The 288,358-nt window shown below is 46.5% G+C and overlaps 1 protein-coding gene and 1 long non-coding RNA gene across 2 annotated transcripts; one reads left to right on the forward strand and one right to left on the reverse strand.

The window, feature by feature from the left end:
• The first annotated feature begins 14,582 nt into the window (after positions 1-14,582).
• Positions 14,583-216,285, forward strand: LOC144175047 (gonadotropin-releasing hormone II receptor-like). The gene is made up of 5 exons (XM_077704085.1): positions 14,583-14,794; positions 127,190-127,615; positions 135,729-135,962; positions 211,378-211,704; positions 214,265-216,285. The coding sequence occupies exons 2-5, from the start codon at positions 127,289-127,291 to the stop codon at positions 214,718-214,720; spliced, it is 1,344 nt and encodes a 447-aa protein (XP_077560211.1). The 5' UTR covers positions 14,583-14,794; positions 127,190-127,288; the 3' UTR covers positions 214,721-216,285.
• Positions 98,987-101,003, reverse strand: LOC144173403 (uncharacterized). Its single transcript, XR_013323254.1, has 3 exons — positions 100,666-101,003; positions 99,543-99,624; positions 98,987-99,073 (listed from the first exon to the last, which is right to left on the reverse strand). It is a non-coding gene; the product is annotated as an uncharacterized LOC144173403 (long non-coding RNA).
• Positions 216,286-288,358: the final 72,073 nt, after the last annotated feature.

Below are 288,358 nucleotides of genomic sequence, written 5' to 3' on the forward strand. Positions count from 1 at the left end.
AGCAGATACTTGAAGACGGAATATGGGCCTGTGCTGCTGAGCACGAGGACGCGTGTTCGATTCCCGGCAGCGGCGGCCGCATTTCCGGTGGGGGCGAAACGCAAAAACGCCAGTGTGTTCGCGATTTCAGCCATCGTTAAAGATCCCCAGGTGGTCAAAATTAATTCGGAGACCCCCCGCTACAGCGCGCCTCATTGCTTGTGAAGCGTCCGTGCGTTAAAACCCCAATCAATCAATCAATCAATCAATCAATCAATCAATCAATCAATCAATCAATCAATCAATCAATCAATCAATCAATCAATCAATCAATCAATCAATCAATCAATCAATCAATCAATCAATCAATCAATCACAATGAAATTTGCAGCTCCCATTCGCGAGCGCTTGACAGGACGCAAACGCTTACCTTTAGTGTCCGAACGACGAACCCTTCGGAGAGGCCAGTAGGCAGTAAAGTTATGTTTCCTCCTTGCAGCAATTGACGCAGGCTGAGCGGAGGGCTAAACGTCGGCACGATATGATGATTATGATGACGAAGATGATGATGATGATTCCCTAATGCTTTTCGGGGTTCCAACAAGGGCGAATTGGCCAGGGCGAAATCGCTGGTTGTAATTCAATTGGACTTTAAAATACGCATTCATTTTCAGAAAAAAAGGTGGCCGTAACATGAAAGGTTGAACTCAATCAGCCATTAATTATGTATAATTTATCATTTCTAGCGACCTGCAGCAGAAACGTAAATTTGATTAGAATGTTATAGTTGCCTTTTTGCGTGCCCTAAATTTGTTGCCCCCGTAGATAATATGTGGAGCTGACAAGGTCAGAACCATAGGCTCAATTCGCTCCTTCAAAAGCGGAAGCAGCTGTCCAGCTGCCGAGAACCGGCGACAGGTGAATAAAAAACTGTTACACTGCTCCCGGGCCTTGCACCGCACACATATTTCCGTAAAGAAAAGTCTCTTCGACATAGATATAAATTTATCGTCGCAATTCTGCAGCGCCAATCGCTGAAGGTCACTTCGCATTCCTGGAACCACAAAGACGAACATTCCCCTGAAATTTAATTGGGTATACTCTTCATTTGATAAGAGTGCATGTGAACGAGTAACGCTTAGATGCTGATGTCTACTTATTCTTGAAAATACGAGGCGAGCAAGATTACTTATGTCGAATTCAATGGGACAAGTAACAGCGAGATTAGCTAGACTATCCGCTAACTCGTTGCCCCTGATGTCTGTACGGGCAGCGGCCTAGGCCAAACGTACTTCTTTCACCTGTCTTCCAACGAAAAAGGGTAATATGCATGTCGCAGTGTGTTCGTGGTGGCAATGACGATGCCCTTTTTCATGCGGTATCTTTAGCCCCAAGTCTGAGTTGGCGATGGTTAGTTAAAAGCGTATCCCAAACCATTGGATTGGGCAATCACCTGAAGGCAATTTCGAAGCCGAATAAAAAGTTTAAAATGGATAAATAAAGAAATGCCTAAATGAGATCAATACCAATAAAACACAATCTAGAAACTCACCATCCCGTCCTCTCCCGGAGCAGGGGTGCACACGAAGCTGGTTCAAACCTGTGAAACAGTGAACTGCTCCCCTATGGCATTCTTGTGAAACCAGATGCCCAACCCTTCCTTTCCACTGGGCCTGAGCCGACCGCAAATGCCGGCTTTTTGCCCATCCCATACATTGTTGTGCAGTGTGTATGTAGTATTACCATGTTGCATGAAAATTGACTAGATAATTCTGTTTGAAGGGCAGAGCTGTTACCACTAGCCGCTGCGCCCTGATATGTGGGTTAATATAAATTATCTTTTCCTGCATTTGCACCCGCTCGGTCGTTAAATGAGCAATTTGGATTTTCGTGGCGGGAAGAAACGGCCCTTTAGGGTCCCTTATGCCACAACACGTGTATCGCGTGCTGTAGTTTTTCTTGAATTTCTTGGTCACTGCCACCGGTGACCCACAGTGTGACATCGACCGCATATGGGCTGTGGTGCAGTCCCTATATGTTTAGGTGCTGTTGCAGGTTAATCATGGCGACGTTAAAGAGAAATGGAGAGAGAACACACCCTTGCGGCGTCACTCTGCTAGCAATTTTGGTCTCGCCAGATTCTAATCCTTCCAAAACTTAGTTCCGCAATGTGCCTGTAGATTAAATATTTTATAAAGTGGTCGACCTTTCGTCCGTCCTACCTGAAGCTGGGCACTGGGAAAGGTTGGATATCATGTGACAGGTTGCCGAAGGCTTTTGTTAGGTCGACGCATAATACTTCCCTGGTATCTATCTGTGAACAGCCGTCTCCGTGAACAATTTCGCGAATGAGAAGGACCATAATGTCCGCAGTTGAGAGATTTTGTCTCAAGCCAACGTTGTGTGGGGATAGAGATCTCTCTCTCCCATGAATTTGTGAAGCCTGTCGAGAATGACGTCCTTCAATAGTTTTGCTACCCACAAGATAAGCGATAGATGCATTAAATTTCCGAATTGTAATTTCGTGCCTGGGTTAGGTATGAAAACAACCCTAGTTATTTCAATTCTTCTCTTTCTCAGCAGTTGTTCATGTACTTGGAGATGACTTCGGTTGAGTAGTCGGCCAGATTACTAAGCATTTTGTTAGCTATTCCGTCAGGACCAAGGACAGGCTTGGTGCGTAGACAATGTATAGCTTGTTGCACTTCTGCCACCGGGATGTGACGCTCTATTTCTGGACCTGGTGCTCCTCTGTAAGGTTGGAGAGCCTCTGTGGGGTTGGCACCAAGATATCGTTGCCTGAATTCTTAAATAAGGTAGTCGTCTGTACTCTCGTAATAATAGATTGTGTTACTGCGATTGCGCCTCTGAGTAAGTGTTCTCTTTTCTGACTCTAGCAGGCATCTGAGGATGGTCCGTTCTCGTGAGCCCCATCTGGAGCCCCATCCCATAGCAGTTGAAATGCCAGTTCTGATGCTTGATTTGGTTCACGTTATTCTCAATGTCTCTAGTAAGGTGAGGCGCCTGCCAAGACTGCGGTTCAGCTTCTGTTTATTACGGCGGCTTTCAACACCCCCCTTGGCTTCCTGCATGTGTAGTAAACTAGTTTGCATTTTGTGTGTTGGATTCCTCGGGTATAAGTTCTCGTTGTTGCCTGGCTGGTCCGAAGCTGCATGGCGTGGGCTGCATTACCAACGCTAACAAACGGGCAACTGCATTTTGTATTTTTAAGGCTCTGCTCTAAAGAGTTCCCTCACTACCGTGGTCGTCGGCAGGATGTTGTATTGAGGGGGGAAAACCCATTAAATTGAGGGGGAACAGGTAGAGGGCGAGGATGCGGCGCAATTGTGCTGGGCTGGCTTGGGGGGCAGGCCAACGCCTATTTTGAAAATTTGAAGACGTCTTCTGCACTGATCAAGGCATTTCATACTTAACCGTTGAGGATGTACCCTTGAGAAAGTTCCGCGAGGAATGAGAACCATATTCTTGCTCATGCGGTCGACACTTAGTTTTCGTGGATAATCTTTATTTGCGCTGTTTTAGCCAAAACGCCTCAGCAAAGAGGCCAATCGCACTTACGTACCTTAGTCCCGCCTGAATGTGGCGGCTGCTGTGCGCCAATGCGGCGAAACTCGATCAAACAAAACCCGATATTGCGATTTTTCCGATCTAATGGGCAAGATTGAATTCTGCGGTAGGTGCCTGAACGTCTCAATGCTTTTGTGATCTGGAACGAAATAGACTCAGCCCCTGCACGAGGTCCCTCGTGCATTTAAGGCGACCGTATTGGCGACACCATGGACCCCGAGCCCCGCACTCGTAAGCTTTAACCAACCGTGGCGATATATTCAGTGGTGGAGAGTAGAAGCCTCGAACGGTGGCCGTCGGTGCCCTGGTCAAGCTGCGGCTGATTGGCTTCGTGTCTCTCTATCAAGCCGGGAGCTCCGGGACCTCTTTGGCCATCAGGGTAAAGTCAATGAAGAAGTTACTCCTGCTCCCTGCTTTTTACTATGCCGTATGGGTAAGTCAACGCCCGTCCATCCGCGCTACCACCCATGCAGTTAGTCCGCAAACACCAATCATAATTGTCACTGATTCGCAAGCCGCCTGGAGACAATTGATCAAAAATGACCTGCACCACCGCACAGCCCGCCTTATCAAAGACGCGCTCGACTACATACGGAAACGTTCCACATTATTTGGGCTCCCGGGCACTAGGGTCTGGCAGGAAATGAGCGGGCACGTACGCCCGCCCGAGCAGCTATTTACTGGGCACCTGACCAGCTCTCGTCAACCTTAAGCGAGGCACAGCCGTCTTTAATCCCGCGCGAATACCTCGAGTCTTTTCGCGCGCAGCGCAAGGTACATCTCTCCACACATCGTACACTCATAAGGCGGCAGTCCGTCCTCCTCCGACAGATACAGACTAACACATTACCCATTGAACATCTCACTCATCACTTTCGAATTTTACCCGCCACCTCTACTTGCTCATTCTGCGGAGGTTACCCAAGCGTATTCCACATAATATGGGCCTGTGATCGACATCCAAAGTTGACCCGCATCCTGAATCCAACTCTGGCATCCTAGGAGGCAAGTCTGGCTGACCCCAGCGCTGCGACGCAGCTCCTGCTGACGTCCACAGCGGAGGAAGCCATGGCCACAGCTTCACAAGATGGTGCCCTGGACTAAGGGTGCTTAGGAAAATAAAGTTTTCTTTCTTCCTTCCTTCCTTCCATCCCCTCCTCCCCCCCTCGAAAAAATTCACAGCATATCCACGGGATGAATGATGATGAGTGGGTGAAGCTCCTGAGGGGAAATCATCGGTAAAACCGTGACTCTTCAGTGAAAGTTCGCCCACTACATCTGTGTCCGAACGTAACGTCTAGAAAGTCTCGCTTAAACCGCGCGTCGGAACCTTGGGGCTGAGCTCGCCTGATGCGTTTTGCACACGCCTCACGAGCTCTCACTGCATCGGGGTCTGCCTGCCGATACGCGCGCTTTCTCGCCGCTTCCCGTTCTCTGACGTTTTGGAGATCCTCTTCGCGCCGCAGCCGTGCCGCTTCGCGTACGGCAGGGTCCTCGCGCCGTTGCCGTGACACTTGGGCCTCTCGTTCTCGAACGCTGGGATCTTGGCGGCGTCGTCGCGCAGCCAGACGACACGCTTCGGCCTCCCGCTCTCGTACGGCAGGATCTTGGCGGCGGCGTCGCGCAGCTTCACGGAGCGCTTCTGCCTCGCGGGCTCGCACATCTGCAGCCTTATCCATCGGGCGACTCCGAGCGCGCGCCAACAGCGAACGGATTTTATTACAACGCTCCCCGCCATCTAGTAAACAATCCAATAACTAAACTAGAGGTAGCCACGCCATCTAGTAAACAATACAAGCGCATCTTTTCATCATATACAAGTACCGCCATCTAGTAAACAATCCAAGAACTAAACTAGAGGTAGCCACGCCACCTAGTAAACAATCCAAGAACTAAACTAGAGGTGGCTACATACATACATCGAGGATGGACAGACCCACGCCCTAAGGAGCTTCGGCCGTGAAAAGACCTGTTCGGTCTCTCAAAAGCTGCCGCACCGAAGTATCGTTTCGCCCACTGTAAACCATAAGCTTTCCGAAGCCAGACAACTATTCTCGCTTTCTTGTAATTGAGTATGTTGATACAGCCCGCCCTATTGCATCACAGTTGGTATTCTTGTTTTCAACGTTATTTGACAGCCTTTTTTGGAAGACATATAATGACAGCAGAACAAAGACCGGCCAAATTCTTGTAAATGTAAATAGCCAACTCGAAGCTGAAACGGAACTGAAGCTTAAACTTAATCCAAAACTGAACTGAAACTCAAGTACAAAGCTTCTTGCCCATATGCAGAGATGGCTAAATTTGAAGTTATAGTATGATTTCGGGATTTTATATTTACAGAGTACTCTATTTTAAAAATCCATCAGTAGCTATGAGGCCAACATATTCATAAAATTTGTTCTCCATTGATTGATTGTAGGGTTTAAAGCGCCGATGGAACGCAGGCGATAAGGCACTGCCGTAGTGGAGGGCTCCGGATTAATTTTGACCACCTGGGGATTTTTACGTGCGCCGACATCTCGTACACATGGGCGTTTTGTATTTCGCCTCCATGGAAAAGCGCCCACCGCGGCCGGGAAACGAACCCGCGATCTCGTGCTCAGCAGCGCAACGCCTTAGCCACTGAGCCACCGCGGCGAGTTAAGATTTGTCCTCGCGTCCATAATCTAGAAATGCAAATTTATATTAACATGCTACAGCAATACGGGAATTCTTCCTTTTATTTTGTGTCTAACTTATCCACACATCAGTAATAGAACTTTCGGATTAGGAAAATATTTTTAAACGGCTGAATGAATCGTTCCAGTCTTGTGGAACAATCAATAAACCCTAATGATATAGATAATTAAAATTAGGCGAGCGAACACTCCCTGTCACCTACATGCCCTGTCAAACGAGATCTTTATATGTATGGCTACTAGGGATGAAAGGACGGTTAAACTCGCCTTCCTTAATCTGTGAATATTTTTTATGCCCGTAAAGATCGTCAGTTGTTTTGTTCCTAAAAGTAATCCTTATGCCATGTATCAACCGTCTTGATAGACAGAACTGCACCGTGGTTCCAAACGCAGTTTTGCTAGTCCCCGAGGTTGGCTGCATATTCAAATTGTATTTCCAAAATTATACCCCATACCGTTGTCAAGCCTGAGCAGCCATTGACGAAATAATTACTGCAATTGGGACAAGCGAATGTACAAGCATCCCTAAAAAAGAAAACTGAAATGGCGGAATGAACACCGGTGAAGAATATAAATTGGAGTGTCTGGGCGTGAGAAGCGCTTAGTAAAGAAAGAAAACAAATAGAACAGCTCGCTGGCTTTCTGACAGAAACGGGTGGAAGGGAAAGTGCGACATTCGTCTGATATATTGCGCGTACTTTCAATTGCCTTGCGCTTTTAAGTGCAACTGAAATTCGCCTTTTTGGGTACCCAGACGGACAGGTTTATTCTTCCATAGTGCTGAAGATTCACAGAGGTGTGGGACATTGTCACGAGAAAATAAAAGAAAAGAATTCCATAAAGGACTCCGGAATACTAAAGTTCAGTGATGTAGTGTCTAGATTCAGCACAGGAAATGCACCATAAGGACATTCAGGGCCCAAAACGCTCGCAGGAACGTACTTACTACGACTTCAAGGAACCCTGCCCAGGGGCAGCAAGATATAAATCAGGATTACGGTAAAGGGCGACTATTGCACACTCGGCTTTCCTTTTTGTGAGCGTTCACTACTGTTTATTTCCCGTTGCTATTCTGCCTACTTTTCTTTTCTTTGGAGAGGCCGCAGTTTATAGCGTTTATGCCGTCGTCGTATTCTTTCTGCCTGCATAATGAACGCTGTCATTTTAGATACCTGAAACCCGGCATTATTCACAAATTCAAGTATTTGGCGCAGTCTGGCAACAACGTGCACAAGTACCACAATAAATGTTTCGTGCAAGTTCCCGGCGAAATGTTCCCTCGCCCCCAAAGAGAGATTACTCTAGGTACAATCCTGGAAAACGGCTTATTCTTCCTAGTGTCAATGTAATCGTCAAGGTCAATTATGGTCAAGTTAGCGCCTTGTGCGGCTGCGCAGTGAAAGCGTCTAACCGCGCGTTCTTTGCGAGGAAAAGGGCGTGAAGGGGGGCAGAAAAAACAGTGAGGGTGCGTGCCATTAGAAAGTGATACAAAGCGGCGCTGCCTGCGTTCAAGTTAACTGCGCCTTCGCACCTAAGCAGCCTACTGAGCCAAGCAGCGTCCGTGTTTTGCGGTCCAGTGCAATTTTGTGACTACAAAGTGCATGAAATGAGAAGTTGCCGGAGAAAAACAAAATAGAAGGCGGCCATTTTTATTCCGTTATTTTTGTCTCGTTGTTGCTAGCGTTGTAAGTGCTACTAGCTGTGTGAGATCGCTGTTTTGGTACGGGTTTGTCTTGGTAAGCACCCGGTCTATAGTACAGTTCTTGGTGTTTTTTTGCTTTCTGAATAATGGTAACATTTATAAATGAACGTTTGTACGAGGTACTGGAGCATGTTAAGCGAATCTGTAGCAGTTTATTACGACAGATCGTAATGCCCGGGTAGTAATGCGTGCGTGTGGTAATGCGTAGTTCAGTTTTTCATCACGCGGTTGTCGTAACTCGCTCTTCACTGGGGAATATACGAGGCGTGCATTGCATACGGTACATTTAACGGATAACTACGCTGACATCGCACGTATGCTTCGAGCTAAAAAATTGTGCGCCTATCAGCTTACTTCGCTGCAAATGTTGTGGAAAGACGACGGCTTCTTGCCGCCTCTTCCATATAAAAGCATCTCTCTTTTCCCCCGCCCATTTGTCGTGCTCTTCCTCTCCATTTCAATCCTCCCACAATAAACACGGCAGAGATGTGTTTACGCCAATTAAATTTCCCGCTTTCTACTGCTCCCGCCATCCACTGGAGTCTTTTGTGGAAGCTGAACTTTGAACGGCCACTAAGTCCGGGATCGCACGAACTGTTTTTGTATTTTTAGGTCAACATATCTTTTCAGCGCCACGTTTTCATTTTCAGTGGCAAACATTTATTTGAATTTCATGAAACGGTGTGAGTACTAGCTGTGCATTGAAGGTTCGCCACAAATATGCGTAATTTTTTATTTTTGCTCAACAATGTTCACAAGTATGAAGTATGTTTTCGAATTTAGTCGTTCCGAAATGTTTAGGCCATATAAACGTGTAGGTCAAGAATGCTTTTAACTTTTGGCCGGATGGTTCAATCGAGGGACGCACCGACAGACGAACAGACATAAAGACAAACAGAATGAAATTTCGGGTTTAATTAGCCCAAGAAAAATTATCCCCTTTAAAAGATACCGGAACGATCACTGCGGATAAGCCCGCGGAACACAAAACAGCCCCGCGTGGCGCTCCGAACTTTTGAGTAAAAGTATTTCCTCCGCCTGCTCCTCATCCTTCGGAATGTTGCCCATACGCGGAGAGAGCGCTCGACCGCGTGCCGGCGGCCCGGCGCAGGCACTGGAGCAACCGGCGGAGTGATCGGGCACTGAAGTCTGCTTACGTGATTTGAAGGCCTAGCGATTACCAGACCATCTTACTGCTACATCTTCCTTGCGTCTCTTTCTTCGTTTTCGTTTCGTCGTCTTTTAACGAAAATTAAGCGGAGGACACATGAGCGGAAAGGGGTGCGTATCCGCACGCGTATTCGCACTCTGGAAACCGGTTCGGCGGCGGCCAGGAGCGCGCATAAAGGCTACAATAACGGTTTGGGAGAGGAGGAAAAGCGCACGCGGGAACGCGTCACTCTCCGCACTTGTGTCGCTCGCTTTAGTCCGACAGGCAGACCGGCCGCAGTTCATACGAAAGCTTTCTCACAGGCATAGCTTTCTGTCCCCCGCGTGGACCCGTCCTACTCACTCGCCGCCACTTGCACCGTCCATGGCCGGCGTTTCAGGCAAACTCTTCTTCCATTGGGGGCCAGGTGAATGCTATGGTTAGAGCACCAGGATGCGACTTTGGTGGCCCAGGCTTAAATACCGCACAAGCAGAGTTTATTTTCTCTTTGCAACGCCGGCCATTTCACTACCAGTCGTGCTGACACCGACGTGGACAGCGATTACGACTACAACTACGGTCACTTTTTGGCTATAAAAATGGCGTATTTCCCGCGTAGCTGGCATTCGACGCGAAACCAAGTTTTACACACCGTAACCTCATCACCTGCGTGTTCTTACAGTGGACGTCGATTTCCTCGTCTTCGGAGACGTCAGGTGGAAGAGGAATAATCGTATGCCCACCTTTTTCGTCACATCGTTTGATGCCGCGAGGGCACAATACTCGGAGGTGAGCTTCTTCTCAAGGAATATCACCGGGAACCCCCGTGCAAATTCGTAGCTCCCCCGCCCTCTCGGTTTTAGTACGCGGAAGCCACCGATAACGAGTGTAGCATAAACCCAGCGGAGCACTCTGCCAGAAAGCAGCAGTAGCCCCAGGAAAACCTGGAAGCGAGTCAAAGAAAGCTGTCCTTTAATAGCTCCGAATTAAGACAAGATAATGATACCGCCCACCATGCAAACTTCCGAGCACATACAAAACCAGATTGCATAGAATCGCGCAAAGAACAAATACCGTCGTTGCAGTTCTGCTAAGAGAGTGTTTACATTGATGGAAATAATTACATTGATGGAAATAATTGATGGAAATAATTAATGGAAATAATTGGAAGCTTACAAGATGACGCAGTGACTGCTTCGTAGGGCATTGTTGTAATCGCTGGGATATCAACGCTACGAAATGCACATTCGGGCGCTCTTCCCGTAGCTGGGAAAGTAATTAAAAAAGCCTTTCTCTAGAGAGCAGTTATTTTTTGCTTCCCAGACTTCCAGAAGCGACCGAAAGTGAAGCTTACTTTCAGAAAAAGATTTATGCAGTGAATAGAATGCTTTGGTATTCCTGTTTCAAACGTGGGATCTCATCAGAGCTCGTGACAGGTAAAAAAAATCCACTGAAAAATTTCCTCGTGCAAAAGTTTGCTCCGTTGTCAAAAAAAAATTAGTTTCATCAAGGTAGGGTTTTATTCAATAAAACCTAGAAATCATCAAAACCAACATCTAACGTGTAAGGCAACCAACGACCACAGATACAGTAAAATCTCACGTTCCTACAGTTCCTGAAAGGTCGGAAGTTCGAGTGAGCAAGCTGGGGATGATATTCATAACAAGGCGAGAAGTATCATAGTTTTAGAAAGGCAGCTCTCTGTATGCCATTGCTGGTACGTACGGCTACGCAGAAACAAAACTTGCGTTTTATTTTCACCGAACCTTTACGATTCTTCGGTTCTTTTTCTATGGAAAAAAAAAAGGAGCCATGTAAACTTCGTGCACAGCCTCTAAGTACTCTTTCATCGTGTTTGAAAACCAGCGTGCCTTCTGAAAAGCAACCTTTTATACCCGAATCATCGCGTGAAGCGTATGTATAGAAATGCAGAGGGAAAACAAGTCTGCTGAAGCTTAAGTAATTCTTAGTGGTTGTGAATGCCAGAACATCAGGGTCAAATTGAACATCGCTCAGTGTTCCTACAAACTTTGCGCTGCGAGCAAAGCTTTTGAGTTTTGCTGCGGGCTGTGTTTCAGTTTTGTTAATAAATTATTGGGGGTCACTTATTGCAGTTTAAAAGCTAGCATGTTGTCCAGGTGAAAAATATTTTGGACGGTATTACTAAGAATCTTAATGCCGCCTAGAGCGGGCTGGCTTGCTGGTGAATGCTTGGCCTCACGGTAAGGGCATTGCGGCGCGTGTTTCATACATGCTCCACTTGACATGTGGCTCTCGCAGCAATCACGAGCTCTTACGGCCCTCTCCTCGGTCTAACTGCAAATCCCTATTGTGATAATTGTGGATTGCCGGAAATAGTAGAGCACGTCCTTCTAGAACGTCCGGCATACATCCAGGTAAGGCGTCACCTCGCACAAAAGATTGAGTGCCTGAACTACAGATATAGATCTTGGAAAGGTCTCCTTGGACCCTGGCCCTCTTCCTCATCTCAGAGAAAAGTGTTGGTTGCTCTATTTGACTATTTACCCTAAATCGGCGTCGCAGAGAAAATCTAGAGCTTCACCTGTGAGAACGTGTGGACTTTTACGTCACCACGCAAAGCTTAATGTTCACTTTTTTTTGTCCTCTCCTTTTACCCTTGCCTTCTGCCCTACTTCTGTTAAGGCCTTTACTCCCTTCTCCCCACCCCTCAGAGTAGCATGTAGGCGGGAACATACGACAAACCTCTCTGCTTTCATCCAATAAAGGGCTGTCATACCCAGACATTTCCTACCAGCGTGGACACTTTCTTAAGCCTCGTTAATGTGACACGCGAGCTATTGAACTCTTCACAGTCAGGCTGGTTTAGCAGTCGTCTTACGACGCCGTCAGCTAACGCACCTGCCACATCGCTCAATGGACTATTCAATGTTCTCGCGTAAAAGCACACAAGTTACCGCGGCTTACAAAGGCCCCACGCGCCGCGCCCAAAAATTGTCGAGGGCGTAAACCATTATTCAAGAGAACAGTGCAGGCTCGTTAAGGTATACTACACAATTGGCCTGTTAAGCTGTCCCTTAATCATGTACAGTTTCAACGTAATCCCGTCCAGCCGCCACTCATTAAATATTTAAAGTGAGTAACAGCGTTTTTTTCTTCAAAACGCGAGCCTCATTATAAAGTTTGCTTGCCGCTTACTTCCACAGAAGGTCGGTGAGCATGTATCGAAATGTTCCCCGCCAAGAAGAGATTAACGGTAACTCTCTGGACAGAGTTTCCCTGTGGGCACGTTTCACAAAGGGGTCTGCAGATTTGCCCGGGGCGGCTGGCATTAGTTCGGGATTATTAAAGTTTGGAATAACAGCGCTGCCGCAACGTTTCTAGGGGCGAGCCTTAACTATTACGTTCAGTGAGTGTCAGATTTACGTACACGTGTAGTTTACAGAATATTCGAAGATGTGGGATTATATTGTTTTGTAATGTGTATTCATAGTCCTGCTATAAATGCCATGAGCTGTGAATACAATGGAAGTCATATGCTTCAGCAAGGATGCGTTCTACGTTGAAGACAGTGAATAAATCCCAAAGAAAGCGAAAATGCTTTTAAAGCTTCAAAGTAGTTTCGTGATGTAAATGGAACAAAATTAGTGCAAAAACATGCGTAGGATATGGCTGCCTCCCGAAATCACGATAGCACATATGCATCTTCTCGGATGTGCGATTTTCATCTTTTGGTCAAAGTCGGAAAGCTCAGCGGTACGGGCAGTAGTGTGAATGAGTGTCAAGAGGATGTCACAAAAATACGCAAGCATTGACCACAGAGTCGAGAAAGCTTGAAACTACACAATCCAGGAGCTTACCGGGATACACAGCTGCTAGACGTACCAACTTTACAGGGGGATCAAAATTAAGTCGACAGTTTTTTTTTTTAAATTAGGCACTTAGATTTACGTTAAGGCTACCTCTACAGTGAGGTCATGCGCCCAGGGGACACATAATTAGGTTGTAATGATTGATGTAGGTGGCGTCATTACCTAAAATTGACTAATTAACTTTATTGTTGGTGCAGTAAGCAGGAATGTTTGTATCGAAAAGTTAGACGCACTCGTATTTCTCCGCAGTGTTATTTGGCAGAATTCTCCTAGCGCGGTCTTCGCTGCTATGCAGCGAAGACAGGCCCAAAGCTCATCCCTTTTGTGACGTGCTTGCTGTGTACGCTCTTTAGTTTGACAACGGGGTGGAGGCATAAGCGAAAGTGATAACTAGCACTCTTTCAGTCTTGGCTGGCGTTATCGCAATCTGATGTACCCGGAGCTGCTGTCGAAGAACAGAACAAAAGGAAGCAAAGTTTGCCACCGACGTCAATCATTACCACCTAATTATGTGTCCCCCTGGGCACATAACCTCACTGTAGAGGTGGTATTCACGTAAATCTGAAAGCCTAATTTAAAAAAAAAATACCTGTCAACTTAATTTTGATGAGCCTGTGGATTACCGTCCTTACCGCAAATCAAAATTTGTCGTTCGCCACAACATCACTCCACGGCCTTTCCTATTCCCAGGTAAAATGGGTTTTGTTTCCACTTGTACTTGTAAACAAGGTTCAACATGCCAATTATTGTTATTTTAAGTACTTTAAATGACCCCCTTGAATTCTACTTATATGGCGCCATCATTTTGCTTATGTTCGCCCTTTTTCATTTTGAAATCCTCTGTGATATGGTGTAGTAGTTTTTGCGATACTTGGATGTCTGACGATCATACGAAATCACCCGCCCATCCTTGGCGAAAAATATTGCTCGCAATAACTAAGCATATCAAGATACAATGATGTCAGTTATTATCTCAAAACCGCAACAGGCTAGTTTTTTCGTTTCAAGGGCATCATCACGCAACAAAAAAAAAACACAACCTCAGCGACAAAGAAAAACACAACCATGGCGACTATTTGAAGGCAAACAAAGTTTCTGCGAACATTCTCCAAAAATGGCAAAACACGGCTTCTTCTGGGTGTTGCTACTTTTAACTACATTAATTTATTCTTGAGCAACAGGCCAGAACAGAGTTTCAGGAATTGTGTACGTCCTGTAAAGACATAAGGAGGCCCCTTTTAAAAGTCACTGTATCGCGCGTGCTTTCTGAATCCATTGTTTCACCATTTAAACCTTTTGTCCACGTGTGGAAAATTTCGGCTCCTTCTGGTATTTCGACCAAGACATAAAATCCTCAAATCAGGTCTCAACATGTTCATCACTCTATTCATCCTCTTCAGTGACCACAGTTACATGATTAAGTGAGCAAATTAGCACCCATGGTGGGGAGGCGGCCCACGCAAAACTTTCGGCCCCAGCAACGCAGTGACAGAGGTTTACCGCCCGTAGCGCCATCTCCCGTCTCAGTGGATGGTGCCCGGGGTGGTGTCTGCGGGAGAGCGCCACCGCCGTCGCCACCGCAGCCCTGGGTGGGTTTCGCATCCCCAATCGCAGAAGCGCTTGCGCTTCGGGCCCGATCGGTTGGTGCGCTGGGTAACCCTTTGCGCGTCTAGGACGTTTCGTTCGGCCACGGCTCGTAAAGTTAGGAATCAGCTGACGTGAGACCCTTACGAAACTCTCGCGGTGGGATTCTTTTCGAAAGTCCGCCTGCTTTCGGTGCACTCCCGTATTTTCACTGCTCAACTGGGTGACGACTCCTGTTGGGAAAACTTCACTTCAAAAGGTAGGATAAAGTGTGTTCGAACACTTTATTCGCGATTGCTACGTGGGTCGCAGCGTCAGTTGTTTCAATATATTGGAGTGGTTGAAATACAAATGGTTGTAAATAAATTAAAAATACGCTTTGAATGCAAGGTTGATAAATAAACTTAACATAAATGGAACAGAGCATTTTATTTTCGACTGCCGTTTCGGTTGCTGTATCGGTTGTCTGAAAATATTCATCTCGGTGGGAATATGCTACAGGAGTGAATTATGAGATAATGCGCTAAAAATTAATCAATAAACATTAATTGAGAAATGCTGTGAGAATAGAGGAAACAGGCTGGAGTTATCGAAAGTTTTTCAACGAATGTGAAAAAATAATTTGCAGTTTTTGGTCAACAGGATGTTTGACTGACGTATTATTGACCATCAACTAAGTTTTTGATATATTTCACATTAAGTCTGCAGAAATTGAGAGCAGTGTCTACTAATGCGCAGCATTCTGATGCCGTTTGTCTGGATTGTGAGTCCTTTACGGACAGGTTTTTCTCTGAGTAGGCAATGACGTCTGGTTAGTTTATCATTTTTATGGTGTTTATTTGCTTATTTTTGCCATTGATGTAAATTTATACCCTTATAGCAATTAACTGCCTTTACTTCGCCAATCATGCTCTCTTCCGCAGTCGCAACGTGAGGTGCAGGGTTGGTTCGTTTTCGGTAGTATTATTCGTTTTTAGAACGTGCTTTTGCGGGTTTTTTGTTTATTGTTCGGCATTTTATGGAGTTGCAGAATGTGCATATTCTCAATGTCGTCAGAACATATTTGTGAACAGTTTATTTTTTTTTATACTTCTGATTTTTACTTTCTGAAAAATTCTCTTAAACTACCTCCATTTGCGCTATTATAAGGGTTAAACGTGTTACTTCCTCCAGTTGTGCACTTTTGTAGAAATTCAGGGCGTTAGACTGTTTGCTCATGATATTTTTATTCGTACTTCGGTCGTGCTTCCGCGCGAAGGTTTCGTTTAGCCTTCGGTTTTTGTACGATATGTTTACGATGCACATTTTTGTTTTCAGCAGTTCATTTTTGTGGCTACTTTATTTTTCCATTATCCCTGTTTTTGGGTATTTTTCCGAAATTCTGTCCTACCAACTATCTCCAATTACAAGATCATAAAAATTAAATGTGTTTCTTCTGGCAGTTATTCACCTCAGTGGAAATGTAGGGCGTGAGATTGTTTGCTCAGCTTCGGTATTTTTTATTAGTACTTCCAAAGTTTATTGCTGTTTCTATTTAGACTTTGTTTTTTAGATGTATAACCTTCATAATTGTAAATTCGTCAGATCATTTCTGTGACAAAATGTTATCCCTGTTTCCTACTTTTTTTTTTCAATGTCCGTTCGAGCAATTATCTTTATTCACGCTATTATAACGACAAAATGAGTTACTTTTGCCGGTATGCATTCTTGTGGAAATGCGGGGCTTTATACACTTTAAGCATCTTCGCTATTTTTATTGCGCTGGCTTATTTTCCGAGTACAGCCACCGCCAGGAACGTGTACGCCATGCATTTGCACGAAGTTGCACAGTTCACGGAAGTAGCACCTTTAATCGTGTTAATAGGAGAAATACAGATAGCAGCTTGAACAGAAGTTTGAGAAACCATATATAAAAAAATACAAATCACTCAAATTTCCACAAAAATTTCTGACAAAATGAAAATACGCATCTTAAACATTTCCCGAAACCGAAAAATAAATTTAAAAATCCTTAAAAAGGGTTAAAACTACGAATAAAAAGAAGAAATAATGAGGACCGTGTGACGCCCTGCATTTCTACAAAAATGCAGATTTTGAGGAAGAAACACCTTTAATCCTTATAATATCGTAAATAGCAATCAGTGGTGGTGCAACATTTAAAAGAAAAACAAAAGTTATCTAAAATTTGCCAGCTCATTTTTTCACAAAAATGAGCTAACAAAATCAGAAATATGCATCTTTTAGTTCCCCTATAAAAACTACATAATAAGCAAAAAATCCGCAAAAAAGTTCAAAATGCAAATAAAAAATTGCGAATAATGGGAACAGTAGAACGCCCTGCATTTTCACAAAACTGCGCATTTGGTCGAAGTAACAGTTGAAGTCCTTACAGTTGCATAAATAAAGATGATTCGTTTGCCAGAATTTCTAGAAACCAAAAAATAAGAAAAAGCGATCAATGAAATTTCCACAAACATGATCTGACAAAATCCAAAATATGCATCTTACCCACTTCGGCCCACAACAGCAGAATAAATGAAAGAAGTCCACAAATGAACTTTCAAAGTACCAATAACAATAATGTAAACTGACCAACCTGACCAACTGACCAGCCTTGCGCCTTCGGGAAACACATAAATAGCCAAGTAAAGGCACTTGATCGCAATACTCGGGTAAATTTACATCATCCGCAAAAAGACATAAAAAACTAAAAAACAACAAAAAATCTCAACGTCTATCGCTACTCATAGCCCGACTGGGCTGTAGAAAACTCCCACTCTAGACACCGTCATAATAATGATACGCATTAGTAAAAAGCTCTCTTATGTTCAGCAGGTTTTTATTAAAATGTTCAGCGTTGTTGTGCGGGATTTATTGTTTCGTTTTCTGTTTGTGGACAAGAATTATAATATTAATTTTTTTGATATCGTCAGATCATTTTTGTGAAAATTTAATTTTTCTGTTTCACTTATTTTTTTGTTTTTCACAATTCTTTTCGACAAATTATCTCGACTTACGCTTTTATAACGATTAGACGTGGGGCTTTTTCCAGTTTTGCATTTTTGTGCAAATGCAGGGCGTTAGACTGTCCAGGCTGTGGAGTGCTTGGCAAATAAGGCTACGCATTAAAATGTTCCACTCATTCATAGTAGTTTGGATGTGCATAAATATTTTCCCTGTCACTGCAAGTACACTACTTAACGTGAGGCAATTTCGTATTTTTTACCGTGCATGCAAACGATGAAACCTCGCTGCAAGCGGTACCAAAGAACTGAGAGCAATGATTTTACAGACGCAACAGGATACAAAAAAATTTGAAGAGATAATCTTTCCCGTGTTATTGACGTCATTGTGGCCACATTGCTTAAGATCCTTGTATCGCCATTTGGATTTTCAGAGATAGTGGGGTGTCTGCTTACATTATATGCCGCATAAAAGTAATGTTGCAAAATGCTGTGTCCAATTGGGAAGACTTACAGGTGTTCAATTTATGAAATGGTTTTCTCAAATCCCCCGTGCTCTGTACCATGTGAAAGTCCCGGGTGATTGCAAACATGTTTATTTGTGTCGGGATTCAAAGAGAAAAAACGAGTTCTCAGTCCGAGCTACTAATATATTCGGGAACGAAGTGATCTAGTGTGAAGAAAGTGAGGAAAATGTGAGGAATAACTCTGAAAAGTAACGCTTAGAAATATATCCTTAGTACATTACAACGAAGACTTTACTTGTAGTCTTGTGGACATGAGTTCTATGCTGAGGGTACTTCAGGAATGGATTCGCAGCGTCGTTCTTCATTATTTTAAATATGGGGAACAGTGTGTTCGAAAAATCTCTTCTGTTAGTTGCGTCGCGCTTGTTTGTTGAAAATGAAAGAGGCCGAGGTTAACTTCCGTGTTTTATGATAACTTGATAACTGCCGGATCGGGAAATTCTGGAACTGGCGATTTCTTTCCTCAGTGCTTGTAGTAGATTTTTTGCAATATATCAGAAATTCAGTTTAGACTCTCCTCCTACATGCTATCTTCTGCAATTAAATATATGTCGTGGACCAAACAAACATTATTAAAATCGTATTTTGTGTTTGGGGTATGAAACACTTCGGCCTTGCTCCTACAAGCAAGGGACGTATGCTAAAGCAGCGGTTCAACAACAACGCGGTTCATTCGCCACTCTCAAAAAATCATGCTTCACGGTTGAATACCAGAGCCAGGCACAATATTCGAAGGCCGGGAGGTCATGTACCGGCAGCGGTGCATCCATGGCCGTCGATAGCTGCCGTCAGCTGCGGTCGGCATCGATCTAGCCAGGAACCGTGCGTGCAGACGGGATTCCGTTCGTCCCATTGCTCAGCCTGTTCGGCGGTAGAGCGGTGCCACAGACGACTCCGTAAGACCCGGGAGTCCTTGCAGGAGGCCCAAGCAAGGCAGGGTCCCGTCTGTAGCTCGTGCTCTGCGGGGTGGTGTCCCGTGCAGTCGTCAGCACCTGCCTCTGGAAGATGAGAGCTCCTGGGCAGGCGCGCACGCCCATTATAAACAATTTTCCGGGCCACCACGGACAATTCTGCGCTGGGGTAATCGCGCAATGCCCCCCTTAAGTGCAGAATCCGTAAAATACGAAGGTCACGCTGCTTCAGCACTCGCAAGTAAACACAAGCACGTTTACAGGCGTAGATTGGCAGCGTGGGTACCTACAAGTTGAAGGGCTATATAAGCAAGAACTTCACAAAGCATGAGCTTTCAAGGCCAGAACGTTACTTCCCCAGACCAACCGGATTATAAACACGCTTGAATTTAATCGAAGTAGCTGGACTGACTAAAAATTACTCTAAGTTTTAGGCTGCCCTTTACGCAGCAGCTGTGTATAAGCTTTCGTACCTGTAAAACTTTATATTTGGACCTGGCTGCACTAAAAATCACATTTCCAGCTCTCCATGGTTCATCAACATTTTAAAGTCCCATATACAACGATCTTATACTGTTGCTGAGCGCAATATCGTCATTTCTCTTATTTTCACTTGTTCAAGCGCGCCTTCCTTGTGGGTTGGTAGTTTGGTGGGCCGTGAAAAAGATTTGTGACAACAATAATTGTACGCCGGATAAGGCAGCACTCGATTGTTTCCTTCGTACTATGTTCCTGTGACTTTTTTGTGGCTGTCTGAGCGGATAAATATTCAAATTAAGGGGGCTCTTTCACTCCCATTCTATTCTGCTGCTGCGCCGTGCTGGGGGCAGCCAGACCGCGGGTTGGTTGTAACCATAGGTGTTTTAGTAGGCGATCCTGCAGCGCATGTGTTAGCCACACGCTGCTCGCTAGGCACGCTACGGCGCACACGTACGGTATACGGAAGTGCCCGTCTTAAGAACATGAAGCCCCTTACAATAAGGTGGGATAGGTGAGGGACAGTTTATTACCACGAAATTGTCTATACGGGCTTGTTCATAAAGACACCGGCGTATCGGATCAACACATTGAAACAACTAACTCACTGGACGCACTATAATAAAAAAAAAATTAGTGTCCTTGTACTCTGTGGAGGACGATGACCTGCGAAGCTTGACACAGTCCACGTCGTGTACGAAAGAAAACACGTTTGTTCGTAATGTACCACGGAGAACACTTCCTAGCCAGTTAGCGGAATAAAACTTGGAAGGACCCCAGCTCCCGTATCGCGGGCAAACATGCAGCTGTCTGTTTTTCTCCCGCGTTGTAGGCCTCTTACTGTTTGGGTAACACTCCAACCCAATCCGCTCGACCACGGAGAGATCACCGGACAATTCGCATTGGGCCGTTTGACGTCCACGTTTAAACATCCTGCCAGCACAATAAACATGTGTCACTAGGGGCATGAAACCTATGGCTTCGCGTGCACGCTCCCTCCACCGAAGCCGTGCACGCCGGTAACCGGTTAAGGACGCCGGCTTAGGAGGGAAAAAACAAACCGCAGAAAATGTCGCTCTAAAAGCCCTTTACGCTGAACAGGTAATACTGACGCACGTCGGCGTCCCAAGCGAGCAAGTTGACGTTTATCCTGGAGGTATTTGCAACTACTCGATGAGCAGGAACTAGAGGAGTCAACAGCAGCGGCAGCAGCTTTCTATTGTATTCACGCCTATTTGCGGTTGTGTTCGGGACGACGATTTTCAATTCCCGCTCCTCCTCCAAGCGAATGACACGCATCTGTCCCATAGCGAGTTAAAGGTGGAAGGCCTCAAGACAAACAAGCTATTGTCCGTTTTTCTCTCCCGTCGTAGGCATCTATCGGGTGTAACACACCAACCCAGACCGAAACCGCTCGATTAAGGAGGACAGCTGACAGGACTCATTGAGCCATGAGTCTTCCATATTTATGTCTCGAACCGGCACAACTGACATTATCTGTAGTGGCATGGAGCGCAGCTGTGCGTGCACGCCCCACTTTTCTCCACCCCCCTACCCACCGCAACCCGTGCCCGCATAAACCGGCAACCGGTGATGGGCGCATACGTAGGCGTGAAATGCACCGGTGAAAATGTCGCCCGCAAAGCCTTTATCATCGAAGAAGAATTATGGACTCACGCTGGCGTTCCAACCGGGCAAGTAGCTCTTCAATTCACACCTACTCGGCGAGGTGAAATTTGAGGCGGCCACAGCTGCGGCGGCTTTCGGTCATTTTTTGCGCCTATTCGCGCTTTTGTGTGTCCTCCGCAATCATCTGATAACGGCGCTACTGCCATTGCCAGCCGACAGCGCAAGTTGTGAAAGAGGCATCGGTAATGGCGAGGTGAATAGCAGTTGTGAGAGCACGTTCGGCGTTGGCGAGAAGGAGCCCCGGAACGGCGCCGAGTAAATCGGCATCACCGGAATGAAAACTGGGGTGGTTAGACATATACTGCTTCGCAGCAAAACGCGAGTGCAATAACCCACTGGCCGGATTCGCCAGTGACGAAGCCATTCATTGTCCCATATACAGGAAGCTGAGACGCGAAGAGATGGCGCCAATTATAGCTAACATCTAGTAGTCGTGCTTGGAGTAGCTTACATGGCACCACATAAACTTTGATATGAGTGAAGTCACATTATCGCTCTCATAGAGTGTCGCATGAACTCAAGATATAAAACGAATAATATAAAGAAAGTATTTCGCGTTTCGGATCGAGAGGCGGTACCATATATCGTTAAGGAGACTAAAGCTGGAGCAAATGGCGCACTTTACACTGTCCGATGCCATGGGCACAGCCGCCGTCAGCCTGTCAAGATGCTTAAACTGTTTTGCATTCTATTCGTCGCCGCAGCTTGCGTTGTTTCAGGAACGAGTCTTGTTACGGGCAGCGCCTGGACGCTAACGTTACCAAGGGCTTGGTGGGGCGCTTGGTTGTCCTTCTGTCACCCTGAGCTTCTCTTTTTGACGAAGCTAGCTTCTCCCGATGTCTAGAAGTAGAGGATTCATGTACTCGATATACTGGGGACGTTTTCGGAACTGGGCCTTATCGAAGGGTAAATGTAACTCCTTTCATCAAGAATTCAACTCGCGTAGGAATAAAGCCTGAGGCACGAAACTGGAAAAACGTTTCTTGGGTGAACATTTTGGGGAGGTGTTCTACGAGACCAATGCGGCAACCATCAGTCACCTGTCAGTGTGAAGGGGAAGCGAGGCAAGATTGGTATTCTTCCAGCCTCGGTACTCGCCAACATCGGCGTGGGCTCCGTCCAGAACGCCCCGTTCACTTTGCACTTCCCCCACCCCCATATTACGTGACCGAAATGGCCGACGAACCAACCGCTTTCCTCGTAGTGATGAGTTTTTTCGGATTCAGTTGTATGAATGGCAAATGTTGTCAGAGTACTTTTATATGTGACCAAGGCGTCCTTGGCCCTTTTTCCAATTAAAATGTGCATTGGCTGCACATCATGGCGAACAAACATTGGTCTAGTAATCTCAATTTTTTGCCGGTGAGGCACTTGTTTTCGTTTCCTTCAGAATTTCTTCTAAATTACTCTCTTCTCAGGGGGGCCTCTTAATTTTTGTATCTCCCTATCCGCTCTGGGCGCGTGTCACAGCGGTCACAATCTTTTATTTTATCTTCGTTGCAGTTCGCTGTCCGTTAAGTCGTCGATCGAGCCTTTTATCTTGTCTGCGAAACACCGAGTCCGCCCATGAACTCTGTTCGGGTTCCTACAACTTCTACATAAGGGTCGGGTGCACGGGCTGACCTATGTACGCAGAAGCGTGTGACAATTATTTAGTTGGGGCCCATACAATATTGTCACGAGTCAAATGAAATAGGCGGGTTTAATGGCGTATCAGCGCCAGGAAAGAAGAGAGTAGGCAGGAATGCAGAAGCGATGGCAGGCGGGCAGAACGCTTCTCGCTCGCCGACCTTGTCTTCCTTGAGATCTCGTAGGTACCGTGGCGCATACCCGAAGGGGTATTGCAACAGGGAAATGGCCATGAGACATGCGCTAATGGGTTTTCGGAAAACAGCACTGCGAAATACATTACACGATCCAAACAAGACAGTCAAATGTCTTTGACAAATCTTTTAATGCTTCCGTCTTGGAAACTTAGTAAAAATGAAAACGCCACCCTAGATATCCTCCTTGAAGAAATTGGGCTCGCCAATCATTAAAACCAATTGCCATTTGATGACGCCTGGATAAATGGGCATTATTGACAGTGAAATTGATGACCAGAGCTCCACTGTTGCCGTTATCCGCAGAGGTGTGGGCATGGCATAACAAACCGTGACAAACAACAAAGAAACCATAAAAAAAGCCGTATATTCCGGAAACATTGCAAGAAGCAATGGAGTGAAAAAAGAAACAATCAATCGCACGGAATAAAACATGACGTTAGAAGATACCTACAGAAAAGCAAAACAGTTTTGCTGAAATATCTTTATGCAGACTGAAAATATGCCACAGACATACGTAACACATTTCAATTTTTGAAATTCTGCGCAACCACCAGTTCGCAACATATCTGGAAGACGGCTGTCAAGCCTCGACATATAACTGTACATTATGCAAGACCACCTGAGGGGAATAATTTTGCAAGCTCTGAAATTGCACAATTTTCCTGCACCTTTCTCTATTTTTAGTGGACGATAGCGTTTCCTACGAATCGCCTTTTTTGTACTGCTATGATATAATGGGCTTATCACTCATTTTTTTGTAGTGCATGGCGTAACATCCTTCGAGAACGACGGTGTAACTGGGGGTACTCCCAAATGCCGGGGGACTTTCACTGCCGTGCTAGTGCAGTGTGTATTGCTTAAAGACCCCGGCTAGGAACACGGTAAATATGGTCGCGCAATTTAGTATTGTAGAATTATCTAAGTTATTTCTTTTGCACTCACATTAATAGACCGTTTTTAGCGCTTTCACATTTAACGCAGACATTTTGTACCATGACTGAACTCGCCTCCTATATACAGTAAAACCCGATCATACGACTTTCAAGGTACCGGGAGAAAGCGTCGCATGACTAGGGTGTCGTGCGACCGGGGTGCAGGTAAATGCCGGCCTAGTACTAGACGGTCTCACGCGACAGGTGGGCTAAGAACTTTATTTCAGCTACTATATTAGCGCGTTCTCGCGTGATTTGCGAACCTTTATCTGGAATCACAAGTGAAAAAAAAAAGAAACGCCTATGTTGTGCCCCAATCCCCTCCATGGCGGCCGAGCTAGCCCGCCAGTCAAGCCGTCAAGCATCTTGCGCTACGCGACACCCGTGCCATCCGGCACTATTTACCGCCTGCCGGCCCGCGCCTCATGCGCGCGAGATAAGGCCGACATGGTCAAAAAAATTGAGAGGGGAAAAAGCGAGTGTGAAACTGCCAAGGCTAAGCGTAATGAACGATAGTGCAAGGCTGAGATGAATTCCCGTACAGGGTGGACACCCTATGAACGATCCTGTGCCGTCGCTATTGTGCCAAAGTGCTCAGCACATAGCTGCTCTCGTTTTCCACAAGACCCAGCAACGCAAAATAGATGATTCAAGCTTCGCGAGGAAACTGTGTTGCGGCGAAAATTATAACGCGGTGTTGCTACAGTGAGTTGCTCAGGCAGCCACCAAGTGACCCAAAATGGTGGTGCCAACGTATACGTGTCTCCACCCTTGCGGCAGATATGCGGGAATGTAGGCACCCTAGCAAAGAAAGAATCGATGTGACAACGCCGCTTTGAAGGACACTCATAACCAGAGAGCTGGCAGAGGCGGAGAGAGCGTCTTGAAAAGAAAAAAACTTGGATCCAGTGGGCGAGGAAAGCGGGTGTTAAAGGAGCCATGAAGAAAAAACAAAAGTTTGTTTTATTCGAAAGATTAGGTGTTTCACAGTACCCCAAGCGCTTTTCCGGAAGCAAATTATGCTTTATTCACTGAGAAATAAGGCAATTTAAGCCAAAATGTTAAATCTCCCGCTAAAATTGCACATTCCGTGACGTGAACCATGGCGTCATCCGAGCCGGTCCATGAAACAGATACTTAGTATGTCGACTCCATATAGCACCCACACGCGGGAGTCGACCGAGACGGCGGCCATTGTAAAAATACTAGTAAAACCTAGTGCACCCGCAGCCCTATTCATGGAATTGCCTGATCCGGAGAACAAAACTCTCGCCGAGGAGCTCGGGCTTGCATTTAACAACCTCACACAACTTGAACGCTCAATGCTTCTAAGTGCACGAGCGGCAAGAGTTGTGGGATACGCGGTGGACGGGAATGCGGCCATTCCGCGATAGCCACAACAGACGAACGCCCTGCCGTCGGCACCGCTGTATCGTCAGCCCCGTCGCGACGGACGAATACAGACTGGTACGTATGTGCCGTATTTTTATTACGGTTAATAATAGTTCAATTTCAGTAGCAGTATCGCTTATGCCAGTTGGCCGGTGTCGTGTATGGAAAGCCGTTCGCGCGAGCTCTCTGCTTCGACCAGAAAGATACGAGCGTCAATGCGCGGTGTTTACGGCATTTCTTTCCCCCAAGGTCAGAGCGTTTTGACCATTTGACGAAGTCGGCGACGAGCGCCAGCATGTCCCAGGAGTGAGCTAACGTAAGGGTCCCTGCCGTAATCACTTCCTCGGAAATGAAGCGAGCACACTCGTACTTCCTTTAGCTCTCTTTCTCATCCGTTTGCAAAGTTCACAAAACATAGCCACTTGCTTCGCCGAGATTCATCGTTGGGCAGCACATGAAAGGAGATCTCACCGGCGGGGATGTCGCACTCCCTCGACGATTTGCCCGTACTACATGGGCATTTCAAAACACAGCAACGAAATTTCATTGTAAAGTGCTCGAACAAACCGAAGTTTTCAGTGGTTGTAAACTGTAAACGAGCTCGTAACGACAGCAGCAAGCCAACACGACCTCCATACCGAAACCTGTGCGACGAGTGGCACTATCTCGTTGCTGCTCTGTGTTCCTTACTCCCCTTGTTTCTATTTTTACCTTTCCTGGTTGGCGATATGACGGCCAACCTCCTGTGAAGGGATTACGATACCAAGCAAGGTCACGGCTGTGCGTGCTGGGACGGTTTGTTGGCCCCGAAGAGCCTTGAACCCGAAAATTCGTCTGCGCGATGGTGGCGACGGCGAGATGTCGAGTTCGGCTGGCGGTAGTTTCGTACGCATTGGCATACACGCTTGCGTGTTCGTTCGGAACTTCAACCATTTACTCCACCGTTCTTTGTCATAAAAAGAATGTGCAGTATGTTTCACGGGCATTTAGCTCGCTATGCAAACTGTAAGCCCTGCCTAACATGCGTTTGCTTTTGCCGGCCTCCGCAAATCGCAGAGCATTCTCGAGTGACATCATAGGTTCTGTTGCGGAAAATGAGCTGCTGGGTCGCATGGTCATTTCTTTTTTTCCTAATTATGTAGCTTATTTGAGCGAACTTTGCGTTATAAGTGGTGTCGTTGTGGTTCTAACGAGGCAATCTTTCGAATGAACCAAACGTGTGTTTTCTCTTCATGGCTCCTTAAGGTCACCGCCGTGGGGTTGCGTCGTAATCGTCGTAGTGTTCTCGCATTCGTCAGCGAATCGATGGGAGCTGCAAATTCACAGTCCGGCAGCCACATGAACCTTGTACTATGGCTTCTCGAGGTTTGCGCGTTGGCGTACTGCTGCCGCGTCGGGCCGCCGAAGTGAACTCCCGCTCAAGAGTACCCGCCTGCTTGCTTGCGTCTGTTCAACAAATGGTCTCGCCTGCCTGCGGACCATTCAACATCAAGCAGCGTCGGACGAGGGTTAAGACTGATGGTCGGGACGAGGTGGCGAAGCGGTGTAACATATGAGAAAAACGCCGGTTTATCCGCGCCAGGGTCTGTCGTATGAAGCGGACCGCGTGCACCCGAGCGTCATATCATCGAGGTTTTGAATGCATTGTTTCTATGGGGAGTTTGCCGAGACCGCGGTGATCGGTCGTACGACGCGGGTCCTCGCAAGTCCGGGGGACGTACGAGCGGGGTTCCACTGTACGAAGTAAGTCTGCAACTACTGAACCCACTGAAAACACTAAACGGTGATGGTTGTAGGATGTTTCTGAGGGGCTGAGCAATAGATCTTGTGCAGGAAGAACCACCTAATTCTTAATTGGTGCGCTCTATTTCCATTCACACTATACTAGAACAGTTTTTGAGCCGAATCAGCCCGAATCATGGTGGCTCAAAGAAAAACTTGGTACACCGAAGTTTCGGCCAGACGAAAGTTATTTGCGCTTCTCTCCGTACAATACTAAGCGTGAAGAGAATGCCTGCCTCAAGCAGACTCGCAAGCATTGTGAATATTCTGTAATGAGGTGTTCTAACCTGATGGTACGCAAGCAGTCTAGCAGACTAGGCTGACTGAGAGGGAAGGGGCAGTGAAGAGAGTGAGATGGGTGAATAATTATCCGAACATTGTGCGCATAGGTTATGACACAGACGCCGGAAGCTGTCTGATTAATCTCCACTTCCGGAATAATAATTATTCGCTCCTTCGTATCCTTCAAAGTTATTCCAGTGCGTTCGCTATGCCTACACTCAAAAGAGGTGTTATCGAGTGTAGAACAAAGATGTGTTTATTGATTGAAGGATCAGCTTGGTAACTGAATCATTGTTTTATTGGTTGATCATTTAAGTGATGCAGTGTACTTGCCCATTCAAGCGGATGTATTTTGTTTGAATTTTCCGACGTATCAAAACAAGTTTCACTAAGAGACTAGACACACACGTCAGGAAGGTTTCATAATCATTAGCAGAACACATAAAAATACAGCTTTCACGGTAAAAATAACTAACACTTCGCTGAGATCCACAAAAATATCTAGGTTACCCCTCGCGGCCCTTTCTTTCTTTCTTTCTTTCTTTCTTTCTTTCTTTCTTTCTTTCTTTCTTTCTTTCTTTCTTTATTGTTTCTTTCCGTACAAAAAAAAAAGGGCTACAGACTACAGAGAGTACATTTGCAGTCGTGCTCCTCGAACGCTCAATGCGCGACTACTTTGCACAAAAAAGAATACAGAACCAAATTTTCACACAGGATATGGTATCGAAACACTCGCGTGTTTTTTCGTGCAGTGCAAGGAGTGAACGAACAACAAAATACACCCGAAACAGATACTTACTTCAGCATAGATATCTACAATGCAACAAAACAGCCCAAATAAAATCCTAGTTCCTTCGCTATTCCACGGGCACCAACTCGGCAGTAATGCAAGGCCGCCGCCAGCCATATAGTTCCACGGCCCGTGAACAGGTCCGTGCACTGAGCAAAAGTAAAAGAGCGAGGAGCGCACGACTCGCAATAGCATCAAGGAACAGCAAACACTGTGTGCATGGCAAAGACTAGCGTCGGAAAGTTGCTTTTACATACTTAAGAAACGTCAAATGCACAAAAACAAACCAACAAGACAGCAAAACGACCTGGCAGAGACTGCGGCCTGTCTGTCGCGTTCTATTTTTTCCCCATCTGTGTCTTTTGCGTCTTAAGCCTTTTTCACGTATGCTTCCAAAGACACCCTGGCAGTATGATTACAGGGGTGTCGTTGACGTTCTCGTTGAAAGTAAATAGGACGATGGTGCACTATGTTCGCTCTGGCGGAGCAAAAGTTCACAAGTATATGCTGAGAGCTGTTTTCGCGCTGGAAGGATAAAGAAGAGAGAATGCGCTTTCGGATAAAGTGCCTAGGTACTAAACTCCTGCAATTATTAGAAGCCGTGTCTCGAGCTAAGTTAGCTTTTTTTAGCATTCCTGGAGAGCAGTTAGGTTGGGCACAGCTGCTGTAATTAAATGAAACTACTGCTTCCCTACTCAAACTTAGACACTTATCTCTCGTCGGCACACAAGGCGTCAGTGCTAACTGGCCGCCACTCTTCACCTAAGCCCTCGTCGACAGCACATGTCTGCCAAGCCCGAAAAATCCTTCACAGCCGGCCGTCCCGTTTTAACGGGCCGAAGTCTGCATTATGTTTTGTGATAGAGAATGTGTTTGCTTTCACTTTCCCATGCAAATACCGACGTGTCAAGTCGCGTGACGTTCAAGCGACTACAAACTAGGCAGCCTATAAAAGCGCAAGTACTAGAGCACAACCGCAAGCAATTAGGCGATTCATATTTCAAAACACTTCCGACTGAACTAGGACGTAGTAATGCGAAGACAGCGCTATCACGGGAAGGATGGTGCTAGCAGGCCACATTTGGGGCATCAATACCCGACAGCCCGTGTTCTGGAAGCTCCAGCGTTTACATACGAAATATCCGACACACGCAAAAATACAGGCGTAGTCACGTCACGCTTGGTAGAACACAACGAGAAGTTTATTTGACAGTGCTGTAAAGGGGTGCTATAACGCCTTGGTAATTAGCATGCGCAAGTATTTGGACGTTTGTTTCTTTTTTCTGCTGCAGTTTCACACCAACATGCCCAGACCAGCATCCTCATACATTACAAGAGGTACGCCTGGCAGTGACAGTTATTAGTTATGGGCTTCACCTTACCTCATTATCTTATACACGTGTAATCGCGTCTGCAATTTTATATCGTACCATATCCTTGTCATGCAGGAAATTGATAAAAAGAAAAAATATACACGTGTAATCGCGTCTCCAATCTCATATCGTACCATATCCTTGCCATGCAGAAAATGGATAACAAAAAAATGCCAATCTGTCGAATAATAAGAAGCTAAACACTTCAAGTAGTTTGGGTTTCGAACAGGCGCCGCCTTCTACGGCATGGAGATGAACAGCGTACAATGGCGTCATCGTCCTCAATCTGGATGGCACCGCCTCCGCCACCCTGCTGAGCTGCCCAGCAGGTTTTTGTTGTTTTTGCGGGCTTCTTTTTCGTTATAATTTGTCCTGTGCGCAACACAATATTTTTAAAGTGACGCAGGGTTCGATTTCAAACTTCGTATTTTCTGCCGCGGTCATGCTTCGTACTCTGCTGCTTTCATCTGTTAAAGTCTAGATGAAGCGTGTTCATCTGCCAACCACACCGACAACGTTTTCCGAAGTTGCAATTGCGTTTCCAGAGCTACTCATCTTCCCATGCCGTGTAGATTCTGTAGTTTCCACTGTAGCAGTCTTCTGCCATCTTCTACCATGTAGCAGTCTTCTGCCAGTGGTGCGTCAGCCGGACACACGAGTGTCTGCATTGCTTACAGTGATCAACACATTCTCTACTTCCCCGTCTTTGTCAGCATGAGAAGCTGGCCACATTTTTCTCATTTACCCTCAATTAGGCGTTGTAGCATTTTCTGTAAACCGCCGCCCCCCCTCTTCGTTCTTAACTGGAACAGCAAAGGCCCTAACCTGGCCGTAGTGAATTCGCAGTCTATGCTGTGATTGTGGGTCGGTAAACAACTAACACTAAAAGGTTTAGTCATGAGGTTTGATTTCAAAACTTTATTGTCGTTATGAGTCACGTACAGACTTGGGGCATTTCTCACTGCTACGATTAGTGTCCCGGACCATCGGACTTTAAGAAACGAGGGGTCGAAAATACTTCATTCCAGGAATAGTCTTGAGTTGTGAATGTCCTGTGATTTTGCAACGAAATCCAACGCCTGCACCCTTGTTTTTATGGTTTCACTATCCCATCGTTTAGTATAGTCTATGAATGCTATAAATTGCCTTATTTAAAGGCGCATTTCCAGAGGCGAAAGGTTAACGTTTTTGCTCTGAAGACTTTAAAACCCAGGACCAGATACAGCATGGGTTCATCTCAGTGATTAGCTTGAATTATCAGATAATCAAAAAAGGTAACACGTGACAGCTGTTCGTAAGATGCAGGAATACTAAATGCTAAAGAAACGTTTGTTAGTGCATACTTCAGGCGCAAAAGACAGGCCTTTTTAGTATACCTTATAAGCCGCCTTCCCTTTGCCTTTGACACCATCGGTATCGGTCACAACAAGGTAACCGCGAGCGTGCCCAAGGCTATGAACAGTCAAACGATGAGCAGTCATACCTAGCTCCAGTGTCACCACGGGCGGTGTGTCAGAGAGAGTAGCAATTGCTTGGCTCATTCAGGTAGATATTCAAAAACCATCTGCTTTTTGTGGCACTTTACGTTCTTTTGTACAGATCTCTGTAGAACTCCTCGGCTACTATGATTATTTTATCCCTGTTTGTGATGACATTGCATTGCTTGTCTTTCAGTGCATACATGCGATTCTTCCCCTCGCTAAGATGCCTCTTCACTGCTTTCAGGCTGCCGCCGTTCTCAGCATATTCAATCCTCTCCATCTTATACATCCGTATGTCAGCTGTCTTACGCTTATTAAGTTCGAAAGCTCCGCGAGTTCTATTCTGTCAGCTGGGCTGGAGATTGTCATGGTTTGCTGTACAGTACGACAAATCTGTACGACAAATCTGTACAGTCTGTAGTGTACAGTAGGTCTGTACAGCAGCCGGGACATCCATAATAATGGCGAACGAGAAAATAGTTCTGAGTAGATAGACATCCAACCAGTAATGACAGCAGAAGTAAGGAACGCTTTGAAAGAAATGAAAGGGGGAAACGCACCAGGTAGGAATCAGATAACCACAGACCTCTTGAAGGATTGCGGGGAAATTGTACTTGAAAAACTGGCAAACCTGTATACGAATTGCCTAATGACCGCGAGTGTACCGGAATCTTGGAAGAACGCGAACATCATCCTACTCCATAGGAAAGGTGTCATGAAAGACTTGAAAAATTACAGGCCGATCAGCTTACTGTCATTAGTCTACAAGGTACTTACCAAGGTAATCGCTAACAGAATCTCCGCCACCTTAGATTTCAGTGAACCTAAAGAACAAGCAGGGTTGCGTAAAGGCCATTCATCTATGGACCATATTCATACGATCAATCAGGTGATAGAGAAGTGTGCGGAGTATACTGAACGCCTATATATAGCCTTCATCGATTATGAGAAAGCATTTTACTCGGTCGAAACCTCCATGAGGTGACCAGTAAAATACCTATAAGGAAGGCCGTCAGACAAGGAGACACAATCTCTACAATGTTATTCATAGCATGTGTACAGGAAGTATTCAGAACATTGGATTGGGAACAGGTGGGAGTGAGGGTTAATGGAGAATACCTCAGTAACCTGATATTTGCTGATGGCGTTGCCTTGCCAAGTAACTTGGGGGACGAATTTTAAAGCATGCTTTCCGCACTGGACAAGCATAGTGGAACCGTGGGCCTGATAATTAATATACAGAAAACTAAAGTAACGATCAATAACCTCGGGGCAGCACAACGGTTTAAGATAGGTGGCGAGGCAGTGGAAGTGGTACGAGAATATATCTACTTAGGCCATGTTGTGACCATGGATCCCAACCATAAGGGAGAGATAATTAGAAGGATAACAATGGGGTGGAGTGCTTACGGCAGGCATTCTGAGATAATCAATAGCAGCCTACCATTGTCCCTGAAGAAGAAAGTGTATGACAGCTGAATCTTTCCGGTACTCACCTAAGGGGCAGAAACTTGGATGTTCACTAAGAGGGTTCACGTTAAATTGAGGGCGACTCAGTGAGCAAAAAACACGTGTTACGGACAATATTAGTAGAAATTTAGAAGAAGAAATGGACGTGGGCAGGGCGTGTAATGCGAAGGCAGGATAACCGTTGGTCATTAGGGGAACAGAGTGGATCCCTAGAGAAGGCAAGCGTTGCAGGGGGCGGCAGAATGTTAGGTGGGCAGATGAGATCAAGAAGTTTCCGGGGATAAATTGGTCGCAGTCAGCACAGGACCGAGATAATTAAAGATTTATTGGAGAGGCCTTTTCCCTTCAGTAGGCGTAGATAGGCTGGTGCTGATGGTGAAGATGATGGCGTTCTTTTGTTTTCATTCGAAATGAAGGTCATCATTATCTGTTTACTGATCCCAGAATAAATGGCCTAGGGTGGCGTTCTACCCTCTTCGCACGCGCGTGTTTCATTAAGTCACACGAACTACCGTTAACGTAAGAAACGCCATGTGAGAAACGCCGCTGCCATGAATCGTTTCGTTCGCTCAGCGCGCAGCGCGAGGAGCCGCCGGTTGCCACATTCAACAGGCACGGGGAGGTTCGGCCCAAATCAAGCAAAATGACGTGCATTCACCCTCGGATATATCGGAAGCAGGCGCTGGGCCGGCAGGTGTCGCACCACTTGTTCTCTGGACAGCCTGCGTAGTCCGTTTTGTTTTGTGGCCACCCTGTACATGTTGGTACTGTCGACCATACTACGACCTTCTTGTCCAGAGTAAAGCTGAAGGAAAATGGGTGCGTACGCTTGTACTCGCTTGTAGCCCGCTGTTTGTTGGTGTGTATGCGTAACAGAAAACGGGATCTTCTTAATCATACGTGTTGTAGTAGGCTCTCCGTGAATGCAAGTTCTGTCCGCATAAGGCTGTGAGGGGCCCGGTTGCTTTTTCCGCGGAAGAGCAAGTTCGCCCCTTTTCATTGCCAAGCATATCCTTGTTGTAAGTTGTCCCTAGGAACCCGGTGTTGTGCTGGTGAGGTCATTGCGTATTCTATGTATAGTACTCAAACATGTGTACAATCGCAGTTGAAGTTTTTCCGAGTGGCAGATATTAAACAGTGTTCGTGAGTCTCTGCTAGGTGTGTAAAACACTGCAGTTGAATCTTGAAATTTAATGACATAGGCTACAGTTCGGCGCAACTGACAAGCTCGGCGTCAGCAATTTATAAAGGGGTGTCGCTGGCGGCTTTGGCGGAACCTAACACCAGGATGGGGGCCTTAGAAAAGACCACTACAGTGAAACTTCGTTATTTGAGCGACTAGTACTTTGCAAAGACGGCCGTGGCACCCCTGATCGATTTCTAATGTATGCTATTCGTTCCAGTCTTGTACCTTGGTTCCTTGTCTAGTTCATTATTCCTTGGGTCACAACAAGACAACTTTTCGCGTCTGCAGGGAGGGGAATGGTGTTGCTAAAACGGCACCATTTTATTGTAATATGCGCCACACAGCAGAAAAAATCGCGGTCATCGGCTAGCGATAGTGGCGGAGACTATTCACCCCGTTATCCATCATCACCTATTCCAACACATCCAACACATCCAACACAACACCTTTTCCCCTCGCCTCTATGAAATAAGGCAATATCGTAGTCCGCTACCGGAATCCCCAGGACGCGGCTGTGTATTTATCGCCTTTCCGAATTATCTCGGCCAGCGTATCATTGGACTAGTCTCTTCTTTATCCTACTTCATTTTACCCCACCTATATTGTTGTTTGGGTTACAGTTTTTGTACAACCTTCTGCTTTTAGTTTAGATATCTTTTGCGTCCACTCAGTGTACTTGATTACATACTTGAATACTTGATTATACTTGAGAATTCCTGCTTACTTGGGTACACTCTTACACGATTCATTGGTTAATCTACACCCTCAGCGCCCTTGATTGTCCCAGCTTTGCACTCACATAAAAAGTTAGGTGTATGACAATCGCGAGCCTTCGATTCGACTAAAAAGTTCCGTCCGCGCTTTGGCACGCAATGCAAGCACGAGGTGCTGCATCGCACAGTGCCACAGCACAGGTTGCATTTTCCAGCCAGCCGTAAGCAGGCCGTACTGATTCGCCGAATTTGTTTTGTCGGTGACATCGATTCAACAAACGAGCGCACTGCGGTAAAGCTGAACAATAAAACTGTTTTAGAGAATACAACGGGGAAGATAAACATTTATTTCTAAGTAGTGAGCTTTACGACAAGAGCGCTTTTGGTTACGTTTGCATGTGCAAGATATTGAAACTTACCTGCACACAAGTTTTACATCATTAGGTCTCATTTTTAGCTCGTTCCATACAAGCAAACTTCTTTTGTGGTTCAATTCGCAATTCCCTTTTGTTAATTTGAGATCCAAATGACTTCTTTTCCTTTAAGTCACTGTGCTGCATTTACCTGAGCTCTCTTCGCGCTCCAACAACTTCGACGCAGTGTCAACAACCGAGGCCCGCCGGTCTAACAAAAGACTGCTGTTCGCACCTCCGTGGCAAAGAGCTGCTTCTGAGCTGACCAATAGGGTTAGGCTGTGAGAGAGCGTCCGTGTAAAAAACTACTTCACTGTTCGAATCACGAGTCACCGGAAGTGGGTGACTTATGTTCGGCTTTCGGCGGAAGCAGGGAACATAGCGAGTGAGAGCTTTAACTTCATCAATAAGCAACTATCTTTATGGATAACTAGACTGGCGGCACAGCCGTTGAACACGGCTTCATCTGGACGTGACTGAACCGCCTTTTTTCCCTCAACTTCTTTTTTTGGAAGTGGGTGGAGGCAAGAAATGGGCTCGAAAAGGACGCATCTAGAAGTAGTTGGAAATATTTCTGAGGCTGGCTCTTGATGATGAAGATAATCCCTCCACAACAACTTCGTGGAGCCGTTAATTATCACGTTGCCACCCCGTTCTTCCCAGCCCGTCCTTAGTATATCCGCAGCTTCTGCTTTCTTATGACGCGGTATACATACGAGCCGATAAGGAGAAGTCAGAGACTGCAACCATGCGGGCGGTGGGTACCCATGCGAACTGACTACTCTAGAAAACACTTAAGAAAATTGAATCAATTGACATAAATGATAAACAAGAAAAGAGCCATTTCCACTAACGTGAAACCTGGGCAGGGGCGAAGCATGCAGTGATTAAGTGTATTCAAAGATTGTCAGTCTCTCTCTTGCAACACGGCACGCGCTGATTAGGCGCCCGAGAAGTGCCGGTGGGAGGAGCAATCACGCGCTTGCTGAGGTGGTGGCGCCCTCTATTGAGTTGAAGGGCATTTAAGCAATTTACATTCCGCATTTGCACTAGTTTGGAGTAGTGACAGGGGTCAATGTGAGCGCAGAGCGATTCCCGCGCCTCGCCCGGGGGAGGGGGGGGGGCGGTAGGGGGGGTTGAGGTATTGTCCTTGATGGTGAACGTGTCCCCGGCAACAGGTAAGTATGCCTTTTGTTGCTTCAACTGACCACCCGACCAGATTATGCCTAGCGTAGCGAGCATGTGGGTACATGTGGGTAACACAGTTTATAACCCGTCTACAAACAGCATCCGCTTGTGCTTGATGATTGCTGAAGGGGACAGGGAGCCTTCCACAAATTCATTTGTGGAGCGTTAGGTTTATTTCGAACCAGTTTAATTCATTATACACTTTTCTTTTAGGACGCGTTACGTGCTAGCACGAGGCGTTGACAAACGAGTGTCCCGCGGTTTTAGTACCGGGCCTACCGGAGACGACGACAGGAGACGCCAACAGCCTGAGCCGCTGAGTTGGTTCGCTGATAAAAGCACCTTGTTCAGCGAGTGTAAGCGTGTAATCTTTAACTTTGGACGAAATACCGGTGCAAGGGGGGAGACACCGCCAATGGAGAGCAGAAAATTAGGCGTGGACTGATAGCAAACGCAGTGAACATTGCTAGAGAAACGTTGTCTTGGCGCATGGGATTGTGGAAACACAAGGAAGTGATGGGTTGTGTGCAGTAGAAATCAGCAAAGCTACATACAAAAACTGGAGGTGGGAGTGAAAACCACGAAGTTTTTGTGGCAACAAAACAAAACGGCTTTCCAAGAACGAGAAATGACGTCTAGAGCGCGCACAAAACGTAAAAAATGGCTATGGCAGGAAATGTAAGCGAAAGTATTGCGAAGCCGGCACCAAGAAATGAAAATGACAGAAGAAAAAAAACTGGTACAAGCGGAAATAAGCAGATATACCTCCGAAGGATAAAAATGCACCAAAAATATTCCAAGAATTCGTAAAGCCGCCAAGAACAAGCAATAAAGGAAAAAAATAGGTATACGGCGCTAAAAATACCGTAGGTCGTGGGAACACAGAGTTTATTCATCTGCGCAGAGTCATGACTAGTACGTTAAGAGCAACCGGTGTGAAGTTTTCAGCTTGGGCGTAGCAACGAAGAGCATCACCGATGGAAATCTTTCGTATAAAAACTTGGCATGCAAAACGGCAGAATGAAATTATTTTTTAAAAATTCGGAAGGAGGGCCGGGTGAAGTGCTTGCAAAGCTTATCACACAGATGTCTGCAACGGCCAAGGAACATTTATGGGCTCCATCTATCGTGTGTTACGATCCAAGATATATCCAGCCAAGTTGTGCCAAACTGACGGATTGTAAACAATAGAAACACAGGCGATAACGACAGCCTGAATTCGTATACTCCGGTTATCTTATATCACCACTATATAGATTTGTTATGCAAGCTATACAAAACGGCAATCACAAATGGTGGAGACAAATCAATGTTTTCGAGAACTAACAAGCACATTGAGGCCACGTTGAGTCCAGAACGCATATTCTGCGCTTACTCAGTGCAAAGCCATTTCAGCGTGGTGTCGGACATGTAACCACGTAACGCTCTAACATAGAGAGGGAGCTTATGACAACGTAGAAAAAAAAAGTACAGTGACAAATGTCGGCCAAAGACGGCATTGATGCATTTTTTTAAGGTGCACCGGTTGTTTATTTATTTATTTATTTATTTATTTATTTATTTATTTGTTTATTTATTTATTTATTTATTTAAAATACCTTACAGGCCCGGGGGCATTGAGTAAGGGGGGTTACATGAAAATTACAGAATGTACAAGCAGCCAACACTCGGCAGAAAAGATTGTAAAGAACCAAAAACTTCAGTACACACAAGGCAAAATCACAGAAAAACAAGGGAAAATAACAAAGTAAAAATTATATAACACGGAAAAGCGCAGAGAATATTTCCATTTATCGCAGCTAAATGAAGTTACCATATGTCATCATTATATAACGAGGAGAAGTACTGCTCGGACAGACTAACATCGGCTTTTACTTATCTTACCAACGCCAAGAACCACTCCGAAAAAAATTTGCCACCCTTCCTCAAGAAAGTTGAGCAAAGCGCGAAAGCTAAAAGTGCGTCCAACTTTTCGTGAAAGTGCGTCCAATCAATCGTGAAACCTTCAAAGACCGAAATCGCAAGCCAGGAACAAACTCATGCGACAATTTTACGCGCACTGAGTAATTGCATCTCGAACGACCTAAATGTATACCGATACATGGTCATAAATTTACTAGGTAAAGGTATAGCATTGAACTCCTGCTTCATGATCGACGCGTGTATTGTTTTATCTAGACCGGTTACCTTTTCGCGATTTTAAAATAACCCGTGATGGCCCAATGTAAACCAGGTTTTATGCACGCGCCGTCTGTCCTGAGATCTTATCAGAGCTTTCGGTTGGCTAACCGGTCTATTGGGAAATCAGTTTTTTTACACAACGCCATCGGTTCCACTAAGAAAGCATTCGCTTTTAAAGTGTATCTCAAGACTGGTGTACGCAGAGGGCATGGTGTTGGTTAATGTTGGATGAAAGGTTAAAGCAGAAGCCTTAAAGAAACATGCATATTCATGTGGTGAAAAATCAACAGGCACACGCTACTTGTAGGCACCAAAAATTAGTCAATATATTATTTATTTATTGAGCGGCGACCACGAAAACGTGTATTAACCAGAAAGCAAAGCCATAATAAAGGAGCACAAACACTTGGATTCAGTACAATTTCCTCTGAGGAACCCTTTAGGGTGAAAGTACTAAAGGTGGGACGCGGCTAAATGGGACCGAGCTAGAGCACTATGGAGTTGCAGTTGACACGAGGTCTTACGGCCTATATTCGGGAGGATAATTGGGGCAGCCACACACATTTTCAAATGCCGTACGGTGCCTAGATGGATACATCCTCTCTGGGCTGGAGGTGAACCGGACAACAGTCAGCAGAATGGCACGGGAAGCTCATAGTAAGACCGGCAATGAGGTAGTACTGGGCGATACGGGCACCCCATTTTAACGCTTGTAACACAAACAAATTATGTTATGAGAAGGGTCTGTTAGACACTTATAACCGGTAAACAAGGAGGATGCAATGGCACCAGCACAATTAAATGGCGGGCACTCAAGAGTGACGGGGATGAGAAACCTGGGGGCAAAATACAAAATTTGAGTGCACATACTGTAAAGAGGTACAAAAAAAAATGAAACCCGAACACTTTGGTGGGCGGAAAAGATGGAAACAAAAACACTTTACCATCCCTTTCCAAAGAAAGTTGAGAGAACCGCGATAGCCTTCGGACATCAAAACTGCGTCAAGATGCGTCAGATCCTTCGCTGAAAGTGCGTCCAGCCTTCGCTGAAAGTGCAATCGATCGGCAAAACTTCGAAGGCCCAAATCTCAAACGAAAAACGCACCTATGCGATGATTCTTCGCGTAGTAAGTAAACACATCTACGAACGATCTAACTGTATAACGATACGTGTTTTACGAGATAGAGGTATACAATTCTTCCTTTAAGATCTATACGTGCATTGTCTAACCTAAAACCGTTCGTTTTTGGTAATTTTCAAGTAACCGTTTTCACTCAATGAAACGCCGGTTTCACGCACACCCCGTCTGTGCAGAGATCTTATCAGAGCTTTTCAGTCGACCAGCCGGTTTATGGAGAAATGCATCCGTTTTGTAGCGTTAGCTACACTGGCCGCGGTTGAGCAGTTTCGCCTGGCTCCTGGACAGCCATGCTGCGCATGCGCGTGGAGCAGTGACGTCCACGGCGCACAGAACACTGCTCGCTGCCCGGTGGTTCTCACACACCCCACGCGCCCAGCGTCTTCGCCGACCTCCGTTCCGCACGTGGGGGCCCGGTCCACTTAATCATGCGAGGGGTGGCCGGGTGTGGAACCGATGGCTCGTGCGTGGCATCAACACCAGCGTGCGACCGTGGAACCACCTTAGCTCTGGAGAGAATGCTGACGCTGTGCCGAAGCCGCTTGATAAATATACCTAACGCGTATACCATGTATGTGTCATTGATGCAGCGGTAAGCGTGATAATCAAGCTAATCCTATACAACCAGAAAAGCTAAAAATAACCATCTGAACCTTAGCACACGCTACGTATATTCTGGCATAGCCGAGCTAAGCCACTGCAAATTTTTTTGACAGGACGCCAACGGGCCGGCCAAGAAAGTTAAAAATGCAGCGCATCCGCTTGCTTCCCTGCAAGCGATGCGGCAACTGTAGGGGATCCATCTGTACGTCACTAGAGGAATGCAGCAGTTTTCTCGTAACTGGTAATTTGTGGCTCACGGTGAGTCACGCGGCCAACCGGCGACCCACGGCTGACTCACTGATGGGCCACTGATTGTGCACCAGTGAGCAATCAATGGCCAACAAATCCCCAATAAAACAGTGATGTTCTACGAAGCAGACACACACGTACACAGTATACTTATTGATACGAGAAGCAGCCAAGCAGACCGAAATTGACGCGTTTACGTCTCCCGAACGGCTATGATATTTTAAGGGCGAATGGGGTTCTGTAAAAAAAGCAAACGAGGACACAAAAAAATAATACAAAGTGTCTTACTTTTTGAGACTCCACCTGGCTGTTTGAGGACAGCGGTCTACAAATAACACGTACGCACAGCACAAGGCTAGTGTACGCTGTTTGAAACTGACACAATTAAAGAGAGCGCAATGGAATACCGGGTCCCGCCTAGAATTAAAGGAAAGTCCACGTTCCCGAAGCACTGGGATAAATAGGTTACCTAATCTTTTTAACAGGTCTGCTGCAGTGTGATAATCAAGCTAATCCTATACAACCAGGAAAGCTAAAAATAACCAGCCTTAAAGTATCCTACCAGGAAATCTGGCATCCTCTAGTAGAAACTCTCCCCATAATAACGATAGGACAACTTCATAGCAACAACGCTGAGTTTTCGTAAAAATAACAATAAAGGAGTGGGTTGGAATTACTGTGAACATTTGTTTTTTAAATGGCATTCCCAGGAACGTTGGGTAGTCATTCATATACAAGGCGCAGCACTGTGTTGAGATCTGAGTAAGGGCTGTCGCAAATAAAATGCTTAACGTTCTGAACAATCTTTAACCGAGAGTGTTAATTCCTAAGCGCTGGTAAAGAAGCTACAAATGAATTTGAAAGTGACAGACATTCTCAGACGCACATGGACGTTTGGGAGGGAAACTTTTCCATCCACGGTCTCGACCGCCGAATGCGGTAATCATGGGCTACACGCTTTTCTCAAGCTACCAGTAGCGTAAGTACTTGCGTAACCCGAGTAAGACCCGGCGGAGTTCCTTGTCGCTATGGCCTTTTTTACTCTCGGCATAAGCTCCTCACGAGCGAAGCGCACTGGTACACTGCCGTGTAATTACTACATGTCCCTTCATTAGGACGGATGCACGTGAGCTCAAGTTCCCTAATCATAGTGCCGAAGCGTTGTTGGTTTGGTAAAAGCTAAAAAAAAAACGTGATTTTGGTTTCTTGGCACCGATGGAGCAATTTTGGCCTGTGTTTAGGCTGGCACTTGTCGTGCCACCGCAGTCGAGAGTCTCTTCATCTGGCTTTCGTCGGTCGAGTGCTGCGCTTTGGCGTAGTCACTTTCCTTGCTAACAAGGACTGGAACATCAACTTGATTGATGGAGGGGTTTAACGCACTGAAGCTACGACTGCGCAATTAGGCTCACCGTACTAGAGTGTTTCGGAATAATTTCAGTTACCTCATCATCATCATCATCAGTCTATCTACGCCCACTGCAGGGCAAAGGCCTCTCCCATTATTCTCCAATTACCTCGGTCCTGTGCCAACTGTGACCAATTTATCCCCGCAAACTTCTTAATCTCATCTGCCCATCTAACTTTTTGCCGCCCGCGGCAACGCTTGCCTTCTCTAGGGATCCACTCTGTTACCCTTAATGACCAGCGGTTATCTTGCCTTCGCATTACATGCCCTGCCCACGTCCATTTCTTCTTAATCTCTACTACTATGTCCTTAACACGTGTTTATTCTCTGACCCACTCCGCTCTCTTCTTGTTCCTTAACGTTACACTTATCATTTTACGCTCCATTGCCCGCTGAGTCGTTCTCAATTTAAGTTGAACCCTCTTAGTGAGCCTCCAAGTTTCTGCCCCGTATCTGAGTACCGGTAAGATGCAGCTGTCATACACTTTCTTCTTCAGCGACAACGGTAGGCTGCTATTCATTTTCTGAGAATGCCTGCCATATGCACCCCACCCCATTCTGATCCTTCTAATTATCTCTGCCTCATGGTTGGGATCTGGGGTCACAACTTGGCCTAAGTAGATATATTCGCTTACCACTTCCACTGCCTCGCCACCTATCTCAAACCGCTGTGCTGTCCCGAGGTTATTGATCATTACTTTGGATTTCTGCATAATAATTTTCAGGCCCACGGTTCTACTCTGTTCGTCCAGTGCGGAAAGCATGCTTTGCAATTCGTCCCCCGAGTTACTTAGCAAGGCCACGTCATCAGCAAATCTGAGGTTACTGAGGTATTCTCCATTAACACTTACTCCCCCCTGTCCCAAATCTAATGTTCTAAAACATGCTGTGAATAACATTGGAGAGATTGTGTCTCCTTGTCTGACGCCCTTCCTTATAGGCATTTTACGGCTCTCCTTATGGAGGACGATGGTAGCTGTGGGCCCATTGTACATATCCTCTAATATTCTTACATAATACTGATCTACCCCCAGGTTCCGTAATGCCTCAATGACTGCTAGGGTTTCGACCAAGTCAAATACTTTCTCATAATCTATGAAGGCTATATATAGGGGTTCAGTATACTCAGCGCACTTCTCTACCATCTGATTGATCGTGTGAATATGGTCCATTGTTGAATAACCTTTACGGAACCCTGCTTGTTCTTTAGGTTGATTTAAATCTAAGGTTGCAGAAATTCTGTTAGCGATTACCTTGGTAAGTATCTTGTAGACGACTGACAGTAAGCTAATCGGCCTGTAATTTTTTAAGTGCTTCATGTCGTCTTTCTTATGGATTAGGACGATGTTCGCGTTCTTCCAAGATTCCGGTACCATTGCGGTCATTAGGCATTGCGTATACAGGTTTGCCAGTTTTTCAAGTACAATTTCTCCGCCATCCTTCAAGAGGTCTGCTGTTATCTGATCCTCACCAGGTGCTTTGCCCCCTTTCATTTCTTTCAAAGCCTTCCTTACTTCTTCGGTCGTTACTGGTGGGATGTCTATCTCCTCTGAGCTATTGTCTCGTTCGGCATTATCCTCGATGTCCCGGCTACTGTACAGATCCCTGTAGAACTCCTCGGCCACTGTGACTATTTTATCCCTATTTGTGATGACATTGCCTTGCTTATCTTTAAGCGCATATATCTGATTTTTCCCCACGCCAAGACGCCTCTTCACAGCTTTCAGGCTACCTCCGTTCTTTACAGCGTATTCGATCTTCTCCATATTATACTTCCGTATGTCAGCTGTCTTACGCTTATTGATTAACTTCGAAAGCTCCGCTAGTTCTATTCTGTCAGCTGCGGTAGAGATTGTCATGGTTTGCCGTTTCCTAATTAGAGCTTTTGTCTCATGTGAAAGTTTGCCAGTATCCTGTCTAGCCATAGTGCCCCCGACTTCTACTGCACACTCCGTGATAATACGTGTAAGGTTGTCGCTGGCTTCCTGTGTCGTAAGCTCGGCTTCCTCGTTAAGGGCGGAATATCGGTTCTGCAGCGCGATCCTGAATTCTTCTACTTTACGTCTTACTGTTAGCTCATTTATCGGCTTTTTTCGTACTAGCTTGTTGCGGTCCCTAACCTAATTCAAATCTAGCCTAATTCGAGATCTTACCATACGGTGGTCACTGCACCTTACCCTTCCGAGTAGTTCCACATCCTGCACGACGCCAGGGTTATCGCATATTATGAAGTCTATTTCATTTTTATGCTCCCCATTCGGGCTCCTCCAGGTCCACTTCCGACTCTCCCGTTTACAGAAGGTATTCATTATGCGTAGGTTATTCCGTTCTGCAAACTCAAATAGTAGGTCCCCCCTGCTATTTCTACAGCCCAGAGCATAGTTCACAACTGCCTTGTCTTCAGCCTGATTCTTGCCTAGTTTAGCATTGAAGTCCCCCATAACTACGGTATACTGTGTTTTTGCTTTAGCCATTGCCGATTCCACATCTTCATAGAAGCTTTCCACTACTTGGTCGTCGTGGCTGAATGTGGGCGCGTAGCCCTGCACCACCTTGAGCTTGTACCTCTTATTGAGCCTAATTACAAAACCTGCTCCCCTTTCGTTAATGCTATAGTATTCTTCTATGTTGCCAGCTATGCTTTTATTGACTAGAAATCCCACTCCCAGTTCTCTTCTGTCCTCTAGTCCCCAGTAACATAAGACGTGTCCATTTTTCAGCACCGTAAAGGCTTCGCCTGCTCTCCTAGCCTCGCTAAGCCCTATTACATCCCATTTAATGCCCTCTAATTCCTCGAACAACACCTCGAGACTCGCTTCGCTAGATAAGGTTCGCGCGTTAAACGTTGCCAGGTTCAGATTCCATTGGCGGCCTGTCCGGATCCAGGGATTCTTAGCACCGGGCCTCTGCTGCGTCACAGGTCTGACCGCCGCCGTGGTCAGTTGCTTCGCAGCCGCTGGGGACGGAGGGTTATGGGTTAATTGGCGTATTCATGGGAGGTTGTGGTCGTTACTACACCAGGGTGGCCAATCCTGCTCTGGTGAGGGAGTGCATTGCCGGCAATGGTCGCCGGGGTCAGGCCGCACCCCAAGCCCAATCCGGTAGGAATTGTCCGGCACCGGGATTCGAGCCACGGTTCTTCTGCACGTGAGGTGGATGCTCTACCTCTACGCCATCACTGCATCCCCTTCGATGCAGCGATGGCGTAGAGGTGCAGCGATGGCGTAGATGCAGCGATGGCGTAGAGGTAGAGCATCCGCCTCGCGTGCAGAAGGACCGTGGCTCGAATCCCGGTGCCGTACAATTCCCACCGGATTAAGAAACAAATCCGCGTATTGGTGGAATTTCACAAAGGGGCTTGGGGTGCGGCCTGACCCCGGCGACCATTGCCGGTAATGCACTCCCTCACCAGAGCAGGATTGGCCACCCTGGTGTAGTAACGGCCACAACCTCCCATGAATACGCCAATTCGGTGACCTACAAATATCCAATAGTTGCCGAAATCTCGACACACGGGTGTTTTTTCCCATCGCCTTCACCAGAGAAGCAACCACCGCGGCCGGTATCTAACCCTCGTGTTTGGGTTTAGCACCACAGCGCCTTAGTCACTGAGCAACCGCGTCGAGTGGAACGCCCACTTGAAATGCGTGGTAACTAAGGTACTGTTGAATCTGTCACCATTGTCAAAATCGCAGAGCCGTTCGTTTGGGATATATTCCAACCTTTCAGCATTTATTATGGCACTCCAGCCAATGGCGAACATAGTATCTAGAAAAACATTTGACCACAAATACAAGTAACGCGGTTCAAGTCACTGGGATATTAGTGTTTACGCTTGGACGGCGTTTTAGAACAAAGCGTTACACATTCACAATGGCAGGAGTTTTGGTATCCCGAATATTTGACGATTACGAGCAACACCTCATGTCGTCGTTCTCGAAAAAAACGTCTTTAATCATACCCAATAATGCAATAGACAACTTTAGGCGATTGACAAAAAGATACCAAAGCCTTAAAGTATCCTAGTAGAAACTCTCCCAATAATAACGATAGAACAACTTCTTGTCTCTGTGCCCCACACCGCGCTTCTTTCTCCTCGAAGAAAAAATCCTTAGCTTACACTCAATCACGCGACAACCCTTTTTGCGGAATTGGCCGAAAATTTATAACGCGAAGCTTTCTATGCCTGCCTGATGGCGACCGCCCTGTCAGCAAAATGCACTCCAGGGAAGCCAACTTTACGTATTAGGTTTCCCAAAATGGTGATGACAATAATACTACGCGAAGGCAAATCAAGCGCCTCAGGAAAAAAAGGCTTCCCGTTGTCGGAATCGCACCTGCGGCCCTCGCGTTACGAATCACAAGTCTATCCAATGCGCCATTTTTACAGTCGGAGCAGCTTGCAAGCAAACACCTAAAGCCTGACGAAAACATTCAAGCACCCCTTCGTCGAACGACGACGATAGTTGAAACACGAAGCTTTCTCGGCAAATGGCGACAGCAAATTGCGAAAGTAAAGTGAAAGCCGCCACAATCAAAATCAAAGCCTCAACGATCACAGTCCGCACCTTCAGTGATCAAATTTCAAATTTCAACGACGCAAAGTCCAGCCCATCTAAGTTCAAAGTCCACATTCCCGACGACAGCGGACGAATCCCCCAGAAGAAAGCTGAGCGTTTCCGTCATCTTTGTCTACGGAGGTTAACTCTCCGTGGGCCGTGGTACTGGTCATGCGACGGGCCAAGGCAACGGGCCACCGCGCACCGCGCTAGATATGTAATCCAGGCGTGCCGCTGTCTTACACAAGCCGCTCTCCAACAAGGATTAGCGGTGGAAGGACTACTCTAAAGTAAAAAAGATCTGAAAATGGGTTTATTGACAAATGCGTAAAAACCGGACAAATTTAGGGCCGCATTCTCAAAGATAGGGGCGTCGGGTTGAAGCGACGCGGTACTGGCATTCAAATGCATGTATTCTTCTGTGCGGACGTCGTTTCATGGTCAGAAAGAGGGGCGAATCACGCGGGCTGTCCCATGAGGAGAAACGGCACAGAAGGGCGCAAAGCGACGGGGGGCCTAATAAGTTGCTCGTACAGCTCAGCCACATTCCATCTTTCCGGACGAGAAAAGCAGACACAAAACAGTTCGCATAGCGGGAACAGTCTGAGCGGTCTGAGCGCCAACGCGTTCCCGGAAGCCCAACTACGTCGCCGTCGCTCGTACACTGCGGGCTTCCTTTGCGGCGTGACGGAGCCGCCAGCATGAATCTCGAACATGGCAGGTAAAGGCCATGGCAGGTAAAGACCACGTACGAGCAACTCATCAGGCTTGTCGTCGTGATTCTCTTACAAGAGGTGCTAGCACGCTAGCCGTTCGGCGCTGTCTCGGGCTTCGCATTTCGCCGTGACAGATGCGCAGAATTTGCAAACAACTTCTGGCTCGAACTGCGGTTCGCCACCGCTTGCGAGTAGCAGAGCAGCGGTACGCCACTTGTGACATCCAGGCGCGTACTGATAATGCGGCAGATTGGCCAGCACGCCGGTGGTGAGGAAATGAATTTTCTCATTAAAGAATACTTCCCAGCATTGGTGCTCCTAACTAGTCCTCCTGACCTGCTGTCTTCTCTGCGGTGATTTGAAATCACCCTCTCTAATAATTTCTCACCACTAGCGCAAAAAAAGAGTAATAAAGGTTTGTATGTCCAATTGACCGAGCAAATACAAAAAGAAAAAAATTGGCGAGTCACTGCTTCCGCCCACACAACTATCGCAGGTTATTAAGCGAACTCTTTTTAGGTAATGGAGTAGCCGTTCACTTCAGTACGCTACGTTTTGGTGCTTTATTTGTAAACGAAAACAAATTGGCTTCGCCACTTTTCTAATTGGTGTACCTGCAGTGTATGCGCCTAATGCATCGTGGACATGACTACCCGAAAATCGCCTTCATAAAGATCATGCGCATTCTTTCTCACGACGGCGCAGCGGTGTGTGTTCATGGCAGAACACCAGCATTCAAGATGGTCGCCCACTTTGTGCATTGTCGCTGACCTTAACGATGGTCTCAACCACACTTTTGCGTCATGGCGGAAACTCGTGCTAACTCTCTAACTCCAACGGCCGACGCGCACAGGATCCTGCCAACAAGGACATGCAAGATCAGCGAAAATAAGCTTTAGTCCCAGTATTAATAAAATTGGGATACGAATAGCAATACATCACGTTTTACACAATGTCATATCGCATCTAGACACAGAAAAATTCCACAGGGAACTTATGCCTGCTTGCGTGGTTTCAAGGTGAAAGCGGGGTTTTACTTAATCACTACTGCTGTTGTGCTGCATCAACTTGGCGTATTTTAAGTGCAGAGCACTTTAGGCGCTCGCCATGTCGTTCTAGCTCTCTTGCTGGAACAAAGCATATCGCCACGGCGTTACGGTGTAGCCTGTCATGGTCCCTTCGCTGCGGCGTAACCAAGAGGTTTTGAAAGCCAAGCGGCTATGCCAGGATATACGTAGCGTGAGCTAAGGTTCAGCTGGTTATTCTTAGCTTTCCTGGTTGTCTATAATTAGCTGATTGTCATGCTTACAGCTGCTTATCATCCAATCCAAATCCAATCCAAATCCAACCCACATCCAATCCATATGCAATCCATATGCAATCCATATCCAATTCATATCCAATCCATATCCAATCCATATCCAATCCATATCCAATCCAAATCCAACCCAAAACCAACACAATACAATCCAAACCAAGCCAAGCCAATCGAATCTAATGCGATCCAAAATTCCCGCTGGCGCAGTTTCAGGCAGGGGGCGCGCGAGCACTGCGAAGGCGGGAAGTTTGAATGGCATGGGGTCGTGGCAGTACGCGGATAACGGCGGTACAGCCCATTATTGCGAATCGCTGTTCCGCACTTCCGACAGCTTTCGCATTGAGTGGAACGGCTATAATTATTTGTCGCAGGTGGTTTTGGTCCTTTGCAGCTAATTAGTTCGGCCTCATTCCTTGTGCTGCACCATGTTCGCACTTCTTTTTTCGCTTTCCTGCCTTCCTCTTACAGTTCTAGGCACGCACTATTCTACACCTTCTCTGTTTCCAATTCAGATTTTTGTGAATTTTATGATGCGGGAACGTTGCCCCCCCCCCCTTCTCACCTAAGCTCCTAAAATCGGTCGACCCCCCTAAGTGTCAACAGACAAAAGAAAAACAACACTTACGACAACTTTTTTTTTACCGCTAGCAATGTACGGTAGAAGAATGCATCGCGAAGGAACCTCGGGGAACTAATCCAATTTTTCCCCAGCAGTACGCTTGGGTGAAGTGTCATGCGGCTCAATCGCAGTGGGAGGATAAGTTGCATCTTCTGGAGACGTGCATGCGTCTGCTTGACGTGACGTTGTGGCTCGTTCTCCGTAACGCAGTCTAGCCACCACCGCAATCAGGCGGCGTAGCCACGTAACGCACCCAAGCACATCTCCACGGCGAAGTGGCGTAATAGACCCAAACAAAGGCTTCGAAAAACAAGCGGTTTAGGTAGTCATTATTATTCTAAACTCCTGAACCTCTGGCGCTTGTCATACATCTCCGCGGTTAGAATGAAGAAAACTGCCGGTACACTTGAGGCAAAATGTGCGTAAATAACCTGCAGCTCCCGCATTCACATTGTTAAGAACGCCTGCTGTGTTAGTCTTTACAATAGTAAGCAAAAAAGTGGCCGCCACAAACTACGCGTTCTAAACTGTGCAGTAAGGCGCCGGCGCGTGCGAGATAAAAGCAAGCAAAAAAATATTGAACCACTTCCACTCAAGGCGAAAGCTGTGGGAAGTGCAGAGCATTGATTCGCCAGAGGCTGTGGCGCTGTTATAATCTCATTTGTACCACCCCTCACGCCGTTCCCCTCCCTGTCTCACTTCTCGGTCGATGAATTGAACAGAGGTTTGTCCAATGCAATCCAAATTTCCCGCCTTCGAAGAAAAAACGGAAGATGATAGCTCCGTCAAACGATGAATATAAAAAGGTGGTGATAGCCCAGTCAGATTGCATCAGGCTGCTGTTTCAGACAACCGGGTTCAAAGCGCATCAGCAAACACATGCACGTATTTTTTACAGCGAAGCTGTTGAGAAAATCGTAATATTTCGCGAACGCAGCTAAAAATACCAAGAAATTGCCGGGCGCGCGGACGTGAGCGCGGAGCTTGTGGCGACGGCCCAAAAGTTAAAAAGACATGAAAATGCCGAGCGCTTGCGTGTGTGCTGCTCGTGACAACCACCCAGCGTCCCCGGTGCACGTTTACAAGCCAAGCATACAAACTTAGAAAGACTGTCAACATTGTCCAGAAAAAAAAGAAACCTCCAGCGTTCGCCGTAATCGTGGCAACACCTGCTCGGAACAAGAAAGTCACGTTCTTTCGTACATCCTTCCAAGATGATGTCAAATGAATATCACTTCGAAAAAACGAAGGTAGCTCGCACTTAAATGATGTCGTTGCGGCAGCGAAGAAGCAAATCGGATGCGACCGTGGACTCCAGCAAACGTATATTGTAGTCGTTAAGTTGGCGTACAGGTTCGCTACCTCCAAATCTTAGGCGTTTAGTGAGTTTCCTTCATTTGTTTGTTTGCTCTGTACAGCGGCGACCATATTCTTGACCGAACAATTTCAACAACCACGATTTTCGGCAAAACGGGGCACAAAGGGCCATACCTTGGCAAAACTGGACACCAATCACTCACACTCACTCAGAAAAATATATTTCTTCTCACGCACTCACTCACGCTCACGCTCACAATTCACCCTCACCACTCTATCTCACTCAACTCACGCTCAACTCTCCCCTTCACCCCTCGCACTCACTCGCGCTCCGTTCACTACTCGCCGTGACCATTCGCACTCACTCGCGTTTACGCTCAGCTCTTGCCGTCACCTCTCGCACTCACTCGCGCTCACGCTCAGCACTCGCCGTCACCACTAGTACTCACTCGCGCTCACCACTCGTGGTTACCACTAGCATGCGAGCGTGCGCAGCCGTCCCTCCATGAGTCGTGACACCGAAAAGTATCGGTGCATTACGGCGTCAGAAGTCCGTCGAAATAATATTCCTTAATCAACAGGCCACCAGAGACTTACTTCCACGGTGCCACAGAGCCGGTCTGCAATTACGACATATTTCCGAGGCTAAAAACCATCGCGGCATTAACATCCATCACAGCGAGCGGCTCCAGCGACGAATAGCCAACAGTGAGTACAAGCGCAATTAGAGTTAGCGCTCATCGCGGCAAGCCTCGCAAATGGCAAGACTAACGCGATCGTACGCGTGAGTGGTGCGCCGGGCTACCTGCGAGTTGTGAAGGCACTAGCGAGTGGTGAGCGACGATCGCCGAAAATGGCGCTCCCACTCGACAATGGTGAGCGGGGTTCACTGCAAGTGCGCTCGCACTCACTCGCACTCACATTCGCCAGCCCGAAACGATGGCGTGGCTCACTCAACACTCACTCGTGAGTGATGAGGGTTTTGTGTGTGTGGGAGTGCACTCGTGAGTAGGCCTTCCGAGCAATGCTTGTGCATTTGGTTTTTAACAGTAATGGGAGCACTTGCTTTATCTTAGAGGTGAAGCCCCTTAGCAGTCTGTGGCTGTTGGCGTATCCTGTCGCCGTCGTCGTCGTCGTAATCGTCGTCTCGTGTAGTCACTGCACCAAAAGACCGCGAAACTCATTTACGCCTCTCGCTGGAACGTAACGCGTACTAAAGAATCACCGGGACAATCGTTTACGCCTTGCGCTGGACCGCTTCGTAACGCGTATTACGCGTATTAATGCGTAATACCGGGGGCCGAATTCTCTAGAACGAGAGGCCGTCGTTACGAAACGCGGCGGAAGCGCCATGCAACTTCATGTGCTATCAGGCGGGGAGCCGCTTTGAGGTGGGGAATAGGGACGGGAATCCCCGGGAAGTGCACTCGCACAAAGGCGCAAAGCGACACGCAAAACGACCGGGCAAAGCGCGTGTCGCTTTGCGCCTTTGTTCGAGTGAAACTTCCCGGGATTTCCCGTCCGTCTTCCGCACCTCAAAGTAGCGCCCCCGCCTGAGAAAACATGCAGAGACATGGCGCTTCCGCCTCGTTTCAAAAGGACGGCCCTTTTTTAGAGAACTGGGCCCCGGGACACTCGTTTACGCCTCGCGATAGAGAGCTTCGTGCCTCAAAGACAAGAGAATTTTACAGCAAGGCTGCATACCTCTACCACCCAACGGTTTTATATCCGTTGGAAAAAACGCCAGGGCGCCGAGAGTACAATTATACATTGCATGCTTCGCCGCTCACCAGGTTTCCCGTTAATGGAGATGGCCCGGGATTTTTTTTCATGCTCTTTGTGCTGCGTTCCCTGTAGTTTCGCCAGCGTAGATAAATGAACAGATTGTTCTTAGAAAACATAGCGACATTTTGGGAACACCCGTAGCAGCCTCTCCCTAAAACTTCGTCTATTGTAATTAAAGCGTCGCAGAAAGCCCCAGGCAAAATATTTATTTAAATCTCAAAGCTTCAAATTGCGTAATTAGCTACGACGGTTCTCTGACAGCTAAGAAGAAAAATTATGTTCGGCTTGTGATTGGTACCTGAAAGAGTACTTCTCCAGCGTTCTCTGAGCAACAAGCACAAGACATTTGTTTCGGGTAATACGCAGCAAGATCACAGGCTCACGCGTGAGACGAAATGTGGTGTTTTTAGAAGGTTTGGGGACAACTCAGCGACCGACAGGGCTTAAACTACGAATAAAAATTGCCTAAAGGCACCGAGGTTGCCGCTCGTGCGTTCTACTTCCAAACCTCTTGGCACTGTCTCACTTGTTTATAACAGCGTTGGTGTTGTAAAGAGGAAGACTTGATCGAGGGGAAGAAACGAAATCAACTACCCCTTTGTAGAAACGACAATGATGGAGAACACAGGCCTTTCCAAAATCAAATTCAACAACAAGCTGACCCGCAGAGAGACGTGCGCACCCTATTTGAATGATGCTTACATTGTAACACATGCTAAGGACGTGATGTCTATGTTGCGTGTTCTACCGTGACGATCTCTAAATGGTCTAGAGTATGACGTAAGGCTGTGCGCTCTTTATGCGAACACATGTTTCTTATTGTGACGGCTGCCTGCACTGTAACTGCGAACTCCAGCGCTTTAGAGATCCGTGCATTCTATGGCTTTCCCTAGCGTTCCAACGTCGTCGTGGTTAGACGGAGAGGTGCATTTTCTCTGTACGTTTGCACGTCCATGAGCCCCTGTCTACATACAAACTGATTCCGACCATTGGAGGCGTTTTATTTTGCTTCTTGCGCTTGTTTGGCACAGGCACTCTTACGAAGGACGTCGATGACTAGAGTTTTTTTTTGTGTGTGGACTGACATGTCGTTGTTTCCACAAAGATGTTCCAAATGAACGCGTAGTTTGGCTTCCTGTTTGATTGGAAAAGCAAGCCAATGGGAATTTGCAGCAGACATACCATAAGGAACCTTTATTTCGTATTAGTTGTTTATTGCCTCCACTGTTCTAGAGGTTACATTTGCATAAATTAATGAAGTAAAGTACGGACCTAGTCACCAATAAAAGCGGCTAGAAAAGTTGTCATCCAATCTAACATACCCTTTGTTCGCAGTCCCTGTTGAAGAAAACGTGTCATTCCGTACACTGTGGTCTACCTGAGCTGAAATCTGCTTCGGATACGCGACGCTAAAAAACCGAGCCCAAAAAAGGAACGCAAGTAAACCCACGCCAGAAAGCAGTCATGGTCGTCCCAGACGTTATTCGCACGTGAGACAAAACAAAAGATGAACGCAGTGGAAATTAACAACATTAAAAAAAAGCAATTTGTGTGTGGTTGTGCAGGTATAATTCTGGCAGCAGAGCCTCGCCTAACCCCACGAAACATACGGTGTTGTGCGTTCTCAGTTTCTCCGTTAAGTAACAGCTTGTTCTCTCAAAGGATTCTCTCACACGATATGCGCTCCTTAATTACCTAGACCCGCAGTACAATTTCAGGCATCGGCGGAGCCTTACTAAGGAATCAGCAGGCTACACGGATGACGTAATAGTGTTTGGCGCCGCCGAATAGGTTCTTCTTTGGGCTAGGTGAACCCATTCGCCATTCTGCCCTAAGGGCTCCACGAAGAAGGACGTTAATAACACCGTGTGTTTTTGTGCGCGGCTTGACAGTGAGCGGCCAAGTGCGCTGAATGTACTCCCGCGATTGCGATGAGGAGATGGGCTCTTGGGCAGCTTTCACTACCGCTGGGCTCTAACCTACAAAAACGTTATAAAAAGTACGACTATGCCGGCCATCTAATGCTGGGAAAGGCTAATTAAAGCTGCACCAACACCAAAGTCAGCACCAAAAGACTCGGGTCACCCTGCGGCCGTAAAGTAAAGAAAAACAATTGCTTCGTTTCCAGCGCATCCCAGCCATGAGAGCCCAGCAGTAGTGAAAGCTGCCCAAGAGCACATCTCCTCCTCGCAGTCGGGGAAGTGCATCCAGCGCACTTAGCCGCTCACAATCAAGCCGCCCACAAAAAACACACGGTGTTATTAAAGTCCTTCTTGGTGGAGCCCTTAGGGCAGAATGGCGAATGGGTCCACCTAGCCCAAAGACGAACCTATTCGGCTGCGCCAAACACTGTTACGTCATCCGTGTAGCCCGCTGATTCCTTAGTAAGGCTCCGCCGATGCCTGAAATTGTACTGCGGGTCTGTGTAATTAGGGAGCGCATATCGTGTGAGAGAATCCTTTGAGAGAACAAGCCGTTACTTAACGGAGAAACTCGGAACGCACAACGCCGTACAACCGTCATTCCATACGTGGATCAGGTATCACACAAAGTTAAAAAGATTGCCGAAAGAGGGGGCGCAAAAGTTCTGATGTCCGCGCCCAACAAACTGAGCAAGCTCTGTGCGATGGTGAATAAGGTAGGCAGAAAACACAGCTCATGTAAGATTAACCACAAAACGAAGTACGTAGGCTGCCGTCAGAATGTAGTTTACGAAATCCCCCTGGATTGCAAACGAAGCCATGTGGGTCAGACGGGAAGAGTTATCAATCGACGGCTCCAGGACCATGCAAATTCACTAAAATCGAATGTCGGCGGTAACCTAGCTGCGCACTGTCGCCAGTGTAAGTGCGAACCAAAATTTGATTAGTGTCGTATCATTCCAAGATATGCAAACAAACGCACACGTGAAATTTTTGAAGCCTTTTGCATTAGTCAGAGGGGCGATAAATGTGTAAGCAAACCTTGCGAACTTCTGTATGAAAATGAAATCGAGTACCTTTCAAATGTATAACTGGGCCTTACGTATCGATGACCATGTGACAATAACTTGTGTACATATCATACCATCTGTAATTTCCTCTTCCCTTTCCATTTCTTTGTAGATGTGCATATAAGCCGCCTGCAAGCAATAAAACTTGGTTGTTAGTCTGCGCCACGTGTTTGTCTTATACTCTACGTCCTGTCCTTCGCGCTGTTTCTTACAGTTTTAAACACGCACCAACCAGCCCACTTGCTCCCCGTTCTGAGAGAATCCTGTTGGGTCGATAGCAACACGTTCTCTTCCCAGAGAGGATTTCGTGGTCTCGCTGTTTAATGTCAAATCATAAGTTCACTTTGAGGGTCTAAATTGCGGCATAAATAGCCGACAGATGGGACGCAAAATTGGAAACTAAAGGTACACTAAATGCCTACGGATCAAAGCGTGACAGACGGTGCATTTGAGTCTAAATGAAAATTATGCACACCTGGAACTGGATGGGAACCGAACAGGGTCCTCCTGAACTCGACATTCCGTTCCCAGATAGGTAAAAGCCGGGAACTTCCTGTACGCGCCCAACGCCATCTCCTGGTTTGCTTGGGACACCTCTCCTATTCCTTTCGGCAACTGCGAAGAAACTTATTTCCGCTGCTCGGACTCGGCAGTCTTGGGGTATAATCACGGGTTTGGAAGCGAGCCGCCAGAGTTCAGTCCCCAGAAATGCTAAGCTGGTTTACTTTGACTCGCGATTTTTTTCAGTGTAATAAGTTCACTTGGCACAATTCCGGGCATTGTTTTCGTAAGTAAGGGTGGTTTGGTATTTTGAGGTCGCGTGGGGACAGGGGCGCATCATATCAACACCTTTAGCCCATTCAGCCATGATTTTTTTATTTCAAGCAAAACAATATTTTCTGTGTGTATATTAGGGTCCCGTAAGCTCCCAAAGAAAAAAAAAAGAGAGTGCAAGTAATAACCCATTTATTAGTTAGGCAAATATTTATGACATTTGGAAATTAAAAATTTTATGTCGATTAGAGGCTTCACTTTTTCATATTTTCCTAAACATTATGACTACAAGAACCGAGAAACAACAAAATGACCTTCGAAATGCACGTATTTATAGATTTACCGGCTTGCGAATAAAACTCTCCCCACCATTTCTTCAGCCTTGATGTCGTAATGACTCTTCACCGGGACTTCTTCTTCTTTGTAGCGTCCAGCTCTCTTAAAATGAAACAACAGTGGTATCTATCGCAATAGGCATCAATGGAGAACATTTCCCCAAATATTGGCAGTTTTGGTTTTGTTCGCTATGCGCTAGAGGAACTTTTATGTGATAGTGTCAATTGACGCCTTAGGGCCGAAAGGGTTCATTCGCGTTGTGCCTCACACCGGAAGTGTCAGGCGAGCACGGAAGCCCTGGACCAACACAGATTTCTGTTGCTAGCCGGCCAAAGGCGTACCTGGTGAATGCGTTGTGGCCTTAGGATTAAACGCTTGTGCTAGAGAGACGCACCAACGCCTATAATAGTAACTTGAGGATGCTGATTCCACTAATAATATTAGGTGAGTTGCAAAGCTTACGTTCCCGCTAAATGTATTCTATGCTTGGCGATGCGAACACGATTACCCGAACTGGCATCGCCGACATTGTTGTAGTAACCGATTTACGAACGAAAAGACGTAAAAGGCGCAAACAAGATACACCAGCAAAGAAGCATGTCAAAGTAGTTCGCGCAAAAAGACAAACCAGCGAAACCAAAGAAAAATTAAAGTCGCTTCACTGAATGTGAAAGCTGCCGGAAGTGCAGAGCAGCGATTCGCCAAAATGGGCCGTGTCGCCATTATCCTCTCCCTGCTACCATCCAACGAAATTAAAACTCCCCCGCTTTCGCAGTGCTCGCGCCCCCCTGCCTGAAAAAGCGTTGCACTGACACTTTCTTTCGCTAACTATAGCAAAAGCAACCCAACGAACATTCCTAACTAAATGAACGCGGGCGCTGCCGCTTAATCACGTATATTTCGGCTCAAATGTATTTAGAGTTTGCTTTGCGATAAACAACGGGGGCATGTATGTCAAGCGCCAGCGGTTCACGAGTTTCCAAGGCTTGTGACTATATAAACCGCTTGGCTTTCGAAGCCTCTGGGTTACGCCACGACGACAGCCGCTACGCCCAAACGTCGTGTGGCTCTACTTCGGTCCATGGAGCGAGCTACGACGACAAAGGGAGCCCCTACGCTGCACTTAAGAGGCGCAAATGTGACGTGTCAGTAAAGAAGTAGGTGATAAGTACCTTTGGGCTTTCGCTTACAGGCTATGTAAGTGCCCTGAGAAATGTGTGTTTTTCGCCAGCTACATCGCTACTTTTCAGCCCAGTATTTGCGCTAGCTGCTGTACTAAAAGCGGAGTGGTTTACGCTTGAGCTTGGTGTGTCGCGTTAGCAAAAAACTACCAAGAAATTAATATCCCGCGCCATCTCCGCTAACGTGAAACCTGAGTCGGGGGGGGGGGGGGGGCAGCATAGAGTGTATAAGTGTATTCTTGGCGCCTAGGCGTTTTTGGCCGCGAAGATGAAAGCGTTGGGGGGTAGAGGTAGGTATACACTTTCGCTGTAAAAGCCTCGTGTCGTTTAAGCACGAAGTGTTATAGCGCGAGGCGTTGTAAAAGGAGTGTCCCAGGGTGTTCTTTTTGTACGCGTTTGTCTTAATTGAGATTAAACGTGCTAGCACGATGCGTTGGAGAACGAGTGTGCCGGTGTGTTATTTTAGTGTGCGTTGCGTTCTAGCACGAGGCGCTGGAAAACGAGTGTCCCGGTGTTTTAGTGCTGTGACTGCACGAGACGACGCCGACAGCCCAAGTCCCTATGCGGCGCGCCCCTAAAAAACTCCTCCGTTGCGCGGCGCCCGGCACAACCTTGTAGGGGGAGCCATGCCTCGCATAGTCAAGACGTCATTGCGTGAACCGGCAACGCGAGACTTTCGCGAACATTCCGACCTACGTTCGTCGCGTAAACTCTGGCATGGTCTTCGCCTCGCCAGTGCACGTGCGTTCGCGCCTTAAGTGGGGCGCACAAAACAGCTAGCGCTGCAGAAGACGGCTGAAACTTGTTGCCGCCGGTTCTAGCCGGTTGGAGCGCCGGTCCCCTTTGGGGGAAATGCCAAAGGCAAAGGGCAGAACGGTCAGGCCATATGCCACAACTTACAGCGGCAAGTTCGGCAATCTATGTGCAATGCAACGGCCCCGGGTCTCCGATGAAGGGAGAGATCGGGCGTCAGAAGACCGTCGCTCCCGAAGAAGATGAACTGCGGCACGAAGGCCACCGCGCCGCTACTCGAAAACGGATGTGACGACTTCGGCCCAATCCCGAATATCGCTGGTGAAGCGGTTACGAAACGTCAGATCGTTGCAACGATCCTGAATTACGAACCGGGGTACATTGTACGTACTTTAGTCACCGAGTCTTCATTACTTATTGGGGGCCAACGAGGACACCACGCAGACACCGTGGCCGAGTCTGCAACCATAACTTCGCGTCACCTTAGCCAATCCAGGAATAAGCCAGCCTTGCACCATAAGTGCATTAGGAAACCTTCGGAAAGCGCAGCACTAAAAAAACGCGAGACGAAGAAAGGGAACACAGGACGAGCGCTCGTCCTGTGTTCCCTTTCTTCGTCTCGCGTTTTTCCAGTGTTGCGCTTTCCGAAGGTTTCATAATGCAATAACATAAACTAGCCCAAGTAGCAATTATGCTGCAGCATATTACCACTAGTTCAAGCTGAGCCAATTTTTTTTTTCGTTTATTTGTCATACAACGTAGCAGGGTCTATTTTCAATAAAAAGCCGTGCTACATCTTTATATGTTGCTCTCTTTTGCCTCAAACTTGCTTAATGTGATGTTAGCAGTAAACTATGCTCACGTTTTTTGAACCATTAAACACCTTGCCGTCAGTGCTGGTACTTTGTGAAGTTGTTTGCCACACATATGACATGTCTCCATTGGCAACGAAGGTATTATTTTTTTCGATTGTGTCACATGGTTTCACCGTTGCGAATAAACGTATCAGTCATCGCTGCACAACTGCATGCCTTCCCATTGCATGGTAACCACAGACAGTACGCCACGCCTGCTGTTTAAGATGATGGCGCACCGTTTCACCAGTGCGTCAGTGCCAGTGCGGAAACGTAGATGGTAAGCAAATGGGCATAGTGGAACTGCCTTATTATAAAAGCATTTATAAGGGCTTTATTGTAAGAACAAGACCACTGTTGCCGCAAGAAAACATTCTCCTCAAGTTGAATACTTCACCCACCATGACCAGCACTCATAAAGAATGTCAAAATATGGGCTCGATACGTGTTCAAGCGCTCAATTTATGTATGGCCTTGAAAATGAATGAAGCTCCAATTTTGGGATGCTAGGCAAGACGCACGTTAATGTCTCGACAGGGAGAGTTGATAAGGATGCCGGGTAAGTTACGCTCTTTAAAGCAAAGGGTAGATATGCGGCAAAAGCTTCAATCTATAAACATATAATCGTTAAGCCCCACCTCGGCAAGGAAAGAAAATATGAAGCTATATTTTGCGAAGCACGCTAGGATGCTCGTCTTTATTGATAGCTATTGTGCAGACTCGAAATTGCCTTTCTTCCAGGCGGCCGTACATTTGAAATTACGTACGTAATTTCAAATATACGTACGTAAAAGTGCGTACATTTTTGCGCTTGTTTGAGGTGGTCCCCTTCACCGAACTTCTCCTTCAGCAGTTCTCAGTGTTTGGTAGGAAGCATTACACTCTTGTGGTTTTAAGTTATGGTCTCCAGAGAACCAATTTTCATAAAACCTCACTCTCGGTCAGTCCCAATATTTTCAGCTGCACACACTCTGTCAAAGAGGTGAATAGTATAACGTAGTGTTCGGCATCAGTGTCGCAAGCTGGACAAAAGAAAAGTTATGAACCCCTCTTACAGCACTTTGCGAGAGGCAGTCACTTAGGGGACCCGCCCCCACACGCAATTTCAAAAGAGCGGACCATATATATTGGGCCTTTCGGTGACGCTCGCGACCACTCGCTCGGTTCGATCGGAAGACACCGAGCTCGCAATTGAGTGGGCGTGTGGTGAAAGCATCATTGTTTGTGCCCCGTCGGGAGCAGGTGTTTCCTTCGGCGGTGATTATTGAGCGACTCGGCCAAATTATGATGTTCCGCGTAAGGAAAGGTTCTCAAGAAAACTTCTCATTGCTGGTAATGCAAGGAAGGAGAAACGTAAAGAAAAACATGCCATGATTTTCGGCGGGCACAAAATTATGCGAGAAAAACGTCTTTCAACTCCAGATGTCGTAACGCGCATATACATTTGCTGGAATCACTTTTAAAATTGATATCCTTATTAAAAATCAATTTCATATGTGTTAGACGAGATCAATATGCAGATTGCATGCTGTCGTAGATTCCCTGGCCCATGTCAGAGCCCGGTGGCGTTCCTGAGTTAGGAAGAATTTAGGCGGCAAAAGAAAAAGGGCAAAGGGGGAGAGCGAGAAAAGCGGGACGAGGAAAATTTCAAATTCAAATGGTCCCGTTTATCGTTTCGCACGGGGATTTCCATAGCGTGATTTGTATGAAAGCCGTAGCGTTTCCTGTGGAAAATTTTAATTAGGCCGCTTGGTATACCGCTGATTTCTCGTAATCATTTGTATCTGTTTGAGTATAAACGATAACAAAAGGTTCATTCCGCTATTGCCGTAAGATTTTCACCGTTGCTACCAGCTTTTAAATGAAAAAATGAAAGCACTGAAATAAAAATGGCGAAAAAATATTAGCAGGCGATATTGCGTTAAATTTCCCACGAAGACAACATACAACCTTATTCAGTTTGGAAGACCTAGTATTTGGTAACGCCCTCATCTCCAGTCCAGCCACGAACGACGTTTCTCTAACTCAAAAAAAAAACGCAAGAATATTAAAAGCTGAAATTTGGCGCTACCAGGCCTCAATAATGGCCAGCAGTGCATACATAGTTGAACGTGTTAACAGCACCTTCGCATTGAAGTGATCCGATGAAATGAAACTAGCGGCCTTACTACGATCGCCCCGTAATTTTTTTCTCGGAGGAGGCTTAAATCAAGGACCACAAACGCACAAACAAGGCTCTGTGGCGTCACCTAGAAATGGCTTGAAGTTAGGTGGGAGGTCGCCACTTCATATTTTTTTTCGTTAATACGTGGAGTATTCGTTGGCGGTTTGGAATAAGGCTGGCGTCATTGTTATTAGGGAAAAGGTGTCTTTTAAAGCGAAACTTTATATGTCTCGCTGATGGCGTCTGATGACGCGCCAGAGTGTCCTGCAGGAAAGCCAACTTTACGTGAACGGTTTCACAAAACGATGGTGATGATAAGCAAAGTAGCACCATCAGTACCTCAAAAAAAAAAAAGAAAGAAACGCTTGGTGTAGTGGGAATTGAACCTGGGTTTTTCGCGATATGAAGACAACGTCTATCCGATCGCGCCGTTCTCATACGGTCGAAGCAGTGTGGATTTTGGACTTTCACTCAGATTTCCCTAAGATTTCAATCGAGAGAGCTTCGCGTTTTGACCATCTTTCTCTCAAGAAATGTGCTTTTATGTTTTTTTTTTAATATAAACCAAACTTGGGTTTCGTCTTCACGGCCCGATTAACGGGTGGCCCACGCTAAAAATGCGACAATTAGTTACAATTCTGTGATCGAGGTATGGCTCCTCATTTTCGCTGAAACAAATTGATATATTTGTTACAGCGACAAATGCTAAATGACAGGTAATTTTGGGCTTCCATAAAAATGGTTTTTCGATGGTAAGTGTGGGAAATAAGAAAAAAAGTACTTAAAAACAACATCATCAGGTTGGTTTACAGGAGATAAAACGGGTTAGTCATTTCGCTCTGTTTTATTAAACTGAGAACAGTGTATACCGAAAGACACTATTAACATCGTCAGACTTGCAGATGAATGTCTTAAGCATCAAGGAGACAGCCGCTGCCTGGTAGTTCGAAATCTTTTATTTGTCACGATGACCAACGCTTCATCTGCACATTTCTTACGGTGGTGCGCTCGAAGCCCAAAACTCAGTCACCGCTTGCGAGACCGCCGAGAAAAATGAAGGGCGATGTGCAGGCGGCACGAGCTGAACTGGAAGCCGAAAACGCCAGCTCTGCGCAGCCTCCGTCAGTTGAGTAAGTGCAGGACAGTTCAAAAGACCTGTTTTGAGAACAGCCTGCTTAATGCATAGCCACCTTGCCATGCGCCCCGATTCCGCGTGCCGAGTCTGTTAGTGCTTGTTTCATTGTTTTCAGTTCTTTGCGACGGCACTGCACCAGCTAGCGCTGCATTTAAACCCCATTTTGCCACTGTATACGCGTTTGCTCGGCCTACCATCATTTTTCTTTTGTCTTTTTCTCGTTCCATTGTGCTCAGTCTTTGCCGATTCCCATTGGGGTAGTACACACTTTCATGGTCTCGAAGGTAGGCTCAAAAAAGTTGTTTTTAACGCGAAATTGTCTCTTGGCTAGGCTGGCGAAAGCACGCACGCGGCTGGCGTCCACAGAGCGTGCACCCACCCACGTTTCGTCCGAAAAAGGTGTCCGCCGCTACTGGCCCCTTCGCTAGAGCGTTCCATGGCATTCCAAGAGTTTGATAGTGCGCGTATATCCTAAAAAATAAATAAATAAATAAAATAAATGTTCGCTCGTTTGGCTCCGATCTTCCCCTCGCTGACTTCATCTCTGGTGTACTGGCACGAACAGTCACCTTCCGCTGCGTCCGACTTAAAGCGCGTTCTGCCCCAGACTATAGAACGCTTTAGAGATAAAGAGATACATGGTGTATAAGTTGTTTCGCTGTTAGAGACACGTACGCTCAATCATTTTATGTGGTTTACGGAGTACCCTGGGTTGCTAGTTCGTTTACGCTTACACTTACACTGGTTAAACCATATTGCTACACACTTTATTAACCAGGCACAAATGGATTGAGCCATCACAATCGACTTACTCAACCACAGCGCATTAGTGATGCCAGCGGAGAGAGCGAACAAATTTTATTTCCTGCAAAACGAAGGGGGAGGACGCTGTCAGAGAGCTTCATAAAGTTTAGGTGCCTCCTTCCGGGCTGCCTCTGATGGCCCTCTCGATGAAGTTCACCAGACGACGTTGCTCTTCGCTGGTCTTCTTGGTTGCCAGACACCCGCCCGTGTAGGTTTGTCTAATTTGTCAGTAAAAGAACGACTCCTCTATTATGAGTTGTTGATTGGGGATGGAATTGCAGGAAGGGGGGGGGGGGGCACATGATCTGTGTGTCTGTTTTTCTACCTCGCTGGATGCGCAATCTAGCCGGTGTGTGTATCGTACCGGGTTCCGCTTGTCCGATTGTTGTTTGTTGGCGTCGTTCTAGCTGTGGCTGCGGTGTAGGTAACTGCTATGTGACTTTCCCATAGTCTGTTAGGTGAAGCAGCTGTGGGCTTGATTCTGTGCCGATTGTGTTCTGGCCGTCGTTGCTGGGAGCCCGATACTGCGCTTCTCGGGCGAGCTGATTTGTTTTATTTCGCATAACAGCATTTTAGAGGGAACGTTTGTCGTGATGGACGATGTATTCAAATCGGGGAGGGGGAAGGACTCAGAAAGGTGGCGCGCACATATTGCTGTTCGGCTAGCAACTAGCGAAGTAATTGAATAAGGTTTATAGCTCCCCGCAGCACACCTTTAACAGCAATTTATACAGTTGTCCTCGAATTTCCGCGTGCGAAAAAAAATCCTGCTCGCTACCGCAGAAGGCACTCAAAGGCAACAAGCTTCTGCGGGCACCGAATGCACTGATAAGCGGACAGTGCGGACGCCGTGCCTGAAAACAGAAACAAGTAACGAACAAGGCGTATGCAGTGGAAAGTCTGTGCCCGCCTAACACCGACCAGTGGCTAATGCTGCAGCGTCTGCGTCAGAAGCGTAGCTAGGACTTTGGCCTAGTTTCAGCAGTGACTATTTCTTGCGAACGTGCAAGGTCAGTAATTACTAGGGCGGACACAAAGTGGCCGCTGATTGAGACGGATGGGTGGTCTGAACATCTGGCCGAAATCCAGGCGCGTGTGCATCGGTGTTCTGGGCCACCATGCTGTTTAATGGTCGAAACATCATTCACCTGTTGTTAGAAGTCTAATGCAGGGCATTTGCAGGTAATGCTAGTATTACTGCTATCGTCGAGGGCAAACGTGGGGGTGTCAATGCTTTACTTAACTGAATTGCCACTACTAAAATGTTCTCCGTATAATGTATAATGGAAGTTAGAAGCCCTTCGCATTACCTTACGCCTTCTTAGGTTTAAGGACCGTTAACACCCACGACAACTTCCACGACGATGGAATGTCGCCTGTCGGACAAATATGATTTAAAAACTCAGGAGGCTGTGCTGGAACTCCAACGGCAACTTAAGTAGCATTTGGTTCGTGATGCCGTCAAGGCAAGCTGCCCACCGGTTGCGTGAGCTAGCAAGGGCTGTATGAAGCTCCCTCAGCGTGAATGGGGTATCCATTGCTGAAACGGAGGAGTAAACGCAAGTCGTTGATGCGCAACTGCATAATTGCGGTGACGCGCCTGTTACGCATGGTGATGTCGAAGACGCGTACACACCAGCAAACTACTGAGCCAGAGGTAGTAAATTCTCTCGTTCGGTTAAAGCCATTGCCAGAAATGGTCTGACAGGGCGCATTTTTCCAAGAAGGTAGGTCACCGCTCCCAAGATACGTGGCGATGGAGTAAATACACATAAGGTTGCGCAAAATGAAGCCCGTCTATTTCGCTAGAGTTTATTTGTGTAACGCGGAATGTGTGAGTTCAACCTATTGAAAGTCGTCTTTGATGCTAAATCCTTGTTTCGTGCGAGTTGGCGCTCCGCCCTTTTTGGTGGCCCACGTAGGTTTTTAAGCCGTACGACAGGGGCCGGGAAGTGCTTCGGTACCTTGAGTAGCATGGTCGCTGCTACCTTGTTTGCTGGCATGGAGTCTAATAGGTTGCCAGAAGCCGCTTTTAATTCCGATGGGTACTTTTCCCAATTGACCACTTTGGCAAGCCTAGAAGCCCGTAGTCAATATCCTGCTACGCCAATAAAGATAGGGTAATGATCCCTACACATTTGTGCTGGTGCCACTTTCCACTTTAACTGAATATTACTGGAAATAACGATTTAGTAGATTGTAATAGTGGCACTAGGAGGCCTAAAGAAGTTTGGAGGGCCGTCATTTGCAACACAGGGATCCAACCTACAAGTAGCGTACGCCAGATGTTTTTTGCAGCTGTCTCTGCTTTCTTGAAGTGTGTTTTCGTAGAACCTCACAGTTAGTTTCCACTTAGCCGTTTGTCCATCGTTGTCAGCTCAGTAGCTTTCTTCCGGCGCTGATTCTCCATGCTCTTCAATTAAGGTGCACAAACGTGCGTACTCGGCCTGGAATTTCCTATTATCTTAGTTTATTAGAATTTTCTTGCAACGTATGTTACTTTGCGCTTCCCCGAACTCAAACGACGTCCATCCCAAATCACTGTGTGCAATTCGCAGTATTGCCATAAGTGCCCAATACAAATGAGCCTATTACGTTTTGGTTACTTTAAGTCCTAATTGTCACTCTGACTTCTACAAGGGCGTGCCACTTCAAAAGGTAAAAGTCGGCATCCTGACCTTTTAAATCCCTCGTAGTACTCGTTTTTAAAGCGAAGCCTCACTTGTGCTCTAGACTGAAACACCAAAACGCCCTGTAGAAAATCCAACTTTACACAGTTGGTTTTCAGAAAGGGCGTGTGATTATGATGATTATGATGACGACAATGATTATTATGACGACAATGATTATGATGATTATGATGACAAAAAAAGGTAGTCCGCAGAGTAGCAGATGCCCCTTACGACGCAGAGTAGCAGAAGCCCCAATTTTCAGGTCCTTATCAATAACGCCTGTAAATGACCTCTATAGGCTGCAACTACTCCGCCGGTACAGAACATGTCTGAAAAATAAAAACACGTACCTGAACACAATAGGCGATTTAAGTTTAAAAAAGATAAACTACCCTACGCGTAATACTGGTATTTGGAATGTCCCCCAAAGCCGCACCAATTACGGCTTCCAGATGCTGCGTTACCAGCTTCCTCAATTACTGAACACGTCAGGTGTTCAGTAACAAAGTTTAAGAACATTTTTAAACAATTCCAGGATCACAATCGTTTTCCTTTTTCTCGCATTTTTTTCTTTGTTTGCGCAAACCTACAAGCAGGTTGAGTGTTGCTGACTGTTTAGTTTTTTTTTTTTGTATAAATTAAAAGTGAATGTGCCGATGTACATCTGTGTATCTACAAAGTACGCTTATTTGAACTGTTGTGTGAAATTCACTTAGTTGTGTATAATCTGTATAGTTGTGCGAAATTTACACGCATTTATGTGATTCGTGCGTTTGCTACTTTTTACTTAGTTGTGTTTTTTACTTAGTTGTGTGTTTTGCCATGTATACGGGGCACTCTCCCAGTCAAGCCGAGCCACGGCTTTTTGATTGTGCCCCCAGCATAGAGAACTCTTGTAGTTGTTGATGTTGAAATAAATAAAGATGAATGACGAAACGTGATTCGCCTAAAAAAAGACGTTTTTTGTGGTCGGATTCGAACCTGGGTTCCTCGCGTCCTGAAGCCGACATCTATCCGAATGCGCCGTTCCGACACTCACGAAGCGATTGGAATTTCGTACTTTGACCCAGGCGGCATGGATGAAAACTTCGCACTTGAACTGCCATCTTTCTTTCCCTTGAGAAAAACCGCTTTTATTTTCACTGTATTTAAAAATTCTCTGCGGGTCCGTATAGCGCGCGTACTTTATTCTTTTAAAGATGTAAATAAAGGCCTTTTTGAGCAACAGTTTTCCGTGTTTACAAAATTCTCAAGTATTTTACTCCATGCTAAATGGTAAGATACCTCACACCTTACTCCAGAAAATTCCACAGTAGCTACCTGCTTGCATTTTTTAAAGCTTCCCAATGTTTAGATATACTAGTCATAGCGGTCACTTTTTGCAGTAAAAAATTACAATAATTCTGCAAACCTATGGTTCTACCAGCTGTTTAGACTGTTATTTATGCATTTAAGGAACAGCCCACTGCGAAGGTGTTAGAAGGGAAAAACACCAATTATGCTTTTTAGCAAGGCCATCAAAAGCACACAATCCAATATTTCATATTATTTACGTATGAAAGCTACCGAAACTATTTCCCCCTACTTCATCAATTGCCATTTAAATGGTCATTAGTATGTTCTCTACTGGCGCCATAGCCTTCGCAGGACTTTATGTCGCGACGTTCCCTGACATCTGCCGATCACGCAGTTGCTCTCGGCCCCAAAAAAGACTCCCCTTTCGCGCGGATGTGACACTAGACAGCCATTGTAATTAATGAATTATTGACGACACGCAGTGTTGGAACTCATATCTCCTGTTCTTATCGCCTGTCCGGATGTTTATAGTTATTTAATTTGCAACGCAGTGTACAAGAGCTTTGTTTGCTCATTAGCCTAAATTCTTGTTTTTAGACAGGGTACTCACAGAGACGTCTTCTTTTCCCCCAATGTGTTACGAGCCCATCAATTTTTTAAGCAGCTCTGCTTCCTTATTTAGCAATCACAAGCACACCCAGTGACTCTTTCCATGCCCTTGCAATTCGTGCGAACCACTTTTGTTGATTTTCTCTCACGCATCACTAACAGCAACTGGTGTTTCGTCTATGTATGGAGCCTAGGCCTCTGTAAAAGCACACACGACGATTCTTTTTCTTTTTGAAAGTGTTGAATACCGAAGCTTTTATCTTCCTTGTGCATACCCTGATTACTTTTTCAGCGGATTTAGAAGTGGATCTAGTCGTAATAGCTTGCTTAGTTCTGCTGTGTGTTACTGCGCCGTCACACATGCGTTTGCCTGCTTTGACAAATCAGAAGGTCACGGGAAAGGTTCGGACACAGCCTGAAAAAACAGTCCTACAAAAGTCAGCTAAGTGTTCACGAAACTCTGTTTGGTGGCGCACAAGCGCCAGCTACTTACTTGCGGGGCGCAGTTCTCACTTTATATTGACACATGACAGTTCGTATCTTTACCACTATTCCGGTTTTCCTGTTTGCTCCAACAACTACACTCTGCATAATATCCTTGCAGCTCAACAGCTGGCACTCTGCAAACCGCAATTTCCATAAATCTGGAAGTAAGCCTGAGTTCAGTGACCCGTTTAGGTATCTACTTCGTGGTCGCTCCCACCTTCCTGCAGCAAATCATTTTTCTTTCCCATTAACACAACAGGGTTCCACCAATCATTGTTTCTCCCAGCTGTTATTCGCCCTTCCTTAGCCCGATATTTACTGCTTTTTTCCGCGAGCATGTTATTCTGAGCCACCTTGACATTTAGGCGCTCTCCATTATAATTGACTCTGTTCTGAGTTTGTTAAGTCACCCACTGACTGAGGACCCACTCTCTTGCTCGCGGCATTTCCTTCAGCAATGGTCTTGCCTCGCCGAAAGATAACTTGTAGAACCAGCTCGCTAAATGCTTTTAAGAGGAATGAATGAAGCTTCACTCCTCCAACCACTATCGTCTTTCGTCCTCCGCGCACCTTCCACGTCATCAAGCTACATATATTCGTACAGCGAAAACCCACCCATGGCCACACGACTTCTTCCACAGCTGCATACTCAACCGCGCAGCGTCTCCATGATGTAGGTTATGTCGTAGTTGTCGAACACTCAACGCACATGTTCGTGCTGCCTTAAGGGAGCACTAAAGCACCCCACTACCTTTTTTCCAAACGCGTTTTACTCCAACGGTACCTGCTACTTCTACAGGCAGGTTACCCTGTATAAAATACTCTGTTCAAGGTTATATACCTAACTCATGAAACACACCCTTTTTGTGTAGAACGGGCAGCGGTCTTACCTTATCCTAGTGACTACGCTGCATATTCTACCTCGAGCAACCACCTCAATAGAGTGTTCTAAATTGCTACTATACAAACAACAATTATGTTATGAAGGCATATATGTGGCTCAATTATACTTTTTGTGCTAACACAGTTGGTCAGCATCTACAACGCGTAAACAGTTGGCTGTTCCCATTCCTGTGGCGTTTATGATAATTAACACCCGAAGGAACCATAAAAAACTCCGCGAAAATATAACGACACAGTTCCTCACATGTTTAAAAAAATTTCAACAACATATTGATGCTCATCGCTGTGCTATGCTACCCTGATCTACGCCAATATATTAAGCGACTAGTAGCAAAACTACACAGTATGCTTGAAAAATATTCTGCACAAGTATGGTGACATATCTGGTGATATCACTGGTATGGAGACCCTTGTGTTTAAATATAATTTCTCGTAGAAAATCTTCTACACGCAAAAATGTTTTGCCTTCTTTGGAATTCCGGGAGTGACGTTTAACGAATGCCAGAAATTTCTGCGTATTAAGTCTTTAGCTTCCACACGCTGTCGCTGATAAGTGAGCTCTTAAGACGAGTAAACTCCTGTTTCTGTGTAACAGTTTCCGGAGCAGAAGAATATTATAAATGCTGTACGTAATTTTGTTCCCTTCTTTGGAGTTCAGGTTGGCGAATGTCTAAGGAAGGAAACAACAACGGCGTGATTTGGCTGAAGCTCCTATATGCTGACGTTGATAAGCAAACTCCCAAGAAAAATCTTCTCCTTCGGTATACAAAAGTGCCGAGCAGATGGTAAGCATGCCTCTTCCTGCGAAAAGACTCGGGCTAAAGGTTGAGCTCACTAGAGACTGCTTAAGGGCTGCAGTTATGCTATCCTATACTAAAGATGCTATCAGATGCAGTTATGCTATCCTATACTATACTATCCTATGCTATCCTATACTAAAAATGCTATCCTATACTAAAGATATTACCGAAAATTGGCCCGCTATTCCGGAACTAAAAAAAAAGACACAGCAAGCCAAACAGCCTTACTTCAACGTAACCCTTCCAAACTTTAACACAAATAGCCCGCACAAATTCTGGTGACATTTTCGCAGAAGTCCTGAAGTGTCGTCTACACTAACAGCCGAAGAGAAGGTAGCAAAGTCGAATACGTATTATGATTTCTTCCGCTCGCTGTTCGAGACAGATAATGGCATTTCACCTCCTGTAAAACAATGCAATACTGACAGAATGGACTAAATTAACATCTTAGACGCTAGAATTATGCAAATATTAATTAACTTGACCCGAAAAAAGTCACCGGCCCGGATGAAATACCGAACGAATTCCTAAAAAGATATGCAAAATGGTGTAGCAAGTACCTCGGCCTAATATCTCGCAAGTAGCTTTCAACGTCTACCCTGCCGGAGGACTGAAAAAAAGCAAAAATAGTACTAATTCCCAAATAAGGAGACAAAAACGAAGTTCGAAATTTTAGGCCTATTTCACTAAGAAGCACTTTATTTAAATTTCTGGAGCACATGATCCTGAAGGATCTAACTGTTTTCTTGGAAAACGTCAACTTTTTGTCACCCCATCAGCACGGCTTCCGCAGCGGTCTGTCAACTATTACACTGCTAGCAGAAGTAGTTCACGACCTCGCTCTATCCATTAGCAACCACGCGCAAACGGACACCATTCTACTGGATTTTCCCAAGGCGTTTGATTGTGTAGGCCATACTAAATTAATTGCGAAGTTGTAAAGTGTGACTGGCAAAGGCGCAATATCGGCATGGGTAAAAGACTTCCTCACGAACAAATCACAGTATGTTGTTTTACAAAACACACCTTCTCAGACCGTACCTGTAACATCGGGTGTTCAGCAGGGGATTAACGGCATAACTTCCTATATCGAGTGCAACATCAAGTTATTTGCAGGTGAATGCATTATTTACAGGGAAATTATTAGCTACACTGACCACCTAATGCTAACACGTCTCTTAGTAAAATAACGAAATGGTGTTTTGACTGGCAAATGACAATAAACATTACAAAATTCATTGCCATGACTGTTTCAACAAAAAAAACAGCCTTCTTCTTTTACCTACTTCATTACCGGAATACCGTTAGGTAAGGTTTCGCAACCCAAATATTTAGGAATCACGCTTACTTCAGATCTTAGGTAGAATGCACAAATCACAAATATTCCCGCCGCCGCGTTGCGCAAGCTGTTCTACCTAAAACAATGCCTAAAGACGTCCCCCACTTCTACCAAGCTGTTAGCTTACAGGACATTTGTAAGACCGCTTGTAGAATATGCAAACACAATATGGTTTCCGCACTCCACTACTCTCATTAAAAAGGTAGGAAGTGTTCAACGAAAGGCAATAAGATTCATCCACAATAAATATAAACGGACTGTCTCTCCCAAGAACCTTTTTGCTGTTTCAGGAATAAAAACTTTGTCAGTTAGAGCGAAGCACGCTCGCCGAAAATTCTTGTTCCAGCTAATTCAGAACAGTTACGAGACTAATACGCATAAATACATATCATTTTCTCATACCCGCCCTACACGTCACAAACACGACCGCAGAATATCTGAATATTCCTGTAGTAACGATACGTTTATGTACTTTTTTTCCGTTGCAATACGCGAGCGGAATAAACTGGACTGGGTGATAACAAGAACTGACTCGTTATCTAAGTTCTGCAAAATGCTACATTCTTCAGTGCAGGAATAACATTTATTGTTGCCGGAACTGAACATCGCACACGTGTAGCATTTGAAGTTCTCAAATCTGCTCGTTTGTTGTGTATTTTTTGTTCTATAGCTTTCTAGTAGCACCATTGTTACCTTTTTGATCTACGTGTTTCTTTGGTTTACTTTTTTCTTGTTACTGCAGATTGTAATATACGCGTGTGTATGTGTAATGTTGTGTAATTATTTGTGTCTTTGCGTGCATATGTGTTTTTTCTTCTCCTTTCTTATGAAGCAATCCACTGATTCACACGTTTCTTGCACGCACATTATGTACGCCCTCTTGCTATGCTCTCGAAGGAAAGTGGAAATATTGTCAATAAATGAATAAATAAATAAAATCACGCACATCAAAAGGTCTAGATCTGCAACGCTTGGGCTACCTTCAACATGCTTCTGGTGGACTAAAAAAACCAATACCCAGGCAGCTCTTCGTCCCTTACTGCCCTTGTCCAATCGTTGCCGAGATCGTATTTAAACCACAGCCATGCAGTAATGCGCGGACGGTTCGTTAGGCTTTCTTAGCCAGACAGAGAGAGAATAAACCTTTATTTACCCCAATAAAGGTATTGGCTAGTGCACGCAGGCACCGGACGAGGTGAAATCCCCTTCTCGAGTGCCATACGCGTCTAGCAGTTTGACTGGTTGTAGGGTTTAACGCGTCGACACAACGCATGCAAAGAGGCACACCGTAGTGGAGCGCTCCGGATGAATTTTGACCAGCTGGGGATCTTTAACATGCGCCGAAATCTTGAACACACGGGCGTTTTCGCTTTTGGCCTCCATCAGAAAGCGGGCGCCGCGGCCAGGAATCGAAAGCGCGTCCTCGTGGTCAGAAGGAGAACGCCTTAGCAACTGAGCCACCGCGGCGGGTGCGTCTAGCAACTTCTAGCCCCTGGCGGCGAGCGCGAACTTGGTCGTCAGGTCCGGGCTCGACAACACGGTCTCCCGTCGCTCTTGGGGGTCGGCTGTGGAAACAGGGGAGGGGGGCCGGCGGATCTCAAGAGACTCGCACTCTGCAACAAAACATGGGGCTTTTATATAACCGGTTTCAGAATGCCGCGATCTGATCATCAGCAGCCGATAATACCGACATTCATTGAACCCAATGAAATGAGGGTGTGCTTAACAAACGCAGCGAAACGGTGTTTGCATTCTGCCCATCGGCCGGCTCTCCCCCTCTCCCCATCTGCCAGACAATGAGGAGAAAGGGCTGAAATGGCATTTTCAATTTGGCTTCACCTGCTTATTTACGAGCTGAGCAGGTAGAAAAGTAAAATAAGCACGGTTCACGTGAAAAGTGGAACCACACGATAAGCCCGTACACAATGGGAGTGAAGCGGACGTACACGGCAGACAGACGAGCAAGCCGCAGACAAGACAGAGATTGGAGCAGCTAATGTAGCAAAAGATGGTGCCAAAGCAACGGTCAAACACAAGACCTCACCACTTCAGCTTTTTTATCCATCTGATATTCAACCTAGTGGGAAAAAGCAGGAAACAAAAAATGGGGCTACCGCTTTAACGGGAGCATCTTGTGCGTCGACAATGGTTTGCAGAGTTTTAAGGGCGTGCAAGATTTTGTGTCTTATTTTTGAGCTAGACAAGCAAATGGCCCGGGGCTGAAAAATCAAAATTTTCAAATTAATGAACACGCGCCTAGGCAAGACGCCCAACAAATTCTCTTGGCAGGGTAGACAGTCTGCAGTACTAGCGCTGTGAATCGTACATCACCAAAATTCGCGCTCCGTCAGCAGGAACCCATTTCACGACCTATTTTACGACCCATTTTTAGAACCCGTTTTTACGAAGAGATGACGAGAAAGACTCACAGCAGAAAGCACTGAGAATTATCATCATTATCATCGCAATAATTATCATCATCCCCGCCACCGCCACTATCTTCTTCAGTAGCAGGTCTGTTTCTGTCGACCGAAGAGGGTTGGCCTTTTCAATTTTATTTCAGCCGTTTCTGTCTTGTTTTCGCCTAAGGCACTCTGTGCGTCAGAATTTCGTGATTTCATCCCTCGACCTAGTTAATATTGTTCCCGTACTCTAGTTGAATATAGGCACACATTTGCTTGGCTTTATATATTTCTATTCGCGCAATCTTGTAGGTTCCTGCTGACGGAGCGCGAACTTGGATTATGTACGATCCACAGCGCTAGAACTGCAGACTGTCTACCCTGCCAAGAGAATTTGTGGCGCTTCTTGCCCCAGCGCGTGTTCATTAATTTGAAAAACTTGATTTACAGCTCAGGGCCGTTTGCTTGTCTAGCTCAAAATTAAGACGCGAAATCTTGCGCGCCTTTAAAACTCTGCAAACCATTGTCGACGCACGAGGGGCTCCCGTTAAAGTGGTAGCTCCATTTTTTGTTTCCATTGTGAATGTGTCGTGAATTGCTCGTGAATAGGCCGTGAAAATGGGACGTATGTTAGTACTCCTGGAAACACCGATAAAGCAATACATACCCAGCTTTCCCGCTCAAAATTCTAACCTCGCAGGAACCTAGGAAAATTACTTCAGCAAAGTGATATTTGGCACCAAGCAAGACTTCAACGGGAAGATAGAAACACTAGAAGAAGTTTTGAGGATTATGATTAGTTTATGTGTGATTCGCGATCAAATTATACTCCCCATGCATTTCTATGGGATAGTTTCCATGGCTCAGGAACCTAGCCGCAAAACGTGCAAGACTTGAAACGGTGCGCAAAGCAAGTTTTCGACCCCAATATTAGCAGCGCGAAAGAACTTTACATTACGCTAAATAACTACAGATTAATCGCTGTTGAACGGACTGCCATGAGCGGGAAAGCTGCGCATGTTTGCGTGATGAGCCAGGACTCTTAAAATCCCCAAGATATCATCCCAAGCTCCACGCAACTTGTTAGGTTATACCAAACACTACATACTTTCGTAGCTGTATCTACAAGTACGGGCGTTGCCTTATATTGACATGTACCCATAAATCGCCACGAGATTTGTTGATTCCTGGCGGCGTCTTGCAATTTTCTCCCTTCGAGCCCGTTTTGTGCCGATGCGCACGGTACAACCGCGCTTTGTTAAAATCGTACGTCACGTTTCCGGTAATTCAATCCCTTGTACTTCGTGGCAGCGTTCTGTAGACCAGCAACAAAATTTCCCATCAATGGACAACCGCCAATATTTTATCACCTGGACAGGAGAGCCCACATTCACTCTCCGTGCATGCGTTCGTGACCTCGCCGATGACCAGCCTTTGGCTACGTGCTGAAACATATTCCCTAGGACGCTGTTGATAAATTGCGCATATTAACGCGCCCGAAATTTAGGGCTCGGTGTTTATTTGTTAGGCATTTACCAGCAGGCTACAGTTCTCGCAGAAATGGGTTGCTGTAAGGTATTCGTGTAAATACAACGCGAACGCAAGAATTTCTTACAACTTGAAAAGAAAGCTTCGTTCCTTATCCTCAGTGGTTGGAACGCATCCTTTATACTCCTCATATGCCCCAGTTAACGCGTTTGTTTAGATATTCCCATACCAGCAGTATGCGTGTTTATGGGAGTTTGAAAAGCTTAGCGTCCTCGCATTGCATGATGGAAGCGGGGCACGCGATTGCACGCTTGACTGAAAGTAACGTCTGGGCCATCCGTTGCTAGATTAATGAACGCGGCGTAATTTGTGCGGGCGGAGCACCGTGCTCTTGCATACGGGAGCCTCGAAATCAGAGGAAACGTGTGCGGCAGCGTACACAACACGCGGGAAATGGCGCTGTGTTTAAATAAAGGAAGACAAGTGCGCAATATATTGCAGAATTTAAATAGGGAAAGTTTTTCGCGGGGATGTATCCCGATGCAGCGATTCATTGGTTAAGACGTGGACACGCAGCGGAATTTCTGGTGTAAGCCCCTACTACATGCGCACTGTTTATACAGGGTGTTGAAACAGCAAATCAGCACCCTTGGAAAATTCTTTTGGAAAAATGGCTGGCATGATTGCGTGCAAACGGGCAATTAAGTCACCCACTATGATCTATCTTTTTCGTGAAAATACCGAGAACCACATTACCGTAGTCATTTTTTTTTTTGCATTCTAAGAGAAACCCCTGTGCATCTAGATGCACAGCCTAACTGTTTAGAGATACTTTACGACTATACACATTGGGGAAACATCATCCCGGGAAGCTTTCCACGCGGGGAAAAAACTGGCTTATAATCAATTGCAAAAAAAGAAAAACAAAAACAAGGCAAAGATGCCACTTCTGTCATTTTTTAACAAAATAGATAAAAAATGACCCATTTTGGCAAAATTTCAGTGCGAGTTACGGAATCAGTGGTTTCCAAATTAAAAGTGCTTGAAGACGCTAAGTTATTGTTGCACCACCCCGTGCCCGTGTTCACAAGCTGAAAGGACATAAGTCCGCCACGTTGGAGCCGCTAAACGTTACCTCAGACACGGCGGGTCAAGAGCATCTACAGCGTGGGCTTGCGCGCCTGAGTAAAATATGTTTCACATTACTCAAGCGTGCTTGTTCTCCTGAGTGGACGACAATATTTTACAACGTTCTGCTTCCCAACAAGTAAATTGTGCCACAGTGCTGTCGTGTCTCCTCTGTTCGTTTTTAAAGATACCCTGTATTTAACCGGGGTTGTTAGTTGCTTAAGTGGCTGTTGAGTGATTGTGGCATAGAATAATTTTAAAGCGATGCTTTATATGGCCCGACGAATGAAAAATACGGTGGTCCCGTTTATGCAGAAAATTCCGGCGCTACCGCTGGCACATGCTCAAGAAAAATTAAAAAAGAAAACAAATTGGCGAGGAGTTCGAAGGGCAGAGAGATTAGCTTGGTTTATTGGATGACGTAGCAACACTCTCGCACCTTCCGACACTGGCAAGTGGGAAAGGCGCATCGGAGGGAGCACAAAAGAGTCTGTCTTGTAGCAGAGGGCTAGTGCGGCGAGCTACTGCGTGGTGCACAGCAGTGTTGCGGAGTTACGAGTCCGGAATTGGAATGAATCCGGAATCATTCCACATTTTCCGACCCCAGAATGGAATGGGAGTGGAATGGCGGCAATACTTCAATGAATGGAACGGGAATGGAATTAAGCGCATTTTGCCCGGAATGGAATGGGAATGGAATTACATGTGTGTTTCCGAAAATAAAGCGCACTTTTCCTTCTACGCGCTGTTTTTTGTCAAAATATGCAAAAATACGCAAAAAATCCCACTAGCCCAAGTTCAAACATTAGTAAGCCGGAGCCTTGAATTTAAAATCGATTGGCTGATTACAAGCACGGTATATTTACAAGCAGCGATTCTACTACAGTTATGTCCTTATATACAGTGCTGCTACGAAGTTCGTCGCGATTCTCCGCCTAATAACCGCGGCTCTAAGCCGTTGGTATCCGCCGTTCATCCCCACCTTTCTCTCCCACCAACTTCGCTTTGTGATTTTTTACCTTGGCGGCGCCTTCGGCCCGGCTGCTAGCACAAAAGGGTAGGGATGTCTCCCCACCCTTCACTTTTGTTTTTTGCGCCCAAAACCGTCGGTGATTGTACCCCACCTCACCGTCATCGGGACGCTGGCGCGGTGCTTGGGTTCACTGCAAAATTTTGCATATCAGCTTACGCCCCAACCCCCTCCTCCCCCAGGACCTTTTGCAATACTGTACCTCCTGTCTAGACACTCGGACGCCTTTGCCCGAAGCAGCGTCGACGAAGGCCTAAAATATTGGTTCGAGAATCCACCCGAAACAGGATAGCCCATGTAATAGATACAGCGGTCACACCTGCTCCTGCAAGCTGCACGCTGCCAGCATTGTTCCGAAACGGTTCCGACGTAACAGAAAGCGAACGCTAGCCACTTTCCCTTGCTTTCCCGACTCGCAGGGGCAGTTTCCGTTGTAAATGAGACGTCAGCTTACGTGGAACGCGTGTTTTCCACGGCATCCCTTTTAATGACAGACAGCGAAGCGAAACCGGCTCTCAAACACCTCTTTTAAGCAGCTGGTTTGTCAAGCGCAACACACAGCCACAAGGCAACTGTTTTATTTTACTTTTTTTGTTGTTTTTAGAACTGATCGTTGTAGCAGCCGTCATTTACACTTCGTGTTTTCAGAACTGAACGGCGAAGCGACCATTTGTCTGACTTATAAAACAGCGCTAGAAACAGGACTACAGAAAGGGCACACAGACAGCGCCCTGTCTGTGTGCCCTTTCTGTAGTCCTGTTTCTAGCGCTGTTTTATGTCAGTTATGTACCAAGTGGCCCGCCTTCAATCCGCGTGGCTCACATCATTTTGTTACGCGATTTTGAGGAATGAAACCAAAATAACCTTTTTTTTCGACATTTCACGGCAGCTTAAGACCTTTATTGGAGCATATGAAATTCACAAGGAGAGCTAATTGCGCTGCTGAGCACGAGGTCGTGGTTCGATTCCTGGCCGCGGCGGCCGCTTTCCTGATGGAGGCGAAAAGCAAAAACGCCCGTGTGTGCGAGATTTCGGCCTAAGGTGGTCAAAATTAATCCGGACCCTCCACTACGGCGCGCCTCATTGCCTGCGTTGCGTCGGCGCGTTAAACCCTACAATCAATCAACGAGGACATTTACGCACTTTTTTCTGGCGTAGGGAGTTCCACAACACTAGACTGGGCGGCTGCCGAACGTGTCCTTCTATTAGTATCGTTATCATTTCTCTTTACATCTTTTCTTTCGGTTGATCGCCCAGAGCAGAGGACACTTGGGGGAACCTTCATTGCTACTCCACTGCATGCAACTCCTCAAATTAGTTATACAGGCCTCAGTTATACAATTAGTTACACAGGCCTTGGACTCAGTTTTGCTGAGTCCAAGGCCGCAACACATTCTCTAAGTCCTTCTTTAGTTAGCTAGAGCCAAAGGTTGCGTGGTGATAAAGTGTGAACGATCTCCCAATTTGTAAAAGAAAAAGAAACAAGACGCAGATTAGTATACGAACAAATGCACTATCCCAGTATACACTAACGAGAGAGAAAAAAACTCCCACCTCCCCTCGCGGGAACCCCTGTGCAGATGCGACGCATAGGCGGAGCGGCGAAGGGAACGCGTTTTATAGCGCGCATAACGTTGAGGGGACTGCGTAAGCTGGTCCCAGTCGATGACGACGTTGGCGTACTTGTAAAGCGGCGTGGACTCCAGGTGTTTGAGCCAAGCGTGGATGTTGCTTCGCCGGAGAACGGCACACCGGTTATATGCGCAGCGCGCCCGAAGGAGAGGAAACCGCGGAAGAGAGAGTACTGCACATGCGCCGGCCCCAGCGCGTCTGCCGCGGCTATGACGCAACGTGCCGCGGCTATGACGCAACACAATCCAACACAATCCACTTTAATCCAATCCAATCCAAATCCAATCCAACCAAATCCAGGCCAAGCCAAGCCAATCCAATCCAATCCAATCCAATCAAATCAAATCCAATCCAATGCCCCTCGCAAGAGAGTGTTCGTTATCGGAGAGGAGAGGGCGCGAGCGGCGGAGAGCGGCGGAGAGCGCAGCTCGCGCGGCGAGCAGAATGGCAGAGGGGTGGACAACGCCGACAACAACGACGACGACGCCGGAGGGACAAGGCGAGTGAATCAGATGCTCTGCATCTAAAAGAATTATCCCTGTGCATTGGTTCTCATCGAGACACCCATGCAAAGGTCGCGCATACACTGAGCACAGCCTGAACTTTCGCTCGTGCGCAGTGGATGATACCTGACGCACGTAACTAAGCTTTTCAGCAAGGGCGACATTGCGTACCTTAGCACACGCAAACACAGGAAGTTCTGAACCTATCCGTGCTTTCAAGGCGCGCTTGACATGCGTGAGTGCTGACGACCTGTGCGGCCCGTGATCCGTATTTGGTGCAAAGGCAGGACACGGTGCTCAAGCGGTAATTCTTCCAACTGATACCACCAGATCCGGAGGTTCTGTTCGTCGTTAACAAAATTATAGATCTAACCATGCTCACGACCGCTCCATACGCGTGTTAACTGCTTAAGGAATATAATGTCTTCTTCAGCCATACTTTTGTCGGCACAAAAATAGAACATGTCGTCACATTAGCATTAACACATTCACACTTAAACAATATTAAAGCATCACAACTCGTAAAGACATGCTGATCATGCAAATACTGTAATAACTACCGGGAGAACTGCCCCTGTGGGAATTAGTAGGGTGATTGCACTGCACGAGATATGCCACAAAGCCACTATCCCTCGACCGTGGTTACGTGTTTTGCGTATTTTAGCCGTAACTTGATAATCACCCGATAAAACTTTGAGGAATTAGAGGAATGAAATTGAACTGCCCGGCCATTCCCGGAGTGGGAATGGGTGATGTTCTGCCATTCCGAGGAATTGAAAGGAATGGAATTTAGGCAACTTGTCATTCCCCGGAATGGAATTGGAATGGAATGGGGACGCCCATTCCGCAACACCGGTGCACAGCTCAAGAGACAACGGCCGACAGGGGCGGTAGCTGTGCGGGTGGAGCCCCATCCCCGTTGAAGTGGCTGCATGTAAATGCGAAATGGGTAGGCCACGGGTCATACGCTCCCGTGGATCAGGTCGCTCACAATCAGCGATGCGGCGACGAAGAACGGGAACGAGCTTTTCAACGCCGTGCCGATGCTGCAGCCGGCTGCAGCTTCGCCGGTTGACCATCTGTACAGACTTCATCGGCGCATTTTGCTATAAAATCCCGTGTGACTCCATATTTGCCACGAACAACTAGTCGGGCTTGTGCTTCTAAGCGAGAAGAAACGGCGAAATCGCAAAGATACGTCAAAAAATTTGTCGTGGCAACAAATCTGCTTACGATGCTTTCAAAACGAGAGCGTGGTGATACTTTTCAAAAACTTCTTTGGTGCTGCATTGTATATGACTCTCTCTTTGCCTTCGTTTCTTCGCTTTTACACTAATTAATCGGACGGGTTCACTTACCGCTACATTGTGTTTTCGTCACTTTCGTTGCTTTCGTTTCTTCGTCTTTTGGTGGGAATAATTGCACGACCACACTGGGCACACACTCCCCAGCTTTCCCAGAATCAGAGTTCGTGTGGCGCGGGTGCGCTTGTTCTACTCTCGCGCCGTCACGCTCACGTGTCACGGGGCACAAACTATCCTAAATTTTGCTCCTCCGCTGCTAACGCGTGGACGTAAATCGCTAGTAAAGCACTCGTCTCCTGTCTTGGAGAACCGGGTTCTGGTTCTGTGTTTTCTATGTGTTTTCTATCTTGTATTTTTAGCGGCGGCCATTTTCTGTGTCGGGCGGCAATAACGACGCCTATTTCTCGCTGAATGGCCTACTTGAGGGAAGCTTTCCCTGGGGTTTTAGCACACGCAGTGCAGGTCGAAATACCCAACCCGACTGGTAAAGTCGGTAGGCTTGTTCGGAATCGGTGACTACCGGTGAGAGGCAGCCAAAGCGATGGCTGCCTCTTCTGTTGCTGTTATGTCGTGGGTCTTGAGTAAGGCACACGCAAGGAGGTTGGTTCTGGAGGTAGCCATGATGATGGCGTTCTGCTTCCCTTGATGTTGGAAGGGGTCCGTGTAAATAACTGCATGATCCCCACCGAGGGTGGTGTTGAGCACTTGAGCCAGTGCTGGTCAGCGACCCTCGTCGTGTGAGGGGTTCATTTTAGATGCAGAGCATCGGATTCACTCTCCTTGTCCCTCCGGCGTCGTCGTCGTTGTCGTCGTCGTCGTCGGCGGCGTTGTCCACCCCTCCCCCATTCTCCTCGCCGCGCCAGCTGCGCTCTCCGCCGCTCACTCCCTCTCCTCTCCGATAGCGAACACTCTCACGCGAGGGGCATTGGATTGGATTGGATTGGATTGGATTGGCTTGGCTTGGCTTGGCTTGGATTGGATTGGATTGGATTAAAGTGGATTGTGTTGGATTGTGTTGCGTCATAGCCGCGGCAGACGCGCTGGGGCCGGCGCATGTGCAGTACTCTCTCTTCCGCGGTTTGCTCTCCTTCGGGCGCCCTGCGCATATAACCGGTGTGCCGTTCTCCGGCGAAGCAACTTCCACGCTTGGCTCAAACACCTAGAGTCCACGCCGCTTTAAAAGTACGCCAACGTCGTCATCGACTGGGACCGGCTTACTCAGTCCCCTCAACGTTATGCGCGCCATAAAACGCGGTCCCTTCGCAGCTCCGCCTATGCGTCGCATCTACACAGGGGTTCCCGCGAAGGGAGGCAGGAGTTTTTCTAAGAAAAAGGACCATCTTTAGTTTTTGTCGCAAAAGTCCGGGAGTACATCAAGCGGACTTCACCGGGAGTACATCAAGCCCTGCCAATCTGGTGAAGGATGCTGCGATGCGCCGCAGTTCTTTTCAATCGGAGCTTCTGGTTAGAAATATGGCCCTCCATCAGCTGTTCTATCGTGTTGCGGAGCCCCGTGGTACGCCGCCTCTTTGTGGACGCACTCATGGGAAGAGAAATGGCCTGTTCAGCCGCCTTTTTAATCATTATATAAAGCATCTTTATGTCCTCCTTGCCGAGAAGAAGACAGGGGGTTGACGTAAGTGATTCTCGAGAAGACAAAGGCTTAAAATTATCGAAAGGCATCGGATTCCTTGAGGCCTCGCTTCTTGGTGGCAACTCGCCTGATCATGTGTATGATTTGATTTATGCTGCTTTTGAGGCGCTGCAAAGATACGTCACTCTTCGCGTTGGCCTGGAGATGTAGGCCCAGGATCTTGATGCTGGAGCTTGGAGTGAAGGCCTGGCCTTCAAGGCGTATTTGACAGTGTTCCTTGATGTGTCGTTTGGCGTGAGGGCGGAGGACAAGGAGCTGTGATTTTTACGTGAACACTGGAGCTCACAAGCTTTAGCACGTTCGCGTACTAAAAGTGAGGTGCCATGCGTTGGTGTGAGTTTTCTTAATTTTTATTATATCTCCCAGCCCATGCGTAAGGCGCGCACACGGCCGCTACACGTGCCGTGGGCGTAGCGCACACTGGCGCGAGATTTCGCGTGACGCTATCACATGGAATTCAGCGATAATGCAGGGGGTAAAGCCGCAGATGGGCTTGGTGAATGCACCACCTGTCTTTTCAGTCTCCGCGTGGGCTCGTAGCTCAATCGGTAAGACAACGGGCTCTCGCTTTGTTATTCTACTAGTTCCAGCTTCGAATCCTGGCGGTGCCAGCAAATTCTTTTATTTGTTCGCGGGAGTTTTCTGATGACACCCACGGTCGCGAAAGAACCCTTGGGGGTAGAGGTAAAAAGCTTTGCTTTAAAAGGTGTGTGCCTGCACTAGAACGTGGTGACTTAGCATTTTTAGACTTCATTCTGCCTCGCGTAGCTTCGCACATCAACCGCTTCTGCTCCTGCGTCTCACAAATCCCGATCCAGGACGCAACAATCTAACCATCTGTTGTCGTATCCCCATAGCGCCCCTCCCCCACCAAGAAAAAACACTTATAATAAAAAAAATCTCTGCGCTGTGGCGGGAGCCTGGGTTTCTTTGTTGGGCTGCATTCAGCTCTCTACGGCCGTAAATGTTTACCGTCGAATCGGCAAAGCCATGTTCTGCCGTGCCTGATACGGAAAATCGATTGTAATCATTGTACCCGCAAGACTCTGTCCTGCAGTTGTAGTTTGTTTCTTCGTCTATTATAGCTTTTAGGATCAGGTACAGGAACACCCAGAAGATTGTGACAGCAAATACTATCGAAGAGAAGATATGTGTCAAGAAAATAGTGGTGGTGTTCTCCCAACACAATGCCGCAGCATGATTATATATCAGAAGAGAAGAGCTGGGGGCCACTAGAGCAAACAACGAAAACTGGGTTCGGAAGTTACTGCTGTAGGGAACAGAAGGGGGGTGGTAATGGCGGGGAGTGTCAAGGATGCAAAGTCGTTCCAGCACCACACATGAAATACCGTTGTTGCCTCACATTAATAGACAATTCTCACAAAAAGGGGCATAAAACTCTTACCCAAGTAACGATACATCGGGTGTTTTCTTGCAAGCTGGACGGGAATGGTTTCAGTTTTTATAAAACTGACATTGAAGTACGCACACGAAAGTGTACATCTTTTGTAGATCGCATGTATGGATACGCTGGCTTGGTTGAAATACTCTTGCTATTTATTCTGAGGAGCTTCCGATGACCACCTGATACACCATCTTAAGTCATAAAGCAAGTGACCTTGAAATGAGGTTAACTGGTGTCCTCACTAGCTGTCATATATTTATTGGGGAAAAACCTTTATATGCTCGAACGAACAAACTACGGGGATATTTAAGCCCTTCGGGCGAGTTGGGAATGTGAAAGAAATAATGCCCATCTTAACGCCTCTGAGGGCACCTTTGAAAATGTTCGCTCTTCACTCTATTGGGTATGTTTTCCCGCTCTCTCGCTTGGCCTGCGGTGTACTGACGCGTATGGCGGAGAAGAGGGGTAACAGACTGCCCTGCCACTGAACGCTCAACTGTGGCCGCTGCATCCACCGAACTCCCTCTACCCTTCCTCTGCAATCGGCACGCGCTGTGCAACCGTGTTATTTGCTTCAGTTTAGCAGCCATTTCTCTAATTGAGGCTCCCCGGACGCCGAGTTTTTCGCACAACGTGGAATAAAAGCGTTTATTTTGAAACGTAACTCTGCGGGTACCTTTACTGGCAGAGAAGTAGAACAGTGGCTTCAGAGGAGCGCGATTGATACTATGGCAGTCATCGCAACTAGTCAAAAGGCAATATCCTTGGCGCGTAAGAGAGAAATGTTGATAGCAGTTGTTGTTAAAGGAGTCTAATTAGAGGTATGTTCCATGACACATCTCAAAGTGATCATGAAGGAAAGAGCGTCAAATCTTAGCAGTACCTTCAAGTGGACACATATGATTGTGCACTACTGGCTGTGCCCACAGTCGCGTGGTCTCGTGGCGTCACAGGAAATCATACGCATTATTAAGCACCCTGCCTCCCTTTATTGATAGAGACCCGCCGCGGTGGCTCAGTGGCTAAGGCGTTGCACTGCTGAGCACAAGGTCGCGGGTTCGATTCCCGGCCGCGGCGGCCGCTTTTCTGATGGAGGCGAAAAGCAAAACCGCCCGTGTGTACGAGATTTCGGCGCATGTTAAAGATCCCCAGGTGGTCAAAATTAATCCGGAGCCCTCCACTACGGCGGGCCTCATTGTCTGCGTTGCGTCGGCGCGTTAAACTCTGCAATCAATCAATCTTTACTATAGAGTGTTTCCCTCCATTCACTTTCATGATCTCGGTTTGTCTCCGAAAGAAAGAAGTCAGCACTGAAACTTGTAGATAATATTTCCAGGCACAATTACTGCATCTTGCGTAATCATTTCATAAAGTGCTCTCGTTGCAAAACTATTGGGGCATGCGGCCCATATAGATTACGTATCTTTGTTTTCTGCGTGTGTTTTAACCAAAATAGACTCGTGGCCGGCGAGGCCTTATCACAGCACCGATTAGTTTCGCTCTGATTGTTCTTGTCGCTCTTCAGGTCAGAACGGCTCACTTCCTTCCTGCCCGTTCATATCAAGTTTTTTTATCTTCACAGCAAGCAACAGTGCTCATTGAATAATTCATTGACTAATTGAAGGAGCACTCAAGATACCTCAGTTTCTGTTTTTTAGCGTCTACTTTCTTCTTTCGGGGTTAAAAAGTATTCCCATTTAAATATTTCTTAAACATCGCCTGTCCGAAATAACATTGCGTTTATTTCCTCACTTTTCTCCTGCGCTGTCTCGTATTAGGAAGTGATCACCTGCCCCTCGTCCAGCAGGCAACGTAGAGTTCGTGAGCGCAGCTTAGAATGAAGTTGTGTTTTCCCCGACGATGCCAGCCGCTTTTTTTGTAGCGTGCACCCCGACTCTTTTGTTTGCGTTATCCTACACATCTCAAACATGAAAGAAAGCTCCCGAAATGCCACGTTGAGTGTGAATTTGTTCAGACTGCAAAGGTCTTGGTGCTCGGTGAATGTCCGTTCTTGACTCAATACAAGGTAAGCCGATGTACGTACTTTGTGTCGTACTGATGCAATGCTGCCACAGGTAAGATCCTTGACCAGAATGTCATTCGTGCAGCTTATTCTTGTTTGGTATAATGCTACCACGAAATTGCTCGCGTTAGATTCATCTGTTGCTGTGGTTGTGCGCAGCTTGAAGTTTGTGTGGAGGTGCCTACTAACTAGACGCGTTTAACTGCAAGTAAACTCTCGCTGATAACATAACCGCCGCAGACGAGAGTCTACAAAAAATTGCAACGACGGACTTATTTGACGTGTTTGAGGTACACCATGCTGGCAATAAATGACATCTGCCATTGTATGCGCCTCTTTGCTGGTTTCCATTTTAGGTGCCATATCTCATTCGTCAAGTTCGGTTTGAGCACAGCGGCCACGAAAACTGACGCTGACACCACTTCTAGTAGACATGCCGTGACACGAAGACCGAGGCAGCGCGGGACGGCAGCAATCGACTTGTCGAATGTATCGGGCTGGGATACTGGCCGGGCTGCAAGCGCAGCCTTTAAGCCAGCAAAGAAAGTAATAAAACACTGAGATGTGACATGCGCACTAGCAAGATCACTCTAGCGCTATAGTAAGATCAATCACTTCCACCGATCCCGTTACTCCTTACTTCGGCTGCGTGTACTTGTCTTTTATATGCCTTTGTGGCCACGTTTTTCGTTCATCGCACAATTCATTGGACAGTTCGCTCAAAGCAAACATTTGTCATACTCGCTTAGGCCCGAATGTACAGCCAGCCAATTCTTCAGCAGCACCATGAGAATGTCGCTCGACTGCTATGCAAGACGGCGCTCAATGACAAGTACCCAGAATAAAGGTGAAAACAAGTCTGCACGCCGGAAAAAGGGCCATTATCAGGCTGTTCCATCCGTTCTGTGCATGGCGAATGTAATCTTGGGAACCCAATTTCCTTAGCTCATTCTTCTATCGGGTTATTGTTCTTTCTTGACGTCCAATCCTGTGTTATCTATAGCCAACCCTTTATCCCAGTGGTCCCATCTTTTTCAGTTCGGCGCATGGCATGTCGAGCCCAAGTTTACGTTTTTCCCTTCATTTTGGCGGCTCTTCGCTCCCGGCTAAGGTATGCGTGTTCTCCCGGGGGAAAGCAGCACCGAATTCCCGCGGCTTTATTAAACGAGAGGAGGCGAAGGAATTAGGTTTTATCAAAGCAACATCCTTGAATAACCATGCTGATAGGAAATATGGGATCCGCGGTACAGAAAATGGCCGACAAATAGTTACGTGAAATTCCCAACGCACGGCACAAATGGCCAACTGCTGAAAGGTTTAAAAGCGCCAGGGTCAATGGACGCTCGAAATGATGCCTGAATTCTCAGGGAAACTCACGTATACAAAGCAACTAATTGAGTTGAAAAAAAAAGAGGGGATATATTTTCGTTGGGTTGGATTCAAACCAGCGTACTTCAGAATGAGAGATGAGCACGGAACCTCTAGACTACCCTCATTTCTTGAATTTAATTGTGGCACTTAGCATCACAGTGTTCAAAATTTAGACAACGATGCACATTGTCGTAACGGGCAGGTGGAATTCTAAATTGTAAAATTTTGAGTTGTACTTGTTTTCGAAAACATGATTAATACTGAAAACAGAGCCACCTTTCCAAGTGTTTCTTATGGCACAGCCTATCTAGTCATCTCGTTTGCAGTTCACCTCAAAGAGCTATCTCTCTCTTTAATTTTCACCAGCAGCGGTAAACGAAGTTACCTTTAATATGCAAACAAAGTACATAGAAATCGTCAATCAACCCGGCAAATAAATTTTTCTGCTCGCCTTGTGGCCGCGTGACGTGATTTTTATTGAGGCACCACATTCACTTCTATTAACTTTATTCTACTTGATGCGCGCACTTCCGCGCAGACGTGTACGGCTACATACATAAGAGACGCTTTTACTCGCACTCACGCGAAACAATCCTCTAACCACCCTGCATCCCCTCGGGGCGCCCACAATTTCTCGTCCAACTTTATCGAGATGAGAGAGCCAGTGCGACACGTTGCGTGACGTGCTACGCCAGATGGGGATGACAACGACCCATGCTTTAATGCCGAAACGACATACCCATACACGCACGAAATACATACAGACAAGACGGTGAAACGATCATCTGAGGTAGTATTGGAAGGTGCGTGGCCCATTACAGGAACGTCACGGGATGCGTCCAGTTGTGTACGGCTACCAGCAAATCCTAACTGGCTTGACGAAAGGCGTGACCGGAAACACTTCCTAAAACTGTTCCATGAATGGGACACGGACGCTCCTCATTACTCCCCATCGAATCATCCGTCCGAGTACAGTGTTGCCAAGAAGCCAGTTAGGCCAATGTTATTCGTAATAATTGTCTAGGAAAACCTGCAGCCCATTCGCTAGTACTAAAGGATTGTCGTTAATTAGAGTACACTCAAAAGAAACTGAAACGGAGAAGGGCAAAAATGGCTTAACTCTTGGAAATTACGACAATAAAAGAAGCCATTTCAGTTGATTCCAGCAGTGCAATCCGATCTGTTTGTTGCTTTAAGACGTAAATAATTGACACAAATGGCTTCTTCAAGCGACGCGGCTCAAGGAAATTAACATTTGAGTGTTTCTCTTTTTTTTGCGGATGGTGACTAGGTGCCAATAGTAGGAGAGAGGGAGCGAGCGAGAGAGAGAGTTTATTTGCGGCCAGAAGGGGAGGCATTCTTCCTGAAAGGGAGGTAAAGCGGCCAATGCGAAACATTTGTGAGGAATAAATATGGTGCGTTGCCTAAGTTCTGGTTTCTTGAGGGAGAAAAAAGGAATAATAACGTTGGTACACATGAAGAGGGATAACACCAAAGCGAGAAAAAATGACCTCACCAGCACTTTCGGTAATGCTTCTGGCTATGTACAGCCGCATGGGTAAAATAAATATAGGAGAGTGGTAATTTATTTCTGCAAGCTACGTCAAGTATGGGCTAAGCCTAAGGTAGGATTTCAAATCATTTGTTTTAAATGACTAATACGCAGCAGATGAAAATAAAACCCTAATTGCTGCTGAAGAAGAACAGTTGTATAAGCTTTTGCGCACACTTGACATACAGACATTTACGAGACTAAGTTCTTTCTCGTAAAAAGCGACAGAGGCAGCAGAAAATCAGTTGACCAGGCTGCTGCAGCTTCTACCTACACAGAGTAGAATTAACCCGCAGGCGTGTTTTGCGGACTAATGACGTCCTGTTTGGTCCTGCAACCTACAGGCCGCTCGATTGTTTGAAAAAAAAAAAAAAAAAAAAGGCCGATTTAGTGACGGTAGTTAAAACACTCATTGTTGTTTATGATATGAATGATGTTCAGAATTACTTTTCTTGCGGAAACAAGCACGCCGAAACACGGGTATATACAGTCATGAGCAAATGAAAGGCGAACATAAAAATAGGAACCAAAATGCAGAAATAGTGCGATTTCCTTTCATGCAAGTCAAAACGACGCGTGGTAAAGTTACAAAAACAAAGTTCAGGGATGGGAATTTCCAAATATAGCCGTAGCGCGCCATTCTTGGGCCTTGGCGAACAGTATTTTTCAATTTTCCATGACCCGGTTCATATTTTCGTGTTTGCGTTTCATTTGCTCATGATTGTAGGCACGGTTTTTTTATGGGGGCAGCACAAGTTTCTAAAGCAATACTTGTTAAGGTATATAAACTCAGGCTTCCACTGCTTCCCACTTGGTGGCAACACGACGCATTTTCGAGAACGTACTCTTTTTCGTAGAAAACACAGCGAGATAGCTGACACCTCACAGAAACCAATGTACAACTAAATAACTGTGCGACATCGCTTGCAGCAGTATTCTGTCTGCTACGCAGAAAAACCGATGCTGTACATATCGCACAACCCGCAAAGGTTTACTTGCGAAGAGACGTCCACGATAACCTTCCATAAAATGACGCTAGCGTTGAAAACTACGTCAACGGATGATATATCTAAGTTTAGCTTGTGGGCCCAACGAATGAACGCTTCAACTATTTTCAGTTTATGAGGACGCCGAATTATTTGTTGGGCGACAGGGGCTGCAGTGCTAGTTTCTGGATCACTTTATACTTGTGTTCACATTGGCCCGTTTTGTCACCACAAGCAACAGGAAGGGATGTAAAAGAACATTTTTTGCGGCAATAAAATATTTACGCATCAGCATTTTCGAAAGCAAGAAAAATCGCGAACCACGTGCGTGTCTACTCTAACCGACCGGCGCCTTTCTTATTGACGTCACTTCCTAGTTGCACATCGGCTCATTTAGAGAGGGATGAGAACAGGGGGATAGATTTATATCTCAGATGTGAAAACTTTCGGTGGTAAAAGCAGGTTTGTGCGCATAATTCATATGCGCTGTAGTCATCTAATTACGGAAATCTAAATGATGCTGTACGTTAAGATCTGCAGCGGTGAAGTAACCCACGCACCATAAATAATTTTAAAGGGGCCTTGAAGACAAAATATCAATTTCTTTTATTTCAAAAATTTTGTGTTTATAGCTCCCAGCAGCGTTTTTCTGGCGGCAAACGATGCTTTATCTAAGAGAAATTACACAATTAAAGCCAAAATATCAATTTTACAACTGCTGAGTGTGTTTCGTGACGCCAGATATGACGCTTCCAGGGCAAGTTTTTAAAACGAATTTTAGTATGCAAACTAAGGCCGTAGCAAACGGCGAAACTCTTTTTTTGTTGCCATGTTTACCATCCGTCCTCCCAGGTAGCCCTAGGATACCGCTCAGGACCAGTGTGTGGACTCGATTGGCTTATGACTAGATTTTTGCCTCACACACTTTTTTTATGGTTGATAGCTATCATTCCGGGAAATATCCCGCATGCTCGACAAAAAAGGTCACGTAAGACAATGTCGCTTGTGTCAGTTGGCCAGTGTCGTGTCAGACAAGCCCAACGCGCCGGACTGCTGTGCAGGCACGGCCGGCATAGTGCGCTTAGTACGCACTGATGCTTTTATGTCTACGTGTTCGTTCGTTACTTCCGTTGTATACCCACCATTCTAACTACTATAAAATGAATGAGCCCTAAATTTGAGCACTACTGGCTTGTTCTACAAGCCTATAATTCCCCTTCAATTAGCGTTGGATTTTGTCACCCTCAACCATTCGCAGCGAGCTGCCCATAATACGTCATAAGTTCAGTGCCGAAAAGCAGCTATTCCGTCGCGTGCATATTCTCAGTTTTCCTCATTATTCAGCTTATTTCAGTAAAGTTTCCGTTAGAGGCGGTGTCACTGTTATTCTAATGAGGCAATGTTTAGAATCAACCAAACTTGAATATTATCTTCATGGCCCCTTTAACGAACAAAACAAGCGGTTAAAAGCAGAATGCTTTCCACGGAAGTGTTTACACGGGAACTCCAACTTTACATCCGGGCTGCATCGGCAGTTAATATCGCGGATGGTCAATATACGGGACGCGGAACCCCTGCGGCCCGCGATGAAGTTTTGTGCCGTCCGCGGTTTGCATACAACGGGATAATTACAACCTGCGGCAGTGAAAACAACCGCGGGGTGGAGCAGGAGGAATGCCTGTATTATCAGAGGAGGCATGAATGCCCTGTTGGGGAAGGAGAGGGACACGAAGGAAGGAGGGAATAATCGAAAAAACGAACACTGTTCAAGGTTAAATCACTTGAAATGGTGGATAGCATTTTCAAGCCCATGAACATATAGTTCACCAAAATCGTGAAGAGATAGGTGCGAAGATTGTTTGTAGGTATCGGTCCAGGTTATTACAACAACTTGTAGAGACCACTGGTTCGTGCGTATTCAATAACTTTCTGAAGCACTGAGGGGTCCTCTCGAACGCGTTGCAAAGGCGCTTCTTCGTCTGCGGGTGGGAAACCGATGTCTAATATTTGCTCGCGACCGGTCTCTGAACCGGCTGATGCAAGGAAGGCTCTCTTTACACATAGATAAAGCTGGCTCCTTTGTGGAATAAAAACGGGAATATTGCAGCCAGGGACTGTTTGCTCGATCATGAGAAAGCAAATTGCCTGCTTTGAAGCAGTTCTTTGCGCTAAATTATTTCGATAGTTTACAACATTATTCAAACAAACCTGTCCATAAGATTTAAGTTTCCCGTACCTAATGGTGAACTGGGGCGAATTCAAGGAACAGTCGATTGCGGAAGAATGCACAAAGGTAGCCACTTGGGGAATAAGATTAATTTGTTTTTTTTCTTTTCCCGCTGGTGGAAAAAAAAAATTTTTTCTTTTCCCGCTGGTGGGGATCGCCGCCAGGGGGCCGACACAGGCGCCCGCGCCTCGTTTTGTCTCCCGCTTTTCGCCTTCTATACGCGATCACTCGACGTGCACGCGCTAGCCACCAACACCGATCGATTCCTAAGCATCTCAGGAACCGACGGACACCACGCTTAGCCCACTCCGACCATCAGCAGCGACACAAGCCAACCGCGAAGTCTGCCAGCGTCACCGCCGCTGCTGGGCCTACCTTCAGGCCTAGCACGAGCGGCCGCTCTCCAGCCATGCCGCAGCAAGAACACCTGCTCGCGCCCTCCGCCACGCCACCGCAGCACGTGCAACACATGCCACCCGCCGCCTCCACTGAGATGGAAACGGGCTCCGACTCCCATAGTGAACCTACGCCTGCCGACGCCGGCGTCGATCTCCCGCCGCCAAGCACCAACCCGCCGCCCGCCACCTCAATCGAAGAAGACGCCGCTCAACAAATGGACTATGACCACCTCAGCGGCCGAACGTGCCCCCGCCCGAACCCCTGGATGGAGGTCATCTACGCACGCCGAAAGAAGCCGTCAACATCTACGCCCACGTTACCCCCTGCCACCGAGACGCCTCCAAAAGCGGTGCGTACCATACCACCACCGCGCTTCCCGCCGACCCACTACCTCACTGTCGTCCGCCCACATGATGGCCTTCGTGTCGGCGACTGGTCGACCAGCGACCTAGCGCGAGGTCTCGCCGCCGCAAGTAACATACCCGACTCGACCTTCCGCACCCTCGTCACCCTCCAAGCGCAACCCAACACCAACCTCATCGTGGCTGGTACTTCCGACCCCCATCTGGCCGACCGACTCTCCAGAATAACCGAACTAACTCTCCGCCAGACCAGCTACGCTGTCACCGCCTACATGAAGCCCCCGCCAGGCACTGCACGTGGCGTAATTCACGGAGTCCCTGAGGGTCTCACTCAGGAGCAACTTATAGAACTCACGGCTACGAACCGCCCGTACCTCATCCATGCCCGCATTATGGGCAAAACCAGGTCCGCTCTCCTCACCTTCACCGGAACCCGCATTCCTTACTATATTAAGTTTGACTGCGAAATGATCCGCTGCCGACCATACCGCCGAGCCCTCCAAACCTGCTCATGTTGCGGCGATATCGGGCACCGCCAAGATGTCTGCCCGCATCCCGACAAGCCACGGTGCCACAGCTGCGGCACTCGCGATCCGACACCGCAACACACCTGCACTCCTCGCTGCAAGCTGTGCGACGGACCCCACCCAACGGCCCACCGCGACTGCCCCAAGCGCTACCGACCCACTCCTCCACCATCTAAGCAGCGCCCGCTTGACTTGACCAAGACTTCGAGCCGACCGAACACCGATGCCCACGAATTCCCGCCGCTCCCGCCACCGCAGGCATCGCTCAACCAACACCCTACCGGGCCTCCCCTGCCACAGGTGAGCTGGTCAGCTAAATTACTCGCGCCTCCCACTGCTCCTACATCACCACCCCCTAACCCGTCTCACCCCTCTTCCTCTCCCGACCCACTCACCGCCGCCCTCGAAAAATTCCAACAACACTTCCAAACACAACTTAACGAACTTAAAAAACAAGTTGACACCCTCATGCGACTCCCCCCTCCCCAGCCCATCCCTCCCCCCCTCTCCGAGGACCGCATCATCGAACGTGTAACTGAAATTGTCAGTGCACGCATGGCCGCCCAAATTGAAGATGCCCTAGCAAAAGTTTTAAACGCCCAAGCCCAAACCCATGCTCCTCTCGTCAAGAGCTTCCAACTTCTCACAGAACGCCAAGCCAAATTCGAACTCACCCTCCAACGCAACCCGGACAGCCTGTCCCTTTCGACTGATAGTTCCCCCAAGAAACCCAAGCACCACCCGTATCATGCCTAACATCCCCATTGACACCATAACTGTCTATCAATGGAACTGCCGCTCGTTCAACAGCAAACGTCATCAACTCTCCCTCTTCACCCAAAACGACCCCCCCGATGCCATCGCCCTGCAAGAAACCAACACCTCCACCCCCCGCCTATCACAATACAACGCCTTCACGCAAGATCCCCAATCACGCACGGCCATCCTCGTTCATAACTCCCACCCGGCACAACCGCACCGCCTCAGCCAAACCATCCCCCAACCTTCGTCGAAATCATCTCGACTCGCCCCACACGCCCGAGCGTATACATCCTCAACATCTACAGCCCCCCCCCAACGACCACCTCAAGACCATAGAAACCCTCTTTCAAGAAGCGGCACAGATAGCTGGATCCCACCCCCTTCTTGTCCTTGGTGACTTCAATGCCCCCCACGTGACTTGGGGCTACCGCTACGCCTCAAAGAAGGGTACCGCGCTGCTCCGGGCCAGCCAAAGTCATCACCTCGTCCTCCAAAACGACCTAACCATCCCGACTAGAACCGGCAATAGCGTTAGCCGTGACACCATACCCGATATGACCTTCACCAGACACTGCCCCACAGCCCAGTGGCACCGGCTTGACGAAAACCTCGGCAGCGATCACTATCTCGTAACTCTCCGCGTACCCTTCGTTCACAAACCCCTCCGCAGAGGCACCGCACACCTCACGAACTGGCCCAACTTTCGCAAGGATCCCACCTCCTTACCACCCATTGGCGACAACCTGGACCACTGGGCACAGGCCCTAGAACAGAGGGTTTGCGCCCACACTCAATCTATAGCCCTCACAGACGCCACGCCGGCGGCTGATCCACACCTCCTCCACATGTGGGATGCCCGTCGGGGCCTTTCTAAAAGATGGAAGCGCCAGCGCCACAACCACACCCTCAGGAAACGTATAGCCCGCTTGAACCAAGAGATCCAAACGTACTCCAGCCAGCTTCACAACCAAAACTGGCGGGACTTCTGCACCCGCCTGCAAGGTACCCTCCACACCCGCAAGACCTGGCACCTCCTCCGCTCCCTACTGGACAACCACTCTACTCAACGTCAATCAATGCACCGCATCCATCAACTCATCCGCAACCATTCGCAACCCCCTCGCGAGCTTCTCCGCACCATCAGGCAGCATCTCTTTGGTGATCCGGTCACTCATCCCCCTGCCCCGAACCTTCAATACACCGGACCCCCAACGCCGACATGGACCCCCCCTTCACCATGACCGAACTCCACGCCATTCTTGCCCACCTCACCCGCAACACCACCCCGGGCAGAGACCACATTAGCTATAGAACTGTCCGCAACCTCCCGGGCGACACCCTTGAAGACCTCCTCACCTATTACAACAGCAACTGGGAAGCCGGCACGTACCCCTCACAGTGGCGCCACTCAGACATCACCCTTATCCCCAAGCCCAAAAAACCAGTCTCCGCCACCACCCTCCGACCCATCGCCCTCACCTCCTGCCTCGGCAAGATCTATGAACACCTAGTTCATCAGCGCCTCTCCACCTACCTCGAAGACCGTAACCTGTACCCCCTTACCATGTTCGGTTTCCGCCAACATCTCTCCACCCAAGACGTCCTAATACAAATTAAAGAACAGCTCCTCGACCACCTCAGCCGCGACACCCCCAAAACACTCCTCACCCTCGATGCCAAAGGGGCCTTCGACAACGTTACGCACCAAGCCATCCTCGATAACCTCAATCACACCGGTTGCGGCCACCGCGCCTACCAATTCGTCTCTGCGTTCCTGCGGGACCGCACTGCCACCCTCCGGCTCGGCCCTATCCAATCCCCTACCTTCAACACCCCTGCCAAAGGCACACCGCAAGGCTCCGTTATTTCCCCCTTACTCTTTAACATCGCCCTCCTCCACCTCCCCAGTCTCCTGAATGCCATCCCCGGTATCCACCATGCGCTTTATGCCGATGACCTCACTATATGGACTACCAGTGGCTCCAGCGGCGCGCAACAAGACGCCCTCCAGCAAGCCATCGACACCACTGTCGCCTACCTCCACCCCAGAGGCCTAACGGTCGAACCAAGCAAGTCTGCCCCCCTCGTTCTCCGAGCCCGCACCCGCGGCCGCCCCCCACAGCCCACCCCGGACCCACAAGTGACCATCCACGGCTCTCCCATTCCCCAAGTCACCACCCTTCGGGTACTCGGCGTTCCTTTCCACTACGACGGCTCCGGCGCAATTCTTCTCCCACAGCTCCACAAAACAATCACCCAACTTACGCACCTCATTCGACGCATCCGCGGCTCCACCTACGGCCTCAAAGAAACCGAAACTTGCAAACTCGTTCAAGCCCTCCTCATCAGTCGCCTTACATACTGCTGCCCTTTCGTCAACCTCAAGACACAGGAAGCTAACAAGCTGGACGCTCTGATCCGCAAGACCTACAAAGCAGCCTTAGGCCTCCCTACCTACACTTCCAACACACGCCTTCTCCAGCTTGGCCTCCACAATACCCTCACAGAAATCTTGGAAGCCCAACGCACTTCCCACCTGCACCGACTCTCCCTCACACCGGCTGGTCGACGGGTACTTCAGGTCATCGGACGCACGGCCCCTGCACCCCCCACACGCGCCCCAACGTATTCCCCTCTCCATTCGTCAACGCATCCACATACCTCCCGTCCCCAAGCATATGCACCCCATCTACAACCAAGGCCGCCGCAACGCCCGCGTCCGATTCCTCGAAAAACGCTACGGCTCGGATCCCAACACCCGCTATACCGACATAGCGCAGTCCTCAACCCGCCACAGCACCACCATCGCAGTCGTAAACAACGAGGGCCGCCTCCCCACCGCGGCCTCCTACCGCCACATCCCCACGCTCACCGCCGAGTCCCTCGCCATCGCCCACGCTGCCCTGACCCACTGTCACCAACCCTACACTCTAAGCTGGGTAACCCTTAATAGAGGTATACATTTTCGAATTTTTGTAACCTATAATTTATAAGGTACAAATGTAACCTATATCTTCGTAACCTTTATATACGTATACACGTAAGGGTTACGCAGTTATCGGTTACTTTGCAGCTTTCAGCATGTATACCTTTATATAAGTTACATCTACCGCCGTCCAAGGCCACAAAAATTGGAAGGTGTGATGTTGCGCGCGATGCGCGCTTTCGCCGGCGCCGCTGTGGCGACACCCCCAAGGCGCCTTTCCCGCGTGGTAAACAAACATTGCCTTAGTGGAAGATATGTGCGACCATGCTGTCCATTGCGCCGTCTAAACTTTTGCGTCGGGTGTCCTTTCTTCGTCCCTTGAATGAACTGCCGGCCACACGGCTGGGGCTAAAAGAGAAGTTACTTTTATAATTCCTAAAACAGCAGTTCCAAAAAGCTTGAAAATGTTGTCTTAATATATATGCATTACAATACTTGTTCGATAATCGTTACCCAGGTTGTCACCCAAAAATCTTCGTGAGTATTGGCAACGCTTAAGTCTTATAAACAGGCATAACTAAATTTGATGTTTGCATCAGCTTTGTACCATTTAAGAAACCACTATCAATTTCAAACATGCATGATAGGTCTTTTGGTAAATTGAGCTTTAGTTAAACAACATTAGGCTTTAGTGAAACCAAGCTTGAGTGGAAACATGCACTTGATAGCATACTTCAAAAGGACGCCAAAGTTATGATAACATAGCCTTAAGCCAAAAATTCTTGTCTGACAACCTAGGCCATGATTATCAAAAGAGAATTGCAGTACATGCACACATATTTGCGCATTTAACAGGAGCACATTTCCAGAAGTTTGGCATCAGTAGTTTTGAACATTCACATTTATTATTATGAAACACCTGTGGGCTATTTATTACAAAGCAAAGCTGCGAACCACCCCAACGTTATTATCGTTCCTTAATGAGTATTAGACGAGTGCGGATTCCTGTGGGAATTGGTGTTTCCTATGTTGCTTTAGACTTCCAGGTAAAATTCGGTTTATCCATATATCCTTATTAAACCTATTTAATAAATGTTGCGTGAGCAGCTTCACAAACATGGCCAAATACACAAATTCTTTACCTCAATATTTGCACGGATGTATGCAAAGCATTTCAAATTGTTTGGATACTGCCATTGAACAATTTCAGACGAATTCGAGTTTGAGCTACATTTATAAGATGGTTCTCAGGGGTGGACTTTCCCAGTACAGCGTTCTTGTCATGGTTCCCCACAGAAAAAACGCAGAATGTGGGAAAGTAGAAAGAACATTTATTACAAATTCACTTTTTCATACAAAGCAGTGTTTATGGCTATGTTCCCTACATTCTCTGTTTCACTCAGTCTAATATTATAGGTTCCTCTTTACAGTTCCAACTGAGTTTTGATTCCCACGCCAAGTTATCGTTTTTTATGCAGCACTAACAAGTTCCTAGGCCGATTGCAATCTGTCTTTTGGACAAACTTTAAATGGGGTCTATAATTTCCTGCACGAAAAAAGGCGCTTGGAAAAATTCAGAGATAAGCCTCGCAATTAACGTAGTACACAAGCAGGCACAAAATCAGGGCACGCTGAAGATTTCCCGCCGTCACCTTGTTCCCTGCTGCCGCAGATGGAGGTATATATGTGAGGGGCCGTCACTTGGATTTCCCTACCTTGAAGAGCCATCTACAGAAAATTTCAGAAAAAGAACAAAATCCAGTGCAACCATAAGCCCCTCACACCAAACCACAGGCATGTGAAGTACGAAAAATATGTTGCACAGAAATGAAGACGGAGCCCAGAGAATGAAATGAAAGGCCACACCAGAGGAGTGATTTACGGCCTTTCCTAATAATTTGACATCATTTCAGTAATCGTTACACAGAGTAATTTGGCCGCATTGTGCAGAACAACGCGAGGCCACTATAGTCATACTGTCCAACCTTCCCGAATTTTAATCGTGCCGTGTTCCAGTATATCTCGCGAAATGTTTCTGCATGCTCACCCAGAACAGGCAGAAACATTGGGTTTCGAGATAAACTGACATACATTTGCAAAAGAGAAAACAAAAACATTTCCGCGCCTTCATGGGGAATCAGTGATACACGCAACACAGCGAACGTCGCACTAAACCCAGGAAACGTGCTTTCACGATGCTGACGCCACCTGCGTCACATTTTTAGCTGTACTTAAACATCCTCCTCCCTCCCCCCCCCCCCTTGTACTGGCAGTTTCATTTTGAACAAGGATCCCACGTGGAAGCCGAAACGTTTTTCATTTAAGTAAAGTGTTCTTATCGGTGGTTTCTTCCTCGGCTATCAGTAAAAAGGAATCGCCAACTTACGTTTTTTCTTAGTCCAGATGTGTTGTGGGAGAGGATACATATAGAACTTGCAGCGATCTTCAAGTGGAATTCCAAGGAGGTCTGTACCTGTAATGACTCGAAGGGTTATTTGGGTTAAAATGTAATAGGCTTTAGAGCTGGGCAGTTGGTATACATTCATAATGAAAGAACACCTCAAACTTGACAAGACGAAGAAAAGAACACAGCACAAGCACTCACTAACAACTGGAGATTTCTTACAGAGCTATTTTAGAAAAAGAGTTCTTGTTGGCTCTGCAAAACCACGCATCTTATAGAATAGCTAGAGTTGCTGAAACACTACAAAGCGCCATGCTGAGGAAATCGTTATGTGAATTCATAACGTTCATGTAGTAGCGAACTGATAGAAAGAGTCACTAAATATGAGGCAAAATAATATACGAAATATAACATCATAACACTTGAAGAAAGGCCTCGCATTTTTACAAGTGAATCATTATTTTGTCTGTGCAGGCCTGGGTGCCATCTTTACAAAGAATATTGGAATGAATGTGTTTTAGTTATTGCATTTTCATACCGTTGTTTCCGCTGAAATCAGACTTCATTTCAACTTGTGTCATGCGCAGGGGAGTCCTGGTTGTCAGCTCAAGGAACACTGCCTGCAAGAAAAAACAGTAGTACCGATAAGTCATAGCATAGGTAGCCAGATGCAACCACACTTTTTGAACAGCCAGGATCCGATGAGGGTGCAGAACCCATTTTTACACCTGCACCTGTCTCTGTGTAATTCGTCACAATTTCTGTATCATCAAAAAACAACAATCAAGCAGCCTGCATGCTGGCTCATACATACCACCATTCTGTAAAGTCGCTTTACTGCACTACACTAGGATCACGCGAGACAATCATTTGCCTTGCAATACCACGCGAATAAATAAACGACTGATTTGTGCGAATGAGAATAATAAACCACTTAACATGGTGGAAATGGCCCGCTGTCTCAAAATGACTAACACCAAATTTACCCACTCAAGGAAAAGAATGAAAAAAATGAAGAGTGTTGTACATACGAAAACTTTTTATTGGGCCGTAAGGCAAACTTTCACAAAAAAGAGGCTTGTGCTGGACAAAAGTGAGTTTAGAAATTTCGGGCAGCATTTAGTGGACTACTTTTCTGCAGCACACAGCTTGTGTTTATCCGGATATATTACTACAAGACCAATAAAATGGACACCATTTCGAATATATGCAGCGAGAAAAATGAACATTTCCCGACGACTGAAACAAAATGATAATACCCAGAGAATAGCGCGATAATATAAGACTTTAATGGGAAAAAATTCAATTATTCAAACAGAGCTACCTAACAATTACATGGGCCAATTACTGGTCAAGTGCGCCCGATGCAGCGAACAGCGTAAACAAAACGCTCAACACATGACGAAGGCGCGCAAACAGAGCAGAAAGCAGGTCACGGGCGCCGTTATTTGCGCTTTCGCGATCGTCCCCTCTAGTCTGACGCAACGAACGCAAGCCCGTGATTTCATTCAATTCCCGTCGCGGACAACAGAAAACGTCCAGCGAAGCAACCAGTCAGGTAACGAAAATCCCTCTCGAATGCTGCAATTTTAAATTGAAAAGCCCCCAGCGAAAAGATACATCCAATGAAAATACGGAAACCGTTACGGGAATATACTCACCGAGTTCGCTTTCACTGGCGCCGGGGCATTGGTCCAACATGCGAACTTGCTGCTGGTCGTAGAAGAACGGGCCGTGAAGCACTGCCAGTCACAAATGGGCTCGCCGCAGCCTCCGCGACTCACGCCGACAAATAAGTCTTGTAACAGCAATCCTCGCTTAATCGTAGGGGTATCACAGCGGTTAAAAGGCTCGAGTGGCGCGAAAACGCGGCCACCGGGCCTGCCGGCGCCGCCATTTCTCTATATCCCGTCATGCAACGGAGAAATCAACGGCCGCCGGGAGAGAAGGTGCGACGAGCATCTCTTAGAGGTTACAGGGCGTTTTATAGGTTACAACGTAGAGGTTACATGTCAGATTTTGCTGATGTAACCTATAAATCATTAATGTAACCTATAAACCGCTTTCAACTTCACGCTTGTAACCCTTAGAATGGACTGGGATAAAGAAAACATCAAAATGGATTCATTGTAACCTCTATTTTATAGGTTAAATCCGTTTAGAAGTTACATTATGGGTTACCAGGATTAGAGTGTACCTGACCATAATAACCGACTCGCAGCAAGCCTGCCGCCTCTACCAAGCCGGCCTCGCCCCGCCAGCAGCCATTCACCTCCTTCAACGCCTCCCCGAAGACATTGACCTATCCATTGTCTGGACCCCCGGCCACTCCGGCCTGGCAGGGAATGAAGCGGCCCACGCCGCAGCCCGCGCACTCATTACCCGGGCACTTCCCTCGCCTAGCCTCGACCAAATAACTCCCCCACCCCCCGACCCAGCAGCCCTGACACCTCTCGACCCCACGTACAACTCCATCCTCTCCCACCACACTAACTCCCGACGGCGATACCCGCCCCCCCCCCCCCACCCTTCCCTCACCGCCCAACAGGCCTACATCCTCCGCCGACTACAGACCGAAACCTACTTTAACCACATCATTCTATACCACATTTCCCCTTCTCTCTTTCCACCAGACTGCCCGCATTGTCACATCCCTCTCAACACCTACCACCTCGTCTTCTCCTGCCCCCAACACCCACATCCGTGGCCAGGTCGCCCTGGTTTGGCGCGCACTGGAGGCAGCCCAGACAAGAGGCCTCCTGTAATTAGGAGGCTAACCACGCCCTTATACCCTTTCCCTTTAAGCTCAATAAACGTTTTGCCACCACCACCACCATCCCGCTGGTGGCGGTAAGATGTTTTTCACAATATTTTCCTCCTGGATAATAACGGTTCCGAAGGAAAGTAGAATTTGAGGAACAACAAAGAAACAATCTAAAATTATCATACCTTGGTTTCGCCACTGCTTCTTCATCGACACCAGCGGATCCGGGTACGTTCAATCTCACAAAAATGCTTTTGTATAATGAAACTTCTGAAGGCCGTGCACTGATGCAAGGCCAGCGTTCACGACTGCGTTTAAACATATCGATAGTGAGGTCGGTGTCACGGAAAACAGCCTTTCTAGTACTCACTTCAGGGTGTACGCCAAATAAAAATCTTTGAGGAACAACGCAACAAAGCGTTGTTCCTCAAACATTTTTATTTGGTTAAAGGAAACTTGAATTTCTGACTTTCAACCTGATATATTTTGTAAATAAAGAATTTGTGTGCGTTTCAAATGAAGTGTTCAAATATCTTGTGCCGCTTGAAAAAGTCAGGCTTTGAGACCCCGCCCCGCGAAATACGGTTGGCACCCGATAACTATGGATTTCGGTAACGGCAGGCCGAAACATTTTCATATAAAACGAGCAAAAGGTCTCGTAATTATTTAGGATGACACTATAAAAATTTAAGGACCCTGAAAATGGCAATTTGAGTTTATTTCTCTTCCTAGAGCAACCCCACAAACTGTATAATGCATGCGACATGTCGTATAAGTACTGAACTAATGAAAACTACCGCACATGGTACTCCGGGCTGCCGTGCGCCAGAGAAATAACTCAAAATTGATGCTTTTGTGGTCCATGAACTTCTGCTGTTGGGTGTACGTCCCTGTGGCATGAGAGGCGTTCACCTTGCTTTTAGGTTCCTGATATAATAATCACCGTGCAGTGTGTTTTTTAAATAATCGTTTACCTGGTGGCTTAGGTATTGCCCACCGAAATGCAGAGTTGATGTAAACACACTGCGTTGGAAGCGCTCCTTATTGTTTTTGGGATAAGGCGGGAATATTTTGGGTGACATTTCACTTTCGTCGTCCCGTAGCGTGGCGTACGCGAAAGTTAGCGCGAATATAATGGCGATAAGTTTCGACGCTGTATTCTAAAAAGTCATACCGTTACTCCTACCAATTTAGGACTGGCAATGGTAGCACATCATGTCCCGTGAATTGCACGATGCAAATATTCACGGCTAATGTAGTGCATTAGCACTGAATCCACAATATAAAATTTCACTTCAAGGCGTAAAAAACCATGTGAAAGTGAGGGAATTCTACTTACCGCGGCATCCAAACTCATAATAGCGGGATTTATCGCCAGTCTCTTCCGAAGCGTTAGCGAAAAGCAACGCTGAATGGTCCTATAATTTGTTAATAAACACTTTCACCTAGACCTACCCTAAATATTGCTCCAAATCCTTCTAATTTAGCACGCCTGTAAGCTAAACTGCCAACTGTCGGAATCACTTGCGCAATAGGACCATTCGAGCCGGAAGGTTTGTGAGAAGTTTATTTTTTGGTTAATCTGGCTTGATATTGATGGCTATACAAACAGATAATAATAATCATCATCACTATCATCATCATCATCATCATCATCACCACCACCATCATCAGCAGCAGCAGCATACTCACGTCCACTGCAGGACGACGCCCTTTCCCATTGACCTCCAACCGCTCCTGCCCGATGCTGCTCGTCAGTGCTTGCGACGGGATAAATAAGAAAGGACTGTAGAACACAGCGCTCTGGGAGCTTGCCCTCCACTTTTTGACTTTCGTACAAGGTGTTTGTATACCCATTAACGGGAAACTTACCCCAATAGAAACTAACGCATTATAGATGGACTTGGACCGCCTTTTATCCGCCCTCATCAAATGACCCCGGCCTAGCAAAGCTACCAATAGAAAGCTGATCGGGAAATTAAGCCTTTTGTGCATTCAGAGGCAGTTGCCTGCGCAAAAATGCGGTGTTCTTTTAATTGCTTTCACTTTTAGCTTAAAGAAAGTTTAAACTATTCAGACTGTTCATATCCACGTATTAACTCCACTGCACCCCGAAGTTTGTAATTTCATTCCTCCATCAGTGATGCTTTCTTGTCCTCTTTCACTACTAGTCTGACTTGGTAGATGCTCTGCTGCCCGAATGTGCTATCGGTTATAGGTTTTCTGCATTGCACATCCGGCACAAGTGTATTCCTTTTACCTAATGCTACCTATTATGCCTTTCTCCGAAAGTATCATTCCGAATTCAAGATGGTCCTTTCCTGTCTCCAAGCGTTACTCCTGCCATACTTCTGGCGATAGTAGGTTGGGTTGACCGGAAATTTGTTTCGAGGTATTTAGGAAAACGATATTTCTGCCTTTACGTCATCACTAATCGCCCGCAGTGAGTGAATACAGTTCTTCTCAAATACTTGTTAGCCTATAGTGTCAAACACTTCGAACTGTTTGCTGAGTGCAGCTTACCCGTGCTAATATCCGCAAGAATGTCTCTCTCAGGCCTTGTGTGACCAGGTTGGACAGGCCCAATGATGATATATTCATTCGACGCCTCAAGCTTTTCTTAGGAAGGCTAAAATGCGATACTTTCCGAAGTCTACTTAGAATTACTTTCGTTATCACCATATTCATGTTAACAACTACGACGGCGGTTTTTCATTACTGTTCCTAACAAATTTTCGCAGTTCACCGTTGTCACACTGAACACGCGAATGTCGTCCAAAAATCTGAAGTGGCCTAAACGTTCCTCTTTATTCGTATCCCTGAGTTCTCGCTATAAAGCTTCACATATATGCGCATCCTCTTGAATGCATGTAAACAACTTCGGAATGATGGTGTCACCTCGTCAGACGCCCTTCCAGAAAGGGGGCGTGTCGCGCTTCTTAGGAAAGAATATCTACCATAAGCATTCCTTGTTGATGTCATCCGGGCATTCTATGTGATGCTGTGTTTTTCATATCGCAGTGCTTCCCGTGCGGCGGTGGTGTCAAGTGACTCATACGCGCTGTTAAGCTATGAATATGACGTAAAGGGACTGACACTCCACGTATTTTTTTTTCATTTCTGTGCAAGGCGGTGCATGCTCCCCGATATCAGCGATAAACACACGGTAAAAATCGACATGCTCAGAAAAAAAACCCAGTATGATAAACAATTCGGAGGTCTCCCACGTAAACATAAGGGTTCTCTGCGAGCTTTTAATGTAAATGTCGGTAAGGAACACGTTGGTAATCTTGGCTGTGCGTTATGTAGACGTGCGGCTAAGTCAATCGAAAAAAAGGACACCATAGGCTGCAATTGAGCCACTCACTCGCAATTCGATTCGCGAATTACGTGGCTTCTATGACTAGGCTGCCATTGCGCTCTCCCTAAACTGCTTCGAAGCTCTTCTGAAAGAGCCGCCGCTACCAGTTTGGCCACTTGCACGAAAAAGTGCATAAAAGACAGGCGAAAATGACGGCAGCAAGTGTGTACGGGCGAGTGAGGCGTCTGGTTTCCGCCCTGATGCGGCCCGGTCGACGAGGTTCGGGGAAACGCAGAAACAGCGACGACGTTCATTTCACGCTTCTCGGCGAAGGAAATCGGAGATCTCCATTTGCGCTTCTGGAGGGACTCTTGGGAAATTGCGTAGGGACGAAGGCGGGGAGGAGGTAGAGTTGCTCGAATCGCATCATGGGTCCCCGTAGACAACCACAGCGCCTCCACTTAATTGCTGCTGGCGCACCAATTTCATGTTGCGCTTAATCGGCATTTGAAAACGGTCGTAGCTCGGCACTGCCATTCGTTGATTCCAGACTACAACTTCCACTTAGAACTTTGGCGGAATCCTAGGAACGCTCTACAGCTGCCGCTGTACCTTCTTTAGCGCCACGAGTGGAGAAAGTGGGAATTTTTAAAGCATCGTTTGTACAGGAGTCCTCTCTGTTAAACTCACTCTTGTGTGGGTGTTTTTTTCCGGGTTTGGCGAGCGTACCCGGAAAGTCTTTCGGCGGCGTGGCTCGAACCATGAACCTTTTAGAAGTTCTGACTCCATGGTGTTGTTGTAGCTGAATCTGGTTTAATACAGCGTCACTCTGCAGCAAGGTCTGTTGTCTTCCTTTAACCGACGCACAAATGGGGTGCGTTGAAAAGTTCGCAGGCGTGCTTCCTATGTAGCTTCTGGTGATGTTTTTTTTTTCCCTGTTAGCCTTAGTGGACAGAAAAGTAGACCTAATACGTAATTTATCGCCTCTTTTTTTCAACGCGGATCTTTTCTACTCATAAACTCCAAACATGTATTTCTGCACAAAAAAAGGCTTTCCTCGCTAAGGGGCCCGTCGATTGCTGAACTTTTATTTTTTTAAAGCAGAAGTTATACCTCGGAGCGCGTCATAACTTCATGATTGCATTTGATAACGGTGGATGTTGACTACTTGCGCTCGGTAGCGAAGAATACTTGACCTTCTTTTCCATGCGCGTATGGGCGGTTCTTAAGGAGCGCCGTATTTGTCAAATCACGAAATTGGCCATACTGCGCACCGCCGTCCAAACGAAGGAGCAGTAAAAGTTTTCACATCTAAGCTTTATATATGGTTATGATAACGGCATTTTTTGTGTTCATCCGCCAAGAAAAAAGCAGCATCCCGTGGAACACGCCCAGTTATGCAACACACACTTGTGGGGGATTTACCAAGAAATTATAAAGGTATGGCTCCACGCGGCGTGCTTAGAATACGGGTCTCATATACAGCCAAACGCTTCCATTCTTAACTCGAGAAACCACCTTTCCCCTGGTTTTGCCTTTATCTACGTTTAAGAATACCGGATGAAAGAGCGCGGAAATAAATGCAGCATGCGGCAGCATGGAAGAGCCATTGAACTGAATACAGGTTGTTGTTGCTGCCGTACAACAACAACAAAAATCCCGTAGCTGTGGGCAAGTAGTGTTTTCAAAATTCTACACCAGGGCGGTCGCATCCTGTTGTGGTGAGGAAGATACTTGGGGGAAAGAAAGATGCTAGGAAAGATGCTAGGATTCTAGGAGATCGCTAACACTTAGCCATAAGAAAACAGCAGCGAGGGTCAAAGACAAGACGCGAGTAGCAGACATTCCAGTCCAAATTTAGTGCAAGAAGGGGTCTCGGTCGGTTATAAAAAGTGTATAAAAAAGAAGACGTGCCCCATTCGTTCAACAGGAGGGGTACTGAGTGATGCTAAACGAAATGGTAGAAGACCAATGCCTCGATGGAGGAATGAACTAGAAAAAATTTCGGGCTTAGATTCGACAGGACAGAAGTAACTTGAAACGCTTTAGCTACTGTGATTAAAGTAATGAAAGTTTCTATGAAGTCCATAAGTAAACTTGGAGTCGTGTTCTGAAGACATCAAGAGCCTCAGGTTGTTTTGTGTTTGTCTACGTACTCTTGATCGGTATTCTGCTATCCTAACTGCGTTCACGGAATGCAGAAAGCACTGCAGAAATGGTCGCACTTGTTACGCTCCAAGAAGTTGCCGAATTCAACACGGAATACTCCGCAACAATGAATCAGCGAAACGAAATTCAGGAATTTCCCGAATTACGGGGCCCGGCGTGCGATTTGAGTAAAAAAAAAAACTTTACCGTTCTTTTCTAAAAACCTCGAGAGAGGCGCGAAAGCTTTCTGACATCAAAAGTGCCGCAAAAGCACGGCAATATCTTCGCATAATGTGCGTCCAACGTTTGCAAGAAGTGCATCCAATCTATCGTGGAACCTTCAAAATCCCAAATCGCAAACGAAGACTGAACGCACGCGACGAAAATTTTTGAGCACTAAGTAAACGCATATAGGGACTACCTAAATTACACCCCCCCCCCCCTGCCCCCGCCGCGGTAACAGAGCACCCACAGTTAAACACCCTCAACTCGTGCAAAGAGAAAACAAACTGCTACAAAAATAGTAGGTGCGAGTTCCCAGCCGCCCGCCGCACACTCAACGCTGCACAAGCCAAGTCATGGAGATAAATTCAAACAAATATCAACCCGAACCCGTTGGCTTATAGTCCCTTTCATCCGCAAATCTTCTCGGATAAGTGCAAACACTGCGGCCACCACGCAGACCTCACTCACATTTTGTGGAAATGCCAAATAAAACTGTGGAACAAGACCCCCCCACCCTAACCCCTATAGACAGCAAACATCTAGAGCACTGCAGAATCCTGCTGCGCAGCTCCGATCCCCTCACGCAGCTACGTCTTGTCCAGAAAGCCGAATAAGCCGCCACAAACCAAGATCTTCTGGATGACTAACGCGCCAGAGAGAGCTCAAGCTCTCTACTTCTTCGCAAATAAAGTTCTTTTTCTCTCTCTCTCTTCAAGTAAGCATTTTGAAACAATGGAAGCACGGTTTCGCGCACGCACTGTGTGTCCAAAGGTGTTATCACAGCTTTTCGGTCTACCAACAGGCCTATGGCCATTGGTTCCACCAAGAAAGCGTTCGCTTTGAAAAATAGACTGTGCTCAGCGACAACCGCGCGAACGCACGAGACTGGTTGTTATGAAACCGACTCTCGACTATTTCTTAGAGTGTACACGCACCCCTAAACTGGTTGTCCAGAAGTTACCTCTTAAAGGGACCCTGCAACACTGCTAAGAAAAGCTTTCATCCTTTTCTTTATTCTTGTAAGAACTGCGAAAGGTACTCTTACACTTTTAAAAAAAAGGTCGGGGCATTCACTAATGGAATACTAACAAGTTACTTGTCCCAGTATACACTAGGCACTTAGTAACTGGAGGTAGTAAATTAGGCCTAGTCAGGGTTACTAACTGAAGCAGGCAGTGAGCACCACTACATCCACTAGTAAAGCCGTAGCGATAACACTCTTTTGATCTACATGCGTTTACTAACTGGCCATGCATAACCTAGCCATAAGCACGACCTTAATCTAGTGCATACTACTTCCTACACTCCGTTAATTTCCTAACCAAGCAGTTAGTGGCAGAGCCTACGTACAAAACCGCGGGGTAGTAAGGTTCGTAAGGAGTTAGTAAATACGGCCGTTACTACCTATTTACGACCTTTTTTTTTTAAGAGTGTATCGCCAAGACGTAGCGGCGCAGCGGAATTAACACGTCGCCGTAGATGCGCCTTGCAGTTTTCAATTCGCTTTTGTTTCACTTTGCTTTAAAGTGCCTATCGACTGCGTTAACTGCAGCACCTAAAAAAACATGTAAATAACCGCCACGTCGCTACAATGAGGTCAATAGAGCGTGGAGACAACGCCACGATATGGAAATGAAGCTCTTGTGCAAGTTTATCGTGTCATGCTCAATAGGAACCGAGGGTTGGACCATCAGCGATCAACGTGAAGCGATAACTTAGAGATCAGAAATAGCGATGATTGACAGGGTGCGATCGGCGAGCGGTCAGCCAATCCTCCTCGCTTAGCCGAAGCAGTGAGCTCTAGAAATTTTTTTTCGGGACACTTAAGTGTGCTTTCGCTCTGTGAAGGCGACAGCCTGGTGCACTAATGGGTCATTCCATGCCAAACGTTCAGGCCGTAACCTACTCATAACGTACGGCCGTAAAGTCGACCGTAAAGGATTTCTTCAGTAAAAATTCTGGCTCATCCTTGCATGCCCCACAACACTCCATCATTCATTTTCCACAATTGTTTTTCTTTTGTTAGCCATCCTTTCATCTCCGGGGTTTAATACAACGTTACGTGTGAAAAAACATCATAAAAATCACTTCTTTTAATCATTACTATTTTTTGTGAACATCATGCTGACGCCCTGGAGTGCCTTTTGACGCAGTATAAAAATATTATTGCTATTTTGTCTCTCGTTACACTATGAAGAAAATACACGGTGTTGCGTATTTTCAAAAATTTATAGCAAGCAAAGGCACACTTACCCAAACAATGGAACATCTTTTTCTGAATTTCAACATTGCGGACAATTCGTAAAACATATTGGCACTGAAAAAAAGGGGGAAATGTGCGATAAACATTTCTTAAAAAGGGCAAACATTTTCTACATGGCGCATATTCACCCCTAAATTGCGCATTGTAGTGGTCGTAGTAAAAATATCAAACACAAGCCATTCACTTGTGGAAATCAGCGCAGTTTATTTCAGAAAGTGTAGTCGCAAAAGTGTCTGTTTTCACAGAAAGAAAAAGAATTTGTACGCCGTGCCCTCACCACGTTGTTCCGCCGAGCGTCTTCTCTGTTCGGCAAGCGGCCGCCTTCGTGTAGGACGCGCGAGCAAGCGGCTTTGGGTTGCAAGAATACCTATCTCCGTAACTGTAATTCGCAGCGTCAATAAAGAAAAAAATGGACAGTTCGCGTGTTGGTGGGAAAAATACAACGTGAAGGTGCACCCAATCTATGAGTACTACCGTGATAGATTGAAATACGAGCGGTGCGCGTGGAGTTCACTACATGCTGCGCTCCCTCGCGACGGGCCGTGCATGCACAGCAGGCACAAGGTTGGGAAAGCCCCCTGGTAACTTAATCTTACTGCGCATGGGCAGCCCATCACTTAGACTCTGGATCATATACTAAAAACCACGCGCACCGTCGTTCGTATTTCAATTTATCCCGGTAGTACATGTACCCTCAACGGCTGGCAAGACAGCAGACGTACATTTAAAGCATCAGTGTATGTGATTCCCGCTAACACGTGCAAATAAGGCCGCTCAGATCGATGACTCGGTGGCTGCTTGCTGCCTAATGTTCGGCATACAGAAGTGATGCCACGCGTAGCATGGAGTGATGCCTTAAATGCACGTTTGATGTCCAGGCAGCCGTTTAGTTTACACGTACTCACAGAATGGGCGCACCACGGCGAGCCCCACGTTGTACGTTTACCCCCAACAGGCGAACTAGCACATTCTCCCGTTGACGGTACGAATTATCATTGAAATGAACATTGCAAAGACGCGCGAGCCGCTCCCTCACGCGCCTTTCATTGCAAGCCGGGCAGGGAAAACGCTCTGCGTAACAACGTGATGAGGTGTACATACCTACCCGAACCCGCTGGCCTATAGTCACTTTCATCCAGAGATCTTCTCGGATAAGTGCAAGCACTGCGGCCACCGCGCAGACCTCACGCACATTATGTGGAAGTGCCAAAAGAAACCACGGAGCAAGACCCCTCTACCCCGCATAGATATCAACCACCTAGAGCACTGGGAAACCCTGCTGCGCAGCTCTGATCCTCTAACGCAGCTACGCCTTGTCCAGATGGCCGAAGAAGCCGCCAGGGACCAAGATCTTCTGGCTGACTAACGCGGCAAAGAGAGTCCAAGCTCTCTACTTCTGGGCGAATAAAGTTCTTTCTCTCTCTCTCTCTCTCGCGGTAATATTCAATTTTTTTTTCTGTGATAAAAAAAACTGTTTCGATTAAACTTTCCGGAGTAAACTGCGTTTATTTTCACTAGTGAATACTTTGTATTTGATAGTTTTACTACTAGCACAGGAATGCGCAATTCAGGGGTAAGTATGTGCCGGTTAAGAAAAATTTCCGAATTTCACAAATGTTTTCTGACACATTTCTCCTTTTTGCAGTGTCAATATATTATTTTTACGAATTGTCCGAAATGACGAAATCCAGAAACTAATGCTTGATTGGCTGAGAAAGTGCGCTTGCATTTACTATAAATGTTAGAAAATGGCCTCATCGTGGATATTTTGAAGGCCCTAACCAGAGCAAAAAATAGCAATTTGTTTTTCTAAAATGCGGTATAGGGCAGCCCAAGGCGTCCTCATAATGTCCACAAGGAATGGTGGCGATTAAAAATAGGTGAAGCTCTTGTAAATTTTGTGACAGGCCTTATTTTGGCTTAAACCCCGCATATAAAAGGCTGGCTACAAAGAGAAAAATTGTTTTTCGACAAAAATAGTTTGAGGCAGTTTTGTGGGCCATGAAACAATCAGCCCCAATTTTTAGTGAAGTAATCCATGATGGTCCACTTTACGGCTGGAACGTCTGGCATGGAATGACCATAATAAAAAACCTTACCCTTTAGATGACTGTCCACCCACTGACACAGCAGCCATAGTATCCTGTCAGGGTTTACCCTTCTCAGTAACTTTTAATGATCCTCATTCAATTTTAATTTATCTCACTGTATCTTAACAATATTCCCACTAAAATCATCTCAATCCAGTTCAATTCATCGCAATATACCCGGTCCCACCTTTCCAATGATCATTGTCAGTCACTAACCAATCACTACATCATAATTCACCCTAATTCGCCATATTGCTCCATCCTAATCTTTCAATGCACCCTAATTTTCCTTCGTATTCTTCACTATTCCTAAGAAATTATGAATTATTAACTTTGTTAATCATTATTCGTCTCTCCTAATTGGCTGGCATGCTGTGTTCCGCTTGTGGCCTCTTTTCGGCTTGCATACCGTTCGTTTCGGCGCCGGGGTATATTCAGGGAATCCTTCTAACGTGGCATATACAGCTTTCGCCTTAATAGACATCCGGATTGAGATCTGACATGGTTAAATATCAGTCCCCATCGTGAGACCTTAGTTGTCGTTAGGTGGCATCTACCGGGGGGATATTCTGCAGAAGAGGCAGTAGTGGCAGTGGCACACCGCGCTATGGTAGCCCGAGTGTTGCCATACGACGACGGACCGACTGTCGCATTCCCCTGTTTGTGCGACCATAGCCAACTAACGAGCCATCACCTAACCTGCCATGATTTGTGTCCTATCTCTTGCCGCCTTGTGACAATACGCTCACTGCGGGAGAAGGCTTACGCGTCTAACATCCCCCAGCGACTTTTGTGCCTCTTACGCAATATGACAGAAAATTTCTCTTCAATAGTGCGCACAAGACCCCTATATCAGTCTGTACCAACGTTACCAGAAGTTTATTCCAGTAACGTTGGTCTGCACTGCGTTGCTGCCACTGACCCGTCGGCTCCTTCACGCATGGCGGATAACTTTCTCGCACGAGTCCAAAACTCAATGGGGCCGGCGGATGCACAACTCAGCTCCAGAGGGGGAGCTACATACTGGAACTCTAATACCGGGGATATCGCGCTCTTTGTTTCCCGAACCATGCAAGCGCGCACTACCGGACCTTCACGCCGCAGCGTTTGCAATCCTGCTAAGCTCTGGCTTATGGTAATTTCGCGCTAACGTGCTCTCCAAGGAGGTAATTTCCGCTTTCGACTACGCATAGATGCATATTCGGCTCATTACGTCGGAGCGGTAATCGCTGTCAGTATGCGCCCCTTTCACTTAATGATCATGAAAAGTTTCAACTAGTATTAGTTAATCAAAGCAATAAATGCGCTATGCAAAGCGGTGCTCCCACCACATGATTAAGGGAAATAGCTGCAGCTAGCAGACACCAAGGCGATCCCGTACTCCGGTAATGCATTTGTCAGTCCCTGCTGACTAGTCGTTGCTCTCTTATCATGTGGATAGGTAAAGCGACTTAGCTAACTGGGCATCGTTGTTACGGTAATGGTGGTGGTTGGTCGCCGCTTTGTTTTAGCAGCAGCAGCAGTATTACAGAGTTTTACCTGACCATTCTTGACTATCCGCTCAGGTACAGGCGGCCTGCTCAGCGCAACCGGAGCCAATGCCGTTCGCGGCCACGCGCCCCAGGCATGCGCAAGGGCGCTTCTGCTTGGTATCGAAGCGGAGCCGACCGTGAAAAACGGTCAGCTAAAACTACCTATTGTGCCCCACCCGCTGCGGTGCCTCAATAGGTAAGGCGTTGTGCTGCTGAGCGCGAGAGCGCGGGTTCGATTCCCTGCCGCGACAGCCGCTTTTCTGATGGAGGTGAGAAGCAAAAAAGCCATTGTTTACTATATTTTGGGAGAACGTTAAAGATCCCCAGGTGGTCAAAATTAATTCAGAGCCCTCCACTGCGGTGCACCTCATCGCCTCTGTTGCGTCGGTGCATTAAACCCTACAATCAATCGATCGATCGATCGATCAATCAATCAATCAGTCAATTAATTAATTAATCAATCAATCAATCAATCAATCAATTTACTGGACCCACGGACCCCAAAACCACTACCTCGACTTCAAGTACTGCTTCGCGAACTGCCGTACAGCCTACCTGTCGCAAGACACGAGTGAAATCGTCCGTAGATAACCTGATTGCCACTTTCCGTGTTTTGGTATCGGCCACAGATTGCTCAGCTCTCGGTGCGGGCCTTCCCCTACGGCCGCTCGTCGACGTGCCGATATACGTTGCTAGTCTCAATGCTAACAGTGCGCTCACAGCTGCGCTGCCGTTTTATCTCAATCGGCTTGGGCGTGAATGCTGAAATTTTTTGGGAAGCATTATTTGGCTTTTGTACTGAACGATTCTGTCATGGGCAAGATGCGAACGCACCTGTGTCGATATCTATGTCGGTAGGCAACTGCGCTGCAGTGTATTTCAAGCGTCACGCCGCTATATTTCGCCACCGCAGGTCCATTCTGCTATGGTGATGCGAGTTTCTCAAGCGCAAGTAGAGCATAACCTCGGTATTCCACTGCGATTAATCGCATCTGTTTACGTCATGGCCGAGAATGTGGTGGCTACGGTGCAGAGGACGGAAGCCGGGGCCTGCATTTTCATGTGCACCGTCGGCGCGTTATGCCTCACATTCAATCAATCTTCAATTTTCTGCGAGATTCGGACGCATGCGTAAAGAAAGCGGGTACTGTCAAGGTGATGGCGGTTTTCAGCGTTGCTAAGAGAGGAAACCGCCGCTAAACGTCTACGTGAATACCATCTATACGAAGCAGGAAGCGTCCACGGCAACGTGGGGACATGTGGAAAGCGCGAAGGTCAGAGCTCGACCGAACCGACTCAATTGGGCCATATGGTGTTAAGGTGAGAGTCGGACTGGACGTGTGTAGGTCTCTAAATTTTAAAGCGGCGCACCTGCATTTTGTTTTGCTCAAACTCTATGCCTCTCTCAGATGCACTGGCCACGCATCGTTCTGCAGATGTCAGCGGAATTTTTCAGACTGATCTAAAGAAATGGAATTCATGCATTCTGCGAGAAACTGAAAGAGCCCATGGCAAGAACCACCCAAAAGTAGAAACACGCTTGACATGCCCTCCAGTGTCGCATGCGGCGTCACACACAATGACTTTTGCGCCCGAACTCACTCGGGGCGATTCAAGTTTTCTAAGGCATGTGCTGGTGACTTCGAAAGAACCATTCATTTCATTTTAGGCAGTCGATGGTGCTCAACTTTTGTTCACTTGAACGGATTTGAATTTCTAACATCCGAACTTGAAGTGGTATGCCTTCTTTGCAATGTCGAGGCAAGGCGTTAGCAAGAACCTCTAAGGCAGGCGATTCCAAAAGTTTTTCGACAGAACTTTTGTGTCTGGCTGCCTGTTGAACATGGTTGTGAAGGTAAAATAGAGCTTGCTGTTGGTGGCACATTCCTAAAACGCTAGTGCCTCGGGCGCACCTTCTTTCGCGGGCATTGCGCCACAGATTTTATTATTTAGAACTGTGCCTTCAGGGTATGCAAGAACAATGCTATGCCGACAATCCGCCACCTTGAAAGAGTTCTTGATTTAAGAAAATCTATGCAAATACTAGGTTATTTCACAGCTGATCTACACGATGTGTTATACAGAATGGCAAACTCTCTTTCAGGCAAGGTCATTGACGCCTTGTTAACGCCCTTACTACCTAACCGGTAAATTTCAAGTGGTTGTAGTAACTCTCTCATGGTTTGGTTTCCCTACCGTCCTATCGCCATGCGCATGTCAGTTTGTGGTTCTAACCCGCAAAACTTGCAATTTGGGGCCTGATAACGATTATAGCCTTTTCGTACTTTGTTTTCGGGCTTTCTTAACCAGCTGTTTAGGCGCGTCCCGGTTAGACCGAAGTACACCGACAAACAAGCCAGTGGAACGTGATAAAGAAGGCTCTCAACACACGAGACTCACGGTACACGACGCTTTGTGTTGCACCTATTGTTCCAAAAGACGATAGTTTTCCTTGGTTTATTTGAACGCAAAAATTTTAGTCTCTGCATGTCTGTCTCTGCATTTCTCAACTTTTCTGATCTTTACAAGTTTGGATTGTGAGAAATGATAAGGAAGACACGGTGGTGTGGGTCGTCCTGCTAGCACCCCCTATTCGCACATAACACTAGGGTCGAACCAAAAATTCTTTTTGGTCTATTACGAAGAAACTGATGAGTAATGAATGTATCAGGCGACTGAACATTACTTATCAGAGTGGAAAGTTGGGCGTATTGGTGTTCATTCATCGTGAAAACAGGCGCGGAAAAAGACGTCGACGAACAATGAAATACACAGGACGACGCGCTACTAGCAACTGGGAATATATTATGAAGCGGAAACATATCGTGCAACTGACCCCGATATCCCACGTGATTAATACATGCACAAACATTATCAATAAAAAAATGGAGCCTTTCCAGTCAATTTGAAAGCTGTTGGAAGTGCTGAGCAGTGGTTGGCCATAATGGGCTGTAGCCCCGTTATCCGCTCACTGCTTCCACCCATCGCATTTCAAATTTCACGCCTTCGCAGTGCTCGCGCGCCCCCTCCCTGAAACTGCGCTAGTGGGAGTTCTGGTCTTTTTAGATGCAAAGCATCTCTTGCTCGGGGCTATGTCCAGCGTCCGTCCGTTGTACGCACCTCTCCCCCCTACACTTTAAAAAAAAGAAATAGTTAGCGGCGCCCGGTTTCGATCCCACGACGCTCTGGCCGCAATGGGAGGTACGCGGCGCTCTTCCCACTGCGCTAAAAAACCGGGACAGGAGCAAGTGCTACGAACGTGCCTGATGTTCTTGACTCATTCAAACTACGCCAAGAAGCCACTTATATAACGAAGGCACGCCAAGCTGAACGTCAACGGAAACGACGAACTGAAAACTTTAGAGGAGGATGTTAGCGCCTCTTGCTCGGGGGAATGTCTCGCGTCCGTGCCCCGTCCGCAACGCCTCTGATGATGATTGTGGCAGAATGCCTCTAAGGACTGGCCAACCAAAGAATCCATCACGAGATAGCTTCAGAATTCGCGTTCAACCACCGTCGTCATCTTCCCGTAGGGGAACCGCTGAAGACGAAGAAGGAGAAGAAGACAAAGCTGCGAAGAGGAGGGCGTGTACGTTGCACTCGCCCCGTCCGCAGCGCTTCTGATGATGATTTTGCCAGGATACCTCCAGGGACTCGCCAACCAAAGAATCCATCACGAGATAGCTTCGCCTTCAACCACCGTTGTCATCTTCCCGTAGCGGAACCGCTGAAGAAGAAGAAGAAGGAGAAGAAGACAAAGCTGCGAAGACGAGGGCGTGTACGTTGCTCTCAGCCCGTGCACGAACGCTAACAACCTTTACCCTACCAACGCAGACGGAGACTACCCATTCTACCACAGAGACGACAACATCGACACGAACATGATGGACGGGTTTCGGCGCCCCGAGCACCACCGCCTACTCACGTTAACACAACAGTACTTGCGTGCTTTTGCCACCGGTGTGGACCCGCACGTGGAATTCCCTGTGGCGCTACTAAACACCAGATCACTCAACATAACGGCAACACGCCAGCTGCGCGATAAGCGCGCATGCGCGTCCCCTCTCTCATCTCCTCCTTTCCACTCCGTCTGCTCTATATAATATACTCGGTCCGCTCGCCGCTTCCTCTGTTGCTCATTCGGGTGAGACACGCTGCACCGTCCGATGAGCTAAATGGGCGCCAACAATTCTGCCAACAGCAAGACATAGTTTCCTTCGGGGAGATGGTGTAATTTTTTTCCTCACCTGTTTTCACGATGAACATTACTCAAGCAGGCCAAGAGTTTCGCAAACATATCTACATAGTTTTTTCTCACAACAACACAAAAGCACGAGAACATTGTCACGCAACTGAGCCGCTTCGACACCCCTGATGGTATCACACGCATCGACAACACTGTATCAGACCCTGCAAGAACCATATCACTAAAAATAGGCACGCTACCTTATCCAATACAAATTCCTTGCCCTTTTAGATAGACGTTTTCGTTGCTCGGTGACAATGGCCCGAAGGGGCAATCTGGGAGTTATTAGAATTTACATGACTACAATCATGGTACACTTAAGTTCGAATAAGGCAAAAATAGTGTATAACTATGCCCACACAAATACCTATTTATATGGTCTAGCAAGCCTATACCAATATGTTTCTGCCAAAATTAGAAGTATATATTTTTAAAGGTATTAGAGAAATCACACAGAAAGAAGGCTTAATTGAAAAAAATGATGACAAAATAAGCAAAACCATTTGAACCCCTCTTAAGCGTGCGCCAGACAGCACCCTCTCTCAACTGAGAGGGGAAGCACTGGAGCAACTACGGCGCCTTGTTTTCCCCTTCTACGAGATCGCAGTTTTTATTGAAGTGCTGAGCTGCTGTTTGTTGATTGATTGAATGTAGGGTTTAACGCGCCGAGGCACCGCAAGCGATGAGGCAGGTCGTAGTGGAAGGCTCCGGATTAATTATGACCACCCATGGGGACCTTAACGTGCGCCGAAATCAGCTGCTGTTTGTGTTTCTCATTACTTTATGCTCATTTTCCGAGAGCTGACCATAGCTGCAGGGTCCAATCGCACACTTCATGCGATGTACTAACGTCATCCTGCTGCAACTCGTAACTCGGTTCTTTTCTGCTTTTCAACGAGGAATTTGGGGCACAACATCAATTTTCAATGCGGCTGAATACACATAAAACACACAAAGCCAGTCGGGCTAAACGTCAACTGCATCAGCTTCACATCACCCGACACTAAATTAATGGAACCCTGCAACACGTTTTTCAACTTCTTTTGAAATCTTGAATACAGTACCTCAGCCAAAAATTACTGCTGTATGCCGATCAGATAACTTGTAAACTCGCCCAAAATATTTTTCTCTCTTTTCCGGTCTTGGCGTTATTCGACAGCTCGAACTACGTCACTAAGGCCATGTAGCGGCTGTTGGGTGGTTTTCCTTCAGTTGTAACAATGAACGCTTTTCGGTAGCAACTTTAAAAAGGAAAACCACAAAAACAAAGCAGAAATGGAAGGCGCATCTGGTGCAACGAGCAAATCCGCAGTGCCGCCATGTGCAGCTGTGTGCTGGCGATAGCTATAGCTTTCCCAGTGGTTCTAGGCGCGACGGAAAGAGTGAAAGCGCTTATCGAAAGTGTTGCAGGTTCTCTTTAAGGAACCGTTCTCGAATAACAAACTTGATGTGTGTATGCGTGAGCCGAAATATGTTTGCAGCAAAAAGTATCCTAGATTTCATGAAAGAAAGGAATACCTACATAATTTCATGGCCTTCCCAAATTTTCTAAACAATTTTAAATAACGTTTAGTGCCCTTCCACTCTGTGAAGAAGAATGGCCTGCGGAGATGGATGCAATGAACGGAACGCACGAAAGAAAACACGTTTCTTTATAATTTCTGATTCAGCGTACTTCCTATACAATTAACTGAATTGAACTTTGAAGGACTCAAGATTTATTCTATTAGACAAACAAGGGGGTGTCGGTTTCCCTCCTGTGTCGTCTTTTTAACACACCAATCCACTCCGATCGACCATGGAGGACGGCGGATAGGTCGCGATGGGCCGTTTCGCGATCCAGTTTAAACATCCCGCAAGTATTGTCGTCAGTAAATGCATTAAGCCTATAGCTGCGCGCGCACGTGCTCTACCCCTCCACTCCCCACCCATCAGTGTTGCCAGGTTCCGTGGAAAAAAAAAGGCGCCGAGAAATTGCCGAAAGTACCCCAAAAAGTCGCCCCTTTCAAGTGAATGTTTGAAAAGGAGCCAGAAAAGCCGCAATGTTTAACAAGGCGATGCCAGTAACCCTCGCTGAAAAAAAAATGCAGAAATGGCCATAAATAAATACCACACCACACATTTTTTTTTCGTTTTCTGTGACGGTTGGCTACTGTCTACAGAAAAGGTAATATACGAAGTTACGTAGAGTATTCAAAGACTAGGAATGACGTAGGACGGGCACACGCTGCACACCATGTTTTGCAGCTTTCGCTGCTTCTGTACATTCCCATGCCTATTATACATACATAGTCACACAAACTCCCACCACTCTTCATGAAATAACAAGCTCCCGTAAACTACTCAATCATTGCATCTCAAACCAATGGCGTTGCTTCAATGGCTTTGACGGTATTCATGCAACATAAGGTGCGGGATATTAAAAAAAAGTACACTATCTTCCCGTAGGGGAACTCTGAGTATACTATGCGAAGCAGCCATTAGATCGACTGAAGTTTCTATTAATTTTTAGTTCGTCGTTTCCGTTGACGTTCAGCTTCGCGTGCCTTCGTTGTATCAGTAGCTTCTTGACGTAGTTTGAATGAGTGAAGGACATAAGGCGCGTTCGTAGCACATGCTGCCGTCTCGGTTTGTAGCGCAGTGGGAAGAGCGCCACGTACCTCCCATTGCGGCCAGAGAGTCGTGGGATTGAAACCGGGCTCGTAACTATTTCTTTTTATAGTGAATTGCGCTGACGTCAGCCCAAACGCTGATCGGGCTGAAGAGACCCGCATGCGCAGTAGAGTGCAGACGGCGGACAGCGACAACGAGGGAGGGAGGGGCACAGCCCCGAGCATGCGATGATTCGCATAAAAAACTAAGACAAATTTTGATTTGTGCCGGTAAGAAGCGGTGTGCAGTGGTGTGTTTGAGTGACTGATTCGTTGATACCTGTTCTAGACTTTGCCACACCACCGTGCTCCGCCGAAACGTGTGTTTTGTTTTATTTATTTATATTTTTTGAAAGTGGGTCCTCAGAAGTGACGGGAAATATGTAAAGTTACCAGTGCAATAAGGAGCCATAAATCAACCAAATCACCACACTGAAATTTCCGTCTCCACAAGTCTCTAAAAATAGCCAATTTCGCGACAAATGGCAAGACCTCGCAACCCTGCCACCCGGGCAAGCATCAACCGGTGAACGGTGATGTGCGCACGCTTGGTGCTAAAGACACCGGTGAAAATGCCGCTCTGAATGCCCTTCAAGCTGAACAGCAAACATAGGGTCACGTCGGCGTTCCAAGCGGGCAGGTAGCCGTTCATGCCGGAAAATTTACACCTACTCAAGGAGCCGAAACTTTAGTTATCGCGCCAATTCGTGCTTTTGCGCGGTCTGATGCTCCTTTTATTTCAGCCCTTCGATTGAGCAAATAACATGCGTCTGTCCGATTGCGAGTTAAAGCCTGCAAGGACTTCAGGCAAAAAGGCTCTAGCGGACAAACACGTGTCTGTGCATTTCCCTCGAGCGTTGTAGGCACCTTATGACAGTGTAACACACCGATCCAAATAAAAACCACCTGACCACGGAGGACAGCCGACATGTCGCATCAAACCATGAGAATTCCACCTCTAACTCTCCGACCACCACGGCGGGCGTGCCACAGGTATACGGGGATAACCGCTAGCTGCACCCACATACCCCCGTGCACGCATAAACCGGAAACCGGTTATGGACCTCTGCTTAGGCGCGAAATGTACCAGCGAAAATGTGTCGCTTCGGAAGCCTTTCAAGTTGAAGAAGAAGTATGGGCTCACGTTGGCGTACCAAGCGGGCAATTTGCGCTACATTTGTGCGGAATTCGCAGCTGCTACACAATGTGGAATTTGAGGCCGAAGCGGCTTTGCGTCGTTTTGATGCCAATTTGCTCTTCTGTTCATGGTCTGGTGACGGCGTTACCACCGTTATGACCCGATTCCGCATTTTGTGAAGGAGGCATCGCTGGTTTTGGGGGTATAACAGTTGTGAAAGATTGGTCGGTGGTGGCGAGGCCGAGAACAAAAGTGGCACCTAGTAAACTGCTTTACCGTAATAATGACACATACTGCTTCGAAGTGAAAATAAAACTTGCCCCCATTATTTAAGAGGTTTACATGCCGACTCCGAATACTTGGCCCAGATTTACTGCATTACTGAAGTTCTTGTTTCATTAGGATTACGAATTTCGCTCATGAAAATTCTAGGAGAGAGGCATGCGGCAGGGAACTTTGCCATGTTGTGTTTCTTGAGTGTATTCTGAACGCATCATGATTTCCTCCTGAATAAAATAAAATTAACCAACATTCTTTGCTTCCCGGTCTCTGCCAGCTTGGGGAAGCCGGCACAATTTTTTTTAAATCGCGGCCGCTGCGATTCGCCTAGTCATCGTGCGGTCAATGACAGTTCTGGGGCCTTCATTCACGCGGAAACATTCAATTCCCACTAGAGCTTATGGCCTTTAAAACTCTCGATGGATCTCTAATCAACGGTGATGTGAAAATGTGGCTGGGCGACCATTCCTAGGGGTGTGAAGAGAGTGCAGTTGGCGTTTCACTCGATAGACAGTGCCTTAGACAACCTTTGAAACGCTCCTGTAGCAAAGTGTTAAAGCGGTGTTCAAGCCAAACTCAGAGTTTCAATGTTTTGACAATGCGTTCCTTTCGCTTGTTCTGGGTGCCGTTGAGGCCTGGTGACAATCTATCCTGCTTGTATAACTGGCGCTTCTAGTGCCAGTAAGTGCACAAATTTATGAAAACACCAGCAAGGATCACTGACCGCGGTCGAGTGCTTTTGCTGCTCGACAAGGTGACCTTTCCAGACAAATCAACAGAATCTGTAGGTGAACTTTGGCAACGCCGTAGTGTGCAAAAGAGGAGGCGCGGCTATGAAGTCGGAGCATGGCAGTTCAAGAACTGGCAAGTCACTGCTAGCAGGAGCTTGCGGTCTTGGTCATATAGCAGCGTGCGGGGAGTGGCCATGTGGGGTATCATCGGCCCTCATTTTCTTATCTTTTACCGTTTTTCACCTTTCAACAGTCCAGCAAGGCAACTTTATGGATGGAACTCCCAGACTGCTTATTGGAGTATGCTAACTCACGACGCACCCATCCGTATCCGCACCGTTGCTCCCTCGAAATCGTTTATGCGGATATTCGCCTAAACTCCGTACTATAGTGGGCTTCTTTTCCAAGTGTTTCTGCGCAGTAACTAGCGGTTCAAGAGTAGAATCAAACGCTTCTTTGTTGCTCCTGTAATCTAGACAGCCACATATTGAAGCCAATGCATAGCCTTCTTGGTTCCCTTTTTCTATCCGGAACCGCTACGGGGCTCGCGTAGTCTTTCCTAATAAAGCTTTCGGTGCCATACCGTCAGCGACTCATTCGTCTTCTGGTTGCCTAATATATCCCACAGGGATTTTCTGCGTCTTTCTATTTGGTTGGCCCTCATAATACCGCCATCTTCTATGCTTCTTACCTGATCGAACACACTCAATTTTGTGCCTGTGACGTCGGCTTAAGAATCGGTGACCGTCCCAATAGCTCGACTGCTGTCCCTTCGCAGTCTATTCTTGTTTGTACGAAGATAGATTGTGGGGTCGGGTAAGGCATTTCCGCCAGTAGATAGATCGGTTTAGAAAGGCCGCATCCTTGGGATTGATCAGGTCAGTTACAATAAAGGTGCTCCCCAGTTCAGCAAATACGGTACTCCTGTTAACGTACAACCTTCACTACGTGTATTGTGACTACTTTGCTCTCAAAACACGAAATAAATCTGATATTAGCAAGGTGGCCATAACTATTGTCGGCAATTCAATTCTTGCACACTTGGTTTATATTTTTGGGCCACAATGAATTTTAGGGTGTATAATAATGCGTCCTGTTACAAGTTCTGCTCGTCACTTAGTGTGTGGATTGTATGAGTCCTATCAAACACTCCAGCAACTAGTGACTTCTACTTGAAAACAATACCAAGTAATGAACAGAGAACAAATCTTGTTGAAACTCATAACTAATTCTCTGATCGTGCGTGGGCATTCTGGACGCGTCTATGACGTTTGGAACGAATTATCCACAAAGGACACTTGCTGTGAACAGTACCATTCGTTTGAGTCATTATATCTTGAATCGCGCACTCCACAACTCAAGTTGTGAAGTAGAAGGCAATGCGTACCGTCTATAGAAATTATGAAATTGTAACAAATACACGTAAATATTGCGTACATTATAGTAGTTCAGCAAACTGACACACCTTCTGCAAAAATAAATAAACGAAGTTCGCAATTGTGGCGTCGTCAACAGCGGCGTCGAAGACACGCGTAATGATTACAGAGGAGGCAAGGAACAGGAGCGAAATCCGAACTATTTACCCAGAACAACACACGGATCCAAACAGGTCCACGTCAACGTAACAGGGACATCGCCGGCAGATGCGCATAGTACCATACTTAACGCAGATATTGCCTCCAGACAGGGGACACATCAATCATCTTCTCTAAAAAAAAGGAGATGTACGCATCTAAAGAACTGAGGCTAAGTACGCAGAGATAATGGCAGGCTTGCACTGGGAACACGCATTCACTTTTGGCTTAAAAACGTATGGTAGTTGCACATAAGCTGCAACCTTGTGCAACATCCCGTAAATGAACACTACAAGTTACAGCAAACAGTAGGAACAAATACCTCATAATGAACATAGTCCTTAAAATGAGTTAGTCGCTTGAGCGATGTTTGGGAAGAGAGCGAGGCGATGAGCCATCAATTGACTTTGTATTGCTTGAGCATGATAGGCCGGATACGTTCCACCAGGCGTGATTGAAATTAACGTATTCGGGCTAGTCACGTCCTCCGTTTGCCCAGAGTGTGCCGGTACTGAACTTTGCTCGGTTCGCACTCCTGAGGACGCTCAAGGAATGAAGTATGTTGAGTATGCACGTGATATTTGTCCCTTCAAAAAAATATTACAAAGACCTTTTTCCCAAGCGTACGCAGATGTGCGGCGTCAGAAGGAGCCTGTAAGAACGAACACGTTGTTACATCGATAAATGGAACGCTTTAAAATTGTTCCCTGAGCGAACCGTTTCCGACCGCGCTCATACTTTTACACGAATGTCGCATGTTGCGGGCTATTTTTCATGAAGCCGGGACCAACGACAGTACTTACCTGTTTATTCTGAAAATGCAACGAAACAAATCTCGCCTCTGGGAAAATGGCGGCCAAATTGGACGTGCAAGCTGATCTTGGAACTACCGCATCACCTGGGATATGCAAAACGGAACGCGCGATGGCGATTCATGCTAGCATGGAGCTAATTGAGGTAGATGATGATCAGCAAACCTCTTTGGTCGATAGTTTATGATGGCCAGAAACAGTTGCATAAGAGGTCATACTAATCATAGTATGTATTCCCGCGCTTCATTGTTGTCAATACCAGTCACCTGGTTTCAGATCGTCTGTCCTCTGCTGTGTCAGGTTATCCCACTTTCCAAAATAAGGCTCGTGATTCTTTGACCACGTTTGTGCCTGTGTTCTCTTTTTGGTTTTATTAGTCTGCGCGTGTCGATGCTTGTGACATAGCGTCATCATATCATTCACTGCAGACAAAGAGTCAGCTTGTTCACCAGCAATGAGTGATGGGCACACCCGTGCGCATCAGCTCACTTTTTTTAAAGATTTATTTATGCGTTTTAACTCACAAATCATGACTTTGATACTTCATATGGCGTAACAAGCTGAACAAAATGGCTCTGCTAACCTCGCTAGTACCATTGAATATGTTCTCTCTTCCTTTCAATCTCCATGCCGAGTTTTGCCCAACATTTATTTGGCCATGGGCCGGCTGTGGGTTGCTAAAGCCGGTTTTGAGAAATAGTGCTACATGACATTGTACTTATCTCAGGACATAAGCTTTAGCACCGGAGGCTATGCACCCACCACGGAAAATCGTGAGGGTCGTTCTGGTTTTGTGGGAAGCTGGTGAATTAAAGTGATTCAAAAAAATGTCGGGCGAGCCGTAACGCGTGTGGCTGGCCTAGCGCAAAGCGTGTTTGGGGCCTGCGGCGGCTATAAATAAAAAAAGTACAAGCAGCAATACCCAAAAATTATCAATTGGATAACCAATACGGGTTTAATTCGTATAAACTCGATTACGCAACGTCTAAAGATATGCAATACAGTTCGCTTGCAATGAAATCGGTATATATGTAGAAACATACTCATTTTATTGTTTTTTATCTATGACTCGGAGTTATTTGGAAGCTGCTCTGTTGTAATCCTTAGCTTTTTTGTCCACATCATGTATCATGCCTGTTTCAGGCTGCTTTATGATTTTTAATTATTTAACTGTTGGTGGAATCAATTGTTCTGTTTGATTGTATACAAGGACGATATTGTAGGGCGATATACACTTCTTGAAGTATTCGCTTATGTTTCAATTCTGCTGACACAGTGTGTACAGGTCTGAGGACCTCTATAAGGCCGTCTCTGCCGTTAGTCACAGTCTCCTCTCGCGTAGACAAGAATGAAGATTTTTTTTTAAGTTGAATTCAAATTCTAGAGCTAGCATGCTGCAGAACACTGCTTTCGCGCTGGGTCACGCATGTAAAAAAGGATAAAAAACAGCACGCTGTTGCCACTGGATTGCGCACAATCTTCAAGTCGTGAGATCACAGCTGTCATCTTCCATTGACTTCGTCGTAAAGCTGTTGAAATTGACACGCCCATGTAGTTTCATGCGTGAGCGTATTTGCCCGAACCGAGACGATTGGCGTCGCGGGTGTGGGATACTCTCAAGGAAGGCAAGAATACGCGTTGCTTAGCAACACCTAGGATGGATATGGTTTACGTTGGGACGACACATGATATCAGAGAACGACACGCGGTGCTTTCCGCCTCTCCCGCTTCCTCCCTTAGAAGCGCAGCAGTCCCTAGCAAACTAGGGGGCTGTGCATGGCGTAACGCCGCCCTCCCGGCAGGTGCTGCGGCTAATTAGGGTTACTGTAAGTCCCTAGGAACCTGGAGGCACCCAAAACACCGGCATGCACGTTTAGCAATCGTAAATTAATATTTTCGACCTCTTCGTTCCCTATCTTAAGCAACACGACCACAGATGTGCCCGCCAGGTATCCTGCTAGTTCATTTCGGCATGAAATATGCGGCCGCGCTCATCTTAGTGAACGGATCGGCTTCGAATTTTGAATCAGGCAACACTTGGAGACTGAGCATGAGGTGAGTGGTTTGAATATGGAAACGACATGGTGAGAGCAGTCATGCGCCACTTTGAATCACAATTTACTTAAGTAGAAAATGGTGATAAGGACCACAGGATGCTTTTATAAAAAGTACACCATGACTGCCGCCGCCGGCAATGTCCCGCACAGAGACGTATACGTGCAAACACAAAAGCATGGGCTCAAAACTCTACACGGGAACACCGGTGAGCACGTGATCGCAAAACTACACTGTAAATGGCTGAAATGTAACGACCGGCATTTGAGCCGGTTAAAAGTAAATGTAACCGTGTGATAGCGCAGCATCAAATGGACGTGTTGCTCTCTACAATAAAGTAATGTTTCTTTATCTTCCTCTCCCTCTCTCTATTCAGATGGTGCAGCTTCCGATGATCCCTTCCTGATGAAGAACCCACACTGAGAGACCAAATTCCTGGTCAGCTGCTTGCCCCAGCGCATCGAGACCTGTCGACATGGGCGGAGGCAACAGCAGCTGCAGCCAGCGGGGACTGGGCGGCCTGCCCCTGCAGCCCGCTGGGCCGAGTTCACTGAACGACTCGACAACGTCTGATTACGTCTTCCCTGACACCGTGGTGTGGGACTCGAGTCAAGTGCAGCGGGTCGTCGCGCTGTCCATCATCATGATGTTCACACTGGTCGGGAACTCAGCCATCGTCGCTGTGCTGGGCCGCCCGCGGGGTACAAAGCGGCGCTCTCGCGTCAACCTTTTCATCCTCAACCTGGCCATCGGGGACCTGGCAGTCGGCTTCTTCACCCAGTCGTCAGAGATGCTTTTCGAGGTGGGTGAGCCTCGTCTGCTCTGGCAGAAAACACCCGAAATACGTTGGTTCTTCTAACGTCAAAGGAGCCCTAAATAGGCCCTCAAAGGTTGCGATTTCACGGAGGTAATCGCTAGAGTACGCGTTCATGACAATATTTATCAAATATTACACATCTGCGCACTGCAGGGGCCACGCAAACATGCAAAAAAAATGGTTTGTTATTTTCTTGTTTACCTCTTACTCGTAACCATTGAAACAAAGCTGTGGCGGAGCAACTGTGACGCAGCAGTACTAGTGGCACTTCAGACGGCATTTGGCGGGATCCACAGAATGCTGGAGCCAGTGAATGTGTCAGGTCAAATAAGAGCGAATAATCTGTATCAAAGGGGCCCTGCAACACTTTCGATAGCCGCTTTAACTCGTTCGTTCAAGTATGGAAGCACTACGAAAGCAACAGTTTTCACCAGCACGGAGCGGCACAGCGTGATTTGCTAGTCGCACCAGATACGCCTTTCGTTTAAGCTTTGTTTTTGCGGCTGTATTTTTAAAGCTGCTATCGGAAAGCGTTCGTTGCTGCAACTTAAGGAAAACCGACCAACAGCCGCTACATGGCCTCAGTGGAGAACGTCAGGACCGGGAAAGAGAGATAAATCTTTAGAGCGAGTTTCTACGTTATCTGATGAGGATAGAGCAGTAATTTTTCGGCTGGGGTATTTTGCGACCCCCTAATCTTAGTACTGGGTGCGTCGGGTGACTATGTTCTGTAAGCATTTAAGATTTCAAAAAAAAAAGTTAAGAAGGTTTGTAGGGTCCCTTTAATAAATTGAGATTAATTCGTATGATTAAGCACGGCATAATAGCGGGTCTGCTATGTCGTCGGTAAGGCGCGGAAATAAAAAGCGACCCTCCGAACAAAACGCCTTCAAAGCGCGCAAGCAAAATTAGGTACCCCTAGAAAAATTTCTTGGTTTTTCTTGCAGCTGTTGAAATTTATGCCTGTACCCGTCATAACAACAAGCGCGGGATTCTTATCGCTGCGTCTTTTCATCGCCTCGCTTTGCGCTACGACGATGTACTAAAACTTGAGGCTCTAAAGCACTTCCCTTCCAGTGCACAACGGTGTTGTGTTCATGAGAGACTTCTCGCTCCATCACTTCGCTGAAACTAGTTACTGCAATGCGCACATTTTCCTTCTTTTTTTCCTTTTATTACGACATGAATATAACAGCACAATTACCTCGTCAGGTGTTAACTGTGTTGAAAGGGCAAATAGTGCTGTATTATAAAGTTCGTATACGGTTCTCTTCAACCCCAGCACCGAGACCACAAAAGCCAACGTGGATCGCGAAATGAAGAGGCCCCTCTGTTGTTAGGCTTGGTGTTGTCATTCTTATTTGCGTTGCTTATTATACTGCAAGTTGGCAAAGTTTCTTCAACCCCAGCACGTAGATAATGAAGGCCTACCAGGACCGCAAAATGAACAGGCATTTTGTTGTGATACTTGGTTTTGTCATTCTTATGTGTATTGCTTCTTCGCGCTGTTGTTAACGTCTCCTGCCCCTGGGTGTCCCTTGAAAAGGTAGGTGGCGCTGATAGGATAGGGAATAATGCGATTCTTCATCCGTACACTGCGAATAAAGAAAGAATGAGCGCTGTTTTTTTTTTTTTTTTTTTTTTTGTGGGCGGGTAAATAAAGGAGGCAATGGCGAAGCAACCGGGTAGAAAGAGAAAAACTTTGCATTACCTCCGGCGGCCTCCTAGCAAGCAAGATCGGCCACCATGCGAGTGTCGGGGCCGCTCAAGCACAATAGGCATGCTATTGGGCGTAGGGTGAGCCGTCTCTTCCCTGTTCAATAGTGTCGGCTGGTGACACGATTTTTCACTCGCATGAGGAATATCTCGAACCGCACATGGTAGAGAACACTCGTTTTTTTTTTTTCAATAGAAGTTATCATTGTCTTTTACACAAAATATTTTGTGAACCCGCAAACCCTTGTTGCTGCAGTCTCTTCGGTGTTTCACATCTAAATTGGGACAAAAAGCGTGCCTTGTAAGCACGAGTCTGCCTTTAGGAGAATCTCCAGCGAGGAACAAAAAAAGAACTTAAATCTGTTTTCCGACGAAAATTTAAAACGCGGGATTTTAAAGAGGGAAGGTTGAGTCGAGTGGAATGTTCATCGTATGACTGGCACGATCCTGGAAGTTCGAGAGGCAGCCCGGGAAAAAAGAAGGGAAGTGCCGAGACTAAGGCGTAGCTGATACACCCCCGCCGTCATTATCTCGGAGACGCGGCCGTAAAAATGATTTTTGGCTGGCATAAAAAGATTCCTCATAAAAGGAACGCCCTACGATATTAACTGCAACTTGTTAGCGACTGCTGGATCATTTCCACTGAACGTTATGTATCCTGTCTCTTACGTTGCGTCAGAACTAATCGAATAATACATGAAAAAAAAAAAAAACTGGGGGTCAATTCACTATTTCAAGGTGCAATGCCAGCGAAGCTGTCGTGGTAACAAATCTGCCCTGTCTCCAAGATGTGAACGTGCTTGGACGGTCAGGAACTTTTCGACTTGTCGCAACGACGCACAGCTTCAAGGTTATCACTTTTTCACAAACTTTATCACCACCCATTGCTTCATGATAATTTCTTTTCTTCACCAGCTTCCATTCTTCCTAGACACGACCATCCTTTCAAAGTGAAGGGTTTAGCACGTCATACTTTGAACTATTCTCGGTCATTCGTTCCGCGTAAAATCGTTGACTGGAACGCGTTTACATCACACATAGCCGCCGTCATTGATGCTGTTAACTTCAATCAACTAATTCTCACGGAAGTTGTTAATTTAAAACAAAACTATCACTTTTTTATTCTATAATATCTGCCACATTTTTCTTTTTCTACAGGGATTTCTTTGTTGTTGCTTCTTTTTAGTTTATTTTTTACGCGTTATTTCGGGCTAATTTATCATATTTGTCATATTGGTTTGTCACATTTTCAGTTGATATTTATCATGTTCTCCTAGTGTATATCTTTTATCATGTGATACAATTTATCAAATTTATCGTATTTGTCACATTTATCATATTTGTGTTCGCACATGCGCTGTCGTTTTTATGTTCTATTTCTCCTAGTGCATAGCTTTGTTCGTATGTTTGTTTCTACTGAACTGACTACCCCCTTGGTAATACCCTCCTGCGTCAGGGCCTTTAGGGGTACTGTAAATAAATAAATAAATAAATAAATAAATAAATAAATAAATAAATAAATAAATAAATAAATAAATAAATAAAATCAAGCAAAATGAATCACGATTCACCGGTGTTCAAACCAAAGAAGTGCGTGAAACAAAAGACGCTTGTGTGTAATTTGGAATTGAGCAAACCTGTTATTTGGCTGGCATGAAAAAACTTCAAGAACTGTAGAGGTTTATACAATCGAACAAAAATAGGGCAGCTGGTTTTCTTACCGTAGAAGTCCATATTTATTGACAGCAAACGAGAAACCCACAAATTACTGGGTGTACTTACCATATAATTTGTTGTGTAAGGGTTGGATAGTTTTGATAAAGCAATTGTTATAGCTGTTTTCTAGAAGCATTCTCCCTGCGGAGAAGCCCACGTATTGACCGCAGTAGGGGATTCTGTAACGCTTACAATTTCACCGTAGCGTAGTTATGACAAGCAAAAAAAGTAAAACTGACCATGATGATAGAGTCATCTTAGCGGCCAATTGTCGCGCTTTGAAGGATACTCTAGTGTAGCCAAATTGACTTTTAATTTAGGAATCTTTCTTATTGCGCTTTAATGAGCATCTTCTTTGTTGAGTAGTTTACCGAGTTAGATTGCAATGCGCATGCGATTTAAACTCCAGGGCATGATATCCCTTAATAATTCGTCCGAAGGGCACTTTTGGGTCTTTTTAATTCTTGTTGTTCTCCTCTGCTAGTGCACTGGTTGTTCATAATGAATATTCCCCAACTCACCCAACTCAGCCCTCTTGAAGAAAATCCGGCTCTCTAGCGGCCTCTTGTATCTGCGGAGAAAGTTGTAAGCCGAGACGGACTTTGCATAAACCTTCGCTCGTTAATTGCACTACTCACCATCGGATTAATTTCTCGGCCCGTGTTTCCAATCCCGTTAAGGTAGAAGTGTGAATAACTATGAAATTTTTTCCACTAATATTGCCTGAATGTGTTATATTTAGAATGTGTTATATTTATATTTAGTTATATTTAGAATTGGTTACATTTAGAATAATAAAATTAAAATGCGCGATCCTCCAACATAGCTGTGACAAAAATTTGGAAGGAAGGAAGTTCGCGGACCTCTGTGCATTATGTGCTCTATATTACCAAAATTTGCCGTCAGGAGACCATTCTGAAGCTTCGGTATTCAATGGGGTTGGGAATTATTACCTTGTAAAAAACAAACGCTGAACTCTGCGCCAACAATGACAGAATATGGCTTGCCTAATTGGTTGGAAGTGCTTCCTAATGTTACCATTTCTTCTTTTGCGGCTGTCAATCTTATTTCACTAAAATACTGAATCGACTTTTTGAATGCACAACTAGCGGCGAACAGTGGATTATCAACATTGTAAGAATCAACGCTGTAAGGTCGGCTATGCTCTCAGCGATATTATTTTTTTACTACCGCTGCTTTGTTTACGAAATTTTTGCAGCAGCATTTAGAGTAGCGAAAATTGGGAGACCGGGTAAGTTTGTGTTACAAAATTCAGTGCTTATGACACTGCTTTTTTTTTAGGATCACAGGAGTTTGTTGGGATCATGCACAGCTGTTTGCTGTAAGCACGAAAACAAAGTAACCAAGACGTTTGCAAGGCGCCCGCATTTTTTAAGAAACCGCTTTATGCGGCCTCCTGTCGACAGCAATTGCAATTTATCAGTCAGAAATTTTTTGTCACCTACGAGAAACAATGAAGCTTTTCAGAGGAATTCGCGGTGCAACAGTACAAATCTGCATTACTTCACTCTGTTGTCAATCGTATGCATGTAACTCCTTGGGCATGCGGCACTTTTGTGGCCGCCTCGGGGAAGGCTGTGCGACTTAGTGCGCAATAGCCGAAACACGTATACACACATGTCTAGTCCACCGCGCCAAATGCACCCGGGCTCAGAAGGAGTTCGCAATCCCCCTCGAAATACAACCCTAGGCTGCTTTCAGTTTAGGCACGCTGATGACAATGATGATGCGTCAAAAAAAAGATCCCGCCGGTGAATGTGGCAAATGTGCATGGGATGCAAGGACGAGACGGCCCGCGTCCTTCTGAAGCAATGATACCCGAAGATACCCTTCAGAAAAACCTCGTCTTCCACTGCGAAAAAACACTCGATTTAAACGAGTCGTTCGAAAATGTCCTGCAGAATCGCTTAAAATATAAAAACGCAATCTTCATGTGTTGTGCACCTAGAAAAGAAATAAGGCAATGTGCTATCAGAGACGTCAGTTTCCGCCTAACAGCTGTCATCTATATTCGGCGGGAATGAGTTTGAAGCCGGTACAAAGATCTCCTGGGATATCGCAAAAGTTGGGGCATAAACCGCATACCTCGGTGGAACTTTCGGTTATAGGTTATGCGCGTAAAATCAGCCACGAAGCTTCCCCCTACGACCAACATCACACCTTAGGGGAATGGTAATAACCTTTGACCCAAACGCGAGACTGCTGCCATTCACTGAGCTTCTATATTTACCCCGTTGTGAGTCGGTCATCATAGCTAGAGGAAATGTGGTTCCCCCGTGAGCTTTCTGGGATGAAGAATAGAGCAGCTTGATTGACGGTTTTGTTGATAGAACACTTCGTTTCTTTTTAACATTCCTTTTTTTTCTTTTTTTCTAAAATCCGTCGTTTCTTTTTAAATAGTAGTTCCTATTGTTCATGTGGTTGATTTTTTGAACTGTTGCGAAGAACTGCTTTTGTGTGTGTATATGTTAGTCCCCCCTATGTAATGCCCTCGGGCCCTTAGGGTATGTAAATAAATAAATAAATAAATAAATAAATAAATAAATAAATAAATAAATAAATAAATAAATAAATAAATAAATAAATAAATAAATAAATAAAACACTCCTTCAAAGCTCCTTTTCTTGTTAAAATAAAGTTCATCAGTCTATAGGCTTCGAATCCTGTTTCGGGGACGAACGACAAGGTTTCAACCAACGCAAAATAAAAACAAACCCCCCGCGTCTGCTTAATCGAGAAATCGATTTCCCTTAATCTCATATCAACCGTAGTGGTAACCCGCCGTTCGTTAGCTGACTACCGCTGCTCCAAGTAGGGAGAGAGTCATAACGCCAAAATGCTCTGGGTCGCAGATCTGCAGCTTGTGCTTTTCCTTTGGAGAGAAGGAATAAAACAATTGAAGTCGAAATTAAAATTTAAATACAAATTTAAGTGATATGTTGTATGGGCTGAGTTACACTTAAGTAATTCTTTGTGTATTAGGACTAGTTTATTGCTATAATGGTAGATTTAGTTTACTTTTCTAGCTACTTTTGAGTGGTCATAATATACTTCGCAAGAAAAAACAGATATTAGGACCATTTTGCACCCACTTCTATACTTGTTTTTGTAAATGTTCGTGATGATGCGGGCTGCCTTATTTGAACGGGAAATACATTCTCATTTGTTTGTTGAGGATGCTACATTCATAAATGTACCAGGGTGCTTGTTTCGACACGAGGTAGCGGAAGGATTACTCACTGCGGCAAAAACGAAAAGCCCAATGAGGACGGCCAGAATAAAAATTGATTCGAAACAAGCACTGTCCGCAGTAACACTTGTATGACGCGATCAAGCCATGCCGTTACGCATTCAGGGGCGTCTTCAATTACACATTGTAACCTTTTGATTGACGACAATGTCTCGCTTTGTTTTTATTTAACAGGCCCGGTAGCAGCGGTTACTTTTGTTTGGAATCTGGAGTGCTCTCAGATTATGGTCAACAAGAATGTCAAATTTCAGAATAAGTAGCTGCAAAATATTCCGCCCCAACATTGTTGCTCTACTCTCACTCTATTACTAAATGCTCGTTTAACACATTTTTTTCTACTTTTTCTGCTCTCTGTTCTTCAAGGTGTGGACAATGTTTGCGGGCTTGAGTTGCAGGACAGTGTATAGTGCGGCATACCTTTTTTTCGTCTTTTGAAGGGGTTGGAAGTGTAAACGTCGGCTACCATGACTTCCCCGACGGCGCGTCGTGCTATCTCCTTGGGCCGCAGCCAATTCGGCAGTCGTCTAGGGGCTTCACGGAGCATGCGGTCACGTCTGCGCCATGAACAACATTGAATAATATCAAAACAATGTCCTGGTTTTTTTGCAGCTGCGCATGTTGATTACGATCGTGCACCAGCTAGTGCAATTTTGGCCGGGCCTGCTGCAAAGGATTCATACTTTAATTCAAGCCGGCGGTTTCGAAAAAACGATGCACTAGACAGGTAATTTGTCAAATTATTCTCCCATTTTTCTGTCTCATTAAATGTAGCTTGTGTTTTAGCTATGGCGGACGCCGTTGATGACAGGGCACAAAAACTACGCAGTTAAAACGTAGTGGTTAAAGGCACTTCGCAGACCAAGCTCTGGAAATCTTACGTCACTCTCAAATACAAATCTAATACACACTACGTTGTGAGCATTTCTTAAAGCGAAGAAACTAGCCATCGCAGAAAATACACTAGATAATGAAGTGTGCTCAAAAGAATCATCACACGACTCGTACAAGTTTTTTGTTCTGCCTTCATCGTCTAGAGTATTTAATGAATCTACCGCAACGAGTGATATCCCCAGTTCAGTTTTCAGCTGGAAAAGAGATGATTTCTTACGCATCCTCCATTATTCAAATGTGCCAGCTTGATACAACACTATGAATGTGTGGAATGATGTTTCCAGTGAGATGAGTTGCAGCTGCATTTATTGTCGTTTTTAACCGGAGAGTGTAGAAAGGTGCAAGTGAAAAGTTACGCTGCATCGACCGTAGTCTATTAGCAACCGTTATTCTAGTTCGCATTCATTTATTTGGATTACATTTCCTGGCATTCATTTGTTCCTGATCCACAGTTTAATCCTAGGCACCACCGGCTCACATCTGTCATTTCGATCCCCGACGCAGATTTCCGGCGGCTGGGTGCTTGGTGCAGCGGGCTGCAAAGCGGTGGTGTACGTGCAGATGGTGACCCTAGCCTCTACCACGTTCATCTTGACTTCGATGAGCTACGATCGATACGTGGCCATATGTCGCCCGCTCGAATCTGGCTCGGGCCTACATCGTGCCAAGGCCATGTTGGCTGCCTCCTGGACGCTCGCCTTCCTGTTCGCCCTGCCGCAGCTGTTCATCTTCGTTCAGGTAAGCCACGGCTAGATATGGCGGACTACCAGGAACTCACGCCTTCGGCCGTCCTATCGTGGAACTCCATGTAAAGCACGCTTCACTACACGGATGTGTGTAATGCAGGAAATTAATCTTCATTCAATAACGAGGTGGCTGGAATGATTTTCAGCTAAAAGCAATACCTATGAAAATTTCAAAACGCCCATCATAATACTCTCGTTTGAGAGATCAGCGCTCCAATGCTCTTGTTTATCTCGAGGCGGTGGGCCTAGCACTTGAGTAGGAACCAACTACAATTTCTAATGGGGTATTTCAGCCTGAAACCACCCAAAGTAACGTACAGCATTATTCCAGTGGCAGATGGTGTTCACGTCGCTTCCGTCGCTCGTCGAGCAGGGTTTGCTTACCATTTATCTGTTTCACATTTGTGGCGCTTATCAAATGAAAGCGTTGCAGATTTCATAGAACAAGAGATAAAGTTCAAATTCAGACCACAAAAGATAAACCAGAGAACTAGCACCGCTAAGTTATTCCGTCTTTTTTTTTTTTTTTTGCTGTTGGTTTGAAGTACCTGCATCGCCAAGTTCCTTCTTGTTTTTTGTTGTTGTAGCTCCGGAGTAATTATTTATGGGGGAACTTTATTCCGCAAGGCATGAAAGACATCTTTAGGAAGTTTGGCGCCGTGTTTAAACGTGAGGGCAGAAACAATCAGACAAGAAGAAGTAAAAAGAAAGAGTCTTCCGCGTCGAGCGCACAATGCAAGCGGGAGTAATTTTATGAATAGCGTGGAGCGAGCATTGCTGTTGTCGGAGTCTATGCGCTTGAGATAGCATGCACTAGTGCGATCGTCAAGTTTAGAAGAAGAAAGTTAAAAAATGGGCGTTATTAGTTGTGAAGAAGGCTGTAAGGAGATTCGGCAATGTGGAAAGGGAGTGTTCATTGAGAGATTCTTGTAATAATGGTTAAAGAGGCTGATAAAATAGCTCTTTGTTGTGTGCAGTGCAGTGCTGTCTGTTGGAGCTGAATGCACTACATAACGTAATGCTAGAAGTAATTCATTACAGGAGAAAGAGCATTTCTTTAAGGAATAGGGAATTAACCGGCTTTGGGGAATGCTATACGAATTCGCTTTTGCTTCCGATCATTTTTTCTCCTCTATAACAAAAACGGATGCAGATAGTCGATGTGATGTATACTTGTCCGCGCAGCGTATTGTAGAAACGGGAGGATATCGTCATGTCCTGGGGTAAATACCACGGAAATCTGTATCCCCACCCCTCCCTTTGTCATTCAGCCGCAGTAGATTCCCCTGAAAATTCCACTAGTACAATGAGGTGCTTTCTTTTCTCTGGGCCACTTAGGGTGACATTCGCGCTGGGACGCATGGTATTGCCCATATGGAGGGATAAGTGTAGGGATGATGAAGGCATGGGAAAAATGGAAAGAGCATAGAAGAGGGCGGTGGAGTTGCCGTGCCAACAGACCACAGAAACGACACGTAGGAACCCTGAGATGGTGAAAAAAAAGTGGCCGCGTGTACGCTCCCTTCGCTTAAAACGTCTCCGAAAGACGTCAGTCTTCAGCCCTTCAGCCCTTCTGCCCCTCCTACCACGTACATGCCCCTCTTCTTTCCACAACCACCTCACGCTCTTCCCTTCCCGTTTCGGTCTTCCTACGATAAACACGCTGGAGGTTTCTCCAGCCAATTCAATTTTCCAGCGTTGCATTCCTCGCGCGCCATGTAGAGGGACCTTTTATTACTCTTGTATTTCTAATGCCGCCGGGAGGTCTCTACTTCCTTGCGTGGGCTTGTTGTATTTTCGGGTCAAAATATTGTTTTAACGCGCATTTTGTTAAAATTTCCTCTCGCAAGGATCTTGTACACACCTATTTTCAATTAAAAGAACACTGCCACTACCAGTTTTGTGTAGATGTAATGCCTCATACGTGTGCGATGGTTCCTTTGTTCTCAAAAATGTTTAGTTGTTTGCAGAGGTTTTCCCTATATAAACTTCTTATTTCAGAATGTTTGCAGATTTGGCCAGGTGGCCGCACACGGTACAGGCAGACAAAAGACATTCAGAAAGACAGGCTAAAAGTTTTGGAATAAAGTAGCCCAATAAAGACTGTCGTCTTTTAAAAATGTACAGAAAAAAAATTACCACGCCTTCCTACATAAAGGTTAGAGTGGCGCGAAAGCTTACAGAGCATCAAGCTTTTGTTAAAAGTGCGTCCAATCGATCCTCAAACCTGCACAGATCCAAATCGCCAACAAAGAACGAAGCCCATGCGGCGATTTCACGCGCACTAAGTAAACGCATCTACGAACCATCCTAATGTATACCGATACGTGGTTCATGAGATAAAGATCCACTATTATACTCCTTCTTTGTGATCGATGCGTGTAGTATTGTCTTATCTAGAACTGTTCTTTTCTCACAATTTCGAAGCAACAATTTTTACACGCTGTAATTGTGGTTTCAAGCTCGCGCCGTGGGTCCAGAGAGCTTATTAGAGCTTTTCGATCGACCTGCGGCTCAACGGATAAATGGATTACTTCCTTGACCAAACACCATCGTCCCACCAAGAAAGCTTCTGCTTTAAAATACTGAGAATCGTTTACTAGAGCGTTAGCTCTCCTACGCAACCTCCGAAGTTTTTAAGCTTCCCTCCAATTATGTACTTTTACGCACATGCAAGGTGCTGCATGGTTGGTACAGTGGAGTACAAAGAATGCTTACACTTTAGAAGCAAATGAACGAATGACTACTTGAAAGACCCACATCAGCTTACCGCTGAACATCCGAGAAACGTCCAGGCTCCGTTCCCGGAAACTTAGTGGGTTTACGTTCGCTTACCAGTTCCCTTGCTGATTATGTATTTTGAAACGCGTCATATGGCGAGAAGCCAATGCCGATAGCAGCGAAAGATGAAGTAACGGTGCCACAACTTGCAGTGTTGTACACGTTCCTCTAAAACAGGAACGAAAGCTCGTTCCTTCCCAATTTTGAAACGAGTTCCCGTTACAAGTTCTTTCATTGCGAAAGGAACCCTTCCAGTTCCACGTCGAACATTGGAACGTGTCGATACATTAACGTTACATTTCGTTTTTTTTAATTGAAATTATGGTTTGGGAATCCTCAGGCAAAATTAGGTGAGAAATTTAAAACTCACATCGAACTGCGTATATTATCGGAATATGAACACCGCCAGCAGCAGTTTATCTGGAGAAAAAAAGATTCCAAAGAAACGCTCCTAGACAAGTTTTTTTCAGGGAGCACCGGACAAACTCCAGACATGTCTAACTGCGATTTTGGAGCTCGTTTATTAAAGGTGCAACACATGTGACACTTCCCACTTCGTTCTTACAAATGCGCAGTAAGGTTACTGCACTTCAGGTACGAAAAGAGTAAGTTACTCACATGCAGGAACGTAATTAAATGTCTTGCATAAGAAACGCCGTCGAAAGGAACAATACGTAGGACTTCAATGAATCTTAATTTAATATTACAGTTTATTTAAATTACCTTACAGGCCCCTTTGCAGGGAATTTAGTAAGGGGGTTACAAAAGTGAAGCCTTACGGATCATCAGCACAAATGTTCGACTAAATAGGCACAGCAGAACAAGTAATCACTACGAGGTTCGCAATCAAGGTGTAGGTCGGAAGATGATAACAAGAAAAAAAAATAAAAGTCAACAGCCTAGTCACGCACGAAATCTACGCACAAGAAATCCACGCACAAGAATTACAAAGTATGCTAAACACAGTCAGGTTAGTATATAAAGAAAACAACCAAAGAGAGCCAAGTATGTGAACGTGACACACGAATCTATTACGGGGTTTGAAATATGCATAACGGAAAAGCACAGGAAATAGCACGGAGCCTAATCGCGTGCGTAAAAAAACACACTATAAAAATATAGTCGGACACAAAGTGCTACCCTATAAAGTAAAGGAAACAAGAAAAAGAAAAGAGACAACAAGAAAACGCCCACTTTGGTACAGAAACGAGATATTATTCGGCTATACAAGCAGAAAAGAAGTTAAGTACATAACAACGTTATAGGATATGCAGAAGAAAGAAAAACGTAGAATGAATGAAAAAATGTGAAGAAAATTAGTGAGAAAAAAATTCCCGATTCAACATTCGCTACTAAGTAAAGTCCTCTGTTGGAAGAGTTATATCTTGATGTTGTAGTCAGACAGACGAACCCGTTTTTTCGTCAACACTTCGTTGGAAATGTTCAAGAGCCGTTCCACGGAGGCGCTTGAGGGTACCGACGTATTGTACTTGAAGAAAAGTTGGTTCCGTTCCTCGAAGTTCATCTACGGCAGCCGGAAGTAAACTCGTACAAGCAGGTACTGCGAAAGCTCACCCTGTACCCCGTCGGGAAGGGTTTGCTCCCCAAAGGAAAACAAATTCTCGGGCGCAGTCGAGGTGGCAAATTCTGCCCTTGATCGCTCTGTCACCGCAGCCAGCTCTGTCTTTATGTCGCGGATCGCCTTATCTCGCATAGAACTGTCTCGATCCATGATAGCTTAAACATTGGGATTAAGCAACTGGCAACGACGAGTTCGCGCTTTCCTTTGAGGTTTCCAAACCACCTATAATCCCAAACAATTCCCGGTGGCCGGGTTACCCAGCAATTCCGGTCACCTTTCGAATGACCAAACATCGAGAGCAACTCCCTCGACAACAACACACCCGCGCCTCGCGTGCACTAATGAGGTAATTACCCCTGACAATTTACGGTGGTTTCGCAAGGTACCTGCAGCGCCACTCGGACTTTCCCCGGCAGAGAACAATTCTATCGGCCAGACGAGCATTCTGGCCTCCCCAGACAAACGATGGAAGGTGAAAACAATTCTCGCGGCTGCGATATTCACCCGTCGAACGCCGCGTAAGCTCAACCAGCATGAAAGCAAGCACAAGCTGCTGCCTGCTGCATGGTTATTCTTCTGCCTCTGACTTTTGAGGAAGCATGTTCCGCTGAAGGGTGGGCAAATTGGCCAGCTTATAGGAAGAGAAACACATTAGCGACTTGTGGAGTTTTGTACTCGAGCCCTGGCATCAAAACCAGCCAATTCGTCATGTAACGCTTTCAAAAGGAACGCCGTTCCTTCCGTTCTTTCAAAAACCTAACGAGTTACTGTTACAGTTCCATGACCCTTAATGGAACGGTGGTGTTCCTCCGCTCCTCCAAAAAGGAACTAGTTCCAGGAACACCGTTTCTTGGAACGCCGTTCCGTACAACACTGGCCACAAGCATACACGAAGAACAAGACGGGAGTTTTGTTTTCATTGATGCGCTTGCCTTGTCCTGCTCTGCGCGCTATGTTTGCTGCACATAACATTGCAGCAGGGGATTCGTGCTTGTGTTAGCACATTCTCCCTTCCGCCTTCATGCCGCAGAGAAATCGTCACGGTCGGTTTACACATTCCGTCTATCTTACGGTGGAGGTGTTTATGACTTGCTTGACCAAACCTGCGTCTTTCAACACAGCCGCTTAGAAGCATTTTTTCTCCAACGCTAATTAATGTAAACTGCTCAGCAACTCTCAAACTATTGTGGGTATCTTGGAAAAAATAATACTCAGTTTGGCGCTGAGACGAATGTATCATTACACTGAAGTTAATTTACTCTTCATAATGAGTCAGTTCACATTGAAGTTTTAAACGCTGCAGAAGCTCCCTCCGCAGTCCATATATCTGGATGTCTGTGGAGCAAGCGACTGAAAAAGTGGCTGTAAACTCTTGGTTTATCGAAACTATTCCGGAAAAATTACATAAAAGTGAGACGCTATTGGGGCTCTAAAATCACGCCGAGATTTCCCTATTTTTCACAATTGCGCAGTTCCCACTTAAGTTGTAAATACTGTGAAATTACCGTCTTCTCACAATGCACGGGCTTCTACGAGAGGGAAACGGACAACACCATGTTTTCCCACTAGAATAAAACTCTAAGAATGGGTATATACGGGAGGGCAAAGGACAATCTCAAGTTTCCCCTTTGGAATAGAACTCTATGAGTGGGCATCTACAGGAGGGAAACCTATAACCTCAAATTCGCCAGCTGGAATAAAAATCGAGCCCTTTTAGGTTTTATTCAACCATCATACATACCTCAACACAGTTATCCATCAGTACTGCTTCGCTGGTCTAAAATCTTTACGGTAGTGGAAGGGCTTTACATTTTTCCGCTCTAACACCTGCCATCGCTGGATGCTCGCCCATGATCTATATAAAGTATTCTCCTGATTATATCCATTTTAATGCAGGTTCTTTCTTCATCGACACATGAATCGAGGTCAAGAACTCAGTTGATACGCAAAAAGGCAGTCAGAACACATCAAGCCAAGCGATAGAACACACGGTTCTGGAAAAGGACTTGTTCGCTCACGGATCTACTTCCATCGCAAAGCTCAGAATCCGTAGAAAACTATAGAAAAACAACGTCAGCCGTTGTTTTTCTGACCACCGATCGCCGAAAGTAAACTGAATATCTGGCAGCCGGGTACTTCCATTGTGTGTCTGAAGAATGGCGGCCGGAGAAATACCGAAGTACTGGGGTCCGAATGTTGCCGGACCTATGTATGATCAGTGTCTTCCAGAACTTGAATGCTGCCGGGACGTGTTAGAGAGCGGCCACAGACGGGCCGGCCTTCAGGCACACTTTCTGTGGTACCTGTGTTCTTAGGAGACATTGGGGAACGACTGTTATGTTTAAGATCCATAGCAAATGAATGATATTTATGGTGCAGTTACGACACTTAAAATTTCACCTTTTTTTTTCTACGCAGCCTGACCATCAAAAGAAAAAGAACTACTAGCATCGCTTTGCTCAAAATCGCGATTTCTCTCGCTCCTTTTCCGACGTTGAGTTCCAGGCGCGGAGTTTTGTGGGTACTTTCGGCAATTTCCCAGTGACTTTTGTTTTTAGTACCTGGCAACCCTGCTGGGGTGTTACCTTCACGCTGTAACGATTAGGTTGCTGTCGAAAGCAGGTGGTTTCATATCGGCAGCAATTGTTCCTGCTTCCTTGCTTCTCATTCGGCATTTCTGTGTCTCTTGAACGTTCTTTTGAGGCGTACCTCCGTGACTGACCACAATGTACAGCTCTCACCAAAGTATATGCTTCGGAGACCATCAGACTAGAGACAGCACCCAGGTACAGATTTTTTTCCAGTGCTGCGGTTGTCATTTCATTACCATCGTCATTGTCCTTTCCGATTCTGTTGCTTTAATTTGTTTCTTAGGATAAATAAGAAGCTTGGTGAATCACGCTTTTTGCAACACATGGCACCGGTCGTTCCCCGTTTGCGGAATTATCGTTCTTTTTATAATATTCAACATACTCAATCAGAAGGTCAGCCTAACATCACTGGAAGAAACAAAGATCTTATTTATTGCAGGGTCCTGTACATACGAAATTTATACCGATTAGAAAGCATTTTGAATGCATCATTAAAGATAGGCTATAGGCGCGTACGCACGCAGGAGGATTGTTTTATTGCGGTTTTTGTTTCCTTAATTGTTTTCCCTACTTCTAAGCTCTACAGATCTGCTATTAGAGCGAACGTGCTTTGCTACTTGTGTAATTAGCAGGCTGAAATTACTCTATGTCTCAACATATCTCTATAACATACGTTTTTAAGTTGAAGCCCACGCCGCATTCACTAGGCGCACCTTATGTTAGCTTCCACCAAGGTTCGGCGATTGTCCAGGAAAGCATAGGAAGGCCGGATTCTGCTGATGCCGGGCTCAAATCCCAGCCGTGCTTAATTATTTTGTTTGATTTTTCTATTTTCTGTGTCACCGAGTTTCAAGGCCATCCTTAGGTGGCGTCGACGCTGGGCGCCCCATTTCTGCGTAACGGGTCATTCAGTGTTTCGTAACTTCAACATTGTGCAAGTACATCTTATGTTTTAGGGGTGGAATTCTGGCCCCACTGCTTCTGAAGCCGTGTTTTCGTGAGCAGGAAGGACGGAGGGGTTCAGGCCATGTTAAATCGCTTTGAACAGGAACAACTTATAAATCATGCAGACCACGGGTAAGTTGCCCTTACTAAGCTGTTTCTCGTAGCCTACATGATAAGCGTAGATAACTACGCCATGGCGAGGAGTCCACGCGTGCAGCAATATAAAATTAGGGATATTTATTACGAACCTCATTATATTCATCATGATTGTCATGCACTTTTGTGGCCTGTTTTCTGAAGTAAGACGAAGAAAAACTTTGCCTAGGTTTGTAGGTATGAGCTTAGCTGGAAATATGAACAACCGAAGACACGCCGTGGCTGTTTTTCATATGTGCCTAGGCGTACATGACACGGAACATATCCGAAGCAAGGCTTCAGCAAACTCGCCCAGGCTATTATACCTGGCGGGTTATCTGTTCTAAAGGATCAGACAGATATGGATGAACGGCAAATATCTAAATTGTGTTTTTTTTTATCAAAGGACAACCGCTGGACTCACGACATGAACATTTTTTTTCTCTAACTCAATCATCCTAATCACATGGCTTGTCGACTACAGCTTTCGGCGGACATGGCGTCAACTTCTGTTCTGAGTCTCTGAGTGTGATTTACACTAAGATGCATTACCTCGGGGGGCGTTTCCAAACGTACACGCTTGTTCGTCTGGGTTAGTGCACGCCCCTTGCTAAAGACCCTTACCGTAAGGGCCACCGCGTAATTCGCCCGTGAGCCCCAATTCAGAATCGTTCTAATTCATGCTGTCGCATTAATCATTTTATTGCTGAGTCTTCACTCGCTATGCATATCGGGAAACAGGCTATGTGTGATTCTCGGGACGCGGGTTGCGCAACCTGCTCCGGAGTTTTTATTGTTATTTCACGCACTCCAAACTTCAAAGCAGTGCATGACTGAACCCAGTGTTTGTGCGTCACAACACCCCTGGCCCCGTTTATGATAACAAAAATGGAGCCGTTTGCCAAAAAAATTAGCACTGTTAAAGTTATAATTTCCTACGAAGTGAAAGTGGTGTGTTACACTTTTAACTTTTCAAAACGTTCCCACAGTTAAAGTTACTTTGCAGTTACTGCACAAGACGTCATCTTAGTAAACAACAAACCAAAAAAATAGTTTATTCGACAAAAGAGTGAGCGAGAAATACAGGACGTGTGCACAGTTACAAACATATTGGCTGTTTAGCTTGATCAGTCGTATTGGCTCTTACTGGTACATCGAATTTAAAATTTGTTCTATATCTCAACAGGCTTGCCGAAGTTGTCACCAGATGGCTTCACTCTCATAATGGCGAACATGCCACCTTCTATGCTAAAGCGATGCTCAGCTGATGCCCATACGGAATCCCTGTGCTGTGTCGAATGAAAAACTTGCGCATCGTGTGGAACCCTGCGGGAGAGTTCAGATCACTTCCGCGGTCGTTGACCAGCTGTTCCACCGCTCATTTCATTTCTTTTCATTTTATTTACAGGTCCCCGGAGGCACATTATATAAGGGGCGACATTACAAAAAACATACAAAAAAGATATGTACCAGATTGTAAAATGGCTTGTGACGCTCTGCATAAATGTTGATGGACAGGTTATTGGTGCTGGGGTGATGGGGACTGCTGAGGGAAGTGGAAGTTATTTTCGTTCCTCGTGCTTTCACCGACGAATACAGCGAGCACGTGACATTTTTCCTTGCGGCACCATATTCTTGCAGCCGGACGTTCATTTTCGAGTATATATAAATCCTAAAATATAGGCTGTACGGCTGCTCCAGGTGCCATCTCTGCGTATCACGGAAGTTGTAGGAAACTGAGGTGAAAGAGGTTTCAGTGGTGATAAAATTTCGCTGATATCTTTACGTCCCAATGCAAATTGTATATGCATCACCCTTATGTCAATCTCGCAATTGTCCGTGTGGACAATCTGCGACTAGTTGGGCCGTTCCTATTATTGAATTCGCCTAAAACGAATTAGCGGGAGTGCCTCATTCACCTATCAACGTCAATGTTGGTAAAGCTACAGAATTCGTCGTGAGCGGAGTGCAGATAGTAGTGTGTTGTGGGGTTAATTGCGGGCGCAGGAAGCTTCTGCAATAATTACAATTTTAATTGCCTCCATCTACGGCACCTGATAAAGCATGGCTTCATGCTATCGCAGTATCTGTTACATGTTTTCTCCGCTGCGGCTCGTGCAATCAAGCCGAAGAAAAAACGCCTGCTTTCGTTTACATGGCGATCCACTGTCCCTTTGCAAAGTTCTGCAGCACACTCTGGAAACCTAGAGGTGACACAACCTCTGAAGATCGGTTCGCTCCTGTCATCACAAACTCCGGCAACCCCTGCGGCCTTTTCATAGGCATTGAATCCTACAGCGTGCGGCAGTATCGAAAGATGGGCGGGAATGGGAAGCGACCTGTATTACTGAGCCTTCTCTCCGCGAACAATGTGAGCGTTTGCGTTAGGCATACGGATCAATCACGGCACCAAAGTGTTGCATCGTATTGAGCGTGCTTCAGTTTACAGTTTGTGCAAGTAAATGTCTTGTTATTGTAGTCCAAGGTTTCATATCAGTAAGAGGTATTCGCACGTGCAATAAGGATAATTAAAACTATAAGTAGAGTGGTTAGACTACTTCCTTAGCAGAAGGCATTTCGCAGCTCAAGGCCATAAGCTTCCGGTGTGGCAAAGGCATTTTAATTTCCTCATATATGCAATTCTGCGCTCGCGCTGATATCGGCGATGAACCAACGGTGACCCACAGAGGGACACTCATCCGTATTTACACAGAAACGCAGAAAAAGTATTCCTTGTAATTCCAGTAATTTAATTAGCTTTTCCAGGGTTCTTGTAAAAAAGACCCAAACTTTCTGTTCGGTTCAATAACCCGCCGCGGTGTCTCAATGGCTAAGGCACTGCGGGGCTGAGCACAACGAGGGGGGTTTAATTCGTGGCTGCGGCTGCCGCTTTTCTGATGTGATGTAAAAGCGAAAACGCGCGTGTGTTCGAGATATAGGCGCACGTTAAAGGTGATTCAAGTGAACCCGGAGCCACCTAGTAAAGCGCGCCTCATCGCGTGTGTAGCATCGGCGGGTTAAACATCATCTGAATCAATCATTTCAATTCAGCGATTCAAATTCAATACAGAGCTGCTGTTTATTCCAAACAAATTCTTTTGATACATATCATCTCGATCAATGGGAAGAATGTAGTGGTATTGGCTTTCACTAGATGTCCATAATGTGGAATTTTGAATTTTACGTATGACATTCATTTTTTTTCGTGTCTATACCATTGAATAGAAACATACCAGCAGATAATAGCTGATTAAGGGCCAGGTCCACGTTTCGTGTAGCTGTTAGTTTCCCATGGGAAGACTTCATCATGAAACCAAGCCCTGTCCGTGTCCGAAGGCAACGGTCAGCGCGTAATGTAAAGCCCACACACATTCAGGCGCAGTAACACATGACCTGCCCGCATTGAGCACTAGATGTTCGAGGAATAGAAAAGCTTACCTTACGGCTTAAACATGAGGTAATGAAGCCGAGCGACTGTTGTTTGGCCAATCCGACACAATATTATTAGATGTATAGCGTCCTGGGCACATTGGTACTCCATTGTTGAATAAAATGATTCCGTGTGTGTCTGTCCACACTCCGTCCGTGTCCCTTTTTAGCGCAATCATTTTATTCAACAATTATTGGATGTATTGCTGTTGGGAAGAGAACGAAGGAGGTACAACAGAAAAACATGAGCAATAAGAGAATGGATTTATGAAAACAGCCAAGCCCGGCCAAAAGCTAAGCCTACATTCTCCGGACTCTGGGAGCCAGATATTAAAGTTGACAAATAGCGTTTCCACCATCCCGCAGTTAAGTTATCCTTCAGCTAGGCGAACACTTTCGGTGGTGAGACAGGGAAAGCAATAAAAAAAGACAGGGGCTGTAGTATCGCAGAAACCAGGCATGGCCTGAGTGTTCAGACTCATTTCTGTGCTTGAAACGTATTGTTCCGCGTCGTGTCCCGACAGCGGCGTCGTGCGAAAACACCGAAGGCCCTCGGATACCAGCCATCGGTAATGCATTACCCGTGTTCCCATCACGCCACGGAGTGGCCCACACGGTCAGCTTGCACCTTCCTAGACGTACTTTTTGCTACGATTTCTTTGATTGTCATGCCCTTGGACGAGTGCTCCTAACTTTAAAAAATCGAATGCTTTCGTAGTCGGACAGATGGCATTCGGTCAAAAAACTAACGCATTTCCCCATGAACCGGTTGTTCAAGAAAAAAGCTCGGATAAGAGCTTAGAATACAACTTGCGTCCGTTGAAGCGGGCTTCCGTTATGTCATACATTTTACTTGAAAACTGCGAAAAAAGCACGGTTTTAGGTAAGCCAATACACGAATCGATGACGAAGAAGTACGATAGTATACCGTTATTTCATGAATCACCTATCGGTATACATTTAGATATTTAGTATATGAATTTACTTAGAGCTTCATAATCGTCTTATGGGTTCGTTATTAGTTTTCGATTTGGGTTTTTGGAGGATTGACGATCCATGTGAGGCGCTTTCAGCAATGCCTGAACGCACTTTTAGCTTTTGCCCTTCTCTCACCTTTCTTTGAGAAGAGATGGTAATTTCTTTCTTAGGCTATCTTCAGAGTACCGACGCAAAAGCCATATCGGGATCTATGGACGCAAAAGATCGGCATGCGGCGTGGTTCGGTTGGCTGAGACGTGAAATGACGTCATTCCTAAAGTTAATACGGCAGTTGCGGCAACAGTCTGAACCCGGCCTTACAGCAAACGTTTCCCGCACTTTACTTTTTTTATATAAGAAACAACAGTACTGGAAGGCTTTGAATCCATAAGAGGCTTTCTGGTTGCTCCTGGCCAAGGGGTAGCTTAGCGCTGACGTCAAAAATTGCCCTTTCCTTGGAAATGCGCCTGCCCTAAGAAGGTGATGTCAAGGCTAAGACCGGTGGTAAAATATCCTCGGTATTCAATTGCGTGGAATCCATGCAGGCAACCAAGTGTGCGCCGCCATATCTGTGGCCAAGCGTCTGTTGCTAGGCGACGTTGTGCGCACGGCCCGCAGATCAGGCACCCCTCTTCTCCACCGTGCAACCATTTGAGTGCGCCTGTGGCCTCCGCGATTTGCCGCCGGCAGCAAATCGCGGAGGCCACGGTGCGCCGTCACAAGTGCCGCGGGATGGCGGCACTTGTCCAGCTAAGCACGACTGTGAAACACATGACTGCGTTTCACGCTACGAACCCTTCGCCGAACACAAAGTACTGCGTCGAGTTCACTGTGAGTGCAATTAATAACATCTCTGTTGGCGCCACAGTTTAGAATCGGATTGGAACGGAGCAGATGACGCACGCCGGTGTCTTTTTTTTCTTCGGCGTGCGGCTGCAGTGGCCCACGCTGCGCCGTATCCGTGGCGCATCGGCCATGTATGTGGCCGTTCCCAGTGTTGCCAAGCGAAGAAATTGACCGCTAAACTTTTCAACGAATACCGTCTATAGGATCGAAACCGAGGCATTGCAACCAGCAGCCAGACGCAGGACACCTTATTCGTACGTCTGCCGAAGTTCGTGTGCCACGTAAGTGTAGGAGCAGGTTCCCACACCCGCCGGCGGCCTCGCAGATACCGGTTCTTTGACCCACCGATAGAGGGCGTAGTCTTCTCGCAGGAGCAAGTCCTTCTTCGTCCCACCAGGGGAGGAAGAGGAGAGGAAGGATTCCATCAGTGACGTTTAACGGTAGATTCCTTTGATAGAACCGTAGAATTTGCGCGGCGAAGGCGCTGCTGTTGTCGGGCGAGCGTCCCTTCACGTGCGAGCCGACAAAGAGGAGCCACAGCTCCGCTCATTCAGCAGACTTCGCACTGGGTGGAGCTGGGGTTAGTTTTTTTTAAGACGATATTCTCTCTTCGGCTACATGAACGCAGAAATTTCGGTCTTTCTGCATGTCTGTCTGCCTGCCTTTGACTCATTTCAGCAACCCGACCAAAGGGAAACAGACACTGCGTATTAGTCCTATATACCCACAGCCAAATCTAAACGTCCAAATCCGGTGTTAATGTTCATACTTGTCAACATTGTTGGACAAGAACAGGATATTACGCAAATACAAGGCACAAAATCAATACATGAGTGATATTTCAGTGTTGGTTTATTAAAAATTCAAGGACGCTTGGTTTTTGGGATAGCACATAAAATACTACATCAACTGCAGAAAACAGTCGCTTGCTGTTGCTGGCGCTACCTGGCGCCATTTAAAAAATCAAACGGCAACGGTAACGAAAGGTTCCACTGGATAGTTTCCACGTTCCACTTGGAACGCTCGTGGAGTAGGGCAACGTGGTTCTAAAAATGTTGTAGTAGGGTGCCTCGATTCACGCGCGTTTCCGCCGTACGGCAGCACTGGCATCGAGGCACCCGACTTGGAGCAGTGGAACGCGGCCAATTTAAACTGACTTGAGCAAACCTATACCATGTTGCCTTGGGCGGAACGAAACGGCAGAGGTACAGTCGACTATCGTGTTTTGTCGACATTTGCAACGAAAGGAGCGGATACGCGGCCAATTTTTTTCACCTAACGAGTGACCTAAATATTTCGTCTTGAAAAATTATAAGCGCATCACCTGGACAACAGGTGAAGTAAATCCTGATAAGGCTACCTAAAAGGTGGTTGGTTAACATTATTCCAAGACATAATTTCTTTTAATTGCCAGTGAGCTCACCCCTTAATCGAAGTAATTGCCATACAGCGTGGAATGTCATGAGCAAGCTACCATGCTCACCACCCGAATGTTGACTCAGTGTCACGAGAACCGATGGTAAGGTTGTCTTTACCAGCTCAGAGAGATGAACACAGGAAAGCCGTTGACGCGTTTGAGAAAACGCACATTTAATGCACACTTGGAAAACCCCAAAAGGACACTACCACAAAAATCCACTAAACAGAAACGGAACATTCAAACGCCTAACTTGACATCTCAATGTACAATTCAAATTAACACCCAAAAATCTCTACAAGAAAGTCCTACACCATTAGTTCAAATACACTGCTTACATCAAGTTTTAGTTAATTCACCTCGTACCACAACTCCCTAGTGATGTTCTTTACGACTGCGTTCCTACTGGACTGGCCTACTCCGCTGTCGTCGGCGCTGACGTGTCGCACCCGAAGTAGTAGCCGTCCTCCTCTCGCTTCGGTGCCGGCGTTCGATGCGCGCGGTCACTCCTTGGACCGCGTGGACTCCGCGAGCCCTGACTTGTTTGCGCGGTGGCTACCCGCTGGTGGCCGCTGCCGCTGGATGTCTCAGGTAGGCTCGGCACGAACGTAGCCTTTCGGGGCCGTCGAGACGAACGTCGACGGAGCGTGCCATGGACGTTGGCCGCTGGGGCCCGACCGATTCTGCTGGAGCCAGGAAGACATAGGTTCGTGGTGCGCCTAGGATGACGGTGCCGGTGGAAAGTCGGCCCGCTGCCGCCCAGGCTCGGGTGGCATGGTCGATGGCTTGGCCGCGTCCCCCTGGCTGGTTGCTTGAAGCGCACGTAGTCCTACCGCCTCCTCGTTTCTTGCCTCCAGGTGGCTTGCCTCCCCCTTCTCTTTATGCGCCCCCCCTTTATTCCCTCTGGGCTCTCTCGTGACGCCCTCTCATTGGCTCTTTGCCTCTTCCATGTCCATATATGGTCATCACGCCACTCGTCTCCTGCGTGGCGTTCTCTGATTGGATGACCAGTGCGCTGTCATATTTGCCCATGATGCCTCGGTATTTTGGCGCTGGCGCTCGCTCATTGGTGCGCTCCTGGTGCGCACTTCAAATTCCCGTTCCTTTGTTCTTTTCTTTCTCTTTTTCGGGACATGTCTGTGAATGCCTAGCGAAGCCGTATTTTTTCATACGATTACTTTTAAGAGGTACAGTAGGCACAGTTGAACAGGGAAACGATAGAGGCCTCCCACATTCGGAGACTATAGGCAGGACATGTGTGTGCCAGGCGTCGATTGTGCTTAGCTAGACGGGGTATATCTTATCTGCACGGCTGTACATCACAAAGGATTCCCTCCGAGATGACCAGTGTGTTTGGGACGCGACCGTTTTTGTTTCTTTTACTTGTTTTAGGTGAAGAGTACCTTAGGACCTCACAATGTCCGTCAGCGTCCGTCCGCATAGCGTTTACATTCGCAAAAAATCACACAGGCACGGGCAGGATTCGAGCCTGTGTCTGGTAGATCAGACAGAGGTAGTTTCAGTCACCTTACCCACTGGGTGGCGACCGTGAGTTAGTACCCGAGAGTCGAACTGCTTAGTCCTTCGTCTGTACATTAGGACCTCCCAATGTCCTTCCGCGTCCATTCGTGCGCACAGCATCATCAAGCGAAAATCTGTGCGGAAACTACATGAAAGGGTACAAGAACATTCACAAATACTCGAAAACAGGCACAAACATAAACTACCAAAGAGAAAACGCGTAAAAACGCCGGTGTAGTCAGGTTGTGATCAAGTTGTAATATACAGTGACTGCATCGAACTACGCTAGGTAGCGCTACGCGTAAACACGTGATGGCGCCGCGGTGCCTCCCGTATATAAGCAAGTTCCGGAAATCACACACCCTCTTCCCGCCATGGACGGAAACCAGCGTAAGAAGCGTTACGCTGCTGCTCAACGTATGCGAAGACAACGAGCTTCCCCGAATACGGAAGCGCGGCAAGTGGAGGCAAAGCGACTAAAATGGAAGGACCTTCGCGGAGCAAATCGAATGTCACTCGGGGCGCATCTTGGATGCCATTTCGAGTCCCCGAACTCCGCACCCTCAGCATCATCCATGGAGTGGAGATGCTGTCATTTTTTTTTCGTGCTGAGCTCCCGACAGACGAGTGAAGATGGCTGTCTTTCCATATGAAGGTTGGCCACTAACTCTCGTAACTTGTTCCTACTGCGCATGCACGGTCCGTCGCCAGGATGCGTGGCATGTATTGCCATGTATCCCGATAGTACATACTTTGTTTATATTTGCTTTACACTGCCGCCCAAACCGGCTTTACACAGCTGTTAGTGTCCGGCTGCTTCCTCTCCTGGGATTCCCTGTCGGTATGCGGAGAAGCTAGGTCAACCCCAAGCTCTGCTGTTTCTCCAACCTTTCACCAGTCGTGCAAGCTTCGCTAATTTTTTAAGGCAACATTTCACGCCCGACAATTCCGAACGCCGCGTTTTGCTGTAATGGGGCATCTACTTCTTTCGCATGAAAATGGTCGCATAGAAAAGTGTTACAATCAGGACGGCTGGAAATCTTACTTCCCCACATTACGGCTCACTGTACGAGGGAGGATTTCACTGGCTAGAACCAATCGAATCCCAGAAAACAAACCTTAGACCAAGGCGACTTTCTCTTGCAGTGCGCAGTTTCTGAGAAATGTGTATAGCATCCTTCGTGGCTGTACGGGTGCATTCAAGGAGTGCATCAAAAGTTTCCTTTGCAGAAACCTATTCCACATTCGGAGTTCTCTTAAACGGGTTTTTTTGGTGTTTCTGATATAAGAAATAGAAATAAGTGATTGCTAAATCCCGTATTATTATAATAAAAGTAGTTGTATACAAGTTCTGGCGGTAAAAAGGTGACGTCCTTGTCCCTATGTGAACGTTATAGCAGAAACCCGAAAACGAACAACCATAAGTATCGCGCAGTCTTTAGTACTAAAGGTTGCTTCAACGCCAAAAGACCCCGCGTGAGGGGGTGCACCCTTTACAGGCGGCTTGCTTCGCTGTATTGGCGTCATTTCCGTGACGGATATGGCGTTATTTCCGTGGCGGATATGAAATTAGTGAAATCTTAGTGTGTGTCGCAGAATAAAACTTTCGTGTTTAAAAACTTTAAAAAGAATTTTCTTGGGCCCCTTAGGTCTTCTGACGCGTTTTCAAAGCGGGAACATGGTGTAACAAGTTATAAGGGCGTCTTTACTGCTACACCATAAGTGTTTTTTTGTTCGCTTTCGTTTTATTTGTCTTTGGGGCGGATTACTTTGACAGGCTTCTTTGCAGCAACACTGTGCGTGCATTTTTTTGTCCGGTTTCATTTCTTCTGCTTTTTAGTTAGTGAGGGTGGAATATCTCAACAGGCACACTGGTGACACACGCGACAGCTTCCCCAGCATCCGCGCGGCTCGTGAGAACGTTTGTACTTTCCTGACGCCCCGTTCAGCTGTCACCAGGCGAGCACTTTGCTTGCATCGATTACATTGTGTGGAGGTAAAGGAATGGCAGCGCACTGGGATCCTACGGCGTAGACACAGGATTACAACCCAATACAAATTCAAGCGTTTTTACGGGCGAAGCCCCTGAGGGGCTGGGGCTGTTTGTGTCTCCTGTCGTCGCCGTCGTCGTCGTAATCGTCGTCTCATGTAGTCATGGTACTAAAAAAACCTGGGAACTCATTCCCGCATCGTGCTAGAACGTAAGGCGTACTAAACAACACCGGGACACTCTTTTATGCTTCGCACTGGAGACCTTCGTAATGTGTACTAAAAACAACAGCGGGACACTCCTTTATGCCTCGGTCTGGAGACCTTTGTGCTTCAAGGCCAAGAGACTTTTACAGCAATGATGTATGCCACTACTCGCCAATGGTTTCATCTCCGTTGGCGAAAACGTCAAGGCGCCAAGAATACACTTATACACTGCATGCTTCCCGCCACCCCAGGCTTCACGCTAGTGGAGATGTCCGGGGATTGTTTTATTTCCTCTTTACAGTGGCAGCCATTTTGTGTACCGGGCAACAACGACAACAACAATGACGAAATGGTTTTTCGCACAAAAGCGGCACTCGGGACTCTCGCCTTAAAAAGCAGTTTTGTCTCCAAAAAACCTGTAAGAACCACTGGACAATCTTCCGGCTCGGTAGATTCCATCGGTTTGAAACGGCTGGATTCGGCGAGGCGTGTTCCTTCAATTTTTTCAACGAATCTCAACGTTAGTGAAGCGCAGAAAAGGCGTACAAACTTTTACGCTTTAATGGAGAATTTTTCGCGCATCTTTTTACTGTGGCCCTGAGATGCAAGGCGAATATGTCCAGTAGAGCCATGCATATTTTTGATATTCGAGGATGCAACGCTTCCGACGATCCCTGCTTAAAGAAAATTCTTGTAAACTTCTATACATCTGGCATCGGGTGAGCATACGTATGATTTTCTTGTGCCTAGTTCGCACGACCGTTGTTACGCTTGGGGTATGTTTACCTGTAATGGTTTTTCTAGTGTGCTTTATGTATAAAGGGAGACTGCGTCTGAAACTTCTGATGCATGACTGAATTTTCATTTTTGGAGCGTAACCCTTGGGTACGGGAAGTTTCCTGGCTTCAGCGTGTCCTCTACGTGCAACATATACGCGCCCCAGTTGTGAACGCCGTGAAGATATCAGGGTATGGGTTGGCCAGCTAGCTAAACCTGAAGAATTCTTTACGTTCTCCTTGTCCTTTGTTGACTAGAGCATTTGGAGACGAAGCGGAACGTAAAAAAAGAAAATTCTAAAAAAAGAATTTCGGAAAAAAAAAAACGTATGTGTAAGTAGTCACAAAGGCATGGCAGTGGCTGGCGTTTGTCGTAAAATGCGCTAATTGTTCACTCTAACCAGAGCTGAATCTAACCAGGCCCACTATAGGCTGGTTACTTAACACATAATATCATTCACGATTATCACGTCCATAAAGCTAAGGAAAAGTTTGTGCACAGTTCAATTGAAGAATTGCATGTAACGCAGACACGACATCGTGCACAGACGGAACGCCATGGGGAAGTCATCGTTCGCTCTCACTCTTTATGCGAGAAATCAATTTGCCGCCTTAGCTTGCTCACGGGGCTTACACACATAGCTGGTAGCCCGCCTATCTCTATACATTGTGGGTAACTAGAGCAATAAACTTGCACAACAAGCAAAAGCAATAAACTTGCACAAACATTTTGAAAACTGTCTCGTCTACCTAACTATTCTTTCTGCCTTTCTTTGTTTTATAAACCTTACTTATTTATGTTGGTATAAAAAGAACGCGAATCGCAGTATCCCACTCTTTTTATCGATCGTACCCACTTCGCTGGAGCGACGTCCCGTTCGATCGCTATTCCTGTTTTTCAAGAGGGGTGGGGAATGCTGTTCGAGAGGCAACTACTATAAAACGCCGATGCGATAGTTTATTCAGTACATTTTACTGCTCCTTTTTATTACTCCTTCGATGCGGTGACGGTGAGGGCACCACCTTTTATCTACTTCCAACCTCCGTTTTTATATTAACATATTATGAAATCTAGATACGAGTTATTCAGATTTTTTTTTGTAAACGGAAGGCTTTAAGAAGGTTTCCTTGAAACATACCTTAATTTGCGAAAGTAAACTTTCGATTTTTCGATTGTTTGCGGGGTTTAACAGGCCGACGCTGCGCAGGCGATGAGGCGTGCCATAGTAGACGGTTCCGGAGTAATTTTGACCACTGGGAATCTTTAACGTGCGCCAAAAGCTCGAATACACGGGCGTTTTTGCTTTTCGCCTGCACAAGAAAAGTGGCCGCCGCAGCCGGGAATTGAACCCGCAACTTCTTGCTCAGCAGAACGACGCCTTAGTCATGAAGCCACACCGGCGGGTGAAAGTAAACTTTAGAGCCAGGCTGTTTTTAAAATAATTAAAAACGATATGACGTATGGCTCGCGGAAAGAAGCAGATACGATTAAGCATAGTGCGCAGGAATTGAGTGGTGTCCGGCCAAACCACATTAGGGAAATGTTCGCCTTCCCGAAGCGCCAGAGGTTAAAGGAGTAATGAAACAAAATTTCAAAGCTTAGATAACTATATAAAAGGCTGCCTTTGTACATGAAGATATCTCCCAGCAAGTTTTAACAGTAACTGTTGGGTATCACATATTTTAAACCCATTTTCATCTTGTAGCAGAGTGACGAGTTGGGCGAGTTGGTGTACTTGCATCTTGGGGAACAGCGCTAACTAACAGGGACACAATAAGAAAGAAGTGGACAGGACTAACGCTGACTTTCAACTCGATTTATTGGAAAAGACGTAACTACTTATACATACACAGAAACCTCCTCCCCCACCCCGCCACGTGCCCACACCAGCCAATGACATAGTACCACGACCAAAACACTCCATTGTTGACAACGCAGCTTTCTTAACACTGGAACAACTTATCGCGGCGACCGCACCAAATAACCAAATTCTTTTTCGTGCAGGACAACTGATATTTCACTGATACAATCACTCCCCCACTTTCTGATGAAGTATGATTCCATCAACTCTCTAGTACGCCTGTCTTTATGCCTAAATAGGACATCAGTATCGCGGAAAAGCGGATGGCAATGGTGCTTACACGTGCGGCAATGTTCGGCCAGACGTGGGTAATCATCTTTTTTAAGCTTGTTGCGATGCTCCAATAATCGAACGTTTAAAGGGACACTGAAGTGAATTTGTCAAGCTCCCGTTTTTGCTTGCACTGCGTAGACTGGCTCAAATTAGCACACTTTTCATCGTTTATCCGGTTGACAAATCGGTAATTATTTTACAAAGCGCGAAAGAAGAAAAACTACCATGCGCGGTTTGCGGCGGCCGCACCAACTAAGGCTGTGACGTTGAGAGGAGGGGCGCCGTGATTGGACGATGCCCAAGGTTAGCAATCACACAAGTTTCGGTTTCGGTTTCGGTTCTGTAAAACATAACCAATGGCTTTGTTGGATGGGCATTCTCAATATCTCAGTAATAATCGTACCGCGCTTCTGCCATGTTGTCGGCTGTAAAATGCACAAGATAAGCTTCCCAGGACGGCTTGTAGTCGTAGCATTCACTAACCGAGACCTACGCAGTGCATGAACGCCATCCGCGTACCCGCAGACGCCCAAATGTCATGCGCTTTTCCCCCATATTTGGAGCTTGCCTCCCTCATGCCTGTATCGTAAAAAGCGTGTTCGCACCAGGCCAAGGGTCTGTTCATTCTGGCCTGTGCCCACTGCCTGCAAGCAGTCGGTGCTTATGGCAACAGCACGCCAACGAGAACTCGCTAGCGCGCCAGTGCCAGCCTGCGCGCGTTTTGTGAACTAGTTCGTGTAGCCATGAACGTTGCGGCCCCAAAAAAGGTGAACTCAATATAGAAAACATCGGCGGAAAACAAAAAAGTTAACCTACAAAAAAAAAAAAAAAGCACGTACCCGCGGGGATTCGAACTCGTGACTCGCAAAACATTTGGGGTGAATTCCTAGCGCCCCAGACTGCTAGGCCACGGAGCGGGACGTGAATGTCTTGCTAAAATAAGGTATATATTGTACAACCGGTTTACACTTTTATTTAGTTTTAGCATTTCAAGCCGCTTAGGTGACTATTTGTTGTACTGCGATCGTGCAGTAAGCGTCGCCCGAGTTTCCACAGTAGCTCACGTCTAGCAATTGCATTTCGTAGACGGAAAAGCGTTCGCAGATGCGTAGTCGTGCTGCTGACCGCTGTGCTTGTTCGCCCAGCGCAAAAAAGTGCTTCCCGCGCCCTAGTTTTACGCTGTACGGTAAAAATATCAGTTGATTTTATTTGCTTAGTACCTATATTGACTTCGCTGACTCTTCTCCCGCCTTCAAGAGGCCTTATATTTTCCTACTGGCGTACCAGTCAGCGAAGCGTCGCATGTGCAGCGCTTGTGTGAAGCGACCTTGACTTGGAGCTAGATACAGTGTACAAACAAACCAAGTAAAGAAAGGCACATTCTTCCATTCACAAACGTGTCCTGGCTTCGTTTCAACTAAGCGAACGAATTGCGACCAAGCAATTTTTTTTTAACCTCCTTGATTGCGACGACCCGCCGGCGGCCGGCGGACGAAACGCTGGGCCGACTGACTGTCGGCCGGGGAGCCGTGCAGTAGCGCAGCCGTGGCGCAGCCAATTGCCAGCTCATCCCCTCCTGACGTCACACGAAAACGCCACAGAAAATGGGCGAGCGTAAAGAGAGGAGGACAGCGTTTTCGAATTAGTTTTTCTATTAAATAAAATCGCGTAAACGCGCCTAGAGTGGTCGAAACATGGCCTGGGGACTCTGGACTACAATTTGCGCTAGTAATCCCGCAATGTTTACATATCACTTCAGTGTCCCTTTAAGCAGCGACCTGTCTGACCAACATACACTTTTCCGCAAGATAAAGGAATCTTGTAAACAACAGCCACAGAGCACGGTACAAAGGGTGATACATGATTTACTACACACGCACTTTTCTTCTTTCCCAGCTCATCTTCAGCGCGCCGCTGGACGGCCGGACAAACGCTGTTTATTTAACCGGGGAAGAAAACACTACGTCCACCCAAAACCGTGCTGCTACGTTTTTCAGCCCGTGCGACATCCTATGTACGTAGGGCAAAACAGCAAACTTTTTGCTCCTTTCCCTTGAGGACCCAGCCTCTCAAGGGTTTTGCTGTTTTGCCCTACGTACATAGGATGTCGCACGGGCTGAAAAAGGTAGCAGCACGGTTTGGGGTGGACGTAGTGTTTTCTTCCCCGGTTAAATAAACAGCGTTTGTCCGGCCGTCCAGCGGCGTGCTGAAGATGAGCTGGGAAAGAAGAAAAGTGCGTGTGTAGTAAATCATGTATCACCCTTTGTATCGTGCTCTGTGGCTGTTGTTTACAAGATTCCTTTATCTTGCGGAAAAGTGTATGTTGGTCAGACAGGTCGCTGCTTAAACGTTCGATTATTGGAGCATCGCAAAGCTTAAAAAAGATGATTACGAACGTCTGGCCGAACATTGCCGCACGTGTAAGCACCATTTCCATCCGATTTTCCGCGAGACTGACTTCCTATTTAGGCATAAAGACAGGCGTACTAGAGAGTTGTTGGAATCATACTTCATCAGAAAGTGGGGGAGTGATTGTATCAGTGAAACATCAGTTGTCCTGCACGAAAAAGAATTTGGTTATTTGGAGCGGTCGTCGCGATAAGGTGTTCCAGTGTTACGAGAGGTGCGTTGTGAACAGCGGAGCGTTTTGGTCGTGATAGTATGTCATTGGCTGGTGTGGGCACGTGGCGTGGTGGGGGAGGAGGATTCTGTGTATGTATAAGTTGTTACGTCTTTTCCAATAAATCGAGTTGAAAGTCAGCGCTAGTCCTGTCCACTTCTTTCTTATTGTGTCCGTGTTAGTTCGCGTGGTTCCCCAAGATCCATTTTAATCTTTGCGCGCACGAAAAGACTCGGTAAGGATACCCCTTCGAAATCGGCATCAGCATGACACCACCTACTCCTCCTGGCACCAAACTGCCGACATGCTGGCTGTGATTGGCGCGCGCATTTCGTCGCGGGTTTTGGGACTGACGTCATGCCGCCCGGGTACATGGAGATGGTGGAGACCACAGCCGCTGTGGGCGCGCGTATCCCCGCCGGAAGGGGTGCGACGAGAACGATGACTACACGAGCGCCCTCTTGTTTTGGCGGCTGCGTGTGTGTTCCTTTTGTCAAAACCGAAACTGACACAAATAAACGAGGCAGTAAATAAGGATTTACGCTGCGACCGACCGTCTAATGTGCCATTCTATGATTAGTGGGGTGGTAGAAATCTATAACAGCAAAAAAAATGTAGCAGAAAAATTTTGTGTCAATATGTAGCGAATGTAATCTAAAGTGCTGTAGACGTGCTAAAAGAAGTTGGGAGTGCTCGTTGAAGAAAAACGAGAAAAACGAGTAAAGCGTGGGACATCGGCAACTTGTCACGACCGAACACTAGTTTCAGCCTTCGGGTTAAAATAGCAACGCTATAAGTGATGGAGCAGTGCAGCAACTGGTTAGCTTTCCAACAACAAAAAAATTGCGCCCACCTCCCCGCGAGGGGAACCCTGTGTAGATGCGACGCATCGTGGGGTTCACTTGGTGTTTCCGTTGGATTGATTCTGAAATCGTGTGATACGTGTCGGGAACGCGTATGATTACTAGGTTTTATGATTATTATTATGTTTTATTGGCCAATCTTGGTCAATCTCTCTAAGTGGTATGCTTGGGGCTTCGCTGTCGCAACGACCTTTACTCCATCATTGTTGCTGTAAGTGGGAGCTTCTTTTCTTTTAGTGCAAGTGTTAATCTTTGCCCCATCATGCGTTGTATCAGTAGCATCTTGACGTAGTTTGAATGAGTCAAGGATATAAGACGCGTTCGTAGCATTTGATTCTGTCTCGGTTTTGTGGCGCAGTGGGAAGAGCACCATGTACCTCGCGTTCCGCCCACAGGGTCGTGGGATCTGAACCGGGCGCCGCTCACTCTTTTTTTTTTATAGTGTAGGGGGAGGGGCGGGCGACAACAACGCCGACGACGCTGCACGGACAAGGCGAGTGAATGAGATGCAGTCGCATCTAAAATCTGCGTCCCCTTGTTTTTGAAACAGGTTTAATAATCGCCATGATTAAAAGCCTTTATAATAAGGCGAAAATTGGTAATGATACACTAGGAGCGGACAAACAGGATTTTGTAACAACCGTTTATGTCGGGTAGAGCCAACTCCGTCCATTAAAAAAATCCGGAATGAGAGGAAATAATCATATTATTAGCAGCTGCAAAATCCTGTTGGGCGCATGAAAAGTTAGTACCGTACCTTTAAAAATCAGCAATATCAAAATAAACGCATCGTATAAAAATTGTTACATTCACCATTTATAAATACTACGGTAACTTAAGCAGAGTGTACATCGCACGGGACCGTCTTAATGAAAAAAATTACGCCCACCTCCCCTCGCGGGATCCCTGGTGTGATGCGACGCTGAAGGGGGTTCCATTGTGCGTTTCCGTTGGGTCGATTACTCGAATTGCGTGAGCAATCGCCGGGTAATACGAGAGAGAGAAAGAGAGAGAGAGCAGGCGTAGCGCGGACGACCGTCGACTGAGAGACCGGCCGGAGCGCGGCACTCATATGCGCAGCGCACCCGAAGGAGAGGCGACCGCGGCGAGAGAGGGTGCTGCACATGCGCACAGCGCGCTGGCGCCGCGCGCAGTGCCGCCCACCGGCGGAGTGAGCGAGCGCGCCAATCTGCGCGCGCCACAGATGTTGGGGGAGAGGGCGCGCTATCACGGCGAGAGAAGGAGGGGTACAGCGGTGCGGACAACAACAACGGACGCACGCAGGAAGGACAGGGCCGCCGACAAGAGATGCTCTCAGCGTCACATCTAAAAAAAACGCATTAGAAAAGTGCGGGAGACAAAGCCGCCTTAAAGCTATAAGCCGTGTACTGGCTTAATCTGAGTATTGTTCACCTCATCGGTGTTTAGACACGGATGATATAAATGCGGTCATGAACCCCTTTTCTGTAACGGCGTTGAGAAGAATAGGGTTATCCATTGATGACTTTAAACGGTAGCAACCTGAGTTTTTCGTAGAAGCCATTTTCGGTGACCGAACATAAAGCATTAAATGCATCGGCTCAAACATCTCTCAGTACTAACTACATCATTCTTCCTAAGGCTTGAACAGACCATGTTGAATTACGTTGGGGCGACCCATCACAGAGTGCCTTCGCATTACGCATTAAACGGTTCAAAGTTCCCTACGCGAAAGATAACGTTTGGAGAGTCTCAGTGATAACATGATATCTTTGTCCCAAAGTAATGGCTCGCTACAAACCCGTGCTATTACACGACGAGAAATGTGTAGGAGGCATTGTAGACGACCGAAAGCACTAAAATGGAGGAGAACGAGAACACAAAGGAAGGCAATGGAGTGAAAGCCGAGGGGAATGGAGGAAATGGCGGTTTAGGGGGCACTGCTCGGCGAATACCATGATACCGATAAATGAGTCGGCGTACCTGGCACGTAGGTCGGGGTTTAAGCTCTTCAGGATTATTTCTTTGTCATGTTCGCTATTGTTAGAAGATTCTGTGCTTGACGGAAGTTGACGGGCGATCATTTTGGGCTATGAGCAGACATAGAACTGAATTTGAAGGTGGCTTATAGTGGTGGAGCGGGACCCAATGTGTTAAACAGCGAAGTCCCGCAAATAGCAACGTGAGAAAAACGTGAATAATACAACATCACATAGCGCGCCGAATATCGAGCGGCTGTTGATTCCGAAGTATTTATTATTCCTTTAATATTTGATGTATGGTGTCCTCTCGTGTGTAGTGTTTATACGGGAAAATCAAAACATGTGCGCATGTAATCATTTAATACCGCGGAGCATGAATTGCCTTGTCAGAGTCTTTTAGAGTCAATATGTTTTCCCATGAAACTTTAACGAGACAATTCGGATGTGCTATCTGCGAAAACGTTTCGCGTAGAATCCCATTTCTTACGTTCGCTTACTCGCAGTGATGTACGAGCCTACCTGGCTCAAGCGGTATACAGGAGCCTCTGAACGAAAAATCCCGGCGTGAGCAAAATAGAGTGACGCTGGAATAGATGGAACCCGCGGCACACCTTCTGTGTACCTGTGTTCTTAGTAGACATTGGGGAACAGCTGTTGTTTTTATGATCCGTAGCAAATGAATCATATTCATAGTCCAGTTACGACAACTCTTGAAACTTCACCCTTCTTTTCAACGCAGCATGACCATAAAAAAAACTACTAGCATCACTTTGCTCAAAATCACGATTTCTTTCGCTGCTTTCCCAACGTTGAGTTGCTGCCGCCGACTTTTGTGGCTACTTTCGGTGATTTCCCGCTGAATTTTGTTGCTAGGACCTGGCAACTCTGCTGGATGTAAACCCTCACGTCGTAGCGATTGCGGTGCCGTCGACAGGGGGTGGTTTAACCTGAAGCGATTGTGCGTGTCTCTTTGCTCGTCATGCGGCATTTCTCTGTCGAATGTTCTTCCGAGGCGTACCTCTGTGAGAAACCACAATGCACAGCTCTAGCCAAAGTATTTCCTTCCGAGACCATCGCAGACAGCACAGAGGTACAGATTGTTTTAAATGCAGAGCATTTCAGTAACTCACGATGTCACCCGCGTTGACGTCCGTAGTCGTAGTCCGTACCCCTCCCCCTACACTATATAAAAAAAATACTATCCGGCGCCGGGTTTCCATCCCTCGACCCTGCGGGCGGAACGCAATGTACATGGTGCTCTACCCACTGCGCCACAAAGCCGACACAAAATGGGAGGCTACGAACGCGCCTTATATCCTTGACTCATTCAAACTACGTCAAGAAGCTGCTGATACAGCGCATTCACTACCACCAACTCCCCAAACACTAAACGTTAACGCAATACACCCACCCCCTATGCGACGCATTTACTCGAGTCCCCCTCGCGGGGAGATGGGCCCAATTTTTTTCAGTGCTGCGGTTGTCATTTCATTACCATCGTCATTGTACTTTCCGATTCCGTTGATTTCATTTCTTTGTTGCGATAAATAAGAAGCTTGGTCAATGAACCTTTTTGCACATTGCACTGGTCGTTTCTCGATAGCGGAATTGTCGTTGTCTCTTTATGATACTCAACATACTTAATCAGAAGATCGGCCAAACATAAGTGGAAGAAACAATGATCTTATTTATTACAGGGTCCTGTATACGAAATTTATATTGATTACAAACCTTTTTGAATGCATAATTGAAGGTAGGCTATAGGCGCGTTCGCACGCGGTAGGATTGTTTTGTTGCGGTCTTTTGTTTCCTTAATTGTTTTCCCTCCTTCTGATCCCTACATATCTGCTATTAGCGCAAACGTGCTTTGCTAGTTGTGTAACTAGCAGGCTGAAAGTAGTCTAGGTCTGAACATGTCTCTATAAAACACGTTTTTATGTTGAAGCCCACGCCGCATTCACTAGGTGCACCTTCTATTTGCTGAAGCCAAGGTTCCGCGATTGTGGAGGAACGCGTGTGAAGGCCGCGTAACGTTGCAGCTGGGCTCGAACCCCGACTTGCTTAACTACATTGTTTGCTTTTTATATTTTTTACGTCACCCATTTTCTGGAACACCCTTAGGTTACGTCGAAGCTGGACGCCGCAATTATGCATAACGGGTCATTCAGTGCGTTGTAACTTAGAGTGACAGTACATCTTCTTAAGTTTCAAAGGTGAATTCTCGCCCCACTGCTTCTGAAGCTGAGTTTTCGTGTGCAGGGGGAGGGGGTGGTGGGAAGGAGAGGGGGTGGTTCAGGTCACGTGAATGTCGTTTTCAAGAGGGACAACTTAGAAATCATACAGACCTCGGTTAATTAGCGCGTACTAAGCCGTTTCTCTTACTCTAAATGATAAGCGTAGATACGTACCACATGGCCAAGAGTCCACTCGAGTAGCAAGTTGAAATTCGGGGTATAGAATACACACGCCATTATATTCTTCGGGTAAGTACGCGCGAAGGGAACAAGGACGAACAAAGTTTATTTTCACGGTGATGTCCGATTTTATACCGGAAGATACACAGCGAATGAAAGAAAGAAGGAAAAGGAGAGGAGCACAAGAAAATACAAAGAAACCAAAAAGTGAAGGATGACAGTAAAAACTCCCTCATACAAAGACAGATTTTGCAAGGTTAAATCTAAAGATTGGATAAGAATTGCAGTTCTTTCTTTGTCAATGTTAAAGAAGCTTGGCTAACGCATTTGTCTTTTATAGAAAGTACCTGGTAGGCCTCGATAATTTCTCGTGTTAACTGATCCTCGTGTCGGGCTACAAGCCTAGTCTTATCAAAATGTGGCCTACACTCCCTACCTGTGCAGTCTCGGCAGTGTATGCCTGGATGTCCTTTAATCATCTTATCTACATTATTCCTATGCTCTCTAAGCCGACCATTTAAGCAAGGACCTGACTGTCCGACGTACTGCCCGCCACACGGTAAAGGAATGGAATAAACTATGCCTTCTGAACAATTCACAAACCGGTCGCGATGCTGCATTGCGCACTCTTTTTTTCTGTTTTTCTTTTCCATTGACCCTGTTCATTGGTTTCATAAATTTGTTGGGAGCAGAAAACACAGCGTTAACGTTGCTCTGTTTTCCTATATTCTTGAGATTGTGCGAAATACCGTGTAGGTACTGCACGACTGCGCACTTCAACTTTTCTCTTTCTTTCTCCCTGGGTTCCACGTCTGGCTTTTTCCTAAGCTGTTTGAGCATCTTATCGGCCACCAACACCATAAGAAATGAAGGGTACCCGGCAGACTTTAGAGGTATTGTCTGTTTTTTGAAACTATCTTCCAGGTCGTGGGAGCAGGATTTCTTCAGCGCATTGGTAGAACAATGACTAGCGATCCCAAGTTTAGTCAGCTTCGAGTGTGCAGATTGAAAAGGGAGAATCGGTTTTTGGCTACACCGCTCATACTCCCAACAGACGTTACTGTGACTGAACAAGAGCCTGAGGTCGAGGAATTTTATGGACCCTTCACTTGGAGTTTCATGTGTCGAAACAAGAGGTGCGACGCACTGTCGCAAATGTGACAGAACACTGGTTACAGGGGACGTGAAAGCACTACGCGTACATTCTACGAGCACAAGACGAGCACATGTGTGTCGACACATCGGCACAGCTTAACGACAGCCGACCGCTCTAAGCGAGGAACTGGGAGCCTGTTCAGTGAACCTAGGTACAAGTCACTCCGGAGGGGAGCTAAGCACGACCCTATGCAAATGCCTTTTCTCTGAATATAAACTCTGTCCTCAAATGTCGCGTACGTTCAATTCAGGTAGAAGGAAAGCATTTCCAGGAAGCTGCTTGTCGAGATTCCACACCCGTTCTGGAAGCGTACGCCATCATAGCGGTGAATGCACTCCTCCAAGCAAAGTAGCAGATTATCGGATCGATTCACTCCTACAGTATCAAATTCCGCTGACCTCTCTGACCTTTTTCATATCCATTGAATCATATAGCGTGTGGATGTATCCCAAGATCGGCCACAGTGCGCAGCAACCTGTATTACTGAGTCTGCTCTCTGCGAACAATGTGAGCCGTTGCATAGTAGGCATATGGCTAAATCACAGCCCCAAAGCGTTGCATCGTATTGAGCGCGCTTCAGTTTTACAGTTTGCGAAAGTGAACGACTTGCTATTGTAGTCCAAGATTTCAAATCAGGAACATGTAGACGCACGGAAAAGAAGGATGATTACAAACTCGAGGCAGAGTGGTTAGACAACTGCTTCAGCAGAAGGCGTGTCGGAGCTCACGGCCCTCAGCTTGCGAGGTAGGAAAAGCATTTTAATTTTCTCATACATACACTGCTACCCCTGCGGTTTGATATCGGCGATGAACCAATGGCAACTCAGAGAGGGACACTCATCCGTATTCACGCACAAACGCCTGCAAGGTATTCCTTGCAAGAAAAAAAAGGCAATTTAATTAGCTTTTGCAGGGCGCCCTGTAAAACAGACCCAATGTTGCTGTTTAGTTCAATAACCCTCCGCTGTGTGTCAGTGGCTAAGGCATTGTGCTGCTGAGCACAACGAAGCGGGCTTGATTCCTGGCTGCGGCTACCGCTTTTCTGATGAAAAGGAAAAGCGAGAACGCCCATGTGTAGGAAAGATGGGCGCATGTTAAAAATCCCCAGGTGGCCAAAATTAATCCGGAGCCCTCTAATACGGCCAAGCTCATTGCCTGTGTAGCATCGGCGCGTTAAATCTCATAATGAATCAATAATTTAAATTCAGCAATTCAAATTCCCTACAGATCTCTGTTTATTCCAAGTAGGTTCTTTTGATAAATATGATCTCGATGAATGGGAAGAATATAGTTGCATTGCCTTTCATTGGATGTCCATCATGTCGAAGTTCGGATTTGACGTATGATATTCCTTTTGTTCGTGTCTAGACCATTCAATAGAAACGTACCAGTAAATAATAGCTGATTATGGACCACGTCACGTGCATCTCGCTATAGACGTTTCGTATAGCTGTTAGGTTTCCATGGGAATACTTCATCAGGACACCAAGCCCTGTCCGTGTCCGAAGGCAACGGTCAGCGCGTAATGTGAAGCCCACACACATTGAGGCGCATTAACACATGATCTGCCCGCATTGAGCACTGACCGTTAGAGGAATAGAAATGCGTGCCCTACGGCTTAAACATGAGGTAATGAAGTCGAGCGAGTGTTGCTTAGCCAATGCGACACAATAATATATGATGTAGTGCTGTTGGGAAGACAACGAAAGAGGAACAACACGAAAAACATCAGGAAGTAACCGAATGGCTTTATGAAACCAGCCAAGCCCGTCCAAAAGCTAAGTCTACAACCTCCGGAGTTTTGGAGTCAGAAATTAAAGTTAGAAATAGCGTGTCCGCCATCCCTCGGTTCAGGTATTCTTAAGCTAGGTGAGCAGGGCTGGTGATGAGAAAGGAAACACAATAAAAAAAAGATAGGGGCTGTAGTAACGCAGAAAGCGGGCATGGACTGAGTGTTCAGTCTCATTTCTGTGCTTGCAACGTATTGTTCCGCGTCGTGTCCCGACAGCGGCGTCGTGCGAAAACACCGAAGGCCCTCGTATACCAGCCATCGGTAATGCATTACCCGTGTTCCCATCACGCCACGGAGTGGCCCACATGGTCAGCTTGCACCTTCCTAGACATATTTTTTTCCTACGATTTCTTCGGTTGTCATGCCCTTGGACGTGTGCTCCAAACTTTAAAAGGGCGAATGCTTTCGTAGTCGGACAGATGGCATTCGGTCAAAACTCTAACGCAATTCCCCATGAATCGGTTGTTCGAGAAAAAAGATCTGATTAGAGCTCAGGACACAAAGTGCGTGCGTGAAAGCGGGATTCCGTTATGTCATAACAAATACGTGAAAACTGTGAAAAAGGCGCGGTTCCAAGTAAGACAATACACAAATCGATGACGAAGAAGTACAATAGTACACCGTTATTTCATAAATCTCGTATTTAGATATTTAGTATGTGCGTTCACTTAGCACGTCAAAAATTGTCGTATGGGTTCGTTCTTAAATATAAATTTACATCGAGGATTGACGATCGATGTGACGCGCTTTCAGTGGTGGTTTAACGCACTTTTAACTTTTGCACTTCTCTCACCTTTATTTGAGAAGAGATAGTAGTTCCTTTTTTTTAGGCTATGTTCAGAGTACCGATGCAAAAGCCATATCGTGATCTATGAACGCCAAATATCAGCATGTCACGTGGTTCGGTTGGCTGAGACGTTAAATGACGTCATTGTTTAAAGTTAATACGGCAGTTGCGGCAACAGTCTGAACCCGACCTTACAGTAAACGTTTCCCACACTTTACTTTTTTTATATATACACACAGAACACAAATAAGCCGGAATGGGAGTAAATCGCTTGTGTCATAACTCAGTACCAATTCGGAGTTTTCAAAACTCCTTCCAATGGGAGTTTCGCCTTACTCCCATTATTTCGGCAGTTTTTTCAGTAGCATATGGGAGTTTCATTTTACTGCCACTACAATGGGAGTTCCAGGGGTACCATTGGGAGTGTATTGTTTCCTCCAACTGGGAGTTTTCAGGGGGAGCATTGGGAGCAGTGTTGACCCGCATTCGAGGTTTTTTTTTGTGTGTTTTTGTGCACTTGATATATATGCGCTGCAGTGGAATTTATAGGCTCCGTGCGCTGGTGTTTCGAGCGCGACCGCAGCGCCGCCGAGCAGCGGCGCCGTCAGAAATCGGATGTTGGTCAGCCCGAAGGAGCGGCTGTACCGGGCGGAGATTCCGCAGTCGTTGTGAAAAAGTCGAGCTAGTAGTGCGTATTTCTGTATGTATTGCTGGGTCTACGGCTCCCGCAACATTTTAAAAAGGTCGCGAGAAGGCTGACGAAAAAAATAGTTTATCTCGGTTCCCTTGAAATGAAGCGGAAAGGCGACAGCGATGAACCCGCGCAGTGCGACGAGCAATGTAAACAACGCCGATCGACTTCTGGCCATAAGCGTTCGTTTTGCTGTTTTGTGTGAATGTGGTTTATACTCTAGGATCTTGTTCCTGTGCACACCCGCTATCAACTTCGCAGGGGACCTGCGACAGCCGGCGCCCGGCGAAACTTGCATAGGCAACGCGAACTTCATCGGGAACAATTCAGCGCGCCAGCATACACCCCAGCAATCTTACCTGAGTGCTACGGAATATGACGCAGCGTAACGGTCGACACAAAACTGCAGTGATCCCACAGGCAACCACCGCAGCTAAACGAATGGGCCATTAATATGCGCGTCAATCATCTTGAAGCAGTGACGGTGTCGGTCGTTTTCTCTCTTTTTTTTTTTTTTGTCGCTGAGCTTATGCCTCCCCGGCATTTTAGCATTACGTGTTGCTTATGCTTTAGCAATCTGTATCGTTTATTCCTCTTCTGTATTATGGTGCTCATCGCTGCTTACCCTTTCCTAGGTGTACGCGCGGAGCATTTGCCCGTGCGGCCTCGGCCGCTGCTTTGACGCAGATATCGCGGCCAACTCCATACGACTAACATTTCGCTGATTCGGACAGAGTTGGAACACCGGCGTTGATACCGGCGCTAAAATTTGGCAATAGCTGCCTGGTGCTCACCGTTATGAGTTGACGAACATAGCAACTGCATCAGCATGTTTACGCGAGCCGTGGCACCCGGCCTTGCGCGTGCAGCTTCCCGCGTACCTCGCTTAGACTCACTGAACTCATAATAAAGTGCAGAGATGCGTGAGCCCCGTGTTTACAACAGAACTCACAACCATTCACTGTACCCGCCTTTAAGTAAAAGTCGCAACCCAGGGTCGCGCCTGTTATGCGCCCAACGCCATTGCTGGAAACATCGGACGGGTCCGTTGCGTTCGCTAGCTCCTCCCGGACGCAGTAAACATCGTTTGCGGCGTGTAGCTGGCGACCGCGTTTTGAGGCTTTCTTAGACAAAAAAAGAAAACGAGCCAATATCTCCCACCTCTCTAAAACCGTTAAAACGAGCGCGCTGGTTTGAGCAATCTGTCATCGAAGCGTAGCACGGGCGTACGGGGAAGGGCGCAAGCGACGACCACAACATCCGATAAATGCCTCCAGTGGCCGTAGATGGCGCTCGTTGTTCGGGCGCTTGTGTCGCCACCATACCAGCGCACGGAGCCTATTACTGCATTTGGGAGTTCTTAATAAGGGCACAGGCCGCATTTTTATTTTTCGTTGGGGATCACGTAATTTCTAGTCTTTTTCCGCTTCAAACGTTGAACGGCCAAACGTGAAAAGTTTGTTTTCTGCACAGTCAATTTATTGCATAAAAATTACATGAATACGATATACGTGTGAACACGTTAATAAGACAATAAAAACACTGAATCAACAAAACACCTACATCGAGAACACAAGGTATCTTGGTAAGAACTTTATCTACTACAACACTCCTCAACGAAAAAAATTTAAGCCATTTGCAAACAATGAGGTCAGCATGTCGTCGGTGCGCTGTTTGCTTGCACCTGCCTCCCAAACGCTGACGTTGCCGCACCCCCTGGCACGTTCTTCTGGAAGCCACAGCAGCACATTCATTAGAGGGATAGCGAAACGCTTTAAATCTGCGGTAACAAATACATAAGCATATTGGGCATCTGACCTGAAAAAAAAAAGAAACGGCACTGTAAAGACGCTGAACTTGTCACTCCTGTGTCCAACTTTCCGTAATGTCTGAATGTTTGTTTAAAGCTACGCAAAATTGCACTTCTGTCCGAGACACTTGCGCGCTCACTAGTTCGTCAAAACGAAGTGTTCTGCTGTTCAAAAAGGTGCGCGACCCTTGTGGCGACCAACTTCTCAAAATGCTTCCTTTCCCTCTTTTCCTTGCGTGTAGTGTTCTGGGAACGAGCTTCAGGTTTTACCCCCCGCACTGCCCCTCTCTCCCCTCACCGAAAGTTAAGGAAAAATTTCGGTCGGTGTGACACCTGCGCGTGCCCCCCTTCAAAAAAATAAATAAATAAATAAGCAGTCGTCTGTCGACTCTACAGAATGCTCCCTCGAATGGCGTTTGCTGGTTATCGTTACACGCGCCTAGCGTACGGAGAGCTCCCACGGGGCCCCGACCTTCTCCCTTTCCAGTGAAAGCAATTAATCGCCGGCGGCACGCGGCAGTCACCCTCCTCGTAGCAGGCGCGGCTGGCACCACACCTACTTCTCAAGAAAAGCGGTCACCTCGCTTGCCAGTAAGCCACAGACACAGCCTAACAAAAACACCTAACAGCCGTCCAGAGTTCGGACAGTTTTCATTCTGCTTGCGAGTGTGAATGAGTGAGTGTTCTGCTCGAGACCCGCGCAAATACGCATTGCTTTCACACCGTTCGGCCTCCCCAATGACGTTCCGGGCATGGTGCCGTCTTTCACGCACAACGCTCACCTCCAGTGGCGGGGAATCGCCCGTGCAGTGGCGCGGGAAACACGTTGAGTTTATTTGAGGCTAGAAGGGGCACAAGTCTCCCAAAATGTTGCGTACAATAAAAAACGCGAAAATCTTACCTTCAACCACCTCGCAGAGGCACAACCACGTTGTTTTCAACGAGCCACTCTCAGCGATCACTGCATTTAGGCCTCGCGTCGGCTCGCTGGCATATTCCGTCGGCTCGAAGGTCGGTGACACGGAGGCGACGTTGCAGTCCGTCGCACGTCAGTCCAGGCTGGTTCCACAATGTTCGCAACGAGCTTCGGTTTTTGCAAAGCACTTCACATCCGTTCGTCCGGCCGCAAGTTCACACTGGCAATAAATTTTCGGGGACGCTGGAGCTCACACGACACACGACACCAACTGGCAGCCATTTTGTAAGGACGCGTAGAGGAGGAAGGGATGAAGGAGGAGGAGAAGGAAATGGAGGTGGCGTGGGAGTTTTTAATACTCCCATTAGGACAAACGCAGTAATCACAGCCAAATACTGCGTTTTGTGAAGAGGTACAACCGTGGTAAATGCGCTTATTTACGACGGCTTGTGGCCCCCGGTGTAAACTGGTAGTTTTTCCACCATCATACTACCACACGTGGGAGAAGGCCGCCTGTCGTGAGGAGTTTAAAAGACGTATTCCATCCAAGAAACTCCCATTCAGGCTAACTTGTGTTTTGTGTGTACAAGAAACAACAGCACTGGAAGGCTTTGAATCCATAAGATGCTTTCTGGTTGCGTCTGGTCAAGGGGTAGCATTAGCGCTGACGTCAAAAATTGCCCTTTTTTTGGAAACGCGTCTGCCCTAAGAAGGTGATTTCAAAGCTAAGACTTCGGTGGTAAGATAAAGGAACGAACCCGAGGCATTGCCAACAGCGGCCAGGCGCAGGACACCTTCTTCGTACGTCTGCCGAAGTTCGTGTGTCACGCAAGTGTAGGAGCAGATTCCCACACCCGCAGGCGGCCTTGCAGATACCGGTTCTTTGACCCACCGATAGAGGGCGCAGTGTTCTCGCGTGAGCGAGTCCGTCTTGGTCCCACCAGGGGAGGGAGAGGAGAGGGAGACTTCCACCAGTGACGTTTAACGGTCAATTCCTTTGATAGAACCGCAGAATTTGCGCGGCGAAGGCGCTGCTGTTCTCGGGCGAGCGTCCCTTCACGTGGAGCCGACACAGAGGAACCAAAGCTCCGCTCATTCAGCAGACTTCACACTGTGTGGAGCTGGGGTTAGTTTTTTTTAAAGACGATAGTCTCTCTTCGGCTACATAAACGCAGAAATTTCGGTTTTTCTGCATGTCTGTCTGCCTGTATTTGACTCATTTCAGCCACCCGGTCAAAAAGAAACACAGACTGCGTAATAGTCTTATATATCCACATCCAAATCTAAAGGTCTAAGTACGGTGTTATGTTCATACTTGTCAACATTATTGAACAAGAACAAGATATTACGCAAATATAAGGCAGAAAATCAATACATGAGTGATATTTCAGTGTTCGTTTATTAAAACATTCAAGGACGCCTGGTTTTTGGGATAGCAAATAAAATACTACACCAACTGCAGAAAACAGTCGCTTGCTGTTGCCGGAGCTACCTGGCGGAATTAAAAAAATCAAACGGCAACGGTATACAAAAGGCTCCACAGGATAGTACCACGTTCCACTTGGAACATTCGTGGTGTAGAGAACGTGGCTCTATAAACTTTGTAGTAGGGTGCCGCGATTCACGCCCGTCTCCACCGTATGGCAGCACTGGCATCGAGGCACCTGGATTGGAGCAGTTGAACGCGGCAAGTTTAAACTGACATTGAGCAAACCTGTACAGTCTTACCTTGGGAGGGACGAGACATCAGAGGTACAGTCGACTATCGCCTTTTGTCGACATTTGCAACGAAAGGAGCGGATACGCGGCCAATGTTTTTCACCTACCGAGTCACCTAAATATTTCGTCTTGAAAAATTACAAGCGCATCACCTGGACATGAGGTGAAGTAAATCCTGATCAGGCTACCTGAAAAGTGGGTGGTTAACATCAATCCAAGAAATAATTTCTTTTAATTGCCAGTGAAGTCACCCCTGAATCGAAAGTAATTGCCATACAGGGCAAAATGTCACAAGCAAGCTACCATGCTCACCACCCTAATGCTGACTCAGAGTCGTCATGTGCCAATCACGGGAAATTTCCCCTTGCCCAACCACGCAGAGGTGAGGGAACCAATTTCTTCAGGCGTTATTTTACTCCCTTCAGACCGCTTTGTGCTGGCCTTTTCACTGTAACTTATTGCTTATTCGGTGCCGTGAAAACTGTCCTTATGTCGTATTGCGCCGCAGCGTCTTTACACATGTGACAGCTTGTGTATGTTGTACGGTATGACCGCAAATCTTTTCTTCTGTATACAAATTCTTCACGCGACCTGAGGCTCGCGGTTGTTACCGCGGTGGCAGCGCAGTACAAGGGAAAACACTGCTGATGAACGCTACAGCTGCGTAGTGAAGCATACTTCGCACTACGTATCATGTAAGCTAGGTGTTGTTTGCGTGTTGCGTCTTACGCGGTTGAAGTTTTGTGTGGTCCAATGTGGGCGTTCTGCAAACAAGAGGCTACGGCAGCATGAGCTGCCCGTGGTGTGCTGTACCTGGCGGTAGCATTTCGGGACACTTCTGTGAATGCCTTGCGAAGCCATATTTTTTCACACGATTACTTTAAAAAGGGACGGAAGGTGCAGTTGAATAGGGGAACGATAGACGCTACCCACATTCGTAGACAATAGGCAGGACATGTGTGTGCCAGGCGTCGATCGTGCTTAGTTAGACGGCGTATATCTTATCTGGGCGGCTGTGCATCAGAAAAGATTCTCTCCGAGATGACCAGTGTGTTTGGAACGCAAGCGTTTTTTTTATTTGTTTTAGGTGAGGAGTACCTTGGGACCTCACAATGTTCGTCAGCGTCCGTGCGCATAACATTTACAATCGCGAAAAAACCTACACGCAACGGCAGGATTCGAGCCTGTGTCTGGTAGACCAGACAAAGGTAGTGTCAGTCAACTTACCCACTGGGCTGTGACCGTCAGTTAGTACCGAAGAGTCAAACGGTTCAGGGGTGGAACAGCTGCGCCATTTGCGCCATTGAGCGCCAAACAAGTTTACCTGCGCCATCATGTGCCGGACCACCCCGGTTGCGCCAAACCCGCCTGAATTAAGGGGGCCCGGGTCTTATAATGGTCGAAAATCGCGAAAAATGCATTTTGGGAGAAACACATTTTGCAAGTCCTCATACCTTCAAGCACCTCTAAAAGTTTCACCGCCGAATTTGGTCGGGAAAAAGTTCAACATCGACTTTGTCAACGCCGCAGGAGCCGCAACACGCCGAGAAGCGGGTTTAAAAAAGCTTGAACTTCGTGCGCGCGCCACACTCGAAGTAAACTGGCGGCAGCGGCCATCTTGGGCTATCCTTGTAGCTGCTTTTCGTAGCTGCTAAGCCGTTTGAAACGGCCTACTCCTTCGCCTGTAACGATGCGGAGTACATTAGGACCTCCCAATGTCCGTCAGTGTCCATCCGTGCGCACACCACCATCAAGCGAAACTCTGTGCGGAAGCTACCTAAAAGGGTACAAGAACACTCCCAAACACTCGAAAACAGGCACAAACATAATCTACCAATGAAAAAACGCGTAAAAACACTGGTGTAGTCAGGTTTTGATCAAGTTGTAATACACAGTGGCTGCACCGAACTACGCTAGATGGCGCTACGCGTAAATATGAGATGGCGCCGTGGGGCACCGCGTATATAAACGGGTTCCGGAAATCACCCACCTTCTTGCTGCCATGGACGGAAACAAGCATAAGAAGCGTCAAGCTGCCGCTAGCAGAGCTGACCTCTCCAGCCCACATTAAAGAGTTCTCTCTCTCTCTCTCTCTCTGATCAACATCTACGAAGACAACTAGCTTTCCCTAACACGGAAGCGCGGCAAGTGTAGGCAAAGCGACTAAAATCGAATGACGGTCGGGGAGCAAATGGGGTGTCACCTGGGCGCAACTTGAGTGCCATATCGAGTCCCCGTACTCCGCACCCTCGGCATCATCCACGGGGTGGAAATGCTGTCATTTTTTTTCCGTGGTGAGCGCCCAACAGACGAGATGACTGTCTTTCCGTATCAAGGTTGGCCACTAACTCTCGTAATTTGTTCCTGCTGCACATACGCGGTCCGTCGCCAGCATGCGTGGCATGTATTTCAATGTACCTCGATAGTACATACTTTAATAATATTTGCTTTAAAGTGCCGTCCAAACCAGCTTTGCACAGCTGTTAGTGTCCGGCTGTTTCCTCTCCGGGGATTCCCTGTCGGTATGCGGAGAAGGTAGGTCAACCCCAAGCTCTGCTGTTTCTCCAGCCTTTCACCAGTCGTGCAAGCTTCGCCAATTTGTTAAGGCAACCTGTCGCGCCTGGCGATGCTGAACGCCGCGTTTTCCTGTATTGGGGCATTCACTTCTTTCGCATGAAAATGGTTGCATTTTTCTAGAAAATTGTTCTATTCATGACGGCTGGAAATGTTACTTCCCCACATTACGGTTCACTTCACAAGGAAGGATTTCGTTGGCTAAAAAACAACCGATCCCGGAAAACAAACCATAGACCAAGGCAAATTTCTCTTTCACTGCGGAGTTTCTGAGAAATATGTATAGCTTTCCTTCATAACTGTACGGGTGCATTCAAGGAGTGAGTCAAAAGTTTCCTTTGCAGAAACCTCTTCCCCATTCGGAGTTCTCTTAAATGGGTTCCTTTTCTGTTTCTGATATGAGAAATAAAAATAACTGATTGCTAAATCCCATAATAATGTAATAACTGTAGTTGCATACACCTTCTGGCCGTAAAAAGGTGACGTCCTTGTCCCCATGTCAACGTCATAGCACAATGTGAAAAAAAAAAAACTGGTTGATTCCTCTCTCATAGGAATCGGTAAAACACGAAAGTGAAATGTGAATCCCAATCTGCAGCTTCCCCGCAAGACGACCCCACGTGCAGGGGTGCACCCTTTACAGGCGGCTTGCTTCGTTGTACTGGCGTCATTTCCGTGACGAATATGAAGTTAGTGAAATCTTAGTGTGTGTCCGAAAATGAGATACTCTCGGGTTTAAAAAACATTAAAAAGAATTTTCTTCAGCCCCTTAGACTGCTGACGCGTTTTCATAGCGGAAATATGGCGTAACTTATAAGGACGTATTTACTGTTACACCGTAAGTGTGTTTTTGTTCGCTTTTGTTTTATCTGTCTTTGGTGCGGATTACTTCGGCAGACTTCTTTGCAACAACACTGTGCATGCATTTTTTTGTCTGGTTTCATTTCTTCTAGTTTTTTTTTTGGGGGGGGGGCGGCGGAAGGTGGGTGGAATATCTCAACAGGCAGACTGGTGACACACGCGACAGCTTCTCCAGAATCCGCGTGGCTCGCGAGAACGGTTGCACTTTCCTGACGCCCCATTGAGCTGTCACCAGGCGAGCACTTTGCTTGGATCGATTACATTGTGTGGAGGTAAAGGAATGGGAGCGCACTGGGATCCTACTGTGCACACACCGGATTACACTCCAATAGAAACTAAAGTGTTTTTAGAGGCGAAGAGCCGTAAAAGATGGGGCTGTTTGGGTTTCCTCTCGTCGCCGTCGTCGTAATCGTCGTTTCATGTAGTTACGGTACTAACACACCCGTAAGCTCATTTACGCATCACGCTAGAACGCAAGGTGTACTAAAAAACACCGGGACACTCGTTTATGCGTCGCGCTAGAGACCTTCGTGCTTGAAGGAAAAAAGAATTTTACAGCAATGCTGTATGCCTCTACTCCCCAACGGTTTCATCTCCGTTGGCGAAAACGTGAAAGCCCCAAGAATACCCTTATACACTGCATTCTTCACCCCACCCAAGGTTTCACGTTAGTGAAAATGTGCCTGGATTTTTTTATTTCGTCTTTACAGTGGCAGCCTTTTTCTGTACCGGGCAACAACGACAACAACAACGACGGAATGGTTTTTGGCACAAAAACGGCACTAGAGACTCTCACCTTAAAAAGCAGTTTTGCCCCCAAAAAACCTGTAAGAACCACTGGACCATTTTCCGGCTCGGTAGATTCCATCGGTTTCAAACGGCCGGATTCGGCGAGGCGTGTTCCTTCTTTCCTCAACGAATCTCAACATTGGTGAAGCGCAGGAAAGACTTACAAACTTTTACGCTTTCATGGCGAATTTTTCGCGCATTTTTTTTACTCTGGTCCCGAGATTGATGCCGAATATGTCTAGTAGAACCATGCATATTTTTGATATTTTAGGATGCAACACTTCTGAGGATTCGCTCTTAAAGAAAATTCTAGTAAACTTCAATACATCTGCCATCCGGGGAATATACATATGATTTCCTTGAGCCTAGTTTGCACGACCGTTGTTACGCTCGGGGTACGTTTAGCTGGAAGGAGTTTTCTAGTGTGCTTTTTGTATAAAGGGAGACTGCGTCTGAAACTTCTTATCCATGACTGAATTTTTATTTTTGGAGCGTAACCTGTGTACGGGAAGTTTCCAGGCTTCAGCGTGTCCTCTACGTGGAACATATACGCGCACCAGTTGGGAACGCCGTGAATATATCAGGGTATGGGTTGGCCAGCTAGCTAACGCTGAAGAATTCTTTACGTTCTCCTTGTCCTTTGTTGACTAGAGCATCTGGAGATGAAGCTGAACGTAAAAAAAAAGGAAATTCTAAAAAAAGAATTTCAGACCAAAAACACGCGTATGTGTAAAGTAGTCACAAAGGCATGGCAGTGGCTGGCGTTTGTCGTAAAATGCGGTAAACGGTCGCTCTAACCAGAGCTGAATCTAACAAAGCCCTATAAATGCTGGTTACTTAAAGGGACACTGAAGTGATATGTAAACATTGCGGGATTACTAGCGCAAATTGTAGTCCGGAGTCCCCAGGCCATGTTTCGACCACTCTAGACGCGTTTACGCGATTTTATTTAGTAGAAAAACTAATTCGAAAATGCTGTCCTCCTCTCTTTACGCTCGCCCATTTTCTGTGGCGTTTTCGTGTGACGTCAGGAGGGGATGAGCTGGCAATTGGCTGCGGCGCTACTGCACGGCTCCCCGGCCAACAGAGTCAGTCGGCCCAGCGTTTCGTCCGCCGGCCGCCGGCGGGTCGTCGCAGTCCAGGGGGTTAAAAAAAATGCTTGGTCGCAATTCGTTCGCTTAGTTGAAACGAAGCCAGGACACGTTTGTGAATGGAAGATTGTGCCTTTCTTTACTTGGTTTGTTTGTACACTGTATCTAGCTCCAAGTCAAGGTCGCTTCACACAAGCGCTGCACAAGCGCACATGCGACGCTTCGCTGACTGGTACGCCAGTAGGAAAATATAAGGCCTCTTGAAGGCGGGAGAAGAGTCAGCGAAGTCAATATAGGTACTAAGGAAATAAAATCAACTGATATTTTTACCGTACAGCGTAAAACTAGGGTGCGGGAAGCACTTTTTTGCGCTGGGCGAACAAGAACAGCGGTCAGCAGCACGACTACGCATCTGCGAACGCTTTTCCGTCTACGAAATGCAATTGCTAGACGTGAGCTACTGTGGAAACTCGGGCGACGCTTACTGCACGAGCGCAGTTCAACAAATAGTCACCTAAGCTGCTTGAAATGCCAAAACTAAATAAAAGTGTAAACCGGTTGTACAATATATACCCTATATTAGCCATGCCTTTGCATCCCGCTCCGTGGCTCCACCTACGCTGTACGAAGGCCACACTGTTCTAATCCCCAAAAGTAATGATCCTGACAAACTGCGTAAAGTAGAAGGATATCGTCCCATTTCCTTATGTAATGTAGATTATAAAGTCTTCGCTAAGATTTTGGCCAACCGTCTTCAAAATGTAATTGAGCTACTAGTTGGTGACCATCAGACATGTGGCATCCGTGGACGATCTATTCAAACTAACATACACATAGCAAGGTCTATATTGGAGTGTGTTTCGGGTACGTCAGCCCAGGTAGCCTTAGTACAACTAGATTTGGCAAAGGCATTCGATCGCGTCAGTCACCAATTTCTGTTTCGTGCTCTACAGCATGTGAACGCAGGATCTTGGCTTACCGAAGGTATTCAAATATGTTATGCTAATGGCTCGACAAGAGTGATAGTCAACCCAACCAATCCACCTTCTTTCATCGGTTCGTCAAGGGTGCCCATTATCACCACTCCTGTTTTGCTTATATCTGGAACCATTGTGCATGCGCATAATAGAGGACATTAATGTTAAAGGGTTCACGCTATCGTCCTTCGAAGTGAAAATTTTAGCATATGCCGATGATGTCGCTTTATTTTGTACTGACAAGGCCAGTGTGGAGAATGCTCTTGCCATTACACAATAATTTTGCGAGGTTTCAGGTGCGGCCCTGAATTTCGAGAAAAGCTGCGGATTTTGGTTAGGAGAATGGGGAACCACACCCGATTGTTTCGCCGGAATCAATTGGAATAGAGACCTAACTTATTTAGGAGTACCCCTCTCGCAGTTTCGCAATACTGACTCGCATTGGTCGGAGCAGGCGGTGAAGCTACAGCGCCAAGTGAATGACTGGCGGGGACGGCAGCTGTCCATCTTTTCCCGTGCTCGGGCGTGTAACACGTTCCTTGTGACCCGACTTCTTTATGTCCTACAGGTGTTACATTGCTCACGACTCAGGATCCAGGCTTTTCACCGGATTTTTGCAACCTTCATTTGGTGTTCGCTTAGTGAGCCAATGCGTCGAGATAACCTTTTTCTTCCGGTTGTGCGAGGGGGACTTGGGCTTGTTCATCTGTTTCTTTGGCAGCTTCTTTCTCGTTTATTCTACTTTCGAGATGTTCAACATCCTTTTTTGAAAGCTGTACTGCAAATACGTCTTGCACATTTTCTCCCAGATATTGTGGTGTCTTCGCTGTCTGTGGACGCAGCCCGAAGCCCGCGAGGTTTCCTCAAAGAAGTGGTTGACACAATTCGCTTCTTACAGGCTCGGTTTAGCCTTGAGTACATATTTACCGCTACGCGCGAGTCTATTTCTGATGCCCTGGTTTCTGGGCTTTTTCCCACACCTTTATATCGTGTTCTGTACCTACAGTGTCCGTACCAGGATGTCCTCAATAGAGTGTGTAAAATGTGTGTTCCGCCAGGTGTTAAAACATTTTTCTTTAAATTACACACTGGCACGCTCCCTGTTAAAACTTGGATGAAAGATCGGGGTCTGTTTATAGCTTGGTCGACAGACTGTCGGCTCTGTACTCGACCAGAGACAATTGATCACTGCTTTGTAGACTGCAGAGATGCTGTCTTTTTCTGGGACATTCTACAGCGAACGCTCAAAAAAGACATGGATATTACACCTTTCTCTATCCGATTTTTGCCATTCGACTATCCTGGTGAGCCACCTTATGACATGTTCGTGTTGATTGGTTTGTACAGTCTGTGGCGATGCCGCTTATGTGATAGGCATGCTGAGCCACCAAGATCAACTAAGTCTTATTTCTGAGAAACTGTGGTATTTGTACATAGTGTGTATAGTTCGCTTGACCAACCACCTGACTGGTTCCCTCTTTTGAACGCTTGTCTGTGTTTGCCTGAATTTTGATGTATATTTGCTTCTCATAACTTCAGGGTATTCTTTTGTTTGCTTGTATTCGTCGTACTGCAACGTCTGAGCGTATTTTCCCATGTAATAAAGAAGAAAAAAAAACTCCGTGGCTCAGTTGTCTGAGGCGTTAGGTATGTCACCGCAAGTGTTTTGCAAGTCACGAGTTCAAGTCCCCCCGGGTACGTGCTTTTTTTTTTTTTGTAAGTAAACTTTTTTGTTTTCCGCCGATGTTTTCTATATTGAGTTCACCTTTTTTCGGGCCGCAACGGTCATGGCTACACGAACTAGTTCACAAAACGCGCGCAGGCTGGCACTGGCGCGCTAGCGAGTTCTCGTTGGCGTGCTGTTGCCATAAGCACCGACTGCTTGCAGGCAGTGGGCACATGCCAGAATGAACAGACCCTTGGCCTGGTGCGAACACGCTTTTTACGATACAGGCATGAGGGAGGCAAGCTCCAAATATGGGGGAAAAGCGCACGACATTTGGGCGTCTGCGGGTACGCGGAGGGCGTTCATGCACTGCGTAGGTCTCGGCTAGTGAATGCTACGACTACAAGCCGTCCTGGGAGGCTTATCTTGTGCATTTTACAGCCGACAACATGGCAGAAGCGCGGTACGATGATTACTGAGATATTGAGAATGACCATCCAACAACGCCTTCGGTTGTGTTTTACAAAACCGAAACCGAAACCGAAACTTGTTTGATTGCTAACCTTGGGCATCGTCCAATCACGGCGCCCCTCCTCCCAACGTCACAGCCTTAGTTGGTGCGGCCGCCGCAAACCGCGCATGGTAGTTTTTCTTCTTTCGCGCTTTGTAAAATAATTACCGATTTGTCAACCGGATAAACGATGAAAAGTGTGCTAATTTGAGCCAGTCTACGCAGTGCAAGCAAAAACGGGAGCTTGACAAATTCACTTCAGTGTCCCTTTAACATATAATATATTGCACGCCTATAAAGCTAATGAAAAGTTAGTACAAAGTTCAAGTTAAAGAATTGCATTTAACGCGGACACAACCTCATGCCCAGAGGGAACTCCATTTGGATGTCATCGTTCGCTCTCACTCTTTATGCAAGAAATCAATTTTGCTGCCTTAGTTTGGTCACGGAGTTTTCACACATATTTGATAGCCCGCCTATCTGTATACCTTGTGGGTAACTATAGCAATAAACTTGCACAAAAAGCAGAAGCAATAAACTTCCGCAAAGATTTTGAAAACTTTCTCGCCTACCTAAGCTTTCTTTCGGCTTTTTTTTTTGCTTTATAAAGCTTACTTTTCTTTGTTGGTATAAAAAGAGAACACGTCTTGCAGTATCCAAACCTTTCTATCGATCGTACCAACTTAGCTGGGACGACGCCCCGTTCGATCGCTAGTCCTGTTTTTTAAGAGAGCTGGGGGGTGCTTTTCGAGAGGAAACTACTATAAGACCCAGATGCGATAGTTTATTCAGTATACTTTATTTGCTCCTTTTTCTTATGTGTTTGATGCGGTGACGGCGAGGGCACCCTCTTTTTACGACCTACAACCTACGTTTATTATATTAAAATACTTTCAAATGTAGGTATCAGTTTTTTGGCTTTTTTGTTTACAGCAGCTTGTAAGAAGGCTTCCTTGCAACCATACTAAATTCGCTAAATTAGACTTTTGATTTTTCAGTTCATCGGGGGGTTTAACGCGTTGACACTGCAAAGGCGATGAGGCGATGAGGCGCGCCGTAGTGGACGGCTCCGGATTAATTTTGGCCACAGGAGATCTTTAACGTGCGCCAAAATCTCGAACACACGGACGTTTTTTTGGGTTTCGCCTCCATCGCAAAAGCGGCCGCCGCGGCGTAGAACCTAACCCGCGTCCTCGTGCTCACCAGCACGACGTCTTAGCCACTGAGCCATCGCGGCTGGTGAAAGTAAATTTAAAGCCAGCCTGTTTTTAAAATTACTTAAAACGATGTGACGTGTGGCTCGTGGAAGGGAAGCAGATACGATTAGGCATAGTGTGCAGGAATTGAGTTGTGTCCGGCCAAATCCACATGACGGAAATATTCGCCTTCCCGAAGTGCTAGCGTTTAAAGGATTAATGACACGAAATGTCAAAGCTGAGATAACTATATAAAAGGCTCCCTTTGCACATGGAGATACCTCCCAGAAAGTTTCAACAGTAACTGTTCAGTATCGAATACTTCAAACCCATTTTAATCTTTGCGCGCATGAAAAGGATCGGTACGGGTGCCCCTTCGAAATCGGCATCAGCGTGACGCCATCTGCTCCTCCTGCCCCCAAACTGCCGACGCGAGGGTTGTTGTGACGTGGCCAACGCGCTGGCTGCGGTTGGGGCGCCGAATTCTCATGTGCGTATCACGTAAGGTGTTTTGGGACTGACGTCATGCCGCTAGTGTACGTGGAGATGGTGGAGGGCTCCCGCTCTGGGAGCACGCGTCCACACCGGCCTGAGGTGCGACGAGAACGATGACCTCACGAGCGCACTTTTGTCATGGCGGCCGCCTCGGTGTCCGTTTTGTCGAAACCGGAACGGACACAAATAAGCGAGGCTGTAAATAATTATCTACGCTGCTACCGACCGCCTAAGGTGCAATTCTATTATTAGTGGGCTGGTAGGCACCCACACCAGCAAAAAAAAAAAAAATGTAACAAACATTTTACGTCAGTAGGTATCGAATGTCATCTAAAGGGCTGTAGGCGTGCTAAAAGAACTTTGGAGTGCTGGTGGGAAAAAAAAACAGAAAAACCAGTAAAGCGTAGCACATCTCCAACTTGTCACGAGCGAACATTAGTGTCAGCGTGCGCGTTGTAATAGCAACGCTAAAAGTAAAGGAACAGTGCAGCAAATGGTTAGCATTCAAACAAAATCTGCGTCCCCCTAGTTTTTCAAAAAGGTTTACTAATTACCATAAATAAGAGCCCTTATAATATAACAAAAATGGCCTATGATACGCTAGCAGGGGACCAACGGGCTTTTATAAGAACCGTTTTCGTCGGGTAGAGCCTACTCCATTTATTTAAAAAATCCGCAGTGAGAGGAAATAATCATATCGTAGCAGCTGCAAAATCCCGTTGGGCGCTTGAAAAAATATTGCATTACTTTTAAAATGACGAATATTGAAATAAACGCATTGTAGAAACATGGTTACGTTAACCATTTTTAAATACTATGATAACTTTCCCAGAGTGGACATCGCAGCGGACCATCTTAATGAGAAAAAAACACATTAAAAAGCTGCGGGAGACGAACCCGCCTTCAGGCTATAACAACTTTAATGGCTTTATCTGAGCATATGCTATTTAGAGACGGATTATATAAACGCAGTCATGAACCCATTTTAAGTAATGGCGCTGAGAAGAATAGTGTTATCTGTAGAAGACTTTAAACGGTATCAACTTTAGTTTTTCCTTGAAGCCATTGTGGATGAACGAAAAAAAAAACGTTAAATTAATCGGCTCAAACACCTCTCAGTACTAACTACATCATTCTTTCTAAGGTTTAAACAGACAATGTTGAATTACGCTAGGCCGAACTCATCAGAAAGTGCCTACGCATTACGCAATTAATGGTCCAAAGTTCCCTTCGCGAAAGATAACGTTTGGCAATCTCAGCGTTAACGTGATACCATTGTCCCAAAATGACGGCCACATGCAAACCCGTGCTCTTACATGGACAAGAAATATGTAGGAGGCTTTGTAGACTCCCGAAAGCACAAAAACAGAGGAGAACGAGAACACAAAAGAAGGCAATAGAGTGACAGCCGAGGTGAATGGAGGCAATGGCGGTAAAGGGGAACTGCGTGGCGAATACCAGAATACCGATAAATGAATCTGCGTACCTGGCACGTCGGTCGGGGTTTAAGCTCTTTAGGATCACGTCCTTGTCAAGCTCGCTATTGTTAGACAATTCTATGCTTGACGTATCACGCGTTGTTGACGGACGATCTTTTTAGGCTGTGAGCAGACCTAGGTTGGGCGGTGCTGTGTGTGGTTTTGAGGGTGTAGAACCTAATTTCTCGGTGGCTTGAAGCTATGGAGCGGAATTCAATGTATTAGGCAGCGAATTCCCGTGAATAGCAGAGAGAAAAAAACTGTGAATAATGCAACTTGACATAGCGCGCCGAATATAGAGCGGCTTTTGGTTCCGAAGTATTTATTATCACTTGGACATTTTATGTATGGCGTTGTCTCGTATCTAGTGTTTATACGGGAAAATCAAGACATGTGCGCATGTGATAATTTGATACCGCGGAGCGTGGATTGCCTTGTCAGTCTTTTAGAGGCAATATGTTTTCCCGTGAAACATTTACGGGACAATTCGGATGTGCTATCTGCGAAAACGTTTCGCGTAGAATCCCATCTCTTACGTTCGCTTACTCGTAGTGATGTACGAGCCTACCTGGCTCAAGCGGTATACAGGAGCCTCTGAACGAGAAATCCCTGCCAGAGCAAAATAGAGTGACGCTGGAATAGATGGAACCCGCGGCACACCTCCCGGGCAGCACAGGACTGTTCGGCCTAAAACAGGCCGGTGTACTTTGGCCGGTGATTTTCTGTCCGGCCGTTTTCCGGCAGCCATGTTCGGCCCATGTCCAAATGTGGGCCTTTTGGCCGTATACGGCCGTACTCCCATGGCTGTCCAACGGCCAGTGTCCGTCGGCCAGTCGACCGGCTTACGGTCATACGGCCAGATTCCAGCCGTAGGTCTCCGGCCATTCCAAAGCCACCCGTGTACGGCCGAAGTACGTCCGCCGGAGGACAGCCGAGATGCGGTCGTCGGACTCCAGCCGGACTACAGCTACCGGAAATACGGCCGTGCTACGGGCATTGGAGTTCAGCCACAGTACGTTAGCTGTACTGAGGCCGGTCACTGCATGTCGCGCAAGCAGATGACTCATTCGCGCAGTGCAGAAGCAGCACAAACCCAGCATTTTCGGTCCAATGCAGCCACAACAAAGTGAGCTCGCGCGCAACCACCAGCCGTCAAGCTTTCAGCGCAGCCTTGCTTAATTACCAGCCTCAGTAGACTGCAAAATTCGTTTATTAAACAGTGCTCACAAATTGTCGTTCCTTTAATTGCTGTGCCTCATTTACTGCCGAACACAGAAAATATTCAGTTCTTTGTAGAGCTTGAATAGATGTATTGTCGAGGTCCTGATATCCTCTGTGGGGCGGCTTACCTGTAATAAACGGGGAAAGAGGAGGGGGGGGGGCGGAAGGCGCATACTTTAGTGGGTTGAATTTCAGAGAGATAAATTGCGCCGCTTTTAGCCAATTTCTTTTAGGGCAATATTCCGGAACACTTTCATGCTATGACTACATAAACTATTTTTATAACAGTTGCTTGACCAATTTTGATGTATATAAAACCGGCGTGAATGCCTTTACGAAGCGTTTTGGTTCTCAACAAAACACTCAGGAGCATTTAATATAACTCCTTCACAAAAAAGTATGTCGAGTTTTTGCCCATTTTTCTTGCAAAGACATTTTCTACACGATCAACTTTTCTGATGATCTTGCGCAGGGCTGATCCTAAGAAGGAGCGAACAGGTACTTTCATTTTCAATCTATTTTAATGTTGTTTTCATGAGTATACGTCCACACCACTTAATAGTGCAAAAGAGCTTAATTTTCTTCTAATGTCATACTACGTTCAAAAAATTCTAGACACGTCGCGAATGACGCCCTGCTTCAGGTGGCTGCAGTTGTATCCCTTTGTGTTCACGCAAGGAAAGGCGTAAAATTAGAGTTACATAATTGTTTCAAACCAATAACATAGCAATGGTAGCATGTATACAGGAAACCTTGCATACTGCAACGAATAGGGCAATAAATATTTTATTGGTCAAGGTTGAATGCGTAGGGTTCTCAACCCGTCGGAGGCAAACTTGCCCCTCTGGAATTTTATTTATTTATTTATTTATTTATTTATTTATTTATTTATTTATTTATTTTTATGGATTTATTTATTCATTGTTTTATTTATTTATTTCTTTATTTATTTATTTTTATTCATTTATTTATTCATTGTTTTATTTATTTATTTATTTATTTATTTATTTATTTATTTATTTATTTATTTGATGCCTGCTTGCCTTTGCATGCATTACAGAAGGGAGATACATAACACTAAGCATTAAATATGAGACAAAATAACAAAATAATTCTACAAAGCGCGCTGAAAATCGTCAATATAAACAGTTAATACAATCATACGTCGAAGATAATTACACTGCAGTATTGATGTAAAATAAAATGAATCGCGCAAGGCGTCACCTTTAAAGGAAAGTTAATAATTTGCTTTAAGCTAGCGGTCCCACTTTGCGATATGTAGAATGGCGCTTGGACATACTTCTCCCCTTCTACAACAGTTTTCGAATGATAGATATTACGAAAAAAGTTAAACCTGTGGTTTCGTCTGTGATCTTTCACGTCCTGCCATTTCAGTTTATTTTTACTTTCTCTCATGCTAAGTTGAGCGTGCCAATTACCTAATACGAATCGCCCTGACATATTCTGTATGTTTTCGAGCGTATCAACGAGCTCTTTGGCGTAGGGATCCACGAAAACACATGCGTACTCCAAGATTGAGCGCACATGAGTTAAATACGGTTGTTCTTTTCAGTTAGATGGAGGTTCACTGAAATTTCGTCTCAGAAAGCCAAAAACATACGCAGCTGTAACTTTTACGGTGTGCACCTGCCTATTTAACCTCTAACCACTCCCTAAATAAACTCCTAGGTATTTATATTCCTCGGCCGTTGTCACAGCAGCATAATTTACGGTATACGTATCCAATTGGAATGAAGGTTTTCTTGTAAAGGTGCCGTTAACGGACTGTTTAACATCCAAAAACTTTTCTGAATCAGCACACCAGGATGTTATTAAATGCGAATAAAGCTGCAGGTATACGGAATCACGTTCATTCGCTATAGTCCGGTTAACTACACAGTACTTTTGAACCAAGCTATAGGACCAATAGTAATAACAATGCAAAAACCGATTCATTCAGTTCATAGGATGAAATGTACTACGCAGAGGGTGATATGCAACACCATCATTTGCTTTTCTGCAGTCCAAGAATATACAGTCAACCACTTTAAGCTTATCTATTTCAAGAGCCAAATCGTGCGTGAACTCAATAATCTGCGTTGAGCAAGAAAATCCTGACAAAATTCGTGTTTGCTAGGATGCTGGCGATTATGTTTACCCAAATGAGTCATATCCCAAGAGTAGCTAAGCTCACCTTCAAACATCAGAACTAAATTAACAGCTAGGCTTCGTCAGTAACAAGGCTCTGTTGTTATCGCAAATTTAAAATAATTTTTTTTTCTAAATAGGCAGTCATAAAATCCCCTGAAGTAACATAGTACAGGGCATGAAGTTGATCCTACCAATGCACGAGCGAGTCTCTTCTACTTTTATCACCAACAACATAGTGCAACATTGCTTGTCGCAGTTTAATTGTAAGCAGAATAACATGCGCTTTTGCTCCCACTTGCCTTTCTTTGGTGGGGAGTCCTTGACATGGTGGCGGTTTAGCTCCTGCGTGGTTGCCGCTTGCTCGACGCCCTTGAAGGCCAGTTATTTTGGTGAACCATCTCCATCTCGGATCGGACATCTCTGGCGGATCGATGTCTCCAATGCTCTCCATTTCTTGAGCGGGCGAATAGCCTCGAGATGATGCGTCGACGAAGCCGGCGGCAGAAGCGTGGTAGCGGCGATGACTGGCGAGGCTTAGCTCACCCGTCGGTGTGGCACAGTCTTCTTGTGGCAATAAATGACATTTCGATGGCCTAAAAGGTTCCCTGCTAATGTCCAGTGAGTCCATGCACCTTGCCCGTTCACCGAGAACACTCATTACTGTTTGACAAACGATGTTCGTTCATTTAAAACGTAGAAACACGGAGCGGATGAAAAACGCGTCCCCGTCGTTCGGCTCCCTAACGGCTTTTTGTCCCCCCAGGAAAAAAACCGGTCGGTCTCCTTCCAAACACGTCCGTGCATGAATTCGCGGCGCCCAGGCGCGAACCGTTGTTCGGCTGTATGCCGTTTGCCGAAAAAAGGACGTATAACCAGATACCTTACGTAGGCCGGTCTCCTCTTGAACACCGGTTGCCAAATATTCTGTTGCCATTCGCTTGCCGTAATTCGGCCGAGGACAGCTAACCGAATGCAAAACGTATATTCTGGGGCCGTACGTCCGCCGGACGCGCGGTTCACCGTTGAAACAACGAATGCACGGCAGCCGCGCTCCGGCCGGTCTCCTTTCGAACACCAACTGCCGCAAGAATACGCATATTCTGTGGCCGGTCGCCTGCCGTGCTTCGGCCGATTACCGCTTCCCGAAGAAAAAACGGATGCCCTAAGGCCGTACTTCGGCCGTTCTCTTTCTCAACATCGGCAGCCGTAAGAGAACTGAATATCTGGCAGCCGATTAGCTGCCGTTGTGCGTCCGGACACGGGCGGACGGAAAAATGCCGAAGCGCTGGTTGCCGAATGTTGGCCGTTCAATGCATGATCAGTGGCTGCCAGAACCTGGATGCTGGCCGGACATGCCAGAAAGCGGCCATAGACGGGCCGGTCTTGGGGCACACCTTCTGTGCCGCCTGGGCTTCTGTGGTACCTGTGTTCTTAGTAGACATTGGCGAACAACTGTTGTTTTTACGATCCGTAGCAAATGAATCATATTTATGGTCTAGTTACGACACTTCTTGAAATTTCACCCTTTTTTTCTACGCAGCCTGACTCCCCCCCCCCCCAAAAAAAAAAAAAAAAAAACTACCAGCATCGCTTTGCTCAAAATCGCGATTTCTCTCGCTTCTTTTTCAACGTTGCGTTCCAGGCGCCGACTATTGCGGCTACGTTCGGCAATTTCCCGGGGACTTTTGTTTTTAGGATCTGGCAACCCTTCTGGAGTGTAAACTTCACGCTGTAACGGTTAGGTTGCTGTCGAAAGCAGGTGGTTCATATTGTCACGAAGACAAGGACGATGCAGTTGTATTGAATGAGAAACACGTTTATTAGAGCGAACTTGTGCTCCCCTAATAACTCAAAAGAATACAAAGGCGGCGAAGCAGCGGTGAGACAAGTGACTTGCGTCGGCGAGCGTCGCAGAATCGAATGCCTCGGCGTCCGCACTGCAGGCTTTTTATCTTTCGGCGCGCGTGGTTCTCGAAACGTCGATTCACATCGAGAACATAGTAGACCCAAGAAGATTATTCTGGGCTGTTCACGTTAGATCGGAATGCTCTCCCTATCATAACAGATAACACATGCGGCACAGAAAGAAAGAATGGAACACGCGCTTCCCTTGGCGCAGAGATAACACAGACCGGCGCAGCCAGACGGTAAAAGCAAAACACAAATAAACAAACCCAATGTATGGTTCGCGGCATTACCCCCCCCCCCCCCCCTCTAAGAGTGCATCGACCCGATGCTAACATAAGCGACAGACCGAACAAATGAAAATAAAAGTTCGTCATCTTCCGTAGAAAGGTTTTAAGCGAACCACGTGGACGACTTCAGGTCGCGTGCGTTGTCGTGATGTGCCGGAGTCACCATTTGGGGGGTTACATCGTAGGTAAGTTGGCCAACACGTCGTAGGATCTGGTAGGGTCCGAAATACCGTCGCAGGAGCTTCTCACTGAGTCCGCGTCGTCGGATGGGAGTCCAAACCTACACACGATCCCCTGGTTGGTACTCGGCGTCTTGGCGTCGGAAGTAGTAGCGGCCCGCATCCACCAGCTGCTGGTCCGTTATACGAACTCGAGCGAGCTGGCGGGCCTCCTCCGCACGTTGAAGATATCCGTGGACGTGGGCGTTGAGGTCATCGTCGTCTACGTGCGGAAGCATGGCGTCGAGCATCGTAGTCGGCCTTCTACCGTAGACAAGCTCGAACGGCGTCAGCTGCGTCGTCTCCTGGATAGCCGTGTTGTACGCAAACATGACATACGGGAGCACTTCGTCCCAAGTCTTATGTTCAATGTCAACGTACATTTACAGCATATCTGCGATTGTCTTGTTCAGACGTTGTGTTAGTCCGTTCGTTTGTGGGTGGTACGCCGTCGTTCTTCGGTGATCCGTGTTGCTGTAGCGTAATACTCCTTGCATCAGGCCCGCAGTAAATGCCGTTCCGCGGTCTGTGATTAGGACTTCTGGGGCTCCATGTCGCAGCACAACTTGGCTTATAAAGAACTTCGCCACTTCTTGTGCAGTCCCCCTCGGAAGAGCGGCGGTCTCTGCGTAGCGCGTCATGTAGTCTGTCGCTACGACAATCCACTTGTTCTGTGATCGTGACGTAGGGAACGGGCCTAAAAGGTCCATTCCAATCTGTTGAAATGGTCTCGATGGGACGGCGATCGGTTGCAGAAGTCCGGCGGGTCTTGTCGGCGGCGTTTTTCGTCGCTGGCAGTCACGGCAGCTCCGGACGTAGTGGGTGACGTCAGAGGTAAGGCCTGGCGAGTAGTACCTCGCCTTGATTTTTCCAATAGTGCGGGCTGTGCCCAGATGTCCGGAAGACGGGTCGTCGTGGCACGCTTCCAAAATTTCATCACGAAGGTCCGCGGGGATGACGAGAAGGTAATTCGCTCTGGTTCCGGGGCTGAAATTCTTCTTCACGAGCACGGAGTTTCTCAGGCTGAATGCTGGTGAGCTGCGTTTGAAGGTCCTAGGAACGGCAACGTTGCATCCCTCGAGGTACTCGATTATGACGCGTAAGTCGGGATCGGCACGCTGCTGGATGGCTAGGTCGCTCTCCGTCACAATCCCGAAGAACGCGCTGTCTTCATCAGAGTCTTGTGGTGGTGGGTCGACGGGGGCGCGGGACAGGCAGTCGGCGTCGGAGTGTTTCCTGCCGGATTTATAAACGACTGTAACGTCGAACTCCTGCAGGCGCAAGCTCCACCGCCCAAGACGGCCAGAGGGGTCCTTCAAATTGGCGAGCCAACACAGCGCATGGTGGTCTGTTACAATCTTGAATGGCCTTCCATACACTTATGGGCGAAATTTTGAAATCGCCCATATAATAGCCAGGCACTCTTTCTCAGAGGCAGAATAGTTTTTCTCCTCTTTCGACAGACCACGGCTGGCATAGGCGATTACCCTTTCGCAGCCGCTTTGCTTTTGGACAAGGACGGCACCCAAGCCTATATCACTGGCGTCCGGGTGCATTTCCGTTTCGGCGTTTTCGTCGAAATGAGCGAGCACGGGCGGGCTTTGCAGGCGTTTTTGCTGCTCGCAAAATGGTTTTTCTTGGTCGTTTTCCCAGCTGAAAGGGGTGCTATCTTTCGTCAAGCGCGTGAGTGGCTCTGCAATGTGTGCGAAGTTTGCGACGAAGCGCCGGTAGTATGCGCACAACCCGAGAAATCTTCGCACGCCCTTCTTGTCTTTAGGCCTTAGGAAGTTCGCAATGGCTGAAGTTTCTGCCGGGTCAGGTAGGACTTCCGCGGCGTTGACGACGTGGCCCAAGAACTTGAGTTCCCCAATGCGAAACGGCACTTTTCAGGCTTCAGCGTCAACCCCGACGTACGAATGGCCTCGAGTACAGACTCCACCTTGCAAGGTGTTCGCCGAAAGTCCGGGCGAATACCACTACGTCGTCGAGGTATACGAGGCACGTGTGCCACTTAAGGCCAGCTAGCACAGTGTCCATGACTCTTTGAAACGTCGCTGGTGCTGTGCACAGCTCAAACGGCATCACCTTGAACTCGTATAGGCCGTCTGGGGTTATAAATGCAGTCTTCTCTCGGTCTCTCTCGTCCACTTCAATTTGCCAGTAGCCGGTCTTCAGGTCCATCGATGAGAAGTACTTCGCGTGGCAGAGGTGGTCGAGGGCGTCGTCGATTCGGGGGAGGGGGTACACGTCCTTTTTCGTGATTTTGTTCAGTCGCCGGTAGTCAACGCAAAACCTCAATGTGCCGTCTTTTTTCTTTACGAGTACGACGGGCGCAGCCCAGGGGCTTTTCGATGGCTGTATAATGTCGTCGCTGAGCATGTGGTCGACTTGAGTCCGAATGGCTTCCCGCTCGTGTGAAGAGACGCGGTACGGTGACTGTCGGGTAGGTCGGGCTCCATCTTCGGTTATTATTCGATGCTTCGCTAGAGGGGTCTGACGTAGTTTTGCGCTCGACGAAAAACTTTCGCTATAGCGACGCAGCAAATCCAACAATTTGTTCCGTTGTTCTTGCGGTAGCGCCGGATTCACGTCGAAGGGCTGCGGGAGCTTGAAGGTTTCTACGGGTGTGCGTTCAAAGTCGGCGACCGCGATCACGTCACTTGCTTCTTGCGTTTCTTCGAGGAATGCAATTGCCGCGCCCTTGTTTAAATGCTGGTACTCCTCGGTGAAATTAGTAACCAAAATGTGGGATTGGTGTTCCTTGAAGCGCGCAATGCCTCTTGCGACAGACACACCGCGGTCGAGAAGCACCCTTTGATCAGTGTCTACGATAGCGTCGACGTCAGGAGCAGCATCTTCACAGTAGACTGCGACCATCAAGCTTGAGCGGGGTGGCAGGGTGACATGATCATCGACAATCCTTACAGCAGCACGTCGTTCGGGGTTCGGTTCCGGCGTCATGGAGAGATGGGGGAAAAAGTTATTGACTTAGTCTGCAGATCGATTATTGCACCGTTGTCCATCAAAACGTCCATTCCAAGAATTACGTCGCGGGAGCAGTTAGGCAGAAGGACGAACGCCGCAGGGTACGTGGTGCCGTCTATGGTGACGCGCGATGTGCACGTTCCACTTGGCGTCACGAGGTGGCCTCCTGCTGTGCGTATGTGCGGACCGTCCCATCTGGTCATAACCTTAAGTTTAGACGCAAATCGTCCTCTCATTACCGAATAGTCAGCTCACGTGTCTACGAGGGCGACTACGTCAAAGCCGTCGATTGACACCTTGACGTCAGATGCAGTCTTCCTCGAATTCCGGGTTCGTCGGGGCGTCGTATCTCTGCTTGTAGATATTAACGGTCGGGCACTGTGCATCGTCGTTGTCGTCGTCTTCTCAACGGACGTCTCGGTCAGGTCGGGTACGCGTCGCGCCGTGTAGCTGTCGTCGTGTTCGGGAGTCTCGTCAGGGTTAGGTCGGGTCGTCGGGATGAGGGCATGTCGTGAATCACTGTCCTCAGCGCGTCCTTGCGTCGTTGGAGGGTTTCCAGTTTTTCGCCGTAGAGAAACTTCACCTCCAGAAGTTGCTGCTTTTAGTTTCCCCCGCGTGGGCTGGGGGACCTTCCACGTGCGAAATCAGCATTGCTACGGCGGTTAGGCGACTGGTATGGGTAGGGCGATGGCGATCGGTGTGAGCGGGCTGGTCCTCGGTTGGTGTTGGACAGGTATTCGTCAATCTCGGTAGGGCGCTGGCCGGGTCGGGGGCGTGGGGCGTCGACGGAGAAACCACGCAGTCCGAGTCTCCTGTACGGGCAGCGACGATAGATGTGATCGGCCTCTCCGCAATGGTAGCACAGCGGACGATGATCTGGCGTTCGCCAAACGTCAGTCTTCCTCGGCGTCTGGGTTTGGGCTGTGTACGGCGGTACGGTCAACGGCGGCGACAGTGGGGACGGCGGCGAGAGTGGACGGCGGTACGGTGGAGCTTCTTGTAGACGGGTTGGAGCAGGGCGGAGTCGACGAACAGCCGCGGAGTAGGTCATCGCCTGTGGCTCGCGGGGTGCCTCGGATGGCATAGAAGTGCCCAAAGCGTGTTGGACCTCTTCGCGGATGACGTCAGTCAGTGAAGCCACTTGAGGTTGCGGCGTCGTCGGAAAAAGCTTCCGAAGCTCCTCCCTGACCACTGCTCGGATGGTCTCACGCAGTGTGTCGGAGCTTGTAGCCCCGGCACCGATCGTCTCGGAAACCAGCACGTTGACCGGGCGATCGTACTGCCTCGTTCGAACTTGCAGCGTCTTCTCCATCGCGGCCGCCTCAGACGCAAATTCCGCCACCGTCTTGGGAGGATTGCGGACAAGGCAAGCAGAAAGCTCCTGCTTTACCCCTCGCATGAGAAACCTTAGTTTCTTTTCTTCTGTCATCTCCGGATCCGCACGTCGAAACAACCTCTTCATCTCCTCAACAAAGATCACTACCCCTTCGTTGGGGTGCTGCGTTCGAGTTTCAAGTAAAAGCGCTGCGCGTTCTTTTCTGACCACAGTAGTGAAGGTCTCAGTGAACTCGCTTTTGAACTGAGCCCAGTTTGTCAAGAAGCTCTCATGGTTCTCGAACCAAGTGCGAGCCGAATCTTCCAAGTAAAAGAAAACGTGCCGGAACGTTTCTGTGCCGTCCCACCTGTTGAATTTCCGGACGCGCTCCAGTTTCTCCAGCCATTCTTCTGGGTATTCTGCGGGGGCTCCTCGGAATGATGGCGGTTTTCGTGGCTGCTGCAGAACGACAGGAGGATTGGCTTGGCTGAGCATGGTGCTGGTTGCGACGTCTTTCTTCTTCGTCTTCTCCGGTAGTAGACCGGACTCGGGTGGTAAATCTTGCAGGCGGAGGCTGGCTCTTGTTGGACTGGCTTGGCGGCTTCCCGAGGTTGTAGTGGGCATGAAGGGTGCGTACCCAGCACCTCCACCAGATGTCACGAAGACAAGGACGATGCAGTTGTCTTGAATGAGAAACACGTTTATTGGAGCGAACTTGTGCTCCCCTAATAACTCAAAAGAATACAGAGGCGGCGAAGCAGCGGTGATAAAAATGACTTGCGTCGGCGAGCGTCGCAGAATCGAATGCCTCGGCGTCCGCACTGCAGGCTTTTTATCTTTCGCCACGCGTGGTTCTCGAAACGTCGATTCACATCGAGAACATAGCATATTCAAGAAGATTATTCTGGGCTGTTCACGTTAGATCGGAATGCTCTCCCTATCATAACAGATAACACATGCGGCACAGAAAGAAAGAATGGAACACGCGCTTCCCTTGGCGCAGAGATAACACAGACCGGCGCAGCCAGACGGTAAAAGCAAAACACAAATAAACAAACCCAATGTATGGTTCGCGGCAATATTGCTTCCTTGCTTGTCATGCGGCATTTCTATGTCCCTTGAACGTTCTTCCGAGGCGTACGTCCATGAGAGACCACAATGCACAGCTCTCACCAAAGTATATGCTTCGGAGACCATCAGACTAGAGACAGCACAAAGGTACAGATTGTTTTCCAGTGCTGCGGTGGTCCTTTCATTACCATCGTCATTGTTCTTTGAGAATCCGTTGCTTTAATTTCTTCTTTAGGATAAATAAGAGGCTTTGTAAATGAACGTTTTTGCAGATCACACTGGTCGTTGCCTATTTTTTGTCGGTACTCTGAAGATAGCCTAAGAAAGGAATTACCATGTCTTCTCAAAGAAAGGTGAGAGAAAGGCAAAAGCTAAAAGTGCGTTAAACCATCGCTGAAAGCGCGTCAAATCGATCCTCAATCCTCCAAAAACCCAAACCGAGAACTAAGAACGAACCCTTAGGACGATTATGACGCGCTAAGTAAACGCATATACTAAATATCTAAATGTATACCGATACGTGATTTATGAAATAACGGTATACTATTGTACTTCTTCGTCATAGATTCGTGTACTGTCAGACCTAGAACCGCGCCTTTTTCGCAGTTTTCAAGTATAAGTTATGACATAACGGAAGCCCGCTGTCACGCACGCAGCTTGTGTCCTGACCTCTTATCCGAGCTTTTTTCTTGAACAACCGGTTCATGGGGAAATGCGTTAGTTTTTTGACCGAATGCCATCTGTCCGACTACGAAAGCATTCGATTTTTTTAAGTTAGGAGCACTCGTCCAAGGGCATGACAATCAAAGAAATCGTAGGAAAAAAATATGTCTAGGAAGGTGCAAGCTGACCGTGTGGGCCACTCCGTGGTGTGATGGGAACACGGGTAATGCATTACCGATGGCTGGTATCCGAGGGTCTTTGGTGTTTTCGCACGACGCCGCTGTCCGGACACGACGCGTAACAATACGTTGCAAGCACAGAAATGAGTCTGAACACTCAGGCCATGCGCGGTTTCTGCGTTACTACAGCCCCCTGTCTTTTGTTTTTATTGTTTTCTCTGCCTCACTTTCGGTCGTGTTCGCCTAGCTGAAGAATAACTGAACTGAGGGATGGCGGAAACGGTGTTTTTCAACTTTAATTTCTGGCGCCCAGATTCTGCAGATGGTAGGCTTAGCTTTTGGCCGGGCTTGGCTGTTTTCATACATCCATTTTCTTATTGCTCGTGTTTTTCTGTTGTTCCTCTTTCCTTCTCTTCCCAACAGCATTGCATCATATAATATTTGTGTCGGATTGTCAAAACAACAGTCGCTCGACTTCATTACCTCATGTTTTAGCCGCAAGGCATGCCTTTCAATTCCTCTCACGTCTAGTGCTCAATGCGGGCAGATCATGTGTTACTGTGCCTGAATGTGTGTGGGCTTTACGATACGCGCTGACCGTTGCCTTCGGACACGGACAGGGCTTGCTTTCCTGATGAAGCCTTCCCATGGAAAACTAACAGTTATAGGAAACATGGACCTGGCCCTTAATCAACTATTATCTGATGGTACGTTTTTATTCAATGGTACAGACAAAAACAAGATGAATATCATACATGAAATCCAAAACTCCACGTTACGGACATCCAGGTAAAGCCAATACCACTACATTCTTCCCATTGATGGAGATGATATCTATCCAATAAATTTGTTTGGAAGGAACAGCAGCTCTGCATTGAATTGGAATTGATGAATTGTCGTTGTCTATTTATGATATTCAACATACTTAATCAGAAGGTCGACCAAACATCACTGGAAGAAACAATGATCCTATTTATTACAGGGTCTTGTATACACGCAATTTATATTGATTACAATGCATTTTAATGTATAATTGAAGGTAGGCTATAGGCGTGTTCGCACGCAGGAAGATTGTTTTATTGCGGTCTTTTGTATCCTTAATTTTTGCCCTCCTTCGAAGCCCTACATATCTGCTATTCCCGCAAATGTGCTTTTCTACTTGTGTAACTACCAGGCTGAAAGTAGTCTAGGTCTGAACGTGTCTCTACAAAACCCGTTTTAAGTGCAGAGCATTTCAGTAACTCACTATGTCACCCGCGTTGACGTCCGTAGTCGTAGTCCGCACCCCTCCCCCTACACTATATAAAAAAAATACTATCCGGCGCCTGGTTTCCATCCCTCGACCCTGCGGGCGGAACGCAATGTACATGGTGCTCTATCCACTGCGCCACAAAGCCGACGCACAATGGGAGGCTACAAACGCGCCTTATATCCTTGACTCATTCAAACTACGTCAAGAAGCTGCTGATACAACGCATTCACCACCACCAACTCCCCAAACACTAAACGTTAACGCAACACACCCACCCCCTATGCGACGCATTTACTCGAGTCCCCCTCGCGGGGAGATGGGCCCTTTTTTTATGTTGAAGCGCACGCCGCATTCACTAGGTGCACCTTTTCTTTGCTGAAGCCAATGTTCGGCGATTGTGGAGGAACGCGTGCGAAGGCCGCGTTCTGTTGCGGCTAAGCTCGAACCCCGACTTGCTTAATTATATTGTTTGCTTTTTATATTTTCTGTGTCACCCATTTTCCGGGTCACCCATAGGTTATGTCGACGCTGGATGCCGCATTTCTGCGTAATGGGTCATTCAGTGCGTTGTAACGTAGAGTGCAAGTACATCTTCTTAAGTTTCAGTGGTGGAATTCTCCCGCCACTGCTTCTGAAGCCGAGTATTTGTGTGCCGGGAAGGGGGGGGGGGGGGTGCAGGCCATGTGAATGTGGTTTTCAAGAGGGACGACGTATAAATCAGACAGACTTCGGCTAACTAGCGCGTACTAAGCCATTTCTCGTACCCTAAATGATAATCGTAGATAAGTACCACATGGCCACGAGTCCACTCGAGTAGCAAGTTAAAATTAGGGGGATAGAATACAAACCTCATTATATTCATCATGATTGTCTTGGACTTTTGTGGCCTGTTTTCTGAAGTAGGATGAAGAACAAAAACGTTGCCTAGGTTTGCAGGTGTGCGCTTAGCTGGAAATACAAACAACCGAAAGACAAGCCGTTGCTGTTTCTCACCTTGCCTAGGCGTACAAGACACATGAAAGGTATCCGCAACAATGCTTCAACAATAGCAGTCGGCCATTACATGGCTCTTAAATGTGGCGGGTGATCTGTCCCAAAGAATCACTCAGAAATGTATGGATGGCACATGGCCAAATTGGGTTCTTATTTTCATTTTTACGGGCAACAGCAGGACAAACGACATGAACATTTTTTTTTTTCTTTTATTGAATCATCGTAATCTAACGGCGTCTCGACTAGTCGACTACAGCTGCAGGCAAATGTCGCGTAACCTTCGGTTCTCTGTGTGTGGTTGTGATTCATGCTTTCACATTATTAGTTTCACTGTTGAGTCTTCGCTGGCTATGCGTACTGTGAAACATTTTATGTGCGATTCTACCGGACACGTGTGGCCCATCCTCCCCGGGAGTTAAGATCGTTATATCGCTCACTTCAAGAGGACCGTGATTTGGGCGAGTTGGTGAATGTTCATGATTGACAATCCAGCGCGCGAAAACACGGCACAAAAAAGAACGAGAGTTAGACAGGACAGCGCTGACTCTCGTTCTTTTTTGTGCCGTGTTTTCGCGCGCTGGATTGTCAATCATGAACGCTCACTTCAAGCTTCAGAGCAATGCATGACTGGACCCCGGAGTTTGTGCGTCCCACGCACCTAGCCCTGTTTATGGTGATAGAAATGAACCCGTTTGTAGAGAAAACTAGCACTGCTAAAGTTGTAATTTCCTAGGAACAAAAAGTATTGCGTTACACTTTGAACTTTTTAAAGAGAAGTTATTGCAGTTACAATTACTTTGCCGTTACTGCACAAGATGTGAACGGAGTAAGCTACAAACCAAAAAATAATTTATTCGAAAAAGAGTGATCGAAAAACAGGGGACCAGTGCACAGTTACAAACACATTGGCTGTTTAGCTTCAGCCTTTGTATCGAATGTTAGTGATATATCTAATATAAAAATTTGTTCTACATCTTTATGGGCTTCTCAAAGTTGTCATCACACGGCTTCACTTTCATAATCGGAAACATGTCACCTTCTGTACTGACGGGACGCCCAGCTTGTGCCCGCACGAAATCCTTGTGTTTTGTCGGATAAAGAAACTTAGGCATCGTGTGGAACCTATTCTATGATAAGTGGGCTCGCAGGCACCCATAACAGCAAAAAAAAAACGTAACACAAAAAGTTTGTGTCAATATCTAGCGAATGTAATCTAAAGGGCTGTAGACGTGCTAAAAGAAGTTTGGAGTGCTGGTTGAAGAAAAAACAGAAAAAACGATTAAAGCCTAGGACATCTGCAACTTGTGAAGAGCGAACATTAGTTTCAGCCTGCGAGTTATAATAGCAACGCTGAAGGTAAAGGAGCAGTGCAGCAAATGGTTAGCATTCAAACAAAGTCTGCGTCCCCCTAGTTATCGAAAAAGATTAGTAGTTGCCATAAATAAGAGCCCTTATATTATTGCGAAAATTCCATATGATACACTAGGAGGGGACCATCAGAACCGTTTTTGTCGGGTAGAGCCTACTCCGTTCATTAAAAAAATCCTCAGTGAGAGGAAATAATCATATCGTAGCAGCGGCAAAATCCAGTTGGGCGCTTGAAAAAATATTACTGTACTTTTAAAAATAACCAATATTGAAATAACCGCATCGCATAAACATTGTTACGATAACCATTTTTAAATACTACGAGAACGTTCGCACAGTGGACATCGCAGGGAAGCGTCTTAATGAGAAAAAGACAGATTAAAAAGGTGCGGGAGACAAACCCGCCTTCAAGCTATAACAACTTTAATTGCTTTATCTGAGCATATGCTCACATCAGCGGTATTTAGAGACGGATGATATAAACACAGTCATGAACGCATTTTCTGTAATGGCGCTGGGAATAATAGTGTTATCTATAGAAGACTTTAAACGGTAGCAACTTTAGTTTTTCGTAGAAGCCATTGTCGATGAAAGTAAAAAAAAACATTAAATACATTGGCTCAAACATCTCTGAGTACTAACTACACCATTCATTTTAAGGTTTGAAAAGACCATGTTGAATTACGCTAGGGCGTACCCATCACAGAGTGCCTACGCATTACGCAATTAATGACCCAAAGTTCCCTTCGCGAAAGATAACGTTGGACAATCTCTGCGTTAACGTGATATCATTGTTTCAAAGTAATGGCCCCATATAAACCCGTGCGCTTACACGGATAAGAAATGTGTAGGAGGATTCTTAGACGTCCGAAAGCACGCAAATGGAGGAGAACGAGAACACAAAGGAAGGCAATAGAGTGACAGCCGAGGTGAATGGAGGCAATGGCGGTATAGGAGGCACTGCGTGAGCGAATACCAGGATATTGAAAAATGAGACTGCGTACCTGGCACGTCCGTCAGGGTTTAAGCTCTTCAGGATCACGTCCTTGTCATGCTCGCTATTAGACGATTCTATGCTTGACGTATCGCGCGTTGTTGACTGATGATCATTTTAGACTATGGGCAGACCTTTGTCTGGCTGTGGTGTGTGCGCGTTTGATGGTTATGGAACCGTATTTCTCGGTGGCTTAAACCTGTGGAGCGGAACCCAATATAATAAACAGGTAAGTCCCGCGAATAGCAGAGAGAGAAAACTGTGAATGATACAACATGGCCTAGCGCGCCGAATATAAAGCGGCTGTTGGTTCCGCGGTATTCATTATTCCGTGAATATATGATGTAGCGCGTTCTGTCGTGTGCAGTGTTTCTACGGGAAAACCAAAACATGTGCGCATGCAATCATTTTGATACCGCGGAGCACGCATTGCCTTTTCAGAGTCTTTCAGAGGCAATACGTTTCACGGGACAATTGGGATGTGCTGTCTGCGAATACATCTCGCGCAGAATCCCATTTCTTACGTTTCCTTACTCGGAGTGATGTATGAGCCTACGAGGTTCAATTGGTGGACCCGAGCTTCTGAAAGAAAACGCCCTGCGTGAGAAAAATGGAGTGACGCTGGAATAGATGGAGGAGGGATATTGTGCTGCCGAAGAGATAAGCCACGCCAGGTTGGGGAGAATAAGACGGAGTAAGGGAGCGAAAAAATGGAGGTTGGCGTAGTTGTAGGAAAGAACTGAGGAGCGTCTGCATACAAATGACCCAGCTGAGGCAAAGCCGAACTTACCATCTGCATACCCTGGGCGCTGCTAACAACACTGGCTTTCGAACGGTACAGCACTTAGTGTGTACATCGTGCAGACACGCGACGGCGGCGGGAAGCCAACGCTAATGAGGAAACAAGAATCTAGAACACAAATATACACAAACTTGTAGCATCTACTCTTATTGGGCTGGTCCGTCTTCAGCACGTTCTGTACAGGCATATCTATAGTAAGAAAACACCGCAGACTATTGTTGGCTGTATTGCGTATTGTTGGCCTTCGAGTTGGCTTGCACGTTGACCTTATTTATTGCCTTAACTTGTCTCCTTGTGGTGCCTTGCGCGCTTGCATTATAACTTGTCCTGCTCCTCTTGCATTATGTTCTGTAAAAAACAAGCTGTTTTTAAATCGTATATGGAGATGTGTGCGCGACCACTCTGTTTGGCGGAAAAAAAGGCTACTGGGGAGATGTGCAGCCACGCAGTAAAGCACATGGTGTTTACAACGGTTAGTGTGTTCGTCGGACGTTCAAGGTTAGTGGACGCATACTCCCGCCGCTGATGTAATATTCACCCAAGCACAAGACACTGCGACACCCAGATGGCCTAGAAGCTACCTGGAGAAAACAAAAAAAAATCTGCGGTTGATTGCTGTGTCATAGGAATCGGTAAAACGCGAAAGTGAAATGTGCAGCGAAATCTGCACCTGAACATAGTTTGCGGTTCGGCAGCTGTCTTGAGTGTGCTTGGCGAGCGACGTCCTGCTCGCGGGTCACTTCGGCAAAGATGTACAACCGTCATTTGCTTCACGTATACGACTTCAGTAAATTCTTACTGAGGTTCCTGGTCAACGAGAATCAGGTCCTTCGCAGGGGGTTGGTGGCTGCGTGCTAAACACTCTCTTGGTGAAGCAGTTGGGGCTGAAAGTGGTCACGGTCGATCAACTATGACCCTCTCTGGCTAGGGGAAGTAACGAGCCCCCGTAATCCAGCGTGAGAGGAAGCCAAGGCCGGGGGTGGTAACGCGCCCCTGTAATCCAGCGTGGGAGGAGGCCAGAGGGTCAACGTTGCTAACTATTGCGCTCACGTGTACAGTTCGCCTACAGGCCGGGGCGGAGCGAACCCTGTAGCCCACAATGCGAGAGGGGGCCTAAATGCGAACCGGTCACTGGCCGAGAGATGGACGATCCCTTGTAACCGCAGTCTCAGGGGCCGGAGGTACAGTCTGTATGTGAGGCTGAGACGCCGCAACTCCTGTAACCCACAACGCATGATGGAGCCTAAATTCGGGCCGGTCCGTCACGCCAAGGGAAATGGATGACCCCTTGAAACCTGAAGTCTCGGGGCGAGAGCGCAAAGTTATACCAGTCCCAGCAATGGGCGGTCCAGGTAACTATGACTCCTGTTGGCTCGGGGATGAGCCAACGGCCGGGGGTAGTAACGCGCCCCTGTAATCCAGCGTGAGAGGAGGCCGGGAGTTCGATGTTACCATCAGCAAATACTGCATTCAACCGTACAGTCCGTATCTAGAGGCCGGGGCTGCGCAACCTCTGTAACCTACAAAGCGATATGGGGCCCAAATGCGGACTGGTCGCTGGCCGAGGGACTGACGAACCCTTGTAACCTAATGTCTCAGGGGCGAAGCCGGGAGGATTGGAGACTCCTGTAACCAAAAATGCACCGGGGCCGTTGGGCGCTGGTCCGCTAAGCCGACGGCCTTGGACAAGCCGCCGTGACCTGAAGTCTTAGGGGCGAGAGTGCAGAGTTGCTTATCAGGACCATCGACTGTGTACCATGAGTAAACTCCGGCAGCAGATCCGAGGGTTTGGGAGGAACTACGCTTCCAGCCCTCAAGCTAGGCTGACTTTCCTGTCTCCGATGGTCGGGGCAAAGCTCACAAGCCCAAAGGGTAGCGGTTACCCCGTGCAGGGGCCGCAAGATTGGCAATATTGGCACTGTCTGATGTCCTCTCTGAGTCAACTCAGTCCTGAAAAGGAGTCGGACATCAAGGATCAGAACAAAAGACCGCTGTCCCCAATTCCTTCCTATTTCCCATAACCCCTTCCCTTCTCTCACTTCCCTTTCCCTCATCCCAACCCTTCCTGCTACTTCCCAGGGGAGATCAGGGGAGCCTCCCCGGGCCCGCTCTGGTGGCTGTGGTGTCGCTTAATAGCATTTTTCCCACTTTATTTTATTTCCACCTTCAGGTGGTTCAAACCTCTCTTGCCGTTTGGCCTATTCATTTATTTCACAATTGGCAAAGGCTGGTTATACGCAAGTGGTACCGGCAGAGGCAGTAAAGTTTACAATCCTTTTTGGAGCCTCATTATAATATATGTATCCCGGCATACCGGTTATACTTCGGTGGTACCGGCTGGCACCCACGCCAATTTCCTGAATGTATCCCGGCATAAAAAACTTTTGTGTTACAATATAAACCTCGAAAACGAACAACCCTAACATAACGTACTCTTTAGTACGAAAGGCTGCTTCCCCGCAAGAACACCGGTGTGCAGGGGTGCACCCTTTATAGGTCGCTTGCTTTCTTGTACTGTGGTAATTGCCGTGACCGATATGAGGTTAGAAAAATCTTAGTCTATCCAGGAATAAAACAGTTTCGTGTAAAAAACAAACAAAAGAACTAGCGCAGCCTGCGCGCGTTTACGCATAATATCGGGGACGCTGTACTGCTCTGCTGTTGTGCGTTTTATCTTTCCCCACGATGCACTATGCGTGCTTTCGAGCAAACATATACGTCGATGTCTGCGCTATCCATCACCTCCGCACGTGGTCAGCTTCACGCGTAAGGATCGATCCATTTTCTCATTTACGCTCGTCCCAGTAAACGCTTTAGAGTGTTGCCCACGTGTTCCCCATCCTTCAATTTGGTGAGCAATCTCTCCATCGCAATTCCTCTCGTCAGGGCCGTGTCCCCATTTTTTGTATGTAAGGGAAGCAGAGGATGGTCTTTTCGCATTTACTGCCAGTACCTTTGGATCGCGAACTTAAACAAAATTACCCTGAGCAGGTGTAGGTGGTATGTTTCAGGGCACCACCACCACTGCCCTGAAGAGGACGGATTAAAAAAATGAAGCGCCGTGGGAGGTAGAGCGCGGAAGATGTGCTACCGTCTGTAAAGAAACCGGCGCATTACATCCCGTCTTAAGAAAATCAATTCGTTTCCTAAATACAAGCTTATTCTAGCGCTCTCACAAGTTGTATCAGCCTTGATTGAAACGCACCAGTGTTATTATTGTGCAATAATTACCACTGTGAATGGGCTTGGAAGCCAGAAGTCTGTAGACGGGCGTGAAAAGCTGGAAATGTTTGCGCGCCTGGGATGTCGTTTCCGCCATCGTATATAATGGCGCAATTTTACAGCCACAACGTCAACTGGGATCCTTATCAGTAAACAAACCCAATCGGGTGTGCGCACCCCTCGATGCGGCATTTCCTCTTTACTGGTTTTTCTAGTTGTGCTTTCAGCGGAAGAAAACAGATCAACAAGAAATTAAAACAAAAACACCCTTAACGATGAAATCAACAAATTGATTGGGAGCAGTCGTCGCAAGCAAGAAATAAGCCCTCAGGCGATTCATCGCCACTACAAATTAGCTAGCACACAAAAGGTAGTCGGCGTAAACAATATTAAAAGAATATAAAGGCTAAGCACACTGTTACATCGAATGAAGATCAAGCCGCCCTGGTTTGTTGGTGACAGAAAACGAAAATAAAAGAAAAAAGGCAACAGACACTACACGTATAAGTAAGCATATATATAGGTAGGTATCCGTTGTTCCGGGGACTTTTTACTGGGGGGAGGGACGGGGCATCGGTTTCCCTCTTATTTCATGACCAGCTAAAGCACCTGGCTTCCTTCGTATTAGAGGCGATAATGGCACCACGCCCTATCAAACGGCTCTATATCCGAGTGACTGGCTCCGTGTGCACTCACGTCTCATTAAATCTGTCTGACAAAGTCCTGGCAAGCTAGCCTCGGAAAAAGAACATATTTAACCGCATACAGCTTCGCGTGTTACACCTAATGGAGCTTTAGGGGTAAAATGCATTCGCAGAGCGCGAAGCGTTCAGTCAAAACTAAGAGAAGACCGACCAGTCGATGCTTAGCTTAAACGAGGCACTGCGACACATGTGAAGGAAACTCCCAATGCACCTAAACACTTCTAATGAGTCGTGAATGCGACAGCAACAATGTCGAATTGAACACCGCCGAGTGCCCAGCAGTCTGTACTGCCAGCCCTCCTCGCGCGAATATGCGCTGCTGCGCGATTCACGTCGCCTTCTTATACCATGCTAACTTTGCAGCTTCGCTTTTCTCAAACGCTGTTTGTAACCGTATTTGCTTATTTTGCCGGTGAACGTTTCTGTGCTCCTTACGTAAACACATAAATCTCACCTTTTCGACAAGTTGGTTCAGACTGATCGTCATGGTGGAACCGCTAACCTAACCATATTCAATTTGGCCGTTGGACCAGCTGGTGTACGACAGAAGAGCGGCGTTAGCACGAAACGTTTGACCGTCCGGAGCATTCGAAAATCTGCCACAGCTCTGAAAGTAGATCGCTCAGACTCGCTAGTGGCGCCGAAGCGCCGAATTCGGAGGTCTTTTAGTGCGGCCTCCAGGACGTTCTGCACCGCGCAGTGTCCTAGTTCAGTGCGGACTGCAGCGCTAAAATGGGGAAAGTGCAGACGCGGCCACAGGGCGAAAAAAGGAAAGCCGCCCTCTCCACTTTCTTTCGTCACTCTGCGTATGGCCAGGCGTTGTCTCGCAGTCCGTGCTCCTTTCCTTTATGTTTCCTATCTTGTGCACGGCAGGTGTCCTTTTCCTTTGTGTTGTATTTTTGAAGCACGCCCTTCCGGACACATCGCGGTTACAGGGCGGTAATGTACCGCGTTTCTGGAATTGTGTTTTTTTGTACTTACTGAGACACTTATTGCTTTCATTTTGAAACTGCCCTGTGTAAACAACCACAAAGCACGTTCTCCGCCTTCTCCAGCTCCCGACACACGAAGCCTGGGCTGTGCCAAGAAAGGAAAAAGGAGCAGCGTTCCTAATTCGTATTGGCGCCGAGTCAATTCAGCCTTTTCCATGGCTTTTCTCGGTGACTCCATCCGAACGTTATACCGTATTTGTTACGTTACAATATTGGTGGAAGAAGCGGTTGAGGTGAAATCAGATTTTATGGGCAGAATGCTTGGGTGACTGCAGCAGTTTCTCGCCGAGGAGACTATAGTGAGAAATCAACCGACAGATCATTCAAGCACAGCAAGACAGCGATAGATGCAAATACGTGGCTTTCAATTTTGGGGCATGCTCTCAATGGCATAGTTCAGCTAGCACCTTCTTCTCGTCGTGAGGAGGAGGAGAAAGTACGACGGAAGTGCCGGGAGGGTTACCAGGTGCAGAGCCCGTTTTTCTACCCTGATCTGTGGGAACCGGGTTCAGAGGACAAAAGAGAGGGAAAATGATGAGGAAGAAATAGAAGCGCAAGGTGCCCATTCTGGTCCCTTTTTAGGCACTACAGTCGTTCATGTAAGTTCGTTTCGCTCAGGAAACGTAGAAGAGTCTTCGTCGCCTTCTGCAAAGTCGATAGTAGAGACCGATGGCCTAAGGTAGTCTCTGCTGTAAATGGTAGATTGAAGAATCGGCTGAGCGTGGTGGCAAGCATACTTCTCTCCGACGAGTACTTCGGGCAGCGACACAGCCCATGCTCTATTGTCTTTTCCGCCCCTCAGACGTCACGGTGGGCGCTGCTGACCATGCCGAAGAGGAAGGAGTGGGCTTTCGTGAAGGCCATTCCCAACCACAGTCTACAAAGTAAAGTCGACTGGGGTCGGACAGCTCATACGGAAGAAGGCGCTGGCGAAGGGGATCTTGGATATAAAGACAGGGATTGGAAAAGTCAGGCGTGTTCATTGTTTCATGGTAATCCTACGTGCAAAGGAACAAAGCGTTCACGTGGCATTGGTTGTTGTGAGCGGAAGCAGGATGGTGTGTTCGCTGTCGTACCCTTTCCTTGAAGCTTCCTCCGCCATCACGTTGTCAATCATTCCGCAGTTACCTGGAAGCTACTGATATTTGTCATGGCCATCCGTGATGGCTTGATGAAATTTTTCTCTAATCTCCATCCCAAGTTGGTAAAGGAGACTGTAGCACAGGGCTGTGCGTTAGCTTTGTAAGACAGCCTTCGAGCCAGAGAAGATAGCCATGTATTCAGAAGTAGCTGTGATAACATGCTCAAGAGCCCCACGAATGGTAGCAAGTTCAGCAGTTGTTGAGCTAGTGAGATGGCAACACGAAATCGAGTTCTGGTAAAGTCTGCTGGTACATCCACCCCGCCTGCTGAGCTGGATAACATTGCTGAGCCATCCGTGTATAGCTGTTTCGGGTCATTGGAACGTTCATGCAGTAACAGAATCGTAAACTGTTGAAGCGCCAGTGGTGGCACCTTGGCTTTTTTTTTTAATTCCGGGAACGCAGAGATGAATCTCAGCGGGCAGGACAGTGTAACCGCAGGGGCGTACCCCGAAGTTATTTCAGCCCGGTGCGCTGTGCTGTTGGCAGAAAATGACAAACCTGGAAGTGACGAGAACGTTGCAACGTTTCGTTGCGCCTTTAGTTTGCTCAGTACTGCTGGAAAAGTGACCTCAGCACTCTTGAAAGTGCAAAATAGGGTCACTTCCATGCCTCCCGTTGACAGACAGAGGCGTATCGCAATTTGGCAACTATCAAACCGTCACGGGTAGTAAACCGTCAACATTTTTCTCTTAGGATTCTACGCCCCGAAGTTATGCATTCGTTAAAGCGTACTGCGTTGAAGGCAGCAAAATAATTAAAGCCCATTCGTGTTCTTTGCCATGATTTGAAATGTGTACATCAGTCGTCGCAGTTTTGGCTGATAACAGGACTTCGTAGTAGTGGCCGTTATAAACATTTATTGACATAAGGTGGAGAGTAGGCGTGTTCAGCCCCCATGAATCCAGCTGGCCGCGAGCTCTGGCTGCTTCCAGGGCTTTAATCACTTGGGCTTGCTGTCTTTCCAGGGATGACTGCATCAGCCCGCTCTCCAAATTATTAACGATGCAGTGTGATGGAAGATGATGGTTGTGTGGGCAAGAAAAACTAAATGGTGGTTGGTGAGGGGGACGTTATGTGCTGGCCTAAGAGCTAGTAGAGGGAGGGGATATGTGGGTTGGCATGGTGCGGTTGTACTAGTTGCTAGTTTGGAGCCTGCGCCAGACATATGCCTCTTAGGGGGTTAGGGAAGACGAAGGGGAGCAATACCGCTAGGGATGAAGGCAGTGGGTATAGATGGTACTGTACGTGGGTTCAATGGCGAAGAGGAGAGCAGAAATCCGTGTTTGGTCGTTCTGATGGCAGCGCCCGGAAATGAAGGTCGCAGGCGGCAGCGCACGCTACTTGACTGCCTGCAAGACAATTATGTCGGGTGGTTTATTTATTAGTGAATTTAGCATTTTCGGGAGGCTTGTAAAACAGCTTGAAAGTTTGAGCTGTTGCTTCCACTGCTCGGCAGGAGCGGCTTGCACACTGCGAACTCGTGCTAGGCAGAACAAAACTCCTCAGGCACTGAGCCACGGGGACGGGTAGCTTTTAGGAGACCTCACTGATCATAAGTACCGGTAATGCAGTTGGTGTTAACTGGAAGGCCATACCGGGCGCGCGCACATGAGGGTTAAGACTATTGACGGATAGATTATATATGCTGTGGAATTTGTTAAGGTAGGAGAAATGATTGCATTGCTTCTTCCCAATGCACGCGAAACACACAGCTGGCTCCTTGTGCATTCAAAGTACCTAAACTTCATACGCACCAGGCAAATCAACCCCACAAGTCAACAGTAAATACCCATCTTACGTCCGTAGCCGACCAGAGTGCGACGCATGTTTATGGGCGCATTAAAGAGCACACCTCGCCGTGATCCAACACGTAATTTGTGAATGCAGTTCATTGCGCCTTTGCACACCCGCATTTTAGTATCTAACGATCTTCCCAGGCAGTATACCAACACACAAAACGTTACAACCGACCAAAACCTGCTTTCCCCGTGCTCACATATTCACGGCAGTCTTCGGGCTGGCTCTGTGACCGCTGAGTGTATACCTGGCTGGTTGCGCCACCAGCATAGTCCTTACCACAAGCACCAGCTCACAAGCACGCTCGCGCTCATTTACAATTAATTTCACAGATCGGTTATTTCTAAAATGAGGTGGCGAGCGCCTTCCATGCCACTGAACTAAAAAGTGAGCCTCCTGGCACCTATCGCAGCGTTTCATGCCGCGTCTCCTTCCGCGTAGGTGCAGACTGGCGTGACAACATCCGGGCGTCCACATCTCGAGTGCCTGAGCGTCGGCTACACGAGCCACTGGCAGCGGCAGCTTTACTTCTCCTGGCTTACCACCTACATCTTGGTTGCGCCTGGTCTGGTCATCTCGGCCTGTTACATCTGCCTCCTTCGCGCTGTGTGGGTGGCCTCGGACGGTGATGCTGGCTCCCTCGTTTCCTCGAGCGTCCAAAGCAAGGACAAAAGGCCGGGCAGCAAGGAATCGCCGCCAACACTCCGGCGCTGCACGCAAGCGCAGCCTTTGCTTTCGAGGGCTCGAGCCAAGACTCTTAAGCTCACGGTAAAGCATGCATGCCTCCTACATTTTCTTTTGTGGCATTGGCGTTGAAATACGGAATAGCAAAGCAAAACCTTGGTGTATAGTTGGTAACGAATGTTCCCCAAGCTCTCAGGCGACTGAGTGCTCCACAGTAGCGGGAGGAGAAATAAATGTTTGTTTCAAGAGCGTTGGTGCTGTTTTTTAGGCAACTGCTCGGATGCGGGTCGAGGTCCGGGATGCCCCGGGATTGTCTGGCAGACCAGGCCCTCTTGATCAGTATGCGCTGGGTCCATGAGGCCGGATGTTTCAGGGGGACCCCCCACTGCTCTATGGAGGGGGAATGCTTTCAGGGCAGGCCTGGAGTTTGTCCGCGCCCCCATACTTGATTGTATGTGGTAGAGTGTAAGGGGCAGAAATTATAGGTAGCCATGTAACGCATTTTCAAACACTTCGCTGCCAAGCACACCAGGTGACATGTGTCTTCACGCAATACAGAACGCGGTCATAGGCTGTTCCCCGAACCGAAGGCTACCTAAAACATGCCAAATCGCTATTTATATCAAAATCAATACGAAGAATTGAGTCCTTCCGCTCTAAAAAGGATTGAGTATCGAAACAAATTGCCATAAAAAACGGAAACACTTTGACAGTAAAAAACTACGAGTAGTGCACTATAGTATTTTACACTCTCACATTACGTACTGCGTAGAGTCTTCGGCATTCACATATGCGTGATATAGTGACATTATTGCGAAACTCCAAAAAAGAGCGATTAGAATATTGGCATACGCCCCCGCCACTGCACCGTCATCCCCGATTTTTTTAGAACTTAAAATCATGCCATTTATTGTAGCAAGAGACTTCAAGACAACATTACTTGCCCAAACATTGCTAAAGACACTTAACCAGTCATTCAATTCCATACAACCAAAATTAGACACCAGACACACCCACCAATAAAACTTTACCAAATATACAGAAAGTATACACAAATATACCAACTATACACAATTTGCCAAAAATACACAATGTATATGGTCGCCGCACCATTTCCTTCTTGGGAGCCAAAGTATTATTATATACCAGTCGAATGAAAACAAAACAGACATAGCACTCATTCGTTAAAGATACTTCATTCCCGAGCTTTATTCTTCACCGTGTTAAATTTGCACAATATATTTTTCTCTTGTACATTGTATTTTATGTTTGTATTATTGTGTTCGATTGTTTATTGTGAATATTATGTTATGGATCCATCACTAGCCATGTCGGCTATGGATCCAGATAACTTTTCACCTATTTTTGCATCTGATTTTCTTCATGAAATAAACATTTCTGATTCTGAAAGTAGACCCCCTGAGGCTCGCACACAGGTCGTCACGTCCCCAGACCTGTACCTTGAAGCCCCAGAGCACGAACGGCCGGATCGTTTTAGCAGCGGCTCAATAGAATGGCACGCATAGTGACATCACGAATATCACGTGGGGTGCTGTGCAGCGAAGCGTTTGTGAACACGCAACCGGGTAGATGGTGGGGTAGGTGGCATGAACAATTGTATGATGAGGATAGGAGTTTGTATCCTTCGGAAGCTGGTGCCTTGTTGTCTGGATAATTCGGGGTGGGCAGCCGGGAACGCTGTTCTGCTTTAGCGCTAGTGGGCCAGAATATCTCCATATGTTACCCCAGCTTCCGTCTTGGAGCAGCAAGCGATGATCGTCCTTTGTAGCAAATCGCCAGGAGTATATGCGCGCGGGTAGCGGCTTGGGTCACCTCTTTACGGGCAAAGGATGCAGGTCCAAGTATCCACATGATTTGCATCTCGTGTAGCTGTGCCTTGGTTTTGAGGATGCGGAGGGCTGTTTTGGAGATGCATCCCGCTAGATAACTGCGGCATGCTGCTTGCGAGTGCGTAAACACTGTGATGGCGTCCTGATTAGTCGTTTCAGCTAGGACAATAGCCACTTCCGTGGCGGATCCCGTGTGTGTTGCACGTAAGGCGAGACAGTTCATTTCTTGACCTGTTGTACTGTTGACGCTTACCGCGTGGGCTGGCCGTTAAAAACAAGCCGACACGTCAGTGTGTCTTGTAGTCGGGTTTTGGCCATACTTTATTTTCATGACCCCGGCTTTTGCGATGCGGTAAGCGTGATCGAAAATGGGGTTCGTGGGTCGTGGTAGCGGCTTTATGGTCTGTCTAATTAGTAGGAAAATCCTAACCTTGTGGTCTTGTGTTGGCGGCGTTGCATATTTCATTATTCGTAGGGTGGAAATAATCGGGCAGCTGGTACTCATTCGCTGGTAGTAGCGGGTCTCAAGAGGGAAAAAAAAGAAGGGGGTGCGTGGCGTTCTGTGGGCCAATGGCCCCCCTCGAGGGTTTTGGGTGACAGTCACTTTTTCTCGGCTCTTTTTTGTTAAAAACACTACGCAAGCACAATTTTCCGCTTTGTCTTCTGGGTAAAAACTCCATTTTGCTAGTGCTCTCGTTAACTGATACTTGCAAGTAGTGACTGTTCGTTTCAGCTTGAAAATCAAGCATTGCACCAACAACTTTCTTCCGACCACTTCTTGCTCTCCCACGCAGGTGTGCATTATCACGAGCTTCATGCTCTGCTGGATCCCGTACTTTGCGGTACACAATGTGCGCATCCACAGCCACTACTGCATCAAGGTTCCTCGCGCTCTGATCGTCTTCGCCGAGACGGCCGCGCTGCTCAACAGTGCGGTGAACCCGATCTTCTACGGCCTTTTCAACGTCAACATCCGCCGCGGCATTTGCGACATTCTTCCCTGGGCGTGCGGTTGCCGACGGCGTGGCTGCTCAGCAGACTCTTCTCAGCGTAGTCGTTGCTGTGACGCCAGTCAGGCAGCTGGGGTAACGAGTTGTAGCTACACTGTTGGCGGGGGCTCCGCCGCAAGTCCCACGGAAAAGAAAACCTCGTGGAGGTGTAAGAGGAGAAAGTTGGATTGTTGCATGGGAATTTTAAAGCCACCGGCGTCCACTACCAACGGGACCGTGGCGGCAGCGGCTGAAGTGTGATGCAAATTTGTACGAGCACTTTTATGCTCTCTTAAGCAAAGCCAGGGGACTGCTCTTAGACTTGGGAAAGAGAATAGCTGTGAATGCCACTGAATGATCTTCCTTGGGAAATTTTGTGAGAATGGGAAAGGCGAGGACATCTACCATGCTCAGTGTTCTAATGGTCTGCTCAATATTTGCAAAATTGTGTCTACCAATTCTTGTTGTTTATGAGTTTCTGGTTTTGTTGAAGAGCGGTTGTGCAGCTATTCAATCGAGGTGTTTGAATTTAAAAAAAAATACAAAAACATGCCAGCCTCTCTACTCCGCGGATGATGGCGAGGGTGCGGAGTACGGGGACTCGAAATGACATCCAAGTTGCGCCCCAAGTGACATCGGATTTGCCCACCGACCGTCATTCGATTTGAGCCGTGAGTTGCACCTTGATTATTCCCTAAATAAAACTGCAGCTACGGCTGAAATCGAATTTTGCTTGATTTTCGCTTGATGGTGTGGTGTGCGCACGAATGGACGCGGACGAACATTGGGAGGTCCTAAGGTACTCTGCGCCGTTACTGGCGAGGGAGTAAGCGGTTAGACTCTGGGGAACTAACTCACGGCCATAGCCCAATGGGTAAGAAGACTGACACTAACTCTGTCTCGTCTACCAGACACAGGCTCAAATCTCATCGGCGCCAGTATGATTTTTTGCTATTGCAAATGCTATGTGAACGGACGCGGACGGACATTGTGCGGTCCTAAGGTACTCCGCACATAAAAATATTGTCGCGGCTAACATATGGGTCCGAGCAGTTTATTTGAAAAACGTAGCCTCTCAGGGAGAAATTGTGGCATATCAAGCAAATAAAAGGGTGACTGTGGCAAGTGATGTGCATTTGAAATGATCAAAAAGAGTATATATGTGACAAACATTGACGCCACGTTTATGTGTAAGTATTTCTGACACGGCTTACCGAGCTGCGGCAAGTGTTCTAACGTGACTTCGCACTCGCCAACAACCGAACACCAATCACTGAGCTCTGCGGACCATTGTGGAGCATGTGATTATCAATGGTACAGCACGACATGACCACTTAATGCTTTTATTACATAGGAGAGCAAGCGATGTAGTCTACCGTAGGTTTCGCGGAATGGCCGTTTCGAAGCTGGATTGTCCCCAAATAACAATTACCTCGCTCGTATTCCCTTGCATAGCCCCCTTCTCTGCGTCAGAAGATGGTGCTCATCGTACAATTTCAATCACAACATTTATCACAGGTATCAACAGGGCCCTACTGCCGCAGAAACGCCGCAGCCCTAGGGGAACAAAGGGACACAACAGCTCTTCCAATTTGGCCTGCAAAAGAGGGGCCGGCCGTGTTCATACTTAACACCGTGTTTTTGGTTGTATAATGTACCTCGCGCCTATTTGAGTGCTTTATTACGTTTGTACTGCAGGGGATGATCGGTTCTGCTGAATATTTGTTCTTCTTTACCGCGTCTTTAGGTTCAATAATCCTTCGGAGTTGGCGCCGCACTTGTGAAACCAAAGAAAGGTTTTTAATATTATAGAGAAACCGTTCAATAAAGCAACAAACGACCTCATCATTGTCGTCATCATCGTCATGATAAACACAACACACAACTTTATTTTTCAAAACATATAAGCCGTGTGGAAGAAGGAATGTGTGAAGTGTAGGTCTACCTCAATTTAATTAGACTGCATATACTAAAAAATGAGTTATTAACTATATAACCAAAAGCAGAAAGTTTGGCACCGCTTTTATTGTATTCTTGTGTTTCATCACAAATGGGTGCCTCAGATTGACATGAAACACGATCGGCGGCTTTCTTTTTTTCACTGAGCAAGCTTGTTTATCTCTCCCCTCCGCTCCTTATTCCGCATTCATCACCACTTCAATGCTCCTGCACTGCCCATCTCCTCTGATGACACCCGTTGAAGACAAAAACGAGAAGAGTTGGCCTTTATACTTCGTTAAAACAGATACGCTTTGTGCGCGGGATATCAACTGAAAATGCGAAGAACACAGAGGTTGATTCGCTCACGTTGTGGGAAAAAGTTTCATTATTTAGGCTGGGGCTTCTTCATACTCAACCAAAAAGAAAAGCCCACCACCGAGCTCATGCATTGACCGATCGAGCAATTTCTCGGGGTAGCGGTGCAACCAAGAGCGACGACGAGTCAGTTTAATTATTTTCGGTCTCAGGAGACTTTAGCACCAAACGTTCGCGAACAATACACCTTGCTCTTTGTTGTGGGAGCACTAATTAAAGAGGACTACGCCACACTAAGCATTCCCCCAGGAAGCGTATCTAATGAACCTTGATCTCCTCAGAGATTTGCCTACGCCGTGTTAATATTTCAACGCCGAAGTGCACCTTTAGAAAGTTCGCCTTTTCTTTTCTATGTAACAGGGTGTACATTGACCTATTGTAATCTAATATTTTGTTGCTGCTTTGGCGGCAGCGTTTTCAGAAGCTTCAGCATATTGCGAACGAAGTAGCAGTAATGGTTTTGGAATTGTTTCTGGTTTCCTCATCCGGATAACAGCAAATTCGTGGCGAAAATATTGATTTGGCATCAGTTGACCTAGTCGTTGCGGAATAGCTTGTTCTGTCTGTGGTATTTTTGTTATATGCTACTACATTTTTATTTTTCATTTGTTCTCTAGCGGCATTTGCCCGCTCTGTGGTTTTTCTTGTTCTCTTTCAAGAGAGAGAGAAATTACTTTATTGCTTGAGAGCCAGTTATCCTCGACGTCGGTCAAGAGCCCTAGGGTTTTGGCAGCGTCTTCGGCCAGCTTAATGACGAACACTTGATCAGCTGGGTCCTAGCTGAGCAATAGCCTCCCATAGTTCCACACTAGTGATCTTGCGACCCAGTGTTGTCGCCTGTGGACAAGCCCACAGCATGTGTGCTAGGTCTTCCCTGTCCTTGCACAGGCGCCACTTGTCAGAATATTGCCCGGGGTAGCAGTAACTGTGCGCTACCGGGTTGGAATACGAGTTCATTTGCGAAAGTCTCCAAGCAACAGTTGGCCGTTTCCTTAGGGTAGGATGAGCTGGGGGGAAGTGGGCCCGCTAAGGCCTAGAGTGATGAGTGATGTCTCTAAGGGCACGTACCGATGCTTGCCCGAACACAGAAACGAATGAGCGCTGTGATCATCACCGGCTTGGATGGAAAATACTCTAACGGTGTCGTGCACGTATTCGTTTCCGGCCATGCCGGAGTGTGCAGGTACCCATATTATATATATCTTGCCGGACCGCTAAATATTGTTAGGTGCAGTCCTGAGAATTGAGCCTCTATTAGTTCACTGAGGGTGTTGTAAAGCCCCAGCGCTTCCAAACGTTCAGTCGGAGCAGTGATCGGGGTGCCTAGAGTTTGGCCCGTCTAATGAAGGCGCCAATTTTTAGTTTTTCGTATTTTCTATCGAAAAACGAAAACTTTTTTGATAAAAAATCCTAGTGAGGACGAAGGCTTCAGCTAATCGCACAGGATTGCGCTCCTTCATGCCACTACGTCATCTTTTTTTAATTTTAGGCATAAACAAATTCTTTTAATAAATGCATGTGTGTGGTGCGTGCGTGCCCGCAGACTTCTTCTACATATAAAAAATCAAACCTTTTAGCCCGTTTGTAAGTTCTAGTGATCCATCCAACGCTCCACTGGTTACAGAGCTGAAATTATAACCGCTTGCCCATTATTATTCTTCGAAGGAATTTTTAAGCGCGAAGGTATTGGAAGAAATTTCATGGCCTGAAATGCTATTCAGAAGTTAAAAAAGAGATGCCTTGAAATAATGTTTAGATGTAGCCGGAACCAGCGGCGAAAAAGATGTGCCTTTTCTAGGCGTGAAAGTTGGTCCCAGTAAGTTATGTCCAGTTCTTCATATTTCGACGACGTACTACGCGGCGCCTCCAAGTGGGAGAATTACCCAGGCCTGACAAGGACAGTCCCTTTAGCATAGGCTTGAGAGATCGTCATCAATCCCAGTTGGGTGCCCACATGTACCACGTCACGTATCCCAACATTGGTGACTAGCGAAGAACGGGTATATTCTGCATTCAGCAATTCATCCATTTGTTTTGACTGCTTGCTTGCCTTCTAGCTTGCTCAGTTCATCGCTGACTCACTGATAAAGTTTATTTTCGGATTAACTGTTCTAGACGACTTTCTGTGGGGGAGGTTAAGTGTACTTTCAATGCTTAGCACCCTTTGCTGAATACCCCTACAGCCAGGACCGTGTAACGTCCTGCATTTCCTCAAAACGGCCGATTTAGCTAACGTAACACCTTAATTGTCAGAAAAACTAAGATGGACGTAATTCGTCACACAAAATTAAAAAAACACAAAATCGAGGACAAGAGAAATACATTTTTCGCAAAAAGGATCTGACGAAATCAATCATATGAATCGTATACATCTCCCCTTAAATCCAAAGACTATACCAAAACAGTTCGCATAAGAACCTTCCAAATGCGAATAAAAATAGCAAGAATGCGTGAACCGTGTACAGACATGATTGCACGAAAACGATGATTTGGCGAAAGTAACACCGTTAATCGTCGTAATAGCAACGATGCAGATAATCGGCCGAACAGAATGTTGCAAACAAACAAAATTAGGAAAAAATATATGGATATTTCACTGAATTAGCGTCTGGAGTGGAGCCAGTTGGTTCATTCAGAACATGGAAAACACCGCAAAAAACACGAGGACTAAGAGTGAAGTACCACAGATATGCGCTGTCTGTGCTCCTTCACTCTTAGTCCTCCTGCCTTTTGCGCTGTTTTGTAGGTTCCGAAATTTCACTACAACGATCTGACAACATCAACAATATGCACCTCATACATTTGCCCCAAAAACTCAAGGTTAAAGAAAGTACTCAAAGAACGTTGGAAGTACAAATAAGGAACAGTGATAATGAGCGAATCGTGCATCGCCCTAAATTTTCACAAAAATTCATATTTGGCGGAACTAACATTTATTTTGCAATAGCGCTTGTGGACATAATTGGTCGAACAGAATTTCGGAGAACAAAAAGACAAGAAAAATAGAAAAAAAATATGATTTTCACGAAAATGATCCGACGAAATGAAAAAAAAAACTTGCATCTTATAGATGAACGCCCAAAATAAGGACTAAACAAAAAACTGTCACAAAAGAACCTCCGAAATACGAATAAAAGCTACCGAAAATGAGCGAACCGTATAACGCCTTTCATTTCGATAAAAATGCAGATTTGGTGAAAGTAACACTTTTAGTCGGTATAATAGCGTAAACGGAGAAGGTTAGTGTAAAAAAATTTTGAAAATCAAGAATAAGAAAAGAAGAAAAACTAAAATTTTCACACAGATAATCTCACGAAATTAAAAAGTGTGCATCTCATACACGTCACCCAAAAACTTAAAAAGCGCCAAAACGAACGCTGGAAATACGAATAAAAATCAAGACAACGGACCTACCCTAAAATAAGCGTCGCATCTTCAAAATAAGGTAAAATTAGCGAAGTGAAGGCCCTTCATTGTTTTAATGATATAAAGTTACATGATTGGCGGAAAGACACAAAATAAAAGTTAAAAGAAACTAAAACAATTCCGAGTCCTTCGCTACGGACAGCCATATCAGGGTGTACAAAAACTCACACACTACGCAAGCGGCATCAAGATGGTATGCATTATTAGACAATTCATTGAATCTCTGAGGATTTTTATCGGTTGCTGTCACTCGCAAATACTTTTACTCGTGGAAAATTGCAAACCGCAGTCATGCCCTCACCAAGATTTATTAAACATACCACCCATCCGTCCGTTTGGGAGTCCGTCCATCTGCCATTCGCCCATACACCCGTCCTTCCGTCCATCTGTACAAAGAGGTTATATCCAGGTTATGTCCATTCATCCAGAACACCAACCTGTGTTTGAACACAGACCTGTGTGGGAACAACATATATGATACAAAACGCGGCATACGGTAATAATGCCCGCCGAAACAAGAGCAGCACCTACTTCAACGTACTTTGAAGACCATATTCATTCTCTACCAAACGCTTTTTTGCAACAAAAGGAGGGCAAGGGACAAAAAATTAGCCGAGCGTCACTGATGTAACCTCGCGAATGCTGAGATTTACAGTGTAGCTGCCTGGTGTTCCCTAATGGGAAGGCTGAGAAGATTCACAGGTCTTCTCAAAGCCAGCAGATCGATTTCCGTTCACGCCAATTCATCTTTTCCGTGTTCCAATGCACGCGCTGTCTACTAGAACCTTATTGACGTTTTAACTTGAAACACTGCCACGAAGGGGCAGCACGAGAGCGTTTTGTTTTTTCACAGCGTATTTTCATTTTTTATTGCGAAAATCAAGCAGCCCTGTTTTTCTAAATTAAAATATCAATGCAGATATAACTGTGTATTGATGTCTTGCCTCACATATATGCTTGATGTTTTCCTTTTGCTCAACTACATTGACAAGTATAAAAACTGCCACTAGAGTCAGGAGGTTCGAGAAGCTTTGCCTGTATTTCCGTCTCTTGTAGGCATTATTTAAACTTACTGCATGTGTGCTTGGTGCTTTCTCTCCTCCTTGCTAAGCTATGCCCTCTCCTCATCGCTGTGACGGCGTTACCACAGGTCCTCGCGTGAAGGCCTCGACCGAGAACAACTTCGCTGTTAAAACTCCAGGCGCTCGCGAAGTCTACAAGGACGAAACAGAAGGGACGAAACAATGAAAGGGTGCCACTTCCTGCCTTGTACCCCTGCCGTAGCGCTCACCCAGTTGGGTGGGAAGCAAATGTGCATTTAAAGTGGGTAGTAAGGCAAAGTGATTATAGCAGTTGTGATAGCCGAACGGTGGTCCTGTGATTGTGATTTAATTTCTGCGTGACTACAGGACTACCAGCAACTGGTATTTTTAGTGACATCAGGCAATCCAACCGTATACTAGCATACACACGTATCAGTCGGCTCTGTCAATACTTGCGCTCTTGCCGACACGTAAAAAAAGGTAAGCGCCATCTTGGCCCAGGCGGCTCGTATGCCACGGCTCACGCCCTGTAAAGACAGCCAAGAACCAGCACTGCTGCACGTATAGCGCATTTATCGAGGTCTGAGATTTGTCTTATACACGGAGAACATTTTTTTTCTCCAACGCACACGTATTGAGGGACTTTATCTAGAAAAGAGCGCATTCAGGGTAGAGCAAACAAAGGCGTGCTTTGCAAAACAAGCCGCGTGTATAAAGAATACGCATCCATCTTCATTGGAGGCTACCAATCTCGGTCCAAGAGTGCTTGGTTTCCGACACTCACTCCCTCTTATTTATTTTGCTAAGATGAAGACCTCACCCGGTCGAGTTTGCGCAGCTTTAGCCCTCGAAGCAGTGGAGGAAGTAGAAACCGAAAGAGGAGAGCAATCTTAACCATCATATAGGCCGATCATCTGCCAGAGATTTCAGACGAAATGAAATACTGGGAGGACAAGATGAAAGAAAACATTTTTGTTACTCGTCTACTAACAATCTGCACAATGCGTTTATGTCCAAGCACTTTTTTTCTACTTTTCTTTCCAACTTTTCCGCAATGCCTTTCTTTACACAGCTGCCCTTAGGGCTTTTACTACCCCCTCCTCTTTCAAGAGGAAACGCTTTAGCTTATCCTCACTGCTGTTGTAATATTTTTCGCACTCGTTTCTTCCGGGACGCTCAATCACGCGATGTTTGTTACGGTACTTGCTCTGTTCACAGATCTTGTTGTTTCCCGGTTTCGATCTGGTGGAACACGACGTTTAGGCAATGCCACAACACGCGCAAAGAACGCTGAAAGAGTGTAGTAGGTACCGAGCAGCGCGCAATAATTACATAGAATAATCGACCAGATTTAGGGGAAATCCCCAAGGTGGAGTCAGCATCTGTGAAGGAAAGTTTGACTTCCACCTAATTTCAGCCATACGGCTACCAAGGAAAGCTATACAGCTTTCTCAAAAAAATTCGCAGATGAAGAAAAATTCGTCCTGGTCCAGGATTCGAACCCGGGACCACCGCTTAAGCGGAGCAGTCGCTCTACCAACTGAGCTAACAAGGAGGCTAGTAGTTTGTAGCGCGAGAGCGAATTGATGAACAACTCGAAGTGAAGGACAGGGGTCAATTCGCTCTCGCGCTACAAACTACTGGCCTCCTGGTTAGCGCAGTTGGTAGAGCGACTGCTCCGGTTAAGCAGTGGTCCTGGGTTCGAGTCCTGGACCAGGACAAACTTTTCCTCATCTGCGAAGTTTTTGAGAAAGCTGTATAGCTTTCCTTTGTAGCCGTATGACTGCATTTAGGTGGATGTGAAACTTTCATTACATAGCATAATGATCTAATGCGGCTACAGCAGCTGTATCGATTCTACTCCAAATATCTGCGAGATGCCTTTCGGGGCTATTGAACCTAACATTCCTCTCCCGATTGCCCCGTTCTACGCTGGTTTTAGTTTTCACGGCAATAGCGATAGGCACATCCAATCGATGTGCTTTCCTTAAACATGCAATAGGCCCGAATGCCGTAGCTGAAAGATGAAAAATATTTAGTCATTCAACTGCGTGAAAGTGGATGACCAGCGAAGCTTCTTACCAGGCGACACAAAAGTGACATGTATTTAGATGTGAGCCAGTTTTGTTCCTCTTGGGTGTTGACAGAGTTGGCACTGCGAAAGCACATGCAAACACGCACACATTTATTTTGATGATGGTGACTCTAAAAACCCATAATGAATCTACTTAAAGTGCTTATCTAAGTTATGAAACATATATGCAAGCCTTTAGGTCTAAGCCATGTCTTCTTTTTGCGAATGGTGCCTCTTTAGCTAATCTACACAAGACACATATCGAAGAGGTGAGACGTAGAAGCTTGGTGTCCAAATAATGCTTTGAACGGCGGGAGACTGGCGGTCATCGCGTGCTAATACAACACACAATTGATCGCTCTTTTTCCAGTGCCTGGAACCATATAACCCCTCGCGTTTCAGAGACACGTGAAGGTCCGGAAGTTTTTGTTCGCACACGTAAAAAATACACTGAACTCTAGCCACGTAAGCTCCGCTCAAACAGCATGCGAACGCTTCAGGTATCTTTTCTTTTGGAAATCCCTTTCAATCCTGGTTTAAAGCTCTGCACAACTTACTTTGTGACACCATATCAAAAATGTGGTGGTACAGCATAAAATATCAAAATCAGTACCATCTGCTGTTTCATCTGCTGAACCAGTGGAGCTGACTTCGTCTAGCTGGCGCCCACATCACACAGAGGTGGGTGTGGTCAGAACGCCATTTACCGAACACGGTGTGCGGCGGTGAGTGACAGAACGCGGCCATAATAAATCATAGAGCACTCTCAGCCATCGTTGACACAGCCGTTTTTCACCCCCTCACGCCACCGTCTCGACGCCATCTTCCGTCATGGGTGACGGTTTCTCGTGCGATTTCTGGCCGAAGAAGGTGCGACGGCGAGTGGAGGCCGAACTCTATGTTTCCGTTTCGTCAGCCCGACGGTACGACGCCGCGGTAAACCAGCCAATTAGAAAACATATTTTTACTGCTAAATTTAGCGACAAGTGAGCATACGTAAAAATCTAAGCCTTTTTTTTTACTTTTCAGTTTAAGCACGCTCAATTCTAGGCTAAACTGATCACTAGGCAGACGACCCTGTACTCTGACGGGGAGCTCCAGTACGAACGCTACTCCGTTTACGTCTCCGTCGCGGTTTTTTGACGTGACGGTGCCGTGACACAGAAGTTGACGGCTGTGTGAATGAGGCCGGAGGCTACAACAAATACGAGACGCTAAAAGAAGTCTGGAAAGGGGTTATGGTACAAGGATTGATTTTCGGAAATTCGGCTCGGTGCTTGAAACCAGAGACCCGAGCAGGCCTGGAGGTAAAATAGAGGGCTGTGGGCGGACTGGCCATAGGAGCCCGCAGAAAAACTACGAGCGAAGCAGTACGGGGGGATTCCCTTGCCTTTTAGGCAAGGGGAGCGCAAAGCAAGATAAATTTGAGGAGTTACTTCGTGACATAGAGGACGAAAAATGAACCGCGTGAGCGCTTAAATGCCTACATATGAGGAGCATGGGCACGCAGGGCAGACGGAGGATCATACAGTTACCAAGTGGTACAGAAAGTCGTTAGAGGAAACTGGGGTATACGCAATAGTTAAAAAGCAGGTAAATGAAGCAGATACAACGAATTGGGCTTACAGATTGGAAGCGAAAAAAACCCTGTACACTTATAAAACAGAGAAACCAGGAATCAGGAAGGAACGTTTCTATGACAACACGCGATGTAGTGCATTGCTCCTTGAAGCTAGGGCGGGGAGTCTAAGAACCCGGCATATATGGGTATGGACAGCCAGCAAGATGAAACGTGTATGCTGCGGCAGAGATCGCGAAACCATACACCATATTGTTAGGAACTGCACAGAGATACGACCCCTGCGGGGCGAGGAGAAAATGGCGTTGACGGAGGCTTTGTAATTTGGTCTGAGGGGCAGCGTCAGCTTCAGGGCTATAGGGGTGACGAAGAGGTGGCTGGGAGGGTGGCGGAGGAAATGTTGGGAAGAGATGGGCCCGCCGGTGAATTAATCGTACGGATGAGTATTTAAAACAGCAACGGGAAGAAAAAAAGGGGGGAGGGAGTGATGGAGATTAAAACAGGAGTGAGGGTGAGATAGGGGGAGGCAAATCTGTTAGATTAGCTAAGAGTAGGGCAAGCGGAACAAAATGGGCGAGTCGTTTGCTGACAATACACGTCCTAATTCAAAGGGCGAGCCACTAATCATCATCATTATCATTATCGCCACGGTATTGTACGTACCCGAAGCTGACTAGCAGAGGTCGGATATTTATTCGGTGCAAATAGCGAGGTTGTAGCACACTGTGTGCCCCGGCAAACGAACCAAGGCCGTGAACCGGAGCGCCGACGCATTGTCTCGTGAGCACTTCTGGGGCCGCGGTATGGGTACGAAGGTTCCGGGCCGGCGGTGGGCGCGTACGGTCCAACAAGTACGGCCCCTCACCATAGTGTACGACAACCTTTCGTTTGACTACAGCAGTGGTATATGGCGACTTCGGCCACCTCCCGCAGGCAACGCCATTCGCCACTGTATGTCCAATCGTGATACATTGAAATCCTGGCGACGAGCCGCGTAAGCGCAGTACGAACAAGTTACGAGAGTTAGTGTCCGTCGTTCGTATGGAAAGGCGATCGTTCGGCATTGAGCATTTTTGTTTGTCTTCCCGCAGCGTTCGGCGTCCATTCACGCAAGCGTTATCCAGCTTCATCGCTGCGGAGAGTGAAAACGGCGCACGCAGCTATATATTTTTTATTTTTGGTATTTGGTGCTGACCGCCTAATAAACGATGGAAAGACGATGGTCTTTGCATACCGAGTTTGGTCTCGAACTCTCTAAATGTGTTCGTACTGCGTACACCCGGCTCGTCGCCCGTTTGCGCGCGTGCACTAAAACGCGCGCGCTCCGTTGTTCCTGTTTTATTATATAACGATTGTGCCTACTGAATGCTCACCCATGGAGGACTGGTAGTCGGTGCATGTAGGGCGAGTCGTGAACGTGCGCCGCGTGCCGAGATCTTGCACTAGACCGCCATCTAGGCGCTGGCGCCATCTGCCGGGCCAGCGGGGCACTTTCGCCTGGCGTGACGGGAATCGTCTTCGCTTGGCGTGACAAGCATCTTCGCTAGAAAATTGCCTGCCCCTAAACAACTTTGCTGTTGATAGCTGCTGCTGGCACCAGATGCTAAAAACGACAAATCAGCGGTCCTCTTCCCGCTCCTCCCGTGCAGCGGAGGAGGACCACGTAACAGTAAATTAGCTGTAGTGCCTACACGTCCCGCGAATACCCGATCTCGCGACTGCCTTTATGCAGAGACGCTCGAAAGTTTTTGCACAGCGAATGACTTTGCATACATAAACACCTTCGTACCTCCCTATCCCAACCAGGGCCGGAATAACAGTGCTGAGGGCGCGGTTCAAAAATATAAGCGCCCCCCCCCCCCCCTCCCACCTTACCCTGTCGTCATTCGTGAGACTTGGCGCTATGACGTATTTTTTTGAAGTCTCCAGAGTGTTTATGAACATCACCTGGGCGTCTACTTTCTCGCAGAGCACGTGAAGAGATTGTCATCGGAATCCAACTTTAGCAGGAGACGGAGACAAATAGCATTATATTTGTCGGGCTATCTGGTTCATACTCAGAGGAGCATAAACTGCACGAGAAGTTAAGACGAAAGGAAGAAATACAGATTGCACTAACAAGTGCACTATAAGTGTCCAATGTGTTTCTTCCATTCGTCTTAACCATTAGCGCAGTTTAACCTTGTTTCAGTAGACATCTTCCCTCGAAAAGAAGGAAATGCATTCATGAAAAAAAAATTGCACCATCTTCCCATAGGGGAACCCTGAGTAGTATGCGAAGCAGCCATGGAGTCGACTGAAGTTCCAATTAGTTTTCAGTTCGTCGTTTCCGTTGACCTTCAGCTTCGCGTGCCTTCGTTGTATCAGTAGGTTCTTGACGTAGTTTGAATGAGTGAAAGACATACGGCGCGTTCGTAGCCCATGCCACCGTCTCGGTTGGTAACGCAGTGGGAAGAGCGTCACGTACCTCCCGTTGCGGCCAGTGAGTCGTGGGATCGAAACCGGGCGCTACCTAACTATTTCTTTTTATAGTGAACTGCGCTGATGTCAGCCCTTACTCTGACGGGGCTGAAGAGACGCGCATGCGGAGTAGAGTGCGGACGGCGGACAAAGACAACGAGGGAGGTAGGGACACAGCCCGAGCATGAGATGCTTTGCATCTAAAATAGCTTCCCCTATCTCCTTTACTAATTCGGCAGCCCACGCTTTTCATGGCCGCGGGTGAGCACTGCCGTAGTAGATAGGTAGGCCTTTTTTAGAAACTGTTCGCACATCCATGCAGTAAATGCACTACAAATTATTCTGGCTTTTTTGTGATTTCATCCAGCAACAGAGCTTTACGCACTCCTAAGGCAGTGTTTCTATACAAACCGTGATAATATGTATATTGTATTTGTCGGATGAGTACAACTAATTAAATTGGTTTATTATTCAAATGCTTTTGTAATGCGGGGAGATAAATCTTTAAAAAAGTGGCGCCTACAGAAAACGAGATCGTTACCCAAACTTTCAGGTGAATGTTTTCAATAACACTCTCGAATTCGCAATAATGCATATTTTCATTTATGTACAGATCGTTCACTTTCAAGCAGGCCAATCATTTTCTTTTCTGCAGGCAATATCCGTTTTATAAGAGCAGGAAACACATTTGTATTGCACACGTCTTTCCTGCTAATAAATTGCGGAAAAAATTAGCATTTTTTGCAAAACATTTTAACATTACCGCAGTGTAGAAAATAGGTTATGCGTTTCGCAGAAATTCGATCTTGAAATGGGGCGTGTATACGTTTTACCATGTTTTCTCTTTTCTTCACTTTTGCCGCGGCGGCCGCTTTTCTGATGAAGGCGAAAAGCGAAAACACCCACGATTTCGGCGCACGTTAACATGCCCAGGTGGTCAAAATAATCCGGAGCTTTCTACTAAGGTGCACCTCATCGCCTGTGTTCCGTCGGTGCATTAAACTTCATAATCAAATCAAATCAATTTTGTTCACTTTTTAAGAAAAGCAAGTGCGGTAAGTACCTTTCTACAAGAGTTTTTCTGCCTTTTGCTGGGGCAGTTTGTTGATGAGATCTTAAGCACTGACCCTTCAAGAAATCCCAGCTGGATCAGCTCCGCCGCTCTACACGCAATGCTTCGTTTTTGGGTGAGTGCAATGTTTCTAGCGCTGGACTCAAGAGCTGTGCGCTGACTTCATGGTTAGGCACATCACGCAAGGAACAGCCTTTTCGAACCATGCATTATTGAAATTGATAATCTCTGCTTCAATCAGCAGAAATCAGCAGGAGGCTTTAAACGTTTTCGAACCAAACCATGGTCTCCCATTTTTTTGAGCCCTCAGCCGTTGGGGGGGGGGGGGGGTCGGGTTCATTTCAACCCTTTGAACCATGGATAATCCACCCCTGCTCCCAACCCACCATTCCTAGCCTTGGTGGAGCATATCACCCTCGCATCGGCGCTTTATGCGCAACGATCTTACACTGCAGCGTGAATACCCACCACCCCGCCCAACTATCCATATTGTTGCACGTCTTATGTTTGTGAATGCGCAAGCATGAATGTACATGATGTAAAAACAGCGCGGTAGGACGAAATACACGAGAAAAGGAACCAGACAGGACGAGCGCTGACTATCAACTGAAAATTTTATTTGACCGGAAAGACATATATACATAAACATTGAAACGACGCATGCGCTAACACCTGTGCCATACCAACACTGATAGCGATAAAAAAAGGGCAGAAACTAGTTTGCTCCTTCCTAATGTCAACCACAAGCAAGATAAGCCACTTCTTTAGCATGAAAAGTAACGGATGCCTGACTAATTCACTCGTCACCAACTGTTTATATAGAGCGCCTCTATTATTTCGCGCTTTAGCTGATTAGAATGACGGGACAGTAAGACCGTTTTTTTTTTCAAATTGGGGCTGACATGAGCGCGTAGGACACGAACAACAGTGATCTGACAAATGAGATGTAGGTGTGCCATTCAAAGAATTGAAGTACTCTCTCAAACGCACATTTACACAACGGCCCGTTTGGCCAACGTAAACATGACCACAAGACAAAGGTATTTTATAAACAACACTAATGCTACACGGGATGTACTTGTTCTTGTGATTGACAGTGCAAATTAATGAACTATCTGAATTTGTGTCTCGTTTATTTCTGTCTACTATGGCACAGACTTTACCGAGTTTATTTGCTGCTGATATGGCAACCTCCACCACATATCTGGAAGCTACCTTTTTTTAATCTGTGAGTGGTACGGTGGATGTACGGAACTACGGCGAACTCAATTAACGCAAGTTTCCAAGAACAGGTAAAAAAGCTGAAAGAAGCTGGTTTTCCAACTAGTGCACTGGCGTCAGCATGCAAAAAGCTTGTAAGAATGATAAAAGGCTGCGACAAGTATAGCGCAAAAAAAAAAGAAGTAGATCAACAAAAAAATTCGCTGTAGTTCAGCACATCCACCGTACGACTCACAGATTTAAAAAGGTTGCTTCCAGATATGGGGTGCAGGTTGCCATATCAGCACCAAATAAACTAGGTAAAGTCTGTGCCATAGTAGACAGAAAGAAACGAGACACAAATTCAGATATTCCATACATTTGCACTGTCAACCACAAGAACAAGTACATCCCGTGTAGTTTTGCTGTTGTTTATAAAATACCTTTGTCTTGTGGTCATGTTTACGTTGGCCAAACGGGCCGTTGTGTAAATGTGCGTTTGAGAGAGCACTTCAATTCTTTGAGTGGCACACCTACATCTAATTTGTCTCATCAGTGTCGTTCGTGTCCTACGCGCTCATGTCAGCCCCAATTTGAAAAAAAAAACGGTCTTACCGTCCCGCCATTCTAATCAGCTAAAGCGCGCAATAATAGAGGCGTTCTATATAAACAGGCTTGGTGACGAGTGAATTAGTCAGGCATCGGTTACTTTACATGCTAAAGAAGTGGCTTATCTTGCTTGTGGTTGACATTATGAAGGGGCAAACTAGTTTCTCCCCTTTTTTATCGCTATCAGTGTTGGTATGGCACAGATGTTAGCGCACGCGCCATTTCAATGTTTTTTATGTATTTATGTCTTTCCGGTCAAGTAAAATTTTCAGTTGATAGTCAGCGCCCGTCCTGTCTGGTTCCTTTCCTCGTGTATTTCGTCCTACCACGCTGTTTTTACATCATGTCGACCTACCAACTCGTCCAACTTTCCATCCTGCTGCATAAATGTACAGTTTAACGCCTGAGATGGATTGGTTACGCCTGCTGGTCCGGAAGGACTTCGTGGCCTCGCAGCTCAGGACACTGCTTTGCCATCCGTCTTTGCATTTACGCATGGCTTCGAGTTGTTTCCTGCGTGTTGCGCCACTTTTTCTTCCTGCTGCCGTGTAATGCGAGAACCCATGGTGGTGGTGATCTACTGGTCATCCACTGGTTCCGCTGCGTTCTTCCGGTCTATCTACCGTCTATTACCGTAGATTATCATTTCTTCCTCCCGCTGAATTTGGGCTGTCGGTGTTGAATATTTCGTAATATGGAACGCTTCCTAATGGGCCACCTCTCCATTCTGACGAATTTGCACTCGATGGCTCGCGGTATTGAAGGATTCCAAAGGAGCAGTTTCTGTTATACCTGTGCTCCACGGTGGTGTCAAAGGCCTTTCGAAGGCCTTCAACCCAACTGTCTATAGAGTGGCCTATTGGCTATCTGTGAGGCGCACTTTTAAGCAAGCGTTCAACTGTCAACTGAAAGCTACCGTGTAGCGCAGACATTTGAGTATTTGAGTACGCCGGCTTTTTCAAGCGAAGCTTGTGTTGGCTGACTTGCGCCGTCGGTGGTGCACAAGCCAAAATATCTTCCGGCAAACAACTCTACCCACCTGCTATAATGAGGACGACGACTGCAACGACCACGACGGCGACAATGACGGCGACGATGATGACGACGACGATGATGATGCCGTTTATGCATTTCACACGTACCCACACGGGGGACTGGGCAGGAATAAAGTGCTGACTGCGCCCCTTTTGGAGCTTATAGATTGAATTATTAATTCGAACCCTCCTGAGGATTTCCCCTCTCGGGTACAGGGATCGCTCGCCATTCGCAGCTGGCGCGGGTGCGCGCGAACAAGTGTCTTTCGATATCACGCCACAATGGGAGCCGATGAGCGTCGTCACTCGCATTACGCCACATCGCAGGTGCGGTCGCTCGTTCGCGTCGGGAAGCTCGCCTTGCATTGCGGCATGGGTAGGACGCGCATGGTTCGCTCCGCGAAGAGTGGGAATCTATCGAATAACCCAAACGTTCTCCATAATCGCAGAAAACTGATATACAATAACCTACACCAATCATTTGCGGTGGGGTAAACTAAGCGAAATAAATAGGCTTTGTTTAAATTGATCGACGTTATTGGTCTTTTATTTGGGTCATTGAATTTTGATTTTGGCAGAAGTGTTTTTTTTTGTTTTTCGGGCATTGTGATTCAATTTTGGCTGCTTTCGTTTTCATTGAGGTCAAGCTTGGCATGCACCGCTTTTTCTGGACAGAAGGGGTTGTAACATTTTTATCTCAGTAGGCCATTTAAGGCTCTCGCATATAAACGTTTATCCCCCTACCGCCACCACCATAGCAGGTGCACGCACGCACGCATGCACGCATAAACATGGACCCACATGCACACGCGTGCACAAAAACGCAAGCACGTTTCACCAGCGGAAAAGGCATGCGAGAAAGCAGCGTAGCGTGTCCTGTGACGAAATTTCTTTTGCTACGTCTGTCTTAGAGAGTCCCTAAAACGTTTTCTTCAACTTTTTTCTGAATCTTGAATGAGTTCGGGAAGCACCCAAGAAACACAACCAGTGCTTAGAACAGGGGGTCACAAAGAGTTTCCATGAAATCTTGCTGCTCTGGGCCAATCAGATAACTTTTAAACTTGCTCAAAATACTTTTTTTCTATTTCATGGTCTTGGCGTTCTTCGCGCGCTTGAATAAAGCCATTAGAGAGGTCTAGCGGCTGTTGGCCGGCGTCTCTTCAGTTGGAGCAATAAGGGCATCGGAAAGCCACACTAAGAAAATGGCCACAAAATGAAAACCGAAGAGGGAGGCGGAGGTGCTGCGACGAGCAAATCATGCAGTGCCGATCCGTGCTGTTAATAACTATAGCTTCCACAATGCTTCTAGCGTGAAGGAAAGAGTGAAAGCCTTTATCAAAGTGCTGCAGAATCTATTTAAAAGTAAAAATGAAGCCTTCATCCCAAAGTGCCGCAAATAGACATCGATGTCTAGCCAATGCTGCCTAGCGGCAAGAAAAAAGCGTACTTACGAGTGCTTGGGATCTGTACGCCTTCCAACTCCATGCCCTCTCCCGGCATAGTTTTTGAAAATGAAATTTTCAGCTGATCATGATTGGGTACCGATCCCGTGTCGTGCCTAATATAATGCGGATGCAGGAAATTAGGAAGCGGTGAATGGTGGAGAGTGAACCTTGCTCACGCCGGCCACTCGAGATTTTAGTGACTCTGGGAACGCGGGAACCTTCCCCTCATTCGCGAGCTGTTCATTCGCTTAAGTTGGCACGCCGCCAGGCCACTTGCTTGTTTTGTGGTGCGCACAAGTCTGCCGAGAATCTGTTCCGCGATTGCTTTCCGAAATAGTTCCTCCCGAAATGGGCTGACCTTTTCCAAGTTCTACGCATACCCTATCCGGATATCTGTCAGGTCGCTTGGATATTTCCCCGGTAGAGCCGTCAATCAGCTTGTTTTGCTGCTCGTAGAGTGCTCCTACCAAGTCTGGCTTGCCCGCTGGGCTGCTGTTTACTCTGAACGGCCGCGAGATCCTCGCCGAAGTGCTCGCGAAAGTACGAAACGAGTTCTGGTTCCACTTAAGAATGGGGCCGATACGTAACGGGAATCAGAAATTCGTCAACGCATGCTGTCCGCCGATTCGAAGATCGTTTACATCGATTGGACGGTATGGTACGGTATTTTTTAGCGCATTTGGCTGATACGATACGTCAGCTGTCGCTCCAGGGTAGAGAAACATCTGAGGGCTCCTTGCAAGCCGGTTTACGCGTGCCTTGGTCGCTGTGAGTCCGCTGCGAAAAATTGCTAATACGATGCGCCAGCACTCTCGAAGTGTCCTATGAGGGGAGGGGAAGAAGATAGCATGGATTTCCCCATTTAATACTTTTTTTCCTAGGAACTGCTTCGTGATATTTCGGTTTCACTTGCGTCGGAGTAGCTTTTTGATCACTACCGATTGGGGAATGCTTCTGGCAAAACCAGGTAGCCGTTTTTGTGGCTGACTTGAAGATGCCCCGGCCCAAGCATTGTCGCCCTCAACCCAGAGAAAAATAAATGCTGCAGTGAAATGCTGCAGAAATTCAGAAAATTGTCTACTAATGCGTAGCATTCATACGACGCTTGTCTTGAGTGTGAGTTCCTTACAGTCAAATATGTCTATCAGTAGGGAGAGATGTAGGAGTTTATTTTGTTTCAAGTGTTTCTTTTCGTCAATCGTGTAAAGTATACCACTATAGCGATAAAGTGCCTTTACTTTGCTATTAACATTTTTTTTCATTGATGCAAGCACTGCAGAGTGATGCGGTTACTCTATATTTTATATTGATTTCCAAAGTGGTTTTTCGGGCTCTTTTTGTTTAGTCTTCCGTCTTTTGTAGAGATGTATAAGTTGCAGATTTATGATTTTGTGACATCATTTTTAAAATTATTTTGTTTATATTTTCTGGTTTTTTGTTTTTCAAAATTATGTGCGACCAAGCATTAGCATTCACGCTATTATAACGATTTCAGGTGTTACGTCCACCAAATCTACATTTCTGCTGTAGAGCAGGGCGTCACACAATCGTGGCTGTGGGGGTACTCGGCCAAAGACTTCTACCCACTAAAGCAAAAAATTATCCCTTAACACTCTACGCCCGGAATTAGGGCGGGGTGGTGTAAACATTTACTCAACTTTTCTTGGTGAGAGTGGTCCCTCCTCAGTCTAGGGATTTTTGCGGCAGTCGGGCGGTTTTCGCCCTGGACTACAGAAGCTCGGCGTCCAGTGCACAGCTGGTCGCTAGGGTCTTCCATTGCTCAGAAAGAGGGGGAGGTGCAGGCTTACCAAGAACAGCATCGACGATTGGTGGCTGCCTGTCAGATTCTGTTGCCAGAGGTGCCCCCACATGTGCCACGCCTGCATGCCTCCAGCTGACAACGGTAGTAGTGTTCACAACTATTGAATACTGGGATGTTAGAAGAGCGTGTTTGTGTGGGTATCCATCGCCATTTCTATAACACCAAAGATAAGAGCGGGCCTCCCTCACCATTGGGTTTCTTTGCAACCACACTTCCTATTGCGTTTTCTTTACCAGAAATGGTTTAACTGAAAACGAAGTTAAAGCAGAAGCTTTAAACCCCCCTTTGCGAAAATAATACGCCGCGTGGTGTTAGGGTGACTCAAAGATAGACCGAAATGTGTGCGACAGTGCAAACAGATTTACAGTGAAGCAAAGAAAATTGAGTCAACGTGGGTGTGGCATTCCGACCCGATGCCTATGGAATGCGACTCTAACACGTAATCTTTGCACCATGGCGGATCTTCGGCTGTAGCTAACAAAAGGTTGACCGAATCATTTCGTCGTGGCGTTCGACTAACAAACTTGCGTGAGAGATGTGTATGGAGGGCGCCAACAAAATTTTGAGAGTGTTAATTACACAAATAGCAAAGCATGCTTCTACAGAGCTGGTGACCTCGCCATCTTCTTATACTAACAATGGAAGCAGCATATACCCACAGGGTGGCACGAAATGCACGTTATACCAAGTAAACGGGTACTTTATAATTTAGTGCCAACCCGTGCATCAGCACTTCATTTAAATCCCGTATATTGTCAAAATTATTTGACAGCATCCTAACTTTTGAACCACTTGGGGCCACAGCATTTTATATTCTTCTTATAGGAAACGTTGATATCTCCCAGCAAACTATGACAAACTATTTCGTCTACCAAAATACCAATTTTAGTCCGACCACCAACCCGACGATTTTTGTGCTAGCTGCACAATATTGTTCGTAATAGCCGCCTTTACAAACCAACATTCACTTGTTTACAGATAAAGTACAGTCCGTCTGGCCGGAACTGGACCGCGCTTCTTTCGCGTGAGGCAACAATACAGTATTGGTATTAATTACATATTCCTCCTCTTCAAACTACGCCGACCTCTGCACGAAATGAAAAAAAAAACATGAAACAGGCTCGAACTAAGAAATAATTATTTTGGGAGACATAAAGACGAATATTAATGAAATCTGCGACAGTTACTTTCAGAATATTGCAATACTTTTCTCGGCTAGGGTCTAAAATCCCTATTACATTCCACTACTCATCGCGTACCCTTGGTGCGTGCGCATTATTCACATAAAATCTCACCAACGAAGGAAACCTGAAAACATTCAACAGGAGATGTTTCAACCTTCTACAGTTGGTTCAATCCGTGTCTATTATAGATTGCAGTGGTGCTCTACAAGACACTTGTGTTGAAGTGGCTTTTAAAAGATTTTGAGTAAACTATTTTTCGGAACTATTGCCCTTGTACATAAATATCTGCCTGAATTAAACGGTATTACACTGACCGAAACCCATGGATTACGGACCGCCTGCTAAAGGGTCCGTAAAAAATATTCATGAAAGAGTTTTTTTTAAGGCCGCCGCCTAACGTTTCGCTCGTAGCTCGCTTCGAACATTATTCGCAAGCTCTACCGGTAATCTTAAAAGAAAAAACAAAATCATTACGAAAATCGCATACGTAAAAAGTTGTAAAATTGTCCAGAGAAATGGGAGAGTAATTATTGAATTGTTAAATTTAAGGCTGAGGGAACCTCTCATTGGCGCGGCTAAGCACAAAAATTTATCTTTCATTAACCTTGCCGAGATATTCAACCTACTAAACGTATTTTTTCCAACCAACCACCCACCGAAGCCTCCGTACGTCCCTCGTCTCCCCTTACTTAAGGTCTTTTTATCTCGTTGTCTATGTTATATCAACTTCAAAAAAAGATTAGTCCCAGACACGATTCAATTATTTCATACAACACGAAGCTTTTTGCTGAAGAACTGCGCTCCATATTTTTCGTCAGAAAGTTTTTCTCGCTTTAAACAGCAGATCGGAATATTATGCCTAGCAATCGGCCTGTAACTATAATATCTTTTTTAGAAAACTAATTGGCTCTTGAAGTGCCTTCTTAAATTCGATATTGCAACCCAGAACTAATTTGGGTTTCGTTCTAATTACTCAACAGATCTTACCATCGTAGAATTCAAGGTAAAATAAGCAATTCATCGATCAGGGGCTCAGACAGGCGTTGTATTTATTGACTTCACCAACGCACTTAATAAACTAACCACACCATACTTTTTTGAAAACTATCATAGTGTTACGTGTGTAACCAGCAACAGAGCGCCGACGCCAATCATCCGGAGCCGGTGTGCGCCGTTCTGGCGTGTCTCCATCATCCTCATCCTCATCATGGAATCCACAAGCATGATCATCACCGCCTAAGCCGCGAAGAAGACGAGAACCTGCCCCTTCGTGAGCACGTGTTCTTGGTGTGACTGCTACCGGGCATCAGGCACAAGTTTTCCGAAATACACCCTCTTTTCTCTCTCCTACTGGCCTTCATCAATTGTTGCGCCGTGACACTGGTGGAGGTGCTGGGCACCGGAGCGTCTGATGCCCAGGTCGCCATCTGAAAGCCCTGAGCGGCCTCCCAGCGTCTGCACGCCCGTACATCGCTGCAGCCGCCGCAAGCTAGGCCTACCTCCAGAACACGGCCTCCTGCTTGACACCGCACCAAGGCGCCAGGTTTCTGAACCAGAGGTAATGTCTCAAGCATCGCTGCCGCCTCAGCTGACGCTTCAGCAGCCCCGTACTCCCAGCAGCTTTTACGGAACCGATTCCGAGGACGTAGATGACTGGCTTGACCAATTCGAGCGCGTCGCCAATTTCAACAAGTGGACACCTGCACAAAAGCTTGAGAATGTCTACTACTCGCTAGAAGACGGGGCACGGATATGGTTTGAAAATCGCGAACGAAGGTTAAAGACATGGGACGACTTCCGCCGGGAAGTGCGCGACAGCTTCGCCAGCGGCGACCTTCGAGACCGTGCGCAAAGCCTTCTGGAAATACGGATACAAAAGCCAAATGAAAGCGTCGTGATGCTTGTTGAGGACATGGCCCGTCTGTTCCGGCGCGCGGATCCCGATATGTCCGAGCCCAAAAAGCTTCGGTATCTGATGCACGGCGTCAAAGAACAGCTCTTCGCAGGCCTTGTGCGCAACCCACCGCGTACTGTGCAAGAATTCATTAAGGAGGCAACTGCCATTGAGCGAGCTGTGCATGAGCGGTGCCGCCAGTATGCCCGAACGTCGATCAAAACTCCGAGCCCGTCCGCGGCATCACTGTCCACCTCTATGGGCGACAACAACATGCGCGAACTTGTCCGCTCGGTTGTTCGTGAGGAGTTGGCAAAGTGCGGAATAGGAATAGCGCCGTCGCAGCCAGCTGTCATCTCGGTTGCGGATGTTGTGCGGCAAGAAATTCGCCAAGCAATTTCTGCTCCTGAGCCCCTTCGTCAAGCAATTTCCCCTCCTGAGCCCCGAACCCAGTTTATGCCCCAAATGGATTACGCGACTGCTCTCCGCTGTCACGTGCCCACAGCACCGACCGCGGCGACTATGCCACCCCCGACGTACTCCCGACAGCAATCTCCAGGCTCTTGGCCACAAATGGAATTCCCGCCTCGTCCGCAAATCCGCAAGACCGACGTGTGGCGCACCGAGGACCACCAGCCATTGTGCTAACACTGTGGCGAGCCAGGCCATGTTTATCGACGTTGCCCCTACCGCGAGATCGGGCTACCAGGATTCCCACCGACCGCCCGCCGTCCTCGTTTTTGCGAACGGCCAGTCGCCATTTCTGAGTACCTCGCCACGCGTCAGTCTTCCGAGGAGAGTCGTCCGTCACGTTCACCGTCGCCAGCCCGCTATGCTTCGCCCACCCGTCGCGATTACAGAGGCTCCCCGACGAGGCGGTCTCCAAGTCCGCGGCGGGGAAACTAAAGGGAGCAACCTTGGCAGCCAAGGTTGCTAGCGGCAGAAGCACTGAAGACCTCCCAGTTCCATCGACAGCTGACGATGTTACGGCGGCAAACAAGGACGTCGGCGCTATCACGAGTGCCGATCTTTCAGTCGCCATCGACGGACACCAGGTAACCGCCCTTGTGTACACTGGAGCAAGTTATTCAATAGTGAGCCAGCAGCTCGTGGACCGACTAAGAAAAGTGAAGACACCATGGGACGGACCCCAAATTCGAACGGCCGGCGGCCCCTTGATGACACCCGTGGGTACATGCACCGCCAGAGTAAGAATAGGGGACAGTGATTACGTCGCGACCTTCGTAATCCTTCCTCAGTGCTGTCAGGACGTGATCCTGGGGATGGACTTCCTTCAGGAGCACGGAGCTGTGATAAACATCCGAGAACAGTTCGTCAGCTTTTCGAGGAAGGAGACCACCCCGGAAGGTCATGAACAACGCAAACCTCTGCGCACCATCGGCGACACTAGCGTGCCCCCACGGTCATGCGTGCTTGTTCGCGTTAAGCGCGACGACCTCTCCAGTGGCGATGGAATCGCGGAAGCTGTAGGCCCGCTTCTACTTCAGCATGGAATCGCTATCGCTCGGGGATTGGTCACCATTACGCGCAGTGTTACAGAGGTTCTGCTCACGAATTTCGCGAACGAGCGTCGGGAAATCGCCGAAGGAACTACCGTGGCAGTATTTGAGGACGTCCCCGACACGACGGATTGCTTTGTGCTTCAGACCGACCCGACTCCCAAGGCGACGAGCAAGCTTTCACTTGACGTTAACCCGCACTTACCGCCAACAGAGCGAGAAAAGCTCTTGGAACTGTTGCACAGCTTCACCGACTGTTTCTCGTCAACGTCACGTGTTCGACAAACTCCGCTCACAAAACACCGCATCATCACGGACGAATCTGAGCGCCCCGTTTATCAACATCTCTACCGCCTTTCACCAAAGGAGCGCGACGCGATAGGGCGGCAGGTGCAAGAGATGCTCGCTGATGACGTCATTCAGCCTTCGAAAAGCCTCTGGGCGTCGCCAGTCATTCTGGTGAAAAAAAAAGATGGCACCTTGCGATTCTGCGTCGACTATCGCAAACTCAATCAGGTGACCAAAAAGGACGTATATCCGTTGCCTCGGATAGATGACTCCCTTGACCGCCTGCGGCACGCTCATTACTTTTCGTCCATGGATCTGAAGAGCGGTTATTGGCAGATAGAGGTCGACGAGCGTGATCGTGAGAAGACCGCCTTCGTAACTCCCGATGGGCTGTACGAGTTTAAGGTTCTTCCTTTTGGCTTGTGCTCCGCACCCGCAACTTTTCAGCGTATGATCGACACTGTTCTATCTGGCCTGGAGTGGCAAACGTGCCTTGTGTACCTAGATGACGTCGTCATATTCTCAAATACATTCGAGGAACACCTAGAGCGACTGTCATCCGTCCTCCAGGCCATACGAACCGCTTCGCTCACACTCAAGCAGGAAAAGTGTCATTTCGGCTATGAGGAGCTGCTTTTTCTCGGCCACGTCGTTAGCAGCGCTGGAATTCGCGCCGGCCCTGATAAGCGTTCTCTGCTACTTGTTTCGAAACACCTACTGACAAAAAGTCCGTCCGGCGTTTCCTGGGCCTCTGCTCGTACTATCGGCGATTCATTGCCAATTTCGCCCACATTGCAGCCCCTCTCACGCGCCTTACTCGCAATGACGTCACTTTTGTCTAGTCCGCTGAACAGCAAGAAGCTTTCGAGCAGCTACGGCGTTGCCTGCAGACCCCACCTGTTTTAGGCCACTTCGACGAGGAGGCCGCCACTGTGGTGCAAACTGATGCCAGCAATGTGGGGCTAGGCGCTGTCCTCGTCCAATGGCAAGATGGTGCCGAACGAGCTATTGCCTACGCAAGCCGAACGCTGTCACGGGCTGAAAGAAATTACTCGGCCACCGAAAAGGAGTGCTTAGCGGTTGTGTGGGCCGTCCTAAAATTTCGACCGTACCTGTATGGCCGTGCGTTCAAAGTTGTAAGCGACCATCACTCGCTGTGCTGGCTTACAAACCAGAGAAACCCGTCTGGCCGCTTGGCACGCTGCAGCCTCAGACTCCAAGAGTTTGATATGACCATCGTTTACAAATCGGGTAAGCGACATTCAGATGCCGGCTGCCTCTCGAGAGCGCCGGTCGGTAACGCGCCCGCTGATGACGATGACGTCGACGATGGACCATTAATTGGAGTCCTCAGTGCGGCCACTATTTCGGAACAGCAGCAGGAAGAACAAGAACTGTTACCAGTGATCGACTTCTTGCAAGGCAACGCCAACAGGCCGCCTAAGTCTTTTTTTCGAGGTCTGCCAACATTCTGCCTTCGCAGCGGCGTGTTATACAAACGAAACTTCGCCTCGAATGGCCGGCGTCACCTCCTCGTCGTTCCGTCACCCTTACGAAACGACATCTTTCAGGCTTGTCATGATGAGCCGTCGGCTGGCCACCTTGGTTACGCACGCACGCTTGCAAGAATCAAAAAGGCATATTACTGGCCCAAGCTCTCGGCGAACGTGAGGGAGTACGTCCGAACTTGTCGCGACTGCCAGAGACGCAAGGCGCAGCCCGGCAGACCAGCCGGATTTCTCCAACCAATTCAGATTCCCCAAGTGCCGTTCCAGCAAGTGGGAATAGACCTGCTGGGCCCCTTTCCCACCTCTACAGCGGGAAACAGGTGGATAGCAGTCGCCACTGACTACTTGACCAAGTACGCAGAAACAAAAGCTCTTCCAAAGGCCACCGCGCTTGAAGTCGCACAGTTTTTCCTCACGAGGATAGTTCTCCGACATGGGGCTCCCAAAGTTGTTATTACGGACCGTGAAACCGCATTTACCGCGAAACTTTTGTACGAAGTACTCACACTCAGCGGCACGTCTCAACGAAAAGCCAGTGCGTACCACCCTCAGACGAACGGGTTGACGGAACGGCTCAACAAAACCATCGCCGACATGCAAAGCATGTAGCTGATGTTGAACACCGGACCTGGGATGCAGTCCTCCCCTACATCACCTTTGCGTACAACACGGCCCAGCAGGAAACGACTCGAATGACACCGTTCACCCTCCTCTGCGGCAGAGAAGCTACAGCAATGCTCGACGCCATGCTGCTTCACGACATCACCGAAGAATATGACATCTCCTCCCAGCAATTCATACAACGCGCTGACGAAGCCCGGCAGCTTGCCCGCCTCCGCATCACCGAACACCAGCACCTGGACGCCTCCCACTACGACCTTCGCCGCCTTCACGCGGCATTTGCACCGGGTGACCTTGTTTGGGTTTGGATACCTGTTCGACGTCGGGGGTTATCGACGAAGCTTCTGCGCAATTATTTCAAGCCGTACAAGGTGCTTCGTCAACTTAGCGAAGTAACTTACGTGGTGGTACCCGAGAATTCTGGTGTTGCCGGTCGTCGTCGATCTCGACCAGAGACGGTCCATGTAGTGCGTTTGAAACCGCATGTTTCCCGCTAAGCCGACTTCACGACCATTCTGGCTTCGGACCCTGCTGACAATGATCTTCAGCATCGGGACGATGCTATTCCGGGAGGGGTATAGTGTTACGTGTGTAACCAGCAAAAAAGCGCAGACGCCAATCGTCCGGAGCCGGTGTCCGCCGTTCTGGCGTGTCTCCATCATCCTCATTCTCATCATGGAAATCACAAGCATGATCATCACCGCCTAAGCCACGAAGAAGACGAGAACGTGCCCCTTCGTGTGCACGTGTTCTTGGTGTGACTGCTACCGGGCATCAGGCACAAGTTTCCCGAAATACACCCTCTTTTCTCTCTCCTACTGGCCTTCATCAATTGTTGCGCCGTGACAATAGTTAGGATTCTGCGGCCCAAGGCTAAACATCCTGCAAAATGTCCTGCAAACACACAAATCGTACACATGTGGCAATGATTGAAAATGGCTACCGAATTTACTAAATATTATTAAATGTGTACATAAACTATTTATTTCAGGCGTAAATTAGGCCGAGAACCTTAAGTATCCCATTCTGCAGAAAAATGCATTTGTTGCTGTTGCCCAGTAAGGAAAATGACCGCCGCTGAAAAGAGTAAATAAAAAAAACATGCGTCATACTGGGAGATTTCAATCCTGGTCTCCACGGCTGCAGCCCCTTGCTCTACAGACTCTGCTATCCCCGCACGTTTTTTTTTCTTTATTGCTTGGGAGAATATGCTCAAACATGGCAGTATGAGGAGACTAAACAAAACAAGCAAACAAAAGTATGCATTTCATTTAGGACAAGCAGAAATACATCAATATTTGGCAAACACAGATGAGCCTTCAAAAGATGGAACCTGTCAGATGGTTGGTCGAATGAATTATACACACTTTGCACAAACGCCACAGTTACTCGTAAATACGACTTTGTTGATCTAGGTGGCTAGGCATGTCTATCACGTGATAGAAACCACCATGGACTGCACAGACAAATGAAAAGAAACATATGATCGGGTAGCTCAACAGGACAGTGGAATGGCAAAAAAAAAGGATTGAGGAGGGCGAGATGTCCCCATCTTTTCTGAGTGTTCACTACAAAATGTGCCAGAAAATGACAGCATCCGTAAAATGTACAAAATAGTGATGAATTATATCTGGTCGCGTCTTTGTTGCTCTTCCTTTCATGGAAGAATATGCCCACTAGCGGTACGTGGCCGGATTTGGGATTTTTTGGGGGATAATAGTTTCGCGTGACAGAATTGACAAAACTGTCAATTAGAAACGTAAAATTTCAGATACAATACGTATCGCATTGCACCTGAACGTGATGGCACGTCAGTAGAAGAGGTTCAGACCGGACGCGCATAGTCCTAATTCTAGGGAGGCTGAAGCGTGTGCCAGTCTGCTCCGTGATGTTATAGGTGCAGTAAGACAAAAAATGAAAGCTAAGTAGCACCAAAAATTCGGTAGCAGGAAAGAAGCTGGTCGAAATAATTTGCCCCAACTGACGAAAAAACAAAACCGACGAAATACCATGTAGCAGTAAAGAAGTAGTTATTAAATCTCGCCACGCTCTCCTTTTCAGAGAACGTAAGCCGAGTTAAGTGCCCCTAGAAATTCTTTTTCCAACTTGCGTTAGCAAGTCAACAATGGGCCTTAATAACTGCAGTTCTATTCCTTAAGAAGGCTACACGACAATGTTTACAATGGACAAAAATATAACCACCTTGGCATCAAAGCCAAATACAAAGCTTAGGTTGCCCCACCCACGCTTTCTTACCTTGGAACCTCCTCTTGTATGCTTACATTGTATAATCGCACATTATTAAGTTTTTGGAAATAAACTTTGAAACTTTGACACTCAAGCACATTGTTTCTTGGTTTCCTGACCATCTGGTAATTCTCAACACTAAAAAGGCGAGGTTTAAATTTTTTTACACAAACCAAGAGCGATTTCACGGCATTTGAAATGTTTACATTGATAAAAGTGAGTCCTTTCCTGAGATAATGATGTAACGATTGTTGGCGTCGTTCCCTTCTATCATTTCAAATTTTAACATATATATCATGTCACTCACAAAAAAATATTTTGTTATTCGCGTACTAATAAGATCTCGACATTATTTTCAACACTATATTCTTATCCGGATATATGCGTTTGTTCACATTCACCTCCCTTACTGCATATCTTCATGGTGCAATATGAGGGCAAAACTCGCCTGGCAAGTACTCTGCATTTAGAAAACCCGGCTATTTGAGAACTATAACACTTATTTCAGCCCGTGCTCCCGCACAGCCAATATACAATACTTTGAGAATGTTTTGCTAAATGTTTATTACAACTAAAGCTACGTTTACATGTTTTTGTGATCGAAACTCTCGCATTGCTTCCCCCAGATTTTATGCATCTTATATGGCAAATACTCACCCTACACGGTTGCGTGAACAAGATAACTCAGTACATCACATGTCATTACAACTTACGGAAAATAAACAGCCATCTTCGCATCCATATCCTTTCGGAACATAATACTTTCAAATATCAAAGTATGCGATACCGAGCTTTCCACCAGTCGCTGTATAAAGCACTATTTATTCAAAAACAACGCGTAAAAATTGCGTCCTGGTTTTGCCCTGTTTACCCTCTTCGATTCTCATTTTATTTCCTGGTTCTCTCACGAATTTCGTTAGAATGGGTTCCGAAGCCGACATGTACATTGACTGCCTTGTTTTTCGTCTGTTTGTATTTTTTGTATTTTCTAACTGGAGCACCCGCGCTCCTTCGCGCTAGACATCTGGCGATAAAGCCGCGCAGATGCCGTCACCTCCGCCCGACCGAGGCTTTATTAAACCATAAAAGGAAATTGGGGTCGTAGTACGACGTTAACTGGCATTTTTTAAGAGCGCAGAGGAAAGATAAAAAGACATACAAGTGAAGCGCACAGCCTCCGACGCATACTGCACCATCCGGCTGCGAAGCCAGTAAACTGCACGTATGTGCAATTTTATAGAGCGTTTTAGAGTGCGGCCGGCTCTCACGGGAAATGCTTTATGAAAAAGCGATCCGGCTCATTTCTTTTGAAGCGCTATATCATGCTGTGTCGCCCCTGCGCAAGATGATGGCTGAAAGGCATCATGCTGCCTGCAGCATAGAGTTTCTCTAAGAAACTCTATGACCTGCAGTCAGCCTGCTCTGCGCAGTTCCTCCCAAATAGCAGATAACAGGCACGCTGGCACGGGGCTCTATTGCTGACGCAGGTGCATTCAAAATTGGAGCGCTTGCCAAGGAAGCACTTAAAGAAGAAAGAAAAACTTCAACACGGAAGCCATTTTGCTTGTTTGAGTGGCATCCCCTATAAAGCTTTTATTTCGTCAGCAGTAAAGGCTAGACGAAAAAGAGGGCCTGGGTTTATAATCAGGCGCTGCTTTAGTGTGAAGGGTTGACTAATTGGACATTACTTTCGTGTTTCGTGTAATGGTTTTTGGAATATCAATATATATGTTTTCTTGGTCGCATTCGACCAGATCCGTATATACGCTGTGCCTCTGTGGTGAACGTGCTTTATTGGCCAAGATGGGAAGGCGATGGGTTTAGACGACCTCTGAGTTTCGTAGTGTTAGTTATCGGGGCACGGATGGTTCGCTAAATTTTCAGTGAGCAAAAAATTATAAGCCCTTCGAATCTGTGAGGGTAAATGACCAGTAAAGATCTGGTGAGGCAAAAGTTTCAACCAAGGTACGATGTGTTGATGGAAGTCGTGTTGCGGCCACGACCACCTTTATCGATAATCGATATCGATATCGATAGTTATCGACCCATGCTCGGCGACCCCGCGTGCGGAATATGTTATTAGTTGTTCGGTGTTTTTTAGTTTTTTCCGACGCCACTGCACCGGCTTGCGCTGCATTAGATTCCCAGGTGTTCGCTGTATACGCGTTTTCTCGGCCTGCCGTCAGTGCTATCGTGCCGTTTCGTCACTCCGTTCTGTTCAGTCATTGCCGATTCACCACGGGGAAGGTGCACATATTCTGCTGGATCGACAGTGTTTTTAAATAAGACTATTTATTGCAACATCGTTCCTTGGCTAGGTTCGCAAAAGCACGCACCCCGCTCGCGTCTTCCGAGCACGCACCCAACCGTAGGTTATCCGAGAAAAACGTCCACATCTGCTAACCTTTTGCGAATGTATTTCATAGTGTTCCGCACGTTCCAAAGCTCGCGTACTTAAGAAATAATAACGTACAAAAAATATTCCGCGCCTTCTGTTCGATAGCACTGATAAGAAGAAAATAAATAGAAAGGCAATTCGTTCCACCAAGTTCCCGTGGCTTCAGAATGGCGGCAGTGGTTCGAAAAGATATCCCGAAGACAATCGCTGTTCTCACCCCATGCATTGACTGGGAACGGCAGACATGCCGGTCATACCAGACTACGCAAGTAGTTGCGCTTGTAAGCCACCCCGAGAAAGCTCCTAAAAGCGTGCCACCAGTCATGGTGAAAAAGATGCAGCCGTTAAAGAAGTCACCGTCGATTAGTGCTCTCTTCGCTTGAAAAACATTTATTTTCGGGCAAAAAGGACGACGCTGCAAAATGGCCCTGTTGGAGCTCCCTTACACAAATTCAAGGGTTTCTTGTGAACTTTCGCGCTTGCATAGACGAGCTAGACGAAAAAGAAAGCCTATCGGCGTAAAGCCAAAGTCGATCAACTTTCCAAATGTTTCAGTCAGCGGAAATGCTCGAAAATAAAGAATTGTTGTAGAAAAGCCAGCTATTATAGCCGTGTGGTTTACGTGTGCGTTATAAATGGTATTTATTTATTTATTTATTTATTTATACTTTGATCTTTTACAAGATCATAGAAGGGGTGGTACGAAACATGAACATCAGTGTCAAGTGGCAAATAAAAATCAAAAGCAAACAAACTAAAAATGTCATAGCTTGGTTGATCGTAGTGCTGGTTGTGATGTCTTCTTTATTCACTTTCTCCGGTTTTAGACTGAACTCAGGTGGAAGGCCTTGCTGCCGGCGGCTGCTACGAGTTGGGCTTGCTTGGCGAGTCACAGAGGGTATAGAGTGCATGTGTACCTCGCACCCCCACCATATGTCATGTAGCAAAAGAGGATGAATGTATCTTGAAGGAAAAACAAGTTTCATGGAGCGCATTTGTCCTCCCCTGACAACTCAAAAAATACTGAGGCCGTGAAACACCAGTGAATCAAGTGACGTGCGCAAGAGAGTTTCGACGAATGGAATGCCGCGGCCGCTGCCCTTGGACTATTTATCATCTGGCGCGATTGTTTCTCGAAACGTCGAATTAAAACTAGAACACTAGATACCGCAGAAGATTATTCTAGGCTTGTGACGTCACGGCCAAACACTCTCCCGATCAAAACAACGTACCCCGTGCAGCCTAAAAAAGAAAGCAAAAGATGCATGCACTTTGCTTAAAATACTGATAACACAGGCGGTGGCCACAAGATGGTAAAAACAAAACAGAAGTACAGAATTCTGTACTTCTGTTTTGTTTTTACCATCTTACCATGCATTCTGTTTGAACAGAATGCATGGTTCGCGGCAATATTTTCGGTGGGCTCCCAGCAGGAGCCGAGGACATTAAAGTCGCCGAAGAGAAGAATTTTACAGTTTTCTTGTTTCAGCTTCTCGGTTATAGTCTGTAGGGCTGAGGCAAGTAAAAATTTTCAAGACGTGGATGTGAATAGTACACGACATGAACATTTTTCCTACATTTACTTTCACCACAACCCAAAGGCATTACAGCTGTCTGCGCATACCACCTGACTGCCCAGAAAGATTTCTACAACGCAATGAGGACTCCACCGCCATAATTTGCCCTCTTGCAACATAATTTCGGTCATCACGAAAAACTGTGTATTCATCCGTAAAGTCACCGGAAGAAACAATGCGGTGAGGTAACCAGGCCCCGTCATGCAGTACGCATCGTAAGTATTCAAGACGACGTTGTCATAAAAGGGCATAAATTTTGTGCGTAACCCACAAAAATTATGCTAACAAGCGGTCCTAGATTGAACGAAAAATTCTCTGTGCGGGCCGGTATTATAGGTACTGACAGGTACAATCAGTATTCATTGGTATGGCTGCTGCATTTTATTCGAGCAGTTGCAGGTCGCAGTGTGAGCTAAGCAAAGTTGGTGAGGCTGGGGAATAAATTTGACACTACACGGCAATTCTGCGGCACACTGGCTCCCATTGCAGCCGGCTGCGATGGGCAGGTCGCTCTCTGTAATGCCGGTCAGGGCGGCGACTAGCCGTATTTAGCAAGGCGAATTGAGCAAGCAATCAAGTGCCTCCGATTGGTCGTTTGAACAGGTTTTCACTTGATCAGTCCAGTTGAAAGGCTGATAGTTGCTGTTATTCTAGTTTTGACCCCATGTTACCAAATCACTACATGCAGAAAGGTCACATTATTGCTATCTTTTTCACGTGAATGCACTTGCGTCTGCCAGCCGGCCCCTTGCCAATGTGGCTGTTATCTACTATATTCGGGAGCCAAGCGTGTAGCAAGGTAATGACAGCCTGCAGGATGTCCTTCAACCACCTGCATGCTCCGTGGCGACAGAGCTCAAGAGATGGCCCCAAAATAAATGTCCGGAGTCGCTCCTTGATCAAGTATTTATTTTAACAGTTAGCCCCACACTTAAACGCTCTGGAACAACTGCGCATGTGTGCAGCTTACTGAACTGTCAGAATGTTCTGCATGCATCTTAGGCTTTTCGCTGCGTTGTTGTGATTTTTTTGTCCACCCTGTACGTGTTCTTATTTCTGCTGCTATTTATTATCTCTATTATATTGTTCCTCTAACAGCATATGTGTCCATGAAGCGACGAATTCCGTATGGTGAAATGTTCATTAAGGGAAACGAAGCACCTTTGCTCACTATCCAGTGCCCTCTTTGAGACGCGCAATGTACAGGACAGCACGCGGGATTGAAGCCGCAAGAGGCAAGAATAACAATCAAGTTTCGCAAGAATGTGCATGAAATACCACTCGAGAAACACAAACTGTACAACAAAAATGGCGCAGCTGGTGATAGAGTTCCTACTCCTTTTGAATGTGTTTCCATCGCTGCAGTTTCTGATACATATGGTGGCTCAGTGAAGACCAGTGAAACTCACGTTTGTGTACCCGTTCTGGCATACGGCGGCGGTTTGCAAATTTTACAATTTGGAGAAAAGTTTCCAATCTTTGGCATATTTACCATTAAAACATGGTGTATTCATAAAATAACAATGGTTTCGTCAGGACTAGACATTTTTAAAACCACAAGTTTCATTCTTACTCAATATGAATCCTCACCGCGATATGCTAGCACTCCGCGCTGGAACACGGAAACCGAGAAGGCTTTACAGACGATGCAAGAGACGTTTGACACAACCGCGCCGTTCCTTTGAAACTCCAAAGCCTTTGCAGCAGGTGTTGTAAAACTTTTTAATGCACTGGCTGGAGTCACTTTAAACTCAGCGCGTGGCAAATCGATTGTAACTTCCCATTTCCTTGGTTGAGGTAGCTTCGTCTATTCGTCGTGTATGGTGCTCCCCTGCTTCATATTGTTGCTATAAGTGCCCCCCTCCCCCCACTACATTTCCTTGGCGCACGCATCGAGTGCCTTTGTCTTTTCACTAACGTTCTGTTTCCCTCTTTCACCATATAAATAATTGTTACTGCGTGCTCTTTTTTTTTCGTTCAGGAATTCATTCGATTTCACCAAGCGTGCACTCATCTCTTAGTGCTTTCACGGAGTTGCTGCATTAGGGGCTGAGTTGCATGTTCTCGTAAGAATGCTAAGCTCTGCCGTTTTAGAAATTCACCAGAGAGTCTGGTTGGAGTTGTAGATTAGGGCCCCTTGTGGGCCGCCAGCTGTACATTATCGTCTTGCATGGAGCGACCACACCACTGTGCAGTGAAAGGGAATGCAGTTCTAAGAAGGGGTAACTCTAATGTTTTGTACTTTCGAGGTTGTCAGTCCTATCCGTATGAGAGTTGGCCGAAATGAAACTGCGAGGAGCCTTATATGAGGTGCAGTACGAGGACAACAACAACGACAAAACTACTCGTGTTTGCGACGTTGCTGGCTCCATGATCAGTAACAGCTACGTAAGCGGCTTCTTCAAAGTGTTTTTCCTCTACTTAAAACACAACAGCTTTCTTAGTCCCGCTTGGTGACACTCCCCGACGGGTTGCGTGCGTGTTACGTTCACTTACATCATTCGTTGCAAATCGTAGGGCCGACCAACATTTGAGTTAAGTAGCTTTTTAGTATCAATGCGTATGTCGGTAACTAACCCACCCTTCCCGCCACCCGGGTGTGCGAACTGTTTTTGTCCTCACAAAAGTGTGGATATAACAATTATGGAGACAACAGTTCAAATGCTTGCTGCCTTGCGGGGTGGCTTCAGGGCTATATAAGCATGTCAACGTAATGGAAGGCCGCACTACACAATAAAGTACCGAACAGTTTCGATCCGCAGCAATAATGACGATTCCGCATAACGGTGTACGTCTCGCGACTGCTGCTGTAAGGATTTGAAGATAAGCCTGATTTGGGCAAGTGAATCGTGGGTGTAGAAGACGTCAACAGACGGCATGAATCAGCTATCCTGGAGGCCAGATAACACCCGGCCTGTTGGACCATCTAAAAAGGAACCCTTATATTTTGTAAAAATTTATCCTTCTCTCTTCACTGTTTCGTGTTCGTGACTTTCATAACACTCTTAAAGTAAGACGAGACAACTCCTCAGAAGAAACCTGACAGGGTCACTAAGGCACTACAGTTTACTGTTACAGCGGTAACTGTCACTGGAAATTTTGTTTGCAGAGCCCCCTAGAGCGCTTTTGTATAGCCGTCGTTCGCCGTGATCGCCCGAAAACTCGCCGCGCTGAATATCACAGCTCAGTATTCGAATAAAGTGGGTTAACATGCTATTTCCCATTTATTCACTAAGCCACTTTCGCGGTAGTAACCATAGACATGGAAGCAAGTGCTTCGTCCCGTGTCGATTATCGGCAGTAGCGCCACATGCTATCTCCGCTAGCACCGACTCGCTGTCATCAAGGAAAGAAACCTCATTGCAGCGGCGGCAGGCGTTTTGTCGCGTGATAATTCATTGAAACTTTTCCAGAGGTATCGTTATTCGTCTCCTTTGAACTAACGGGGAATTTGTTATACAGAGACATTTACGTAGCTTGGCCGGGTCAAATTGTGCAGTTATAATTGACGAGCGTTCACAGTATACACATCCTGTCCACGCTTCGAGCAAATGCATACATACATACATACATACATACATACATACATACATAAATACATACATACATACATACATACATACATACATACATACATACATACATACATACATACATACATACATACATACATACATACATACATACATACATACATACATACATACATACATACATACATACATGCATACAAGAAACGCAGAGTAGTGGCGACTGTATAACAAGGAGCGGTCGAAGGATCTCCATCACACCGAAATTATTGACAGCACGCCTAGAGCGGGCAATTGGAAAGCTTAATTTTGGGAAGTGAGAGATAAGAGTAAATAAACATTATTTGAGGAACAACAAATCGCGCTAGTTGAAGCCGTATTACTTTCGTATCCAAAGCCTGTTGGGGAACTTCAGTTACCCCCAGAGGTGTGTTTCGTGTGGCGAACGTGTACACGGGTGTTTAACAAACTTGCTCTCGCAGCGCGTGCCTTGATTGAACTGGTGTACCATGCCACAGCTCTTTCTTTTCTACAGTTGAAGGCAAGGGGCACATTTAACTGTCCATTGCTCACGACATCGGAGCTTTCGCCTCATGTGGAACATAATGCTTCTTCATTACCAAATACGTATTTAGGTATGTAATTAACACTAATAGAACATACATTGTCGTCCTTTTCATTCTAACAGACCGCTAACGCCTGCTGCAAGGTAAGACTTCTCCCAAAATTGATTAAAGCGAAGTTTTCTATGCCTCACTGATTCATCCGTGAGCCCTGAAAGCTTACTGAAAGCAAGACAACTTTTTCTGATGATGGTAAAAATTCTGGAAGCCCTTCAAGGGAAAACAAATGCTTCTAACTCGAACATGGGTCCCTCACGTGTTTAGCTTACGTCTATCCGATTGCGTCATCCTGGCGTGGTCGAGGCTGTTTGGATTTCAAGACGGGTGCAGTGACGTTGAAAATTCGAAAGAAAAATCATGCAGCCCTCCGTGTAAGCACGGCGGGGGTTCAACGTGAAGCTTTCTTTGTGCAAAAACAAAGTGTGAAGTGTCAAAGTCAAAGTCGCTGCCATCAAAAGTCTGAAGTGCATGCCAGTTAAAGGGAAAGGTAAAGGAGTCAAAGTTGAATCTTAGGCAACAACCAATGAATGCCTCACGAGAAAGAAATATGCGCAACCATCGTGAGAGTGAGAGATAGGGGTGCATGGATTTATTTTAACTTTGCTTTTGAAGGAGAATCCCCGTTTTGAACTGCACCTGTAAAACCCGATTTGGCAATTTCAGCTGCCCGTCCCAGAAAAATTTCGGGGAATAAAATTAGGGTACAGCCGTCAGTCTCTCGACTGTAAAGGTGGGGTTGTTGACCGACTTACACCGCGCCGCCTTGCATAAACTTCTTTGGTGAGAGTGAAATTTCGAAAACTCGTCTTCGTCGTTCATTATCGTGAGCTAGAACGTCCATACCAAGAACAAGGAAGAGCCTATATTTTGTGGCGATTTCTTTCTGCCGGAACTTGTGAATAGCTTTACCGGGAAGCCTGCCGCAATGTGTGTTCTAACTTTTTCGGTAAAAACAGAAGATAGCTTTAGAATACGGTATGCAGGATGAGCGCACCTTATTCTAAAGTGAAAATTGCTCTGCTCGGGGCCCTGACGTAGTCGCCTCCCGGAAATGAATTTTTACTGCTGAGGCTGCGCAAAGCTCTCCCTGCGCCCTTACCGGAAAATTGAAACGCGAAATCAGCTTCAAGGATATTACAACTCGCATCCATTTTATTCACATGGGAATTTATACCTCTGAGGTATCATCGAAATTTACTGTCTCAATATCAGATAATTTGCCATAGCGAGCTTTGTATGTTTCGTATTTATTATTCTAAGTTCGCTAAATTTAACCTCGGCACATGGTGGTTACATTTGCCTTCTCTGCCCTAACTTGGTATTTCATTATGAGGCGGTTCTTTTTCTGAGTATTTCTTCATATTTCTCTAACCAATGCGTCAAGATAATTTTTATAATTGGTTCCTATATCACTATATCAACATTTCACCTCTCGAAGTCCGAACATAAATATGCTTTCATATTAATGGAGCTCAAACACTTAGATTCTGCCAATATTGCTTTTGAAGTGCACCCTATGAATAAGATGTAAACTGTTTCCGATAAATTGTGTTTTTCATTGCGCCATTTCGCCATAGGCCATAAGAAATATGAAGAGACTATGTACAAGATAGGCCGTAGCTACGCTAATGAGGGAAAGAAAAGAAGAAAACAACATAAGGATCTGTTTTTCTGACTATACCACTTATGGTTCCTCACTGGGATATTCTTAACTTTTTATCCCAGAACGTAATACACGACTGCCCATATACAAGATGTCCACGTTGTAACCCCTTTCCTGTACCAAAACTTCACACAACCAGTTATCATGCACGCGCAACTACATGTACTGCGTAGTAATCCACCTTTCCTAAGAGCACTAGGTTAATAGGCTCCAGAAAGTAGGCTCTATAGGCAGCCTCCGTGACATAAATGCCTGGCCACGTCTTTCAGGTGGCACGCACAACCCCGCCGCCTTGCCATATGTGCCTACACATCACCGTACCAGAAGCTCACTGGAGTGGGAGCTGTACCGTGGTGTCAACTACACGCAAACACATGCTCCCCCTTATCTTCCTGCATATCATACAACACATTGTATATCCACCAACATGCCAATACTCCAATGAACATAAACTCTACACCAAACCACTTGGGCTTGCCAGGACATATCAGCAGCTCACATAATTCGCACACCAACACTCCAGAGCAGTGGGAGGCAGCGCTGTCCAGCTCGGATCCGGAGAACCAGCGACCCTTGGTGGACCGGCCACGCAAGGGCAGCAACCGCGCGCCCCGACTGGTTTCTCCCGCTTTCGACGGCAAACCTCCTGTACGTGAAATAAATAATGTTTCAACACCACCACCACCGCCACTAGAATGAAAACGGAAATGAAAGACATGCGATGCCCCAATAAACTTATTAGCGCCCCATGTATGCCATATCTGCCAACCCCCTCCCCCTTAGCGCACTTCCTGCCGACTCACTTATACAGCCGAAAGATTGAAAGGTAGAGCGTGCCGCATGAAGCAAAACCCCGCTATTGTTAGCAGTGTATCGCCCCAAAATCCCCCCCCCCCCTGTCTACGGCTAAGAAGACGGTGGCGGGAATGGGAAACGGATTCAGGTAGGCGCGGTGATAGGCGAGGAGTGCTCCGCTCTTACTCCACAAGGACAAGAGCTTCCGAGGTACACAGAAGTATGCTGATGGACTTAATTGCCAGCGCATTTTGGTATGCTGCGGCGACACTTCACTGGATCATACCGTGCGTATCATGCTGTTTCAGTCACGCTGCGATATAGAGACTCGTAGCACCTCTGCACCACGACCGGCTTCATTGATATAGTGACCTGCCCATGCGCGCCGATTCCGCGTGCCGAATTTGCTATTGCTTACTTGGTATTCTTTTAGTTCTTTCACACACCAGTGTACCGGCTGGCGCTGCATTTAATCCCTATTTACCCGTTGTATGCGTGATTGCTTGGCCTGCCATCATTGTTGTTTGGTCTCTCTCTCGGTTTGTTGTGCTCAGCCTTTGCCGATCAACACTGGAGAAAGAGCGAAGCTTCTCTTGGATCGACGGTGTTTTCAAACAAGGCTATTTGTAATCGGAAATAGTTACTGGCAGTGTATTTGATAGCGCACGTACATCCGAAAGAATAAAAAAATAGTGCGTTTTGCTCTACAGTATGGAACAGAAAAAAAATGAACAGGTAGTAGAACTTAGCGCGCACTGTTTCGAATAGTGTATCAAACAAAAAAGGAAAAAAAACAGACAGAAACACGCGGTCCGCGGTCAATTTTCTTTTCCTTGGGACACATAGAACGAATAGAACAAAAAAAAGCGATCGTGCCTCAGAAATTTGTCGTGTAATCTCGGTTGGCCAATTCAGCTCACGTAGAGGCAGTGTAGAAGCAGTTTCTATTCAGTTAAAACACAAACAGAAGTTTGACATATTCACTTCAGTGTCCCTTTAATGGTGACATATACCCAGACCGGTGACATACCCACTTGAAAGATTTCGTCGATGCCGACGGAAGTTGTTGTCAGAGGCCCGCGAACGTGATTAGACCAGCACAGATGTTTAAGATAGGTTGCCAGTGCCGATTTAAACAGCAAGAAAAATTTCTCGGAGCATTAAGTGCGCTTTCAGGTTTTGAATGCCAAGACATTAAGGCTGCTCGCTGTACGCTTTGGAGCCAAGAGGCGCGCGCTTCTTTTGTGTTGGGATTTTCGTATGAGCGCTTTTTCAAAGCACGCACCAAAGAGCCATGAAGGAGCCTGCGCTTGTTTCGAGTTTTATTTCTTTACCACCCTTTCGAAGCGCAAGCTGTAGAACCTCCAGTAGTGAAACTCGGTTTGTGTTGTATTTCTTTTTGTAGAGTATAATCTTTCTTGGGCTACTTACAACCGAAACTTTTGCTGCAATTACATCTGTCGGTCTGTCTGTCTTCCTGTCCGTTCATTCAGCCACGCGGCTAAAAGGCATAGAATTCTTGAACGCGGGTGTATATAACCAAAACCTCTCTGAACGGCTAAATCTGCAAGCGTACTTCATAACTGTCAACACTGTTGAGCAAAAAGAAAACATTTGTCATGCTTTATGCAAAAAATCAAGCACAACTGGTATTCGGCTTGTTCTTCCAATTGGAAATAATTGTGCGCTTGACATTTGCCACAGCAAATAAAAGGTGCGCGTTGAAAACAATATATAGACACAAAGACACAAAAACAGCTAACACGAGCCTCGACCTCGTGGCAGTGTCCCAAGTTTCACATTAACAGAATATTCCAGTAGATGCCGCGAGGTGCAACGCTGGAGACGTCAATCGACTTTAGCAATCCTCCTCCGTGTTTATTGTGTGAGGATCGAAAAAGTGGGGAAGAGGCTGAGATATGGGAGCGGGAGAGAGGAGAATCATTTGTTTGGCAGAGGCGGCAGAAGACGTTCCTATTTCAGGCACATTAGAAGCGAAGTCGGCGGATAAGCGGCCTATTTTTTTGCAGGCTTTTGAGGCACAAGCTCTAGAGCCCTGATTGGGTTCACTCTTGGTTCGGGGTTTATTTCTGTTCTTGCCACCTTGGTTGAAGCAAGTACTGAAGAACCATTAGGAGCACGCGCTCGTTTTGCGTTTTGTTTCTCCTGCTCGTACCCTTTTGAACTATGTCATATGAAACCACGAGAGGCGTGCTCCCGTAAAACATTTAATTTTTTCCCTTGGATAAAAAAATAGTGTAAAAGCACCAACCATATAAGGTCCCTTATCTGCAAAAGCACGTTTATATGATGAAGTTAAGGGAGAATCACCTGATCAAATTCTTATGGGATAATTCATGACCCGCAGGCTTAAAAAGCTTCGGAAACCGATAAAATATGTTTTACTCATACATGAAAGTGTTCTAACGGCCAAGTGAACGAAGAGCACGTTTTGGATTACCTAGTTTTCATTATATGGCGCTAGCGTCTAGCAAGCCAGAGTTTTATTTCTTTCTTTCAGTACAGAAGTGATCTCTAAACTAAGAAAACTAGGCCGTTGGGAGCATTTCCATCGATCTGCAAAACATTTCGCGAACCAATACGAAACGTTTTGCACCTTTGTGAAACTTTTATGAATCATTCAATTTAAAATACCTCGAAAGCATTGTTTATTCTGGTGCTTGCGCAGAGTAGTGGTTAGGTCACTTGGCGAAGATCGTGCGGCCATAAGTTTGTTTTCTATTTTAGCCATGTTTTCGTAGGCAACGGCGCCCCCGGCACGCAGATTGTTCCAGCCACCTTGTTTGGGCAACACAGGACTCTTCGCATTACGACGCATATAAATATTTCCCAATAATAAATCCCCGCATATTTATTAAACCCTAGCGTACAGTACCGAAGGCTTTGGAATAACCATTGCTACCTCGTCCATTAAAAAATATTTCCTTAACTTGTGTGCCCTCTCTGTTCGCTTACTCTGTTCCCTTCCCTCTATTCCCTTACAGGAATGTGTACACTTATAAAAGCAGTGTGAAAAAACTGAGTGGCAGTTTCGCTCCGCCTAGTTTCAAATGTGTATTATTTGGTATGCCACACCATTACAATGGTGTGATTAGATTGTCGGTAGTTTTACCATGACGTTTCTTATTTTCAATAATTACTGCTTCTGAATAGCAAAAAACTTCCTAAGAGTTCAGGTTCGCGGAAGAGGGACTATTCCCCCCTCCTTTTCTCTCGTGGACGCGTGCAGATCCATTTAAGAAGTGTACTAAACTGAGACTACCATCACTGACACCTTAGGCTTGTCGGTGTGACATTGCAACGAGAAACTCCCGTTGATACAAGCAAGAACAAAGGAAGTTACCTATAGACTTTCTCATACTTTAAGCCTTAATGTCATCTTGACAACTCTGTACTGCGCTGCACATGCACAGTCAGGTAATCCTGTCGACTGCGCCATTGAAACCCGCGCTAGCACAGCCAAGTGAAAAAATAACATCTGCCTGGGCGAATAAGTCGAAAAGGCCGATATATACATGTAACGATTTGGCACATGCACCAGTGCACACTTCATTCTCTGAGAAACCCAACATACAAAAGCGGCGAAACCTGCACACGGGCGTAGTAGCGGATGCTTGCCGTGTTAAAAAAGAGTGCGGGCTAACCAGACTGTGGAAGTGGTTGGGAAGCGAAGCTTTATTCACCACCTACCACGGGTGAATACGGTCGGCTTGCGTTAATCACGTTATACTGTGGCTATAACACGTTCTTTGCTATTTTACTTCAGCCCGACGTTAACAACGGCGTTATGATTGGTGTGATGCACACTAAGACTTTGCTTTTCACCGCAGTTATATTTTGTAGCAGTCGCAGCTGCGTAACACCTGGGGGTTACGAAACTTTTTCCGGTTTGTTTCGTAAGAATCGATCGTTGAGCTGTCTACTGCATATCCAAATTGCAAGTAAACCTCAGATCGGTGGCAGAAACGGAGGTGAAGTGATCTGCCATGAGTTGGAGTGAGCGTCATTTAATTTTTAATAACTTCTAGAGCATGCGCGAGGCACACACATGGCCGCTACACGTACCGTGGCCGGAGCGTACAGCAGCACGAGAGGTCACGTGACGTTATCACGTGCCATTCAGCCAGAACGCAAGGGGTAAACCTGCAGCGGTGTCCGATTAGTACACCGTCTGTATCCCGCGTCTCTGCGTGCGCTCGTAGCTCAATTGGTAAGAAAACGGTCTCTCGCTCCAATTCTCTATTCGGTCCAGGTTGAATGCCTGGAGGTGCCAGAAATTTCTTTTGTTTGTTCCCATGTGTTTTCTGTTAACACTGACCGTCGCTGAAGAACCCTTGGCTGGTAAACGTAGAAAGCTTGACTTCAAAATGAGATCGCGTAAGAAAAAGGAGCGAAAAGACGCTGGCTTGTGGTCTCGGCTGCTGCACCTCATCATCTTTGTTGTACGTCACGTCGTGATCCCCCATCGATGCTTCGGAAGAAAGGACATGAAGCAAACCACTCACCCATGGTACTGCAACTGTTCCGGAACTGGAACAAACCACCCTCTAGTATTTATGAACGATGTCATTCATCCTGCATGAACGGGCAAGACATATAGAAGACGCATAACACAATCCAGTGATTTCGCAAGTATAATAGAAGTCACAGAAGTTGAAGCAGAGCTTCGACTTCTTTATACTTCCAAATATTTCTCTCGATACGTATGCATACGAAGTGAACGCTGAATTTGACGTGACAATGAGGACGCCAGATTTGCGCTCCCGGTTGAGCCGCCTGACTGGAATCTTATTTCCTTCCTAAAAATAATATTCAACTAGAAATCGCGCTTAAAGTACGATACGACCGCTTGAAAATAATGGTGCTTTTACATTCGCCGGATAAATCAAACTCACCATTGCAGGATCAAACATTCAAACAGCAGGATCATAAATGAAACATTGCAGGATAAATCAACCTCACAACTTCCCCTCGAGTGCGCGAGAATAAAAAACTGGGGTTTAATTCTCGTGAGAATAGGAGGCTGGTGGCATGGTACCAAAACGGCGTACCTTCAGCAAAAGCAAATATGGCCTTATTCAGTAGCACCCTCAAATCGAAAAAGCAAGAAATGAAACAACAAATAAGCTGAAAAGACGGTAATTACCAAACCTTGAAGGGGTTAAAAAAACTGCAAACTCGAATCAGGTGTGATAGCAAATAAAACAGGCCAAATAGATAACGTCGTTTGCCCAAGAGAGGCTTGGCCATTAGGGGAAGGTTTCGAGCAGAATTGCAAGCCACAGACCATGTACGAAAGAATGTTCTGGACGACTCGATACAGAGCCATGCCAATTGTAGCTATCTTTCTAATTTTCTGGTTGCCGATGGCGAAACAGCGAACACCGCTTTCGCGGAAGCACGTGGGGATCCTCCCCGCCCCCCGCACCCGAGTCTGGCATTGGGAAAGTACCGTGAGGGCAGTGCGCACGTACGTTCGATGAACACCTCTCATTTTGGTTGGCCACAGTATACTATTTCGTCACTGAATTTAGAATAAGGAATTCGGGTCGTTAAGGAGAGCGTCATATGCCGCAAATAGGATTTGGGACCTCGATACACTGAATTAGGTGTGGATTTCGCATACCTATTCAATTACAATCATAACATTATCGCAAAGCGTAAAATTGTGGCCCAATTTCCGGCGATCCAGCGAGGGCACCTAGCCTTTCGCGCTCGTTGACAAACGATCAAACTTCTAGCAATCTCAAAAATAAAGCACGCACGCTTCAGCTTTTCCCACAGATCCCCACCACCCCGCCCTCATGCCCTCCAGATCCGAAATTCGGTGGCACAAGCACGGCGTTTATGGGAGACACCCACAAACAACCTACGTGCTCTTCAAAGCGTACGTTTAATTTTCGGGATCACTTGCAATCGGGATTTTTGTACTGGTCATGATTCCGCCGAGAATTCCGACGTTTTCCTAGATATAAATGAATACACTTTCAACATTACTTGCCAGTTTGAACAATCTAATCGTGTGCCGCATATATGTTTTACAACAGCGGGAAGTAGTGTAGCCCTTTGTATAACAGCTATAAATAGCACGGAGACGTGTATTGGACATTTTTGTCCAAACGCCCAATTACGTCTGATATTGATACCTTACCCCACATCGTTCCTAGGTGTGTTCAGATAAGGAGAGCCAAAGCGGTGATATTACCATCATTTCTTTGAGAAGAAACCTAAATATTACTATTTACACAATACTGCAGGCCCAGGGAAGGGCCCAAGCATGAGGGACATAACTACAAACGATGTACTATGAACAACAGAAGTTCAAAGAACATAAAAAGCGTGAAGATGAAGGACATCATTCAAACAACCCATAAGAAAGAAATTTAACACATGAACAATACAGGTCAAAATGCAATATGGTCAATTGAGTCAATGCTATTTAAGAATTGTTGGAAAAATCAGAAAGGAAGAAGAGGTGGCCATTAGCAGCTGCCTGCTGATAGTGCAATCATCATCATTACAGATCGAGTTCCATCCGCCATTAAAAGGAATCACTCGCGTCCCGCGGTCCTGGCCTCGGTTGTTTAAAAATGGTGCCGTGACCAGGATGAGAAGATCTGCACAGTTGAAGAATGCAGTGTGCGGACCGCCATCAACGATGACGTGAGTGACACGGCTGCGAGGGAACTACGGCTCCTGACCATCGACCGGAAGCGTCTGCGAAGAAAACCCAAAGAATTGAGGACGCACCAAACGTGTACCGGATACCACGCCCTCAACAACTTTTACCGTTTCTTCGCGGACGCCTCGCGGACACTGAAAGTCAACGACAACGGCTTCGACCTTCCGCCGACCGTGATCCTTCCTGACGACCACGTAGACATAAACGACGTCGAGAATGGATCTGGAAGCCCTTTGCCAAAGACGGAGCCTCGTCCGAAATAAGGTAACCACACTAATTGACGGCATCAAAACTGAGATGAGCGCCGAGTCACCATCAATCTGTAAGCTCATTTTCTTAAAGAAACGCCTACTCGAAACACATGATATTCTAAAGAAGCTTGACAGCGATATTGAAGAACTTGTGGATTTGGATCATTTAACCGAGGAATATGAAATCGCATTAGAATTCGAAGATTCCATCCTGTTAACCAAATTTAGAATGAACAGATTGTTTCCCGAGCTGGAAAACCATTCCGACGACGACATTATAGCAACAGCACCGGAAAAACCTCCAGGTATCTCCAACAACGACTCCACAGTGCAGAGTAATGACTCCTTCAACAGGAAGAGTGATTTGGGGATACTTTTTAATGATCGTGAAGAGCCACAGGTCACTCAGCCAGCTGCTTCATTTAAACGAGGACTGGATGCAATAAAAGAAAAAGAAGAGACAACTGCTACCGCTCTGGGCTCAGGCGAAGAATTGGAAACGGCTTCCCCCATAGTGCACACTCTGAACGATAAAATGGCTCTAGTAACTCCAGTAAAGATGAGTTGTGGTCAAAGCTACGGCAACGCGGTGGAGACACCTGAACAGTCATCGGATTCGCGTGGTTTTCATGGCACGAAAACACTTTCTGTGATCAACGAACAACTTCATAGAGTCCAACAAGCACGACCACAGGTGAACAAACGATTCCTTCAGAACAATCGACAGCTCGGCCGAACCTCACACTCATGGACGGAGCCTCTAGACACATGCTGCCATCGCGAAACGTCGGGGTTTGGAGATGATTGGGTTGGTTAATGCAAAATGTGACGATTTCAAGTTCCCGAAGTCGAAACGAAGAGTGAGAAAACAGAAAATCCAGTCAGCCCTACGATCAGCACGTACAATCACCCTAAACAAGTCTCCACCGAAACGCATCATCAAGTGCGGACTCATCGAAAAAACAAGGAGAAAAAAGGTATCTCTAAGAAAGAAGATCGTTACACACACAGAACGACGCAGCCGGATTGTTACTTCTTCCACTATACAATCGATCCGCCGCACATGCCGCAAGAAGCTTGCACAAGCACTACTATGTCTTTATCTAGTGCCGACCATGGTCCAGATTCCCCGCTTAAACTGGCCTGACTCCTCAGGGCGAATGTGGCACAGACGCTTCAAGCATCGATGGAAGCAGAAGACCGGACTATCATGGTGTGGCCAAACACGACGGACATGACATGGATTATGATCACAATGAACTGATTACGTGACCTCGGACAAAAGTGTTAAAAGACGAATGCTTGATGACCGCTGGAAACTGCAATCCTTCACGTCATCCCCATTCTTCTCCGCCATTTATCGCGTGGCCGGGAGGATGTTGGAAAAATCAGAAAGGAAGAAGAGGTGGCCATTAGCAGCTGCCTGCTGATAGTGCTATCATATCATTACAGATCGAGTTCCATCCGCCATTAAAAGGAATCACTCACGTCCCGCGGTCCTGGCCTCGGTTCTTTAACAAGAATGATGCAGGTAATTGATTACATTCGGTTACAGGGCGCGGGAACAAGGAGAATTTGAAAATGTTAGTTCGAGCATTGAAGGGCGTTAGGGAGTCGGCATGCCGGTGTCCTGTTCTGCGAGCGGTGAGTGGTTGGATGTATTGGTCTGGTCTCATGGACAATTTCTTATTCTTGAGAAGGTAAAGAAATTTATTCTTTGAATTTTCTGTCTGAATTCCAAGGTTGGGATGTTATGGTCTCTCATGACTTGGGTTGGTGAATCGTTAGAACGGTATTTCGAGTAAATGAACCGAACAGCTTTACCCTGAATCATCTCAAGTGCATGAATGTTAGTTTTTGTGTAAGGATCCCAGATAATGCATGCATACTCCTATTTCGATCTCACAATAGATGTATAGGCTAGCATTCTAACACTTGCAGGAGCATGTTTGAGCTTATGTCTTAAAAGACTGAATTGACGAGGAGATGATGCACAGATGTTTGAGATGTGTTTGTTGCAAATTAGTGTTTGTTATGGTAAGACCGATGTGCTTATATTCAGTAACGTCATTCAAAGGTTGTCCTTAAAGGTTGTAAGGGGAGGAGAAAGAAATTTTCTTATTGGTTATTTTCATGAAAACTGATTTTTCGGCATTTAGGTTCATATTCCACTTAGTACACCAGTCGTATATGTTACAAAGACTAGAATTCAATACTGATTGGTCTTCGCGGCATGTTATTTCATTAAATAATATGCAATCATCTGCTAACAGCCTTATTTGAACACGGCCAGTAATTAAATCAACAATACCGTTAATATAAATGAGAAACAACACAGAACCTAAGACACTTCCTTGCGAAACGCCATATAACACGGGGAGAGATTGTGAACAGTCATTATCAATGCGAACGAATTGCTTTCGGTTACTCAGCTACGAAGATATCCAGTTAATTCTAGATGCAGGAAGACCAGTTGATTGCAATTTATTGATTAGGTGAACATGAGAAACAACGTCAAAAGCTTTGGAGAAATGTAAAAAATAGCATCTACTTGGCCCGACTTATCAAGAATAGCGGCAAAACTGTGGACAATGAATGTTAATTGCGTAACTGTAGAGAAACCTTTTGTAAAATCATGTTGAACAGAAGAAAGCAAATTACGGTCATGTAAAAATTTGTGAATGTTAGCTATGATATGCTCAAGAACTTTACAACACGATGACGTCTTTGAAATTGGCCTGTAATTACTAGTGCTTGCAGGATCACCTTTCTTAAAAACGGGTACCAAGCGGGCTATTTTCCAGTCAGGAGGTACAATTCCGGTTGAAAGAGATGCGCGAAAAATTACAACCAGAAATTGTGCTAACATCTCGGCATAACGACGAAGAAAAGTATTGGGCAATTGGTCCGGGCCTGGGGAAGCTTTTGTTTTAAGGTTCAGAAGCAATGAAATAACACCAGATAAAGATATAAAGTCATCATCGGGAGCTGAAGGGACATGGATTGTAGGCATGGGATCACTCGAGTTAGAAAAAAACACTTCGGAAATAAGCATTAAAATGTTCAGCAATATGGAGAGGTTGAACAAGGAGCATGCCGCCGTGGCTAAGTTGTTTTATGGCCTTTTTTTTACTGGACAGGAAACGCCAAAACTTCTGTGGGGCATTCCTGATAAAGTTTGGCAGAGTATTTTCAAAGTACAGACGCTTTGAGTTCGCGACTGCAGAGTTAAGAGCGATTTGGTTGGCATTAATGATACCACGGTCAGCCGCTCTTCGCTTTAGCCTTTTGATTTTCCTTTTGATATGCAAAATTTCACGCGTTATCCAGGGAGCTGTTTTGCGTACATGCCTTATTTCGTTTCGAATGAAATTGTCGAGGCACTATAAGCAAATGTTTTTGAATTTGTGCCATAATTCGATGGCATCATAACCAAAAAACCTGCCGAGGGAAACATCGAGATGGTCTAACACACTTTCTTCCTGCACCATCGAAAAATATTTGACAAATACAGATTTGGGCCGAGGCCTGGGGGAGTGTATATTTTCAAAAACACAGAAACATTCCACCATTAAATGGTCAGAAATGCCACTTTTAACATTCGCAGTAACATTTTCAATGATACGGCTCAGGAAAAGTAGGTCACGCATCGAGTTACTTGACCCGGAAACACGTGTTGGTTGTTTTACGATTTGGTGCATGTTATGGCTTAACATTAAATCAAAAAGGTAAGACGCGTGAGTGCTTAATCCTGGAATGTAAATAGGATTTTCCCAAACAAACACTGTACCCTCACCATAGAACTGACATTGGTTTGGTTATAAACACAATAGCAAAATTTATAAGCACAAACCGGCAAAGGTTTTAAACACAAACCGGCAAAATTTATCCACTGTAACCCAATTAATAGAAACAGTCGACGACTTCACGTATACCTTAAATAATAGCGTTCAGATTGACGCAATATGCCTCGACTTCTCCAAAGCTTTTGACAAGGTTCCTCATAGGGAGTTAATAAGTTAGCATACCTAGGCATAAATTATAACATAATACAGTGGATAGGTGCGTGCCTGACAGGCAGAACACAATATGTAGAAATAAACGGCTTCAAATCTGAGTCACTAAATGTCACCTCAGGGGTACCGCAAGGTTCAGTTTTAGGACCGATATTATTCATAACTTACATAAACGACATTTCATGCGGCATAGATAGAAGTACTAGAGTGCGACTTTTTGCAGACGACTGCCTAATCTATAAAGAAATACACAGTGAAGGTGATCAAAAAACGCTTAATGATACTTTTGATGCTGTCAGTAATTGGTGCACCGAATCTAAAATGGAAATAAATCAAACTAAAACAGTGGCTTTGCGCGTCACAAACAAAAGTAAGCGTGTCTTCCATTCCAATTACACTCTATGCTCTACCCGCCTGTCTACCGTCAATGAAATAAAATATTTAGGTGTAACAATATCCAGTAATCTAAATTGGATTGCCCATTTGGAAAACATTTGTACGGTGGCGGAGCGGAAACTATGGTACATGCGAAGAAAATTAAGACTTGCTAAGACTCCCGTTAAGCTATCAGCATATCTTACGTATATTCGGCCAACATTAGAATATGCCAGCATTGTATGGGATCCCTCGGAAATAGGCCTCATTAATATTCTAGAAAGAATACAAAGCCGAGCTGCCAGGTTTATTCTTTCGAAGTACTCTTCGACCGAATCAGTAACAGAAATGCTGCGCTCTCTTCAACTGCCCACTTTAGCCGAACGTCGGCAATTGGCAAGGATGAAGTTCTTATTTTTATTGTCAAAAAATAGATTAAAAATAAACACAACAAAATACTTCACGCCACGCTGTGGACAAAACATGAGAGGTATAAACGATTACTCATATGAAGTGCCGCAACAACGTGTCAATGTATATGCGAATTCGTTTTTTCCAAAAACAATTCGTTAGTGGAATGCTTTGCCATTACCTCTGGTGCATTGTGATTCACTGGATAAATTTGATTAAGGGCTGAAAAATTTTTTTCTGTAAGCAAGGTGTACTATTTTGATTTATTGTAATTTGTTTGTGTGCTTACTACGACTGCACTGTTTTTCCTTTAACCTCAATGTCGGTGTTTCCAATGTATGCCATGTAAAATCTCAAGATTGATGTGTTGATTATGATTTGAATGTATTGATGTATGACATTCTTAGTATGTCCCACCCCTGTAACAGCTGAAAGGCTAACAGTATTCGGAAATAAATAAATATTAGTTGGTTAAGAAAAAAATATTTAGGACGTTATTGGACCGTGCTACTTTCAACTTTAAATGTCGTGGCAACTTTGGTGACCTGCAAAACAAAGCGAAAAGGATCCTGAATCTTCGTAATTTTTGTCCGAATAGTTGCAAACGTTGCTGCTGCATTCAGTAAAATTGACTTCGTAACATTTATATGTGCTTAAATATTTTCCGAAGCTAGTAGCCAGAGCAACGCTGTCACAAAGTGGCACTCTAAAAACATTTTTAACGAAGCTTTTTATGTCTAACTGGCGGCGTCTGTAGTCCAATTGAAACTGTACTGCAGGAAAGTCAACCTACACCTGTAATGCGTACACTTCCCCTAATGTACTTTTTCAAAGCTGAAGCCCGCTATAGGTTTGTGTTTGTAAACCGAAGCTTTCAATGCATCACTGATGGCGTCTGTAGTCGAAGTCAAACCTCACTGCGGGAAAGCCAACTTTCTCAAACTATACTGAACGTCGTGGGTGAGGTGAACGAAAAAAATTCAGAGCCCTTCCACCCCGTGAAGAGGGAAGCCCAGCGAAGCTGGCGCTCTGGTGGGATTTGCTGTGTTGGGATTTCGCTATAGTAAAGATTGACCATGTTGAATTTGGTTATTATAAGTTGATTATTGTACGAATAAAAAGACACCTGTTCAAAGGTCCCGTTGTCATAATTTATTTCGTAACCATTGTTATAATTGCCTTAGGATCACTGTGGTAGACGGCAAGTGGTTGCACTTTCACTGCGTCAACGTTCTTTCCGAAGGTTAGGTCAATGAACATGGGGGTGAATGGTGGGTACTGTGGCATCGGTGAAACACTTGAGTCCAAAGCGGTCCAACATGAAGGTAACTATCCACGCCCCCTCGGGTCTGCTGACATCGACATTGAAATCTCCCACGATGATGATGGAGGTATTGTCGGTAGGCTTAATCTCCCCGAAGACATCCACCATATACCTTTCGATCTCTTTCTTCACCGTAGAGGGAGAGATGTAAACAGTCGCGATTACCGTGCCGTTGTTAAACCTCACGGCACAGGCATCGGCACACATGGACATGACTGCTCCACCTATGGCAGGTAACGGGTAAACTTCCACGCCACTGACGAACTCGTTCTTCACGTAGATGGCGATGCCCCCGGCCCGAGAGTCGACATTCTTGTTGCAGGCGAGTGCGCTGAATCCATCTTCTTGAAGAAGGGCATCCGTCCACGTCTCTGAAAAGCAGAGCAGTTGCATCTTGCCTAGCACGGGGTCGTGCGTAACGTCGTCGAAGGGCGGCAAGTGCAAATGTATGCGGCTGGAAAAGTTGGTCATCGCACGCCTTGGTGATGGTGTGTAAATGGTGCGATTCAAGTCGCCTGAACTCGTCCAGCAGATCACGATGAACGTTATTCTTTCCGTGATAGAACGTAAAGTTACCCTTTGCGTTGGTCAGGTACAAGCGATTGATATCCGTGCATCCGCTCAAGGCGACGTACACAAGTTTCTTAAGGTGCTTCCGGTCGTATTCGTATACAACAGAGGCATAGGTAGCACCCTGGGACTTGTGTACGGTGACCGCACTGGTCTGCACTGTCGGAAACTGTAGACACAATTACGTTTTATTATAGCGTGGGTATGGTAATCACGGTGCATGCTCTAGTGCGCCGTAAAGGTGACCGACAAAGATTATCCATTGACAGGAGACGCGAACGCCCGTGCACGCGCCCTTACTCTTTCACCCTATCCCCCTCTCCGCACCCCCCCCCCATTCCACCCCCTTGGAACACCGTATTACTCAGTGAAGTTTTGCGATTCCGGGGGTTTCAGTGGGCCCCACAAGGTGGCGGTACGCTCTTTAGCGATTCTTGTCTACATCGCTCTGTGACCGGAGATGATCTGCTGGATCCTAGCCATTTACAGCTTCGCTGTAAAAATGATTCGCGTGGTCGAAACCAAACCTGGATCCCTTGCTTTATGGAGCCGACGTTTATCCGATGTGCAATTCTGAAACGGTCGCAGCTGTTTTGATTTGGAGAGGGCTGCATGGACGTGCAAAATGAGACAAAAATATCATGTACCCCTCGGTCTAACGACGACGACGTTGTTTGAACGCGCTTTTTGTGTGTTAGATGAAGTAGCCAAGAATGAAGCCAAAGCCGCAGCGGTGAAAGGTGTGAAATGTGCGCGAGCGAAAGCCAAAGCTCAATAGTGAAGGTCCAAATCCCCGGCGAGTCAAAGTCGAAAACTCAGACGACAACCGAGGAACCCAATCGAGAAAGCTTCGCGTTCAACAATCGTCATCGTTAGACCGAGGGGTGCATCATTTTTTTTACACGTCAGCCTAAATGCTAAGCAGCCTAGTATTTTAACGTGGTTTGAAAGGGCTGGTGAACAGTTTGTGACCTGCTCATTGCTCAAGAAAGCAAAGTTTTCACAATACTGCGTTGTTAAGAGCGCCAGAAAAAGAGACTACAAATGAAGGCCACCTTTCGAAACCATTTTAAACAATGACGTGCGTAAATTTTGGCAATATTTACGCAAACTGGCACTCAATAAATATACATTCTTTAAAGCTGAAAAGGCTTTGCGATGTTTTTAAACTTGAAAAAAAATGACGTCATATTTGACAAAATTTGTCGGTACGATCAAATGTAGAATAGCAGTTCGGAGTCAATAAAAAGTAATTATGGTTGTTGTTGAAGATTTTAGAAAAATAATGCGGTTTCAGAAACATAATGCGACTGACACAAGGAAAACTGTTCAGAGTGATCATATTTAGCCATCGTTCAACTTGTTATTGTGGAAAGATTTAAAATTATTTTGAGGATTTCCGCTTTTGTCTAGTACTGGAGTAAGGTTGCCATTTTATTAATATTTCGTTATGGCCTTGCGTTAGCTGCGTCAAAAACCATTTTTTACTTTTCTGACTCTCCTTCATCGCACATTATGAGGAAGCTACCCTATTTATAAGCAAGTACGGTAGCTGCTGCTACGGAGAAGGTGTGACATGCGGTAATCGTAATCAAGGGTTTATTTTCATTCTGTCTGGTAGATGCGAAGCTCTAGCTGGAAAAAGCTTAGTTTTTTCAACTGTCTGCCTTTCAGGCTCCCGAAAATAGTAAGTAGATTTGGTTTTCTCAAAAATTTTTTTAAATTCTGTCAAATGTTATCTTTTATCCCACTACAATATCCGTTTACTTCTACTTTGGACACTTCAAGTTTAGCGGGAAGGTGCAGATTGCAACTTCCAAGGACCTTCAGAGAGCGACAAACACTGATCAGTACCATCACTGCCACTCCGTGTCCAGATTGCTTGCTGGGTATGTTAAATTGCTTTCCTTTGATTTCGCTATTATAATATGTGAGAAGAAGGGATACCGCAAATTGGCGTATTAATTTTTATTCTCGTTTTTTGTTGTTCCTAAATATTGCAAGTTTAATACTGTGATAATACAGCCCTACAAAACTATTCACTTTTCCAGCATGCGTGTCCGCACACTGTAACGCGCTTTGTGCGGCTTCGTTGGGAAGTCAACGCAAATTAGTCACAGTAACTTAATGCTTCACAAGCCCACCCACGCTGTCGCACGCACGTGTGTCATGTGCGGGGGCAGAGAAAAGCGGCGTTCTCACGCTGCATTAGCTGCTCTGCACTTCGAAGAACTGATGTTCGTTCTTAAAATGGGTGGCACCACCATCGCTTACATGCGCTAGTAGAGCGTATATTGGTCGAGCTGTGTCTTCGAGCTGTCGCTTGAGTTTGATTAACCTCAAGCATGCAAGGGCAGAGTCATGAATCTTGTCACGCAGGTAGTTTTCAGCTTCTCTCGACGTTGCGATGCACGTGAACGTGCTTAGTTGCTTTCCTGCTAGTGGTATCCTTTGTCAACGTTGGGGAGTATTGCCGTACAGCACAAGCGACAGTTCTGACCAATGCTTGTAGATACATTGAAGGTCCTTAGAAGTAGGAAGTTTCACCTTCCTGTTAACCTTGAAGTGTCCAAAGCACAGGTAGACAAACATTGTAGTCGGATAGAAGTTAACCTTTCTCAGAACTGGAGAGACTTTTCTCAAAAAGCAAGCGCATTTACCATTCCAGGTAGCCTAAAAGGCCGAAAGGTGAAAAGACTGAGCTTTTTTAGTTGGAATTTCACCTCTAACCAGATGGAGAAGAAATACACCCTTGACCACGACGATCGCCCGCCACATCTTCTCAGTTGCAGCAGCAACACTACTTGCCTGTAAATAGGGCAGCTTCCGAATAATTTGCGATGAATTTGGGTGTCTGACGCAGCCCAGGCAATGCAATTACGAAATATTGATAAAATGGCAACCTTATTCCGGTGGAACACAAAGGCGGAAATCTTCGCAATTATTTTAATAACCTTCAGTAATTAAGACTTCCAACGACGGCTGAACATGACTACTGTGACCACGTTTCTGTATATTAGTCACGTTGTTTTTCTAGAATCTGCGAGAACAGCCCTAATTAATAGTCGTTAATACCGAACTGCTAGTCTACTGTTGATCAGACGAATAAATTGTGTCGAATGTGACCTCATTGTTTTCACGTTAAAGCAAAAATATACACTGAATGTTTAGCTATCTAGAATGTTCATTTATTGAGTGCCAGTTTGTGTAACTATCGCGAAAATTGGCAAATATTTTTTTTAAAAGACGTCGAAAGCTGGCCCTTTTTTTCTTATTTTCATTTTGCTGCCTCACTGAACAAAGCGGTATTTAGAATAGTTTGCTTCTTAGACAAATGAGCAGTAAAAAAGAGTGCTCACCAGCCCCTGGTAATGCATGGTATAAAGTAGGAAGCTTAGCCTTTCAGCCGATGTCTAAAAAATGTTTTAGAGTGCCTCTTTCGAATAATCTTACTCTTGCTACAAATTTTGGAGAATATTTAAAAGTGTATGACGGACTCAATATTACGGAATCCAGCAGCAAAGTTGCAACTATTCGGCCACACAATTACGAAGATTCAGAAAAGTTCCACTTTGTTTTGTAGGCAACCAAAGTGGTGATGCCATACAAAGTGGAAAGTAGTACTGTCCAATTACCCGCCGCGGTGGCTCAGTGGCTAAGGCGTTGCGCTGCTGAGCACGAGGTCGCGGGTTCGATTCCCGGCCGCGGCGGCCGCTTTTCTGATGGAGGCGAAAAGCAAAAACGCCCGTGTGTACGAGATTTCGGCGCACGTTAAAGATCCCCAGGTGGTCAAAATTAATCCGGAGCCCTCCACTACGGCGCGCCTCATCGCCTTCGTTGCGTCGGCGCGTTAAACCCTACAATCAATCAGTACTGTCCAATTACATCCTAAATATTTTTGCTACCCCACTGTACTGTTTCTCGATAAACTAAAGTCAGCATCATTGTGAGAATAGTGTTGTGTACAATATTAAATTTACATATCAAACAGAAAATGGTTATGGCACCACATTCACTGTCTCTATCTGAACACTCCGTCCTGTAATATCCTGTTTCGCCCCCAAGAAACCGGGAAGCACGCGGAAATTTTTTTGGGTGGTTTAATAAGTTTCTGACGCTCATAATCAACTAAAGCACTTGAGAATTTCGTTACACTGAACGTCTCCGACATTGCTTGCAAGATTTCATTTTTTTTCTCAAAACTACGAGAACAGCGTGCATACACTTTGGTAAACCATATGCAAACGGAGAAAACGTGATTGTAGTCACCTTTTCGCCGAAACATCGTCAAGTCTTAAGACACCAAGTACCACCTTCTAACCATTGAAATGCTTTTCAACCGCTGGAACGTTTACATAATTTGAACTCCGTTCCATGTTTCTTTTGCTAAAGGCATCAGAAAATATGCCTGTTGCGCTTTCGAGTGCTTTTAGTTGCACTAAGAGCTGCTCTGTAAACGCTTGTGTTTAGGGATGCGTAAAACTCTTTGGCCATTGTATCATATTAATACTTCAAATAAACCTCGGCGCAGATACTTTTTCTCTCCTTGATTGTTATTATGAAAACCAAGGCCTCCCAATGCTCTCAATGCTCATAGCATGGACAGTATATACAAATAAAAATACTATTGCGCAGATTTTGTTCCACTTTGGCCGGGTGGCTGAATGGAGCCACAGACAGACTTACAGACGGACCAAAATTTCTGTGTTTAAGTAGCCCAAGAAAGACTATCGTCTTTAATAAAAAGCATCTGTTTTGAGAGACGCGCTTGCGAAGATCGAAAAATGAAATAGCACACCTGATTTCCAAAGGTTTGGACCTTATGGCTAAACGCGTTTGCAAAATCAGGGAGGTTACCTTGACTTCTTGAGGGGACCGTGAATACTCAGAGCATTTCTATATAAAGAACAGGTTAAATTAAGAATTAAGCTACATGCCGCCAGGAACACTGTTACTTGGAGGGTGTACGAGAAATTCTGTGTCTGTCTGTCTGTCTGTCTGTGTGTATGTGTGTAGAAAGAAAGAGAGAAAGTGAGAGAAGGATAAAGCTTTAAAAATGATGTGCAAGCACATAGAGGTGGTTGTGCCGGAACTTTCGAAAACATTTCTGCTGATCCATTCAATATATCAATTACAAACGTAACAAATCCACCATTGCGCAAAGTTTAATTCAGTCTTTTATGTAACTTCCCTTTGGGAGGAGGTAGATCCTCTGATAAAATCGTCAACAATACATGGACGGTGCTTACGGATCACTAACAGGCATGTCATTTTATTTATAAAGGGCGACAGCGAAATAAAATGGAGGGAACAATATTAAAGTCCTTTAACGCACTTTGTTCCTGAAACACTCGGGGATATTGTAAACCTAAAATTAAAATACCGAAACTTGTCACTGTTATCATTCAATCGTAAAATTTTGCGACAAGTTCTGTCCAGGCAATAATGGCGACAAATGATCAATAGCAGATCAAAAGAATCAAAAGACAAATGATAAAAGAAAGCAAAAAATCATATCGCTGTGGGCAGTCGCGTACGTCTTGCGACACAAGATTGCTAGAAATAGCTTGTATGGAGAACAAATAAAAACGGGTTAAGTGCAGATATTGTCGACAGACTTGGATCTACACGACGTGTCTGTTATTTGCGATCTGAATTTTCCGCCTTCCCGGGCGCTTCCGGAAACAAAAGCCTAAAAGCAATCGCAATACACCATGACAAGAAGCAGGTCGCCGGGTGTGTCAACGCGACCGTCCTAAGACATCTTCCCCGCTTGTCCCGACATAGTACATCCATCGTGCGTCGATGGTATATATCGTAGAAAGGCTTCGGTAAATGCTTTCAGGACCTCTTCAGTACGCTGAGTGCGAGTTCGCCAACTCTGTTTGTCTTATTCTCTGTGCGCATGTACTGTCTAACTGTCACCCGGATTGTTTTGGGGAGGTTATGTTGACCGGGCGGAAAGGAACGATTCCCGGTGGCAACATTGGCAGACAAAAAGCAGGACATATACCTAAGGAACAATGAAAATAAGAAATCTAAAGTAAAAATATCAAGCACTAAGCGAAACAGTACACTCCCTGTGCACTTTCCAAACGTTCCAACAACGAAAGTTCCAGCTCGTTCGAGCCGGTCGATTGTTAGTGCTAGCCGACAGCGTCGGCACGTTTGGCGTTGGCGCGGCAGGCTGCTACTCAGCGTTGAGGGCAGTCCGCCGGCTTATTGAAGAAAACTGGGAAATCGCCAGAGTCATCAAGTCTTCACGAGTTCTATACGAGACAGGCGGATGTTGTTATGAGGACTCGGCGTTGGGTCCTCCCAGGCGTTTGCGTGTAGCCGAAATGCCACCCACCCCATACATTCTGCTTACGTCACCGTACGCGTTTTTTTTTTTTTGCTAAGCCGTGTTCCTTGTCCTCGAGTAGCGCTTCTTCCTTACATATGTAGCCCCACCAGGGGGCTAGTAACCGTCACTCACCGCTGCAGGAGCACATCTGCACACTAGCTTTGCTATTCGCTTAAGCAATGATTTCTGAGCATTATTCCACGTCTGCTTATCGTAGCCGCTGGAAGGTAAGCCATTATGTTCCATTTGGCATAGTTCAATATATTTACTATTAGGAAAGGTAAAGTTAGCAACAACTCCTAATTTGCATGTACACATCCAAAGGGTTCCGAAAGGCCTAGTCAAGGAATGTTCAATACGTATAAACCGGAATATAGGTCGAGTTTTTTTCCAAAAAAATCCCCACAAAAGTCACCCCTCGTCTTATATAGCGGTCATTGGCAGAATGTAAATCATTGTCTGGCAACAATGTGCAAGCGCAGTCCGTCGCCATCGCCATTCGTGCCGAACTGCTCTCTCGCACTATGAGGCCTTTATTTGATTTCGCTTTTCTCTAGTTTTTCGTCTTTTACTCGTTTATTGTGCGTGTGTGCGTACTTTTCTGTATATCTCTGTTCCAAGATGAGTGGCGGCAGTCGACGCCAGTTCACCGCGGCGTTTAAGCTGACAGCGATTGAGTCACCGAGCAGAATGGGAATATGGCGGCGCAACGGTACTGGCGGAGCCAGAAGGCTAAGCTGTGTGCGTGCAACCCCCGAAACCGATCGTTCTGTGGACGTCAAGCGGTGCACCCCGAGTTGGAGAACAAAGTGGCGGACATCGTCCGGGAACTTCGTCCGGGAACTTCGCTCACGATCGCTCCGGAGGCCATGCGCGGACGGGCTCCGCGAACTGTACAATGAGTGGATAGCCGGCGACAACAAAAAGACCTATAAGGGCCGGTTGCGACCGTGGGTGTCATTCTCTGGGCAGTCGCTGCCCGACGACCTGGTTCCACGAGCGTTCCATGCCATCAGCAACGCGCGTGATGGCATGGGAGATGACAGTGTGAAGCAGTCATCCTTGGACGACTCTGAGAGCTCGGACGAGTGACTTCGGCAGGCATAGTGAGTGGCAGTGACGGACGGGCGTCGAAAATAAATATAGACATTGTGAGCGCGCTTCTGTGCCGAATTATTTTTTTTGTCACCTTTTCCCACCTCAAGTAGGTCGACCTATATACCGGGTCGACCTATAATCCGGTTTATACGGTAAATACCACGAAAACAATCCATCTACAACCGAAATGCTAAACTTAAGAAGACAGCACTTGGTTAGGCCGGCAAAGACGTATCGTAACTAGTCAGCTGATAATTTACTCCAGCACAAACCGTTGCTTGACCGCCGCTACTTTGATCCTGACAAATATGTCGCCTGTAAAGCAGTGGTCGGTAAACGGAAGGCCACATGGAAGTTGCTGGTCTGTTCAAGTTAGCAAAGAGCAACAGTTTATACTGCTCCTATAAAATCTCTCTCTCTCTCTCTCTCTCTCTCTCTCTCTCTCTCTCTCTCTCTCTCTCTCTCTCTCTCTCTCTCTGTCGCTCTCTCTCTTTCTGATAATTTCAGACAGATCTCAAGACGTTTCCTCATCTAGACCAATATGAAGGAACCATATTTAGGGAAAATAAATACAGCCAAACATTGGACTCCAAAGTATCAAAAAGAAATATCCAAGGAAAGCTTGAAATAACTTGTAATGAATGTGCCCAGGACTCGCGTGAAATTCACGAGTCAATGACGAGTGCGTGCTCGGGTAAAAGTTGCTTTATCCATAACTGGCAAGCAGAAGCAGAAGATCGATAGTGGCAGGAAGCAAGAATACGAAACCAAAGTTCCACAGGCTAACGTGAAACTGTTCTCGACAGAGCCGGGGTGTCAAACACGCGGCCCACGGAACGCATGCGGCCGGCGGACCGTTCTATTGCGGCCCGCGGCCCTCTCATGAGTGTCTTGGTTCATTTACTTTTGTTTTTAAGCGAATGCGTGGGTGCGCGCCCTGCTTGTATAGCCAAGGACGCTGATGGCTAGAGACTGCTCGAAACGCGTGGATATATCTTGCACGTCTTCGCGTTACCAGAGTGGACACCCCTCTTTTCCGGAGGCCCCTCAATTTGGGCGATGTTAAGTCGGGTGCACAATGGTCACAAGCAACTGCGACGTGTGAATCGAGCACTCTACAGTGCGCACAGGACTGGGCAAGCACAGGCCGCAAAGAAACTCCCCGTGGCGTTTTATGACCTTGCAAACGGGGCTGCACGTCACTAATGAGAAGACGGCGCCTTGACCCGAGTTTTCGAGGCTTTCGCGAAAGCGCGAATGTTTCCGGGCGTTGTGTTGGGTTTGTTGATATTTGCTTTCCTGTTCGTCTTTGTCTAAAGCCCTTTTACTGCGCTGCAGCTGTGGCGAAAAGGGAGCAACCACACGTCGGAGTCTAGGTTCGGGCACCAAAATGCACCTACGTGCGTTTAGGGGCGTGTCGCAGTGTTATTTATGGCCTTAGAGACAGCGACGTCGCGCTTCTGAGGAAAAGACTGCACATTTCACTTCTAAACTGTGCACTTCCAGACATAAAACTCCCCATATCTGTGCGTGTCAGCTAAATTGGTACGCCAAACTAAGCGCCTATCCTCCAACTCGCAAGCTGTTGACAGCACTGTGGAAGGCAGCGGCGCCCTAACTCAATCGCGATGGAGCGCACTACATAATGGTGCTCCTGCGTGCCTGTCGCGCATGTAAATGTGACAGGTGTCTTTTTGACCTTTTTGGGATGATCTGCAAACAGCGATGCTTTCTGCTGTAGAAGTCTAGCGAGCCACAATGTCGTTGTCCAAGCAGTCTGCAAAACGGGAAGTGGTAGACGAGAAGAGGTGCTTTCAGGAGTGATGGGAACTTTCTTATTTCTTAACGGCCTTAAGAGACGAGGTGTTGTGCTTAGACTCCCACCAGATTGTGGCGGTGTAGAAGGAGTACAATGTTCGACGCCACTTCATATCTTGTCATCACGAAAAGTATGGGGCTCTTACTGGCAACGTTCGCGAGCACGCCGTGACTCAACTGAAGGCGGCGTTGGGAAAGCAACAAAACCTGTTCAAAAAGGCGGCCAAAGCAAGTTACAAAACGGTAAGGGCAAGCTTTGTAACTTCTGACCTTATTGACAAATAATCCAAGCCCTTCACTGAAGGCCTGTTCGTTAAGCAGTGCCTACTCGGAGTCGTTGATGCTACCTGTCTTCGCATGAAAAAGACATTTGAGAAATAAGCGTGTCTCCAAACACAGTCACCCAGAGAAGTAACGAGATCAGTGGAGACATTGAAAAAAATTAATCAACAGATTCCACGAGTTTGAAGCATCCTCTATTGCAGTTGACGAAAGCACTGACATTACAGACAACGCACAATGTGCTATTGTTGTAAGGGGTGTAGACAAAAACTTGAACGTCACTGAGGAACTCCTGGACTTAATCCCGATGAAAAGCACGACAACAGGGACAGATATTCTTTGTGTTCTCGAAAGAGTGGTCCAAAACACTGGACTACCGTGGGAAAACTTTGTTTGTTTGGCTACAGACGGTGCGCCATCAATGGTGGGATGCAAGAGCGGGCTTGTTGGTCGATTGCGGGCGAAACTCGCTGCACTCGGAATCACCAATCAGTTTGCCGTGGTTCACTGCATTTTGCACCAAGAAGCACTGTGCGGCAAGTCTCTGCAAATGACGAGCGTCATGGAAATCATGCTCAAAGCAGTAAACTTCATCCGTTTAAGAGCTCTTAAGTACCGCCAATTTGTATCTTTTTTAGAAGCGGTTGGCAGTGAATGTGGTGAAATTTTGTACCATAGAGAGTGCGATGGCTGAGTCGTGGAAGAGTGCTGCGACGATTTTTTGATCTCTGAGAGGAAATTGACGCCATCATGCAGAGCAAGAACAGGGCCATTGTTGAACTGTCAGACGAAAAGTGGCTTCAGTCCTTTGCGTTCCTCAGTGACATCACGGATCATTTGCGCGGCCTCAACGTTAAACTTCAGAGAAAAAACTAACTGATCACGAAAATGCATGACGACATTCAAGCCTTTCTTTCCAAATTGCAGCTTTGGGAGAGACAGCTGAGAATTCAGAAGTTTAATCATTTTCTAACCCGGAAGTCGCTGGAAAACGTGGATAAACAATCCTGTGATACCTTCACTGACATCCTCCACGATCCCCAAAAAGAATTCGAAGGACGCTACCAAGAAATCCCCAGCCTCGCCTATGAATTCCGGATTTTTTCGTTGCCGTTTTCGGTGCCGGTGGATGACGCAGCGCCCGAGTTACAGATGGAACTTCTTGAGCTTCAGGCTAACACTCTGTTCAAGCAGACATTTCAGGACGTGGCTCTACCAGATTTCCACAAGTTTCTTGAGGATACAAGCCTCCCAGCGCTTCGTCAACAGGCTGCAAGGATCATTGCCTTGTTCGGAAGCACCTGCTTGTGCGAACACCTATTTTCCTTGCACTCAATGCTGTCACCATATGTTGCGGCATGATCGTGGAACAAATATTTGATATTTCAGAATCGGCGTTCACATTTTAGTCACTCTGGAGATTGGTATCGATATGTGTCTCAAATTCTGACGCCCAGTCCCCTTCAGGAATAGCAGCGTTATCTGAAATTTTGTTACCCATCCCCCTTCTTCGCCCCCCCCCCCTCGTTTCAACGTTCTCCGCTCTCCCCGCCCTTCCGGGACTAAAATTCGTGACGGCGGCCCGCTCACTGCTGTGAGGTTGAGACCCCTGCGATAGAGGGAAAAATGTCCTACTGGGTTTAGTCGCAACCCCGTGTTGTCGACGTCACGACGTGGGCGGGGTCGACGTAGACGTCACTGCGCGGCTGACTTGATGCCCGGCTGTATACCACGTCGGATCCCAATAGAAGACATCGGGCAGGTATCGTCGTAACAGCGGCAGCGTAGCAGCGGGTGCGCACCGATGGTTCCACCACCGGGTGTACACGGACCCGCGCTCTCTCGCCCAGCACGTCACCAACACCAAGCACGGGAGCAGCGGCGGACTGCTCTCGAGAACAGCAGTGGTTGCGCTCCGGGTTTTTTTTCTGAAACGAACACAGGGCCGCGATCTCAAGCCCAGCGCGTCACAGGCTTCAAGCACAGGATCAGCGGCGGACGGCTCTTGGGAACAGCAGCGGTTACGCTCCGGTTTTTCCCGAACACGACCACCAGGCCGCGCTCTCAAGCCCAGCGCGTCACCGGCGTCCCCTGATCACCGGCCTGATTCGATTTTCGGCATGCTCTCTCTGCAGGTGCGCGCACGGTTACGTCTTCCTCGTCGTCCACCGGCACTTCATTACAGTGCGATGTTTGTACTAAACGCCATACAGCAAAGCCCACATTCAGGAGTTAAAGTGATGATGAAGGTGACCTATATTAACGTTTGTACGTCTATGCCTAGGCAACGGATGATCGTTCGGCCGAAGGGCGCTATGCTAAACGCCATACAGTAAAGCCTATCTTAAGGAGCTCTGATCATGATAATCACCTGAATTCCCATTCGCAGGTCCATGGGTAGGCCCAGGACGATTCGTTCGGCCGAAGACCGGGCGGTTATGCGGGCGCGCGCTTCTGAGCGTAATCCCGAGCGTGCTCGTGAGCGACTGATGCGTCTCAACTTGGGGACAGGGCAGGTGTGGGGATTATCAGACCACATCTCAACTGGTCTCTTTCGATTTGCCTACCGCACTTCACTCCAATTTTCCATGCTGATTTATGGCAATATTACTAGCATTGAAAAACTTACCTCCTCAGATATTTATTGTCATTATTGTGTTCGATTCATTAGCTTTTTGCACCGCTTTGATATCCCCCCAAAATTCAGCTCTTCTTCGCAAATTTGGGTTTTTGTTTCCTTCACACTTAAGAGAAATCCGCCTGATATGAGTCCCTGGTAATAAGGGATTGTCGCAGAAGGAAGAAGCAGGGTCTTTAACGCGGTCGTCGTAAACGGCCCTCCGATCGACATCTGTCCTTTTTCATGTAGACTAGCTAGAGCACAAATACGTCGACATCACGTCTGGCGAGGTGGTAGGAGGTGCCACGACCTTCTTTGATGATTATGCCCATTTGGCATATGCGTGGAACTCCCGATGTGGCGAATCCCTCCAGTGTCAGGTTACTTTAACTAGCTTACGTTTTAAAGTTCCACAGCTCAACCTCTCTATGCACAGTGCTGGTCTCACCTCCTCTGGTCGTTGTGATCTTTGTGATGAACCTGGAACGACAGAGCATTTTTTTCTTACATTGCCGCGGTTTCTCATTAATGAGAAGAAAATACCTCGCGGAGTCAATTCACCGACTTGGACTCGCCCTTCCAATGCCGGTATTACTTTTGTTTGGGGCCATTTCGCTTGGGTTTACTCACAGGAATTTGGTTACAGCCGTTCACGCCTACGTCTCAGAGGCAAGGCGTGTACCCTGTTAGCCACCCTTGAGTTTATTTGTGCTGTCCACACAAAAAAAGCAGAGTCTTTTCTTCAAACTTCTCGCATAGTACGCACTTTTGTTGTACAAATTCCAATATTTGCTGCGCGAATATTCTCAACAATACTTTCCTCCAACTCTTAATTTCCTGAATCTGTCCCAGTAGCCCCAAAAAGCTCCTGATCCTGGCTAATCCCCCAAGAGGGTATGCGCCGCAAACAAAGCGACAACAACAACAGCAGCAGCGAGCGGGCTTGTCAGCATAATTGTGAGCGTTCTCGTGAGCGTCGTTCGGACCTCCAAGTTCGTTAGGTGGAAATGTAGGCCAACAAGCGACGGTGACAACAATTGTCGTTGTGCATTGCGTGTTTACCGGCAAGCTTAGCGTGTTTTAGCCTTTAGTTAAAGAACGATTTTTTTATGAATTATTTATCTGCCATGACGAAGCAATGCAGCCGGTCGTTGTTAGCTGGGGCAAATAAACGCAACGTGGTACTATACAGGGTGATCAAAGTTATGTCGACAGTTTTTTTTTAAATAGGCGCTTAGATTTACGCGAAGACCACCTCTACAGTAAGGTTATGCGCCCAGGGGGACACATAATAAGGAGGTATTTATTGATGTAGGTGGCTTAATTATTAAAATTGATTAATTACCTTTTTAGTGGCTGCAGTAACCAGACATGTTGGTATTCGAAAGTTAGACGCAATCGTGTTTCTACGCAGTTTCAATTGACAGAATTCCTCTAGTGCATCCGTTGTCCGAGATATCAAATTGCGAAGTTTAATTGCCGTTCGGTTTATTACGCATGCTAGAAGTCAAGACCGGCGCATAGCTCCTCCCTTTTGTTCTGTGTTTCGATAGCGGTTCAGAGTACTGCAGATTTCGATAATGCCAGCGAAGACTGAGAGAATGCCAGTTATCACTTTTGCCTATGCCTCCACCCCGTTGTCAAACTAAGCACGGTAACCAGCCGGAACGTCACAAAAGAGAGGAGTTTTGGGACCGACCTCACCGTCTTGCATGCGTAATCATGTGAACTGCAATTACACTTCGCTGTTTGATATCTCGGTCAACGGATGCGCTAGAAGAATTCTGCCAATTGAAACTGCGTAGAAACAAGATTTCGTCTAACTTTCCAATACAAACATGCCTCGTTACTGTAGCTACTAAAAAGTTCACTATTCAAGTTTAGTTAATTAAGCCTCCGAAATCAATAATTACCTCCTATTTTATGGGTCCCCCTGGGCGCATAACCTCCTTGGAAAGTTCGTCTTCACGTAAATCTAATTGCATATTTAAAAAAAACCTGTCGACATAAGTTTGATCACCCTGTATATCGCGCCCATCATTTAGAATGATCTTAGCGTGATGTCGAAGAACGTTGCGTTTCTTTTCTTTCGAAGAATTTACCGCACGTTTTCTGAAAATCAGGTATGTGGTTGCTTAAAAAGGAGCTGAGGATGGCTAGCGCAGTATCAATTATCGCGAGGGAAAAATATCAATTATGGAGTTTTGCTCATGACCGGTCCTACTAAAAGTATTTTTATTTATTAAAAATCGTGGGCGTTACCCTGTTGACATAGCTATTCCTAGAACCATACTTCGTATAATGCAAGGCTAGTAGCTTCTGGTACGAGGAGGGCAGTGAATTTAGGTACGCTGAGGGCAAAATTGTTAGTTCGCTACGTGTGTTGCAACGGATGCCACAGCTGAATTTTACAGGAGCTGCAGAAAACGTTCAGAACAAGATAATGGCTAAAATCTCTTATTCAAAGCTTGCTGTATCTGATAAGACAATTACACTCCAAGAAGCACGCCGCCGCCGTGTGGATGGACACAGGCCACGAAATTTCCTGCCATGATCGGCACATACAGCTTCACAGAGAAATGCGGTTTGCTCCACACTCCCCGCGTGTGTATTATACTGTCGGAACATTTTCGTCGAAATTGCAAGCAGAAATCTTTTCAATCAAGTTCTGACAATGACATTGGACTCGCTCCCTCAAAAACGAAAGCTGGCGCATATTTTCCAACAGATAACTGAAGCCCTTCAAACCATTCATGTTCCATTGGGGAAGACCGCAAGGCTCTAAGACACTCGTTAAAGTGTGTGCAAAAAACTCCTCAGTTCTCAGCAAATACTTTATAGAAACGGTATTGAATGCTGCACTTACGCAGCCCAGCATTTCATTGTAGGCAGTTGCTTCGCCCGAGCCGAACCAAGCTTTGTTGAAACGCAAAACTGAATTTCTTCTTGGTACATCACCTCAGATGCAAAAATAGCAGCACTGGACGAGGCACGCCCATGATGAGCATCCGAGGTCCTTGAACAAATGATTTGCTCCACTCACGCGTATTAGACTGCTGTTCCTTGTGGAACTCCAAATAGCCTGACTACGGAGAAAGCGGGGGGAAGCAGCGCACATTACTTGGAATGCGGCACCAGATGGGAAAACTAGTACAAGGCAAGGCCAGGCTTGCAAAACCAGGCAGCTGGCATGAACGGCTCATCCGGTTGCGGTGGAAAAGGCACGGGTGTGTTTTACCTCTTCAGGCATTTTGCTGCAGTCGCATCACGCATTAATCATTTCAACTTGTTTACGTTTCCAAACTCCACCCGTCTATAAATGTCCCCGGTAATTCCTTGGCCCGTGTATTCATTAGAAATAATATCAAAACTACAGAACACCTGGCGCCCAAAGTTCGATGGTGCGTTCTGCGTGTGCTGGTACGGTTCCCATGTTCGTTCGTAAAATTACAAAGAACGGCTAAAAACCCGGATAAAGAAGTTTTTAGGGGATGAAATTTAGTGTTTAGTGCAACTGTAGTGCATTACTTGCAGCTGTGTATCACAGTGACAGTTACAAAGGCATCGCCATAAGGACGGAAGAAAATCGTAAACATGAATCTGACACCACTGTGCAAAATAAGTTCGGCAATGTAGTTTTCAGAAATTCCTATTCATGGTAGTGCAGGGCCAACATTAAAGTTACTAATTTTACCTCCAAACGACAAACTCGTACCGCAGACGCCGCCGCCGGCGAGCAGTCACTTCCGCGCGGGGAACACTGGGTAAATTCGGGGCGCCATTTCTAGTGTGCTCCGTGAGTGAAACCCTCCACCCCCTTTCTGCCCCCGCTGCCACCTCTTACGCTTTAAGAGTTTTTTGTACCGCACTCCACGAAAGAACGGCTGGCTGGTAGAGCTGGACAGCTTTGGTTTAAAATACGAAAAAAAAATTACGATGAGTGGCGAAACTTGTAACGACCTGCGCTTCCACCATAAAGCTGATTCCGTGAAAGTTCCACCTGTAATCGTTGTAATTGCGTAAATACAGATAATTGGTTGAACAAAATTTTGAAAAAATAAAAAAATTAAGACAGAATATTTACGGAAACTGGCGAACCGTGTAAAGCCCTGCGTTTCTACAATAAGGCAGATTTCGGGAAATGTGAAATGTAATCGTTATAATAACGTAAATCTAGATAATTGGTCGAACGAAATTTTGCAAAACTAAAAAAAATGCGGAAAATGTTTAAAAAAATCACGGAAAATCCGAAAACGTATAACGCATGGCTTTACACAATAATGCAGATATCGCTATAGTTCCGCCTGTAATCGTTATAATAGCGTAAAAGGAGATCACTTATAGAACAAAATTTGGAAAAACTAAAAAACAAGAAAACTATAAAATATCACGAAAACTGGCGAACCATGTAAAGCCCTGAATTTCCACAATAATGGAGATTTGAAGAAAGTTCCAAACGTAATCGTTATAATGACGTAACTGCAGATAATTGTTTCAACGAAATTTCGAAAAACGAAAAAATGAGATAAATAATAAAAAATTACGAAACATTTCAAAACGTATAACGCCCTTCATTTCCCCAGTAATTCAGATTTCGCGAATGTTCCACTTCAAATCGTTATAGTAGCGTAAATAATGATAGTTGTTCGGACAGGATTTAGCAAAACTACGAACGTTTCACTGTAAAACCCACAGTCAAGACAACCGGCATAAGAATGCTACGCGTTGTAGATAATTCTCTGAAATTCTGTAGACTTTTTTTCCACTATAAAACAAAACGTATTCTGACTATACTTTCTGACATACAGGCTCTTTGTACACCCTTCGAAACGCGTCTAATTCTGAGTTTTTACAACGACCGCCACACGGCGCTATAAGCCTGTGAAGCAAAGCAATGTTGGAAATTTTTCAAAGTTGATGCCTATATCGCGCTGAAACTACCCTCTTCCCGGCCAATATATTTTAATGCGAATTATTCTTTTTTCCAAGTACCCCTACAGCCAGGATCGCGTAACGCCCTACATTTCCACAAAGCTGCAGATTTTTCACAAGTTTTATCTGTAATCGTTATAATATGGTAAATAGAGACAATTTGTCGAACGGAATTTTGAAAGAGCGAAGAATAATAAAAATAGAAAAAAAGTGGAATTGGCGAAAGCCCTGTATTTACACGCAAATGCACATTTCGCGTAAGTTTCACCTGCAATCGTTATAATAGCGTAAAGGGAGATAATTGCTAGAACAGAATTTTGAAAAAAAAAAAACAAAGAAGCGAGAAGAGCCGAACCGTGTCACGCCCTGCATTCCACCAAAATGCAGATTTGGTGGGAAAGCTCTACCTGTAATCGTTATAATATCGTAAATGAACGTATTAGTCCAACAGAATTTTGGAAAAACAAAAATAAGAAAAACAGAAAAAAAGCGACAAGTGGTTAAACCGTGTAACGCCGTGTATTTCCCCCAAAATGTAGATTTGGGAGAAGTTCCACCTGTAATCGCAATAATACCGTAAATAGAGATAATTGGTGGAGCAGAATTTAGAAAAACCAATAAAGAACAAACAACTCTGAAAAGTGGCGAACCGTGTAGTGCCAAGAATTTCCGCAAATACGCAGATATGGCCGAAGTTCTATTTATAATGGTTACGATAGCGTAAATGGAGATAATTGGCCGGACAGAATTTCGAAAAACCTAAAAATGGGAAAAATTCAATAAATAGCGAAAGGTGGCGATCCGTGTAATTACCTGCATTTTCACAAAAGCGCAAATTTGGTAGAAGTTCAACCACTAATCGTTATAATAGCGTTAGTGGAAATAAATGGTCGAACAAAAGTAAAGAAAACAACAAATGTGGCTATAAAAGAACTCACACTTTAGACGAGCGCCGTACGAATGCTATGGATTAGTGGACAATTCTCGGAACTTCCACAGAATTTGTTTTACTCACTTACCGTCAACAATATGAACGAATATTGCAGCAGCATTGTCTCTGGGAAGGTTTTAACAGCTGTCAAAATGCTTAAAATCGCTCAGAAACGCCGCCTTTCGTCACCTCCAGACCAGTCATTCAAGACCATTCAAGACCATTTTCAAACGCACTAGCAACTGTCAATGCATTGTAGCGAGAAAGCGCGCTTCTTTTTTATCCCCTCGAAATACTTCATTGTTTTCTGCCTGTTTCATTCCAGAATTTTTGCGATTGTTTTTTTTTTTCGCAACATTGGTTTTCGTCACCACCGGGATTTTAAAACTGCTGTAAGAGCACAATTACATTTTCCCGCGACAAATCGGCTAGGAGAAATAATAGTGTAGGAAAGTTTGATTTGATTGATTTGATTGTAGGGTTTAACGCGCCAACGCACGCAGGCGATGAGGCAAGCCGTAGTGGAGGGCTCCGGATTAACTTTGATTGCCTGTGGATTTTTAACGAGCGCCGAAATCCCGTACACAAGGGAGTTTTTGCTTTAGCCTCCCTCATGTTCTGCAGCGCAACGCTTTAGCAACTGAGCCACTGCGGCGGGTTGTAGGAAAGCGATCAACCATGAATATTTATCGGGTAATCGGAGATATTCGAGCGAACTATCGGGAACGTTTGGCATGGAATTACCTTATTGTTAAAGATGTCATGTGAGATTGTTACCATTCTACCCGTCGATTAGTTCAAATGCGAGTGAAATTATGTTTATTCACCAAGAAGAGCCCATTTAAAGAGTACTACTTGTGTCTACGAGGATGCTTCGTTAACTGCGCGCTTCGTCTGAAGCGATTTGCCTATGCTCACTTCCTTCGTGAAACATCTTTGAACTTTCTAAACACTAAATACCCGCGTGAAAATGAATATTACCTCTGAAGCCGTCAGGAGTAGATGTCATTCCTCTTGTTAGCTTTTTTCTTGGGTCAAAGGTTTCACTCACTCACTCACTCACTAACTAACTCACTCACTCACTCACTCACTCACTCACTCACTCACTCACTCACTCACTCACTCACTCACTCACTCACTCACTCACTCACTCACTCACTCACTCACTCACTCACTCACTCACTCACTCACTCACTCACTCACTCACTCACTCAGAGTAATGATTAAATGCATTTCCGAGACAAAAAACGTAATTTTCATTTTCTACCTTCCCTGGAATGATTTGTTTTACAAAGTAGTTCAGTAGGAATAACCAGGAAACACGTTTTTAAGCCTCCCATGGATCTGGCGCGACGCAATATTTAGGGACAACATTTTAAGTCCAACAGTAACAAAAGGTTGTAATAGATAGAGCACAAAAAGTCGAACGCCCAAAAATTGAACTCACGTGAAAACACCTCCACCGTGTTTACAGTGAGGAGAGGGGGACGAGAATGGCACAGCTGAGATGTGGGTGCGGAGAGAAGAAAAGCTATTACGTCGCAGGGGCAACAGAAGACTGTAGGCTTTAAACGACATTTTCAACAAAAGGAATCGATACACCGCCATTTGTTTAAATTGCGTTGCGACAGGGCGGTGGCTGCAGACCGGAGCTTGGTGATTCTTTGTTGAGCACACAGGGTTTTTGAATGCTCAGGCAATAGCAGTCCAACGCTGCAGACGTTTGCAGTCAAGCCTTGAGCTTACGCACAAAGAAAGCACGTCTATGGGCCTTATTGTTGTATAAGTAGACATACTCCTCTTGTGCCCGCTATCATCGTCGGAAGTGTGTTCGATTAAAGACCGCATCCGGATGGGTCTCCGCAGCTAGTCCCTTTCTCCACATATTTTGGGGCCGAAACCCGGGAAAAATGACCTCCAACGGTGAGCTACAGCGAGCGTATTTTGCTTCTGTTCGACCGCCTTCTCAATTCAGGAGATCGGTAGTGAAGCCGCTCAGGGAAGATGCCGGTTGGGAGAAGAGCGTGGCAGCCCCAAAAGAAGAAGAAGACTGAACGAACACAGCTGTAAGAGGTGTCTGACCGACACAGCACGAGATGCCCGTGAGAGGAGACAAGACCGGCACGGAGACGACGCTGACCTCTGCCTTCTGAGCCCGGTCGCCAGCTCTTACAATCGACGCGACGCTGGACGGGAACATGGAGACCCTTCTGGAAAGGCGCCGCATCGTCCGACTAGAAATCACGACGATCATCGGTCAATTCGAAGACCTCCTCCCAATGACACGACCCTCA

The sequence above is a fragment of the Haemaphysalis longicornis genome, unplaced genomic scaffold, assembly GCF_048455015.1.
Source record: "Haemaphysalis longicornis isolate Haplotype H1 unplaced genomic scaffold, Haemaphysalis longicornis Haplotype H1 scaffold_3, whole genome shotgun sequence".
Lineage (NCBI taxonomy): Eukaryota > Metazoa > Arthropoda > Arachnida > Ixodida > Ixodidae > Haemaphysalis > Haemaphysalis longicornis.

Excerpts from the sequence above, each read along its gene's own strand:
- LOC144175047 (XM_077704085.1), top strand. The coding sequence starts at position 127,289 with ATGGGCGGAGGCAACAGCAGCTGCAGCCAGCGGGGACTGGGCGGCCTG. Across the intron at positions 135,963-211,377 it reads AGCTGTTCATCTTCGTTCAG|GTGCAGACTGGCGTGACAAC; the intron begins GTAAGCCACGGC and ends CCTTCCGCGTAG. Across the intron at positions 211,705-214,264 it reads CCAAGACTCTTAAGCTCACG|GTGTGCATTATCACGAGCTT; the intron begins GTAAAGCATGCA and ends TCTCCCACGCAG.